Source organism: Lampetra fluviatilis, chromosome 11 (genome assembly GCF_964198595.1).
Source record: "Lampetra fluviatilis chromosome 11, kcLamFluv1.1, whole genome shotgun sequence".
Lineage (NCBI taxonomy): Eukaryota > Metazoa > Chordata > Hyperoartia > Petromyzontiformes > Petromyzontidae > Lampetra > Lampetra fluviatilis.
Window position 1 is genome coordinate 3,148,407 of NC_136285.1, and position 288,358 is coordinate 3,436,764.

A 288,358-nucleotide genomic window follows, 5' to 3' on the forward strand; every position below is an offset into this window, starting at 1 on the left:
TCGTGCACGTAACAAACGTAACGATTTATGACTACCAGCAACCTCTGGGCCAGTTTCAACATTCAGTGCCTCGTCAGCAGTCAGGCTCGCTTGAGCCAACGCTCGTGAACTGCGAGATGATGCTCCCGTCACACGGGTGGGCTTTCTCTGTGCGTTCCCGGTTTCCTCCCACGTGCATAAACGCTCATCTCAATTGGCTGAAAAAGGCATCTTAATATAGAGAGGACTGCAAAGCTTGGGTAATTGTGGGTGCCGACTCACAGCCGAGCTGCTGCCTTCAAGCGTGACTTGCGGTTCCTCAGCAATTGCGAGATGCCATTTGCATGAACAATGCTGCTGACCGAAAGAAAATTGGTCAAACATCCCCAGTAGCCCCCTTCCAAAAGCACACACTTTGAAGATCCATTTGGCTTCAGGAATATAACATTTACAATAATTTAACGTTTTTAAAAATAAATCTTTACATGAAAGCATACGTCGACACTGCTTGCCAACGAGCACATCCGCAAGGATCAACAGTTCAAGTGGCACAGCTGCCCCACTCACGTCCACCGCATTCCTCCGCATTGAGACAAAAAGGGCAACTTCACAAACAACTCGAGTCTCGACAGGCATCCAACGTCAGGCTGCAAGTACAGCCACAGCGGGAGAGAGACAGAGAGGGAGAGAGGCCGCCGCTCCCGCATCGGTCTTCACAGCCGCGGTCGCACGTGCGAGACATGGGCATCGTCTGCGGTGCACACGAGGGACGGCACTTGCTGCGATACCCATTCATCATTCGCGCACTCGACATAGGACATTGCCTGCCAGCATCAGTCTCTTGGATCTGTGAGCCGTCTTGTACGTGGATTGAGTGTTAACACTCCCACATTCGTGGCATTACCCCGGGTACACGTGTAAAGAGCGGTGTCATGGAGCTGGCCAAGCATCCTGACGTAGGACCCCAGAGCTTGGGAAATTGAAATGCCATCGTGCTTGCACGTCGATTCCCGCACCTCTGAGCGCGGTACACATTACACGACATTTTAACTTGCCACGTGCGTGCATGGTGGTTCATATAAACGAAAAACAAGATTATTATTCCGATTATTATTCTACAGCCAGGTGGCGCTGTGCCTGGGTACGCCACAAACAATTGGAAAGTTGAGACTTTTAACCCCCGGGGTTAGCGGTGGGCTCGGGGCGGGCACGGCGGCACGCGCCTGTGATGCGGCTCCTTAGAGGTGACGGCTGGTGGCGCACGTCGAGACTTGTGGACCTCCCTCGGCTTCGTCGCCCGGCGGTGAACTCGCCAGAGGATGGCACCGCAGCGTGAACCCATCCGCGATGTCGCCCAGTGTGTATGAGCTTTTTACGGGTGCACTGTGTTTTGTTCACGCATACAAAACAGCTGTACAATTGTTACTGGCCAAATATTAAAATATATATATCACAAAGGCGAGACTCTTCTTAGCCTCAAAAATAAATCGGTGTTTCCTGGATAAATCCAGAGTACCAAAAGGTAGTGAACGGTCATTGTTATTTGACGATACTGAGGAACTGCGATTTCTCTCGGGCTGCCAATAGAGCTGAGTAACATTCAACAGCAATTCGAGCAGTGAGACACTTTGAGCTCGATCCAAGATCCCCAATACGACTTCCTACGTCTCCCTTGCAAAAAGTCCTTCTGCGTATCGGAACGCAATCTGTTCTGCTGCTAAATAAAGCACAGCAATTGGGTAATACGTCAACATGGGAAAAACAGGTGGCTAGTGCCGGATTAAGCTAGTGTGGGGCTTGTAGCATATGTTATAAAGGGGCCGTACATTTAAAAACACGTAAATATTAAAACTTGCATAGTAAAGTAATTGCAATTTTTTCATTTGCTATACAGCCAGATAATGCGACAAACCGCTAACCTTAAACACCCAGTCGTTCATAAAAGTTTAAGGCGGTATAGTACTATAGTAATAGAGCAAGTGCAGAATCACTGGACCGGAATTGATAGCTTGAAAGCATTTATCGCGAGGCCCTTGAAAGTACGGGGCCCGTAGCATATGTAGCTACTTGTGCTACTGGGATAATCAAGGCACTGCTGGTGGCAATGCCACATGTTGGTACGCAATGGCACGGTCCCTAGTGGCAAAAATCCATATGTTCGGCTAACTTGAGCAGTTCTTCTTAAAGACATTGACACCATCTGGACGGGACATTTTAAAGAGCAGATGGCACGCATGTGTCATCACTTCCGTGACATGCCGGGCTTTAACACGACAGCACTGTAGGGGCACACACACACACGTCAGCAGGCATTTTATAAGTGAGATATCTTGACGAAAGCTGGCTTGTAGTAATCTTCAATCTGATTACCAGACGCATTTATAAAAGCCAGTGTCATCATGTGTAAAACAAGCATTTGGTGGCGGTAATTCCCCTAAGCAATATTGAGACAGAGGTGGAAATTCCACATTCCTATGGTGGGCTCTGTGTCTCCAACACACGTGATTTTGGGTTTTGGGGTAGAATGATAGCACAATGGTTAACGTGTTGTGCTATGAACCCGATGGACCTGAGTTCGATTTCCGGCCAACATTTGCAAGTAACATCACAAGTGCTCTCCGTACCCCCTTCACTAACCTACACTGACTGGTGTGGTGAAGTATGGTTAACCCCCCCCCCTCTCCCTCACCATGACCGGCACATCATGAGGAGGCCTTCGTCAATTTTTCGACGGCTGGACTTTTAAAAATGCATTTACTTTGATTTCAAAGACTATAAATAATCATAGATTGAGTCAAAGGCGGTTATTAGCACTTCATTGCTCTTCCCTATAACATTTCACCATTGCCAGCAGTGACACTTTATAAGCTGTTCATGTTATCAAAGCTGAATAACGATTTACGGGCTGTGGGTTGAACAGTTGAAGCCACAAAAGGTATCACCAAGTCGTGCTCACTCTTGCCGAGCCTCTCAGTTGGACATTCACCTCATAGCAAGCCAGTTATGGAATGTGGACATTTATTTTTTAAATGTTTGCCAACTGATAGCGGTCGAGTGCTATAATAGTTGGTGTTTCAGGGGTTGGGACGATATCTGAAGCCCAGTATGCTATAGGAAGGTAGGCTTAATGAAAGGCAAAATGTTCCATGTCGTAAAATTTGACATTTTTAAGAGTTGGGCTGCGGGGCCACAACTGCGAGTCGCTCGTTCCGGCACGGAGACAATTTGACTTTGCACGCGAGGTGGAGGGCGCAGTCGCTCGCGCATTTCTCTGCCATGCCAATAACCTGGGTTCAATTGACGGCCAGGGATTACATAAGTGGAGAGTAGAATTTGAACTTTGTGAATGTGGGTGCCTCCTACCCGTGCCAACCTTCCCCTCCAACAAAGGAACATTAGTACTGGGAATATGAAGGCAGCCAGCACATGGTGCTGCCCGTGCCGTATTGAGTCAATATTAATCATGGGACATCTTTGTATGATTACATTTCCATTCGTGTGCAATCTGCGTGGAGGTTGGTCCATCTTGGACCTAAAATAATTCTCTCTTGCAGTCCACACACACACACCCGCTCTCGCAAAAAACGACCAACTCATGAGCCCAATAGTCAGGCAGAGATGATGTTTTTTTCAAGAAAATGTAATGAACCTCTCAGCGGCATATAGCCCTATAACCATAAACGCGCTAATAATATAATAAAACAGTTAAGCATCAACAAAGCCCGGCGTATCTCATTGAAGTAGTCCAGAAAGGACATCGGAGTTTCAGTTCAGAGGTCCCTTGAACGTATGTGTGTGTGTGTACGTTGAACTACTTTCGCACCATGCGTAGCCAACTGTGCTGATCAGAGGTGCGGGGAAGCACAACAAATTAAACATAAGAAGTAGTTCTAAATAAATGAGTTTTCAATCTAGGTGATTTAAAAGTGCATAGCTCCAGTGGCTTCTTAATATCGGAAGGAAGAGCATTCCAGACGGCCAAATTCCGTGGTCACCAATAATAATGAGCCTGACACGGTGAACAGCCACTGACTCACCCCTGAAAACAGGGAGCCCCCCCCCCCCACCCCAATGGGTTCCGAATCTCTTCGAGATCTGAAACGAAAAGAGCTGCTGGGGAGGGGGGGGGGTCCCATGAACCCTCCCGGCGGCCCGTAGGCCCAGTGGCGTCACCTCCAAAAGTCGAGCGGCAGCTCCGAGGCTCGCCGCGGTCTCTCAACAGCGGGGCGCGCCCTTGTCAAACTGGAAAGAGTGTATATGGTTCACTTTCTAACATTCCCAAATGCAGGGGGGGTGGGGGAGGGTGCGTTGAGGTCAATTAATAACTTGTGAAGTGCTCGCTGGTTATCACTTTACTTGAATGAATAAAAACTATTTTGGAACCGAATGTACCGCCGCGTCTGTGGAACATCCCTGGCAATCAACCATCCACATGGAGAAGGCATGGAGGCGTACAATGCCAGTTCAAAGTAACAGCTCAAATGAGGCCCAGTGTCTTTAGTAGATTTAAACATGGTCCATAAGCTTGAGAGAGCAGCGTTCTTCACTGCAAGGCCCGCGGGTCACTGGCGCCCCCTTAGTGGTCTTTAGTGCGGCTCCTGACAATACACGAAATGTGACAACACCACCCCATCATCATCATCGTGCCTGCTGCCACAAACCCAGCAATAGTTTAAAATGTGTGGCGGCCCTTCTCACAACTAACTATGTCTTATCGGCGAAAGTGACTCCCCCACCACCTCCTCTGTAAATTCGTAAAGAACACTGCCATGAAGTATGCTTCGTTACGTAACATTATATTTTTCACTTATGTGACTCAAGTAGCTTGGGACGGCTCACCAACTCGGTTTACATTCCCAGCCGAGGTGGTTGCCCAAGGAGCCCTTGAGGCGAACGCAAGGGCGGGCCACGAGGTGCCCAGGCCCCTGTAAACTCGGGCTCAGAGGAAAACGCTCCCCCGGTTCCGTTTCACCCGAGAATGTCACACGAAAGAGGCGGGCAGAGTTGGTCTATGGGGAAGGTGTTTCTCAAACCTCTTGCTCAAGCCAGAGCTTCACTTTCGTCGACAGTGCCGGATTAAGCTAGTGCGGGGCCTGTAGCATATGTTACAAAGGGGCTCTAAATTAAAAAACACGTAAATATTAAAACACATTTATTTTTAACTTGCATAGCTTCAAATCAAGATTGCACAGTAAAGTAATTGAATTTTTTCATTTGCTATACAGCCAGATAATGCGACAAATCTCTAACCTTAAACACCCAGTCGTTCGTAAAAGTTGAAGGCGATATAGTACTATAGTAATAGAGCCAGTGCAGAATCAACTGAACCGGAATTGATAGCTTGAAAGCATTTAGCGCGGGCCCTTGACAGTGCGGGCGCGTAGCATGTGTAGCTACTTGTGCTACTACGATATTCCGGCACTGCTCGTGGAGTTCCCTTGCACCAGCGGAGGCGTGAGCCAGTGACCAGTGGTTCTCAGACGTGCTCATGGCAACTGTGTACCCCCGCCTTGTTGAATTTTGTGTCAACTCAGTGACACCCCCACCTTGACTGGCCCAACATGGTTCTGAGAGAGAAATAAATGTACGAAGAATGAACATCAATATTTGTAACCAATTGTCAATTTTGTGTGGTATATCCTAACTAGATAAGTCGCTGCAAGCGAATTAAAATAAATTGAACGGACGCTCCACGCATGATGTAATTTATTCACGCTCACTGGTTACCCTTGGAAACCACTTTGTTTTACGATCAATGAGATTAGAAAGGTCTTTTATATCGTTCGAGGATACCAAATGGATTTCAATGTTATGGTCGTCATTTTATGTTTGGCAGATTCATACGACATGATTATCCACCAACGACTGTCATGTATGACATGATTTCACACGTTTATAAATCACCTCGCATCGCCCCCTGGGATATTGCCACGTAACCCCCAGGGGTCCCCTGGTTGAGAACTCACTGCTCCTGAGGCGCCCTAACAAACAGCAATGCGATTTAGACATCGACATCCCCTGGAGGTCATTTTGATTTAAATGTTGTTCTAAATGTTTTCATTCCAAGCCACGGTACCCTTGCAAATGGCGCCCTTTTGAGACCGTCACAAACTGCATGTATACAATAAACAAAGACAAAGACCCCCCGTGTAGCCTGTAACAGACTGTTGGGGCAAATGCTGTTAGCGAGCAGCACCTATGAAGCTCGGCACGACACACGAAGGGGTGGGTGGCCAGCAACCACGCCCGACCGCCTTTGTCTCCCTAGTGGCGGTGTTTACCGCGCACTGCACCAGGTACTTATTTGAGGCTGAGTCGACCTAGGTGGAAGCCCAGGAGCGGTTCAGATAACCGTCACCACTGGTGTTGGCCGTGAGCGGGAATCGAACTCGGGTCGCCGGGTTCGTAGCGCAGCGAACTAACTGCTACGCTACCGCTCTTCACTACAAGTTTCAAATTAAAGCGTCGTCTTTGAAGGATATCCGTGTCATTTGTAAGCGGGCATTAGTTTTGCCAGTAGGGGACCAATGACTGCGTGCTATGTGTATAAGGGGCTGTCCATAAATGACGTCACGCAATTATGGACGATTTTTTACCCCCCCCCCCTCGTCACACGGCGTCACAAAAAGTCAGACCCCCCTCAAATATGACGTTACAAAGCTCTGCCCCCCCCCCGAACCATATTTCCATTTTGAAAATAAAGCATGCTTCAAATGGCTTTCAACTATTGTCATTGCAGTGCGTATTTAACGTGGCCCTGCACTCTGATGTTGTAGGAGAAAACATTTATTAAAACGTCTATTTAATTAAGTAGATCGTGTTGTCTATATTTATTTGAAGTTGCGCTTTTTGATGTGACGTCACAGTTCTCAAACCCCCCGCCCCCTCGTCACGCATCGTCACAAATGTCTGACCCCCTCCCCCATGTGCGTGACGTCATTTATTGACGCCTTTTTCGAAATTGTGGAAAACGTTTGGTGCCTGCCGGCGCAACCCAACGGAGGGTCTCCTTTTGCAAACGACGCCAACGGATCTTTAACGTCAGCTGTGAAGCGGGCAGCGCGTGGTAGTGTCATCATCACCACTACGGGGGTTGTTACACCCCGCAGTGATAACCAGGGACGGCCGCTGGGAATGAACCTCGAACTCTTTGCAACGAGCGGTTGAACACGCGACCGCACAAGCCCATGCAAACGAATGCCACGATTCCTTTGTTGATTAGTGTTCATTATCACGTCGTGTGTGTGTGTGTGTATTTAAAGTGTGGTGATGCAGCTCTCATCGGAGGTGTACTGCTCACGTAACCGCCTGTTCATGGAATTTGGCGGCACGCTTTTGCCCACACTGCACCAGCGGTGTTATTGTGGTCGTTGCATAACAGCGATTCAATGGAAAACACCACGAGATGAAGGGGCGAGAGGTGTCGGAACACGGGCCGTGATGTCCTCGTGGTGGGAGAGGGTACATGGCCTCGTGATAACAGCATTTAGCATTCTCAAGTACGACTGAAAAGTAAATAGTGAAATAAAAAATCGCATTCGATTTGAAGGTCCGGTTTATTGAGTCAATTAGTGGAGTTTGTGGAGACAGTGCGTAGTCGCCCCCACCGTTCCTCAATGTAATATAGATAATAGGGCAATGCTATGAGATAAAGTCCGTGATTTACTGAACATCTGTGAAACAGAGCTTCAGAGCTCATCGGATTTCTCCAGGTATAAATGAAGATTCTGATTCTGTTCACGGCGCACAGAGCCCTGCACACCACCGGCTCTCGATGGCTTTCCCCGTGCGACGCGGGGACTCGGGAGAACTGAAAACGACGCAGAGTGACGACATCCACGCAACGCTGCCGGAACGCGACCAGAGAGAGAGGGGGAGTGACACGGGGGGTTACCCCCCCCCCCACCCCCTGGTTACATCTATGGGACCTTGTTTTTTTGCTGGTATCAAAAGTATGAAAGAAAAATAAGAATAAGTTTCACCCTTTCTGGCAATATAACCGGAGGTGTTAAGATGTTCAAACAATAAATAGCTACCTTTTGCAAGACGCGAAGTTCGCATTAACCACACGTGCTTGTGACAAAACATGCAAACAAACACGCTCTGACAAATGATGCATTGTATGTGAAACGGGTTGGTCTGCACCAGAGGCAGCCTTCTCTATGGCATTGTGTCACCAGTGCTAGGCCAGAGAACGTCGAAGCTGTCTTTGGTGTAGGCCAATCAAAAACAATGGATTTTGTATTATTATCAGACCCTACTGTTTGGTTCTTTCGGTAAAGTCACGTAGGTACATAATAAATTAAATCACGACGTTTCGGGCGCAACACAAGCACCCGTCATCAGGTGGAAACAACCACAGCAATAAACAATTGCTGAAGTGGGAAAAAAAGTACGGTGCGGTTAATCCGTTCGGTGTTTGAACATCTTAACGCCTCCTGTTTTATGGCAAGAAAGGGTTCGACCCATTATTATTGTTTCATTTCCCCTCAGTTACGTTACAACCCAGGGCCATATGGGAGGGTGGCTGTAGAGGGAGTCCTTCGTCCAGCAGTGGTAGATGATGATGATGGTGACATCTTGACTTAAAGCTTGCGTGACTGCAGGAATTCATATTCTTGGGTCTTTCGGTAAAGTCACGGAGATGGGTTTTTGTTATTTTCTTTGAACCTATCTACGTGGCTTTACCGAAAGACCCTAGAATATGATGGTGACGATAACGATGATGACGATAACGACGATGATGGCAATGATGACGACGACGATATCGATGATGACGACGATAACGACGACGACGATAACGACGATGACGATAACGATGATGGCAACGAGGATGACAATAACGACGACGACGATGACGACGATAACAATGATGGCCACAACGATGACGATAACGACGATGACGATAACGACGATAATGGCCATGACGACGATAATGACGACGACGATGCTGCTGTGCTCTGTGTATGGGGACATTCGCGTCATTTACGCAGCGTCTGTCGTCGTTAAAATCGGTATCCAACCCTTGCAAATGCCTGGGGACCACCCTTGCCCACACTGACTTTGACCCACCCCGAGCCCGTCAACCGCGCGTGTGTTTTGCTTCTCTGAGTAACCTTTGTAATGAAGCCCCGTGGGTGACATCTGACCCTGTGTTCCTGCAAGCGCTCTGCACAGTCAACGAGTTGTTGTTGTTCATTCTATATGAAAGTCACAAACAAAGGCAAAAAGGCAAAGATCCCCAGTATAGCGTGAACATACTCTTGGGGCAAGTGCTGTTAGCGAGCGCCGACGAAGGCCGGCACGGCACACGAGGGAGTGGGCGGCCAACACCATGCCCGGCTGCCTTTGTCTCCCCAGTGGCGATGTTTTCACATCGCACCGGGATCTCATTTGAGGCTGAGTTGACCTAGGGGAGTCCCAGGACCGGTTTAGATAATCGTCACTGGTGTTGGCCGAATCGAACTCGGGTCGCCGGGTTCGTAGCGCAGCGTAGCGCTAACTGCTACACCACCGCTCCCCAAAGAACACACACAAACGACAACCCCCATATAACCTGGAGCAACCCATCGGGTCCACCACTGTTTGCAAGCACTCATTAAAGCCAGCAATAGCGTACGATGCATATATATTGAACTTATTTTGCAACGTGTGTAGCTAACCGTGCTAATCGGAGGTGTGGGGGATCTTGTGATGAAGAACATCAGATGCAGTTGTCCAGACGAATCTATATGTCAAGGTGCCGTCATGTAATTGCTCGCTCACGCCACTACGGGCTGAAGGGCACCCACTCAGCGAAGCTCTAGAGCCCCTATAGAAGGTATTTTGGTCTACTCTTCCACGGTAGTCAGATGTCTTGCAAGAGGTAGAACTACCCTCAGTTTTCCTCACCGCATTGTCAGGCGTGGACTCCAGCTATGTAATCCACGCTGCTCTCTTAGCTCTAAAGGCCCAAAAACTGTTTAACCCAAATGTTGGAACGCTCAAAAATATCACGGAACGTGCCCAATCTCATCGGAGCTTGGAAGGTTATGAGCCTGGATAGTGCCGGGGATGGGTGACCACACCACGCACAAAGGGCAGGTGTGGTGGTGCGCGTTGTGTGCAGTGCAGGGCAGCGCAGCAGAATCCAATGTTTTTCTGCACTCCGTCCACCTTCACCACTTGCACTGACCAGCGCGGTGAAGTATGGTCCAATATCATTCGTGGCCCACAAAGGTTGGCAAGGCCTTCCTCCGGCAGCGGATTAAGGAAAATGGGCTGTACCTGCTAATGATGACGATTGACGCGTCTTTTTTTTCCAATTGTGCCTCCACTCCACTGCCAACGCATTCCTTTAGGTTGTCTGTGTCAACCGGCAGGTTATTCTCAGCATATGCACCGTTGTGTTGAAGATGTTCATACATATATTTGTTGGCCACTTCTTCTAAAGATGCATGAACATCTGAAAGTTCGCCACCATTTTCTTTGGGTCTTTCGGTAGTCACGTCGATAGGTTCAAAGAAAAAAACTAAAAATAAAAAAAACTCGTAGTGTTATTTTCTTTGAAATTATCTACGTGACTTTACCACCGAAAGACCCAAACAATATGAATTCCTGCAGTCACGAAAGCTTTAAGTCAAGATTCACCACCATTGTTCCAAGCAAGGCTGAATGCTAATATGTGTATGTTTGACTTGTTTCGCACCGTACGTAGCCAACCACACTCAACGGATGTGAGACAATGAATGTTGAATTTGGTCCAGAGTTTACTTGCATTAAACCAACGCTGCTGAAAAAAATATATCTCTCCCAGAAGGCCATACTGCTGATTTACAATTTGGGCACCGTGGTTAACTACCTCACCTGGTATGCAGGAGGTCGTGGGTTCGACCCCGACCCTGGCGCCTGCTGTATATTTGGAATTTGCATGTTCTCCCCATGGTCGCGTGGATTTTTTCCTCGTGATCTCCGTTATTTCTCTCCACATTTAGAAACATGCGTTTGGAGTATTTGGCTGCTATACATTTCCACGTGATAAGCCACTTCATAGAGCTATCATTTGTGGCCAGGTCGCTTCTGAAAAAGAGTTATATCGCTCAGCGGGCCTTACATGGCAAAATAAAAATATTTTTAAAAACGGATTGAATACAATATGTAAATATATATTTTCTTGTATTTTAATGTGGCGAGATGGATGTGGAAAAGAGGCTTATTCTCTGATTAATTTTAGTGAATGGATGTATTAATCATTAGCAGCAAGTCCATTAGGCCCAAAGTCCAGTTGACCCCACACTCCTATCCGGATAAAAAAACAAAAAAACTGTTTTGCAAATGTGGTGTATATTACCCAGAAAAAAACTGCCTCTTCTCAAGGCCAAGGCCTCGAGGTCAAATGTTGTAATAACAAGATACGGAAGTGAAATGAAGTTACACCAGTCAAACATGAGGGTTGTATTGAGGCTTCATCTTCATATAATAATTTTACTCTACATTTCTGAGTGGTCAGTATTGTATACACTTTAGAACTCCTCTTATCTGCAACCTTACCCACAATTCCTATTATTTGCAAATTAATCACGGCTTTTTTTCCTCCAATAATTGTAGAACGGCTTCCTCTTCACAATTTTCTTTTGCGGATAAGAGTGGTCACGTGACCAATTCATCCTATCGCCCAGCGTGTGATCTGTGATTTTTTTTTCAATGGTTACGGCAAAACGTACTCTGATTCGTCACGCGAGAATTGAAGAGTGTTTAAATATCAAATCTCAATTAAGGAGTGGTGGCCGTACCTGTGTGCATGGCACGTGATTGGTACGACGCACACTCTGCGGTTCGATACACAGCGTGTTTCAGCAGCTACTTTAAGAGCTCTTCCTCTTATCCGAAATTTGTTTTTGAGGATGTGGAATTGCACAGCAATATCAAGTATGTACATATGTAGAACTTCTTTCTTTCGCACCGTACTTAGCCAACCGTGCTAATCGGAGGGAGCGGGGAAAGGACAACAAACTAAATACAAAACAACAGTTCTAAGTATTTAACTGCCATTTAGCCAAACATTACATCCTAACTCCAGATGCCGACAAATTGTTCATGGATAAGCAGATTAAAATCACCGATAGCATCACTGGTTATTGGCTGAGCGGACTAAACCGTACCACGCTGGCCTCATAGTACATCTAAAATTGGCTTGGGAGCCAAACAGGGCCAGGGACCGGCCAGGGGCGGGGCTAATGATGCATCCAGTGCACGTGACGCGAGTGAGGGCGCGTGGCTCGACGTCACGCATTCTTTATTCTTAAAACCCGTTCGGCATACTTGTTTACATTCATGTCAGCGCATTTGCCTTGTATTGTCAATAAAAAACAGGCGCGAAAGAAGTTTAACATACACACATATATGTCACCAACGGAATATGGAGCAGTCATTCTACTTCCTAGCGACACCATCAGAGGGCAGCCTGTCAAGTTTGTTGTCTAAAGAAACAAAAAAAAGATGAACACGTTGATCAATAACACTGCAGGCCTTAAAGAGAAGACGTGTATAATAGGCGACGTTTTAGGTTATGGTCCTTCTTGACAGCACATAGGGAGCCTTCTCTGTTATTGACCAACATGTTCAGTTTTTTTTTAATTGACGCTTTTGCGCCGCTGCCACTCCAGCAGTATCACCTAACGAATTGCTCTGCTATCTACAGATGTCACCAGAGAGCAGGTTGTTCTTAGACGAGGGTCTAAAGACCCCATCAAAGACTGTTTTGTAATACTTCCACAAAGCTGTGTGACAGTGCTCAATTCACAATCAGCAAGCTGCGAGTTCAGACCCTGGCCAACAGTTATCATCATAATGATAACGGCGATCTCTTTTTTATAAAGCGCCTTTCACATCGAACTATCAATACAACTACTCTCACAAGTACAAATATAATTCAACCCATCATCCACCTGTGATATCCGATGGGAAACAAAAGTGGAATGACTGGCCCTGATTATGGGAATGTGGAGTTTGTACGACTGGCTCAGGGCGACCTGAGCGTGAAGACATTCTGCCTGGACCATTTGAACATTCCGCTCGCTGAACAGCCAAGTCACGTTGACCACGTTGCTTGCTCGATCTTCAAGTATAATTTCTCTGTCTGCAGCAGATGCGTGATTGTTGCAGCCTGTTCGTCAGCCTCAACTAAATTTGGTTTGTATCGTGCATTGATTTCCTACGGCTGAATACAATTGTATTGCGTTGGGGGATATCTGCTGGCTCTGAAAATGAACGCCCATGCAAACGAATGGGGATGAGCTTACCCGATGCGTACTATCATTGGCTCAGTATCTACTGCCATTGCCATATCTCAATATCGGTGTTCATCACTCATCCTTCAGCATTGTCAGTCGGTTTTATTTCTCTCTCTGCAATAGTCGACGCGTGTCGTTGCCGTTTGTCAATCGCTGGTTGCTTGATATATTTTGTTTGGGGGGGGGGTGGGCCGTTTGGGCCATAGTTTGTGCTCAGAAACAGTGTTGAACACACAAAACAAAAACTGCCCGGGAGTGAGTCGGCCATTCTATTGGCCAGAGACCAGTCGAGATAATATACAGAGAGACCAGTCGACTCTGTATATTATCTCAACACATCGTTAAGGTGCGGTTACATTCTCCAGCCATAGTAATTGGCAACAATGTCTTCAATTACCTTGTCCCCCCCCCCACCTCAAGCATCACCCCCCCTAGCTATAGCACGCACCAAGCTCATTCAATTCGACACACAATGAACGCCAAACAAAAATGAGCTAAATTCATTTTTCATTTCTGCCCAGCGCAAGCGATAATGGGCACTAATGGAACACGCAATGAACACAGGCTAAAGCGAGGGGTTACGTAAGTGTGCCTTCAATGGTTACTTAACAACCCCCAGCACTCGATATTGCAACGCATTCGCGTTAATTAACTCGCAAGATGTGCCGCTGGTGTGGCAGTCATCGAGTTGCAGTGCTGCACTCGAGCTGATGGGAATTATTATCTCACAATAATGAATGCCAAACAACTTATCTAAGGCTGATCCACAACAAGCTCATTTTAGGCTGCGCAGCATTTATGCCAAGAACCGTAATTAACACCAGCGCACAACCGTCCTTTCTTGTCAACCAATTTATTTTTAAAGTCAACGTATCACAGTGCCTCCAATTGTACTGCAATGTGCGTTGGACTGTGCGTGCGGCACTTGAAACAACTGTGAAAGGTCGCTTGTTTGTTGTTGCTGTTGTTGTTCATATCTGTTTTTTTCTTAAACCTATCAAAGTGCCTCCCATTAAAGTCCGACACCTCTTGAGGCACGAAAAGCCAGGAAGAACGCCATGGAAAGAAGAATATCTCGCAAAGCTGGAAGAGGCAAGAACTACACGTGAATATGTTGTCTTGATGGGGGGCGTATTATCATGATTATTGCACAACTGACAAAAACAGGGACTTTTATGAATGTTCGGGATAACATGGAGAATTCCCAGAACGAGAAGACGATCCTGGGAAAAGCAGAGCAGGTCACAACCCTAGTCTCTATGCTCATCTCCATGGGTGGTCTTGCACGAGTGGTGGAAATTCCATATTCCTTTGGCAAGGACCAGCATCTCTATAGGACAACCACTAGTAGTCACGTGACGATAATAATGTCAACTTTGCAACAGATGTTTACAAATGTGCATGAAAATGCTTGCATAATATTATCAGTACAATGTATTTCGTCAGTTTCATGGAAATCTAATTTCGTGGAATTGATTAACTCATTAGTTGGCAGTCAGAATTTTTTTAAACTAATTATGCAAAAACCCATCGCGGCTGCTTCAGTTTGATGTGTTTAACCTGACCGACTGACGTACGATACACGCCATCTACACACACAGCTGTCACAATCACGATTTTATTCATAAAACAAAAAGTCCAAGAGAGCTTTACGCACACTAGCACAATTTTAACTGTGTGGCTCGCTCTGCGGTTCCTCGTCTGCAGACGAGCGCGAAGGCAGTCGCAGCCTGGTGGCGAGCCAGCGCCAACAATTACCCAAGCTCTGCAGTCCTCTATTATGGATATTAAGGCGCTATTGACCAATCCTCCGTCTTCTTTCGTACGACTGCTGATGTCGATGGCAGAGCAACAATCTTCAATTTCACATTGAGGTGGTCAAGCCGGACTACCGCGTCAGGAGCAAGCGGAGTGGATCGTCGCTGCGATATCTCCTTCGTATTTGTGGATCGGGCATTGCGTCGTTATACGTTGTTCGGTCTGTTCTGGATGACCACAGTCGCACAGTGCTGGAGAGTTTTTGATTGTCCATTTGTGCATCGGGTATCCGCCCCTGCCATGATTTGTGCAGATGCGGTTTAGCGTGGACCATGAGCTAAACCGCAAATTGGCCGATTGATGAGTGCTTATACATTTAAACATTGTAAATTATGTGTGTACGTAATATACAATTATGATTGGCATGGTTGGCTACATACGGTGCGAAAGTTCAACATACGTACGCGTGTACTGAGATGAAACAATGTGCAGCGTCTCCCCGCTCACATGTACGCATGTGTGTTTGTTGAACTTCTTTCGCACCGCACGTAGCCGACCGTGCTAGTCGGAGGCGCAAATGAGCATTGGGCGGTATTCACTTCCACTGGGCAGCCCTTTGCGCGCGGTGGGAAATTCCCCATTCCCTTGGCAGCAGCCCGCTCCCGTCGGGACATACTCCTGGCGACTTGCCTCGGTACTCAGTTTATCAATTGCCGAGCAATGATGGGCCGAGTTACATGGCACGACACGTTTGGCGTTCGTGTGCAACAACAACAACAAAAACTAATTATACGTTATGCTAAAACGTGGCCATCGTGCGAAGTGACAGCGAAATTGAGCATGAGAAAAGCCACGCGTCAACGTCGAAGCTGCATTTCAACTTTCAAACGCCTCATTTTGCCATTGCCTCCCAAACATAGCTGCTCTTTAAGCGAAGATATTGTAAACAACCGTCTAGCGAATCCAAGTTAGGGTCCAGCCACGTGCACATTCCACGCCCGCGCCTAGAGACTGACCCCTCCCTCCCTCTCTCTCCTCGCCTCTGTGTTCCGGGATGACCTCAATCAAGCGCTCGCTCGCTCACAACTCACGACGCAAGAGAGAAAGAAAGGGCATCAAAAACGTTGCGGTGCCTTCGTGCCAAGTTCCCAGGGTTCTTCTTCCCGTTGTTGAAAACGCTACATATATCACTCTTTGTATTTTTTTGTTATCTCAGGGAAGCATGGTTACATGCACGATGAGATGGGTGCATGCAGGATGAGATGGGTACATGCAGGATGAGATGGGTACATGCAGGATGAGATGGGTACATGCAGCATGAGATGTGAACATGCACGATGAGATGGGTACATGCAGGATGAGATGGGTACATGCAGGATGAGATGGGTACATGCAGGATGAGATGGGTACATGTACGATGAGATGGGTACATGCAGGATGAGATGGGTACATGTACGATGAGATGGGTACATGCAGGATGAGATGGGTACATGTACGATGAGATGGGTACATGCAGCATGAGATGGGTACATGTACGATGAGATGGGTACATGTACGATGAGATGGGTACATGCAGGATGAGATGGGTACATGCAGGATGAGATGGGTACATGCAGGATGAGATGGGTACATGCAGCATGAGATGTGAACATGCAGCATGAGATGGGTACATGCAGCATGAGATGGGTACATGCAGCATGAGATGGGTACATGCAGGATGAGATAGGTGCATGCAGGATGAGATGGGTACATGCAGGATGAGATGGGTACATACAGGATGAGATGGGTACATGCAGCATGATATGGGTACATGCAGCATGAGATGGGTACATGCAGGATGAGATAGGTGCATGCAGGATGAGATGGGTACATGCAGCATGAGATGGGTACATACAGGATGAGATGGGTACATACAGGATGAGATGGGTGCATGCAGGATGAGATGGGTACATGCAGGATGAGATGGGTACATGCAGCAAGAGAGGGGTACATCCAGGATGAGATGGGTGCATGCAGGATGAGATGGATACATGCAGGATGAGATGGGTACATACAGGATGAGATGGGTACATGCAGCATGATATGGGTACATGCAGCATGAGATGGGTACATGCAGGATGAGATAGGTGCATGCAGGATGAGATGGGTACATGCAGCATGAGATGGGTACATACAGGATGAGATGGGTACATACAGGATGAGATGGGTGCATGCAGGATGAGATGGGTGCATGCAGGATGAGATGGGTACATACAGGATGAGATGGATACATGCAGGATGAGATGGGTACATGCAGGATGAGATGGGTGCATGCAGGATGAGATGGGTGCATGCAGGATGAGATGGGTGCATGCAGGATGAGATGGGTACATGCAGGATAAGATGGGTGCATGCAGGATGAGATGGGTACATGCAGGATGAGATGGGTGCATGCAGCATGAGATGGGTACATGCAGGATGAGATGGGTACATGCAGCATGAGATGGGTACATGCAGGATGAGATGGGTACATGCAGCATGAGATGGGTACATGCAGCATGAGATGGGTACATGCAGGATGAGATGGGTACATGCAGCATGAGAGGGGTACATCCAGGATGAGATGGGTGCATGCAGGATGAGATGGATACATGCAGGATGAGATGGGTACATGCAGGATGAGATGGATACATGCAGGATGAGATGGGTACATGCAGGATGAGATGGGTATATATGTAGTATAGTAAACTACGGCAGGAGACCACTTGACGGGTAGCACACTTTATTAACACTTGGTTTGCCACAATAACACGTGTGGTCACTACAGCTCACGCTACACGTTCCACCCGACACGTGTGGTTACTACAGCTCAGGCTACACGTTCCACCCGACACGTGTGGTTACTACAGCTCACGCTACACGTTCCACCCGGCTACACACACACGGGCATTCCAGCCCCGTAGCATCCGGGGGAACCTCTAGACCCACCCCAGCTTGGGTATGGATCACGACCACTGGGTCCCGCGGCCCAGTCCTCACACAGACGTCCGGCCCCCGGGTCCCACGGTCCCGCCTCTGAGCCACACAGGGCCCCGGTCCTTACAAGGACAGCAGGACTAGGTGTCTCAGGGCCCTATCTCTTCCTCCTCCGTCTTCCGTCTTCACTGGTCACCAACAACTCCCCGAGCGCCCGCGCGCACCGCCTTATATAGCCCTCCGTTCCAAGGAGACGGAGCCTATGCGGACCGCGATGTGAGCACCCACCCTAGTCGACCAATCACCACGCGCTGCCACACGATCCCTTCTTCCAGCTTGTGTCAGCGCACATAACCAATCACCACGCGCTGCCACACGATCCATCACTGTCAGCGCGCGTCACCAACACACAGCCAATCACCATCACATAACCCATGACCCCGCGCTGACCTACGATCCCTCACCGTCAGCGCGCGTCACCAACCCACAGCCAATCACCACGCGCTACCCCACGATCCCTACTGCCAGCGCGTATCACCACTACATATACAAGGTGAGAAAAAAACGAATACTGATTTCACAAAATAGTCACAGATGTTGTTGCGGTTAGAGTCCTTGCTGACAAGGCCGTGAGTTGAAACCCCGTCAAGGGTTGAATCAGTCTTCCATCATGTTTTCCTCCCCGCGCCCGAGGGTTGATAAAACAGTAACAACGTTGTGAGATGTTGACAATAATTACTGGAGTCATCGTATATGGGGTAGACCAGCACCTGCCATAGGAATGTGGAATTTCCCAAACTCGGTCAGGGCTGACAAAAGAACAACACAGAAGATGCTGCCTCGTTGCTCGTCAATTACGCGGTGAGATAATATGCCTCGACTTCATAAAACAGCAACAGAAAACAGCAATGCTTTACGTCAAAATTCCTGCCAATTACAAAATCAACACTCTTTAAACATGTTGTTCAAACAACACTTCCTCACATCGAATATATAAAGCACAGCTTATACAGATAAATAACAACCGATGAGCGTAAAATACGTTTTAAAAACATCACTCCCAAGCAAGCACCAGGTAGGACTCACACAAGCCATTCATGTCAACTCAATCTTTCTGTGAATGGGAGCCGATGTGTGTGTGATGCCCAATGTGGGGAGCGGTGGTGTAGCGGTTGCGCTACGAACCCGGCGACCCGAGTTCGATTCTCGCTCACTGCCATCACCAGTGACGATTATCTGAACCGGTCCTGGGCCTCCCTTAGGTCGACTCAGCCTTAAATGAGTACCTGGTGCGGTGTGTAAACATCGCAGCCGGGGAGATAAAGGCGGCCGGGCGTGGTGCTGGCCACCCACCTCTCGTGTGTTGTGCAGGCCTTCATAGGTGTTCGCGAACAGCACTTGCCCCTACAGTCTGTTAAGGCTATACGGGGGATCTTTGTCTTTGATGTCCAATGTTGGCTCTCTGTAACCTGGAACAAATATCTGCCAACCCTACACTAACAGTTCTAAAATGCGTTACTTCAGTGTCACACACACACACAAGCTCGTATATAGCCTGCCCCTGGTCAGCATAGACGGCATCCTGCCTCACGTATTCATTGAATGTGCAGCACGGTTAAAAATAAACACCTTCATTTGGCTCGCCTGTTTTTTTTTAATGCATCACGTGCAAACCACCAACAATACCATTCATAATTGATCATTTTTTTTGGGGGGGGGGGAAATTGGGGGGGGGGGTCACACCGCGCGAGTAAAATGTGTGTTGTCCACCCTCCTCCACCCGACACTGACTTGCCAGCGACACACGACTCACCCACCCGAGTCGGTTGCAAGCAGAATGTACGACATGCACACAACTTATTTACGCGATTTGAGCCGCAAATTTTAATAATGAATCCACCGGCGGATTTATTGACGTATATCTCTGTCAGAGCTACTTGTTACGTTACACTTTGTACTCTTTCTCACTTCGGACATCAATACCTACACACATACACATCTATGCCATGACGTATGTGCCATGCCGGGGAGGGCTCTTGAGTTAACAATAACAGAGGAGGAGTGAGAGGAGGGGTGGTGACATTTTAAAGGTCCATAGGGCTCAGCATCAACACCACCACCACCCACCACGTAACATCGCAGCAGAGTGGAAGAGCCCAGAGCCCCCCACTGCCCACTGATGCTGCGCGTCTCGTGGCCAATGGGCGGCCGCGCATGCGACGAGCCCCCTGCGTGCAGGTCCGCCCCGTGCCCTCTGTAGGATGGTCACCAACCCCCCTCCCCCACGCCCCCTACCATCACGTGAGAGCCATTGCATTTGATGACTACTGACTACGACTTACACGTTGCAGAGAGAGAGAAGTGGGAGGGTCGGTGGTCTTAGCGCGTTGGCTTTGGCTTGGAGTCACTTAGCAAGAGCCAGAGGCGACCTGGTCGGGTGCGTACACGCGGCACGCCACGGTGTGGGCCCACTCGCTTCAACATCAGCGCCCTTCGTACACGACTCGACTGCTGCTGCTGCCTGCTGCTGGTGCAGCAGCAACTGTTGCGGAGCATCTTCAGGGAGGTGATTTTCAGAGCCCTTTTCGCCGACCCAGCAAGCCAACTCGATACACCAAGCGCCAGCTCGCTAACAGGTGAGAGAGGGAGGGAGGGACATTGTGTCCCCTTGGCTTGCGCGTTTCTCTTCCCTTCATTGAATTGGCATTTTCGTCGTTGCATTTGGATCCGCGCGGCCACTTCGCTGTTGCAGTGTTACCCCCACTTGCCCCGAGCCTCTCTGTGTGAGCGGTGAACGCTACAGCTGCAAGTCGTTGGTGTCGCCAACGACTTGCATTCCCTGAGATAGTTGAAAGAAACTCCCCGGCCATCGCACGTGGAGCTACGACGCAGCATGAGAGGCGGGTGAACGTGCGCGTATTTCGTATGGAGGAGGCTCGTGAAGGACGCTGCTGCTACTGGGCAGTTGGAGGCAGTCGCCCTCCCAACAGCAACTGAGGGCAGAGGAGCGACGCTCACAACAACGAGCGGAGAGCCGGGCGGATAAAATACGGCAAGTTAGCACAGCCGGTGGCACAGCTGATGGTGCTTCTGTCAGTCAGCTAACACACTGCACCTGCGGGGTCTGTCCCGTGACCTCCTGCCAGCAGCGAGCCTTCGACATTTCACGTGGCTTCAACGTGCACCTGGCCTGGCACAGGCGCCGTGGTGACTTCACCGTCACTTAGTGGCGAGTGGCGGGCGCTGGTATTGTATGTCTGTTGAACTTCTTTCGCACCGTACGTAGCCAACGTGCTAATCGGAAGTGCACTCAGGAGCCCTCGCGCTCCAAGTGGATGCGATGGACACTTTACTGCAAGGGAAGGGGGGGGGGTGCAGTTCGCGTGCGGGCGAGATAAGATAGAATCTGCTCCTGCTGCAGGAGCTGCAGCTGCTGCAGTAGCTGCTGCAGTAGCTACTGCTGCTGCTGCGTGACTGCTGCATGCACGCGTGCCTCACTGCAGAGAGCGTATCACGTCGTGGGGGGGAGGTTGCAGCTCAGTGCTTGTCCCAGCGACTGATTTGAGTGATCCGAGTGGAAGCTGCCACCTCCGTGCGCCTCTCTCCTCTCGCCTGGCCTGGCTCGCTCCCTGTACGCCCCCCCCCCACCCCCAGCAGACCCCCCTGTGGTACGCGCAACATTTAAAGTTTCGCTTCTGCTTCGGCCGCTTCGGCCGCTTCGCCCCGCTACAAGTTGTTGGTGTTTCGGTCAGATTGCGCGCTGGATAACGAACACGCACGCACACACACACGCTGACACGCACACACACGCTCACACACACACACGCTCACACACACACACGCTCACACACACACACGCTCGCACACACACACACGCTGACACGCTCACACACACGCTCACACACACACGCTCACACACACGCACACACGCACACACACGCACGCTCACACACACGCTCACACACGCACACGCACGCTCACACACGCTCACGCACACACACGCGCACACACACACACGCGCACACACACACGCACACACACACACACGCGAGTTAGCCACGGGGGCATTCATTTAGTACGTACGCATGAAGGGGGGGGGTTAACCCAAATGCGTTCGCTTGCGTATGGGGGGTCTACTGACAATGTACGCATAGGAAACGGGGGTGTGGGGGGGTAAAGCCTCGATAATAATTTGTCTACATTGGCCTTCAAATGAGTTAGATAGTCCGGCGGTGGACTTTCTGTTTGCTTAAACACGTTAATATTATTAATCCTTGATCGTTTCTGCGTGGATTAAATATCGGCCGTTCTATAGGATTGAGGTGGGGGGGTGCGTCAGGCGAACGTACGCAGGTGTGGTAGGGGGGTGTAAAAAGTCTGCGTGCGTACAGGGAGGGGTGGAGGGGTCAAGTTTTAACAGATTTTTGCGTACCTACTCAGTGGATGGCCCTATACATACCTCTTGTCACTCGAAGCCTCGGTTCGGCTTTCAGGGTGCCAGAAACGTGCTGTCGGGGGGTTGTAATGAATGACTCCCATCGTGGTTATACTAGCGGAGTGTTCGCTGGATTCTCGTGGACGTGCTGCAGCTTGTCAGAGACAGTTCGCGTTACAGTAATGAGCTTCAAGGTTGTCGCGTGGGAAAGAAATGCCTTTGCAAATGGACCTATCTGGAAACCCTTAGGTCAACAGATTCATTATGACCCGCCATCCCGTTTTTAAACTTGCGTTTAAAAATAAGAAAATGTATTTCTGTATGGAATCGCGTGTGCGTGTGTGCATCCAATTTAGTGCAAATTGTTGGACTGTTAATTCAACGGGGTTTTGCTGCTGCAGTAGAGTGTTTATTGTCCCTGTCAAGAAGGTCGTGAGTCTGAATGCTGGTCAGGCCTCGAACTTTGCCCATAAACCCTCCGGAGTCTATTAAATGAGTCGTACCACTCGTGGCTCTCACCAATAGCAATCGGGATACGCATGGAGATGGCGCAGTATCCCAAGATGTTCGTTTGGACTTCCCGCCAGACTGGGTGAGAGTTGCTTACACGGAGCGGGAACGCCTGCTGATAGTACAGCGTGCGTGACGTTTGCGGTTCAAGTCCAGCCACTGCTCCATATAACTAGTGGCTCACGCAATAAAGCAAATGCATTCTGCGCTGCGCAAAGTCAACGTCAAATGCGGCGTGACATCTTTAAGTAGAGGGGGAAATTGTGAGCCGTGCCACAGACGCGACTACCGCTTTGCGGGAAGTCAATAGTTGGGGCAAAACTGAACCCTGCCCGTGGGAATGTAATACATATCTGCAGCTATCGTTGGTTCAAGGGCCACCATTGGCCATATCGTAATTTGGGATTTTAAATAATAATATTTCGCTGCAGGGCCAAGCATTCTCTGCCATTGAAATTTGAATAAGTTCATTGGCTCTCTCAGCTTAAAAGTGGTTGTTTGAAATGACTTAAAAAATTCGGTCTAATGGAAATAATACGTGCTTTCGTGCACTTCCAATTAAAACGAATACAAAAATCAGTTTGGAGCATTGTTCCCAACTGCTGTTAGGTTTCTCAGTAGATGTGGCCGTAAGAATCCTAACTCAGTTTGTCTTAGCTGGCTCATGGCAACCATTGATAGGAAGACGTGTTGTCAAACTACGTCCCTTGTGTTGCCTGTGACTTTAACGATGTGCAGCAGTGCATCGATGCTCACCGTCTCTCATGGGAAAACAAAAACTCGTGGTGGAACTTTCTCGTTGCTACGGCAGAAACCAGTCTCTCCGTATGGACAAGCAACTGCGTTTGAACTTAGGATGTTCTTAAGAATATGGTGCAATGCAAGCTAATTGCATTATTAACCTGCAGATGTTTTGTTGTTGTGAAATATATCTTTGTATGGCCAGTGAACTGATATTATATTTGCGCTTGCCATTACCTTTTCTCTAATGCACAATCGTGCGTTATTATTAGTAGCTGCTTGATGCTCGCGTTATATTGGCATGCCTTGGCTATTATGGCATCTTTTAAAAATAGATAAACACACGTGTACATACCGTGACACGCGTGACTGTTAAAGATGGTCTCGATGACATTGCAAACATCCAGTTGCAGTTTTATATTTGACTACACCTGGGTGACCTCCCTAGTTCCCACCACCAATGTCAAGGTGGATGAAGTATAAATGCAGAGGTGTAGCTTACCGGTGCTCTTATGCACGACTTTAGTCCGTTACAATTTCTATTTATTCATTAGCTGTTGCCTGATGATGCTAGTTCGATTTGCAGATGTTGTGGGTTTACTCTCCAACACACAAGCGGTGTGCTGAACTTGTAACTAATTGGCACGTTTTGCCTAAACCGTATTAATTGGCTTTGTTGGGTGGCGGCGGGTTTAACCACACATTTATATTTACGCGCTCTAACCCAAAAAACCCCGATATTATGGATAATATTGGTAACGAAAGCCCTACTACGTGTTAAACTAATTCGTTGAATCACACAAAACTGAGCCATATACATAAACAAGTGGGGATTCATTAAAACCCTGAGAACCATAAAGTCAATTGGGGTTCCTTCATTGGAAGAGACTGGACATCACAATGAGAATGTGGAATTTACACCACTCTCAAAACTGCCAATGGAGATCAACGCTGCCCCATATTAATTTGAGTGTAGGGAACGTATGACGTTGTGAGTTTGTTCAATTATACATACTTATAATTGGCTATTACACGGACACACTGTGGTGCAATCTTGTGAATGACTCACATGAGTCAGTAACATCCACATTTTGAGCGAATGCTACACTTTGGAATTTCCCTGCAGAAGTGAATTTCCAGCAACAGAAATGAAACCACAACACCGTACATATTTTGCAAATCGCAGAAACTATCTGCACACACTCACTCAAACTCTCAATATGAATCAATTACAGACCATTGTCGGATCCACTGCTGGACGAAGGCCTCTCTCCCCAATTGATTTGCTGTCGGCCACAAATTTACCAATACAGTACAGTACTGCAATGGAACAGGCGACACTGAGTACCCAGAACTGGCCTCTCAACTCAAATGCAAGTTTTGCTGGAATGCGTGCGTGTGTGCGTGCGCGTGTGTGTATGTGTGCGTGTGTGCGTGAGCCCTTGCCGATTGTTCGCATCAAAGGGCACAAAACAGCGCAACACGCTTAAGGGAAGGGGGCCAAATGGCTTTTTTTTCAGTTCACGGATCTGCGAGGGAGGCCGCGCGCGCACGAGGTCGGTATTTAGAAAGCACTCGAGGGGGCACTTGGGCCGTATTGACACAAGCGCTTTAAACACGGAACAGAGTCGCGCACGGACTCCGAGGGCTGGAACCAGCACAACCGGATCGCTTTGTTTGCGAGTCGCAGTGTGTTGCAGAGGAGGGGATCTAACTTACTAAACGTTTTTTGTTTTAATTTAACCACCAGGCAAGGCCCACTGAGCTATACAGCTCTTTTTCAGAAGCGACACGGACACAAGTTCAGGATCAAACGGAGTGACTTATCGCGTGGAAATGTAGAGCAGCCAAATAATAGGAGTCATGCCATACCATCCATTACCTGCAGGTAACCCCCTAGGGATAATAGAGTGAATTGACCACGTGACTCCTATTATCTGTGGAAAATATTCTCCGGCATCATGATGTTGATTCTAAATGCAGAGGAAAACACTGGAGGACCCGGAGAAAAATCAACGCGAACACGGGGAGAACATGCAAACTCCAAATATACACAGGTCGCTTCTGCAAAAGAGCTACTGTAGAGAGCTCAGTGAGTCTTCTCTGGTGGTAACATGAAATCGTAGTTTACTTTAGCTCACCCCCTGGGGTTACGAGATGCTCTTTCTGGGCGTGCGAGACGTGGCCAGATGTTTTTCGAAGGTAAATAATCGAAACACAAATTTAGCATGGGCACGTAAGTACAACTACTTTGTTTCATCAAACCGATGTATTTATTAACATTGTTTTTTTCACGATTGAGAAACATGAGTTGAGATGAGATGCGGTGCAAGTGCACGTGTAAAGCGTTCAGAGTGAGAAGCCTCGGCGTGAAGGGCACTTTATTATTTCTGCATTTATCTAATTGCAGTACACTTTTGGTTAGTATAGAATCTGCATTCCACTTACGGTACATTTTAAGATGTTTTTTTTAAGAAGAAAGAGCTATAAATACATTCACGAGCAATGTTTAACATCCATGCAATTCGCACACTTTAAGCTGCCTAACCCAGTTATATTTATGATTCAGACTCATAGAACCCGAACTAAGGAGCTGAATATATCAACAATTGTTGCGTCAACGTCGGAGAAAGCTCTCGGGCCAACCTTCGCCCGACTGTTATTAGTCTTTTGTTTCTGTACACTCAGCAAAGCGTTCTTCCAGATGTCCATGCATCGGATACCGCAGGAGGTGCATTGTGACGTTCACAATGGTAGCTTTGTGTGTCTGCGCGCGGAAGGAGGGGGGGGTAAGTCTTCTGCAGAAATTGGAAACACAGCTACATGCAAGGTTACATAAGAACTGGTGAAAGGCCAAAGTTATGAAAACGCTGAGGCTTGTTTGGCTTACACATTCTTCCGGGTAGACGTGTGTGTAACCTGTAATGTGCAGCAGGTGCTGTCGTGTAAAGCTTAACAAGCAGGTCCAGCGAGGTGGTGGTGCTGTTGGTATATGTGAGTTCAAATGCAATCCATCATCCCCCTGTGGATCAATAAATTAGACAACACTTTTCAGGAAGTCAGCAGTGGTGTTGCTCCTATGGAGGGTGGGCGGTGGGGGGGTATCCACAGCAGAGCTGGAATAATGAAACTAGATACCTGTACGTGTGTATGTTGAACTTCTTTCGCACCGTACACAGCCAACGGTGCTAATTAGAGGTGCAGGGGAAGGACAACAGACTACTTGTGGTGTAGGTGTATTATATCATCACAGGATTCGTGAGAGATTTCAACAACTTGGGGGGGGGAGGCCTTCATCCAGCAGTGGATTGACCGTGACTGATGATGATGATGCCGGCACCCAACATAATAATGTGGATTTGCCACCACATCGCTAAACGGACAGAAGCGCACTGCTGCAATGATCATTTGAGCGGAGAGAACAATGTTATATACATATTTATGAGAAGGCTGATGATGGGTCGCATACCAGTTGTTACCAGAAGGCACCTTTCCACGGGTAACTAACCTTTATCCCCAGCCCGGCGCTGTGACGTCTACCCTAGAAAAGAATTGGAAGTGGAAAAAATTTCCTGTTATGGTACATACATTGAACTCTTCTTATATAGAACTCACGATGGCGAGATAATAACTCCCTCGTCCAGTATGCAGGAGGTCGTGGGTTCGATTCCGACCCTGATGCCTGCTGCATATTTGTAGTTTTCGTGTTCTCCTTGTGGTTGCGTGAATTTTTCTCCGAGTCCTCCAGTTTTTCCCTCCACATTGAGAAACATGCATTAAGAGTATTTGGCTGCTATGCATTTCCACGTAATAAGCCACTTCGTTGGGATACGATTTGCGGCCAGGTCACTCCTGAAAAGGAGTTATATCGCCTAGTGGACTTTACCTGGTAAAATAAAAATTATCGTAATTTGTTTAGAAAAGTCGTGTTGATATTAGGGATCTCCCAGTAAGCATGCAGCGTTGGGCCAACATTGCATGTAGTCGGAACCGTTAGCCAATGTTAGCCCATCGTTGGCCAACGTTCCATGTTGGCTGGGTTACCAGATATTGATGAAATAATTGCTTGTGCCCTCCCCAGCAGAGCCGCTATCTGAGCCCCGTGGCCTATAGACAGCCCACGGACGCCCCTGTTTCCTCGCACGCCTGGCGCGCGCGCTCCCATAATTATCAACAATTATATACTTCTGAGGACGAACGCATATGTTGGGACGCATTTGCAGAATCCACGCGTAAGCAGGACTTTTCCTTCCTGTTCTGGAGTAGTTTTTGCGTGCAGGAGAACTAGCTATCGCGCCTTGACGAGATCCCAGATTGCCTATTCGAGGCCTTGTATCAGAGGCCTGCCCTGACACACCTAATTCAGTGAGGGACTTCCAAGTCGACGTGTCCCAATGCTACGCGGTGCTCATTTCTCTCGGCAGGCCTCATGCCAGTGGTGGAAGTTCAACATTTATATCGCGGCGCAATTGGAAATCCCACAATTTGGGTGCTCATTGTATTGACCTCAGAGGAATTATTGTTTTTTTGTCAATGCCTGGCTGGCATCTGAACCACCCAGCGTGTTATCGTGTGTCAATCGTGCCTGCTTGCATTACGGAAAAAATAACTCCCACAACTTTGTGGGGATGGACCCACGATGCAAAGAAGCCCAAACAACGGCAAGTAATGGCCCTAGAGCAACATGATTTGGGGTTTACAAACAATAATGAGCTGAAAGTTAAATGATTCCAGTTATTTGTGAATTTTAAATGATTGAAGGGAATGTTGTAGGAGAACGTATAAACACATAGCAATGTGTTAATACGTGGACCAACGCTTTCACAGCATTGTGTTAACATGCGCTTCGTGCTTGTGCAAGTGTGACGGCAAGCGGTCAACTGTCCTATGGGGATCAGTGTGGTAAGCGAATATGATACTGCTCTCCAGTTCTGATGGCTACACCAGCGAAAGTTGTTTTCTGAACCTGACCTGGACCCCTCATATGTGGTCTGCGCACAATATGAACACCTGATGCGGTGTGACCAACATCAGCACCATCAGCACCGGGTGCTTCCGCCCATCCTCACTCCTCGTGCGCCACGCTGACGTAAACACCGAGGATTTGCATCATCGTCCCCTGTGTCTGTGCCACGCAGGTGTATATCCGTACGGCGCAGCTTGTTCCCCGAGCCACTGCCGAGGAAAGGCGACAGGAGGGGATACACGCCAGCTCCGCACGTTGTGGCAGCACCACCAGAGCAAGCATGGCAGTGTTGCCTCCGCGGGAGTACCTGCCGCCACCTTCACTCTTCGGGCCCCACTCCTCAACACTGGCGGCAAGCGTGGCAGAGATGGAGGAGATGGAGGAGATGGAGGAGGAGGAGGAAGAGGAGGAGAGGGAGCGCACGCCTACCTCGTGCCTCCGGGGCAGTCGCCCGCTGCTGTCCGAGGGTGAGGAGGAGGAGGACGAGGAGGACGAAGAGGGAGACTGGCGCTCGGAATGCTCCAGCCCGCGCTACCTGTGCGCGACCGGTGGCAGCGAGGGCTCCTCCGCCTGTGCTTCCTGCTGCTCCAGTCCCGACGCTCGGCAATCCTCCCCGGGCCACTCATCCTCGTCGCCGTCATCGTCCTCATCGTCGCTGTCGTCGCCGTCGTTGCACTCGAGTCGACCCATGGGCCGCGACAACGACGCCATCGTCGAATACCTCCTGGCACAGTCGGACCCTCGGCTGTACGACGGGGCTCTTTTCGATGGAGGCTCTTCGGAGGACTGCCTTTCGACCTTCCACTACCACCACTCGGCGTGGCCCGGCTGCTCGCCGAAACCGGAGCTGCCAGACCTCAGCTTCGGCGACGGTGGCGTGGGCTGCTGCACGTTCAGGCCGACCCTGGATGAGATCGAGGAGTTCCTGGAGGAGCACATGATGTCCATGCAGGCGGCTCCGTGCCTGCTACCTGGCTCGAGCAGACTGGAGGAGCAGGACATGAAGTACGAGAGGCCGTGCAGGCTGCTGGGCGAACCCTCTTGCTCCTCCTACGACGGTCAGCAGCTGAACGCAGCGGCAGGGGAACACAAGGGTGTGGCGTGCATGAACGGAGGATCGCAGGCTCAGCCGCAGCCGGGGGGACCGCAGTCTACAATGGCAGAGGGTGGCATGCCGGTCGTGTTGCAGCTACAGCACATGCAGGTGAAGGGGAACTCTGACTGCGCTGTGGAGCAAGATGACCATCAGCAGAGCAACGGTGGCAGCAGCAGCAGCGGCAGCTCCAGCAGCAGCACTATGGACGTTAAAGTGGCCCAGCTCTTTGTGACCATCCAGGGGCAAACATTCGCGCTGGTGCCGCAGAACTTCCCCAACGCAACCGGCTCAGGGAACTCCCGGCAGTACGTGAAGATCGCGCCCGTGCCCATGTCCTCCAAGTCGTGGGGCTCCTCCGCTGGAGGGGCATCCTTCCAAATCTCCGGGGAGGTGGGCACGCCGGGCTCGTGCAGGATCGCGGCCTCCTCCTCGTCCTCCTCCTCCTCCGCCACCTCTTTGGCCTCCTCCATGGAGCCCCTTAAGCTGCACAGGTGCCAGCACCCGGGCTGCAACAAGACGTACACGAAGAGCAGTCACCTGAAGGCGCACATGAGGAGGCACACGGGGGAGAAGCCCTTTGCGTGCACGTGGTCAGGATGCACTTGGAGGTAATTTAAATCAATAGAGTAGAAGTATCTGTATGGATGATAAGATGCATGTCTGTGTCCAAGTGTCATCAGAATCAGAATATGTATTTATTGACGAGTCGTGCTTTCATTGGAACTCGAATGACCATCAGAAAGGTTGTTAAATATGACGTGACATTGGAAGGGCATTCGTGATTATGTGAGAATGCTGCATGGAGTTAACCAACTTTTGAAGATTACAACAAAGCCCTTTGCAAACCCCTCCAGGCGTTGCAACTGGAAGCCCATCGGCAGATTGTTTGCCTTTGGTCCCGACACGGGATCCATCGCAGCGCCGCTTGCCACCCAGGGATTGACTTCCCACGAGGACGCATTGTCCAGAGAGAGCACGAGGCACACGACTCACAGCGTGCCACACGGAGTCGTATCCCCGCGTATGTGTGGGGTTTCCCCAGACATTCCCGTTTCCTCCTGCATTGGCAAATAATTGGCTGAATCAGGTTTCCCCTCGCGAGAGAGATATGGCACTGCCCCAGTGGCTGGCCTCTCGCGTTGTGACACATCAGGGGGTGGGCAAGCTCACCTTGACCCTTCAAATACGAGTGCAATTTGTACTTCCTTGCCTTGCATCTATTTGTTTCATTTACTTCTTGGCGACCCGCTTAACGTTTCTATGTCTTGTACCCTTGATTATATTTGTGATGTTGATGTCACTGGCTGACGCACCGCCCACCCCGCCCGCCCCTACTGGATATCTGCGAAAGAGAGCTTCATGGCTTAATCAGATTCCTTCTCCTGGATAAATATATATATTCTGATTCTGATGCCAACATATTCCAATGGGCCAGCACCACGTGACACTCGGTTGTATTTAAACATTAATATGCGTTTATTTCCGTGATTTACAGAGCTTTGAGCACCTTGTAGAGAGGGGCTTTGTAAATTATTATTTTATATTGGCATAACGTTGCCCTTCATCATTGGGAGCGGCCCTCAGGCCCCTGATCCCAGCCACACGCAGCTCTCAGGATCGGGCCACTCACCTTCAACGTACGTACGTGTGTACGTTGAACTTCTTTCGCATCGTGTGCATACCCAACCGTGCTAATCGGCGGTGCGTGGGGAGAGGGGACAATAAACTAAACACACACAAAGAAGTTCTAAAAAAATTAGTTTGTCAGTCGAGATGATTAAAAAGTGCACAGTTCCCAGGGGCTACCTAAATATCGGAAGAGGAAGAGCGTTCCAGACGGCCGCAGAGGCGCATCCGAAAGTGCCGCGCAAGGCAACAAACTGGTTCACAAGTTATTGAGAGGCCTTCCCGCTATGACATCTTATCAAATGTAAAAGCTGCTCAGTGTGGGTGAAATGGGCAGGTTTACTGACATATATAAAAAAACAGTACTATCAAATCTCCCAAACATAAATTTTTTCCCATTGCAGTATTAAGCTGCGTTACCAGTGTTGATGGCCACGCAGTGAAGCAGTATGTTATATTAAGAATTAATTGACCTGGGCGGATGCTCAAGGAAATGTGCAAGAACCACTTACAAGGAAGAGCGTGATATATATTAAAAGATCGCTATCTGAATGGGCTGTCACCCCAAAATATAAAAGGTTATCGTTTAGGTAAGGTCCGGTAGTGGCATGGCTTGTTGTGTTTGGTTTAGGTGCAGTGGAAAATTCTTACGGCAGACGGGAAGCTGGCAATGAGGACATTCATTCAACGTTGAATGCTTGACGTTGAATGTGAATATTGGAAATATATATTGTCCCGGAAATGTTTCAGCAGTTTGCTTCATAAATCATTAATGGCTCAACTTGGGCAATAAAGCTTCTTAAATAAACTCTGTTTTACCACCTGCTTGTGGAAACGTCTGGCTGGAACCTGGCCTTGTCAGTGCATCTAATGGGTGCACCATCCATTCCATGTGCGACTTTCAAGCTTGCTCTGTCAGTGTTCTTCATTGCAAGGCCCGTGGGCCACTGGCAGCCCCTGGCAGCCCCTGGTGGCCTTTAGTGCGGCCCCCGACAATACACAACGTGTGGCAACACCACCCACCCATCATCATCGTGCAACTGTCAAACCCCCAATGGTTTAAAATGTGTGGCAGCTCTCACGCTGATGATGTCTTATCGGCGAAAGTGGCGCCCCACCCCCACCCTTTGAAAATGAGTAAAGAACACTGCTCTATGTGGTGCCGATGCACTTGCTTCACTTTTGAGAGCCTCGTCTATTTTTATACCGCATGCACCAGGTGTTTTTCGATTACATTTCACCCTATCCTCCTCCAGGCCCTGTTCAACGTCGTAATCTATCGAGCAGGAAAACGTCCACCGGGTTAGACCCAGCAGCCCCGTCGCCCCACCGCACAGCCCCTCTCGCTCTAAAGCCCCACACCAAGGCCGTAGCCAATGCAAAGCAGTGAATTCGAGACGGTGGTCGTTAATAAATAACGGTCACGAAGCGGCCCTGAAAGAGCCGCGGGTTGCCGACCCCTCGCCTAGATCCTGCCTTTGAATCTGGGACAACGAAGTCGGATTAAACTGCAGCGAGCCTGAGTCCGCGAGCTCGGTGAACAGTGGCATCACCACCAGCACCACCAGCATCACCAGCACCACCACCAGCAGCACCACGAGCACCACCAGCACCACCAGCACCACCACCACCAGCACCACCAGCATCACCACCACCACCAGCATCACCACCACCACCACCAGCACCACCACCACCAGCACCACCAGCATCACCACCACTACCACCACTACCACCACCAGCATCACCACCAGCACCACCACCAGCACCACCACCAGCATCACCACCACCAGCATCACCACCAGCACCACCACCAGCACCACCAGCATCACCACCAGCACCACCACCAGCACCACCACCAGCATTACCACCACCACCAGCATCACCACCAGCATCACCACCACCAGCATCACCACCAGCACCACCACCACCATCACCACCACCCAGACCCCACCTTGAGCCACTCAGGCCCGCCGATTTGTCACCTCAATGCTCTTTGTGCACTCGTGTTTTAATGGGCTCACTTCAGTGTGGAGCGGGCCGTGAGATTTTCACGGTCTAAACGTTGCATAAAATAAATAAAACAACAATGTATGGTGAAACGTGCAAATGTTTGCACGTTTTGCCACAAGTTCGTGTGGTTCATGCAAACTTGATGCCTTGCAAAAGGGAGCTATTTGGTGATTGAACATCATAACTCCTGTTTTATTGCCAGAAAGGGTAAAACCTGTTGTTATTTTTTTTATTTTGGATACTGACAATAGGTGGCATAGATATAACAATATATGGTGGAAACGAAACACACATGACATACCGATGGTGTATAATACGTTTTATTTAACTCGGGTAACAAATATTTCGAAAAGCCAAAACACCGTTTTGCCTCAGTGGGTTGGACACAGCCCAACGTGGCAATGTGATGAAGCAGAACGTGGACCGGTAGCACACCCACCATGTGTGTTATTATATAAACATGAAGCAACGTTTTCCAAACATAAGCACACACGCCAACAAACGCCTGCTTAGGGCAGTAAAGCATGGCGAAATTTGTGGCCTTGCGCTTAGTCGGTACTCAAAAATCTGTCAAAACTTGACCCCCCCTCCCTGTACACACGCGGACCTTTTACACCCCCCCCCCCCGAATCCTATAGAACGGCCCATATTTAATCCACGCAGAAACGATCAAGGATTAATCATATTAACGTGTTTAAGCAAATAGTCCTCCGCCGGCTGCATTACAGAATTAAGTTTGCGTACCTTTAAAAGTTTGTCTCGTGTCGGCTATACAAAGTGTGTCGACTGAACATCGACTGTGACAGTCGATCGATGTAGAGACGAGTGTTAGTGCTGAAGTCCGGGCAGCAGCAGCAGCACGAACAGAGCACCGTGGCAGCTAAAACCTTGAGCCAGTGGCCGTCCGCAGTGAGGGCAGATTGCAGGATGTGTGGTGATCCATGGTGGCGCAGGTCGCCACACTATGTCAGACTCACTGCTGAGCTGCGTGATGGCTGCAGTCAGGGGCACGGTGGCACACGAGTGGCACCTCTCCCACAGTCCCACTTCTCCCGGCAGGACTTGTTGTCTGACAGCTGAATAAACTCAACTGTGGCTCATTTGAAGGCCAATGTAGACAAATTATTATCGAGCCTTCATCCACCCCCCCGTTTCCTATGCGTACGTTCATTGTCAGTAGACCTCCCATACGCAAGTGTACGCATTTGGGTTAACCGCCCTCCCCCCTCCAGCGCTACTTACTAAATGGATGGCCCCTTAGCACTTCGATAACGTATGTATGCGTGTGCGTTGAACTTTTTATGCACCGTACGTAGCCAACCTCGCTCACCTGAGGTGCTAACAGTGCACCCCATGAATTATTTAAGAGCAATTTAGGCTATTTATAGTATCACTACTTTAAATAAGATTATGGTAATGATTACGATTGTTGTGTATATACACTTTAGTTATAACCAGGTTAAGGTCCAACTGCGGAAAGCCTGCTTTGTCAATTAGACCTTGGTTAGCGCAAAACCATTCAGAGCGTGAACCCACTCAACACGTAGGTACATTCCACGGGGTTCGCCACTCTAAAGCTCTGATTCCAGTGGTGTATATAGCCCGGTGTGAATACTTAATGCGGAGTGTTCCCACGTAAGACAAACCAGTCAGTAGGTAACCATTTCGTGTTTGCTTTGTCTTAGGGCCATTACGCACTGTTGAGGAGCAATTGACTTATACAGAATTACCATGTCATGGGTTTCCTGCCAAGGCTTATTGAATTACGTTTAAAATCCGCCACTTATTTCACCAACATTGTTCTAAATAATTTGTTTAAACTATCATAGGCCATGCAGAGAATATGTGCTGCATTGGAATCTGCTTTATTCCCTGCTTCTGCTCCATGTCAAACCTCGCAGAGGAGTATCTCTACTTTCTAACCATTCCTTGGTATTTTGACTCGGACATTATCTATATACACACAGAACTTATTAAAACTAATAAAAACCAAACAAATTGTATGATGCTGGCCAATACATTGGAGTCAGCACCACCGTTTGCTACCAACATCCACCGCCACATCCCACAGGGACGTGGATATTTTTAACACCGATAAGGACATTAATAGCTCGTGCTATAAGGTCACGCTGTCACGTGCAATAAAAAAAACAGAAACCCACGTGTCACCTGTTCCATACGGATGACATTCTGTGTCTGCCTGTCACGGCATGTTCTGTCAATTCATTAAGACACGAGGCAGCTGAGTGGTACGGGAGGCTATTCGATTGTAAATAGTCACGGCGTCGACCCAGCACTGTTGAGTATTCTGGGTAAATGAGGCTCCGAAGTGCATTGGGGTGTGATGGTCGCTGCCTGGCCACACGAAGAGTGATCCAATACATTTAGATTCTCGTTTGATTTATCCTATCTCAACTCTGAAAAAAATAAAATGCAGATTTACTGCAGTGTGGCGATTGTCGTGAGGAAAGAGAGAGGGCTACTGCTGTAGTAACTATTCACTGTGTTTCATTTGACCAGAAGCAACCCGGCCACAAATGACAGCTCAACCAAGTAGTGGCTTGTCGTGTGGAAACGTATAGCAGCCAAATACCATGAAAAGCACTTTTATAACCATGGAGGGAAAAAACCGGAGGACCCAGAGAAAAATCCACGCGACCACGGGGACAGAAACATGCAAACTCCAAATGTGCATGCGTCAGGGTCGGGATCGAACTCACACCCTCCTGTTTACGAGATGAGGGAGCTAACCCCATACATAGCTGTGTGGTGTTATCTTCAAGGGACATCTCGTGACGTTGGGTGAGGCTCTTCTTACTTAGCATTTCCTTAAGCTCTTGACAAGATTGATGGAGCACCTGCATTGGATGGTAATTTGTGATATAAACTTCAGGAGAACATATACCGTCATCATGGATATGGCAAGCAATCCTATCGACGGAAGCACAGGTTATTAAGCCAAGTTTCTCGAGACATACTAGTTTATGGCCGATTACACTTTTAAAAGCTCAACGTAAAAGAAAACGGTGGGAATCGACTGGAAAATGTTTAGGATTATTTTAGCTTCCGCGGAATGGATTTGCAAGCCAAGTGCAAATTGTCACCGGAGACTGAAGTGAATAATTCCAAAGCTGAAACCACACTCAATTAGCCGCACACATTATCCATTTAAACATTAATTCAGTGTGCATTGAATGGTGCGGAGGATATTAACAGACAACCCAATGAAGGTAAACGTGACATATAACCTGCCACTGTGGTTAAGAATTCTCAACTTGCAACCATTCGCCATACGTCTTCATTCGTTTGTCCGATGTCGATGCAGAGCAGCAACTCCGACGTCACGTGCACAGTTACGAGCACGCCGACCCCTGCAGTGGAAATGTGAATGTTCATTGGCAGGGAGGCTCTGCCTTCTTACTCGAACAGCAAGTTCATACAAAATATAACCAGACACACAATATGAGCTGTGTATTTTAACCGAGTGAGCCGTAACGCTAGGGGCTGCTCACTGAAAGCGACGTTGGAGATAACTCATCGTCCTATCAGTAATGAACTCCAGCCCAGCCTGTCTGTGTTTACAGTTCTGTGCTAACACATTCACCCTGCTTGCCTCATGCGTGCACGCATTTTTGAGACAGTGGAGTAATCTAAACCCCAGACAATGTTGGGTTTGTCGTCCGTGTGGCGGAGCAGCGCTTATTTTCCAGTGCAGACAATGCGCGGGAGCAAAACAAAACTGAGTGAATGCCTCAACGCAAGAGTGAACATTTTGTGGGGGAATTTTTTTTCGTCTTTAGTGAAACTTCTGGGATTCCTTCCCCGGCGATGTAAACGCGCGAGACCCGAACATATACCAAGGTGGCGACGGAGGAGACCCGCTGCCTGACACGTGACCTGCGGTAGCACTGCGCCGTGTTAATAGTTACATTCCGTTACAGGGCAGTGCCACTGATCGTGCTTGTGAGGTGGTTTTCTGCAGGTGGCAAATATAAACCTCATTTTAAACTCCAGTGCCAGTGACATCAACTCATAAACAAAGTCAGCGTCTCCACTGGCCCATTGAGCGCGGGTTGGCACTAAATCTCGATCTGTTGGCTGTAAGCCAGTGGTGGAAATTCCACATTCTCACATTAAGCACCAGTTTATCCATACAAATCAATTGGCTGGTTTATCTCAAATGTGGTGGTATTCATGCTATCTAACCAGGTGAGATGATGAACTTGACTCCCCTTCCACTAACTATGGATACCTTCTGAATGCCACTGCTGTGCTACTGCTGTGCAGGTTTCCGCGGCTTTGGGCCTTGCCGCCCTCCGCTGTGTTTTTGGATTGTACCGCGACGTGAGGTGGAACCCAAAAACCCATCGGAGAGACATTGTGAACGTATCGCATGAAGGATGGCCTGCACTAGCCTGATTAAGACTGGAATTGCGTTTTGGCTGTTATGCTACATGAATTGTTCTCCCGTGTGTGTGTGTGTGGTGTGCATATGTATGTTGAGGGGAGCGGTGGCGTAGCGGTTAATGCGCTGCGCTACGAACCCGGCGACCCGAGTTCGATTCCCGCTCACGGCCAACACCAGTACCGGCCTTCATAGGTGCTCGCTTACAGCACTTACTCCTACAATCTGTTGAGGCTATGCGGGGGATCTTTGTCTTTATATGCACGTTGAACTTCTTTCGCACCCTACGTCGTCGACCGTGCTGATCGGAGGTGTGTCGTTTGTCGCGCTGCAGGTTCTCGCGCTCGGACGAGCTGTCCCGGCACCGGCGCTCCCACTCAGGGCTCAAGCCGTACGCGTGCCCCGTGTGCGACAAGAAGTTCGCCCGCAGCGACCACCTCTCCAAGCACATCAAGGTGCACCGCATGGCGCGGTCGGGACGCGCGGCAGCGCGCTCCAACAGCGCATGACGGCACGCCGCCACCGCCGTTAGTGCGGAGGCAGAAGGGAATCGCCGCCAAGACGCCTTCACCTCGTTCGCCAGTGCCTTCCCTTGCTCCTCCACTTCCTCCTTCCTCTTGCCATGAAGCCAAACGTTTCCGAGCGCATCCGCAAGCACCTTCTACAAGTCGGCCACTGACGGTCCACCGTTCACGTGCTGGCCGGCGCCTTCTCAACGCTCGCCGACATACCGACGCGTCCACCATTACCTTCTTAATGTCGGTTGGCGCCACCGAGACTGACTAAGCACGCACCGCCACGTATCCGCCGTCCACCAGAAACTCCCCGTTATCCAACCAAAAGTTTTACTTGCCCATAAAGTTGGTCGATACGGCCACCGATTAGATCTATCAGGTCCACCATTGGAACATCAGGAATACATTCACCAGGACCTTCCCCCAAAGGCACTCGCATCTTCTCAATACCAATCAGCAACCTCTGCATATCAACCAAACACCCTCTGCACATCCACCCACCAGCACCTTTTCCACGTCCATCAAAACCCCTTCAGTAAGCACCAGCATCAAGTTACACACTCACCAGCACACGTCAACAAGCACTCTCTCCACATCAACATTGAGTTATCACCCCAGATCTTCACTCGGGGTAGAACTATGACATCAGGTATTTACCCATTTATATTGTCCGGCGTTGATCGTGAAACATAGATCCTATGCGCTGATCTATCCCAGTGCCATCAGTTTGAGATTTGGCTTGTGTCGGACCGAGCCGTCCAATCTTCTGCCAGAACCAGAAGCCACTCGCTTCTCTGTTCATCTTTGCCGCACTTATGATCATTTCAAAAATGTTGTCAACAAGTCGCTTACAGCAGTGGCAAAACTTTTTTTTATAACGAATAATAATGATGTTATGTAATTTAACAGTTACGTAATTTAACATTACGTAACTGTGTAATGTAATTATGTTACAAACAAAAAAACACTACCGATTATGAAAAAAGAATAATGAGATGATGATGATCACATTATAAATTGTATTGATTATTTTTGTAATATTATAATAATAATATATATGAAGCATTTCCTGCAGGGTCAGGCTGCACACATGGCAAGGTCGGTGTGAAAATCAGACGGGTTGTAAGGGTTGGGACTCGAGGGATGAAAGCCATGCACGAAGGTTTTTGCAAGCGGGAGTTATGTGAGGCCAACCGGGCTTTGGTTTTCCTGCATCCACTTGGGGAATTGTGACAGCACCACCAGAAAGGCCTTTATTTTTACAGATCCTTCAAATGGTACTCAGACAACGCAGCACTTTCTGGATCACCAGCCACATGCGGAGACTATCTCAGTAGTATTAGCAACGTGCAACCTGTTGAGTTGTAATCCTTTTGTATTTTGTAACATTTTGCGTTGGCATTTTTTACCTTCCACCAACTGCGCTTTCGGAAATCCGGGGCGAAAAACTGAAACTTTGGCCATCGTAGTGGAACTCATGGCTATCCGCCAAGCCACAAATCAGGGCATTGTGCTTCGACCCCAGAGGTAACGTTTCAGCGCTATCTTCCGTGTTCTTCAAGGGCCTATCTTATTGCATACAACCACTAGACTGCTTTCTCTTCATCCGTGCGAATAATTGAGCAGCTCGCTCTGTTGGTTTTACTCCGTTGCCTGGTAGCTAAAATAAGCCGTTAAACGGCTGGGTTCGAATGCGTTAAGTGCACATGTACGCCATAATGAAGGGTTTGTGTTCAATAGTCGTTGGGAATCTGGCTGAGACCATCACAATCAAAAGGCTTGAGAACATGGTCTGACTTCAAGTTAACCTGGATCTCGATGCGAAACAGACGTAGCAATAACGATGCACCCAGCCATGTCTGCTGAGTGATGTTCTACTATAGTCATCTGTGAAGTTTTACAGTTGTTTAAAGTGTGCTACTGTACATGGGGAACAATGCTTTTTATCTGGTTTCGTTTTGTGGTTGTTATTTTTTTTTATATAAACAAATATGTCAAAAAAATTGTTTGCACATTGTCAAACGGGCGATTCATTGTACAAGTCTGAATGCGTGTTATAACGGGCGACGCCAGGGTATTGGCTAAAACGTGTTTATAAAGTACCGCGGTCAATTTGTAATTGTTTGATCTGTGCTTAGTTTGCCTTTTTTAATCCGCAATAATAATACCGGATTGCTTTGGTGAGACAAAGCCGGCCGTTGTATGATGTTATTGTAAATAATAATTTAACACGAGATGTGATTTTGTCTGCTGCTATAGGTGTCCTTCCATATGAAATATTAAACGGTATTTTCATAACATTCACCCTGCGTTCTCTGTTGTCGCATTTGCGGTGCCGTGAGGCTCCGTGGGAACGCGCTATCGGAAATTCGCTCGCGAGAAACAGCGATCCGTACAAGGAGTGATCACAAAACGTCCACGGTGGGATGGAGAGAGCACCACCTGAGCCTTGACAAAACGTGATGATCACCTGCTAAAGTAATTACACTTTGTCCGTCAACGTCATGAGACTTTAAGCCCTTTCGCGAAATAACTGTCGTGCTCACCAAAACATTCACGGTTCGCATCACGCCATTGTCACCAGGATTCTGCGTTCGTCTCGATTGGCCTGCCGTCGTCTCTTCATGCGACGTGTCCTGCCTTGAACCCACTGTCGTTAAGCAGTCAAAACACTGACTGCTTAACGACAGTACGAGTGCATCGTTAAAGCAAGAAATACCTGCACACCTATCCAGAGCCATCGTTGTGAAGGGGGGGGGGTGCGGGTCCCAGGGCAACTCACACACCGTGTGAACTCCCCCCAACACCTTCAAACCAAAGCGGAGGTAGTACATCCATCTGACACCGTGATGTTGAAGTGCGGGAGGCCCCCCAAACCGCGGGGCCTGGGGCGATCACCCCCTTTCATCGTAGCCTAGGGATGGCTCTGCACATATACGTTGGTAGCTATAAGCTGCAAAATGGAAATGTCCCATGGCCTAAAAAAATACAAAATCTAAACTTTGGGAGCCCACTTAGAATCCGGTAACAGGAGAAACAACCCAAGGTCGTCTGCTTGGCTGCCTTGATACTTTCTGCTTTACAAGGGCAGGCAGCACCACTCCATTCCAGCTACAGTGAGGTGCGTCCACATGCTTAGCACAGAGAGTCCTCCTCGTGCTGATGTGCGGCATTCGCAGAGACGTCAGCCTCACTCCACATGCAGCCGGGCAGCGAAATCCACCTCGTGCTTTCATCACCTCCGATACGTGCCAGATTGTGACTCAAGTTGAACGTTAACTCCACTAGAATTTCAATTAACTCCATTAACTGTGACCGACTGTGAATTCTGGAAAGCGATCCTGGGCAAGTTATTCGTCCGCAGGCTTCCTGCTGAGCATTTTACTACAGCCAGTCGATGGTTAAATTCACGCTGAGCCGTGTTATTCAGCGAACAATAACCAATGTGTCACATCTGCTGCTAAAGGGTTCTGGACACATCATTTGAAAGAATTCCCCTCCAACACAATCGCACATTTTATTACTTTCCATATTTAACAGCAGTCACTTAGATGTACCTTTTAAAAAAGACACGAGGCTCAATCCGTGTGGAGACATAGATCAAAGAGAACAGTGGAAAATTGGTAATTTTTATGAGTCTCACAGCCTCAATAGCTTAATACAGTAAAATTGGCAAGAGCTGTCCTACTTAACTGGTTTGGCGTGTGGCAAGGTGTTCACCCCAATGGCTAGGCTGTGATATTGAGATCTGTGCTTCATTCACAGAACTCCTCTTATCCACGTCCCTATTACCGACGGTTGCTATTATTACATCGGCATCTGTAGGATCCGCAATGAAAAAATCACTCCTATTAGCTGCGGTTATCTGTGAATTTACCCATAACGTGTAATGAAACTGCTCGTGATGCCGGAGGTTATTCTTCACGGATAATAGGAGTCGCGTGCTCAATTCACTCTATTATCCGCAGGGTTACCTGAGGATAATGGATGGTATGTTATGACGCCTATTATTTGACTGCTATACATTTCCACATGATAAGCCACTTCGTTAAGCTATCATTTGTGGCCAGGTCTTTTCTGAAAAAAGCTATGGAGCTCAGTGGGCCTTACCTGTTAAAATAAAACTAGTAGTAGAAGTAAATTTGCCATTTTATGCAGGTAAGAGGAGTCGCATGGCCAATGCACCCTATTACCCACAGGGTTATCCACGAGTTTTTACCGCGTGGATGAGAGAGGTAAAATCGCCGATAACCCCGCGAATTATAGGATCTGTGATATTGGTCAACCCACGTCACCGTCGATAAGAGGAGTTATTGGCGGGATGTGTGCACTAACCACTGCACCACCGCTCCCTATGAAATGCATACGAAGACCCTTAGACGAAGCGAATGGATGACATCGGCCAGCCTACACGAGACACCAACAGCAGCAGCCAAGGCTGTGTGTAGCCGGTCCGCCCTGCCTTCTCTCCTCCCGTCATGAATCCTTGCGTGGGGGACAGGTCGGCTGCAATATCCAGCAACGACGATTAAAAAAAAGTTCGTAGAAGATGAGTGGAGACTCTCCGTTGTGTTCTGTCCCCCGGAGAAGTGAGCGACTCCACCACAACAGCTGTGCACCCGTTTGGGTGCACAGCTGTTGTGGCAATTGGGTATCTACGATAGCGATCGGAGAAACCCTCCGCACCACAGCACCGCAGCTGTATTCCTCAGCCACCAAGTCCGCGGGAGGAAGTGAGCTGCCCAGACTCAGCTCCTGAAGAAGCTCCCGCCACGTGGAGTGACACGTCGGACACTGCCCCCGAGCGACTCGCAGCCGTACCCCCCGAGGGCACATTTACAGAGCTGCGGTAGTGATGAAATGCCCAAAGGAAGAGCTGCCACGAACGACTCTTGACACGGGGGTAATTGTTGATTTAGTGGGCTCTGTATCCACGGTGGTGCGAGATATTAACTCGCCCGGTGTACAGGAGGTCGTGGGTGTGATCCCGACCCTGACACCTGTTTATTTGGAGTTTGCGTGTTTCTCGCCCCGTGGTCGCGTGGATTTTTCTCCGGGTGCTCCGGTTTTTCCCCTCCACATTTAGAATCAACATCAGTTTAGAGTATTTGGCTGCTATACATTTCCACACGATAATCTACATCGTAGAGTTGTCATTTGTGGCCAGATCGCTTCTGGAATAGAGCTATATAGCTGAGTGGGCCTTAGCTGGTAAAATAAACAAAAACGGTTTAGTTTAAAAAATAATATTATAATTTGATTGTATGGTTCGAGTGCTTGAGTCGCTCACAGAAGTTGGAAAACATTATTTTGATCAACTCAGCCTATTATCCGTCCAGGGTCGACAACGCCGATACCACTTGGCGGAAAGTCACCAGGAGTCATCCTGAGAGACTGCTGGACACACACCGTGGAATTGGTGTCTCATCGGAACAGGCCCACAATGTTGCTTGTCTTGAATCAATGCTGCTGAAATTATGAACTCTCAAAAAGGCCCCGTGCATGGGTTGTGTAAGAAATACTTTATTTGATATCTAGCTGCCGAAGCACGGCATCATGGCTGGAACACAGAAGTCCGACCAGTGGAGGTGGGCTGCAGAGGTTTTGTGGCAACATCTACAACCAGACTGCTTAGAGACCTGGGAATTAAGGGCCAGAGCCAGCGTTCGGCAATCAGAGCTGTATCGGAGGCGGCAGAAGGCAGCAGTCAGTGGCTCTGGATGAAGAGGAAAGACCCCTGCTGGGCCCCAAAGTGAGAGGGCCAGGAGGTATGCAGTCAACAATGCTTGACTCAGGGAGGAGGACGCCCCTGCCATGCATAGTCCCTTGGGATGTTGGCTATCAACAAAAAGGCAGCTCCTATGACTAATTGGGAATGGGACGCAAGCGTAGGATTGATCACCCTGTCGCTGGTCGCCTTTGGGGAGGGTGTATAGTATGAAAGGCCGAAACATCCTAGGAACCAAAGGTTCACTACTGACGATGCGCTCCCCAAATTTCACCAGGCTCACTGTTCATGAACTCTTGGAAGTGCTTGCACAAAGGATAGTAACATCTCATCCTGTGTTCTTTGGAATCAGATATAGGTATGCAAAGTAAAAACATGATTGTCCTCTTATTCATATTCTCATTTATATTCTACACAAGCTAACGCTATTAATTATTTTGAAACTGCAAAACAACAAAAAAACAGGGGGCCCCGCATTCACTGTTCGTGAGTTTGGTGGTGGGGGGGGGGTTAATCATTGACCTCGTCGTCTCCATACTAAGCAAATAACCCGGTGGATTGTTGATGATTAACCGTCATTTGCTGGAGGTCAGCGACTTTACAGGGTGGGGGAGGGGGGGGCAGAACGGCCTGGACCCTCAGCAGCTGATCCACTGCCATGGGACACACAATAATAATCCCGCCGGTGCCCACGCATTGCGCGTGACCTTCCTGAATTAAACGCTCATCTCTCGTGATCGGAACGGGCGGACCAGCCTCTATCTCACTCGTGGGCATCACATTGCACCCCACACCCACCGTGTGTTTTTGTTTACCACGGATGTGATCGTGAACAAAATTAAGATAATAAAACCCACCATGATGTAACTTTGACCACCGATTGCACTATCGACTTCACGATGCGAGAGCGAAAGCCACAAACGCTCACACTTTGGGGTCATTTCAGCAGAAATTGACATCGTGTGCGGGAACAAAAACATCAGTTGGTGTAAGCAAATATTTGTTCTCCCGGAATATTTGTATCCCCGGTAACACATATCCGGCGATTATCTGTATCTTTTAGGGTGAAAACACATCACTTACACTGGTTAGGAAAAATTATTCGGACAAAGAGATGGTATGAAAATGCTAAGCTATAGTGAACGCATATTAAGTTTGGAAAGTGGTCTCAAAGTTAAGGTTTTCATCGAAAATTATTATATACAGTATAAACATGCTTTATATTACTTTGTGACGGATTAAAAATGTTCACAAGGTGAGACAATACTTCCAAAAATGTGTTGCTTGATGGATTAAAAATCAATACCCGGGGAAAAAACAACAATTTGAGAGTGGACATAATCTATGGAACGACAAAAAAGATGGCACAGAACGACTTCTGTGGTCACTTAAATTGGCCCCTCTTACTAAACACAAGACGGCACTCCACGTTCTGTAAAATGGTCAAGTGTCAAAATGATCGAATGAAGGTATGGGCTCTCACCGCTGGGCTATGTGAGAATCAAATACATCGATGGTGACTAGATTGAGAGGATGAACTTGCTGCACTGGAGAAGCTGTGGTGTAAAGACGACGTGGCGGCCCGTGATTGTTTTATCCCAGAAATATCATCGCTGCTGGCTCGGCGCACTCCAAATCTGTCAGTTAGAGCTGGCAGGACGATGAGTCGGGCGCGCTGATCAATCGACTACAATTATAAGCCACTACTTTTTTGTGGTCGTACTTTAGGCCTCTTTATAGCCCTTGACATCCTGCCTCCCCGAAGGTGGGAAACCCCGCAAGGAGCCACTGGCAGGGATGATGATGATGTTTGTATGTTGAACTTCTTTCGCACCATATGTGCTAATCGGAGGCGTGGGGGAAGGACAACACGACGATGATGATGATGGTGCCACGCGTGGGAACAAAGGTGAGACATTTTTTCTGTTCACTATTATCGTGTTATTTGATTAGTCGAGTGATCTTTCTTCTACGGTAGAGGAATCGATGACTTACATGAATGACTTTGCCAGCTCTCTCGACTGTGGGCCCCCTGAGCCATCCAGCCAGCTCAAGGATGAATGAGTTTTTATTGCAGGAAACTGTTCCGCAGATATTTATAGTGCCTTGAGTGGCCGGCTGTCGCAGTGGAAACACTTTGTTTAAAAAAAAACTATTTTATTTACCAGGTAACGCCCATTGAGCTATTTGCTTTTTCAGAAGTGACCTTCCCACAAATAATTCTATATAATCGCTCGACGAAGTGGCATGTGGACAGCCAAATACTCTAGACGCGTGATGTTGATTCTAGATGTGGAGGGGAAAACCGGACGACCTGAGGGAAAATGCACGCGACCACGGGGATAACACGCAAACTCCAAACATACAGGGATCAGGTGTCGGGACCGAAACCACGACCTCCTGCATGCCAAGCGAGGGAGATAACATATCGCCACCTTGGTACACTCCTGCCTCGTAGCAATAAAGTACCTGCGTTCGATTCCCGATTGGGCAGCCTTTCTGTGTGGAGTTTTAATATCCTCCCCCTGTTCTGCAATGGGGTTCCTCCAGGATCTCCGGTCCTCTTCTCCGAGCTAAAAAAAAATGACAATGTCACTGATATTGGCCGAAACATCTCAATGCTGAAACATTACCTGCGAATAACTCAAATTGGGATCACACACAGTAGGATCGTGCCCCCCCCCCCGCCCCACTGCTAAGATAGATACATGGAACAACAATAATATAACTAGGCTTGTACCTGCTATTGTATGCGTGAACCATACATATGTAGGGGTGTTACGGAGGGGCTGTATACATGGGATCACATGGGAAACAAACACAGTGGGCGGGGCTTCGTGAGTGCACGGGGAGGTGCTCTCAACGACGTCCGCACCGGGCAGCCTGGGGGGCTGACCCAGAGTTGTGATCCCCCGGGGCCCCACCCCTCAGCGGGGGGTTTTGGTATAAAAGGGGATGAGCCGGAGAGCTCGGGGAACAATGTTAAAGCAAACCAGTGAAGACCGAAGATCGTCTAGCTAGAGCCCTGGACTCCCCTGGGTCGCCGCCTTTATCAGGGCCGCGCAGGACCGAGCCAGCGGCGTGGTCCCGAGAACCCGAGCTAGTGCTCTGGGACTCCGGGTACCGTAGCCCGACTTACCAGTGTCGGGCCAGATAGCCTCCCCTAGCCCGTTAGTGGAGGACTAGGAGGTAGGTCAGAGATAGCTAGCAAGTGTGTTCCCAGCTAGCCGGGTGAGGGGGCCGATACCCCCTCCCGTGTTGTATGTCCGCGGTTGTGACAACTGTTGCGGAATAAATACCTGTGCCTCAACCCCAGCGTCCAAGAGTCCTCAACGATATTACATCTGGTGACAGAAGTGGACGATCACGAACATGGACACGCGCCGGACAGCTCGAGCCGGGGTACCGGAGGCGGAGGACACCGCTGCAGTTGTGGAGCCCGAGACGGCTGAAGAAGGCATCGAGCAGCCGCGGCCAGATGCATCCTTACCGCAGCATCGGGATGGAGGGGAGCCGTCAACAGAAGGGCTGAGGCTGGCTCACGCGAGACTGGCGGAGCTGCTGTACGCTGCTGCCGCCACGCTCAAACAGATCACACGGCTGGGGGCTGGTGGACCGCCACGGGGCGACGACAGCCGACGACCGGTGCGCCTTCCCGCCATTTCAACGGAGCCCAACTTTGAATCTCCCGCCATCGCCGCAGCAGCTGCTGAGGGCGTGGCCGGCCTGAACCTCAGGTCCGACGTCGGCCGTACAGTGGCTGCCGCGTCATCACCAGGGGACAGAGCATCACCACTGGTGCGACCGGCGATGCCATCCGTCGTTCGCGCCGAAGCCCAGCCGAGTGACGGGAACAGCGGAGTGCGAGCTTCCACGGCGGCCGCTGCGCTGCACCAACGGCTACCTCCACTCAAGGAGTTTGTGGGTGAGGAGGGCGACTGGGGCGGCTTCCAGCAGTGCTTCCTCGCACACCAGGAAATGGCGCAGTGGACAGATGCCGAGGCTCTCTGCGCGCTGCCGGCGCTCCTCGACAGCGACGCCCTCGCCGCTCTTACATCGGCGCCGAAGGACAAACGCTCCACGCTACAGATGGCGCTGCAGTTGCTGGCTGCGGTCTACGGACCATCGTCGGAATGCAGGCAGCTCTTTTATGATTGCCAGCGGGGTGCAAAGGAGTCGCCCCTGGCGTACCGTACGAGTCTCCTGGCGCTGGCGAAGACGGCCTTCCCACGAATGGACGACGAAGGCGTGGACGCGATGGTAACGGAAAAGATCCTCCTGCTGGCGGACGACCTGGACATCGCCGTCGTTGCACAGGATGACACAGAAATGGGTTCCCTCCAGGCTGCGCGGCTCCTCCACGCCAACCTACTGTCGCAGCGACGGAAGGCCAGCAGGGCAGCGGCCGGGCGTACTGTGGCTGCAGCCACCCTCCCGGCGGAGGAAGTTTGCGCCATCGACCATCAACTGCAGCAGAGAGCGGGAGTACGGGCGGGCCGGGACGGATCGAGCCACCTCGACCATCCATCATCGTCGCCTGCGCTCCCGCGCTGTTATAACTGCGGCATCCGGGGCCATGTCGCCTCGGGGTGCCGCTCTCCTCGGCAGCGGGGGACGACGCCTCGACAGGACGCCGGCTCTCCTCCCAAGCTCCATCAACATAACCCGGCGAGTCGCGGCACCCCTCATGTTTGGCCCACGCACACACCCGTCACACACTCGCACACCGCAACGAACGGGGGGCCGACATTGCGCACCGTCGCGGCAACATGCACCACTATGGGGACTCATATCGAACCCAGGCAGTGGTCCGTGTTGGCCCATCACGTTGTGGCTGCATCGTCGGGGTCGTCAGCCGTGGTGGGGCACATTGACGGGGTTGAGGTGCGCATCCTGGTCGATACAGGAGCATCGGCGACCATCATTTCGGAACTAATTTACAATATTCTCCCTGTCCAGAGCCGTCCTTTACTGCCAGTTAACGTCCCATTCTATGCTGCTAACGGGGGCTCACTTGGCATCATTGGACAGATTCGAGCACAAATTTGTATCGGTGATATCAAATTGTCCGGCCCGATTTTTGTTTCCTCCTCGCTGGCGGTTCCGTGCCTGCTGGGGACGGACTTCTTGGGCAAAATGCCGATTCGTATTTTAATAGACCAGGGCTGCATTGAGCTCCCGTCGGGCCGACGCATGGCGTTTCTGCCGTCCCCCACTGCGGGTCGGACGGCGTTCGCGACGGTACCGGCGTTCGTCGTTAAAACGGTTCGCGTACCACCGGGGGCACAAATGTTGGTGCCTCTCAAACTTCGTCGGCCCTTCGCTAAAGGCATTGGGGACCAGGGAATTCTGCTGGGGCCATCTAGGGCCGGGGTTAGCGGACCTCATTTAATTCCGGCCCAGACCATCGTCAAAGGGGACGGGGATCCTTTCATCGCGGTCCTCAATGTGGGGTCGCAGACGGTGGTGGTTCCTCAAGGGACCGTGCTTGCTCACGCAACGCCGGTGCCCTGTGAGGAACCTGTCGCGAATCACGTAGGCACTGTCCCTCTGCCGCAACCACATTCGGACACCGATGAAGGGTGGCTTGAGGCGCTTTGTGCGGGATCGACGGACCTGTCGGATTTAGAGCGTCAAAAGCTTAGGACACTGCTGCGTGAATTTTCCGACGTTTTCAGTCAGAACAAATTCGATTTGGGCTGTACCCATCTGCTGCGTCACCATATTGATACAGGTGACAGCGTGCCAATACGCCAAAATCCTTTTCGGTTAAGTCCCGCCGAAAAGGACCATGTCAAATCGGCTGTTGATGACATGTTAGCCGCCGACATCATTTCTCCCTCTACCAGCCCGTGGGGAGCGCCGATCGTCCTGGTTAAGAAACAGGATGGCTCGTTGCGGTTTTGCGTCGATTTTCGCCGCCTCAACAAAATTTCTGTTGCCGACGCATACCCGCTCCCACGGATTGACGAATCGCTGGACGCCTTGGCGGGAGCGCGATTCTTCTCCACATTGGATTTGCTTTCGGGATTCTGGCAACTTCCTCTGGACGATGATTCAAAGCCTAAAACTGCATTCCGTACACCGCACGGCCTCTTCCAATTCAACCGGTTGCCGATGGGACTCCACTCGGCGCCGGCGACTTTCCAGCAATTGATGGAATTGGTTTTGGCTGGATTGCAATGGGACTCGTGCTTAATTTATTTGGATGACGTTATCGTCTTTAGCAGAACATTTGACGAACATCTCCAGAGGTTGCGGGCGGTTTTCCTCAAAATGCGGGCTGCTAATTTGAAATTTAAACCCCAAAAATGTCATCTGTTACGCGAATCTGTGCGTTATTTGGGACACATCGTTGGACGCTCAGGTATTGCTACCGATCCCGCCAAAACGCAGTGCGTCAGCTCCTGGCCGACTCCCACCTCTGTGGGAGAGGTCAGGAGTTTCATTGGATTCGCGTCGTATTACCGACGCTTTGTCGCGGATTTCGCGACAATTGCGAAGCCCCTACACGCTTTGACGTCAAAGGGGGTCCGCTTTCATTGGGGACAGGAGGAGGAGGCTGCTTTCCGCTCCCTTCGGGACGCTCTGGTTAAAGCTCCTCCCTTGGTTTACCCCGATTTTTCTAAACCCTTTGTGCTCGACACCGATGCGAGCAACACGGGTATTGGGGGCGTGCTTTCCCAGGTGGTTGACGGCGTAGAACGGGTAGTCGCGTACGGTAGTCGGGTGTTGTCTCCAGCGGAGCAAAGATATTGTGTCACCCGTCGGGAACTGTTGGCAATTGTCTATTTCATCCAACAGTACCGCCCATATCTGTACGGTCAGCGTTTCACCGTCCGTACAGATCATGCGGCACTACAGTACGCCCTGCGAGTTCAACAACCATCGGGACAATTGTCTCGATGGTTGGAGGTTCTCCAGGACTTTGATTTTGAAACCACGTACCGTAAGGGCGTTCGCCACACCAATGCGGACGCTCTGTCGCGCATGCCAACCACCCCCGAATGCGCATGCCTCCTGGGGTCGGGTCGTTGCAGGCATCCGGGTGAAATATCTGTTCCGGTCTTGGCGGCCGCCGACGACGCAGCGTCGATGACGAATTCGATCGCACAACAGGGCACAGATTCCCTGTTGGGGTTGCCTGTCACTGAATGGGGGCGCCTACAGATGGAGGATACCTCCCTCCTCGCGTTGCGTCGTCGCGTCAGGGATGCTGGGCGGGGGAGGGGTGATGCCGACGCATGGGAAATGGTCACGGGTCTGCTGATGCATTGGGACGGGAAATCCCATCGACACCGGCTGGTGGTCCCTTCTGGGTTACGGGGTAAGGTGGTGTGGGCCGCTCATGAGCGCCTCCTCCACCTGGGGACCCAAAAGACCCTCGCCTTGCTCCAGCTTGATTTTTTTTGGCCGGGCATGACAAGGGATGTCGCAGATCTGTTGGGGTCATGCCCTCGGTGTGCGCAACGGAAACCACCAGCACGGGAGTCTAACCCGCCTTTGCAGTCTATCAAAGTCTCCAGAGTCAACGAACTTGTCGCGCTGGATATTCTGGGCCCATTCCCCGCCACCCCCAGGGGCAATAGATATTTGTTGACCGGGGTGGAGTACTTTACGCGCTGGCCTATGGCCTGGCCCCTGGCCAACCAGTCGGCAGCAGCCATCGTGGAGGCCTTTGTCCAGGGATACGTCCTGGACAAAGGTGCTCCGGAGCGGCTGCTGACCGACCAGGGCAAAAATTTTTCCGGCAAACTGCTCCAACAAGTCTGTGAGCTCCTGGGCACGAAAACAATTCGTACCTCTCCCTATCACCCGCAAACTGACGGGATGGTCGAGCGTCTGCACCGAACCATCACGTCCATGTTGTCACGGCAGGTTTCGGACTCACAGACCGATTGGGACCTGCAAATTCAAGGGGTCCTGGCAGCATACAGATTGGCCCCCCATGCGGCAACGGGATTTTCCCCCTTCTTCCTCATGTATGGCCGCGAACCTGACCCACCTGTTCGGGCCCAGCTGCAGATCCCCGCGCCGCAGGGTAAAACTAAATTGGCCGACCATGTTAAATTTAACCTTGCTAAATTAACAGAGGCACGGGATGCTGCCATGCAAAATTCCGACCTCCGTCAGAAAGCTAATGAGCAGCTCAGACTGGGTCGCACGCACGTGCTACAGTGGAAGCCGGGGGACAAGGCATGGCTGCACTGTCCACAGGTACCACTCGCGACCTCCTCTAAACTGGTGCGGCCGTGGCGGGGCCCTGTCGAGGTGGTTGAGGTTTTGCGGCCTCAGTGCGTACGCATCAAATGGGGGAAGCGCCGGTGGTTTGTGCACCCCTCCAGATTGAAACCCTTCGTTGCGGTACGAAGTCCCACTCCACACACGCGTGGCCAAACATGTGGGGGGTCGACCGACTCAAAGGGTCCGTCTCCGCTGCTCTCGCCTGACGTGTTGCCGGCTGTCCCGCCCCCAGGTGCACCAGGAATGACGGGCTCACGCCCGACAACCCCTACGGGGGATGCCGAGGGTCTCGCGACATCGAGAAGAGACTCACTCGGAAATGGACAGTTGCCACCCGACGGCCCGCCATCCGGGGTTGCCCCGTGTGACAGGCCTGCTGCAAGGACGCGCGCAAGAATGCGCAGACTCTTGTGATGCCAAAAAAGAAAAAAAAAAAAAATTTCACATGTTATGTTCACTGTGTGTTGTGTGGGTAGTGTGTTCCTTGCTCATTGGATTGTACGTATGTTGTGTTCGCTGTGTGTGTGCTGTGGTTCCCTGCAAATTGTATATAAGTGGGTTTACGGAATTCGTATTTATTCGGGGGGGGTGCGTCGGGTTATTTTCCCTTCTTGCTTTTCTGGTTCTTGTTGTTCTTATCGTTCTCGTTATTGTTGAAATAATTGTGAGGCACACGCGGGGTCGAGGGGTAAATAAACTTTTATTGTCGTTTGTTGCAGCCGGGACGGCTGCGAGCTGTACAGGGGGGGGTGATGTAGGGGTGTTACGGAGGGGCTGTATATGTAGTACCGTCGAACACAGGTCGACACCCGGGGTTGAGGCACACTGATGTTTATTATAACTTCACACTCGGCACAGGGCAACGTATACTGGAGGGGGTAGCGGCCCCCTCACCCGGATAACTGGGGACACACCGCTGGCTATCCCTAACCTACCCCCGAGTCCTCCACTAACGGGCTAGGGGAGGCTATCTGGCCCGACACTGGCGAGTCGGGCTACGGTGCCTGGAGTCCCAGAGTGCTGACTCTGGTTCACAGGACCACGCCACTGGCTCTGACCTGCGCGGCCCTTACAAGGGCGGCGTTCCAGGGGAGACCAGGGCTCTCACTAGGCAGGTCTTCAGTCTTCAAGAGTCACCACCACATTCTGCCCCGAGCCCTTCGGCTCATCCCCTTATATCTCGAACCCCTCCCCCCCCGCTGGGGTACCATCTGCGGACGTCGGTGCGAGCACCCTCCCTTGTGCTCACTAAGCCCCGCCCACTGTGCTAGTTTCTCATAGGATCCCATACATATCACCCCTACACATCTCTCCTCCGTAAGACCCCTACATCACCCCCCCCTGTACAGCTCGCAGCCGTCCCGGCTGCAACATTGACAATAAAAGTTAACCCCTCTCCATCCCCCAGCGTGTGCCTCATTTTTTTTTTTTAACAATAACGCAACGAGAAGAACAACAGGAAGGAAAAATAACCCGACGAACCCGACGAACCCCGCCCGAATAAATACGAAATCCGTAATACGAGCGTATATACACGTGTTTCTTAACCTGGAATCCCCCCCAGCACACCCAGAACACCCAGAACACACACACACAGCACGCCCAACAATCGTACAATGCAACGTGCCGGGAACACAGCACGGACGCCCCACACCGTGAGCACAACATGCGAATGAACATCGGAAAAGAGAAACCAAAAGAAATACCCCCATCAAAAATATATATATATTTTTTTCTAATTTCCTCACAAGAGTTTTCGCATTTTTGCGCGCGTCCTCGCCGCAGGCCCGTCACACGGGACAGGCCCGACCGGCAGGTCGTCGGCCGGCAGGTGTTCATCACCGAGTGAGTCTGTTGCTGACGTCGCAAGACCCTCAGCATTTCCTGTGGGGGTCGTCGGGCGTGAGCCCGTCACTCCCGGTGCACCTGTGGGTGGTACAGCCGGCAGCACGTTAGGCGAGAGAACCGGAGAAGACCTCCCTGAGTCGGACGCCCCCCCACATGTTTGGCCACGCGCGTGTGTAGTGGGACCTCGCACCGCAACGAAGGGTTTTAGCCTGGAGGGGTGTACAAACCACCAGCGCCTCCCCCATTGAATGCGCACGCACTGAGGTCTCAGGACCTCAACCACCTCGACGGGACCCCGCCATGGTCGCAGCAGTTTAGAGGAGGACGCGAGCGGTACCTGGGGACAGTGCAACCATGCCCTGTCCCCCGGCTTCCACTGTAGCACATGCGCGCGAGCCATTCTGAGGCGCTCATTAGCCCTCTGCCGCCTGTCAGAATTTTGCATGGCAGCATCCCGCGCTTCCGTTAATCTTTCCAGGTTGAATTTAACATGTTCGGCCAATTGAGTTTTTCCCTGAGGCGCTGGGATCTGCAGCTGGGCCTGAACAGGTGGCTCCGGTTCGCGGCCATACATAAGGAAAAAGGGGGAAAATCCCGTGGCAGCATGGGGGGCCAACCGGTATGCTGACAGGACCCCCTGGATTTTCAAATCCCAATCTGTCTGTGAGTCAGAGACGTGCTGCGACAACATCGACGTGATGGTACGATGCAACCGCTCGACCATCCCGTCGGTTTGTGGGTGATATGGGGAGGTGCGAATCTTTTTAGTGCCAAGGATCTCACAGACCTGTTTGAGCAATTTGCTTGAAAAATTTTTACCCTGGTCGGTCAGCAGCCGCTCGGGAGCACCTTTGTCAAGGACATAGCCCTGGACAAAGGCCTCCACGATGGCTGCCGCCGACTGGTTGGCCAGGGGCCAGGCCATAGGCCAGCGCGTGAAATATTCAACACCGGTTAGCAAATACCTATTTCCCCTGGAGGTGGCGGGGAACGGTCCTAGAATGTCTAGCGCGACGAGTTCGTTTACCCGGGAAACCCTGATAGATTGCAGGGGCGGGTTCGACTCCTTCGCTGGTGGTTTGCGCTGCGCACACTTAGGGCACGATCCTAATAGATCCCCGACATCCCTCGTCATGCCCGGCCAAAAGAAATCAAGTTGGAGCAAGGCCAGGGTCTTTTGGGTACCCAGGTGGAGGAGGCGCTCGTGAGCGGCCCACACCACCCTACCCCGTAACCCCGAAGGGACCACTAGCCGGTGTCTACGGGATTTCCCGTCCCAATGCATTAACAACCCACCGAGCATTTCCCATGCGTCGGCATCACCCCTCCCCCGCCCCCGGTCCCTGACGCGGCGGCGCAACGCAAGGAGGGAAGTATCTTCCATTTGCAACCGACCCCATTCCGTAGCAGGCAACCCCAACAGGGAATCAGAACCCTGTTGTGCGATGGAATTTGTCATTGGTGCTACGTCGTCAGTAGCCGCCAAGACTGGGACAGGCAATTCAGCAGGATGCCTGCACCGACCCGACCCCAGGAGGCATGCGCATTCGGGGGTGGTCGGCATGCGTGACAGGGCGTCCGCGTTGGTGTGGCGAACGCCCTTACGGTACGTGGTCTGAAAATCAAAATCCTGGAGAACCTCCAGCCATCGAGACAATTGACCCGATGGTTGTTGGACTCGCAGGGCATACTGTAGCGCCGCATGGTCTGTACGGACGGTGAAACACTGTCCGTACAGATATGGCCGGTACTGCTGGATGAAGTAGACAATTGCCAGCAGTTCCCGACGCGTCACACAATATCGTTGCTCCGCTGGAGACAACACTCGGCTTCCGTACGCGACCACCCGTTCCACGCCATCAACCACCTGGGATAGCACGCCCCCAATACCTGTGTTGCTCGCGTCGGTATCGAGCACAAAGGGCTTCGAAAAATCGGGATAAACCAGGGGAGGGGCATTAACCAGAGCGTCCCGAAGTGAGCGGAACGCAGCCTCCTCCTCCTGTCCCCAATGGAAGCGGACCCCCTTTGACGTCAAAGCATGCAGGGGCTTAGCAATGGTGGCAAAGTCCGCGACAAAGCGTCGGTAGTATGACGCAAAACCAACAAAGCTCCTGACCTCTCCCACCGAGGTGGGAGTCGGCCAGGAGCTGACACACTGCGTTTTGGCGGGATCGGTAGCAATACCCGAGCGCCCTACGATGTGCCCCAAATAACGTACCGATTCGCGCAACAAATGACACTTTTGTGGTTTAAATTTCAAATTAGCAGCCCGCATTTTGAGGAAAACGGCCCGTAACCTCTGGAGATGCTCATCAAATGTTCTGCTAAAGACGATAACGTCGTCCAAATAGATTAAACACGAATCCCACTGCAATCCAGCCAAAACCAATTCCATCAATCGCTGGAAAGTCGCCGGCGCCGAGTGTAATCCCATCGGCAACCGGTTAAATTGGAAGAGACCATGTGGCGTACGGAATGCGGTTTTGGCTTAGATTCATCGTCCAGAGGAAGCTGCCAGAATCCCGAAAGCAAATCCAATGTGGAGAAGAATCGCGCCCCCGCCAAGGCGTCGAGCGATTCATCAATACGGGGAAGCGGGTATGCGTCAGCAAGGGAAATTTTGTTGAGGCGGCGAAAGTCGACGCAAAACCCCAACGATCCATCCTGTTTCTTTACCAGAACGATCGGTGCTCCCCACGGGCTGGTAGAGGGAGAAATGATATCGGCGGCTAACATGTCATCAACAGCCGATTTGACATGGTCCTTCTCGGCGGGACTCAGCCGGAAGGGATTTTGGCGTATGGGCGCGCTGTCACCAGTATCAATATGGTGACGCAGCAAATGGGTGCAGCCCAGATCGAATTTGTTTTGACTAAACACATCGGCAAATTCGCGCAATAGAGTCCTAAGTTTTTGACGCTCTACATCCGACAGGTCCGTCGATCCCGCACAAAGCGCCTCAAGCCACCCTTCATCGGTGTCCGAATGTGGAGTCGGCAGAGTGGCAGCGTGTACGTGATTTGCAACAGACTCCTCACAGGGCACCGGCGTTGCGTGAGCAAGCACGGTCCCTTGGGGAATGACCACGGCCTGCGACCCCACATTGAGGACCGCGATGAAGGGGTCCCCGTCCCCCCTTACAATGGTCTGAGCGGGCACCAAATGCGGCCCGCTAACCCCAGCCCTAGATGGCCCCAGCAGGACACCCTGGTCCCCAACACCCTTAGCGAAGGGCCTACGAAGCTTAAGGGGCACCAACATTTGTGCCCCCGGCGGCACTCGAACCGTTTGAACTACCAACGCGGGTACCGCCGCGAACGCCGAGCGATCCGTAGTAGGGGAAGGCAAAAACGCCATCCGTCGTCCCGACGGGAGTTCAATGCAACCCTGATTAATCATAATCCGAATCGGCATTTTGCCCAAGAAATCCGTCCCCAGCAGGCACGGAACCGCCAGCGAGGAGGAAACAAAAATAGGGCCGGACAATTTAATATCTCTGATCGAAATTTGCGCGCGAATCTGACCCATGATACCCAGTGAGCCCCCGTTAGCAGCGTAGAATGGGACATCAACCGGTAGCAAGGGACGACTTTGGACAGGGAGAATGTTGTATATTAGTTCCGAAATGATGGTCGCCGACGCACCTGTATCGACGAGGATACGCACTTCGACCCCGTCAATATACCCTACTACGGCCGACGACCCCGACGGCGCAGCCAGAACGCGATGGGTCAACACGGACCACTGTGCGGGTTCGAATTGGGTCCCCATAGTGGTTCGTGTTGGCCCCGCGGTATGCAATGTTGGCCCCCCGTTCGTTGCGGTGTGTACATGTGTAACGGGTGTGTGCTTCGGCCAAACATGTGGGGTGCCGCGACTTGCCGGGTCATGTCGGTGGAGCTTGGGCGGAGGAGGAGGAGGAGGCCCGTCGTCCCGGCGAGGCGTCGTCCCCCGCTGTCGAGGGGAGCGGCACCCCAAGGCGACGTGGCCCCGGACGCCGCAATTATAGCAGCGCGGGAGCGTAGGCGGTGAAGACAGGCGGTCGGAGCGGACCGACCCATCCCGGTCCGCCGGTGCTCCCATCCGCTGCTGCTGTCGGAAGTCGGCGGCGTAGACCTCCTCCGTCGGTGGGGTGACGGCAGCCACCGTACGCCCGGCCGCTGCCCTGCTGGCCTTCCTTCACTGCGACAGGAGGTTAGCGTGGAGGAGCCGCGCCGCTTGGAGGGAATCCATCTCTGCGTCCTCCTGCGCAACGATAGCGACATCCAGGTCGTCCGCCAGCAGAAGGATCTTCTCGGAGACCATGGCATCCACGCCTTGGTCATCCATGCGAGGGAAGGCCGTCTTGGCCAGCGCCAGAAGGCTCGTATGGTAGGCGAGGGGCGACTCCTTCGCACCCCGCTGGCGATCGTAGAATCGCTGCCGACACTCCGCCGAAGGCCCGTAGACCCCAGCCAGCAATTGCAGCGCCGTCTGAAGAGTAGAGCGCTTGTCCCTCGATGCGGACGTAAGAGCGGCGAGGGCGTCGCCGTCAAGGAGCGCTGGTAGCGCGCAAAGGGCTTCGTCATCTGACCACCCCGCCATTTCTTGATGCGCGAGGAAGCGCCGCTGAAATCCCCCCCAGTCGCCCTCCTCAGCCACGAACTCCTTCAGCGGGGGCAGCCTTTGGTGTAGCGCAGCGGCCGCCGTGGAGGCCCGCACTTTGCTGTCCCTGCAACTCGGCTGAGCGTCAGCACGAACGGCAGATGTAATCGCCTGTCGCGCAGATAGTGACGCTCCGTCCGAAGGTGGTGACGTGGCAGCCCCGGTAGAGCCGACGTGGGACCCCAGGTTGAGGTTGGCCACGCCCTCGGCAGCTGCTGCGGCGATGGCGGGATTTTCAAAAGTGGCGTCGGTAGAAATGGCGGGAAGGCGCAACGGCCGTTGGCCGTCCTCGCCCCGCGGTGGTCCCGCAGCCCCCAGCCGAGTAATGGTCTCGAGTGTGGCGGCAGCGGCGTATAGCAGCTCTGCCAACCTCGCGTGCGCCAGCCGAAGTCCGTCGGGCAGCGACTCCCCTTCCTCCCGGTGCCCCGGTAAGGATGCATTCTGTACCGGCTGCTCGTTGCCCCCATCAGCCGTCTCTGGTACCGCCATTTCCGCGGTGTCCTCCGCCTCTTGCACCCCGGACCGAGCCGTTCGGCGCGTGTCCATGTTCGTTGTTTACTTCTGACGCCAAATGTAGTACCGTCGAACACAGGTCGACACCCGGGGTTGAGGCACACTGATGTTTATTATAACTTCACACTCGGCACAGGGCAACGTATACTGGAGGGGGTAGCGGCCCCCTCACCCGGATAACTGGGGACACACCGCTGGCTATCCCTAACCTACCCCCGAGTCCTCCACTAACGGGCTAGGGGAGGCTATCTGGCCCGACACTGGCGAGTCGGGCTACGGTGCCTGGAGTCCCAGAGTGCTGACTCTGGTTCACAGGACCACGCCACTGGCTCTGACCTGCGCGGCCCTTACAAGGGCGGCGTTCCAGGGGAGACCAGGGCTCTCACTAGGCAGGTCTTCAGTCTTCAAGAGTCACCACCACATTCTGCCCCGAGCCCTCCGGCTCATCCCCTTATATCTCGAACCCCTCCCCCCCCGCTGGGGTACCATCTGCGGACGTCGGTGCGAGCACCCTCCCGTGTGCTCACTAAGCCCCGCCCACTGTGCTAGTTTCTCATAGGATCCCATACATATCACCCCTACACATCTCTCCTCCGTAAGACCCCTACATATACATGGGATCACACGGGAAACAAACACAGTGGGCGGGGCTTCGTGAGTGCACGGGGAGGTGCTCTCAACGACGTCCGCACCGGGCAGCCTGGGGGGCTGACCCGGAGTTGTGATCCCCCGGGGCCCCACCCCTCAGCGGGGGGTTTTGGTATAAAAGGGGATGAGCCGGAGAGCTCGGGGAACAATGTTAAAGCTAAACCAGTGAAGACCGAAGATCGTCTAGCTAGAGCCCTGGACTCCCCTGGGTCGCCGCCCTTATCAGGGCCGCGCAGGACCGAGCAGGCGGCGTGGTCCCGAGAACCCGAGCTAATGCTCTGGGACTCCGGGCACCGTAGCCCGACTTACCAGTGTCGGGCCAGATAGCCTCCCCTAGCCCGTTAGTGGAGGACTAGGAGGTAGGTCAGAGATAGCTAGCAGGTGTGTTCCCAGCTAGCCGGGTGAGGGGGCCGATACCCCCTCCCGTCCGTGTTGTATGTCCGCGGTTGTGACAACTGTTGCGGAATAAATACGTGTGCCTCAACCCCGGCGTCCAAGAGTCCTCAACGATATTACACATATGTAATGACAGTAGAGCCAACCTATGGTGTGAGTGGACTAATGGCCATGGGAAGTAATGGCAGGGGAGTCAGCCTGCAGTACTAATGGACTAGTGGCCATGGGACGCAATGACAGGGGAGTCAGTCAGCAGTGTGAGTGGACTAGTGGCCACGGGAGGTAATGACAGGGGAGTCAGCCTGCAGTGTGAATGGACTAGTGGCCACGGGAGGCAATGACAGGGATAGTCAGTTTAACACGTAGGCTTTCGCGACCAGTATTATTCATAATACAGGTAACAAAACGCCAACTAGTTACTTTTTCAGCCCACCGGTGTGTTTGACGTGACACATGTTTTACTGATTGGCCATGTCGGGTGGTGGAAAGTTGCAACACATTTATAATAACGCAATCTAACCCAAAAACCTTTATTATGAATGACAGGGGAGGCAGCTTGCAGAACAAGTGGACTGGTAGCTGCGGGAATGATCGAGAATAGAAGCCTGGCCAGGTGACGGAAGAGGACAGTGGAGTCTGCTGGTAGAGCGAGCGGTCTAGAACCAGCGAGAAGGTTCGGGAATGGGGGCGTGGCCTCGGACCGTATACAGTGAGGGAAAAAAGTTTTTGATCCCCTGCTGATTTTGTACGTTTGCCCACTGAAAAAAAAAAAGATCAGTCTATAATTTTATTGGTAGGTTTATTTGAACAGTGAGAGACAGAATAACAACAACAAAAAATCCAGAAAAACGCATGTCAAAAATGTTATAAATTGATTTGCATTTTAATGAGGGAAATAAGGATTTGACCCCTCTGCAAAACATGACTTAGTACTTGGTGGCAAAATCCTTCTTAGGCAATCACAGAGGTCAGACGTTTCTTGTAGTTGGCCACCAGGTTTGCACACTTCTCAGGAGGGATTTTGTCCCACTCCTCTTTGCAGATCTTCTCCAAGTCATTAAGGTTTAGAGGCTGATGTTTGGCAACTCGAACCTTCAGCTCCCTCCACAGATTTTCTATGGGATTAAGGTCTGGAGACTGGCTATGCCACTCCAGGACCTTAATGTGCTTCTTCTTGAGCCACTCCGTTGTTGCCTTGGCCGTGTGTTTTGGGTCATTGTCATGCTGGAATACCCATCCACGACCCATTTTCAATGCCCTGGCTGAGGGAAGGAGGTTCTCACCCAAGATTTGACGGTACATGGCCCCGTCCATCGTCCCTTTGATGCGGTGAAGTTGTCCTGTCCCTTTAGCAGAAAAACACCCCCAAAGCATAATGTTTCCACCTCCATGTTTGACGGTGGGGATGGTGTTCTTGGGGTCATAAGCAGCATTTCTCCTCCTCCAAACACGGCGAGTTGAGTTGATGCCAAAGAGCTCCATTTTGGTCTCATCTGACCACAACACTTTCACCCAGTTGTCCTCTGAATCATTCAGATCTTCATTGGCAAACTTCAGACGGGCATGTATATGTGCTTTCTTGAGCAGGGGGACCTTGCGAGCACTGCAGGATTTCAGTCCTTCACGGCGTAGTGTGTTACCAACTGTTTTCTTGGTGACTATGGTCCCAGCTCCCTTGAGATCATTGACAATATCCTCCCGTGTAGTTCTGGGCTGATTCCTCACCGTTCTCATGATCATTGCAACTCCACGAGGTGAGATCTTGCATGGAGCCCCAGGCTGAGGGAGATTGACAGTTCTTTTGTGTTCCTTCCATTTGCGAATAATCACATCAACTGTTGTCACCTTCTCACCAAGCTGCTTGGCGATGGTCTTGTAGCCCATTCCAGCCTTGTGTAGGTCTACAATCTTGTCCCTGACATCCTTGGAGAGCTCTTTGGTCTTGGCCATGGTGGAGAGTTTGGAATCTGATTGATTGCTTGTGACCAGGTGTCTTTTATACAGGTAACAAGCTGAGATTAGGAGCACTCCCTTTAAGAGTGTGCTCCTAATCTCAGCCTTTAAGAGTGTGCTCCTAATCTCAGCTCGTTACCTGTATAAAAGACACCTGGGAGCCAGAAATCTTTCCGATTGAGAGGGGGTCAAATACTTATTTCCCTCATTAAAATGCAAATCAATTTATAACATTTTTGACATGCGTTTTTCTGGATTTTTGTTGTTGTTATTCTGTCTCTCACTGTTCAAATAAACCTACCATTAAAATTATAGATTGATCATTTCTTTTTCAGTGGGCAAACGTACAAAATCAGCAGGGGATCAAATACTTTTTTTCCCTCACTGTATAAGGGAGATGCGAGGGAGACTCGGGGTTGTTGTAATACAATCTCCGCCTGCTCGAGTGTGAGTACGTGGCTCCTTAAAAAAATAAACCATCTCAAGACAAGTGCGTCCAAGTCGTCATTACACATACGCTGTTCCGTAATGTTATTGATAACTATGGGACTTATTACACACATTCGTAAATGTGAGGAATTACAAGTGCCCCAATGGCACACTTTGAAAGAGCATCCACAGAATGTTTTTTTTCCAGAGCGGGTTGTAAGCTACGGTCACCGAAGAGCTTGGTCAGATGAACCTCTCATTGGGAGATGCACAGTGTGCAGCCAAGGACAGGGGAAGATGGAGATAGCCCATTGTAACCTTATGTCCCATTGGGGATGAAGAGGAGTAAGTAAGTTGTAAGCTACCAAGTCTTAAAACGCGTATTCAATGCAAAGCAGAATTGCAGTCATTCGCGATGCATTAATCCACAAATCCTCGTCATACGCAGATAATGGCGGTTCGCGACTGCTCCCATTATGCGCGCCGAATTGAAAAAAACATGCAAACCGCAACTCGTAGGAGTGGGGGCAGGGCTCACGTGGCGCTGCAGGGAAAACGCCGCGTGATGCCGTCATGGTGTAAATGGTTCCTCCACTGGACTGACTATTCGTGATTATTCACACGTCTCCCATGATGCCCGTACCAACGTGGAAGAGTAGGTCAACACAAATATCCAGCAGTAGCCGTGAGCGGCAAATGCAGGACTGCATCTTTACCTTTTGTCGGAAACCTCGAAAATCATTGGCAGAACTTCTTGACTTTTTTAAACCGTGGCCACGAACCACCATTGACCCTCCCCCACCAACAATAAGTAGACAGTTCCCGTGTGGTTTGCATACCGGCCGCCATCGTTTTCTAATCAGGTCAAGGTGACTCTGTGTTGGATGGAGTATTACGTGACACCTCCACCACGTAGATCTAAACTTATCGTGACAATGTAACATTCCTATAGGAAGGACTGGTCCCTTTTCACAAAACATCCACTGTGGATGGATAGTACAGATTCGTGATTAGTTTTAGAACGTTTGCTAAAATCCCTCCCAGAAGTTGCATTTAAGTATGAAAATAAGATGAGATGTTACCCTTTCTAAAGCAGGTGTTAAGATGTTCAAACACCAAAGAGATAAAACAATAAAATCAAACAACCATGTCTGCATGAACCGCACGTACTTGTGGCGAACATGCAAACAAACATGCTCTGATAATTATAAATGCATTGTCTTTGAAACTGATTGGCCTAGACCGGAGACAGCCTTCTTCGTGTTCTTGTCTCACCACCAGCGTTAGACCAGAGAACGCCAAAAGGCGAACAGTCCAAATCCAATGCACGTATCAGAACATTTATAGCTCGGGGTGAGCAGCTATATCATGGGGCCTTTTTTCCATGATAAAACCATCACTCGGTGGAATGTTCAACAGGCATTGCACAATGTCTGAACAACAAGCGTGCAGTCCTCTATTTACAAAAAAAACGATACTTTGAAGATTGAAGACAGGATTGATGTATTTATTAATTCTCAAAATACGCCAATATGCCGTGTGTCTATGCACTGGTTATTATGGGGTTATCAAATACACGTATTGTCGCTCCGTCTCGTTTTGACTGGGTGGCTTTGTTGTTTACGCGAATTGGAAGGATTTGTGCAACCGGTTATTCTGCAGCAGCGGTGGTGGTGGGTCGTGCTCTCCAACAGCAGCACGCGTGGTCATCGTGACACGGAGTGGAAAAGGGGAGCAGTGCTTTCACACAATCTCTCTCACATAGGGACAAGTGGCTGTTCGCGAGCATCAGCCTATTCTCCTGCCTTAAAGAATGATGGCGTGACCGGCACCAACCCAAGCTTCCTTTGATCTCACCCTGTGCCGATGCAGTAATCCCACTCTTCTAGATGCGGTACTTCAATAAGGCTGAGTTTACCTCAGGAAAGCCCATGGTTGATTCGGAAAACATCACGGTGGCTAGGAGATGTTAACGACCTCGCCTGGTATACAGGAGGTCGTGGGCTCGATCCCGACCCTGACGCCTGCTGATGTATATTTGGAGTTTGCGTGTCTCTCTCATAATCATCACGGTGGCTAGGAGATGTTAACTACCTCGCCTGGTATACAGGAGGTCGTGGGCTCGATCCCGACCCTGACGCCTGCTGCTGTATATTTGGAGTTTGCGTGTCTCTCTCATAATCATCACGGTGGCTAGGAGATGTTAACTACCTCGCCTGGTATACAGGAGGTCGTGGGCTCGATACCGACCCTGACGCCTGCTGCTGTATATTTGGAGTTTGCGTGTCTCTCTCATAATCATCACGGTGGCTAGGAGATGTTAACTACCTCGCCTGGTGCACAGGAGGTCGTGGGCTCGATCCCGACCCTGACGCCTGCTGCTGTATATTTGGAGTTTGCGTGTCTCTCTCCACCGTGGTCGCGTGGGTTTTTCTCCGGGTCCTCCGGTTTTTCCCTCAACATTTAGAATCAACACGCGTTGCTACTGTCTACGCGTGGCTGGGATTCAAAGTCATCAGGAGCACAGCACAGCGCACTATATATGTGCACAGATGTACAAGACACGCAGCTATGCATGCAGATACAACGTACATAGCGATGTGCTACAGGCCCCACTATGTACATGTTATAAAGGGGTCCTAAATATAAAAAAACACATACATATTAAAACACACAATTTTTACTAGCATAGTAAAGTAATTGGATTTTTTCATTTGCTATACAGCCAGATAATACGACAAATCGCTAACCTTAAACACCCAGTCGTTCATACAAGTTGAAGGCAGTATAGTACTATAGTAATATAGCAAGTGCAGTGGCCCTTGAAAGTGCGGGGCCCGTAGCTACATTTGTAGCTATTTGTGCTACTGGGATAATCCGGCACCAAGGACATACCATTTGAACTTGTGAACACGCTTATTTTGGCATGGCAGGCTGTGTCCACATTCCAATGCAGAGGGCCATCAAAAACGCTCCAAAATCATAAAAAAACTCGCACAAGTGGCTTTATTGTGAAACCACAGTCATCGTGTTTGGTGGGCTGTGACATCACCGGTGCCGGCTGGGAGGGAGGGGGGTGCTGGGAGGGAGGGGGGAGGGAGGGGGGGAGGGAGCGGGGGAGGGAGCGGGGTGCTGGGAGGGAGGGGGTGCTGGGAGGGAGGGGGGAGGGAGGGGGGTGCTGGGAGGGAGGGGGGTGCTGGGAGGGAGGGGGGGAGGGGGGTGCTGGGAGGGAGGGGGTGCTGGGAGGGAGGGGGGAGGGAGGGGGGTGCTGGGAGGGAGGGGGGTGCTGAGAGGGAGGGGGGGAGGGAGGGGGGTGCTGGGAGGGAGGGGAAGGGGAGGGGGTGCTGGGAGGGAGGGGGGTGCTGGGAGGGAGGGGGGAGGGAGGGGGTGCTGGGAGGGAGGGGGGAGGGAGGGGGGTGCTGGGAGGAAGGGGGGAGGGAGGGGGGGGAGGGAGGGGGGTGCTGGGAGGGAGGGGGGTGCTGGGAGGAAGGGGGGAGGGAGGGGGGGAGGGAGGGGGGTGCTGAGAGGGAGGGGGGTGCTGGGAGGAAGGGGGGAGGGAGGGGGGGAGGGAGGGGGGTGCTGAGAGGGAGGGGGGAGGGAGGGGGGGAGGGAGGGGGGAGGGAGGGGGGGAGGGAGCGGGGGAGGGAGGGGGTGCTGGGAGGGAGGGGGGAGGGAGGGGGGTGCTGAGAGGGAGGGGAGTGCTGAGATGGAGGGGGGTGCTGGGAGGGAGGGGGGAGGGAGGGGGTGAGGGAGCGGGAGAGGGAGGGGGGTGCTGGGAGGGAGGGGGGTGCTGGGAGGAAGGGGGTGCTGGGAGGAAGGGGGGGAGGGAGCGGGGGAGGGAGGGGGTGCTGGGAGGGAGGGGGGAGGGAGGGGAGTGCTGAGAGGGAGGGGGGTGCTGGGAGGGAGGGGGGGAGGGAGCGGGGGAGGGAGGGGGTGCTGGGAGGGAGGGGGGAGGGAGGGGGGTGCTGGGAGGAAGGGGGGGGGGAGGGAGGGGGGTGCTGGGAGGGAGGGGGGTGCTGGGAGGGAGGGGGGGAGGGAGGGGGGGAGGGAGGGGGGTGCTGGGAGGGAGGGGGGAGGGAGGGGGGTGCTGAGAGGGAGGGGGGTGCTGGGAGGGAGGGGGGAGGGAGGGGGGGAGGGAGCGGGGGAGGGAGGGGGTGCTGGGAGGGAGGGGGGAGGGAGGGGGGTGCTGGGAGGGAGGGGGGTGCTGGGAGGGAGGGGGGAGGGAGCGGGGGAGGGAGGGGGGTGCTGAGAGGGAGGGGGGAGGGAGGAGGGGAGGGAGGGGGGTGCTGGGAGGGAGGGGGGGAGGGAGGGGGGAGGGAGGGGGGTGCTGAGAGGGAGGGGGGGAGGGAGGGGGGGAGGGAGGGGGGTGCTGGGAGGGAGGGGGGGGGGGGAGGGGGGTGCTGGGAGGGAGGGGGGGAGGGAGGGGGGGAGGGAGGGGGGTGCTGAGAGGGAGGGGGGTACTGGGAGGGAGGGGGGAGGGAGGGGGGGAGGGAGGAGGGTGCTGAGAGGGAGGGGGGTGCTGGGAGGGAGGGGGGAGGGAGGGGGGGAGGGAGCGGGGGAGGGAGGGGGGTGCTGGGAGGGAGGGGGGGGAGGGAGGGGGGTGCTGGGAGGGAGGGGGGTGCTGGGAGGGAGGGGGGGAGGGAGGGGGGAGAGAGGGGGGGAGGGAGGGGGGTGCTGAGAGGGAGGGGGGAGGGAGGGGGGTGCTGGGAGGGGGGGAGGGAGGGGGGTGCTGGGAGGGGGGGAGGGAGGGGGGGAGGGAGGGGAGTGCTGGGAGGGAGGGGGGAGGGAGGGAAGTGCTGAGAGGGAGGGGGGTGCTGGGAGGGAGGGGGAGAGGGAGGGGGGGAGGGAGGGGGGTGCTGGGAGGGAGGGGGGGAGGGAGGGGGGTGCTGGGAGGGAGGGGGGTGCTGGGAGGGAGGGGGGGAGGGAGGGGGGTGCTGGGAGGGAGGGGGGAGGGAGGGGGTGCTGGGAGGAAGGGGGTGCTGGGAGGGAGGGGGGTGCTGGGAGGGAGGGGGGGAGGGAGGGGGGGAGGGAGGGGGTGCTGGGAGGGAGGGGGGAGGGAGGGGGGTGCTGGGAGGAAGGGGGTGCTGGGAGAGAGGGGGGTGCTGGGAGGGAGGGGGGGAGGGAGGTGGGAGGGAGGGGGGGAGAGAGGGGGGTGCTGGGAGGGAGGGGGAGGGAGGGGAGTTGATGGGAGGGAGGGGGGTGCTGGGAGGGAGGGGGGAGGGAGGGGGGTGATGGGAGGGAGGGGGTGCTGAGAGGGGGGGGGTGCTGGGAGGGAGGGGGGAGGGAGGGGGGGAGGGGGGTGCTGAGAGGGAGGGGGGTGCTGGGAGGGAGGGGGGGAGGGAGGGGGGTGCTGGGAGGGAGGGGGGAGGGAGGGGGGTGCTGGGAGGGGGGGAGGGAGGGGGGTGCTGGGAGGGGGGGAGGGAGGGGGGGAGGGAGGGGAGTGCTGGGAGGGAGGGGGGAGGGAGGGGGGTGCTGAGAGGGAGGGGGGTGCTGGGAGGGAGGGGGAGAGGGAGGGGGGGAGGGAGGGGGGTGCTGGGAGGGAGGGGGGGAGGGAGGGGGGTGCTGGGAGGGAGGGGGGGAGGGAGGGGGGTGCTGGGAGGGAGGGGGGAGGGAGGGGGTGCTGGGAGGAAGGGGGTGCTGGGAGGGAGGGGGGTGCTGGGAGGGAGGGGGGGAGGGAGGGGGGGAGGGAGGGGGTGCTGGGAGGGAGGGGGGAGGGAGGGGGGTGCTGGGAGGAAGGGGGTGCTGGGAGAGAGGGGGGTGCTGGGAGGGAGGGGGGGAGGGAGGTGGGAGGGAGGGGGGGAGAGAGGGGGGTGCTGGGAGGGAGGGGGAGGGAGGGGAGTTGATGGGAGGGAGGGGGGTGCTGGGAGGGAGGGGGGAGGGAGGGGGGTGATGGGAGGGAGGGGGTGCTGAGAGGGGGGGGGTGCTGGGAGGGAGGGGGGAGGGAGGGGGGGAGGGGGGTGCTGAGAGGGAGGGGGGTGCTGGGAGGGAGGGGGGGAGGGAGGGGGGTGCTGGGAGGGAGGGGAGTTGATGGGAGGGAGGGGGGTGCTGGGAGGGAGGGGGGTGCTGGGAGGGAGGGGGGAGGGAGGGGGGTGATGGGAGGGAGGGGGGTGCTGGGAGGGAGGGGGGGAGGGAGGGGGGTGCTGGGAGGGAGGGGGGGAGGGAGGGGGGTGATGGGAGGGAGGGGGTGCTGGGAGGGAGGGGGGGAGGGAGGGGGGGAGGGGGTGCTGGGAGGAAGGGGGTGCTGGGAGGGAGGGGGGGAGGGAGGGAGGGGGGTGATGGGAGGGAGGGGGGTGCTGGGAGGGAGGGGGGTCCCAACTTCGCGTGGTTCAAGAATCCCCCGCGGGACGCCCCCCCTCCCCACCGCTGAGCCAGGGGTTCAGGCGGTGGCCGGTAGCAGTGCCGGATTATCGTAGTAGCACAAGTAGCTACATATGTAGTCGTAACTACGGGCCCCGCACTTTCAAGGGCCCCGCGCTAAATGCTTTCAATCTATCAATTCCGCTTCAGTGATTCTGCACTTGCTCTATCACTATAGTACTATACCGCCTTCAACTTTTATGAACGACTGGGTGTTTAAGTTTAGCGATTTGTCGTATTATCTGGCTGCATAGCAAATGAAAAAATCCAATTACTTTACTATGCAAGTGGAAAAAAAATCTACGAGGATAATCCGGCACTGGGTGTCGGGGTTGCGATCGAAACCCACGACCTCCTGTAGAACAGGCGAGGTAGTTAACATCGCACCGCCGTGCTCAAATGAGTATGGAGGCGACACTCGTCCCTAATGTGGCAATCCCTCGTTTTGTATACTGAGTGTCAAAGACACAGGGGAGAGCACACGCATTGGAGAACGTTGGCATGTCAAAGACTGTTCAGAAAAGGTATAAGTGGGCTTGGGCAGGAAGCGTAGCGAGAAGCGATGTTGGCCCAATGATCGACACTCGTTACGCAGTGGCCACCAAGAGCTCATGCATCGGGTGTTGGGGGGGGGGGTGATTAATCACGTCGCAAGGTGGTGAGAGGTGGCTGTGGCTTAGGTGGATTGAGCATGGCTGATCACGATTGTTCTGTACTACACACATCTCAAAACATTTTAATGCGTTTAAAAACAGGTGTTTCTACGGTATGCATTGTTTCTCGCTCTTGATTGTAAACGTTTGAATGGTTCCAAAGCCAAAGCCATGAAATATTAAAGAGTGTAGCAGGTTTGCTATTGTGAAGCAATATTCCTTTACAGGAAGCGTTTTTGTTAAATTACCAATTGTTTCCCCAAACTATTGTTTACATAATTCACTCGTTGCATGTGAAAATAAAAAAGACCCAGGAAATCCTCAATTCTATCTACACAAAGCTCCTGGCGTGCGATGTTGCCATCATATCTGCAGACATGCCACTCTGTATGTACTTTGAACTTCTTTCGCGCCGTACGTAGCCAAATGTGCTTATCGGCGGTGTGGAACATGGCCACCATTTGACTGCAGACACGCTGGCCTCAACCGTAGTCGAACACGCGTGACGACACGTTGAAACCAAGTCGCTGAACGTGTGACATTTCTCATCCAAAATGACTCGATCAAAATGCGGAGATGCAATTCGAAAATGGAAAAGCTCTTTTATTTGAGGCCAAAGTCCACGTCCCAAGAAGAAACGTCGACCTTTAAACATCGTTACAAACACCCTCGTGGAAGAAGGTTTGAATCCCACAATCACGATTATTAAGTCTTTCCCTGCTCCATCAGTCAAGTGGCTAACGAGTCATTTTCGCCTCGGCGCTCGCTCCGTGCATGCACTTCTCTACCAACTCCGCCAGGTCAGAACGACCCACCGGGTGGACACTGGACAGCCGTCATTGTGCGAGGCACAGCGACTCGCGAAGTGCGGTTAGAATGGCGATACCGCCGGACGCCGGGACTTGCCTCCGACGTTTGGATGACTTAGAGCAGTTGCCAAAGCGTCTTAAAATGCGGTCACAACATGTCGTGTCTATTAACGTCGATTTTTGTTCTTGAAATTGAAGTCACCACCAGATTGCACTCGCGTATGTTATTCTGATTGCATTTAGCCATATACACACATTCGGAGCCTTCGGGAAAAATATATTGCAACCCACAGCCAGTAAACACAGATTCTGTACACGCGGTCTTGCAAAACGATTAGAGAATAATGCACCGCTGTGTTGGTGAAATTCTAACGTTCCCATCCCGACTGTAATGTGTATCATTAATAGAAAGGATATGCAGGTAAAAATCAACTTTTGTGACAATTCAATCATTCCACGGTTTTGATTAGCCATTATAGCAAACAAGCATAGTACATCGATGTCTTATGTAAAGCTTTTTCTTTTAGTTAACTCAAAGCTGCATAAAAACATTTGTAAATCCTGGTTGCATTTGTCTTTGTTCGGGTACGTGTTGCTGTGTGTGGGTGTAGGTGTGTGGGTGTACGTGTGTGGGGAGCGGTAGTGTAGCGGTTAGCACGCTGCACTATGAACCCAGCCACCCGGGTTCGATTTCCGCTCACGGCCAACACCGGAGACGATTATCTGAACCGGTCCTGGGCCTTCCCTAGGTCGACTCAGCTTCAAATGAGAACCTGGTGCGGTGTGTAAACATCGCCATTGGGGAGACAAAGGCGGTCGGGCGTGGTGCTGGCCACCCACCCCCTCGTGTACCGTTTCGGCCTTCATAGGTGCTCGCTAACAGCACTTGCCCCGACAGTCTGGTAAGGCTATACGGGTGATCTTTGTCTTTGCGTTAAACTAAAACTAAATAAATGTTACCAGGTAAGGCAGATGCGACCTGGCCACAAATGATAGCCCAACGAAGTGGCTTATCGCGTGCAAATTCATAGCAGCCAAATACTCTCAACGCAAGTTTCTAAATGTCTAGGGGGAAAACTGTGCACCTGCCCCAAAAGGCTGTTGAAGGCTATAAGGGGAATCTTTGTCTTTGTGTTAATGGGAGTTGCTGTCTCGTGGCCAGCACACCGCACTACAATCCGGGTGATTTGCGTTCAAATCCTGGCCATGCACACACCAGCAACACGCCTCTGAACTTGCCCCCTAGCCCAGCTCTGCCCTAAATATTTACCGAGAATAGTGTGGTAAGCACTAGCACTGGGAAGACAAAGGTGGGAAGACAAAGGTGCTGGTGATACTGGCCACACCATCCCCCCTCCTGTGCTGCCTTAATAGGTGCTCACGAACGGGGCTTTTTCTGACCATACACAAGTCTATGAGGCAGATCTTTACGTACGAATGTGGGTCTAAATGCATGTGCACATGTATGTGTGAGTGTATATGTGTGTGAGTACATGTGTGAATGTGTGTATGTATGTGAAGGAAGATGTGTGCATGTTGTGTATGTACGTATGTTGCATGTATGTTGAATGTATGTTGAACTTCTTTTGCACTGTACGTAGCCAACCGTGCTTATCGGAGTGAATGTGTGTATGTAGTGGAGCGCCGTAGTAGAGCGGTTAGCGCGCTGCGCTATTAACCCAGAGGCCCGAATTCACTTCCCGCTCACAGCCAACACCAGTGATGATTATCTGTACCAGCCACGATTCTCCCCTAGGTCGACTCATCTTCAAATGAGTACCTGGTGCAGTGTGTGAACACATCCACCTGGGAGCCAATGGGTGGCCAGGCGCGGTGCTGGCAACCCCCCACCTACCTCCTCGTGTGCCACAGTGCCGGTCTTCATAAGTGCTACTCCCTTGAAGCACTTGCCCCAACAGTCTGTGAAGGCTACGAAGGGGATCTTTGTGTGTGAGTGCGTGTGTGCGTGTGTGCGTGTGCGAGGTCTCAGTTGGGCACCAAGAGATTGAGGTCCTTGGCCACCAGCGTGCCGGTGACCGGGTGCATGGTCGCCCGCGCCGCCTGGAACGCCGCGATGGCTCTCCCATGGGCGGCTTCGTACGCAAACAGGTCCCTGGCAACACGGAGCCACAGCAGCACACACACACATAGAGTTATATACAAGCGCACAGACAAAGATCTCCCCCGTATAGCATCAATAGGCTGGAGGGGTAAGTGCTGTTAGCAAGCACCTATGGAGGCCTACGGCACCACGTCCGGCCACCTCTAGCTCCCCAGTGGCGATGTTTATACACCGTACCAGGAGCTCATTTAAGGCCGAGTCGACCTAAGGGAAACCCAGGATCAGTTCAGATAATTGTCGCTGGTGTTGGCCATGAGCAGCAACCAAACTCGGGTAGCTGAGTTCGTTGCGCAGCGCGCCAACCGCTACAATACCACTTCCCCGTATACACAGAGCCACACCACACACACACAAAGCCATACCAGCGCACACATACAGAGCAATACCAGCACATACATATATATCGTACAGAGTAATACTAGCAACAACAACAACCGCCATTCGCCACTAAGTGGCGGTGACGTCAACACGACGCTTGTGCCAGGCCATGTGCACCTTGAGGCCACATGGAGTGTCGAACACCCGCTGGCAGGAGGTCACGGGGCAGACCCAGGTGCCACGAGTCGACTGACTGAGATGATTGAGATGACTGGCTGATGCACCACCTGTGCCCCCTACTGTGCCAACTTGCTGTGCTTAATCCACCCGGCGCTCCGCTCGTTGTTGTGAGCGTCGCTCCTCCCTACTCCGTTGTTGTTGGAAGGGGACTGCCTCCGACTGCCCAGTAGCGTCCTTCACAAGCCTCCTCGACAGAGGCCGATCTTGACACCGCTGGTACCAGTCATTGGCAAGTCGACTCAGCTCCACATCCTCCTGTCCCACATCACTCCATCTCTTCTCTAGCCTGTGCCGCGCCCATTTAGCCCCCTCGATATGGCCAAACAAAAGCTGTTAAGGCATGCGGTGGCTGGGCATGGGGCTACATGACCCAGCCAATGCAGCCTTGCCTGCCGGAGGAGCTCACTGATGGGACTTTGTCCAGATCTTTTCAAGGATATGTGAGCTCCTCACAAAATCCAGCCTGGTTAAACCCAGGATGGATCGTTGGCAGGCCAGCCAAAATGTTTCTAACCGGCGAAGATGCTCCATTTGGGGGGTCCACATTTCGCAAGCGTAGAAAAGGGAGGGAATGACTGTGGCCAAGAAGACCTGAAGCTTCGACTGATTCGGAGTGAGACCTCTGCTGTTAAACCAGAGCCGGTCATGAGCACACTGCCCAGGTATGGGAAACTCTCCACTCTCTCCACAACTGCCCTACTAGCACGTACAAACATACACACATATGCTGGTCATACCACCACACATATACACAGAGCCACATCAGTGTATATGCACACATACCCACACCAGCACATACATACACGCAGAGCCACACCAGCACATACATAAACAAAACTTTTTATTTTACCAGGTAAGCCCCCACTGAGCTATATATATAGCTTTTTTCAGAAGCGACCTGGCCACAAATAACAGCTCAACGAAATGGCTTATCATGTGGACATTTATAGCAGCCAAATACTCTGAACGCATGTTGATTCTAAATCTGGAGGGAAAAACTGGAGGACCCGGAGAAAAATCCATGTGACCACGGTGGAGAACACGAAAACTCCAAATATACAGCAGGCGCCAGGGTCGGGATCAAACCGACGACCTCCTGCACACCAGGCGAGGGAGTTAACATCTTACCATCGCGGCCCCCCCTCTTACTGCCAACGCCACGCAAAACGGCTGGGCACCGCGCTCATCCTTCTGGGATACAGCGGGTCCCAAGGTAAAGGTGCAGCCAGAGGGAGGTCTGGAGACCCCTCTTGGGGGTATTTGATCTGCTCTTCCACGCTGGCCAGACGCCTTGGAAGAGGGGGCAGCGCCCACGTGTTACCCCACCGCCACACGCTAAATGTGGTGCACGCATGCATACTCCTGGGTGGACAGAGAGGCGCGGAGGTTAACCTTGCAATATTGCTTCAACTGCTGCACAGCAGCCCTACGGAGTCACCTGGAAATTGCAACGATAGGGTTACTGCCTCCGCTGAACAAGTTTTGGGTCTAAAAATAGCCACTAGCATGTGCCAGCACCCAAGACGTAATCTCAAATGCCGTTTACAACATTCTGTCATTTTTACGTAAGCGGGCAGCGGGATGTAAATATGTGCCTACGGGCGCTGTCGGTGGAGGCGTTAGTGACTCTCGGACACGTTGGCCTTGGTTTGCATCTCATACCTTGTCCGTGGGCCCCTTGACAAGTCTTGACCGGCGTTCAAAAATGGCAATGAGGCACGGGCGGACAAAGTGCAGAGTGCAAAGCTGGCGCGAGCCGAGGCTATGGACACGGTCCAGCGGGAAGCGCGTGCGCAGAGGTTCGTGGTTCGAACGCGGCGGTTATTACCTACGATTAGCACGGTTGGCTACGTACGGTGCGCAAAAGAAGTTCAACAGACACATGTACAGACATTACCGTGGGTGGATTAACCGCAAAATACGCGCCGTCAGCTTCACAGTGGACGTCGAAGATCCCTGGCCGTTAATTCGAAATGAGAGGGGCCCTTTGTGCACCAGCGTCGTGGCTCCAAAGTTGCCAAATTCGAAACGTTACCCCGCAAATTACTCAATTGGGATCACGCACAGAGCAATCGTCGCCTGCTACTGCCAGACCGATGGGCCCTCTGTAGGCCAGGTGCTGAAGGACTTTGTGTCAACACAAGAGACAGCTGCCGCCGGGGGTGCCCTTTCAAATGCGTTGAGATGCCGATGATGCAACTCGCTCATCGCGCGCGGAGCGCTCCGAGACGCCCCGGCGTAAAGGAGGGCAGTCGCTATGATAAATAAATCGCTATCATTCAAGGCGGGCTGCATGGCAAGACAACCGAAGTTTTAGCTTTCAATCCAAATACTGGTCACCTCGACATCGTACGAGCCCCGTGCCCTGTTTCACAGATTTAACGAGATTTTAAGCCACACACACAAAGCAAAATGCTCAATTAAAAGTTCAGTTGCACTGTGCTGCCCACGTGACGTTCATGCCACTATCATATAATCCCATCGCCGCTCTCTCCGCATGCATGACGAGGGGGAAGATGAGAAGGCGGGCGCACTGTGTGCAGGAAAGTGAATGGATGTGGTGGAAATAAATAAGCGGGATCAGAAACTTTGTTCGGCAATCTGTTTAAAACAACAGCTACATTTAATGAGTAAGTGCATGGGGGCCTTCCCAGCCATTGCTAATGAAACAAGACAACACTGAACTGGTTTTAACTTCACTCAGAAGCATCAGAAAAGTGGGCCATTCTATTATCCGCCGGCGCCGGATAATCGATGATCTACTGCATGTTGAGCTTCTTTCGCACCATACGTAGCCAGCCGTGCTAACCGGTGGTGCCCCTCACATTGTGTGTGGCTCTTCCTGCCCACAACACCTGGGTACCCCACTGCCATCGGGAATTCAAGGCCATGTCCTATTTTTGTCACTTTGTGAAACTAAAGCTGGTGAAAAGAAATGCTTCTGAAAAATAATCAATCCAGAATAATCATAGGTCCATGAGTTAAAATGTTGTTTGCTATCAGCGATTAAATTACTTACCTGCTCGTTAATTGCTATGGGTTTGTAAAAGTGGGCCTTAGGTCGTGCGTGAGCAGTCTGGCTCTGGGTTGCCATAGTTCTACTGCTCAACACAGCCAACTGGGTTCACAATGGTCGACTGTGTAAAGCAGACGTACTCTGGTTTCCGGCCACGTGCAAAACATATTCATAGAATTGGACACAAATCAATCCCCAAGCCCCCCCCCCCCCCACGTGGCAAGACCATGCTGAAAAAGTCTTGCAACTCAGTGAGGATTTCGCCATGGGTAAATAAGGGGGGTATCTCGCTACCGCACATCTTCGCGGTTGAGCTGCGTCAGCTCTCCGATGCGTCTTCAGGTCGTACAGCACGCGCTGTCCGGCACGACGTCCGGTGCTGGGAGCCTCCCTCAGCCTCATGCGCTTCTCGAAGAAGCTCGCAGCACGTAGATTTAAACGTCATCGGACGTTGTACAGGACAACCGGAAAACACACCGGAGAGAAATCCCAAGATAATTATTATAATGAGGCATAAGAAGCGATTGCAGGGTGGGACCAGTGTGCTGTGACTCCACTGTGGCTCTTGTATGCATGTATGTTGAACTTCTTTCTGATCGTACATAGCCAATGGTGCTAATCGGAGGTGCGGAGGAAGGAGAAAAAACTAAACACAAAGAAAGAAATACGTTTTCAATCTAGAGGATTTACAAGTGGATAACTCCAGTGGCTTCCAAATATCGGAAGGAAGAGCATTCCAGACGGCCGCAGAAGCGCATCTGAAAGCACGCGATGCGGTGGCCATCCTTGTTCTATGGCTTGCCAAAAACCGCTGCTGTGAGGATGAGCGGAGTTCGCGTGGTGATGGTTTATGCTCCTTGACTCGCTTTAGGAAGTTTGCGAGTTCAAATCCTGGATGGGAGAGGGTCGCCTCGGCCCACTATTCCTCCAGAACCAATTAAATAAGTACCACATTGTGGGAAACCAATGATTTAGCAAGCCGTCATCAAAATCAGCGGCATCTCTCCGGAGTCAATGCAGTGATTACCACCTGGGTCAGCTGCATCACTTGGCAGAGAGAAGACTTATAGTGTTTGTCCCATGCAGAGAAACTGCTCCCTGTCATAAGCGTGTGGCATTTCTACCGCTGGCTCTGGGCCACCGATCGAGATAACCAGAGCCCCGTGATTCTTTGAGCAGGTAGATGAGTTTAGTTTGACTTTGGCTATGCATATTTAAATCATTTACATTTGCAGAACGTCCCTTGGTCATGGAAACATAGGTGAGAAGATACCCATTAACAGAAGCCATCTTCTAGAAAGGAGGGAGGCAGGCTGGGAGACACGGATGGAGGGTGGCAGGGAGGGTGAGAGGCGGGGTGGCAGGGAGGGGGTTAAGGGAGCGAAGCAGGGAGGGAGTGTGTCATGTGGGTGTTGGGGCAAGTGGGGTGGAGGTGAGGGTGGTACCTGAACAGAGGGCGAGTGAACTTCATGCGGCCCTGCTCGGTCGCCATCCGCAGTGCCAGCGGGATGGCCTCCTCCCAGCGCGCGCGAAGGCCTAGGCGGAGCCACCTGCGCCACCCCCACACCTCCGATTAGCACGGATGGATATGGACGCGGCGAAAAGTAGTTCAACACACATACGTACATACAGCACGCCGCCCACTCTCACCATCTCAGTGGCCGCGATTAACACAGCTCAAGAGCGGTGCATCCTAATACCCACTGTAATCACCCAGGAATGTCTGTCCTTAACGCTCGTGACGTCACTCCACATCGACCAGCCCCCCTCATTAATATCCATGAGCAGGTGACGTCCTCCAAATGGACACCCCCCCCATTCATAATAATTAGCGGCTGACGTCACTCCACATGGGGGGCCGAGGCGCCTCCTCTCCCCTCCTCGGCGTCAAATTACAACCCTCACTACAAAGGCAGAACCCTCACGTCACGCGATCTCCGTAACGCTGTTGAGACATCGAAGTAAAAAGGACGTCATGATGAACAAGGGATTATAACCTTTACATGAAATAGGTCTGTGTCACCGCGCCCTTACAAATTGCACACGCATTGATGCTATGAATATATCACGTCGCGGTCTGCTGTCCGCTTGCAAGTTTCAGATTTACTGCAATACACCTGTCCTTAGACGGGCAATAGTCGAGTAGTACTTAATGGTGGTGATAACGATGACGCTGATAATGATGATAACAAGAAGAGATGTCATGTGTATACATACTCTGGCAGCCAAGCTTCGAATGCTATACCATAGTGGTCTACATTGAGTAGATATCTACGAATCCATCCTGTGGGCAGCCGCATTCAATGTTGTGCAAGTCAGGTGTGCTGCGGTGGATGCATGCTATTCAAGCCAGGTGGACTGCAAGTGCATTTGTTCAAACTATAATATGGAAACAAAACAGATGTGGATTTGATGGTAGAATTGGGTGTCCCGTAGAAATCCGAAGCGCTTCATAACCAAATCACGTCGGTCACACGAGCCGTCGCGGTGTGGCGCAAAGCTGTTTTGATGAGCCCCCGCTCCGCGCCCCCAACCCCCTGTTGTTGCGTTTAAGCGGTCGTGATTTTTCAGAGGTGGCCACGTGGTGGCCCCGGAGACTAAGGTCGCTGTGTCAGAGCATCAAACCGGCACCGCTTAGATCAGGGGTCAGGGGAACCGAAATAACAAGAGGCATTTTTTCGTTAGAATTCGGTAGAGAAAAACAACTCGGTGTTTCAAGCGCCGCAGCGCACGTGATGATTATAAAACTTTGGGTCCTTAATGAACGACGTCACGAAGAGATCCGGAGCCGCAGGTTGCTTAGATCCTGAATCTGAGACAACGAAGTTGTCTCAGATTCAAAGGCACCACCACCACCCACACCCCCTTGAGCCACTCAGGCCCGCCTATTTGTTGCCTCGATGTTCTTGTGCACTCGCGTTTTAACTGGTCGACTTAAGTGTGCAGCGGGCCGTGAGATTTTCATTATCAGCAAAACACATTTGTTGGGAGGAAAAAACTGCTTTTTTTCTTTTTGCAATGGCAATAAAAATAGCGCATTGACTGTAATGCCACTTCTAACCCAAAGGCTGAAATTCAGCCAACTGTGCAGTTTGGAGCGGCGAGGCCATTGAGGCTACATCATGTTTACGGCCTCTGCAACAACGACAGCTTTGGGGCACCGCCACACATAAAACACACACGGGATTGTGTGCTACACAGTTTTTAATTAAAACTCAATTTGCCAAGCTTGCTTGATGCTTACTTGATGTGCCATGAAGAAGGGCTATTGCCTGAAACGTCACCAATTACCTTTTCTGGCAAAAAATACGTATGTTTAAAACACCAAACAGACATCTATAACAAGGCATCATTACATACTATTAAATACTTGTGGTAAAAAGTGCAAACGAATATTGTTTAGATAATGTGAGCATTGTGCTGTTTGCCTTTTGGCGTTCTCTGATCCATAGCACCAGTGAGACAAGGCTGCAAAGGAGGCTATTCTGGTGCTATGGTGTAGGGTAATCAATTTCAAAGCATATTATCAAAGCATGTTTGTTTATAAATTTTACCACAAGCACATGTGTAGTTAATGCAGACTTAAATGCATTGTAATAGGTGACTGTTTGGTGTTTTAACATCATAACGCCTCCTGTAGTCTTGCCAGAAAGGATTCATCCTTTTCTTTATATCATTTCAATACCGTCAAAAAAGGTCCCAAAGTTACAATGGAGATAAAGTAGGCCAAAATTAAAAGCATTAAGAAAGGCTGCTCAAAAAACAAGTCTTTAAACTGAGACTTTTGCGACACACGCTTGCGTGTTTGCGCATCTGTGTGCTGCATTAATGGGCACACAGTTGTTTTTCCCTCCCGTGGTCGGCCGCGTATAAGATTACGCGGAGGAAGATGTTGCGAATTAATGCGGCCATTCAGAAAAACTCGATCGGCGCAGGACCACCGCGCTTCACATTCCATTTTCACTGCGCAGCGCCAGCGCCCAAAACATAAGTTATTAAAACCGCCAATGACACTGGAAGCTGACGTTGGGACACCGAGGATGGGCAATGAAGACGGAAGTGAAATTTACAAACACGCGTAACGAAAAAAAACCTCACAACGCTCTCCCATGGCCATCGTTAGAGACATTGAAAGGCGCTTATTCACGGTGTCGGCAAAAGAGACTTTGTAAGGTCAAACATTCAGACTCTTCAGCTTCTGGCACCTAAAACCGAACGGACTCGCTCCCACGGCACGGAGGAACGTGACTCCTGATCCTCGTGAATCTTGCGTCCAGCGTTGGTTTAGACACCGCGTTTTACACCGCGGGGTGAAAACCCTCCGTGGCTACGGGGCGATACACACCTGAATCTGATCTCCGAGTTCTTGACGGAGTTCAGCTTGTACACCTCCTCCATTCGCTGCAAGCTCTTAACGGGCAGCGCGGGCTGGGGAAGAGGACGGAGGTGGAGATTGCGGGTCAAGGGGAGGGATGCTCAACATGAAATCAAGAGTTGCCGTTTGCCCGAGCGCGTCACAATGCCCTCCCAAATCCATCAAAACAGGTCAATGTAACGCACGCTCAAAAGAAAGTTGCACCCTGCAGGTCTCGCCACAGTTAACCTTGCTGTAGTGGGGGGGGGGGGTGCAGGGTTCAGGGTGTGCTGGAAATAGGCAGGATATAACCGGTGGCATTGGCAACCACCCATTGACGTTGTGTCGCCATTCGAGCGGCGTTTTGTCACCGTGTTTATTGCAGCGTTATAAAAGTCAGTGAAAGTTCACCGTGCACAGGTTTAGCTTTAGGGGGAAGCAAAGGACAATGTTTGCCTAATGGAAATACCCCGACGTCACACGACATTCACACACACACCGAAGGCGCTCCCACATTCGAATAGCATGCAACGTGCACTCTGGAAGGATATTGTGAAACTGCAAAATGCAAGGATGTAACGATGAGGATAAAGAAGAAGATGAAAGAGAAGATGATAAGAAAGAAGTGACAGGTGCACCCATTGTTTTAGCAGCCAAGAATAAAATGCCATACCATAGAGGTGCCTCTCTCGTAAATATTAATGTAGGCGTTGTGCGTGTGGCCAGTACTGAACGTAGCAAGGTGAAGTTCAAAGGCATTTTTCGCAAATCCCGATCAAAAACAAATACGAGCGCTCGACAGTCGAACTGGTGCCGCAACTGAAATCCCGAGTCTTACCAAACAAAGCTTTGACCAAGCACTTCCTGCAACGGTCGGTGAAAATAAACCAAACAACGTGGACTGCCCCCTGCCACGCAACCACGACCAGACGCCAGGCCGCCGGCACGTGCAGTGTTGCCGAGCCAGCGAACGCCTGGCAAACATACGATATCCGCGCGCACAATTGTGCTTAATAAACGGCGCACGTTTTAATCTTCTCACATTTCTGCGGGGCTCTCTCTCTTTTTTTCTCAGACAGAAATCCCGCACCCCACAGACGCATCTGCACGCGCGTGGCGTCGCACGTGTGCATTAACAATCCCTGTTCCCCGGCGACTGACGCTTTTGGCAGAGTGCCCTTTCCGCCCACGTCCTTCTCTGAACTCTCTCCGGTTTCAAAGTTCTGCCTTGTGAACTGGGTCAATGGCTGCTCTGTTGTTTTTTTTGTTTACCCTGCGTCTAGAGTTGAAGAAGAAAAAAGCCACTTTTTAGTTGCTTTTTCTTTTACTCCAAGGGCACTTTCCACAGGGTCACTAATAAACAAGAGGTCACTTTTTTTGCGCAGCACGGTCGGTATATTGACACAAGCAGGCTCGTGTTGTGCCAGGCCGCCACAACTGCAGCAAAAACATGTTTTCAAAGCTCGCCGGCTTGCCGTAAACAATCGGCGCGTGCAAACTCTGAGCAGATACACATTTCCATAAACGAGTTTCCATAAACAAACGGGGCCTGGCTTCACAGTTTCTCGTGTCCCAGTTTCTAGGCACCGTCGTTGGCCGCAAATCGCGCTGCAAGTGGCCGGCTTGCCGAGCTGATCGTCGGCTTGCTCAACACTGACAAGGATCCCCCGTGTAGGCTCAACAGGCTGTTGGGGCAAGCGCTGTTGACGAGCAAATACAAAGATCCCCCGTATAGCCTTAACAGGCTGTTGGGGCAAATGCTGTTAGCGAGCAGCACCTATGAAGGCCGTCAACGGCACACGAAGGGGTGGGTGGCCAGCACCACGCCCGGCCGCCTTTGTCTCCCCAGTGCTGATGATTACACATTGCACCAGGTACGCATTTAAGACTGTGTTAACTGAGGGGAGGCCCAGGAACCGGTTCAAACATTCACTTTTATTGGTCACGAGCGGGAATGGATCTCGAGGAGAGAGTGAGCAGCACAATGCAGCGCGAACTACTGCGCTACAGCTCAAGTGCCGGGAGCTTCTTCTGGAACTGAATTGAGCCTGTCACGATTCTCACTCGATTATACGGGAACCGCAGTGGCCAGATGTTACGTCCCTCACCTGGCATGCAGGAGGTCATGGGTTCAATCCCGACCCCGACCCTGACGCATGTATATTTGGAGTTTACATCTTCTCACCGTGGTCACGGGGAGTTTCCCCCGGGTCCTCCAGTTTTTCCCTCCCCACGTAGAATCAACGTGCATTTAGAGTATTGACTGCTATAAATTAACACGTGAGAAGCCACTCTGTTGAACTGTCATTTGTGGCCAGGTTGCTTCTGAAAAAGAGCTGTATAGCTCAGTGGGCCTTACCTGGTCAAATAAAAAAAAGTTAATTGCTACTGAAGCAACAATTCCAACTCCGAAACCTGCCTGCCAATTCCTCTGGGTGCTCGACAAAGTGGCGAGTCTGCGATAAAAAAATGAAGGAATAAAAACCCAGTGGCGCTCGCTGACGAGAGTAAGGTTTGCCGTGTGGCACCGTCGACTTCGGTGAGGAGAACTGGTCCCAGCGGCAGCCCCATTGACCGCTGGGGACGTTAGAGCAGGGGGCGCCCTTCACCCAGTGTGCAAACGGGTAAGATAACGAAGCCAGGCTGTTGCAGCCGCACCGTGGAGAAGGCTGGTGCGCACGGCGCGGCCTCCACTCAACAAACAGCGCTCGGCGTTCTCACGGCAGGCTCCCCGCCTTGTAGGGTGTGCTGCGCTGGACAGATAACCGCAATGCGACGGAGTGCACTGCGGAAACTAATTTGTACAAGGGGAAATAAAAGTCAGCGTCACCGTTGTGAACTATTTATTCGGCGATGCTGCGTTGGCGGTGGCGCACAGTGAACGAAATAGAAAAAATTTGAACGTGTGCTGTGAAGATGGTGCATTGCCTGAAATGTTGGAGAGTATGTAGTGGTCCCTCGGTTAATGATATTAATTAGTTATACAAAAACTATCGTTAATTGAAATAATCGTTAATCGAATACAAGAAACGCGTTGAATGCTGCATTTGTTCCAAGACAATCCAAAGTTGACCTTTTTCACGCTAAAAACATAGTTTAAAATATTTTAACACGTAATTTTAATAAATGAACATTATACGAACATATTAAAGCATTCATATTAATAAAAACATGGATAAATAATGAATAAAGCATAAATGTGCATAATAACAGCATAAAATGAAAAATTCTTACCTTAGGCAACGCACATCAAACATGAAATAGCTAGTCAGTTGATCTCAAAACGCAAAAAAAAAAGGCATCGCTGATTGGCCGAGGTCTGCCGAGTCCACTTAGGAGCGCTCCAATTGGCCGAAAATGGTGGCCTCGTAATCTCGTTTACATATCGTTAATCGAAAATGTATCGTTAATAGAAACAATCAAACCCTATGGAAAGCGGATCGTAAATCAAAATGTCTTCAATCGACGGCATCGTAAACTGAGGGACCACTCTATTAGTTTTTCTTTTAAGGCAGTGTTGTTGATGAGTGTGAGAGTTTTTTGAAGGACCTGAAACAGTGGTGAAAATTCCACATTGCTGTGTTATTATGTCAAGTCTCCCAATAGCAGTCATTTAATTTTCCACAAAGCGGCTATGTATGTTGAACCTCTTTAACACCATACGGAGCCAACCATGCTAATCGAAGGCACTGAGGAAGGAAAACTTAACATATTCCCCGACGGAATTTTCACTTGTAACCGCGCAACTGTGAGCTGATTGCTCTACTCTATTTGTAACTTGCGGAAATCTGTGAAAAAGAGCTTCATGGCGCATCGCATTCCTCCAGGATAAATAAATATTCTGAAATTGTCATAACCAACGATGAATTCCCGAGTGTAATGACAATGATTGTGTTTTGCGGTGCGCCGTGATTCAAGTGTTACCTGCAGTAAAAGAAGTGCCAGGAATTCTACTTTCTGATTGGAGGAGAAGTCCTTCAAGTCGTCAGCATTGAAAGAGGCCAGATCCACGTCTTTTGTCTAAAAAGCCACATGAACGCACACACGAAAAAGTCAGTGTCCCCGCATTCAATTGAATAAAGGGCCAACATATATCCTTGCGTGTTTTTCGGTTGGACGTACACAGAGTTATACGGATAGTTGCACGTACACGTAACGCATATTCAAAGGCTCTCTATTTTGCCAAAGTAACAGCGAAACCGGAAAGACGTTGTCCGAAACATGGGTTGGAGAAACGAGGGCATGAATGAAATTGGAGAACGCTTTTAGCATCTCGGATTGGCTGATGAAGCAGTCACTGCAAGACCAACGGGAGAGTGAACTAGCAGTCATGTTAGCTGGACTTAATAAAAAAAGGTTGCAAGTTGGACTCGAGACCAACTTGGGTAAAACACGCACGGCAAGTTTGCTCACAAAGGCACCAGAATTCATGATCATCACACGTGTTAAACAATGCTTTTGGTAAACACAATTATACAACTGATGATATGTGCAAACTGAGCCTTGGATAAACACCATTACCAACCACCAACCAGGCATGCCTAATACAAAAACGGATCATTTGTACATTTTTGAATGATTGCTGAATTTCAAGTAAACCTTTGCATAAGTTTATGAAAAGGCGAGAAAGGGAATGTGTCGTTACCTGGCTCCACCGTGCCGCCAGCGCAGAGCAAGCATCTGCAAGGGTGGTGTCGTATCTGAATAATAAAAAAGCAACCTCATTATCATCATTTATCATCTGCGATTCGCAACACAGATCCGGGACAGATGTATTTGTATGTTTTTGACAAATTATGTGGTGATTACATAAAAAAAAGAGTTTTAAACTACTCTAAGTTCCCTGCTCAAGCAAATGTTGGCAGTGTTCGTCTGCATGGCCGAGCTAAGCTAGGAGTGGAAATTCCACTTTCCTAGGACAATTTCAATGAGCCCGCAGGGCTGTTGGGTTTATCACAATGTTGAACTTTCAGCCTTCCAATGCCGAGTCTAGCGATGTAACCTGTGCCATCAAATAACAACAAAGTGTCTGATGGGACACCTCAGATTTACAGCAAAAACCTGGAAGACTAATTGAAGATAGCCCTGCTGTAAGGGTAGTTTAGCTGATATATGAAATAGATTTAGACATTAAAGAAATACAGATATATTATTCATGATAAAGGTTTTTGGGTTAGATCGTGTCAGTTTAGGTGTGTCGTAACCCTCCACCACCCCGACACAGCCAGTAAGGGATTTGTCACGTACACAACGCGCCTATTGGTTACTACTTCAGCCCACCGGTGTGTTGGGAGAGTAAATCCACAACATACAGAGAAATCCACAGACAGGAAGAAAGTTTCCCTAATACAAGATAGCCATGATTCTGGAAGGAATCTATGAACAATGTGAGATGCTTGGCCATCGTGGGAGATTTGTTTGAGAAGGATGGGTGTGGCTCAGGAGGGATAATGCTCTCTCAGGTCACCAAGTTAGAGTTGCAAGTTTCCTCCTCTCAATGCATTATCCCTAATAGAAGAACCGTGTTATATCGAAAACACGTCATAGCGTTAAGCCAAGGATTATATCGCTTCAAGAAGCTCGTCAGCTTTCACCGACTATCATCGCACCAGTTCCCTGTTGCTGGCCACGTTGCACTGTTTGTAGGCCCTCTATCGTGGCACTCAACATACGCTCACAGAAGGTTCAACATTATATTTCTGGTTGGCATTTGACTCAGCACATCAACCCTCATCACCATCCTATGCAGAGATTGGCCTCTGCCATAAAAATGGGTAATTTCCACAATTGCATCTGAGCTGCCAATGTGGGCGTGTGCTGCCTAACACACTTTTGAGATAAACTATTCTCTTTTTTAAACCTCTTGATTAGCAACTGAGATCCACAGAGATCAGCACCCACAAAAAACACAAATGAGCTCTTACAGACAGCAGATTCATTAATCCTGAGCAACAAACACCACATATTGCAGCAGCAGAATTTGACCTCAGGACTTCCCGTGGCTCATCCAAAGACGAACTGGGTTCAGTTCTGTTTGCCTGCCAAGAGCTGATGAAATCAGGAGATGGCATGGCCCCACAGCTCTCCACGGGAGATGGTGCAATAGACCGGTCCCATTACACCGGCGGGCAGCCGAGCCCTAACCAAGCATCTGACCAGAGGCCCTACGAATTGTTTTGCGTTGGTCAGGAAAATACTCGCCCGCACTACCGAAGCAAGATCTGCCAACTTTGAAGTGGAATGGGAAAAATAAAATACATAATGTATGTACTTGCCCTTCGCACCCGATTGGCTCAGAAGTGAAGACATCACATTTATCCCCCTCTATTTAAGACCGAAACAGGAGGATTTCTCCACAACTCTGGCTGTCGCCTGCCGATGCTGGTTGTAATTCCCGTAGAAACGCCACGGTACTCAAATTGTAAACGTTGTGGGCTAACTCTCCAACACACTAGGTGTGATGTACTTGTAACCGATTGGCATGTTTTGTTTACGTGACAAACCTTACTAATTGGCTGTGCTGGGTGGTGGCGGGTTTAACAACACATTTCTATTTAAGCTATCTAACCCAAAAAACCTCTGTTATGGATAATATTGGTCGCGACAGTCCTACTACGTGTAAAACGGAAAAATACAATTCGAAAGCCTTTGATTGAATATGAAGGTGAGGGCCAAATGGAATGTCGTGGGTGATGTATGCCACCAAGCGGAAAGTAAAAAAACGCATTTCTGCACAGTCATCTCGGGTAAACATGTGAATTTAATCTGCACCGATAAGAAGAAAAAAAAACAAAGGTCAACGCATTTTTCCCTCTTATCAGTCGCTAAATATTTAATTATTTACTTATTCGTTTGGGCTGGGCTCAAATGTATCGATTTTTTTCCGGCCATCCTTTATTAAAGCAGAAGAGAGGACACCCAGGATGATGATGATGATTTCTATTGCATGACAGAGCTGGATTAACCCACGGCTCAGCAGAACCACAGAGCGCTCTCGTGTGTTGGCTCTGCCGCATATTGTTCAGTATTGTGCCGCCCATATAGTTCCTGAAGCTCCAGGTAGGCACAGCGAAACGTCGGACATCGTGCCGAACAACACACGGCCCGACCGCTGAAAACCTACTCACTGTCGTCTACATTACTGGCATTCGGACAGGCACACTCGTCATTTGAATGTCGGACATCGTGCCGGACAGGCACACTGGCTATTAGAAACGTCGGACACCGTGCCAAAACGACACACGGCACGAGTGCTGAAAACCTACTCACTGTCGTCTACGTGATTGGCACTCGGACAGGCAGACTGGCCATTATGTCGGACCATCATGCCGAACAACATAGGTCATGACCGCTGGAAACCGACTCATTATTATCTACGTTACTGGCATTCGGACAGGCACGCTCGTCATTTGAAACGTCGGACCATCGTGCCGAACAACACAGGGCACGACCGCTGGAAACCCGTGATCATGTTGCCAAGATAAAATCCCGATCGGGAGCCAACTCCGCACCCACCATCTCTCTTGCTGATGCTAAAACACGAGGAGTAGTTTAACACGTAGTAGGCTTTCGTGACCAATATCATCCATAATATATATTTTTTGGGTTAGATCGCGGAAATATAATTGTGTCGTTAAAGCCGCCATCATCCAACACAGCCAATAAGTAAAGTTTGTCACGTAAACAGAACGTGCCAATTCGTTACTAGTACAGCACACCGGTGTGTTGGAGAGCAAATCCACAACATTTCCAATCCGAGTACGACGTTTCGCCAGTAATTACAACCGGCTCTGTCGTGGTGACGGCTTTGACGATGAGGAGTAGATTGGAGCAAAATCAAACGGCGTCGCGAGCTTTGGATTTGTGGCCGTGCTTGACCTCCATGGCCGGAAGTGAGGCCACAAAGGAGACAAGCAACATCCCGTGAACACAGCACGGTCGGCTCTGTGACTAAGAACAGGCTCATTGGGAAGGCATGTTGGTCATCGAATGGTGTCGTTTCATTTAAACGATTGATAAAATAAAAAGCCCTTAATCCCCTTTTTAGTTTGCGTTCCCAAAATATTCACTGGTTCAGGATGCCGTAACGTCAAGTACAGCATCGTCTGGGATGATAAGAAGCTTGGGGAATGAGACGCAACTGAAACGTGTGCACGGTGTCAATAAAGTGACACAGATCTGGTCACACACACGCACACTTATACCAGATCAAAAAGCTCCCCTCCCCAACTCCTGCTTTAAATTGCAGTGGGAAAAGATGTGCCTTGCAATCCGGTGAATATGGCAATTGCTTTCACACATTTAAACTCTGGATTTGTGGTATTTAAATGGAACGCCATTACCTGCTCTTAGGAATTACGTCACGTGCTCTTTGGTGTCTACTTGAAGAGATTGGGAACTTTAAAACCACGATCGGTTTGCCAGAAGACAGGGGTGGAGCCTAGACAAACAGGGGCGTGGTCTAAATAGGAGGGGGCGGGGTTTGAAGAAGATGGCACGGGGCCTCAAGAGAAAGGGGGCAGAGCCTTATTTATTTATTGATTTGACCAGGTGAGGCCCACTGAGCCATGTGGCTCTTTTTCAGAAGTGCCCTGGCCACCACAAATGATAGCTCAACGGGAGTGGCTCATTGGGTGGAAATGTACAGCAGCCAAACACTCTAAACGCGTAGTGACGTTGATTCTAAATGTGGAGGAAAAAAACGGAGGGCCCGGAGAAAAATCCACGTGGCCACGGGGAGAACACGCGGACTCCGAATATACAGCAGGCGTCAGGGTCGGGATCGAACCCACGACCTCCTGCATACCAGGCGAGGTAGTTAACATCTCACCACAGTGGCACCGCATCACGCAACAATAAGGCGGATGATAGGATAACGGTTAATACAATCATGTAACTGGCAGAGGCTTTTGATGGTAATTTGGAGGTAGTTAACAGGCGAAGGTAGTTAACATCTTACCACCGCCGCGCCCAAATAAAACCTTGAACACAATTCCAACTTTAAACTTAACATTAGCCCTCAAGAGCTCATGGCTAAACCTTTCAACATTGGACATTGGCCAAACCCGAGCGAGTGGCGAGCGTCAAAAGCTCAAAACCTCACAGCAAGTTTAAACTCGGGCGGCATTTTTCCTCTTCTTCTCATTGCGACTGTGTTGCTATAGCTACGGAAAGGCCGGCGATCTCCTCGAGGCAAATGTCTTTGCTCGTCCGCAACAATTATGGCAGCACCGAGAGGAAAAAAAACTAAAAGCGTTGGGCGTGTTTTAGCAAAGACATTTCAACACCATACGTCCAACTTGCACTTTGAATTATGTTGACGTCGGTGACTATGTACATCTTTCACTGTCATGGGAATGATGATTTTTTTTTTCTAGCACTGGTTTCGGTCGTAGAAATGGAAGGAAATTCGTTCAAATCCGTAGCCAGAGTTATCAGTAATCATCATCATCGTCGTCATCATGATCCATTGGGGGTCCCTAAAACGAGTGAGTACCACCTGGTGAGGTTGCATCACTTGGTGGAAAGTCAACAGTGATCTGTCATTTGAATAGACTGGTCTCTGCCATATGAATGCGGAAAATACACCACTGGCTGAGGAGCACAACTGGAAATGTCAGCATGCTTTCCCACCTGATGACGGACGCTTGTGTTGCGCCCGAAACGTCGCGATTTATTTTATTTCATACCTACGTGACTTTACCGAAAGAACCAAAGAGTATGAAGACACTGTATATAAATGTATATTCATCATCGCCAGCTATCGTGTATCCGTTGCTGGAATGAAGGTTCCTCCATGTCATATCTCTCTCTCACGGTCCTGCGATGACACAATCCATCTCACTTCCTGCTCCATCTCCACAATGGCCATCTCCTGGACACATTCCTTCCGTTGGCTGTCATTCAACCACGCGTGTTGTCAAAATGGCCATTATCCATTCAAGCGATGTGTATTGCCAACATCCACGTACTTTTCTTAACAGTCATTAAGAAGTGATTTTTTTTTTCTGAATCCAGCTGCTCCTCTTCAAATGACTCAGTCTATTCATAATTAGGTCCTACTCATTACCCACAAAGTGCTTGCCAGAAATGAACCACAATACCTCGCTGATCTCGTCAAGGACCATAAATCATTGCGCGAACTCCGGTCATCCTGGAAGCGGCTTTTTACTAACCATTGAACAAAGACGGTCACCGCACGGCGCGCTTTCAGATGCGCTTCCGCGGCCGTCTGGAACACTCTTCCTTCCGATATTAGGAAACAACTGGAACTATGCACTTTTAAATCATCATCTAGATTAAAAACGAATTTCTTTAGAACTGCTTTTTGTGCCTAGTTTGTTGTCCTTCCCTCACACCTCCGATTAGCACGGTGGGCTACGTACGGTGTGAAAGAAGTTCAACACATACGTACATACAATTAAAGGCAACATATTAGCAGAAATTAGGATGCCGTGGTGGCAAGATGTTAACTATTTGGCCTTGTATACAGGAGGTCGTGGGTTCCATCCCGACCCTGATGCCTGTATATTTGGAGTTTGTACGTTCTGCCCATGGTCGCATGGATTTTTTTCCAGGTCCTCCGGTTTTTTTCTCCACAATTAGAATCAACATCACGAGTTTAGAGTATTTGGCTGCTATAAATTTCCACATGATAAGCCACTTCGTTGGGCTATCATTTGTGGCCAGGTCGGATCTGAATAAGAGCAATGTTACCAACCAAATGGCACATTGTTGTTGTTGTAGTTTAATGTTCTCAAGTGGGAGGGGGGAGGGGGGCGGCAGTGTAAGCTCTCAAGGGTTTGGCTATGGAGACCGGCGACGCGTGGCGATGACACGCAGGAATGCCGCGCCGGCTTCACTCTCGGCGGCCTCCATGGCGGGGGGCATCTCGGACGTGGGCGACGAACCCACACGCACGTCTGCCTCGAGAGAGAGCCCGGAGGCAGCTGTGGCCGCTGCGAGCAGCAGGTGCCCAAGAAAGTCGTCTGAGCTCAGCGCGAATTCGCTCGCCAAAGTGGAGAGTTTTTTAATCCGCGCGCGGGCGTGCGCTGGACGAGCACGCTGCCACGCGGGGATGACGTTAAGTCACCGAGGTTGCCATGCAACTGCAGGCAGAAGGGCCTCTCCGCTTGAGGAAGCCCTAGAGAGCCCCCATAGAGGGCACTTGGCCTACTCTTCCACGCTGCTCAGGCATCTTGAAAGGTGCGAGGAGAGTAGCCACACTTTACCCCACTGCACACGACCTGCCGACAAACTGTGGGTTGACCCATTTAGACTGTTGGATGGACAGAGGAGGGTGGATTTAGGAAACATTGCCCTTTGTTTTCACGGCTGCACTGGGAGATCAAACTGGCAAGCTCTGAGTTGGCTAGGTGTATGTACTTATTTCGCACCATACGAAGCCAACCGTGCTCATCGGAGGTGCGGGGGAAGAACATTACACAATAGCTTCATCCCTGATGTTCTAGGAGCAATGCCAGATGTTTGACAGCAGGTATATCCAACATGCCAAATGTTCAAGTAACATCGTAAGTAATACAAAACACCATAGTGGTTGATGCCGAGTTGCATGGGACTGAAGATGCTGATCTCATCAAGGAACATAAAGCATCACGTGAACTCCGGTCTTCATCACAGTGGATTTTGGCTACTTTGCACGCTTTCAGATGCAATTCTGCGGCCGTCTGGAATGTTCTTCCATCCGATATTAGGAAGCCACTAGAGCTATGCACTTTAAAATCTAGATAAAAAATTAATTTGTTAAGAACTGCTTTTTGTGTTTCGTTCGTTATCCTTCCCCGGGATCTCAGCAGCAGTGACTTAGTGTTCCAAAATAGGCAACTCATTATCAAGGCCACCTTAGCACAGCCATAAGCGCTTTGAAAAACGTACTGGAGTTTCACAGGCGGCATTCCTGGAGAATAAATCCATGCCTTCCAATCCACAGCTTGGAGAACATCGGCCTGGGGACAGGGAGGAGACAAACACCAATGTTAATGACGCACGAAAAAGCAATGAATCTAAATCTGTTACACGTAAGAGGGCTTTGGCCCTAAAGAGCTCCTCGTTTAAACATCTGAATTTCAGACGACCACAATACACATCAGGGTGGCACTCTGGTTAGAGCTCTTCACTCACGATCGGAAGGTTGCGACTTCAAATCCGGGTTGATAAATTGTGTGCTGGTGTGGAGGAAGTCAGCAATGACTGCCCTCTGACGAAATAGTCATTGTCATGAAAACGTGGGCATTTTGACCACGAGATCCGGTTTCTTCATGCATTTAAACAACTCAAAGCAACAAATAACTTCCCACTCACAAGAGGACCCTCCAGAAAGTTATTTGAGACTGAATGACATTTTCAAGCATGAAGTTATTATTTTTTATTTAATAATAACCCTTCCACTATTCAGTGCATTGTCAAACACAATCCAGGGCCATGATTCGATTTAAGAAGTAATCATGTTAATGCTGGTGTTCAAAGGATCTGTATTGGCTGCAGGGTTACTAGGAATCTTTACGGCTTCCATGAACCATTCACACGCAGAGTGATGTTGATAGCATTTAATTACCAGATGCAAATATCACTCATAAGAGCTTTTTTTTGGTTAGAAAGCTTAAAAATAAATGTGTCATTAAACTCGCCACCACCCGACACAGCCAATTAGTAAGGTTCGTAACATAAACAGAACATGCCAATTAGTTACTAGTACAGCATGCCGGTGTGTTGGAGTCAACCCACAACGTTGACAATTCGAGCACCGTGATGTTTTGCTGGTAATTACAACCAGCATCATCAGGGGACAGCCAGTTCGTTTCATAAAATGTAAGCGTGAGTGATGCATTTTTATCAATGGAAATGTCACACGCATAGTGATTATCATCGCACCAAAGTTGAAGGAGGGCAAAGCAGCCGAGCCTCGCAGACTGTTGAAAGACCCCGACCAGTCGACTGCCTACCTTGTCTTTGAAGTACTCGAAGAGGAACGCCTTCCACTGCTCCGTTGTGGCAGTGCTGTAAGCAAACTTTTCAATGTAAGCCTTCACAAAGCCAATGAAGACATCTGGAGAAGAAAATAAGACACAACACAGAAGATCCACAATTCATATTTAGGGGCAAATGTCCTTTGCTATTCAAATATATCTATTCAAATTAGATGTATGTTGATATTTTTTGTTTTATATATATACAAATATTCTCCGCAATGACGCCCTTGATGGTCTTGTGAATGGGCAGAGCTTGCGGGGGGGGGGGCACGGGGGGCAATGCCTAAAAAAACAAACCGGAAAATGATCAAGGAAGTCACAAAGAACAACCCCAGAGAAACACCCAAGGATCTGCAGGCCACTCTCGCCTTGGCCAATGTGAGTCTTCATGACTCAACTATCAGAAAAATACTAAACAAGAATGGTGTTGATATAAGGATAGCGAGGAGAAAACCACTCCTCTCTAAAAAGAACATTGGTTGCCCATCTGAAGTTCGCCAAAGAGCACATCTATGATCCACAAAATGTTCTCTGGACAGACAAGTCAAAGGTAGCACTTTTTGGCATCAAATATAAACGTTATGTTTGGCGAAAACCAAACGCTGCTTTAGAACAGAAGAACATCATCCCAACCGTCAAGCATGGTGGTGGTGGGAATGTGATGGTTTGGGGCTGCTTTGCTGCCTCAGGACCTGGACAACTTGCCATCATTGACACAACTATGAATTCTGCATCATGTAGCGAGTCCACCAGCCAAAGTCCGGGGGGCCACGCTGTACTTTATTTTCCACAAGCTCACACCACAAATGTCCACTTCACTCCGATTCCCATCGAGAAGTGCCCCGATCATGCCACCTCTCTCGGTGACATCACCCCCCTCTCTTCTCTCTCCTTTCTCTCGTGATATCCCCCTCCCACCGGAACCTTGGATCACGTAAATATTCTTACCCTCGGATCACGTAAGTATTCGTGCTACAAATGTATCAAAAGATTCTAGAAAATAATCTCAGGCCATACATCCGTGAGCTGAAGCTGAACCGAAAGTGGGTCTTGCAGCAGGACAATGATCGTAAACATACAAGCAGATCTACAAAAGAATGGCTGCAGAAGAAGAAATTCCGCAGTTTACAATGGCCTAGTCAAAGTCCGAACATAAACCCTATGGAAATTTTGTGGCAGCACCTGAAGCGAGCTGTCCATGCAAGGCAACCCTCAAATGTCACAGAGTCGAAGGAGTTCTGTCAGGAGGCTGTCAGGAGGTAAGGGCCAAAATCCCTCAAATCCGATGTGAGAGACTGACGAATGGTTACAGGAAACGCTTAGTTGCAGTCATTGCTGCTCAAGGGCGTGTCACCATTTACTGAATCTAAAGGATCACAAACTTTTTCACACGTGGTTATTGAATGTACAATCATTTAAAGATAAATACATGTTGAAAGAGTATAATGTTTTCGTTTAAATTGTTTAATCGGATTATCTTGATCTATTTTTGGGCTTAAATGAAGATCTTATAGCATTTTAGGTTTGAAATATGTAAAATATGTGAAAATCCTAAGGGGTTCACAAACTTTTTATCAGCCCTGTACATACAACCAGGTGACAGCCCATCGAAATTAAGTTTTATCAGCTCAGACGAAAGTGCAAGCATCTCCATACTCAAAAAAAAAGTGGCAATGCTTATCTCAGTTGGTGGCCCTTAGTCTCAGTGGTGGAAATTCCACATTCCTATGTCGTGGCCAGTATATCCACGAGACATCCACTACTGGCTTCCCACAAAATAGCACTCATTTTACTGACCCTTCAAGGATGATTGGCTGAGTCAGACTTAGCCAGAATTTGAACTTAACCTTCCAATTGGGAGTTGAGTGTTCTTAGCAGAGTGCCATTCGGCTGGATAAGTGTAATGAAAACCAAAACTACATAGGAGCACAATAATTGTTACTGTAAACTTTCAATAGCTGATTATTTTTACAGTAACATTTTAAACAAATATCCCTAATTGCTGCGATCAACTCCGATTGTTCGAAAAAATATTTACGTAGCCGGGACTGAGATCGTAAAACTGAATTACTTTCACCATTAAAGTTAACACTGTGAAGTTATAATTACAGATTGCATTACCGAGAAACCATTACACACCTCCGAATCATGATAATAAGATTTGCTTAAGCTGCAAAATCCTCAATGAATCTCAGAAACGTCCTACATTGGCTAGTTTGGTGAATTCCTTTTAAATGAATAGTGTTAATTTGGGGAGAGAGCCAAAGTAGATGGAGAAAAGCCGAATATTTAAGGGCAAAGCCCTCTGAACATTTTCACAGATTGGGGTCATCAACCTACTTGGCGTACTGCCAACTCCTGAGTACCTCGTAGACAGGCAGTTTGAGAGTTTCAAGGCACGGAAAATGATGAACGCGTTCCGCAAACCCTGCGTCTGACGCAGCGCAGTGCAGTACACGTCGCATATACCCGACCGTCATGTATCCGCCCCAACCAATAATAACCACCCTCACCCAGTTCCTGGAAAAAGAAAGGCACCTGCCACGTCCCCAATGGCGACACGGAGAGAGGGACCAGCCTGAGGCAGGCCCAGCACTGCCACAGCTGCAACTCAAATATCCATTGACACAGACATTCATGAAGGACTCATTTTAGAATATAGAAGTACTTATTTGGAAGACACTGCTCATTCCCCTGTGTTTTTTTGTCATATATCCTCAATGTTTTTTTTTTCGGAGTTGACTTATTCTCTCAATGCAAAACACGCAGTAAAGAACAGTCCCGTATTATTATTTGTATCACCTAATTATAAGCATTTCCGCACGTTTAAGGGAATTTGCGCACTCACGTTGTCCAAGTCACCAGTCTGTGCTGGGTGTAAATGCCCTTCTCGACAGATGTTCACAAATCCGACCATTTCACAACATCCGCCTCGACCTCAGTCCCCGGGAAGTCGGGTACGCAACATTGTGCTTTGGCAACTGTGAACTCGCATTACCATCCTAAAAACTAAACTATTAAACTATTTCTTATTTTACCAGGTAAAGCCCACTGAGCTGTACAGCTCTTTTATCAGCAGCAACTTGGCCACAAATGATAGCTCAACGAAGTGGCTTGTCACGTGGACATTCATAGCAACCAAATACTCTAAACTCATGTTGCTTCTAAACGTGGAGGAAAAAACCAGAGGACTTGGAGAAAAATCCACGCGACCACGGGAAGAACAAGCAAACTCCAAATAAACAGGCGTTGCTGTTGTTGTGATCGGGATCCCACTATCGGAACTGCTTGCATCCATGGGGCTGATGGCCACGGCAACCCGCCGCACGCCTGTGGTCTTGTTATTCGTACGGCGATTGGCGTATCAGTCACGCGACAAACAAAACGGGACACAAACACTCATACGGCCCAGAATAGAGCACCCTTTCAAAGTGCATTCGTGCTAAACACTCCCCAGACACGGGCACTTGGGCACAAATGAGACATGGCATAATGGCATTGCTTAGCAGTGGGATGTTGTCACACTCAACAGACGACTGCAATTCCTCCTCTACAGCACAGGGACACAGAGAGGTGGGGGTGGGGGGGTCACTTCAAGCATTCACTGCAGTCTGTGGTACAGAAGGACTTATAGAGCCGAGTGGATTGGCCCTTGGCTAATACGGAGCAATTTCACAGCAACAATCACCATTGCGGTGGGCAGGCTCGTGAACGACGCTGCTGAACAGCCGTCCTCCCCCCTCCCCCCATCCTTGACAACGCAACCCAGAGGAGCGATGCTCACAACAACGAGCGGAGTGACAGGCGGCTAAAACAGAGCTAGGGGCGTAACGATTTGCTGCTTCTCGACAGTCGATAAACGGTCTCGATTTAGCGTTGCGAGAGTTCAAGAACAAATTATACCTGTTTAACAATGCAGAGAATGCAGCTGCCTCCTGTAGCATATTGCAAACAATGCACACGAAACGAAAAAACAATGATCATTACGCAAGCAATGTAATACGCGTGCTGCGAGCTTAAAAAAAAAATCAATATTATTCAAGCCAATGTTGCACACACATAGCCTGCAGAGTCGAGCACGCAGGTGGTGTATCTGCTTGTGACCTTGAAACATTAATAACACCTGGGTCTATCATTTGGCAAGCAAGCCTCTACCCCTTACCGTAGCCTCAAAGTGCACCCAGCCTGGTACAAGCACCGAAGTGGCGGTGTTGTACCATGTTTATATACCTGCATGGCCGACGAACTATGTCCCAGAGTTCTGCTGATTGCGGGAGAGCAATGCTATCCCATCCCACAGAGTGAATTGGAATATTTGGAATCTTTTCCCAAATTTCATCTCAATTGTGCTTTTGGTGCCATATGATGATGAGAGGAAGAATCCATTGTCATCCGGTTCTCCGAGAAGTGAAACCCTTTGCGTGACAGACAGACGCACAGAAGTGGATATCACAGAGCTACCACCGAGATCCCTTAAAGTGACCTCGAATCCGCAAAGTACGGGGGGTGGGGGAAGCAGTCTCCCACCCACTCCGCCTATTGGAGGAAGGTTCGTCACGTGGCAGCACAACGAACGTTCACATTCTCTGAGTGGGAATTTTCGCCAAATAAAGTTAGCGACCGAACTTAACGCGATCGTCTCTTTGTGCACTCATTGGTGTCCGGACTGAGGCCACCAGCCCCCTACACTTGAGTACCGAGTTTAAACCACCGCTTTCCAACCAAGGTATCACCGGTAACCCGGATTTGAAAGCAGAATCCCAGCGGTGCCAGCTCAGCACTCGGACCGCTGAGCCACCTGACCTCCTCTACTGCATTGGGTGTTAAACGCTGGGGGAACAAAGGTGAGTCGGTTGAGCGGATGGTGAGTCTGGTGAGCGGGTGGTGAGCCTGGTGAGTGGGTGGCAAGTCTGGTGAGAGGGTGGCGAGTGTGATAAGCGTGTAGCGAGTCTGATGAGCTGGTGGTGAGCATGGTCAGTATGCGGTGAACATGGTGAACGATTGGCAGCGAGTCCGGTGAAAGGGCGGTAAGTCTGGTAAGCTGTTGGCGAGTCTGGTGAGCAATCGGTGAGCATGGTGAGTGTGGTGAGCGATTGGTGGCGAGTGTGGTACCGGGCCCGCCGAGTGCCTGCTCCAGGTGGTAGAGCAGAGCGAAGCCCTTCTCGTAGGGCACGGTGGAGAAGGAGTCGTCCGGGTCGACGCCGTCCAGCACCGGCACGAGCTTGGTGAAGCCGTGCTCCGGCCCAAACGTGTCCACCTACACCCGGCACAGGCACATGGCTGTGTTGGAATCGTGTGGCGTTGTGGAGCGAGTTCAGCTGCACGCTGGGCTGAGTAGGGTTGGCTGACCTTGTGCAAGCAAAGCCTCCAAATTATTCCGGGGTTTTTTCAAAGCAGTTGCTGAGAACAAGGCCCGAAGGCCCGAAACGTCAAACGGCCAGCAGTGTGAGGGGAGACGCAGAAAGAGAAGTGATGTGGCCTGCAGTGTGGTGGGTGAGTGGGTGCGAAGGTGAATGAGTGACTGAGTTGGTCAGTGAGTGAGTTAGTGGGTGAGTGAGTGTGTTGCTGTGACCTGCAGTGTGGTGGGTGAGTGGGTGAGAAGGTGGATGAGTGACTGAGTGGGTGAGTGAGTGTGTTGCTTTGACCTGCAGTGTGGTGGTTGAACACCGTGTGGATTAGAAAGTCAATCCTCAACATGGCTGGTAGATTCCATGAGTCAAGTTAGCAGGAACAGTAACCATGTAATAAATAAGTAAAAAGGAGGCCAGGTACGTGAGCGAGTGACTGGAATGATAAGTGAGTGCTGAATCGTCCGCCACTCTGACTGCTGCTCTACTCTGCATGCTAGCTGGTTGTGACAGTGAGGTAGGAACTGGGTGCTCCATCGCAGATATCACAGTAGCATGATTCAAACTTTTGGCAGCTGTGGATGCTGACGATGGGGACAACAAATCCTTGAGAGCGTGAGCGCTCCTCAAGCTATGCTGACGGCAGTGGCTGGAACAGGGGGCGTCCTGCATCTTCAATGCCTGTGCCGAGTAGACAGTAAGAATGCATCTTTAGGTATCAATAAAACCTTTAAACCTGTGGCACATGACGGCAAGAGGCCGGGACGGAAGTCTCCAAGAGAGACAAAAAGGGCACGGCTCAAGATGAGCATCAAGAGGTAAGAAGGAGGAGCGCTGGGCAGGAAAGGGAAGAAGGGGATAAGGAATAACAGGGCCAATATTTCGGGGACGAGAGGGTGGTGAGGATGAGAGGGGGAGAGACAAGGAAGGAGCGAGCAAGAGTGGGCGGTGGGGAGAGGAGAGGGGTTCAGAGTGGGGGTGGCCACACAGAAGTCACGTGACTTGCAGGAGGTTCGAGCTGATTTAGATGTGTAGATGTGAATAATGCAGGGAGTAGTGAGAAAACTAACACGAGATTGTTTTCGTGGAGTTTTTTTCACTTCATAAACCACTTTGGAAGAGAATAGATAAGAACATGAGTGTCCATAGATGGGTCTTTGTTATGCCTGTACTACTGGGTGGGAGATGCGAGCTCGCATTAAACAAAGCAACGATAAAATAACCATCTGGCCCTTTGAATTCAGGTGCAAGGATACAACGCACGGGCGAGTACGTCACCAGGCAGTACACGGAGCCATAACCCTGACCCTCACGCCAGGCGACGGGGGGAAACGCATACACAACCTCTCTTGCACAAGCGAGCTGCTGCATGCATGCCGCTTGTTGAGTTACACAAAGGTCCCCCGTATAGCCTTCAGCAGGCTGTTGGAGCAAGTTCTGTTTGCAAGCAGCTATTAAGGCCGGCAACGGCACACGAAGGGGTGGGAGGCCTACAACCGCCCCCGGCCATCTTTGCGTCCGCAAAGCTGACGATGACTGCACCAGTGGCTCATTTAAGATCGAGTCAACCTAAGGGACACCTAGGACGGTTTAGGGTATTTGTGACCCATGTTGGGTCACTGGGTTTGTAGTGCAGTGTGCAAACCACTACACTACCACTCCAAACTGTGCAGTTACACAAAGATCCCCGCCTACAGCCTAAATAGACTTTTGGGGAAAGTGCTGTTAGTGAGCACCTATGAAGGCCAGAATGGCACACAAAGGGGTGGGTGGCCAGGACCATGCCCGGCTGCCTTTGTCTCCCGAGTGGCGATGGTACTAGGTACTCATTTGAGGCTGAGTCGACCTAGGGGAGGCGCAGGACCGGTCCAGATAATCGTCACCGGTATTGGTGGCCGTGACGGGGAATCGATCTCGGGTCGCCGGGTTCGTAGCGCAGCGCGCTAACAGCTACGCGATCACTCCCCCTCAGTTATACACACGCACACATCGCAAAGCGCATATGGAATTGCATAAGCATTCAAGCAATAGAAGGATATACAAATCAGCATGTGTGTATCTTTATGTACGTTGCATGAACTCATGTAATCGAGTGATCCGCAGATTAACTATTTTATCATTCCATGGTGGATATTTCCACGCTGGGAACACATGTTGGGTGAGAGTGTAAGTGATGACGATGGGGGTTTGGAAGTGAAAAACTGCATGTAATGGGTTCATGGCGTGGCCAGAGATGTTATTTTAAAACTCACGAACAAATCCAAATCATGAAAATGACCTTTCGTGCTACCCTCGCTGTATCGATAACAAGCATGTGTGTGCGTGACACTGCTGCCCCGTCGTGGCCACACACTCAGCTGGCTTGCGCCGTGGTTAGAGGCACAGGCTGATCTCGAACCTTCCCGAGGGAGGAGGGGGGGGAGAGGTTGGGGGAGGCGTCCAAAATTGTATTCGTAAAAAATAAAAAGTTGGGTGGATCTTCTCTGGTAAATATCAATAAAACGCCAATATTCAGGGTCTCAAGGAAGGGGTGGGGGGCAATTTCCACCAATTTCTCTCCCCCTGGATGCACCACTGGGTTAGAATGCATCTCTCGTTCGGCCAAGCACAGCCGGATTACATTGATAATGTTAATCGGAGCCTCCAATTGTAACCCGAAGCGAATGGATTTCAATTAGTGTCTTGCCTGGTTCATCAAGAGAAATAACTGGCTCAGACCACGCCTGTAGCAGTGGGGGTGGGGAACAGAGGAGGGGGGGCTTCCTACCGACTCCTGGAGGGATTTCCAGCCCCCGATGGCGAAGAACTGCCTGGTCTTCTCTCCAAACATCTTGCCGGCGATCATGCGCTCCAAGTAGACCGTGTGTCCTTCGTTGAGCCTGCACAGCGAGAGAGGCAACTGCAATGGAGTGGTGCGTGTCTTAAGTGATGAATGGATATCATGTTTCATGTGACAACCAAATGGAAGCGTATGGTGTTTCATTTACTTGCCTTTTTCTTTATAGATTAATTTAATTGTACCCGGTAAAACAAGGGGCAAATTCTATTCCTTGGGTCTTTTGGTAAAACCACGTAGATAGAACAAATAATAAAAATAATAACAATATCACGACGTTTCGATCACAACACAAGCAATCGTCATCAGGTGAAAAAATATTGCAGAAGAGCTGCCGGGGCAGGAAAAAATATATGGTGGGAGCGCTGCTAAGGCAGGGAGTTATAAAGGTTTGAGATGGGTGTAGCCCAAGGGTCAGTGGGATGAAATTTGCATGTAAATGTAAGATCGGAGAAATCTTGACAAACGAAGCTGTGGGGGTGGCCATTGTATTGTGAGAGATTAGCATGTCAATGTAAGAAATTTGCTTGTAAATGTAAGCTCGGAAAGAGCCATCGCCACATGTTGGTGGAAAAGGATGGCAGGCCGCCATTTACTAACACAGCTAATGGAGGCTGTGTTAGTGAATGTAACTCAGAGAGTCGAAAATAGCTGCTCACATAGGTAGGTAGGGAGGAAACATCACAGCCAGTTATGACCTAAACTGGTTAATAACGTCCTTCCAATTATTGCTCAGTTTGCACCCATTTTATCGGTTGAAATTGTGTCTGTGTTTATATATCTGGATGGCTTCGTGAACGAATCTTTGCTGATAGCCAGTGGGCTTGCAGAGTACCCTCGTCTTTGCAAAATCAATGTCGTGTTTGCCCACAGCGTTTAAACAATGATCAGCCATAGCTGAGGTATTAGTCCTACTGTGTTTCAGATCTGCTTTACGTTCATTCTACCTTTGCGTACGCGCACAATGTGGTGACTTTCATTTCCACTGCTGGCTTTTTAGCCAGCAGTGGGATGATTAGTTCCACTCTTCACACAACAGAGGGCCTCACAACGGGCCTGTGAAGGGTGATGTAAAGGAAGGGGTCCCCACGTGGTGTTCTGCCCCAGGCCTCTGGGCAGTCCGGCTGTGAACCCAAAGAATACATTCCACGATTCCATGGACCAGACCAGTGTCTCTCCTGTCCTTAGGGCCACTGCTGAATTCCCACCATCAAGTCAAGTCCAACAGTGTCTCCCTGCTCAAAAAAACTAATTAAAAAAAATAACTCTAGTTATTTAACCAAGTAAGGCCCAACTGAGCTATAAAGCTCTTTTTTCAGGAGCAATGTGGCTACAAACAATAGCTCAACGAAGTGGCTTATCCTGTGCAAATCTAAAGCAGCCAAATACTCTAAACAGACGTTTATTCTAAATGTGGAGAGATAAAACCGGAGGACCCGGAAAAAAATCACACTCCAAATATACAGCAGGCGTCAGGGTCGGGATCGAACCCATAACCTCCTGTATACCAGGCAAGGTAGTTAAAATCTCCTAGCCATCGTGATGATGATGATGATGAGAAAGAGGCGCAAACTACAAATATAGAGCAGGTGCCAGGGTCGGAATCAAACCCACGACCTCCTGTATACCAGGCAAGGTAGTTAACATCTTGTCACATTGGCGTCCCTTGCCACCATGGGTGCCCCATGACCAATGGCGCACCATTCATCTTCACACAAGCACCGCTGCTCACTTTCCACAGAGCAGTATTTATTTTACTCATTCTGGAACAATAATGAGCAGACAACCTCCAACCGGGATTCAAATCCACGCTTTTCCAACTGCAGTGACACCTGGCAAACTCGTTGAAAAGGCGTATCCATTTACTCCAAATGAATTGCTACAATACGAATGCCTGGCAGACGCAACGGCAAGTCGAATTATCAACCCTGCGAACAAGAGCCGAGTGGGCGAGAATGTCGACCGCCGGAATATAAAACCGGCCCAATCAATAACTACTGATGCGAGATTTTTTTCGCCGACATCGTCAAAATTCCAAACAGCCGCGTGCGAGAAACACTGGCGAAATGTGCCGACTGTGCATTCGGTCAACAGCCCCCGGCCACATGTCCTGCAAAGCGGCGTTTTTGAAAACCACGACAGCATCATTCTCAGCTGCCACCGCCAATGGCCATGCGTCAGAGCCGTAAGAGAAGATGCACCGGGATGATGAACTAAAAATGTCCGGCTCAGGGCCGAGATAAACGACGGGTTCAGAATTACAATTTCGTTGGGTCACCGATAATTACGTAAAATAATACGCACTATATATATACGTTTTATATGTTCGAGGCCAGCCCTGAGGATTAATTCAACATTCATACCAATGTATTCACTCAGCCAAGCAACTCAGTTTTGTGGATGTGCATTAAAGACTGTTGAATCAGAATCTTTATATTTATACTGGAGGAATCCGATGAGCTATAAAGCTCGTTTTCACAGATGTCCAGTCAGATGTCAGGTGAAGGTGATGAAAAGAAAATGGCACCACTGCCCCATGTCAACATCAAGAGCTGATCGACCGCCCGTCCACGGTGGCTATGCACACAGCCTGCAATCCAGAACAGTCGGTGCGAGGGTTGGTGGACCACACATATGTTGTGAAGAGCCCTGCCCATGCCATACCCTCGCTCGCCAAAACACGGCACAGCCAAGTGTGGACCAACACATAATCTAATCCGTTCTTCACGGTGTAATGACCGAGACATCAGATCACCCACCTGAAGCCCACGTACGGGCAAACACAGTCAGGAAAGTAGGCCAAAGCCTCCCATTGGTGCAGAGAGGCCTCAACAGCGATTGGTCGGGAGGCAAGGTTTAAAGGGATTGGAGGAGGTTCAAACTGAAAAGGGGGGAAGCAAAGGTTGAGCGTTGAGGCGACAGTTGACAGCCATTGAGGGAGAAGGACGGGGATTGGCCGAAAGGAGGACAGTGAGAGAAGTTTCTAGAGAAGGGGCTCGAAGGTGATAAAAGGGGATAAAAGGGGAGAGCACAAAGGGAGGGGACGTTCGCGGGGGAGAGTACCGAACTTCAAGAGACAAGCAAGAAGCTGGGCCTAGTGTTGGTGCTGTGTCAAATAAAAGTCTCCGAGTGCGTCGGCGTTATTGCCCCCTCGGATGTGTCGAAGGTTTGTCCGGGTGCGGTGGTTTCCTCCAATAGGCAAAAACACTCATTACTTGGTCGAAAACATTTTAATAACCAGAGGGCTGCAGAGCTTGCACAATTGTTTGTTGTCAGCTCGACCGCCTGGCTGCCTTCCAGCTTTGTCTGCGGTTTCTCGGCAATTGTGCGATGCAATTTGGATGCACGACGATGCTATGAAAAAATAAACAGACGTTATTGATATTCTTGATAAGGTCACTCGCCCCACCACACCACATCCAGCATCACAATCACGCCAGCAGTGGCAGACTCTACGCCACCGTTCCGACTCTGGCCTGGCACTGGCTCAAGCAAGCCGGCTCAAAGCCACTCTTGACTTGAGCCGGCTCTAAACTAAATTAAACTTTTTTATTTTACCAGGTAAGGCCCACTGAGATATGTTGCTCTTTTTCATAAGCGACCTGGACACGAATGATAGCTGAAAGGAGTGGCTTATCGTGTGAAAATTTATAGCAGCGAAGTACTCTAAATACATGTTGATTCTAAATATGAAGGGAAAAAGTGGAAGACCCGGAGAAAATCCATGCGAATTCCAAATATACAGGTGTCAGGGTCGGGGATCGAACCCACGATCACCTGTATCCCAGGCGAGGTAGTTAACATCTCCTCGTAACCGTGCATCCGTCTGAGTGTGGTCCCAGCCGTGCTCAGGATTTCCATGAGGCTGAGCCTGAGGCTGAGCTGAGCCTGAGCTGAGCCACGGCTGAGCCGCTCGCGCGTCTTTGAAAACGCCCGAGCGGATCAAGCCGGAGCTGAGCCACGTCAGAGGCCGGGCCAGAGTTGGGCCGCGACCGCCTAAAGTCGACTCGCACAGTCTAAATCACCAGCATTGCGTCCTCTCCTTGGCCATTGACCAAAATGGGGGGGATGAACCGATATTATTCCTTCGCTGCAAAACTCCGGGTCAGATGTCAACTGTGCAAACTGCCGTGGTGTACGGCAGAAGGAGAGATGTGACGGTGTGGGGCTGTGGTGGCATCATCTCCGCGGTCGTCATCGTTTGCGATGGACAGCCGAAGAGGGAGCATCGTCTGTACCGGCCAAGACAACCTCTTTATGTTAACATTGCCTGCCCCCCCCCAAACCATCCTGGAGATCAGCCACTGAACCGGGGAAGGGGTATACGAGAAGGACGATGCTGTTTATTGGTGGAAGGGGGGGTGATATCTATACAGGACCACCTATAGAACTGCCATTGTACAGCAATGCCAGTTAGATTGCGGGATAGGAATATGAAAGGTAAAGGTGCAGCCCTGCAATTGCTCGCTCACACCACTACTGGCAGAAGGGGCCTGCGCTTGAGAGAGCATCTTGATAACTCTGCCACCCAAGCCGGACATCTTGGAAATAAGTAGAGGAGGGGACCCACAATTTAGGCCACCCCAAGCGGTCTGCGGATCGACTCAACTGCGCTTGCACGCATTCACACCGCTGGGTGGGACGGAGGCGGCGGAGGGGATTTCGGGAAACTTGCGCCCTTTGTTTCTGCAGCCACGCCAGCAGATCGAATCGAATGGGTGACTCCTGGGTTACAGGTCCAGTGTGCTGACCGTTACCCCACTGTGGCAGCTTCAGATGCGCTTCTGCGGCCGTTGGAAACACTCTTCCTTTTGATATTAGGAAGCCGCTGGAGCTACGCATTTTTTAATCTAGATTGAAAACTAATTTCGTTCAGAACTGATTTTTGTTTGTTGTCGTTCCCCCGCACCTCTGATTAGTGCGGTTGGCTATGCACGGTGCGAAAGAAGTTCAACATACATACAGTGCACATCCAGTGGTTATTGTGCTTATTCTTTCACACTGGCCAGACTTTTTGAAAGAGGTAGGAGTACCCACACTTCACCCCACCACACGCGACCTGCCGAGCGACCAGGGTTGGCCAGTCATGTTGCTGAGAGGATGGAGGCGGGAAGGAATTTATGAAAAGTACCCCTTTGTTTATTTCAAATGAGTTGGTGGCATCAAGATATTATTGTTAAGGAAACCCATGCAAACCTCCCCCCCGCACCTCCGATTAGCACGGTTGGCTAAGTATGGTGCAAAAAAAGTTCAGCATACAATACAATTGTCAATAAACATGAAGAAATACAAAAAAATTAAAATAAAAAAATCCCACACACCTGCCACGAAAGAGCACAGGGTGGCCATAAAAAGGGACAACGGCACGAATAGATTAGCGTTTGGTGACAGACGCATCAGCACGGGTGGTGCCGAACCACGCACCAGCGCCGGACGCCCTGGCAGGCTGGGACGTAAACACGGCGGGCGCATGTGTGGCATAGTGTGGCATAGTGCGGCGTGGTGCGGCGCTCACGCGGCGGGCACGCGGCGGGCACGCGCCGCTCATTTAGGTGCCGCCCGATGACCCCGTGGCACAAACGGGCGCCAGAGGGGGGGGAGGGGGTTACATAACCGAGGGGGCCGACAAAGGGTGTTTATCGAGCGCAGGGCAAACACAACGCGTGCGCCGGCACCGCTTCAAAAAGCCCCACTGTTTGCCCCCGTCTCTATTTGCCCTGATGGGGAGGGAGGCCGGCTGGACGCGACCAAACGATCTCCCCCCTATCTCACGTTCTCCTCTCTCGGCCACACGTGGCCGGATTCCTCCGTGACTGCTGCGGCGCTACGTGCGCTCGTCAACGGATTAGCCATCCGCCGATCGTTCTGCCACCTCTGCTGCCAGCCTGCCTGCCTGCCTGCCCACGTACACATCTTCCGTTAGATGCCAATAACGCCGCTGATTGAGGGCAGCATCGGTGGAGCGCTGTCGCTCTGCGAAAATTTTGCACAAATGTGGCAGCTTGGGTTTTGTGCCACGGTGGTGTGGTCCAATTTTTTTAGGATAACCAACGCACACAGCCTGCTGTGATGTGGGCCCAAATCCCTTCGTGATATCAGTGATGAACGATATCTATAAAAGGATGTCATTGCACACCTAAACAAATGTTGAGTTAAACCAATTTTCTAATTTACCAGCAGCAACGTGGTTCTGTACATCTGCTATCGATCATATTGTCTGAGTGTGATAATTAGTCCGTTTTCCCCAGCAAAGCCTCGTGTAGTCCAGAAGTCGACTTTGTTGATCGTGCCCGACTTCAACAGCAGCTCAGTTTGGCCACTGCACACTTCATTTCTGGGTAATCTGTTTGCCACGCTGCTCATGAAGCCCACCCAATCACGGCGACGCAGCGGTGAGTGCGGACGCGCTACGGCCCCCGCTGGCAATTACGAGCAGCAGACGCGAAATGTTGCTCGCCGGGAGCAGTCGCGGTATCTTTGTTGCTCGAAACGAGCTTCGCGCAGGGCGCTTATCTCTTGTGGAGACCCGAAGTCAGAAGTGGCCCGACTGGGCACGTCTCCCGAGCCGCGTGCAGCTCTTTAATCCACCGCGCCCGGCTCTCTCGAAGGAGGAGCACAACGTAGAGCCTGCCTGTTACCAAAGTAGCAAATAATAATGAATGTCTCCCGTGCTGTGCTGAAAACTGTCAATATGAATACACACACTTATATACACACTTGGCTCGTTGCAGAACTCACGGGTACTGTTTTGGCGGTTGGTCTGTTACAGGTCGGCCACCCCTGCCCCAAGTGAATGGTGGAAATTTCACTTAACTACGACCACGACTATTAGGGTAGGCCACGGCTAATCCGTTTCTTGTCACCAGGCAACCAGACAGAACCATGAGCCACAACAACACTCAACAGAGGCTCTGCTTACTCCGAAATCTTTGCGCAACGCTCAACAAACTCGGCTTCAATTTAACATGAAGTGATTCCTTAATTTAATCGTAATGAGCGGCGTGTGCACGTTCAGAGCTTCTCAGATGTGGCCTACAGTTTCTGCACGCTGCTAACCACCCCCCCCCCCCCCCCCCCCAGGGAAAGAAGCATGTGCCTCGAATCTTCTCATAACACAGAGCTCAAGGTTCACAGCTTCGGCGTGAAGTGGTATCAAAATACCGGAGCAAAAACGAACAGCACATTGGAGCTTCAAAATATTCCACAAGTGAAATAGTAAACCGATCGCTGAGTGCTGTACAATGAGAGCAAGTCAATCCCCAACTGCCCAATGGCCAGGACCACGAGCTTCAAGTAGACCTCGGAGCATCGAGTAAATGAACATGCAGCGGCGCTCGGGTCATTGGCTCGAAATCACAAGGGGGAGAGCTCAATTCAGGAGGTCGGCTCAGTTCATCATCCCACTGGGGTCCACTAAAATGAGTACCACTTTGTGGACGATCACCCCATGAAGATTTGTTTGATGAAATAAAAAATAGTTTAGTTAAATTTATAATTTTTGTTAAATGTATTTCTTTACCTTTCCTATACTTTGCACTCCTATTGTATTTTGTATTGTTTGTTGTTGTAAAGTTCTGACCTACCCCTCGTGGAAATCTGTGAAAAACAGCTTTGTAGCTCATCGGATTCTTCCAGTATCAATAAATATTCTGATTCTGAGATACTGGTCCCCCCAGGATAAGAATGAGCGATTTCCCCCACTGGCACGGGTCCACCGATGGATGATCGCTACAAAGTATGACCTGTGTTTTGATTTAGTGTGCTGATCTTAAAGGTGCATTGAAAAATTATAATACTCCGATTGATGCTCCTGCTGTTGTGGAGTGACTCATGCAGCCAGCTATGGCTGCAGGGTTTTGGTAGTACATGTTGTTTATGCCATTGTGAAAATTCCGTCACAGTTCCTATGATTGCTTTTTCATTGCTTTCATGGCTTTATTTTGGTGATTTAGAAAGTGTATTGGTTTAGCCATGTTTGTTTTTTGTAGTACAGAGTTAGACTGATGGCCTTAATCTAAGTTGTCTTGTGGTTGTTGTTGTTGTTTGACTTGCATCCCACTGGGATTTTTGCACACAGCGTTGGTGTACGGTGTTTTTTCTGCAATATTTTGCTGTCTTTTCTTGGATTTTCTGTTTGCACTTAGTCACATATTCACTTTAAGATGTTTTTTGTTCATGTTTTTTTTATTGTTGCGGTTGCACCCGATTCAAGAGCCGAATGGCTCACAGGGCTATACCTAATAAATGAACTTGAACTTGAACCCAATACGTGTTTGAAAATAACAAAAAACATTCCTGCCCTTCGATGCATCCAGAAAAGTCTGGCAGAGGCTGAAGACTCTTTCTGAGGAGGGTCCTGCATTGGGGTATTTGGTCCAGTTTCACAATCGAGTGCTTGGCCATGTGCAAGGAAACCACAGCACCGGACGAAAGTCCGCACAGAGTTTAGTGAAATAATGCTCACATTTCTGTTCACCGTGCAAGCCTACAGCACCTGCCATTCCCAGGTAGTCTCCCATTTAAGTGATAATCATGGTCAATATTACACGTAGGCTTTCACGGCCAACATTACAATTGATAATTCGTTTATTTTACATCGAATCGCGTGGGTATTAAAGCTCAGTGAGAACCGAGCTTGCGCTAACAGCTGATGATGCTGGATGCGATCTCCTGTGATAAGATTGTCAACGTTCCTCCACTTTGATGAAAAACCAAATCAATTGGCACATTTGCCCATGACGTGACAAATTGAGTTGATTGGCTTTGACGGGTGATGGAGGGTTATCATTAAAACATATATTTATACTGACGCAATCGAACCTAAACTAAACTAGTTATGAATCAATCATGGTCAACCATGATTAAAGCCTGAGGTATGACGAGATCGGATGCACTCAGAAAGATTTGGCCTCAGGCAGACTGTACAGCGATGCAGCCGAATGAATCGTATGAACACCCCGCGCCACGGTCGTGAGATGTTAACTACCTCGCTTGGTATACAGAAGGTTGTGGGTTCGATCCCAACCCTGACACCTGTATATTTGGAGTTTGCATGTTCTCCCTGTGGTCACGTGGATTTTTCCTTCCACATTTAGTCAAATGTGTTTAGAGTATTTTACTACTCTAAATGTCCCCGTGATCAGCCACTTAATTGAGCTATCATTTGTGGCCAGGTCGCTTTCTGAAAAACAGCTGTGTAGCTCAGTGGGCTTTACCTGGTAAAAATTAAAACAGTTTTAGTTCTATACTCTTTGGTTCTTTTAGTAAAGTCACGTAGGTAGAAAAAATAATCGATCACGACGTTTCGATCGCAACACAAGCAACTGTCATCAGATGTGAAACAAGGGACACGGTGCCCGCGATGGCACCGTGTCCCTTAGATGCCCCATGCGTCAGGATTAACCCCAGTTCAATGGAAATTCTATTTCAATCCACATCCCGATCGTGAATACGCCGTCCTTCTGTTCCCAAGGCTTTAAGTTTCGAGCCACAAAGTGGCTCTCCATGTTCCTGCGGCTCAGAGGGTCACGAGACGTGCCAGTGAACTCGCTGGTAAACAATGGCTCGGGTGACACCGACGATACGGGCTCTCGCGTGACGTGACGGTGCATTTTCCACCGTTTGCAACTAAAACATCAGAATCTTTATTATTTAGACTGCAGGAGAAGGAATCCGATGAGTTATGAAGCTTTGTTTACTCACATTTGTCCAGTATGCGGTGGGTGAGAAAGTTACAATAACAAAATAAAAACCAATAATGCAAAGTATAGGAACGGTTAGAAAGTCACGAAAAATAAATAAATTAAAATAACTGAAGCATCGAAGTTCGAATTGCAAAAGTATATCAACTCCTGTCGATTATTTTACAATAGATGCAAGCTTGGGCAAGGCAGCAAAACAACAACAGTCCCAGACTACAGAAAGACAACACACAGTCCCTACATAATGTTCACCACGGTGTCGAAATGTTAACTTCCTCGCCTGGTATACAGGACGTCGTGGGTTTGATCACGACCCTGATTGCCTGTGTATTTGGACTTTGCATGTCTCTCTCTCCCTGTGGCCTGGTGAATTTTTCTCCGGGTCCTCCGGTTTTTCCCACCACATTTAGAAACATGCATTTAGAGTATTTGGCTGCTATAAATTTCCATGCAATAAGCCACTTCGTTGAGCTATCATTCGTGACCCAGTCGCTTCTGCTCAGTGGGCTTTACGAGCCCGGGTGAAGGCTTCCTGTCACGCCGCTACACATCTGTAATTGCCCAATGACTTTCAAATTTGTTTTCCAGAGTCGCGTACATTATTCCCCGCAGCTTCTGCGTAACACTCGAAAAGGTTTACTGTGTTACACATCATGACCCCTGTGCATCGACAGCCACACCCAACGGGTAAACACGTTGGTACAAAATACCAATTTCACGTTTCAGTCCTCCACTCCAAAGATCGCAAACATCACGCAGAGAAATCCTAGCCTTGGTTTGCCTTTAGTCACACTGCCAGATTTAGGCGATCAAGTGATCCTGCAAGTCATGCGATGATACATTTATTTATAAAATGAAATGTCTTCATTTCCATTAATATATTAAAGTTAACACATTCACTTTTTGAACACGTGGCAGTTACATCATCTTGCAATGCACACTCATGAATTAACTGATGGGGAAGGGGAAAAAAATTAAACCTCGTAATGTTAATGACAGTGAAAACCAATCCTCCACAATTACACGTGTAGAGGAGTGAAATACGCGGTGCGTACAGTTAACCGAGGGCAACTGAGGGCAAACAGGTGCGCGTGTGAGCGGGTCTGAGGGAGCGTAGGGCTGTGGAGATGTTGCTGTGTGCGGAGACGCTGTGTGCAGAGACGCTGTGTGCGGAGACGCTGTGTGTTGAGTCGCTGTGTGCGGAGACGCTGTGTGAGGATGCTGTGTGCGAAGACGTTGTGTGCGGAGACGCTGTGTGCAAAGACGCTGTGTGCGAGGACGCTGTGTGCGGAGACGCTGTGTGCGGAGTCGCTGTGTGCGAGGACGCTGTGTGCGAGGACGCTGTGTGCGGAGACGCTGTGTGCGAAGACGCTGTGTGCGGAAACGCTGTGTGCGGAGTCGCTGAGAGCAGAGCTGCTGAGTGCAGGATAAGTGAGGTGAAAGGTAGATAGGAGAGGGAAGAAGATAAACATAAGTGACCATATAGATAGTTATAGGAGTGCTACAACTAGTGCAAAAACAGGTGAATGAAGTGTAAGCAGGTGACTTGTTACGACGTGTCCGTGTGAGTAATTTTTTAAGACACAACACACATGACCGTATGGGGTTGTGGATAAGAGAATTTGCAGATAATAATGAGTAACCCTTAGAAATCCAGGTAAGTGGACTTCTAATATATACAGGTGTGAAGCAAATATCAACGCTACAATAAATCAACTGCTAATGGCTCTGCACATGACCAATAACTGAACCTGGAACAATGGGATAATGGTGTGGGTTGTAAAACTACATTTTTGGCTTCCAACCACCTACTGTGGCATTTGTAATCTGAATCTGTCCCCAGACTCCACCCCTAGATTAGCTCAGCCTGAACGTCGTACCTGGTGTGGTGCGTCAACTGTAGAACTGGCTGTCCTTGGCACTGGGTCTCACCATCGTGTCTCAAATGCTGTCAGAGCATTAATAGGTCCTCCTTAACAGAAATTACCCCCCAACCCCTCCTTCTGTCTACAAGGCTGAAGGGGGGATCACTCCCCAAATTAAAAACACACAGACACTCAAACTCGGACAGACACAAAAGCCCCCCAATTAGCTTTACACACAGCATTGCCTCGCTATTCGCAAAATGATACACGTTCGGGTGATGCGTTCACACACCGTGCCTGATGCTCGTGCCGCGTGGGGTCGACCTGGGAAGTTTTGTATGGTCAGGAAACAAACCCAGGTCGTGGTGATTGTAATGCAGCACAATAAGCATAATGCGACTACTCACTCCGATTACCAATACTGCACAAAGATCACCCATGTAGCCTTTAACAGACTGTGAGCACCTACGAAGGCCGGCATGGCACACGAGGGGATGGGTGGTAAAACCACACCGGATAACCTAGGGGAGGTCCAGAACCGGTTCAATTTTATGCCACAGGTCATTGGTCGTGAGCGGGAAATCGTACTCGGGTCTCCGGGTTAATAGCACAGTGCGCTGACCATTACATGACCGCTCCCCTACTACGGCACACGGGAAGACACGTGCGCAAAAACACACACGTACCAGAAATGCTCCCAAGTTTTGTTGGTCACCAGATTGCCAGTCCAGCTGTGAGAGATCTCATGGGCAACCACCTGACCAAAACAAACAAAGACAAAGATCGCCCATATAGCCTTGACAGACTGTTCGGGCAAGTGCTGTTAGCAAGCATCTTTTTTTTTTACCAGGTAAGGCCCACTGAGCTAAATAGAGCAGCTCTTTTTCAGAAGTGACATGGCCACAATTGATAACACAATGAAGTGGCTTATCATGTGGAAATGTATAGCAACCAAATACTCTTATAACGCATGTTTCTAAATGTGGAGGGAAAAACCGGAGGACGCGGAGAAAAATACATTCGACTACATCGAGAGAGAACATGCAATCTCCAAATATATAGGCGTCAGGGTCGGGATCGAACCGACGACCTCCTGTACACCAGGTGAGGTAGTTAGCAGCTCGCCATCGTGGCTGTGAAGGTCGGCACGGCACATGAGGAGGTGCCCAAGTCCTGATACGCTGTATAGGGCCACCACTACAAACAAGGGCCCTTTCATTATTATTGCGAATAGACAAGGAACAAGTGTATGTAAGATGCAGGATGTTGTCATAAAGGAGTGACTGAACGAGGTAGGGACTTACTCCAGCCAACGACTTATCTCCAGCCTAAAAGAAATAACGAAAAGAACACAATATTTATTGGAAGCGTTAATTTGAAACAAATGTGAATTATCGGCTGATAATGACATATGGAATAATGTCACTAAGAACACATCATCACTTCTTATCTTACGAAATATTGCATCGTTATATGCACAGTGCAGAAGCTATTTTAAATTAGATATATGAAACATTAGCCTTGCATGTATTAATCAGCATCATTATCATCATCAATCCTCAGCACCATCGTAATAACAAGAAATGTATGCATGTATGTTGAACGTCTTTCGCACCGTATATAGCCAACCGTGCTAATTGGAGGTCCAGGGGAAGGACAACAAACTAAATACAAAAATCAGTTCTAAAATAAATTAGTTTTAAATCTAGACTCATGATGTCACGTGTTCCGCCAGCGACACACTCGTTTTAGTATGGTGGCCACCCGTGGATAACACTTAAAAGTCCCGTATAATGATTGTGTTTGATTTATTAAATTACATTTTGTTCCTTTATTCTCGTTCGTAAAAGAAGATCGAGTAATACCCCAGTTTTCGTCTCCCCCTTAATGTCGTTTCGCAAAAGCATCGTTAATTTATTACCACCATTACCACCCGATTTGTGTCGCCTCAGCCCACGCTTACGTCGCTGACAGCATCATCCGTCCTTTCTCGTTATCCATCGCTTCTCAGCCTTTGCCTCCACATACCTTGTACACAAACTATTTTACGCCTCCTGTAAAGAAATGTACTGTAGAGTACAAAACATGATTTACGTACGGTGTTTTTGTGATCGCTTTGATTTACGTCGTTTCGATATTCGTCGTGGCACCTTTCAGGAAAGCATCCCCGACGTAAACCGGGCTATTACTGTAGTCCTGTTAATGTTTTTTTAGTTTCCAACTGGTAGTATGTGCAACACATACTGATACCTACTGTTTTCATCACGACCTATGTAACCACGCTTGTAACGAAGATCTGTGCTTATAACATGTGTACACCTGCTGTTAGTGTTCAGTTTGTTGTCCTTGCTCCACCCCTACCATGAGCCAAGTTGACTACGTACGGTATGAAAGAAGTTCAACGTACGAACATACAGACCGTCGCAGGACGCCCAGCCGAACAGCTCATCGGGCCCTTTCTGCTGAAATCAGCAAAATCTACTCTAAATGTACAAATGAAATGAGCAAAGCAGTAAGAGCTTGGGAAATGTTGACCCAGTGCGACTTTGGAATTCCCTCCCAACAGCAGGAAAGAGTAAGGCAAGGTCAGTGACACGCAGGGCGATGACCTGGCTCATGGGTAGCATTCCCACTGCTCATTGCAGACGTTCACAGCTTGAACCCCGGCAGGCCACCCTGGTCGTTGCTGAAGATGCGTAAAATCCACCGTGGACGTTCAAAAATGATTCCGTGACGTCGTTGGAAGAGAGTAGGCCATCGTGTGCCGGGCGTTACGGTCTGAATTTTTTGCAAATTTGGAAAAAATTCCACCGCAAACTGGGATCGCGCAGAGCAACGCTGCCTGCGACTGCAAATCTACCGCAGACTGTGCACGTCAAACACAGCGCCTTCCCTCGTAATGATATCCTTGCCGCAATACGAATGACACCAATACCAAATGTACTCTCTTGCTATTATTATTCCTACGATCGTGAGCGCGCAAGCCGCGTGCTCCGGGGGCTCACCAGCACGGTGGGCGTGACGAAGGTAAGGCACGGGTTCTCCATGCCGCCGTACGGGAAGGAGGGCGGCAGCACGAGCAGGTCGTAGCGGCCCCACACGTACGGCCCCACCAGCTCCTCCGCCGTAGTCAGCATCGTCTCCGTCTGACGGCGCAGACGGGGGCGGCACTCCGTGAGAGCCGGCGGTGGCCCGTCACCAGCGGGCCGTCGGCCGCACGTGCGGCCCCGTGGCAGCGGTCGTCGCATTTTTTGCCGAGGTTCACGATTGCGGGACGGCGCGGCGTGTATCCGACTCGCAGGGTTTAGCCAGAGGCGTTTAGCGGATATACGCGAGCGACACACTTCTGCTCGTGAAACGCGCTGCCGCACGCACAGCATTCATTCGCCGACTCGCTTCTCGCCGGAGGGGGAATGACGCTGAGGTGCGATGAGGAGCCACGGACAAGCGGGAAGGCAGCAGCAGCAGCAACAGCTGGTGATCCGGCACTAATAACTGCCCGAGCTCTGTGGCCCTCTTTGTGTTAAGGTGTTAACGGCCGACTAATGAATTATTCAATGCGGGAGGAAACCGAAACTGCCATTTAAAACCGACGAATGTGAGGGAGAAACACTCCATCTAATAACGAGGTGAGTTTCTTGACAAGGCAGGGGAGGGGGTCTGGCTGCTCAGCGCCCACGGGAAGCGACTTTCATGACATCTGTGTGTGGTCCACCAACCCTCGCCTCCACAGCGCTGGATTGCAGGCGAGCGCCACCACCGCCCGGCTAAAGGTCGGATATGCGAACTGCTTTGAACATGAGACGATGCGCGACTGTGCTTTAGAAAAAAGACAAGCGATTGTACGTTACAACAAGAACATGTTACTGCGTGTGTGATAAGGTCGCATTTGTGGACAGGCACAAATACTACGCTTGGTGTAGGCAATGTACTCTGCTTCGATGAGCCCTGCATCAACGTGTTGCCAAGTGACATCGCACTGTGGAAGTCAGAGGAGGTTCATCACTGCCGATGTAGCCGATGTAGCCGATGTAGCGAAAACGTCACGAGAGCAAGGAGGAACACTGACATGACTTTGGCGTTAAATTATGGGACCATATACGTTTTCATTTTCTGCAACTAGTAATCTACATTTTATATGCAGGCTCTCGCGACCAATATCATCATTCATAATTAGTTTATTTTGTGTTGCATCGCGTATATATGATGTCATTTATTTTGTAATCTGTAAAGCTCCACTACCCGACAGAGACAATTAAATCAAGTTGTCACGTGATGGGCAAATGTGGCAATTGATTCTTTTTTTTCAGAAAATCAAAGGAATGTTGAAAAACGCAAGCAAAACTTTGACAAATGTATCCAATGTTTGGTTGGGAGATTTCATCCAGCATCATCACGCGTGAACAGCAGCTCAGTAGATCTCATCGCGTCAACAGCTTCCTGACCCAGGTCCTTCAGTAGGTGCCGTGACGTCATCAGCAGAATCATGCACGTGATTCAGTTTAATAACTCGAGTTGATTGGTTGTGATTGGCAGGTGAGATAAGTGTAATTAGGTGAATCTCTTTAGTGGTTCATGAAAATGGGCTTTCCTTAATTCCATTAAGGAATTACACTCAGGAAATGCCATTGAGGAAAGCCCAGGATTACAGTAAATATTAAAAATTACACCCAAAACAATCTAATTATAAATCCTTGCAATCTACAGCTACTTTGAAATCAAAAAGTAAAAAACCAGCAATGTCACTGAAACTACCCCAGCTCAGTATCGCTTCCTTCCTGCTGCTAGATCTCACAGCTCGTGTGGCGTACACAAGACCTCAAGGTCTGCTTCATACAAGCGTCCCGCCATCTTCCCCTGGGTCACAAACTCTTGGCTGCCACTCCGACGAGGGTCGTGGTGACCTGCCCTGCTCCACACTGCTCTCGCGTCCACACATGATCCATTTACACCCTCCTCTCCAAAATTATATTTCGGCATTTGTAAGTTGCCTCGAAGAAATCGAGATGAACCATCAAGCATCCTCGACATTCAATTGGATTAAAAAGTTGAGAAGATTATTGCGAGATTAAAAAAAAGTATAACTCTGACCGATAGAGGAATGCACACACCATCTATGCTTCTAGAATCCACGTCTTTTTTACTCACAGTGACTTAACTATTCCTTCAACGTAGTTTCTACAATCTATTAAAGAACGTGCCTGGTAACAGAGTCAGATACCTTCATTCTCACAATCACTTCCGAAATGCACACAGCTACCTACTACCTCCCTATATCCATTTAATATTTCTGTTACTTAATTTATATTTGTCCTACGAACTGTCCGAGGCTGACTTGCGTGACAGGAAATGCGTTATTTAACATTGATGTCTGTTTGTGTAATGTATTTTCCATTTGTCATGTGACCAAATGCTTAGTCCCTGTTTCTTTTTCGCTTCATTGCTGTGCTTTTTGTTAGCTCATCATGTCGGTGACCCAGGTCACCCTTGCAAGCGAGACTCTAGCCCTGATCTCTCGGGGGCTCGCCTGGTTCAACAAAGCAACTCTAAACTCTTTAATTTCCTATCAACAGTTGCGAATAGATTGCATGAATGCTATCAACAGTTGCAGACACGGAGGTGCACGGCACGGCGCCCATGGTTAAGGTTTTGCTCAGAGACATGGCACTGTGAGCATTGGTGACCGGGGGCCAATGCTGATGAAATGGCATGTACCTCAGAAAATTCCGAAGCAGCCTGCTCCACAAACTCCTTCTCAGACCACACCTTGCTCCTTGGGCCTATTTCCCTGTGAACACAAAAAGACAAAGATCCCCCGTCAGGCCTTAACAGACTGTAGAGGCAAGTGCTGTGAGCGAACACCTATGAAGGCTGGCACTGCACACAAAGGGGGTGGGTGGGTGGGTGGCCAGCACCACGCCCGACCAGCTTTGTCTCCCCAGTGGCGATATTTTGAGGCATCGCACCAGGTACTCATTTGAGGCTGAGTCGAACTCGGGGAGGCCCAAGACCAGTTCATATAATTAAATAACACTTACTCCCCGGGAACAAAAAAATAAAAACAAATTGTTACACAGTGTAATCGTCACTGGTGTTGGCCATGAGCAGGAATCGAACTCTGGTCGCCAGGCTCGTAGCGCAGCGCGCTAACTGCTACACTATCGCTCCCCACACATGCACGCACGTACCCACACAAACAAAGCAAAACAACCACTATTTTACATCCACTATAGGACGTAGGCCTGAGTGCTGTAGAGAGCCCACGAAGGGTGGCAGGTAGTTACGTATGCTTACACACTGCACCAGCTACTCCATTGAGGCCGAGTCGATCCAGAATAGGTTTCTGATACCATCCCACTGATGTTGTGTGCATGACCAAGAATTTAACCCAGGGAATCGCCATTAGTAATCTATTTGGCCACGGTGGACATTGCACACTCCCGGTGGCAGGAACGAGCCTTCACATTGGACAACCACTGGTGTGACTTGATGGCTGATCTTTCCAAACGCCCATGGGTTGCCGACGACGATTAGCGTCCCCATACCTCTGATAACCGTGGTTGGCTATGTACGGTCCCGAAAGAAGTTCGACTGGGATTTTAATTCAAGTCACATAACTGGGAGGCCCCTCCGTTCTGATGACCTACATCCCAGCGCATTGGGTCTATGAGGGTTAAAAACGTCCCGAGGTTAAGCACAGTATAGGTTTTTACCCTTTCAACTGGTACAACTGGTACAAAACTGACACCTTTATACAAGGCATCATGTTTGCAATAACCACAACACAAGCAGTCAAAATGCAAACAGAAAGAAACAACTCTGATAATGATAATGATATGAGCTGTCCTTGAAGTTGATTGGTCCACACCCGAGACAGCTTTTCTTAGAGCCTAGTCTCCATTGGTGTTGGACCAGATGACGCTTGTGTTGTGGATATTGCAAACATGATGCCTTGTATAAAGGTGTCAGTTTTGTACCAGTTGAAAGGGTAAAAACCTATTACTATATTTTGCCATTGGTAAAGGAGGTCTCATAATGTTAAGCACAGTGCCTGCTATAAAACGCGGGAATGTTTGGACGGCAACATCGATAACAAAACCAAATGCTAGCTGTGTTGCGTTGTGCAGCGTCGTGCAGCCTCAGCCTTTTGCGATCTAATGGGGAGGGCCCTTTGGCCAGCCAAGGGATTCTTCAGCGTGTTTGCACGAGGGAAGAAATGCCTGGAGAAAACCTGAGGCGTTGCAGGGGGATACGCATCCAGGCATTTGAAAACACGTAAAATAATACTTTGATTGTAAAATAGCTGGAATAATATTGTCGTACGCAGTTAGGCCTTGGGGACTGTCCTCCGCAACTGTCATTTATTTTCATAAAACTCTTAATTGGCTGGACTGAACCCCGCCACTTAATACCAGTGCTGTACAAGTTGCCAGAGCTGGTCATCGGGAAGGTGTTGCCTGTGCCGATTTCCAGCGCTCATTGCCCTCCATGTGCATAGGTATTTAATGGCCTTCGCGTTTGATCGGCTAAATTTACCGTCACCAAGATTTCAACTTAAAACATTGCCCTGCTGCTGCTCCGTCACCCAAAACACCTCCATTATCTTTCTAGATAAAAGTAAAACGTTCAATTTTCAGCGGAAAGATCTTTTTTTATTTAATCCAGGTGAGCAGCCACGCGAACGACTCGCAGTGCAGTGCAGGCCATAGATCAAAACAACAATTTTTTTCATAAGGGTGCTGATCTTTGCCAAACTCCTTGATGCTTGTGTAAAGAGTCAAATGACCACATCAACATCACGTGGCAATGCCTACGAAACATCACCTTGGCAATTTGCCCCAGTGCTGTTGATGGAGACTTTGTAATGTTTTCGACAATAATGGGATCAACGGGGCATATGTCAACATGTGAATCAGGCCCAATGGTATATAATTAGAATAATCATCGTCATCATCATTTCACAATGACTTCTACTTGGAATGCACCACACAGTATGTTCTCGTTCTTCATGAAAGAGAATGACTCAGAGCCAGAAGCGCGAGGAACTGCTGACGAATGTGAAGGCAGCAGCCAGCTGGTGATCTGCAGCCAAAATCTCCCCCCCCCACCAAACTCTGCGGTCCTCTATATATTAAGGTGTTAATCGAACAAAGAGTGTTTACATGTGTGAGGAAACGAAGCACCTGGAAAGAACAGGTGGAACTCACATTTGCTGTGCCACCTTCTCCTGGCAAACCAGCGTATGGTGGTCTCCTCGACGCCCACAAGGCAGATTCGGTGCGGTCCACAAACGTTTGTGCGATCCACCAACCCTCGAGTCCGCCACACGGCATTAATATACCTTAGTGGCCCTGTGCAAACACTGCCAATTCCACATTCCCATGACGGAGTCTATCCACGTAATTAAACTCACCTAAACTTTTTATTTTACCAGGTAAGGTCCACTCAACTGTATGGCTCTTTTTCCGAAGTCACCTGGCCACAATTGATAGCTCAACGAAGTGGCTTGTCGCGCGTAAATTTATAGCAGCCAAATACTTTAACCGCATAGCTATGAATGTGGAGGGACCTGGAGAAAAATCCATGCAACCATGGGGAGAACATGCAAACTCCAAATATACAACAGGCGTCAGGGTCGGGATCGAACCTACGACGTCCTGCACACCATGCGAGGTAGTTAACATTTCGCCACCGTAGTGCCCCATTATTTAATGTCCATGACCTACAACAAAATGGTATTCATTGATAGATCCCACTTGAGTGATGGGCTGAATCAATGTGCAGCAGTGATGATCAATCTATATGGCTGGACGAAAGCCTCCCAAAATCCATCACCGTCTCTCTTTCACGAATCTACGATGTTAACAATCCACCTTCAGCACCTGCAAAACACGAGCTAATTTCATAGCTCCATCTCCTGTGGCATACCTGTGCTCAGACGCTCCCGTCATTATTCTTGTACCATCGGTGCCCGCCGCCCGTAGCGACGCGCGTCCTGCACGGACAGCCCCCGCTTACGTATCTTAGATGGGGTGTGACTGTGCCTGTAGCGTGCCTCACGTTCTTGCTCTGGCGTGGTTGTGTCCTCGCGGTGTGGCACGTGTGCGTGCGTGTCCGTCTCACGGCAGTGTGAACATACACGATGGCAAGGTGCTTTCGGTGCGTGCACGTTATCCACCAGTGCCAATTTGTGTGCGCGAGGGTTCGTGCATTTGACTCTGAGTGCGTGCAAGTGTGCGTGTGTGTTCGGGCGGAAGTGTAGCAGTTAGCGTGCTGCTCTACGAACCCGGCGACCCGAGTTCGATTCCTGCTCACGGCCAACACTGGTGACGATTATCTGAACCGGTGGGCCTTCCCGAGGTCGCCTCAGCCTCAAAAGAGTACCTGGTGCAGTGTGTAAACATCACCCCCTCGTGTGCCATGCGTACGTAAATAATATATTGTACTCCAAAGTGCATATATTTATGCAAGGCGCAAAGTACTTGGTGTACACGGTAGGTAGAAGTGAAGGCTGAGAAGCGATGGATAACGAAAAAGGACGGACGATGCTGTCAGCGACGTAAGCATGAGCTGAGGCGACACAAATCGGGTAGCAACGGTGTTAATAAATTAACGATGTATTTGCGAAACGACATTAAGGGGGAGACGTAAATTGGGGTATTGCTCGATATTTTTTTACGAACGAGAATAAAGGAACAAAATGTAATTTAATAAAGTAAACACAATCATTATACCGGGACTTTTAAGTGTGATCCACGAGTGGCCACCATACTAAAACGAGTGTGTCGCTGGCGGAACACGTGACATCATGAGTCTAGATTTAAAACTAATTTATTTTAGAACTGATTTTTGTATTTAGTTTGTTGTCCTTCCTCCGCACCTCCCGATTAGCACGGTTGGCTACATACGGTGCAAAATAAGTTCAACTTAATAATAGCAACCTCTATTTTATAAAGACACCTTATGTATTGAAGTATCTCAAAGCGCTGCGCATAAACATAATACTACACTCACTTTTATAGATACAATCCAAGTGAAATAGAAAGATGATAATAACAATATCAACGAAATTCCAACAAAATGAAGAAGTATGATCAAATAATTTAGTCCGCAAAATGGTTTGTGGACAATAAGCACAAAGCTGAGTGCCAGATCACCCCCGTTGCAACACATTACAAGGCAAATAAAAAACATTACCGTGTTTTCAGCCATGCAGAGCGAATGTACAAAATCATCACGTTGTTACAGATCCATCAACTAATAAGCCGAGCGCCGCGCCGCGTTAAACTGGTCAACAGTTCATCCGACGGAGGCGACGATGCTCCAACAAACTGCCACGGACATAAATTGATGGTAACGAGCTTACATCACATCGTTCGTGACTGCAGGCCAAGCGCAGAGGACAAAGGAGGGGTTCTATTGCACACGTGCATCTGTTTAACAGCCGCGCCGGGGTCGGGTCAAGTGTAATTATGGTTGGGTTTTAAGTTGGATTTGAGCTCGGAACGGTGCCGGACAACCAACCATAAACACCTTCCTCCAATGCTGATTTAAGAAAAAATTGGAAAATTGGACGTTCAAATAGTGGTCAAGAGGGTCGACCCGGGCCCCACGATCCCTTCCGGGGGTTGCTAAAGTAGATACCGCTTCGTCACAAATATACGGTCGAAGCCTCGTGGACAGACTGGCCCCTTGCAATGGAAATGTGCGATTGCTTTCGCTGGGTCAGGACCACGAACTGAGATGAGCGCTCCCCTCAATGTGTGCTCCAAAGGGAACCACTCGGACACGTGCTCTATCAAGCAGGGCGGCAATGAATGAGCAGACCCGGTAGGTCAGATGCTAACTGGACCCATCGTCCCTTTGGGTATAACAACTGAGTATTATTGTTGACCATTGAAAATAGACAATATTATAGGACTGTGGAATTTCCACCACTGGCTCTATGATGGCAAGGGGGATGAGCAACTGTTTCATGCTCATTGCAGCAAGGAGATTTGTTGACTTGACTTTGGCTGTAAACTGTGGGACTCACTCACCGCACGGGTCCGAAACTTGCAATCCACAGTAACTATAAGCTCCGGCAGGCCTAACCACCAATGCCAATTAAATGACACCACAACTCAGGATGGCATCATTCCTGCTTTCATATCCTGCTGATGTTGCAAATTCAACATTTGACCTCCATGGTCCACTCGTGCAGTATCACCACATGTGGTTTTAGGCCCAGGACCGGTTCAGATAATTATCGTCACTGGTGTTGGCCGTGAGCGGGAATCAAACTCGGGTCACCGGGTTTGTAGCGCGGCGCACTAATCATTGCACGACCGCTCCACGTACATAAACGTACACAACAACAACAACCGCCATTCGCCACTAAGTGGCGGTGACGTCACTACAACCCTTGTGCCAGGCCATGTGCACCTTGAGGCCACGTGAAGTGTCGAACGCCCGCTGGCAGGAGGTCACGGGGCAGACCCAGGTGCCACGGGGCAGACCCAGGTGCCACGGGTCGACTGACTGAGATGACCGAGATGACTGGCTGATGCACCACCTGTGCCCCCTACTGTGCCAACTTGCTGTGCTTTAGCCACCCGGCGCTCCGCTCGTTGTTATGAGCGTCGCTCCTCCGCCCTCCGTTGTTGTTGGAGGGCGACTGCCTCCAACTGCCCAGTAGCGTCCTTCACGAGCCTCCTCCACAGAAGCCAATCTTGACACCGCTGGTACCAGTCATCGGCAAGGTCCACTCAGCTCCACGTCCTCCTGTACCACATCACTCCATCTCTTCTCTAGCCCGTGCCGTGCCCGTTTAGCCCCCTCGATCCGGCCGAACAAAATATGTTTAGACATGCGGTGGCTGGGCATGCAGGCTAAATGACCCAGCCAACGCAGCCTTGCCTGCCGGAGGAGCTCACCGATGGGACTTTGTCCAGATCTTTCAATAATTTTTGAGCTCCTCACACAATCCAGCCTGGTTAAACCCAGGATGGATCGTAGGCAGGTCAGCCTAAATGTTTCTAACCGGTGAAGATGCTCCATTAGGGGGGTCCACATTTAGCAAGCGTAGAAAAGGGACGGAATGACCGAGAAGACCTGAATCTTCGTGCAGAGCGACAGACCAGGTAGCGTCCACACAGTGTTACGCAACCGATGAAAAGATAATGCCGCTCTACTGATTCGGAGTGAGACCTCTGCTGTTAAACCGGAGCCGGTCATGAGCACACTGCCCAGGTATGGGAAACTCTCCACAAATCTCCACAAGTGCCCTATCACCAATTGGGAGTTGTGGGGGTGGAGTGTCCAATGGTACAAAATACCCAGGCAGGTGCTTCGCTTTGGTGGGGCTGATGGTAAATCCCCACCTCTTAGTGGAAAGCTCCAGGTTCAGCAGCAGCGCCTCCAACTCCTCCTCTGAGTGAGAAGCAATTACCAGATCATCGGCATGCATAACATGGTTGAGCAATAGGGAGCCATCCCTTGACCGCACCCAGGCATCGATCAGCCTCCCATTGTATCTGTGCCAGATGGAAATTCCTCCGGTACCGCTATTGAAGGCTTCACGAACTACGTGGTCGAAATATATGTTAAATAATGTGGGAGCCAGAGGACATCCCTGTCGCACCCCAAGGTGAACAGGAAATGGCTCCGACTTCAGGCCACGTAGTTTTACCTGGGCCAGCTTACCATCATGAAGGTCCTTAATGATCGTGAGCAGAGGGTCAGGAACTCCGAAAGCACGAAGAACAACCCAGAGCCCAGGCCTACTGATGGTATCATAGGCCTTGACCAGGTCAATAAATCAGAGATGCAGGTCTTGACGGACAGAAAATATGGCATCTGTACAGGACCGCCCTTTCCTGAAACCGCCTTGGGGCTCCGCAAGTCTCTCCTCAGTGTGCCTAGCAAGGTGATGTTGAATAATCCTTGCCAGGACCTTTACCGGCACACTGAGGAGTGAGATGCCCCTGTAGTTGTTACAGTATGTGCGGTCCCCCTTCTTAAAGAGGGGGACCACCAGGGCATGTGCATCTTGAGGCCACACACACATACGTACACACATACAACGCGCGTCCCCATCCGTCACATCCTCCTCTTCCTTATTGTGTGGAATTTTGCACAAAGGATGATGGGAATGGCACAAGACAGGGGTCAATCACTTGTTCCAGCGTGGGTATAGAGAAACCGATTTTGGTTGCGGTAATTGTGGCCAACAAAATGCTTGTGGGGACAATATTATCACAATCCACGTAAAAAACACACACAATTCAAAGGACAAGGAGAAAAATAGTAAAACCATCCCACTGTGGCAATGGGCATAGCGAGCCAGTCGTAAGTACAGCTGACCGTCTGTGGCACTGTAAAAAGCTTCCAATCGCCTCTGCAAGTTCAGCCTGCGTGCATCCTCACGTTCGGGAGGCCTGAGAGTGCGAACAACACAATGGCCACGGGTTTGAAGCAGCTGCTGCCCATAAGGCAGGTCAAGCGAGATGCTTTGGCATCCGGGCACGTTCTCTGCGGCAGTGCTTGAAAGGCAGCCTGCGAGGGCGTCGGCTCGATAATTATCGGTTGTGAAAAAAGCTGCATGTCGCTACACGCTGCAACTGACGTGCCGGACAAACTGATTAAGTAAAAAAGAACACATTAATCTTCGTTCTTCCATTGACTGCCCTTTGTCAATGCACTGCTGGTCGGATGTCTTTCCACACCGTGCCGGTCACGGGGGTTGTTTGGTCATACTTCACTTCGCTGGTTCATGCGAGTTTGTAAAATGTGGGGAGGCCAGGACCGGTTTAGATATCACTCAGCGCCAATTCTGGCCGTGAATGGGAATCAAACTCAGGCGACCAGGTTCATAGCGCAGTCCGAAGAAAAAAAAAATTCAGTCTAGTCTTTAAATCACCGATTGTCACAGCTGAGCAGACTTGGCAGAGACGGTGGTTGCTGGGATTATTGCTCCAGAAATCAAAAGCACCGTTCAATTTAGGCACCTCCGTTGAATGTCTATAAAAGAATGTCACGACACGGGTGTTGATGTTGGTCAGTTGAATATTCAGCCTCAAGCCACTGCGGTCCGCGTACGTCACTCTCACAGTGCGATTTAAAATCTGAGCCAGAGGCTGACAGGGTATCGTCGGTCTGGAGGCAATATAATGGATAGCACCTCGTGTGGAATCGCCAATGGTCGTTCTGTGGAGGGAGTGGCCCTCAACACGAGGACGTGATGAGGTAAAGGTGAAGCCCTGCAATTCCTTGCTCACGCCGCTGCTGGCGGAATGACCTCCACTCGAGAAAGCTCTAGAGAGCACATCGTGGTGAGGGTGTCTTTCACATTCGACAGAGTTTACTCCACCACACACGACCTGCCGATCGACTGGGGTTGTCCATCAATGTTGCTGAGAGGACGGAGGTGGAAAGGGATTCATGAAATGTACCCTTTCTTTCAACTGCCGCATAAACCATCACCACGCGAACTCCGCTCATCCTAGCAGCGGCTTTTGGCTCGGCATCGAACAAAGATGGTCACCGCATCACGCGCTTTCAGATGCGCTTCTGCGGCCGTCTGGAGCGCTCTTCCTTCCAATATTAGGAAGCCACCGGAGCTGTCCACTTTTAAATGATCTCGATTGAAAACTCGTTTCTTTAGAACTGCTTTTTGTATTTCCCCCACTAATGCTCGTTTGGCAATGTACGATGCAAAAGAAGTTGAACATACACACACAACACACCTAGAGAGTGTTGACCTTACTCTTTCACGCTGGCCAGACTTCTTGGAAGGGGCAGCAGCACCCACACTTTACCTCACCACACGCAACCTGCCGATCGACCGGTGATTCATGGAGAACGAACCATCGACGCACGAGTTTCGCAAGCCCAGTGCACTCCCCATGACACCGCCGCAGCATTCCCAGAGCACATATATATAATCATGGACTTCTACCCTCAATATTAAAAGGTATGTAAAGTGAACGTATTCTTAGGTTTTTTCGGTAAAGTCACGTAGGTAAAACATCAAAATTAATGAAAATAATGTTTTACCTACGTGACTTTACCTACGTGACTTTACCGGAAAAAACCTAAGAATATGATTCCTTGCAGTCACGAAAGCTTCAAATCTAGAATTAAAGTGAACGTAATGTTTGTTTATATGTTTTATTATGTGATTGTGTAATGCACTGTATTTTATTCGTGTTTAGTGAAGAAACAGACAACGAAGTTAAGCGATGATACGCCTGACCGCAGCCGTGGTTCCCCTAACACCCTATTTCCCAAAGGCCCCTCTGTGTACCGCACCAACCGTGGATTTGCCTACGCGGCATTTCCCAGGAACCTAAACCCCGCGGTTGGTGAGGGATTGCTGCAATATTATTGGACTCTGCTTTGTGGAATGGATGATGCTGATCAGCTGCGCACTGGTTGGTGAGTACCTGCTCTCCAAGGCTCCGACCACCAGGGCGATGAGATAACTGGGTATCTGCACCTGCGAGCACAACACAGAGTGCGTGTTAACACGGTAGAAGCAGCACACCAAGCACGACCGCGTTCTGATGGCAAAGGTGAAATCGTGGCAGAAACCACACTCTGTAGTGACCTGACCTTTTGACTCGCGAACGTGGTCACGACTTAAATTATATTATGAACACACCTAATTCATGTAAATTAATCGTCCCCAATTGTGGTATATCTCTAAGTAAACTATCTATCTGGGCGACACTGTGCAGGCAGATGGTGGCAAATTTCAACTCTTGGTTTGGTGTTGTCTCAGCCCATCATTTCATCATCATCATCATGACATCTGTACTGTACTATAGTGTGGGCAGTCAATGGCGATCGTCCAGAGACTCGTCCCTCTACTGTACCAATGTGGAATTTCCACCAGTGGCTTGAGCGTGGCGACACCGATTTGTTCCGATTACCGACAGGGAGACATGGCCACCCTCCCATCGCAGGGTGACGTTCCGTGCCTGTGCGTCTCAAGGGTCTAGGCGAGAACAAACAACGGCTACTGCTGTAACCCGAGTCTCGTTTATAAAGTTAAAAACACTCCTTCTCAGAGTGACTGACATTTTACAGTGATGTCGTTTTTTGTATAATTGAAAACAATCTTATTCTTGGATCTTTCGGTAAAGTCACGTAGAAGGGAAATAATAAAATAATAAAAATAAAACATACAATTCTCACGACATTTCGGTCACAACACAAGCAACCGTCCTCTCTCAAGCAGCAGGACGGCTGCTTGTGTTGTGGCCGAAAGTTCGTGAGAATTTTATTGTTTTATTTTTATTATTTAATAATTCCCTTCTACGTGACTTTACCGAAAGATCCAAGAATATGAATTCCTGCAATCACGAAAGCTTTACATGGAAATGAAAACAATCTATTCATATCCGAGATGCAATAAATATTTTTCGTTCGTATTGCTCGTGTAGACGACACAGCTACAACGACAATTTCATATTCAGGTGGCCGAGCCAAAGAATTGCGTCAGGAGCAGCGGCGTGTAATGCCGTGACGTCTCCTATACACTACTATATACGACTACTATATACCACTACTATATACTACTATATTACTATACGAGTGTATATAAAACGTTTATAAATGTACATACATGTTTAATAAAGTACAGAACTGTACAGTAAATTATTCGCTAATCACCTGGACGTGATAAATACGAAAGATGCGAGCTCGGTGGACTCGTTTCTTGCGCGGGCGATGCGGTTACACAGCCATAAAATCCACGTTCGCGTGAGGGCGGTGATTTCACTCCTCGCTTCCCGCCCCGTGCTGGGGTAGCGAAAGCCCGAGTCCCACAAAGTGTGAGCCTGAATCGGGGTCGGTCGGGTACTCTGAATCCTAACCGTATAATGCTTAGCCAGTGACAGGATACAGCCCATTGACATTGTGGTCCTCGTCGACAGCAGTGGTGCATTACAAACAATTGCAAGGGGAACAACAACTGGTCGTGGAGCTTCATCGCAGGCATGTCATACTATGTTCGAACAAAAAAGTTTTGCTGGCTGGATTCGTGGCTGCCTGGCCCAATGCCTGGCTGATGCCTGGCCAGATTGTTTTGAATGCCCCCCTGCACCCACACTCCACCCCAGCCGTGTATCCTCCGCAAACATGATAGAGGAGATAGAGGGAGGTGAGGAAAGTATTTCAACGAAACTAAAACTAGAAACAAAAACGAAAAAGTCAACGAAATGTATATATTTTTTATTTTACGACATAAGGCCCACTTCAGCTATATAGCTCTTTTTCAGAAGCAACCTGGCCACAAATAATAGCTCAACGAAGTGGCTTATCATGTGGATATTTATAGCAGCCAAATACTCTGAATGCACGTTCATTTTAAATGAGGGAAATAAATCTACGCGACCACGGGGAGAGAGAACATGCAAACTCCAAATATACAACAGGTGCTGGAGTCGGGATCGAACACACGACGTCCTGCATACCAGGCGAGGTAGTTACCATCTCGGCACCGCAGAAGTGAGATAGGGGAAGGAAGAAGAGGTGGAGAAGAACGCAGAGGAGAGAGGGTGTGGGGAGAGGGTGAAAGGGCATGAGAGGAAAGAGAGCAAAACAGAAATGAGGGAACGTGACAGGCAACGGCAGGGAGGATTAGGGAGAGGCAAGAGAGCCTGAGATGGCAAAGGGGAGAGGTGGCAATAAGGAGAGTGAATGTGAGAGGTGAGAAAAGGGAGAGAAATGTGGAGAGAGATAGCGGGGGAGGGAAGTAGAGTGAGATATACTGGAAGGAGGTGAGCGGGACAGGAACAAAGTGATAAATCGAGATGCAATGTGATATACAGTCGAGAGAAGGCAAGACAAATGTGGAGAGAGGCAGGGTTCTGTATAAGAATAGTTTTGCTGGCTGGGAGCGAGGGATAGATGGATGGTAACCGTCCAAAGGACGTGTGGGTTGCTAGTCCTAGTTAAAATATTTAATTGCAAAACGCACGGTAATTAAAAGAGGAGAGATAAAGTGCTACCTATTGAAGAAACGACACTCAAAACAACTCAGAGTTGTGGTCAACTCGGGTCATTATAGGAAGGCCGGAGGCAACACCTGTCAGCATTTGAGAAATGAAACAGTCCGTTTGTTGCCCAGGACAAAAAGTGCGAAGACGTTTAGCAGGGCTGTGTTTTTTTTATTTAAAACTGGATAATAGCCATGAGCCAGTCCCTGCAGGAAAGCTGTTTTTCAAACTCAACACATTGTTGAAATACAATGCAAGTTAGCACGTGTTCAGTTGAAAAAAAAATGGGTACCATTAACTGAAATGCTAAATTCCAACGTTGCGGTGATTGAGCAGCATACTTCAAAGCATTGATTCGAGTTTATCAAAGGATTCATTTTAGGATACTTCTCCGAGTAAACAATTCGTAATACAGCATTATCACTTGTAAATGATACGATACCAAGATTGTTTTACTTGGGGGAAAAAAATATAACCAAACAAACCACCACGGTTTCTTGCAAGTTACATACGTGCTTAGGGCATAGTCCATCCCACTCGTTGGTGATGTATGATGACTCTGGGGCAAATAAATTGAGTACCACTTAGTGCACTTGCAAATCGAGATTTGTAATTCTCGCTACTGGGGTAGGGGCTCCACCAGTGGACTTAAGCGTGTGAACTTCCAGCCCTTAAAAAAGGCCAAACGCATTGCCAATTTATTGGCAATTTACGACTGTAATGAGATTGTAACAAAAGAAGAGCTTAGGAATATGTTCGTTGGTAAATAGCTTTTACCAAGATTCTGATCTCAGGATTGTTTTGAATGTGGGGAGGAAACGAGGTTTCTGGAGATCACGTCTACATCTCTATTATTCGTTCATTTGTTTCTCAGTCCGCTTGGCTTGGTTAGGGTCGCCAATGTTCCCAGGCCAGGCGAGCGACATAGTCCCAACACCGTGTCCTGGGCCGGCCCCGTGGTCTTCGCCCAGGGACGTGCTGCTGCTGCCCGGTCGAGTTCGAGGGGGAGTCTAATGGGGGGCATCCTCACCAGCTGCCCGAACCACCTCAACTGGCTCCTCTCGATCTGGAGGAGCACCGGCTTTGACTCTGTGGCTCCCCCGGATTACCAACCTCCTCACACAATCACGGAGAGTGAGCCTGGAAACCCTGCGAAGAAACCTCATTTCGGCCGCTTGTACCCACGATCTCATCTTTTCGGTGATTACCCAAAGCTCATGACCATGGGTGAGGGTGGAAATGTAGATTGCCCTGTAAACCGAGAGCTTTGTTCGAGAACTCAGCTCCCGTTTGTTTATCCCGGAAAGCTTCACCGAGTCTCAATACTCTGGAAGATTCTGCCAAGTAAAGTAAACTAAAAATCTTATTTTATTTTACCAGCTAAGGCCAACTGAGCTATGGAGCTATTTTTTCAGAAGCGACCTGGCCACAAATGATCGCTCAACAAAATGGCTTATCAGGTGGAAATTTATAGCAGCCAAATACTAATCTGAAAACTATAAACTATTTTTATTTGACTAGGTAAGGCCCACTGAGCTGCATAGCTCTTTTTCAGAAGCCAACTGGCCAGAAATTATAACTCAACGAAGTGGCTCATTATGTGGAAATGTATTGCAGCTACATACTCTAAATGCACGCTGTTTATAAATGTGGAGGGGAAAACCGGAGGACCTAGAGAAAAATCCACGTGACCACTGGGAGAACATGCAAGCTCAAAATATACAGACGTCAGGGTTGAAATCGAACCCATGAACTCCTGTATACCAGGCGAGGCAGTTAACATTTCGCCACCATGGCACCCCATGTTTGTTTCACTTGCATATCACAATTTTTTTGTAGTAGGGGGCAATGTTGCAATGTGTCATCCAAATTGAGTAATTTGCAGTGTCATTTTTCAGAAAAGGGATATTTGGCCAATACCAGGATTATGGGTGTGCACTATAATGCCCGTATGTGTGTATTTCAAACTTCTTTCGCACCATACGTAACCAACCGTACAAATCAGAGGTGCAGGGGAAGGACAAAAAAATAAACACAAAAAGCAGTTCTAAAGAAATTAGTTTTAAATCTGGATTTAGATGCGCTTAATTCCAGTGACTTCCTAATATCCGTAGGAAGAGCATTCCAGATGGGCGCAGAAGCACATCTGAAAGCGCGTGATGCAGTGGCCGTCTTTGTTCGATGGCTAGCCAAAAGTCGCTGCGAGGATGACCGGAGTTCGTGTGATGGTTTATGGCTCGGCCATGACACATGGATACACCTCAAGCCATCGCATCAAACCGTCAATGACGAAGTTCGTCTCCATTGGCGGACGTAGGCCATGCATGAAAATTCTGTAATTCCAAGGCATGAACCTTTTTAACAAGTGTTATTCCTTTAATCAACCTCTGAAGGATGATGGGATGATTAACCCCCGTGCCCACCAGAATGTCAGCTTCACCACCAGACCTGGGGGTCAATCACTATTGTAAAATGTGCAGTTTGTAATGAAACGTTAACACAACGTAATTGTAATTAAAGCGAACATTGCTGCTCTCAGCAAAATTACGAATGGCCCCAGGACTGAGTCAAGTATCCTCTGCCACAGTATCGCCCGTCCGGTTTACAACTCCCTGCGTTCATTTTATTACAAGCACTTTAACTTTTGCAAAACTCTCAACGAAGGATATTTCGCGACGTTAATTTAGCCGCTCTCCTTTTTTGGGCGGCTTCATCCCCACGGATGTCATCCCTCGTTTCACGCCGTCCAGAGATCCACTTGGTTTTGTTTTACGGCGACATCCCGAACGTGTGCTCGTTCACGGGACACACGTGCCTCCGTCTCTCCGCCTGCACGTCTTTCCACGCTGCTACGCGACCTGGGTAAACACGCTAAATATATCGTTCATCCATCATGTAAGCCTCAACAGGTTGGTAATGCATATCAGTAGCAGGCGTGCGTTTCCAACGCACGTACGTACATACGCCGCATCATATGTTGCCGATTGCATGTTCGCTTTAGCTTTCTCGTGGCGAGATTCTGGGATGCTATTGCAGGGGATGTTCACCTACTTACTGAAATCAAAGGCAGTTAAGTAAACAGTGGCGCAATGATCTGAGTAGCCTATTGGTCAATGGACTTCATTATACATTTTCTTTACTTCAAAATTAATATTTTTTTAAGGGTCTTCAACTGGCGACCCCGCACGGGACAAACGTGGGCCGAGAACGCTTAGTTATGGCCTGCTGAGAAATGAAGAGATACAGATGAGAGATAAACACGAGATAGAGGTGACAGAGTTGTAGAAAAGCGATAAAGATTAGCAAGATGAACAACAAGGAGATAAGAGAATCGGAAACACCAGATACAAGTTCGTGGTCATTTGTACTAATGTCATGGCATCACGAAGCCATGTAATGCCATTGCATCTGCGCATCACATGACATGACGTCATGTGACCCCACCAGCAAATGTTGACTTGTATTATGTGGCCATTAGAAAAATGTAGCTAAAGAACCCTGCTCTAAGGAAACTCTGCCTCCTGCCATAGGAATGTGCAAAGTGCCACTAATGACTCCGTGATGGGCCACCAACACTGAAGAACATGGCCCAATGCTTGTTGGATTATGACGACGCTAAGACTTTTGAAACCGGTATATTTACGTTGATATTCATCACGACTCTCACAGTGGCGCTGTTCCACTTGTGCTCAGAGTGCCGCAGCTGATCCAATGGTTGTCCTGGGAACTTTACAGGGGGGTACTGAGGACTTCAGCTGCTGTTGGAGCGATCTGGGGAGGCTCGTGGAGTTTGACATGCACACCACACCTTACGAGTTAAATTCCCTATATATATTTTTTTATTTACAGACCAGGTATGTACTTTGTGCTGATATAGCACTGACATTGTACAAGCTCTCATCCTTCCATGGTGTATAAAATAAGTGCCACTTTGTGGTTATATAGAAGGATGCCCCCCCCCCCCCCAACATTGTGGAATTGTGGAATTTCATCCACTGGATCAGCCCGAGTGGAGACGCATGCTGCCCCATTGCTGAATGTATGTATGTTGAACTTATTCCGCCTCGCATCCGTACGTAGCCAACATGATAATCGGTGGTGCGGGGGAAGGACAACAAACTAAACACAAAAAGCTGTTATAAAGAAATGGGTTTTCAATCTAGATCATTTAAGAGTGGACAACTCCAGTGGCTTCCTAATATCGGAAGGAAGAGCGTTCCAGACGGCCGCCGAAGCGCATCTGAAAGTGAGCGATGCGGTGACCGCCGTGTTTGTTCGAAAATTCATCAATGTACGGGTGCATCATTAAACATGCCTTTTGTCATTAACATGCCTTTTGTCTAGACTTGCATTGGCATGTTTGGCTCATTGCCATAACCGCCCCAACGCTGGACATAGATACACATGTCGGTCGGGGGCACAGCACAGCACAGGTGGCTTAGCGGTCAAGCGAGCAGCTCACAGTCGGAGGGTGTAAGAGTTTGAATCCTGGTTGAGGGTTGACTCAGTGCATCAGCCCTCTGGGATCGATCAAATGAGTACTGCTTGCTTGAGAAGTCAACCAACAGTGGTTGTTCTGTGGAGAGACTCGCCCCCACCCTAGAAAGGTGGAATTTCCACCACTGGCCAAGGGCTGTAAATTAGAGATGACCACTGCTGCTGCCTCAGTGGCCACTTGAGCAGGAAATAACTCTTGACTTTTTGACCATTAAGCTACCGAATGTTTCCACGCCCAAGGCCAGTCGAGGGTGAGCTGCCACTGCGTGTGTACGCGTACGGGGACGTGCGCACTCGGAAAAAAAAAAAAATACAGACACCTGTGCGCGGATGGCCTCAAGGTAAATAGCAGGACACTGAAAGCAAAATGTGGCCGCTCTGCATGAAGGCGACATGTCAAGCGGCTATGCCTGCGAGCCGAGCAGAGCGACCACTTTTCGTATTTATCACGGGACCTCTCTTGCCACTATCAAAATATAAGAATAGGTTTTACCCTTTCCGGCATTAAACAAGTTGTGCAAAGATGTTAAAACACACCAAACTGAAACCTTTTGCAAGGAATCCTATCTGCGTTAACATGCAAAAAAACACATGCTCTGGTAGTGCGTTGTTTGCCTTTTGGCATCCTCTGGTCTACCACTGTTTGAGACGAGGCTGTAAAGAAAACTGTCTCTGGTGTGGACCAATCAGTTTCAAAGGCAATGCATCATATACTACCAGAGCATGTTTTTGTTTGCATTTTCACCACAAGTATATGTGGTTAATGCAGACAGTATTCCTTGCAAAAGGTTTCAGTTTGGTGTTTGAACATCTTAACACAACTGTTTTATTGCCAGAAAGGGTAAAACCTATTCTTATACCTTTTCATATTGCCGCCCGACCTCCCCATGTCCGGATGTTTGCGTCGCGGTGACCTTCACCTGGAGTGGCCACTTCAGGAGATTATTCAACGGTGCTGGCGTCATTCGGAAATTGGTGGTCGACCTTTTTATTTTGAACCACAACAAATGATGTAATCGGCCTACGACAAAAATCGCCTGGAATATCTCGTCATTTATAAAAGCTTAGCGGGCTTTTGAAGCCTGGATAATATTTGAGTGGGCAGCCACCAAGTAGAACACAACAGGGTGGTGTGGGCTGCATGGCTGTGTTGTGAGCAACAGGGGGCAAAACAATCCACAGTTGTCATGCATTATTATACTCCCTCACCTACGATCCCCACCTTCACAAACCCGCCCTGACCAGCGTGGTAAAAGTATGGACAAGTAATCACTGTGAGCTGCACGGCATGGGTAATAAGAGACATGTGTAACAATAATGCATCACGATGTTGACCAGTTCCACATTAATGAGTGTCTGGCTTGCGGGAGGACCAGAGAAAAACGCAAGAATACAAGAGAATAACCTAAAGCGCCGCGCGGATAGAATCAACAATCCATATCTCTACCGCAAAACTTCTGACAACCTCGCAGCTACTCCTGCAGCCACTTCATGAGGCCTCGATCAGCCACAATAATGCGGTGGGTATTTCATGGCCTCGAAAAAAAAAAGTAGCTCACCTCATATATCACTCATCTGATGTATTTATCAACATCAGTCCTTAGAATTGGGCTGGGCTGAATAAGATGTGTAAAACATTTGTCTGTAGCCATTGATTAATGGGTCGAGACCCTTTGGCTCCCTGCATTTGAAAATCAGGTGGTTGTCGGCATACAAACCAAAGTTCTTTGCCGCGCTGGCTTAGTGTCCCGAGAGCATTCGTTGTCCCTCCGAGGCACCCAGCCACTTCTTAAAGTGTCACGATATTCAATCGGCGTATTATTCAGCTCACGTGATGTGACGGTGATTCTCACTTAGCTTAAGCGAAACTCTTTATCTGAGCCAGCTAACAGCAGATCATTCAAACTGTTGCAATGGCAGGCGCCATTCAAAAAAGCAACTCGGCAGCACTGTTTCAGGTCGAGATGTGTGCAACGTGGTGGTGAGATGTTAACTACCTTGCCTGGTATACAGGCGGCCGCGAGTTCTATCCCGACCCTGATGCCTGTATATCTGGAGTTTGCGTATCTCTCTTCCCGTGGCCACATGGATTATTCTCCGGGTCCTCTGGTTTTACCCTCCACATTTAGAAACATGTGGTTAGAGTATTTGGCTGCTATAAATTTCCACCCGATAAGCCACTTCGTTGAGCTATCATTTGTGATAGCCAGGTCGCTTCAGAAAAAGAGATACATAGCTCGGTGGGTCTTACCTGGTAAAAAAAATAGTTGAATAGTTTTAGTTTTTAGTTCGAGAGGGGGCCAGATGGTCCGTGTTCATGGGAAATAGCGGACAAGTTAAATTGCCTATTGCCTATCTCCTACTCGTGAGCAAACGCCGGGGGTAAACAGTCAGCCAGGCTTGTGTGACGCTTGCATTCCAACAGGCCGCCTAGACAGTGCAGGCCCCCCACCGACTGGGGCGGTCTCCTCGTCGGTAGCAGCGATTTAACGCATTCGTCATTTGTGACGTCCAAGTTCCATGCCTTGGTTGGCATGGGACTCGTGGTCAACAATAGAAATCATTTTAATAAATCACAACATTTGGGAGTGTTTCGAACCCCTTGCGATTAATACATGTGTAGTGACAGTGCGGAGCGATAGCGGGACAGTGTAGCTCCCCGCGATCATGGTTACTAATGGACGAGTTAATGACGAGTTAACGAGCATTCATGAGGCGGGAGCCAATGGCGGGGAAGTGCTGCTAATGGACGAGTTAAGCATTCATAAGCCGGGATCAAATGGCGGGGAAATCTGAGAAAGACGTGAGCGGCAGGGCCAGATGCGGTGAGGAGGATTCAGGCTCAGGGTGTGGCCGGAGCGGGCGAGCATCAATAGCAGCGTGAGCGGAGGCTTGGGGCTGCTTGGTTTGGGGGAACTGCTGTGGTCGTCACCTGGGGTCGGGGCTTGGGAGCGAGATTGTCTACCGATTAAGGTTGTGGCTCATCACCCGAGTGTACGGAGCCACGTGTGTTATGTGTCGAGTTGTTATTGGACTGTATTTTTAATAAACAGAGGACAAGACGGAGTCTCTGAGAGCTACAAGACACATGCGAGTTGCATACGTGAAATAGCGTACATAAGCATAGTTTAATGTCTGATGCTATCTATCGACACACGCATGACGTAACAACAACACGTTATATTCACGTACAATGTGGAGGCCATTCGACCAATTCGGTTCGTGTTTGTTACAAATCTGCTATGTGTTGTTTAAGTTCAAGAAAGCGGCAACTTTGTACCAAACGTAATTCGAAGATTGTTCTCAAGGTCCCAAACTTGGCTGGAATTTGGGGCCGACAGCAAACTCAGATACAAATATAGTCTAAGCTGCTAAAAGTTCGTACAACTAAGCCACTGAAAAACCAAGCCAATGAGAAAACTATTTTTTTTCCACGTGTGAGCACAATGTAGCTGACTTATCACTCATGTCTTTATCCATTAGGCCCACTGGGTTGGCAATCGTGGCAGAGAAATGTTACACCCACCGACTCTGCTTTGAATGCATGATCCACACCATAGTGCTTGGAGTCTGTTCTTCTCCATTCACAAGTCTGGATTCTTGGTTCCCTGGCCGCACTACTCTACCATGCCTCATTTATTTTTTTACCAGGTTTGTGTGCTTCTTCCACGCACTGGTACCAGAACGTCAAACGTTCGGGTCGCTGGCCTGCAACGTTCCCTACGAGTTCAACGAGTCAGACTTGCGTATCAGCGCACGGCAGGTTCAGTTAATGCAGTGGGTTCGTAATGTATGTATGTTGAACTTCTTTAGCACCGTACGTAGCCAACCATCCCAATCAGAGGTGCGGGAGAAGGAGAACAAACTAAACAATGTATGCATGTTGAAGTTCTTCAGCACTGTAAATAGCCAAACGTGCCAATTGGAGGTGCGGGAAAAGGGCAAGAAACAAAACGATGAATATGTGTGTATGTTGAGTTTCTTTCGCACCGTACGTAGCCAACCGTGCTAATCGAAGGTGCGGGAAGACAACGAATTAAACACAAAAAGCAGCTTTAAAAGAAACGAGTTTGTCAATCTAGATGATTTCGAAGTGCATCACTCCGGCGGCTTCCTAATATCAGAAGGAAGAGCGTTCCAGACGGCCGCAGAAGCGCATCTGAAAAGCGCGCGATGCGGTGACCACCGTCTTGTTTCGCTGGTTTGACAAAAGCCGCTGCTGCGAGGGTGACCGGAGTCCGCGTGAAGCTTTATGCTCCTTGACGAGATCAGCGAGGTAACGTGGTTCATTGTGGCAAGCACTTTGTGTGTAATGAGTGGGACCTTACAGGTGAAGTTGACTTACGGGTTGCTTAAACTTGTGGATGGTGAACTCTCCATTGGTGGGGTCAGGCTCACTGCCATCGGACAGGGCACTCATCAAAGCCACCAGTGACTTGGGCACAGACACCTGGAACACGGGGACAGAACAAGAATCACTCCTCTTGCATTGTAAATGCGACGTCAACAGTGGGCCACAAGCATGTTGTCCATTAAATCGGTTTACATACGAGTAGCCCCAAAAGTTAGTCGACAAGAGGCGGACACAGTTAGCTATTTGCAATTAACTTCTATTCACATCAAAATAGCATGATCTTGAAATTATTATCACAAACATGCACCTAACAAAGCGACAAGGAAGGAATTGACATAAAATGAATTAATAAGTTGTACTCAATCTTGGGAAAATCATTTTGGGCCACCCCGTGTATCTGAGTCACTGGCATTGTGGCACGAGCACCCAACGCACCATTGGCAGCTGTTGTGATCAAATCTTGTTTGTGGGTTGACTCAGCCCATTCCAATGCAGCCACGGACCCTGCCACACAATTGTGGAATTACCACAGCCAGCTCCAGGTCACCAATGGAGCTGCATGCAACCCAATGCTCAATTGAGGATGGATGGCGGCGCTTTCATTTTTTGGATTGGCATACGTACGTGTATTAAATTCTGGCCTGTGTGGAATGACCTTCAATGTATTTTCCATCTGCCTCTTCTCTTTCCATTCGCGCAACAGAAAGGTCAGAAATGTGGTCGTTGTATCCCTCGGACAGGCCCCTTCATTGCCCCTATTTTTGTGTTGTTGTTTTTTGTTTTAGCAGGTAAGGCCCACTGAGCTATGCAGCTCTTCCCCAAAGCGACCTGGCCACAGATGATAGCTCAACAAAGTGGCTTATCACGTGGAAATTTACAACTGCCAAATACTGTAAATGCATGTTGATTATAAATGTGGGGAGAAAACTCTGAAAACTCGGAGAAAAACATCCACGCGACCACGGGGAGAACATGCAAGCTCTAAATATACAGCAGGCGCCAGGGTCAGGATCGAACCTACGACCTCCTGTATACCAGGTGAGGCAGTTAACATCTCTCAAACAGGCTCCATCTCATTATTTGGGTCTTTCGGTGAAGTCACGTAGATAGGTTCAAATAAAATAACAAAAAATAACCAAAAATTACAAAAAACGACAACGTTGTTGTTCATCCTGAATAATCTACGTTCTCTGTCTACAGACTCCCCAACACGTGGACCTGGAACCGAGCTGGGGTCCGGTCCGTTGTAGCTAGTTACGGTGTAACTAGTGCAGTTAGCCTGGTGGTCACCACCATACGTTGTTATTTTGTTAAGGGGCAGTTACCCCCTGTGTTGGTGTTAATAAATGTGTTGCCTCCAAAGTGTGCGTCTGCGAGTCAGTTTGAGCCCACTGCATAACTACTGCCGCAGACACAGCTTAGTTTGTAGACGCCGGGGTATTGCATGTTAGGGATCACATCAGGGGCGGTTTCTTCATTAGGGCGATTGGGCGACGAACCACCAATGTCATTAAACCATAAAGTCACCCTAGCCGTCACTGTGCCTCTGGATATAGTCCAATCAGCGTCATGCTACGTTCTGTGGAGTACCGCCTCTTTTTGGGCGATTTCCCTCCAGCTGAGAATCGCCCCGAGTGGTCCCATAGACTTACATTCAAAGATGTTTTTTTTCGAACGGGGGCACTGCAATGCATTCTCTATGGCTTCCGGGAGGGTTCGCCCTAACATGCTTACGTCATCATACGTAAGCACGTTTCATCCAACAATATAATTTGTCGCCACCTAGTGGAATCTTTAATAAAAGAAACTTGAGTGGTTTGTTTTAATAGTGAGTATAGAAACAAACAAGATGTATTGTAAGAGTCACTTTATTTTTCATTAATATTAAAGAAGTGAAGTTGCCTTTACATGCTTAAGCTGTTAATTTATCCATTGCATGGGTGGACCTTATCCTTATCAATCATCCAGACATTTGCCCCCCCTGAGAGATTTTGCAGGAGCCACCACTGGATCACATCCTTCACAGATGGGATCAGATCACGAATTTCACGTACTGTGTTAAATCAAACCTGGATCTTGTGTTTGCTCATGATTTTGTAGATATTTTTGGTGACCCCTGCTTTGTATGGCAAGGTGATGGTTTTGATTGGGTCCTCAGATGGTTCTTTGCCAACGGTTGGGGTGATAGCTTTACGGATTGTGTAGTCTGAATAACCATTCATCTTGAGAGCTTGGTGTACGCGTTTCAGTTCACTGGCTAGATGATGATGGTCGGAAATACATCGAGCTCTATGGTGCAGCATCTCAGGGTAATGAGCTCACTCCTATTTGACAGGAAGCAGAGCCCACTAGGCATCTCCAAATGCACTTAAATCGCTCGGTACAGCTGGCGTTTTCATTTACACGGTCGCGGATGGTGCATACCATTATGGGTCAAACATTTCGCTGGGTTTTGAGATCCTAACAAAAAGATATCCGATTGCCCCTGCATAACTCAATGGCTCTGCGATGGGGAAGAGTTGAATTAATTGACGCGCCGGTATCAGCGCTCCGAAACCCAAAGTTTAGTTTGGCAGTCGTCTCTTGTGTGAGCATGAGCACGTGTGTGGCTATTTAAGGTCGTGACTCCGCTTACAGAATGATTTACTTAAACGCCGTAATTTGGGTATAAATAGAGCACGGGTTCCATTAGACCCAGCCAAGGCTTTGGGGCAGCAGTAGGGCCAGTAACGCCGTCCGCGCACGCAACGGCCAACTGCTGTCAGGTAGCTTAGGCATGCTAGTAGCACAGTTTATACGGTTTACAGCGGCGTAAAAGCCCACTTAAGGCTTACACAAACAAGCATATAAACAAACTGTGAGGGCTGCGTGTAGGCGGTTGGAAAAGGAACACTCTGATGAATGCACAGAGGCAGGTGTCGTCACACAAACAAAGTGACGGAAAACTGATTAAATGTTCATCCATGTCAATAAACAGATAGTTGCGGAATCTTAAACGTGCATTGCTTAACAAGCTTAGGCTTTACCCTTAACATGCCTGGTCATTGCAATGGCACCAAAACAAACTTATTAGAGCAAAAAAAAATAGCCTTGCAAACATTTGAATCCAATTCCTTACAACTACAGAATTAGACGGTGACATTTGAGGTGGCTGGGGGGACTCGGGGGGGCGGCTAATGTCTGGGTCAGAGAATTTAAATCGGCACCACTAATATCTTGGGTTTGAAGATAGGCAGCCACACAAGGTTAACGTTTCTAGCCTCAGCTCAATCATCAAAGGCTACACAATAAACTCACAGAGTTTAATAGCTAAGAGCAGATAAAAAAATCCTTTTATGAAAGTGTAATTAATTATGAGGATGCTCTGGTGGTGTAGTGGTGAGCACACTGGACATGCAATCCGCAGGTTGTCGGTTCGATCTCTTGGCACGGCAGTTGAAAACAAATGGCACAAGTTTCTCAAATCCCTCGGCATCTGTCCACCCAGCAGTGTCAATGGGCATCATGACAGTTAATCGACTGGCGGGTCACGTGTGGTGGGATAAAGTGTGGGTACTCCCACCTATTTGAAGATATCTGGCGAGCGTGGAAGAGTAGGCCAATAATACCCTATAGAGGGGTTCTCTAGAGCTCCCTTCATTGGAGGCCCTTCCACTAGTATAGGTGAGAGCACGCAGACGCGGGGCTGCACTTTTATTTTTACCAAAAAAAATGCTTAATAATTCATCGTGTCTTAAGTGTTATGTGAGAACAAATTGACATGTGGCTGTGATTTTTTTTCCTTTAAAAAAGAAGAGCCGGATAAACAGAGCGAGAAGGCACCACCTCGAACACCGCACGTTTATTTATTTTCTCGAAAACGTTTAAACTGCCGGGCGGCAGTAAACACCGCCTGCGCAGCCTGCATCAGGGTCAATGCCCAGGCAGATACCACAGAGGTCACGGTGGCCGGTCACACAAGTGCAGATCATGCCCGACAAAGATTCACGCTTTGATCCACGTGCCTCGTTTCCCTTGACTCCCACGTCAAAAGGTGGGGGCTGGCAAAGGTCTTGTCACGGGCTCCATCTGATTGGCCACCCACAGTCACCTGACTGGAGGGTGTGTCTGATCACATGATAATTGCGACTCGCTGTGATTGGTCACCGACGCTTTTTAATTGCCACTCAATGGGCACCGGGTCAGGAAGCCAACAGCCCCCCCTGATGAAGACTGCAGCTCAGCGGGTCAAAGGTGGAGATGAAACATTTCAATGTTTCAGGCTGAACCTTCCACTTCTGTTTGTGCTCAACAGCCGATTTCTTGACATGCGAGAATACATAACGTAATCCTCAGAATCATGTTCTGAAACTATATTACTCAAATAAAAGTATTTATTTGAGCAAACTCATCCAAGGCATTTCAGGAAGCGCACCTTCCAGCTAAGAGTACGCCAGCGATGTGACTACAGAACGGTGTGTGTCATCTTCCCGGGAGTTCCAGCAAAATGTTTATTAACCTCATGCCATGACTCCAAGAGCACATTAGTATGCCTAAATAAAAAGCCCATTTTTGAGATATGCCAATTGTGTTAGAACACAAGTCCAACTCTCCATGCCAAAATATTGTTTCCATTCTCTAAGTTTGTGGGACTTGTAGACAATGTTTATCAGCAGCATTTGTTTAAGCAGGTAAACTTAGAACCGGTTTTGACTTTCTGAGCCTCATCAGAAGTCAGTCCCTTAAACAAATGCTGCTGCTCCGTGCCAGGTGTTATCTGCGATAACAATTCAATCAGCCAGACACCATAAACCTGCTGAACACAACTCTTGTTTATAACGGGTGTCAGAGGCGTCACTCTGAATTCGGTTCATTGTTTTATCATTTAACAGTCCAGCAAGAATAATAAATGGCGACCTGGCTGACTGATTATGGTTGCGCCAGCACAGCCATTAATTACTTGCCACAGCAAAAAAAAATGGTAATTCAACTGCAATAAAAAATACTAAAATATAAAGTGTTGAGATTCGAAATTCTCATCGTGATCCGAAAAAAAAATCTACGCGAAAAATATTTGCGACCGAAAAAAATGAGGTAATCCATCGTGCGTAATTTAACCCGTAGACTGCGCAGTGTAAGTGTAAGAGTTCACAACTGGTCTCAGAGAGGGCCTTAGTGGTGGAGGTGCTGCTTGCGAGTGCACTGCGGTGCATTTCACTCGGGCACCGCTGCGTCATTACCTTGGCATCGTAGGTGAACTTCAGCGACGGGGTGTCCTGGCAAGGGACCATGCTCCGGCAGTGAATTGCCTGCAGAGACAGAGTGGCGGTTTGCGTGAGTATTGCAGCTGTCGACACTCGATACACATTCACGTGGCATTTTCCTCCGGGTCCTCCGGTTTTTCCCTCCACCTTGAGAAACGTGCGTTTAGAGTATTTGGCTGCGAAACATTTCCACGTGATGATAAACCACTTCGTTAGGCTATCATTTATGGTCAGGACGCTTCTGAAAAAGAGCTACTCTGTATGTAGCTCAGTGGGTCTTATCTGGTAAAATAAAAAATAAACTTTAGTTTTAAAAGTTTTGTTTACATTATAGCTTCTTAAGATCTTGTTTTATTTTTGGGAAGAGTCCCGTCCATGTCAGTGGCTCTTCAAGTCAAGCATCTTTCCAGGCAGGGATCTGCCATCGCATTTTGTATTTAAATACAAACATTAAAGGCTCAACGGGGATAGGGCTGGTCTAGTCCTTAGTGTGCAGTCCCATTAATCCTACTGGTCATCTGTGAAAAAGAGCTTTATAGCTCATCTGATTTCTCCAGGGATAAATAAAGATTCTGAATCCGGCAACTTGAGTTCAACTCTCAGCCGCAGCTAAAATCAGTGGTGAGTAATATTTGAATGGGTCCTGGTGTCCCCTTTTAGGTGTAGCCACGAAAGTAATTAACCACTTGACGAAAGCACCGCTGTGTAGCTGACAAAGAGCCAAGGTGGCCTAATGAGATGTCACGGCAAACATTGACCTTGAACAAATACATTTATAATTTGATACAACGAGAATCAATACAATGCTGGAAGAAGGCACCCCCCTTGGCCATGTGAGTCATAGGGGTTTGCTTTAACCATTCCTTAGCGTGCTGGTCAGCGTGGTAAAGGGTGGGGGGTAGGGGGTGGGGTGGTGGTTCCGGGAACGGTCCAGAAAACACTCGACCACTGATGTTAGCCGTGTCCAAAAAAAAAATCGAGTTAAGTGTTCGTAGCATAGTGCGCAAATCATTGCGTAAACTGCTCCACGCCGTGTATATAATACGCCCGAGTGATTGAATGAACCGACTGAATGGGAGTATCTTTTCAGTGAGAGATCGTTGTACTCACGAAAGATTTCTTAACAACTACGCTTCACTTGATGTACCCCCTGAAATGGCCTTTCACAGCCGCAAACGTGTTAATGCGACCGCTTCGGCCACGTTAAACTTTAACGCAGTGTTACATAAGTTGACAGAACATTAAATGAGCGGTAACTCGGAAGATACAATCATTGACGATTCTACCGGCCAAAGCTGGAAGGCCACAGGTGAGTTCACTCGCCAATGGGCCAAGTTGCAAGGAGTCAACAGTTTGGAATGACTACGGCAAGCTAAACCATCTACAGCTAGACGTTAAAGCTCCTGAGTAACATTAATGATATTTGCGCGTATTAATGTCATAGTCCCATAGCCCATCATGATCAGCCGTGGTCAATCCACTACAGGGTTATAAGCCTTGATCCTGTGATATAATAATTCCCACCTGCAGGTATATTGAACTTCTATTGCACCGTACACAGCCAACCGTGCTCATCCACGGAAGGACAACAAAGTAAACACCAAAAAAGTTGAAAAGAAATGAGCCTTCAATCTAGATGATGTAAAAGTGCATAGGTCCAGTGGCTTCCTAATATCGGAAGGAAGGGCGTTCCAGATGGCCGCAGAAGCGCATCTGAAAGCGCGCGATGCGGTGACCGCCTTTGTTAAATGGCCAGCCAAAAGCCGCTGCGAGGATGACCGGAGTCCGAGTGATGGTTTGTGCTCCTTGGCGAGATCGGGAAGTTGGGACAGACGAAGTCTCCTCCATGTCGTTCCGTGGTCGATCCGGCCCCCAAACACCCCCCCCCACCATCCCCCTTGTTTATCCTGGCCTGTACAGGTGGGGACTTGCCTTATGATTGTTTTAATTAATCATCATCATTACGATCCACGGGCAGATAGACCCAAGAAGTGTCCATTGCACATTCCGTTATTTGTTTCCACTTTCCTCGTCTGTCTTGTGCCAACATGCTCAAGAGGTGCCACATCTCTTACGTTGTCAAGCCATTCTCTGTTAGGTCTTCCTCTCTTTGTTCTAATTGCATTGTTTTTAAAGGTTTTATTGGAGAATAATCGTTTGTGTGCAGGGGGTCTTGGTTTTTGAAAGTTGCCTTTAAATAAATGAATGTGATTGATTGAAGAAAGATGATGATGATTTTGGCAACTCCAGCACGCAACTCTCACGATCCCATTGTAAGCATCAACCATGATTCGTGGTTGCGATTCCGTTCAAGGACAATTTCTCACACCTCACTATTCCCATCTCGTTCATATTGTTTCTTGCTCGTACTGCCTTCTCGTTGTTTCTTCTCGTCTTTTGCAACTTGTTCGTTACGCAAGCCAACACGCAGCATCCACACACAATGTGTACAGTTTTCCCGCTTTATTTACGAACCTGCTATCCACGATGTTAACTATCCACGAATCACATTTGGAACTCTACACGATTGCATCGAGAGAAAGAAAGGTGAGATAAAGCGATGAGAGATAAAGTGATGACATTAAGCGATGAGTTAAAGTGATGAGAGTGACGAGATAAAGAAATTAGATAATCTAGATTCTAAGATTTTGTGGACCAATTTCATTTTCCGCGAAATTTGCCAATCACGAGCATCACCGTAATGCATCCCTCGCGAAGAATGAGGGATCCTCTCATACACTTTGCATAAAATGTTGCTTGTCAATGTTACCATGCACGGTGTGCCGCGTGTATCGCGAGCATTAAGATCGATGTGAACCATTGAATCGAGGTACCGGTGAGACGGACCTCGCTAGGAACCCCCCACGGGGACTCTACCCACACAACCCTGTTCCGCTATCTCCTTCCCGTAACTCCACCACCACCACCACGTCCCCCACGCTCCAATACCGTTGGCTCTCCAGAGCTCGTTACCGCTAAAGTGACAAAACGCTGGGCGCGAGCTTCTTGAGGATCGACGTTTCATACGTCGGAGTGGTACCCGGCCCTTGACATCTTCTTCCACGTCAATACACCACCGCCTTCTTCTTCACTGCGGCCGTGAGAGAGATCCCGTGACGGTCCCGGAGGACAGCAGGCCATGCGTGCGTGCTAGCGTCGCGGCCCAAATGCGCCAGCTACAAAATGATTGCTCGCAAGTTCGTTGCTTGGGTAAAACCGGGCAGCAGCATCGCACCCTAATGGCAAACTATAGTCGTCGTCTATGAAACACAGAACTTTTGTGATCAGCTTGTGCTCTAAGAACCGCACAATTGCCAAATGTACTTACATCTTGTTATTAATATTGTGGCTAATGAAATGAAAGGAAGCATAAGGAGTGTGGAGAGCAGTGTGGGGAAGGTGACGACACAACTGATCAGAAACCATCTTGCATGGTTCACAGCCAAGATGCCTCAGCGAGGCACTGGGAAGTGGTAATTTCACTCGTCCACTCGACCAGTGCTGGAAATTCCCCATTTCTATGGTGGGAGCCAGTATATCTAGGAGACAACCAATACAGACTTCCCACAACGTGGTATTCATTTGGTCGATTCTGGAGAGAAATTATAGACCCAAGTTAATCTGCAACCAAATGTGTAAAAACTGTAACGTGGGGGATATCAGATGACGTTAATGTGTTGGTGGTTTTTGATTAAAGCTTTGCTGATGATGCAAGCAAAAGTATCTCGTTTGCCCATGCACTGCATCATTTTACCAATTCGCTGCGCTTGGAGTGGAAACAAATGGCGCGCGGTGTCAAACGAAACTTTGGCGCAGCCGCCAGCCGAAAGCCAAACAGGGGAATGAATGAAAGAAACGGGGCAATCAATTAACAATCACGGCCTCGCCCGTCCTCGCACGGCGGGGCCAGACGGCAGCCGAGAGACAATGCCAGCATTGTTGCAGCCGCGACATTGGCACGAACGTTATTAATGTTGTAACTCCACACAAGGGCTGAGGGGCTGCCTGTTGGACCACACTTCCAAATATCTGTCTTTACCGCCCTGATATCTCAATCGACCTGTTATGCACAGGAGTCAAAAGCTCACTGGCGGTTACAGACTACCAATTTAAATCGACGCACATACGGGTGTTCATGGTTTGCAAATTGAAGGGTCATCTTTCGACAAAAATACCTGCGAACGAGTAAAGGCGTGAAGCGTATACCTATTCAGCACAGCGGTGCAAATGCAACTGGCTGGGGACTGTGGGACAGGCGGATGTTGTGAAAAGGTTTGATATGTGAACACCGATAATAAAAAAAAAATAACAGTTAAACTATGGGCAAATATAGCACTGAGTGGAGATGGTTAATTGCTCTGGGCAGATATGTGACTGCCGGATATCTGACTGGCGGATATGTGACATCGTGCTGCACTGACAAAAGCAACGAGCGGTGCGCTCATCTTCTCTGATGGCACTAATTCCATTGGTGGACATTCAACATTCCTCTGGCTGGGACCGGTCTGTCCAAAGCATGAGAGCACTGTTGACATCCCACGGTGCGGTGTCTAATTAACCCGCCAGGGACGATGGGCGGAGTTGGCCCAGGACCGGGGTGCGAGCTCAGAACCTTTCAACGAGCGAGCCACTCTGCCGCTGGGCCACGCGGCCAGATCATAATCCATTATAAAAGCTCGGCGTTCCATTTGTCCGTAATTTGTCCGTCAACTCAATTATAAGAGCCTTTCATAAGGCCTGAATCAAAAAGTTATAGAAAGTGGATGCCCCCAGATGTGGGGGTAAAAAGTTGATCTGACAGGTTGACAACAATTGTCGACCCCCCCCCCCAAAAATACATGTTTTTTGTAGCCTTATATGCCTACACACCCTACATACAATAGAGTCAGTAGTATCATCTGCACACATTGGGAGGGGGAAGAGGACATCGATGGGGGCGAAGCGCTGAGAAGCCCTTCATAGGAGCTTAGAATAAGGCGGGCCATAGTTTCGCCTTATTCCAGCTCCTGTAAAAATGTTGAAAGTTAAACTGTTGCTTGAGCTCAACCTTTTTTGTCAAGGCAATACAATCTGAAAATGTGATCTCTCCAACTAAAGAGTCCGTTCAAATATTTGAACGTCCTCTATTCATTTTCACCGTTTGCAACGTAAACATACTGCGCAGCGTCGATGACAATGATGGCGAATTGCTCTACGGCTGAAGCAAGCCGGCTCGTGCAGTGGGTGAGGAACCCGGAGAAACTTGGTGAGGAAGTGAAACGGCGTCTTGCCTTTGTGGTTAGGAATTACCGCTTTAATCGAACGCAGTTGGTTGCATTCTTTCGCTCCGACAACAGCTTACACGGTCACATGGGCAACGGATCAGCTGGCTCCCCGTCAAAAAAAACAATCCCATTAGCATTGCACACAGGCCATTCAGAGGGCACACATTGCGAGCCCTGACTGCGGGTCGCCACTATGGGAGGCTCCCGGGTTAGTGCGTAACTTAACGCCGGGGGTCGGTCAAAAAAGTTACCGACTTTTTTTTCTTTTCCGCGGCATGAATAATGCGGCTGGCGTCAGCACATTTCGCGAACTTGGCTGCGATCTCGGCAGCGCCGGGGGCCGCTATTCATAGACGCTCGGTCGCTCGCCCGCCCGCTCACGTGTCTCTACGGCATCAGCACATTCATGGCCGGCGCTGCATTGGCGGAGCAAAAAAACCTTCACGTAGGAAGCAACGCAACTATAGCTTTATTTTATAACGGTTCCGGCGTTACTTTTAGTTTAGGAGCGTAAGTCTAATTTTGCTGGAGCGTGGCTCCTACCCATACGAATGTGGAATTTTTCACCGGGTCTGAATAGCGGCCTGTTGCACACAATATGAGCAAGTAGGTTTCTGAGTAACTTTTGCAGAGCCAGAGGGCCGCATTTTCTCCAGGCACCCGTGTCATTTTACATGATATAAGACTTGAAAATTAAATCGGCGAGATACTGAAAACCAATAAACTTGCCGAACAACTCTTGAAGACATGTTTACAGAGGGCATCAGATGTGTAACTCTTAATTTTAATGGTTGTTTTGATCAATTAACAGTCCAGCGAGAAAATACAAAAAATGCGAATGAAGACCTGCCTGACCGTACTTGCGTAACCACAGCCATGAATTACTTGCCACATAATGAGGTTGCAATTCATTTAACACTTTGAGCTGTGACATGAGCATACCACGACCTGTTAATAATTTGTGGGGTTTTTTTCTCCTCCAGATAATGATTGTTTTAACGAGTATGTCGCTTGATCGCAGTGAAATAAAAGCGTTTCCACGTTCAAACCAACGTTGTCAGCGCCGCCCTTATTTGTGGAAACTCCACATCCCTCTCTGGTCATTAGCCAACCTCTTGACAGGGCAACCAGTATCAACTCCCCACAAAGTGACGGTGATTTTAATGAACCCTGATTCAAAGAAGGTCAGAGGCAACTCCCGACGCGAATGTGAACTGCAGCACTTATGAAATTAAGTGGAATGTGCCTGGCTGGATCATATCTCTTGAAGCAAAATGTAATCGATTAGCCCTAGGACTAGGTCGCTTCTGAAAAATAAGTTAAAACCTCAGTGGGCTTTGCCTGCTGGGATGGGGATGGTTTAAATTTATTTGTAGATTTTGGGGGGATTTGTTTTACCTATCTTGTACTAAGCACTCCTGTCGTGTTTTGTTTTGCATTGTTTGTTGTTGAAAATAGGGTTTCCCCTTTTTTTCTGGCAACAAAACAGGCGTTAAGATGTTAAAACACACAGATGATATTGTTTGTTGTTGTAACCGTGTGCCCAGACTGGACATTTGTGGAAAAAAGCTTCATAGCTCATCAGATTCTTCCAGTACAAATAAATATTCTGATTCTGATGAATGCTTCCGATGGCAAGTTTCAATCAGTAATATTGAACAATATAATCGCTAAACAAATTTTATAGGGAAGCACTGACCCAGAAGGCCCAGAGGCTGACAGATTCCATGTTCAGATCTTTCAAGATGAAACCAAACCCCCAGCCCACTCACTGTTTACCGTCACTCTTGTGGATGTCGCAAAAGGATCTCTCAAATTTGCCAATTCCCCACCGAAAAGTGTTTTCTACTTCGTAAAGGACTCCGTTTCTGATCACTCATTATTCAAGGTTTAAGGTAATATGATTTTATGCTGGGCATTTAAAAGCATGACAATGAGACTACCTGAATAAATATTAAGATGTTAATTTTCCTCATGACCAAATTACCTAGAGCGTGGTTGCCCGGCCTCATCAGAACTCAGAAGCTATGCAGGTTTGGGGCCTGAACAGGGCATGGTTGAGTGACTTCCAGCAACAAAAAGCATCGGTAGTCAGCACCGTCGGCACTGGAAGGCATTGAAGCTCAGTCCATTGATGATACCGCACCTCCGATGAGCACAGCTAGCTACGTACGGTGCAAAAGAAGTTCAACATACGTACATCTACACTCCCCTCACAATCGCCAAACCGGACACTCACCACAGTGGTGTAAATACCGTACACATGACCCTCAGTGTCTGCATGGCACGGCAGGAGGCCCTAGTCTGTCAGTGACAAACGCGCTGTAGACGCACGCGTGCACGGCTCTATTCAAATGGACGTACGTTAGGCTAACATGCTCAGGGTTATGTCACGTGATCTATATGGATTAGCTGCCGCTGATGTCTTCATATGACGCTTCAAACTCATAAATTTTGCCCTTTCATAAACCCAAAAAAAAATTCTAATTTTAATTATCACGAACCTGTGCCAATGAGATAATAGTAATATCATAACAGACTGCAGACAGGGTAACAATGCGGGACGAGTGGCATCTTCCATCGTTAACGTGAATGTACACAGAGTGACCCATTTATAGACACCCCACTCATTGCCAATGACCCTCTCCAATGTCTCCTCAATAGGCGACTTGATATCGTGAATATTGCAAAACCTGTGGCCCATATTCGACTAAAAATCTAAACTACTACTGTATTTGTTTTTACCAGGTAAGGCCCACTTAGCTATACAGCTCTTCTGCATAAGCGACCTGGCCACAAATAATAGCCCAACGAAGTGGCTTATCACGTGGAAATTGAAAGCAGCCAAATATCGATTTAAAGCTTTCGTGACTGCAGGGATTCATCTTCTTGGGTCTTTCGGTAAAGTCACGTAGAAGGGAAGTAATAAAATAATAAAAATAAAACATAATAAAATAATATAATATAATAAAATAATATTATTATTATTTTATTGTGTTTTATTCACGTAGAAGGGAAGTAATAAAATAATACAAATAAAACATAATAAAATAATATAATAAAATAATATTATTATTATTTTATTTTATTATGTTTTATTTTTATTATTTTATTACTTCCCTTCTACGTGACTTTACCGAAAGAACCAAGAAGATGAGCAGCCAAATACTCTGAATGCACGTTTCTAAACGTGGAGTGAAAAACCAGGGGACCCAGAGAAAAATCCACGCGACCACGGGCAGAGAGACATGCAAACTCCCAAATATACAGCAGGCATCAGGGTCAGGATCGGTGAGGGAGGTAACATCTCGCCACCTCGGCGCCAGAGAACCGGAGAAGAAAGCTGTAAGAACCGAGGGCAATGCGTCGTTGTGCACGATGGGGCTGCCATTCTGAACAGCCCATACATGGCCCACCCTGTGGTAGCACATTACACAAACCCCTGGCACAGGTGGCTACGCGGGGACAACTGTCATCCAAAATAGCGAATCGCTTACCGGTGGGGCATCGGAGCGACCGAGGTGCGATGTGACGTAAGAAGCAATAAATGTAATCCGCCTCAAAAGGTGGTAAAAAGTGTCGCCCCCTGCTGGTGAAGCGCACGCGCACAGGCACCTTGAGGCATGAGAGCCGGGTTACTAAAAGTCAACCTGTGAAATTGGACGGCCCAGACACTGCAATGCAGCAGGCCGTGTGAGTAGGAGGTCAAGTGACGCACTGCCTTCTTGATCCACTACAACAACAACAAAAAGCACTTTCAAAGAGTAGACAGGCCAGTTCACGTTAAACAACTGGTGTTTGAGGCATGGGTAATGATCTTGGGCCAGAAAGTAATGATGTGGCCTTTCCATACTCGAGTTTAATTTGTTTAAAGAGGTGGGAACTTAAGATATCAGGATAGTCTAATTTGTAAGAATGACCTGGGGCATCCGTCTGCCAATTTTGGGGGTGACGATTGCCATGTGTAATGATAATTTAGCAAAAAAATTTTTTTTGCCAAATATGGCCGGCACACATTTTATTTGGCAAATATGGCCGGCACATAAATGGCCTAGTCTTGCGAATGGCAACAGAGAATCTTTAACATCCACTGTGAAGCAGACAATGCGTGATAGTACCACGGTTATTCTTATGACACCAGCACCTTCGATTAGCATGGATTGGCTACGGACGGTGCGTAAGAAATTCAACATACATACAGCAGCAATAACCACGGAAGCTGCAATTCGACCTGCGAACATATGCAACAAACCATCACACCAAGTCCGGCCACCCTCACAGCGGCTTTTGACTTGCCATCGAACAAAGACGGCCACCGCATCACACGCTCCTGGATGCACTTCTACGGCCGTTTGAAACACTATTCCTTCCAATATTAGGAAGCCACTGGAGCTATGCACTTTTAAAATGTAAATTGGAAACGAATTTCTTTAGAACTGCTGTTGGTGTTAAGTTTGTTGCCTCCCCGCCTCTCCGCACCTCCGATTATCACGGTTGGCTACGTACGGCGCGCAAGAAGTTCAACATACGTACATGCAAGTGGCGAACGCGCTGCCGCTCGGCTGCATCACTATCCTTGTATGCGGATGGACGATGCTATAAATCAATTGGCAAGTAACACTACGAGAGTAAGCATCTTGGAAGTTGAGGATAGAACCAGTGCAGGAAAAGATGCCAGACATGCGAGTGCAGATCTTGTAGAACAAGATAAATAGATACGAACTCTGCAACAGCTAAAGGATCTGGCCCAAGGCAGGAAGTGATGGAAAGTTGTTTTTCGTGTAGTGACATCGCGGATGTCACTGTGTAATGCCGGCCCAAGAGAGGCACGGTATGCGATATATTGCCATCGCGGGCACCACATATGTTTCATTTCAGTTTCATTTATTTGCTATAGCCTTGTGAGCCATTCGGCTCTTGAATGTGGGTGCAGTACCTGCCCTGGAGGGGCTCTGTGAGCGCTGTCTGACAGTGCTCAATGGTACCACGCTTTGCGTGCAGTGCCGACCCCTACAGGATAGGGTGTGAGAGTGCCGGCCATGGGAATGGAGTTACTAAGGGCCATGGCACTCTGGTTGACCCCGAAGGACACGTGAACGGTAAAGTCTACACAGGGCCCTAGGGTGGGGGCTAGGGGTGGTCACGTGTCAGGCCCGAGATCCTGCTCGAGGATTCTAGAAGGTGGTCGTGGCTAGGGGCGGATCCAGCCCCGCCGCAGAGGATATAAGCCGGGTCCCCGAGAGGGACCAGCTGCTGTTGTTCATCCTGAAGAATCTACGTTCTATGTCCTACAGAGTCTCCAACACGTGGATCCAAGCTGTGGTCCGGTCCGTCGTAGATAGTTACGGCTAGTGCAGCTAGCCTGGTGACCCACCACCATAGGTTGTTATAGAGTCAAGGTGCAGTTACTCCGTGTGTTGGTATTAATAAATGTGTTGCCTCCAAAGAGTACATCTGCTACTCAGTTGAACTCACTACATTCGTATAAACGGCATTGGTTGTGATGACCTTCTGACTCTGACTTGTACAGTCTCCACGCATACCATTCAGCCTGCTCACAAAACAAACACGCAAGCTCTTAACATTGATCTAGCACATGCCCGCCCAGTGAGGCACGCTCCTGCCACAAGTTTATCAATGGCGCGCACTTGAAAACCGGCGACTTTGGAAGCGAGGTTGGTGGCTCATGCAGAGATGGTGCCGCCCGAAAATACTCACCTGCAGAGCCATGCCGTGGCTGTTTTGGGGCAGTACGGAAAGTAGGTCGCCGATCGGCCTCTGTGGTGGTTGAGTGTTCTCTCCCTTCACGTGTGACTTTTCGCTGGGCACTCATTCTGGTTTCCACCCACATGAACGATCACTGATGAGGCAGAATTATCTGAACCCCTACTTAATGATAATGATGACGAGGTAAATCGAGGTTTCCCTGGGTACAGCAACGATCAATTTCGCATAATTATAAATAATTGTTATTGTGGGATGGGAGAGGATACGGCGGTCAGCAAACTGAACTTTGAACCCAATGACCCAAGATCGATTGCCGGTTATGCTAACATCACCGCCAATTGATATCTGAACCGATCCTGGCTATACCCCGCATACCGGCGCGCAATCATCGTGGTGAAGTATGGTCAAACAAGCCCCTCATGATGATCGTTATGGTCAAGTGGAGGTTGTTTCATTCTGTCTCCACAACATTGTCCATCAGCCCGTTCTGTTTCAATCTGCAGATTAGCATAGGATTGCCATATAATCAGCATAGTATTTGGATGTAATTTGAATATTTTTTTAATAATGCCTGGACAAACATTTCCTTTTAATGCATTGTTCGGGTGAAGAATCGATATTCGTTGTGCTCATGTCCCAGACCACATAACGTCTTCATCCTCTGCAGGAAACCTCGTGAAAACGTCGGCACTCGCTGGACGGCATCGCCGGCGGCCGTGGACGTGGCAATAAACACGAACCTCACCGAGGACGCGACAGTGAAAGAAGCACTGGCGCTTCTCTCTCTGTGCCACAACCATGACGGACCACGCTACACCGCACTGGAACGGCCTCCCACAAATGGACCATCATCACAGACTCGCCGAGCCGTGACTGTCGTGAAGTCCGAAGTATCAAACGCATCACCAACGCATAGCACCATCCACACAGCTGCATACTGGCAGTGTCGCTGCGATCCGTGAAGCGTGTAATGCCTCCTTGGATTGGTTGAACTATTTACGATTAAACTAAACTGTTTTTTTATACTCTTTGGTTCTTTCGATAAAGTCACGTAGGTACCTACGTGACTTTACCGAAAAAAGCAAAGAGTATGGATTCCTGCAGTCACGAAAGCTTCAAATCAAGATTGGTTAATTTTTTATTTTACCACTGAGCGTTAGAGCTGTTTTTCAGAAGCGACCTAGCTAGCACAAATGATAGCTCAGGAAAGTGGCTCGTCACGTGGAAATGTATAACAGCCAAACACTCTAAACGTACGTCGATTCTCAATAAAAATCCACGCCAACCACTGGGAGAACACGCAAACTTCAAATATACAGGCGTCAGGGGCCAGGATGAACTTAGCGTTAGGCCACAATGCGTTCTAACACCGTCGCTTTTCCCTCCTGCTATACGAAGAAAAACCAAACAGAAGAGGCACCATATAACTCAGTGCACTGCAGGACCTCGTTGAATTACAGATGCTTACCCAGACTTGAACCCAGGTTTTTTTTTTACGAGCAGTGCGAGCTTAGCCGCACTGCCCCCTGCATTAACAAGTGACCGGGCCACCTCTCGTAAACATGTTGTTTTGAATTTGTGTGCCCGCAGTTGTTTACACTGGCAACCGGGAGGAGGGGAGGGGCTCGCTTACGGTCGTTTAATCGAACAAGTGCAACGACAACCGCCACCCGCTGATGCTGCTCCTGGAGGGTAACATGGAAACAAGCCGACTTTCATATTGTACGCCCGTCCAATTCAACGCCGCCACGTGGTTATCGAGCGCAAGCATCCTTATCCCGAAATAGTTTTACGTCCTGTCCACATTCCTATGACGAAGGCCAGTCTCTACTAAAGAGCCACCCCACGACGCGACCTGCCGAGTATAACGTCACGTGCCAATGTTCACATTGGGAAAGTGTGTATCTTTTATAAATAAAACTTATTAAGCGTTAAAATACATTTATTTGTGCAGGAAATCTTCATTTGAATTTGAAGACTGATCATCAGGATGGTCATGCATTGCAACGTTTGACCAATTTCTTAACAAGAGGCCCAAGATCTCTTCCCTGATAGTGTTTGGCATATTTCCCAACGTAACGTCGCACGCCTGTTGCTAAATTTGGTTGTGAGAACCTCTCTTCAAACTCGCAGGCGCGTGAGCTGAAAGAATAATAACTGGCGCATTAAAACACTCGTACAGGTCACGGTGTAAACAGATTCTCTGTGTTGGCTGGTGGAAGGATCATCACACATATTTGGTACAATCATTGCGTGGCTGAACCCTAAATTCAATTGTGCGTCATGGGTAACGAAAAGTTCACACATGGGAAGCAACAGGAGTAACTGGCGAAAACACATCAATGTACCGCCCTTAGTCTATCAATTGCTAGAAGGCCGCCCAACGCGGTGACGGTTGTGGGGGTTATTTGGCCATACTTCACCACGTTGGTTAGTGCAGGTTGCCGATGGAGCTGGGGGGGGGCAAGACCAGCTCAGATATCTCTGTGCCAGTGATGTTCACCATAACCAGGAATCAAACTGAGATCGCCGAGTTCATAGTGCACTGCGCTGCAAACCTGGCTACCAAACATTACACACTCCCTTCGGGCAGGTCAGCAACCCACTTGCTCTGCTGCGCTCAACTGATCACCTCTCGTAGCCCTGCAGCTTGGGAGTTTCCCTATACCAGGGGTCGGCAACCAAAATAAAAGAAGAGCCATTTCTTTCCAATTCGGTACAAAATTCAGTATTTCAAGAGCCGCAATGCATCTGAGTACATACTGTACATACGTACATATCGTCAAGAAGCAGCCCGTAAAGAGCCGCATGCGGCTCCGGAGCCGTAGGTTGCCGACCCCTGCCCTATACGAAGCAACAGCAACACAAAATGGCCAATTCTTGGAAGCGATGAGAAGAAATAATTAATTCCATTTAGAAAATGCAAGGCTCTGGAAATACATAAAAATAACCCGTTGGCCAAGGGGAGAAAAAAAAAACTCAAGTTTTGGAGCGAATCGAGGTAACCCAAAAGCAAGAGAAAATAAAAGTGCGGGGCGTTGAGGTGGGGATCAAACGGCGCCGCCGCCGCCGAATGGCGACGACCGCTGGGGCAGGGCGCTCGCTGCACGGCCGGGGAGCAGCGCAGCAGAGCGCACGGCGCAGTGTGGCGTGGAGCAGGAGGAGCCGCGTCCAGGGAACGCACAGGGGGCGCAGCCCACCGGTCGAACGATGATGTCCCAGGCTCTTCGGACACCCGCTGCCGCCCCACAGGCCGCACGCTTGACCCCAAATACCTTTGGGGTTACCACTTACGGGTGAAAATTCAACGTTTTTACACCTTGCAAACGTGCGCATTGTCACACACAACAACTCTGGCTGTCGCCTGATGAGGCTTGGTTGTAATTACCGGCGAAAAATCACGGTACTCGAATTGTAAATGTTGTGGGTTTACTGTCCAACACACCGCTGTGCTGAACTAGTAACGATTTGTCCCGTTCCGTTTACGTGACAAACCTTACCAATTGGCTGTGTCAGGTGGTAGCGGGTTTAATGACGCGCAAAAAACCTCGCTTTTGGATGCACGCAGATCACAATGTGTGGTGTTATCGACAAGTCCTAAGTGTCTCCCTACTCAAAATAGCCGATCATCTTCCCTTTCGGTATTCCAGGTTTCAGTGATTGAAGATCCACATTCCCTCATTCCTGTGGCGGAGACCCGTTTCACTTTCCGACGCGCAGAAGGCGACTTCCCACGATTCACCCTGGTGGAGCGATGGGTTTCTGAGTTCACCCCCCGACGGGAATTTGAGCTCGGGACCTGCCGACTGTCGAGTGGAACGCTCTTCCCCCTTTGTACAGCCGCCCTTGCGAACAGGGCTCCTAATCCCGTCACACCGTCGGCACCACGGACTCCCAGCCGCCGCAGGCTGCGCTTGAAAGGCAAAACTTTGTTTAATCGATGGTTTATCATCTGCTGCTACAGCAGCAGCAATACAATGTATTCTGTCAGCAATTAAAACAAAACATGCAAAATGCTTTTCGGCTTATGCAATTCCTGTAAGTAAAAGTGTCATTAGCGGATGCCTGCATTGGTGCGCGTGAGCACGGCACTCTGAAGGTTATTTGAGACCGCTGCTGATGAATGGCAGCGACCCTTTGAGGGCTCTCTGCTCACACCCCGCAGGATGCCCGACTCTGGATATCTCCACTATCAAAGCCCATTAATAACCGGGCTCACATAAATCATCGTGGCGGCACGGTGACATGCTGAAACTGGAGTCGCCGCAGAACCAAAAAACGCCGCTTGACTGCTCACACTGCTGCCCCTCGCCCGCCTTGAGCCGTGTATTGGATTCTGAGATTGGTTCTGGATCATTCCCCTGTTAAGTCTCACGTACAGAGAGCGAGCACGTGCCAAAGAACGTGCTCCTGCCCGTACTCATTACGCCATGATTCACGTCACACTCCTCAGGTGGAAATGTAGGGTTATTATTTTTAGCGTGCTCGTTTGATACGGCTCGTATTTAAACACGATGGAAAAATCTCACCTCAGTCGTTTTGACCGGTAAAATCAACTGGGTATGTCCCGTGACCTCTTTGCGAGCCTGCCACACTTTACATGCATGTGTGTACTGTATGTTGAACTTCTTTCGCACCGTACGTAGCCAACCGTGCTAATATCGCAGAGTGTCAAACTGTACCTCACCTGGCATGTGTGCTGTGGTCATGTGACCTTCACTTAGCAGCCGATGGAGGTTGTTTTTGTTGTTGCTTTGCGATGTGGAGGCATAGTGCATCGCGCACTGCACTAGAACGCACAAACTCCATCTCGATTCCTAACCACGCACATTGGTAGCAAGCTGTATCTGAACCAGCCAGGTAAATGAGTACCTACTACTCGGTTACAAGGAAATCATCACTGCGTAGACAAAAAAAGCGGCCCACCGCACTGCAGACGGCACCGCCGCTTGCGAGCATTTGCGCTCACTCACAGCAACGTCCTTGACGTTCGCCAGGCTTTCCTCTGTCCTCAAATGTAAAACTACCACATTTCTGGAGGCTCAACGAGGACGCAAAGTAAGCTGCCAGCCCCTCCCTCCATACACCAACCACGCCGATCATGACATAGCCACACCCACTGTCGCATAGCCACACCCACTCCACCGCTAGCCCGGCCCAGACATGGTGAGTGGCCTCCTTCTTGCTCTTTGTGACGTGGGCCCAGACCCCAGGGCTCATTGGGCCCCACGCAATCACAAGTCGGACATGAGGGCAGATAGTGTAATGCTGGGACAAAATCCAGAGTTTCAGAAATGTCTTTGAGACAATGGGATGGAGTCAGAGCGACGCTCGGCAGGTGCGCACATGCGTGTACGTAGACAGCGGCGATCAGCAGCTGTGCACACGCGTGTACGTGGACAGCGGCGATCAGCAGCTGTGAACATGCGTGTACATAGGCAGCGATGCTCGGCACTGGCGTCTGTGTGGCGGCCGCGTGGCGCGGAGCGGAGGCTGGCAGCACGTGCCGACCTAGCGCGCCGCTCCGTACACGCGGTCGGTGACGCCGGCGAGTGCCAAATTTACCCGGCACCTGCCGCTGCCCGCCAACCAAGAGTCCCCACCGTGTCCTTGCCTGGCAGAGCCACGTGCTCTTACGCGGGGTGGGGGGGGGGCGGTGGGGTGAGCGGCAAGCGGGCACAGGGCCGGATTAAGATTTTGTAGGCCCCTGGGCTACAGGTACTGTGAGGACCCCAGTAATATTTTCAAAAGGAAAACAAAGTTAAAGAAAAATAACATTTATTTTTATGGCTAACAACAAATCAAATTCAGCATTCACAAGTGAAATAACTTTTCACTGGACTGCAGCCCCTAAAGCCCCGTGCTTTCATCCAGCCCTGAGCGGGCAGGCTCACTTTTTGGATGGGCTTGGACCAAGTGGCGGAAATTTTACCCCTGGGCGGCCGACCACACAGGAGACGTGTTTTCAACTCGCCGTGATGCGTCGTCCGAGGGTGCACTCTTTGACTCCCGAGTGATGGTGTCAACTACAGAGTGGATCCGTCGTCACTTGGGAGTTTGGTGGCGCTCACCGATCCGAAGCCGGCGGTGGAGGTTTCACGTGATTCTTCATAGGACGAACGGCCACTGTTGACTTTTCAAAAAGCAGTCCTGGTTATGTTGATCCAACCTGGGTGTGAACTTACATTGTTATTACGACTACTACATGTGTTTACTCGTTGAGTCTCATGACTTTTCTCCAGCCAAGTATTCTCAATAGTGGATCGACGGCCGCTTTGTATCACCCAATGGAGTGATTTGTGGGTCATGATGTCATGGGTTCTGCAATGTCTACTGTGAAGCAGACGCGGCAAAATTGTCGGTTAACAACACCCACGGTATTAACCAGGGCGGCCGCTGGGATTGGAACCGTGATCCTCTTCGGAGAGTGGTGAACGCGCTGCCGCTAGGCCGCGTCACCGCCCCACGTCTTTACGACTGTCAGGCACTCTGCCACAGTGCCAACCCGGCTGTTGATAAAGAATCATTAGAATCTTTATTTAGAGTGCAGGAGGAATCCGATGTGCTACAAAGCTCTTTCGTTCACAGATGTCCAGTAAGGGCTTCGAGTGCGGCAGTGGCCAGCACGTTAACCACTATCCGCAGATTGATACAAATAAAAGTCAAATTCACGTTGCAGCCTTCCGGCCTACAAGCGGGCATGGAGTGGGCAGTGCGAGTGCCATTATATAACTCTTCCAATCTATTGCTGTTGCTGTTATTTGCACGGTGGGAGATCAGCCACAAAAGCCTTTTATTCAGCCCCAGCTAAGACAGAACTGTCATCACAAACACCCTGTAACGTGTTACAACATATTTCAGGATAAAGTTACAACCAAAGGCCAAATAAATCCATAACTTGCTTAAGGATTAAATTAGCTTAATACCATTTACTTAAATCTTGAAGCTGTCAGCGAGTCAATAGGGTAACTTGGAATGTCGGGCCAACTCTTTTTTTAGTTTTCCCCCAAATGAGAGATACGAAATATAATTGATCAAGCTCCATGTATATTTATCCATCTGTATTATTACCCATTTCATCCAAACATTTATTTACAAGTGTAAAGTTTCTGTGAGACAGAAAAGCAACGTAACAATATGCTCAGTTGCACCTCCGATTAGCACGGTTGGCTACGTATGGTGCGAAAGAAGTTCAACATACATACATACATATTACCTGCTCGGAAATTTGGATCAGAGTATAAATATGACATAAAGTACGTAAAGAAGCAAGGACAGAGGCAAGTTGGGATTACAGTGAGAGACACGAAAGCACAAACACAAGGATCAGTGAACAACAGCAAGTTCGGAGGCATCACATTGACACTCTGTCGGGCGCGGCCGAAGAGGTAAAATAACAAATAAAACGGACACTGACGCCTATCTGAATGCAGTCACACCATCACCTCACACAGAAATCCTCTGCCATCAAGAAACTCATACATCGTGCTAAGAAAGTGTCATACGGTGAAGGTCTAAGGAGTGAGAGGAAACATGTTAAAGAAACGCAGAAATTAAACGGTTACAATAATGCACAAATCAACAGGGAACTGAATGCCAAAACCAAATCAAATAGCACAAGCGTAAAAACTGACCAAGCAATTAAAATTATTAAATTATCGTAGATTGTGAGAGTAAGTGATGAACTAGCCAGATTTTTGAAAAAACAAAACATCCGAGTGAGATTTGGCACGGTACATGAAATACAAAAACTAATATCTGGTACTAAAGATGTATTACCGAAGCTATCAACAGAAGGTGTGTACCGGATTAATTGCACTTGTGGCATCCTATGTTGGGCAAACAGGACAAATGATCAGCAAAAAACTAAAAGAACACCAAAGAAATATTAAAAACTCCCAGATACAACTGTCGGCAGTGGCAGAAGACGCTGGCCAACCAGGACACTCAATTGATTTTTATAATGTTGAAGTTCTGTGCAAAACTAGTTACTTCTGGCCAAGACTAATTGGAGAATCTATTGAAATTGAGAGAAATTTAAATAATGTAAGCATTCTGATAGCTACGGGATTATATTCTTAGGTTTTTCGTGACTTTACCGAAAAAACCTAAGAATATGAATCCTTGCAGTCACGAAAGCTTCAAATCTAGAGCTACGGGATTAGTGCTGCTTGGAAGCGAATTATCAAGTAATACACTGTTTTAACTGCATGCCTAAACAGGTCACCATACGTCGATGGTGATTAACTGTGAGCATACAATAACAAGTATTGCGATTTATTGCACCCAAAAACGGCAGGATGTACTTTCATGGTGTGTATGCATAACGTGCATGCATAATGTATGTTGAACTTCGCACTTGAGTGGCTGACAAGTGACGACATCACATTTATCCCTCTATTTAGGACCGAAGCAGGAGGATTTCTAAACAAATCTGTCTCTCTGCCTGATAATACTCGTGAAATATCGTACTCGAACTGTCCATGTTGTGGGCAACACACCGGTGTGCTGAACTAGTAGCTAATTGCCACGTTTTGTTCACGTCGCAAACCATACTAATTGGCTGTGTCGGGGTTTACGCGATCTAACCCAAACACCTCTGTCATGGATCACATTGACTGTTAGGGAAACTAAGTGGGCTTGGCGAGGACGATGCTGGGAGGGATGCTGGCCTATGGATGAGAATGGCGATGGAATGGCAGCCCAAGGAGAAGGCACCCAAGGGGGTGACCACCGTGGAAATGGAGTGATGAGATGTGCTCGTGCGCAGGAGCGAGATGGATCGTGGCATCGCAGGACCGTGAGAGGGACGGTGGCGCTGTGGGGATGGCCTTCATCCAGCAGGGGATAGGTGCAGATAATGACCAAACAGAAGCCCCAGTGAATTCGAATTGTGACAAGAGTAAACACATTAAAATGTCACTATGTTTACATTCCAATTTTAAGTGATAATAAAGAAGAGATGAGCCTGCTGGTCACAGTGAGCCACAGTGGATATTCAGCCACACCACAGACTTCCCATCAACCCCATGCCTGCCTCACAGCCAACAACCCCCGCAGACCATTACAACGCGAGAGGGAGAGATTGGTGGCTGGGTGGGTAGGCATTCTACAGTCACCCAACCCTCTATGCGAGTGTTCTTCATTGCAAGGCCGGTAGGTCAATGGCGGACCCTGGTGGCCTTTAGTGCGGCCCCTGACATGCGGCCCGGGACAATACACAAACGTGAAAACACTCCATCATCATCATCATCATCGTCGTGCTGTCAAACCCGAATGGTTTCAAATGTATGAATGGTTTCGGCAAAAGTCACCCTCCTCTGAAAATTAGTGAAGAACACTGCTCTATCCAATCAACTTGTCACAATTCGATTAAGAAATGTTTTGTCTTGTCTATCCCTTCTCATTAATATAATTTGTGATATATTCTGTCTCATTCGTACAGTTGTGTTCACTTCACTAGCCGACTAGCAATATTATTAAAATACTAAATATGTTAGTTATTACAATAATAACGTACAAATACAATAAATGTCTTCACAACTGGTGTATTTATGCACCGTGCGTCACGCTCCGAGTTGATGACGTCACACTGGACCTCGTATTCCTATAAATAAAAAAACGTAAAGCCGCAGCCCTGCCAGGACTGCTCGTGCCTCTGCCAGGACTGCTCGTGCCTCTGCTGGCCGGCGAACGGGGGTGGGGACCTCGACTCAAGCGAGTGCACAAGGCCCCCCCCACCCGCCACGAGGGTATTCTGGCCTCGCTATCCCACGCTGGCCTGACATCGTGGGGGGGAAGGTAGGAGTACCCACACTTTACCCCACCACACATGACCCGACTGGTATAGTCCAAGTAGTAGTCTTGGAATTTCAATGCAAACACCGAAGGCTGCAATGGGCGTGCCAAAGCCAAAGGCAAAACTTAGCATTGACCATAAAGCAGTGGTTCCTAACCTTTACTGCAGCCTTGCACTTTGGTACTCAATCGTAAAAAAAAAATGTTAATAAATGCATAGGTTTGATGAAACAAAGTAATTGTACTTACCCGCCCGTCCTTAATTTGTATTTTCGATGATTAACCGTCTAAAAAAATCTGGCCATATCTCGCACCCCGGGTTAAAAACCACTGCCCTAATGAGTTGAGGAGGAAATGTACCCAGGCGCCGTGGGTGGCTGCCTTGTTCACGAGTTGCTCTGCAAGCAGCAGGAAACCTGAGTGCCCAGGAAAAAAAACATGTCACGGTGACAACACTCAAAAGTCTGGGACTAATAAGAACCCGTTTGCTGTGCTGCCATCTCCCGGCACATCGTGCGGCTCGGAGGTGGTTTGGGAGTTTCATGGCACGTATTGACTTCCTCGCCTGATATACAGGAAGTCTTCATCGGTTCGATCCGGACCCTGATGCCTGCATATTTGGAATTTGCATGTCTATATCTCCACGTGGTCGTGTGGATTTTTCTCCAGGTCCTCCGGTTTTTCCCTCCACGTTTAGAAGTATGCATTTATAGAATTTCCACGATATATAAGCCACTTTGTTGAGCTATAATTTGTGGCCAGGTCACTTCTGAGCTACGTATCTCAGTGGACCATACCTGGTAAAAAAAAAAAATGTTGCTTAGTTTAGTTTGAAATCTGTGGGATCCACAAGCCGAGCTTCCGAAGCACAGGATTACAGGTGTGCACCACGGCAATGGGACCCACCAGCATCATCGTCAAGTCAAAGCGTCAAAGCAGCAATGCAACTGTGCTCGTCTCTCCGACAGTGGCCAACCCTGCCTAACCCCAAGGGCGACTACGTCCAGCTGAAGTTCACAGTTCGTCAACAGCGGTGGCCCGAGGTGCAAGTTTACGCAGCCGAGTAGATTAGTGACAGCATGCCTCACCACTGGGCAAGGCTGCTGGGAGTCAAAGGTTCAACTCCTGCATTGCTGCAGTAAACGCCTGTGATAATTCACCCAAGAGGACCGACCGTCGGGACACAAACGTAATGCTTACAAGGCAGCCAGGCGAGCATTGCGTGCAGAAATATGCCTGCTAATGTTAACTTGTTTGCTTCCTTAAGGCTTAAAATGCTGCCACTGAATTCATATTTGGGGGTGGGCAACGCTGCCCAGCGGTAGGACATTCACCGCTTGTTGCACGGGTTCGAGGTTCGAATCCAGAGGCCATCCTGGTTAATACTCTGGCGTACTACCCGTAAAATCTACACCGTCTACTTCACAGTGGACGTTAAAGAGCCCCCGATGTCATACAAAATGGGGAGGCTGCTAACTTCCATGTCACGGTCCAAATTTTCCAAAGAAAAAAAATGGTCTGCGATTTACTTAATTTGCGATTACAAACACCAATATATTCCCCAACGGTGAAACTACTTTTTTGGCGAGCCATCGAACAAAAATAGTCACCGCATCGTGCACTTTCGCGGCCATCTGGAATGCTGTTACTTCCGATATTAGGAAGGCACTGGAGCTCTACACTTTTAAATGATTTACATTGAAAACGAATTTCTTTAGAACTGCTTTTTTGTGTAGTTTGTTGTCCTACCCCGTACCTCTGATTAACACGGTTGGCGACGTACAGTGTGAAAGAAGTTCAACATACTGACAAACAACATACGACTGTGAAATACGGCGTCTTTGTGATTTCACGATGGCTCTGCACAATAAGAATGGCGCGATACCAAACGTATAAACAAGAATTATTCATTCATTTTCAAAAAGGTATTATACGCCCGTATATGGCAATGTCATTCTTATTCATGACCAGCAGGACCTCATGCACGCTCTGTCCCGAGGGATGCGCAGGGCTGTGCTCATGAATATCAATGAGCTCACGATCCCTCTCAGTGTCCCCATGACCCTCGCCAACCCTCCCACCGCTTTTACAACACGAGTCAACGGACGAGCGGGCGACATTCACGATCCATTTGTGCACAGTGCGACTCGATATTTTTTAGCAATCCCACGTGTAGATAATCGACATTTTAATTCGCTTGCCTTTTTTTTTTATACTGAAAATGCATCAGTTTGGACAATGCACAGTTAAGAATGAGAAGCGTCCAGTTTGTGTTGAGATCCTGGTGAACGCTGACTTGGCAGAGCTGATCGAGGTACAATCCTGTCCTCCTATCACGAGGGAGGTGCATTCCCGAAGGACACCGCGTTATGGAAAAATCACGTGACATTAAAAAAACAGGGTAAATCACAGTCCGCGATAGCACGTGAGATGCGTACGCAGGCTGAACAAAGACTGAGGCGCGTGGGTAGCATTCAGAAGCATCCAGCAGCATCCCAATGCCCTGTGTGATGCTACGCCGAGGCCGCCGTACGACCGCTTATTCCTACCTCGCGTAACGTCGTTCTGTTCACCCGATCGCGTTATATCTAATTCGCATCCACGTTATAAAAAAATGTGCTCCCTATTGCGTCATGAAAGCAACTTCACGCGTGATAGGAGAACGGACTGTACAAGTAAATATACAGGGTGATCCATTTACAGACGACCCACTGATTCATAATCGTTGAGAAACACGAGGTGTTTGGGGCATTCTTGCAGGACTCTGTTTCACTGGCACAGCCTGCAGTAGTTTCACACAAGTACTCCCTCGTTATTCACGAGGGATACGTTCATCACTTTATCTCTCATCACTTTCTTTCTCTCTCTCTCTCCCTCGACGCAGCCATGTAGAGATCCAGGTGCTATTCGTGGACAGTCAAAAATCGCGGACAGTAAGTTCGTGAATAACGAGCGAATGCTGTACTCTTTTGTCATTTGCAAGAAATTTCCCAATTAGGCAAATGTGGACCGTGTTCGAATGATGTCACGGGATCCTCAGCGTCCACTTCGAGGCCGAGGAGGGGGCGCATCGCACGGCTTACACGCTCGCGGTACTAACCAGGGTGGCCGCTGGGCCCCGAAACCCGCGACCCGCGAGGCTGTGCGGCAAGCGGCAACCGCACCTGGGCCGAGTCACGGCACCCCCGGTGGCTCGTGACCATCTTCTTACTTTCTTCACAAACGGGTGAGCGAGCAAAGTGAAAGCTAAGCCTCCCCCCCCACGCCTTACAGCAAATAGAGAAGGGAAAGCAGAGGAGGGTTAAACGATTAAAAGGGAAAGAGGTGTAAGCGGGAAAGGGGGAAGGTACACATCCAGCAACGGATAAACCAAGAACGGGGGCCGCCACTTGCTCCCAAAATGGAGATGTTCCGTTTAAACGGGGCGAGATTCTACGAAGCAACGAGTCAAAGGGATTTCCTGCGCAAGTGAGCACCGAGGCAGCGCTCATTTCCAACGAGCCTCTCCTGAGTGCAAACACGTTGGACTTCCCCACAACGTGGCACCTAAATTTATCGATCGCAGAGGGATGATGGCAGCTCGAGTCAACCCACGGATAAGAGTTGAACTCGCAACTCTTCCGAATGCGAGCGGCTCGCTTTACCGCTGAGTCCCCTCGCCCCCCCCTCCCCCGCCGATGAAACTCTACGAGAGAACCGGATGCGCTTACAAAGTTAGAGCTGGCCAGAGAGCGAAGGACAAAGACTCCAGCAAAGGTGTCGGTAAACACTCTCGAACGCACGACTCCTCTCGTACTCCAATCGGTCAGTTGGCCGAGCGTAATCTGGCATTACAAGTTGAATTAATTCATTCAGCGCGTCTGCAATTGCCGAGCCGTGCAGCGGCATCCTCTGCGGCCACGTTCAGCTCTCGTAGCCCTCCGCTGAGCTTGGTCAGCGGAGAGTCGTCAACAGACACACGGTGGCGCTCTTTGTGTAGAACCGCAGCTGCAGTGTGGTCGTGAAGACTCCAACAGTGGAGGTTGCCTTCCATTGGCAGATTAACATTTCACCTTCGCCAACTACTTGGGTTACATTTCGGCTGACTTTTTATGATTCTAAAAAGTCGCTTATTACACGAAAAAAGTCTGATAAACACATATAGACGCTTTATACACCGGTAACATCCGAGTGCAACTTTGCTCGATCTCCGTCACAAAGTCACAAATCATCTGAACGAGCGTCCCATCCCCAGTTAAATAGAAGGGTGATGAAGATGAACGGCTCTTCGCCCCACGCGAATCAAATCGCCACGTGAGACGGCACAAGGCGAGCCCCGCCACGGGATCGCCGGCGAGACCTTCTCGGCGATTATCGATACGTGCGGCAAGTGGCCGCGGCCACCTAAGAATAGCGGCTCTAATGTGGGAAAGGGCCATGGAGAGGGCACGGAATGGAATTCCAGGCACGCCTGCGCACAAGCACTCACGCGGCGCGCACTGGCAGGAGCTCAAACCGCGCTCGTCGCGTTCGTTCCCCGGCGTGTTTTCGGGTCGTACCGCGCACTGTTTGGTACGACGTCCCAATTTTTAGAAGCACGTGCTGGCACATGCATCACCTCGCCGTTGTGGCCGAGATGTTAACTTCCTCGCCCAGTATGCAGGAGATCGTGGGTTCGATCGCGATCCTGACGCCTGCGTTCTTCCAAGTTAACTTTTGATGGAATACGGAGAAAATGGCCCCAACCACAGGAATGTGGAGTTTTCACAGCTGGCTGAGAGCTGCCAATGGAGATGAGATGACCGCTCTCTCAAGGTTCTCTGAGCAAGGAGACTCGTCAACTGTTTGGAAAAGTATCCAGCGGTTCCAGAACGTGAAGCAAACCCGAAATCAGTCAAATGCAATTTTTTATGTAATTTTCCTTTAATCGACGAAGAGCGGGATGGAAAGTAAAAAATGCTGCCAGTTTGGTGATGATCACACTGTCAAGAGGCGCAGAAGAGGAGCAGTGATCTTCCGTCATTCGTACAGTGATGTAGCGGTTGATGTGAGCATCAGCGAATGCATTTGAGATATTCCAAATTGTTTTTAAAACTTTCACTAATATTCAAACATTTGGGAAATGGCATCATGTCATGAGTCGAGGCATCCACTGAGAATTATCTCACGTCGGTGCATCGCCACATGTTGGATAACGGCCCGTGAAAGGTGATTTCCCAGAACCACTTCTGAGGTCTATTCCAGTAACCTCAATTTCCGCAATTAGGAGCTGCCATAGAGATTTCCATCGCATGACGGTCGAATATAAACTTTTGCAGATAAACCACATCAACCGGCGTAGCTTCCCACATGACAACTTGATTTTATTAGCTATGTCGGGTGGTGGAGGGTTACACCTACACAATCTGACCAAAAATAAAACTTACTACGAATCAGAAAACTTTGTTTTTGCATTCGGACAGATGCTGAATATTTGACTAAATAGTAGAAGCTAATTTATTGTGATGGTTTTTGGGTTCACTACTATTGTGTTTTCTTTATCGTTTGTTGTTGTAACGTTCTTACCCGCCCCGACTGGACATCTGTGAAAAAAGAGCTTTATAGCTCATCGGATTCCTCCCCCAGTATAAATAAATATTCGGATTCTGATATCAACAGCCATACGAAAGAAGAGATCGCGAGTGGCTGCTCAGAATCAAACGCCCGGAATCCCAGCAGAATCGGCTCGGGTGCGCCCTGACCCCTGGTAGCCACCCGCCAAACTCTACTCGTAAAGATGTTCAGGAAGTACAAATTAAGCGTCGAAGTCAATTTGCAAAGGAATGCCAGGCCACTGCAGTGGTGAGAGCAAGTGAGGGGTCCATCAGGAGGGGTTGTTGCGCGTGTGAAGTTGAAATGATTCCACTGCGCTCCCCCTGGCTCCTGCCGTACCAGGGGTTATATAAGGAAACGAGACGTTTGGCAGCAACTGCAGTCTAGTCCAAGTTTCGGCGCACTTTGCATTTTATGAGTCCGAGTATATTTAGGAAGGTTGCAAACAGCTGATCACACGGTCCAAACAGCTGTGACTGCCCTGGATGGAAGACTCTTTACGATCTGGGATATTGCATTTCACACCGTGAGCCGCGACGGCAATGACGTCTGGGATTTTTTTTCTTTCCGTGCGACAGATCACGAAGAGATGCTCTCTCCAAAACAGCGGCGTAGCTCCCGCGCAGTGACGCGTCAAATCAAGCCACGAGTGCGCCGGCTCATTTGCGCCATTCTCACGTACGAGCGAGCAACGGTTTAGAGGCGAGTGTAGCCTGCCTCTAGGTGGGCAATGTTGCTCCGTGACTTTCACCAGATTAAGCAGTTTGTGGTGCCAATTTGGAGCGTGTCGTTGGCACGCATGGACTCCTATCATTCAAATAACGTCACGGTGTTTTTTTACGGATGGTGCCTATGTCACAGTTAATACAGCCGCAGTCATTGACCAGGAAAGCCGCTGGGCTCTTCTGTGTCACAAGCGGCAAGTACGTTACTGCTCAGTCTTGTCAATAATAATGAAAAAGAATAACTCCAACACACTGTCGGATGAAAGCTGCGGCAGGTAATGAAAAGGCAGCCAAAGGACAGACCACGTTGAAGAGGTTGGCACCATTTTCTGCTGTACTGCCTTCTCCTGGCAAGCCAGGGTACGCGAGACTCCTCAACGCCGACTCGGAGTTTTGCAACATTTGTGTGATCCGCCAACCCCTCGCATGCACAGAGCTGGATTACAGGCACGTGCTACCACTCATACACGCAACGGGGCAAATTATAAATAAATACATCGTGGGTTCAAATCCCAGTCTCGAGTTTACGAAGCTCCTGATCTCTCTGGGACGCCACGGTGGCTAGGAGATGTTAACTAACTCGCCTGGTATTCAGGAGGTCATGGGTTCGATCCCGACCCTGACGCCTGCATATTTGAAGTTAGCATGTCCTCCCCATGGTCGCTTGTGTGCGTGCGTGCGAGTCTGTGTGTCTGTGTGCACCACACCTGGCACTGGCTGAACAGGTAGGGGTGCTGCTTCCCCGCGGTCTGCTCGGGCGTGAGCCACTGCAGGGCTGAGGCACTCGGCGCCGTCTCGTACTCCACGTCCACGGTCACCTCCTGCCCCCTGGCGGCCACAGGGAGACACGCGTTCACGATCACTGTGGGCACCAACACGCGACCTGATGACCATCACCACTATGATCGCCGTCAACCACGAGACATGGGTGAAAGCGGGGTCGTGGCGGTGCCACGTGACCGGTCGTGAATTCCCACTGGGAACCACTTGAATTCTTCCTCTTCTTCCGTACGGCTGATGTAGATGGCAGAGCAACAAACTTCAAATTCACATTGAGGTGGTCAAGCCAGACTACCGCGTGAGGAGCCAGCGGAGTGAATCGTCGCTGTGGTGTCTCCTTCGTATTTGTGGATCGGGCATTGCGTCATTATACGTTATATGGTCTGTTCTGGATGACCACAGTTGCACACTACTGGAGAGTTTTTAATTGTCCATTCGTGCATCAGGTATCCGCATCTGTCATGGTTTGTGCAGTGGATGCGGTTTTAGAGTGGACCATGAGCTTCGTGGAGGATCAAACACAGGGATCTTCTGCGTTGACTCTTTCACAACGAAGTGTATGCGAGTTTATTTTGAACGTCGCCAAGCTTCGTGGGGGTTGAACTCGCACAGTGGGTACCAACACTATACCTATGACCACCATCATCACCACCACCACCATCACCACGAGACAAGGATGAAGGCGGCCTCCCCAAGCCGCCGCCACCTCTCACGAACCTGCGATCCCATTGCTCCATCTCCTCAGTGGACGTGTTCTAATTCATTGGCTGCCACTCCGTTTATTATTTTTGACCATCGTCCACCGCCCCTTCCAGCGACGTGTCCTGCCCTAGCCCACCTACGCTGAGTGCGGCGTAGTGATGGATACAACCATAAGGGACCCCCCCCCCCCCCCCCGTTGGTACCCGGTGATTTTTCGAAGCCCCTGCTTCTTCACCTACCCAACCGACGCCATGTAGAGACCCACAGACTCACACGAAGACCCACAGACTCACACAGAGAGCCACAGACCCACAGAGAGCCACAGATGCACAGAGAGACCCACAGACTCGCACAGAGATCCACAAACTCACACAGAGACCCACACAGGCTAACACAAAGACGCCATGGCTGGTGGATCCAAAGCTGCTGGGGGGGGCGTGGTTTTGGAGTGTTGGTCATGGCAGGGGGGGATTAATCATTCTTCACCACCCTGGCCAGGTCGAGTTAGTGAAGGGAACACATTTTGAAAATAATAACTACAATTAACAGACATGTTACTCCACTGGTGGATGAAGGCGCTGCCACACCGTGTGAGCTGTGACGGCCATACTTCACCACGCGGGTCGGTGAAGGTTGGGGTTGAAGGGGTGGCAGGATTGGCAAGACTGGCTCAGATATCACTTCCCATTGACGTCAGCCGTGGCCAGGAATCACATTTTTGGTCGCCGGGTTTATTGTGGGGGGTGTATTTGACCATACATCACCACCCCTGGTCAATGCGGGTCGGCGAACGTGCCACTGATGTTGGCCGTGGCCAGGAATCGAACTCAGGATGCGGGGTTCGTACCCTAGTGTGCTAACCACTGTGCCACCGCTCCCCCACCTTAATTCTAAGTACGTTTCCATTTTTAAGCATATTGGGCGAGTAATGATCCTGTAATTCAAACAGATTATAATCATTCTTACAGCTGGGTGCATCGATGCACATGCGTCGCTACAACTTTTTTCTGGTCAAAGGGTTGGAACGAATGAGACAGACGTAGGTTATACAAACGAAAACAAACCAAGGAGCCAGTACAACGTGCAACGTAGACGCGACAGACAGCACACACAAGGGAGGCGCCACTGGCGAGGAGGCATGGGCGAGAGTAAAGTGCACGCAGTTTCAGCGAGACAAGAGGGCACACGCACGTGACAGCACAAAAGAGAATGGAATCTGGAATCAAATCAGGATGCCAAGTTGTGGTAATTCATCAACACTTGGGATAGGTTACTTTTTCTATTCCCATGCATTATGCTGTCACACCTCATTATGATTTGCTCCGGTTACATGCACCAATTAAATTGTTCGCTTATACAGGGGATGCCTCACCGAGTCTCAAGACTAGTGTTCGTGAGAGTTCTGCAGAGGCATTGTTTGGCCAATTGCCACTTGTTGTTGTTGTTCTTTGCATTAATTATTTAGCCAGGAGATGAAAATGAACCCATTTAGAGGCATCAAACGGCAACTAATCTTCTGCATCGGCGGGTTTTGTTACGGCGTGTTTTTGCGTGTGGGAGGAAACTGGAGTAGCCTGGGAAGGAAACATCATGCTCAATTCTTGAGAACTGCGTTTTGTGTTTAGTTTGTTGGACTTCCCCCGCACCTCCGATTAGCACAGTTGGATAGGTACGGTGCGAAAGAAGTTCAACATACATACAAGCATAGGCATTTGGGTAAGACGACTCAGTAGTCCACTCATTAAGACAGTGTTCTTCACTAATTTTCAAAGGCGGGCCACTTTCGCCAATAAGACATCAGTGTGAGGGCCGCCACACATTTGAAACCATTGGGGAGTTTGACAGCACGACGATGATGGAGGAGTGTTTTCACACGTTGTGTATTGTCAGGGGCTGCACGTCAGGGGCAGCACTAAAGTCCACCAGGGGCCGCCATTGACCCGCAGGTACCACAGTGGCAAGATGCTAAGTCCCTCGCCTGGTAAACAGGAGGTCGTGGGTTCGATCCCAACCCTGACATCTGTATATTTGGAGTTTGCATGTTCTCCCCGTGGTCGAGTGGATTTTTATCCGGGTCCTCCAGTTTTCCCCTCACATTTAGAAACATGCGCTTAGAGTACTTGGCTCCCATAATTTTCCACGTGATAAGCCACTTCGTTGAGCTACCGTTGGTGGCCAGGTCGCTTGTGACAAAGAGCTGCATAGCTCAGTGGGCCTTACCCGGTGAAATAAAAATAGTTTAGAATTTAGTTTCAATGAACACTGCATTGATGGCACCAAACCATGAGCTTGCACTGCCCTCTCCTGGCCGGCTGAAGGACTCCCGCACCACTCAAACTCCTTGGGATCCATCGAGACGCGACGCTTGCGGTGTGGCAGTGAGAACGCAGCTTTGTCCCGCCACCCATTAGACAGCCACTCCGTAGAGTCCTCAGAAGCTATCCATTCTGGAGGGAGCATGATTACGGCTGCCCCAATCTGGTTAACAATGAGGGCGCAGAATGTCCAACGAGATGAAAGTGTCGTTCTATGCAGCTGTGAGGACCTCTGCAGCATATCGTCATGCTGGAAGTCGTGTTGCTGTGCACATTTGTTCGCAGCCCTGAAGCAGTCGTGGTAATTCTACGTTTTCTTAAAATGGGGGCAAGCCGTTCCATAGGATGACCTCTGTTAACTGGGAGATCTGCAATACAATAATCAAACCAGTATGAACCACAAAGTGGTTACCAAATGACTGAAGACACCCATTACCGTACTTAAAAAGGGGATTAGAATGAGTACTGCAGTCTGCACCCCTTTGGCTTCCAAAGGTAAAAACATGTATAATGTTAATAAATACACAGGTTTGATGAAACAGAGCAGTTGTACTTACGTGCCCGTGCTAAATTAGTGTTTTCGATTATTTACCTTCTAAAAGAATCTGACCATGTCTCGCACCCCCATAAAGGGCATCTTCACACTCCCTGGCGGTGCAGCATGCACCACAGGTTAAGAACCACTGCTCTGGCGGGATGCGTTTTCATGAGCGTCCCAGTGAATGGGTTTACTGCCAACATTATGCTCAAGAGCAATGCTTGACAGTCGGGGTGTCAACTTTACAACAACTATTACGACTCTGGGGAGGCAGTGATGGTGGAGGTGTTGTGGTTGACCCCAATGGCCATGATGAGCTCATCTCACCTTCACTCTTGGGCCATCGTGCCCTCCACTGTGGCCATCCTGAGAATGGCACTTTCAGTGCACATTTCCAAAACGTTTCAGATTTGCAACCTTTGGATGTGTAATGCCCTCGTTGTACATAAAACACACTTCAGTTGCTCACAAGCACAGGCCAGAACGCCTGTTCTGCAAAACCTGGCCAGCAAGTGCAATTGGGCAGCTCACTTATTTTTCAGGTAAACAGCGCAATAATTATCCGAAAATTTGTTTTGTATTTCTTTAGAACTGCTTTCTTTGTTTAGCTTGTTGTCTGTCCCGCGCACCTCCGATTAGCACGGTTGGCTACGTACGGTGCGAAATAAGTTCAGCATCCATTATCTTACGTAGATCTATATCGCACCTTATTTCGGAAGTTCAAAACGCAAAAAGTTATTTCTGGACCGCAAAAACAGACACGATTGTGACCATCGGTTCTCATTCTACCCTCGTACGCAGCACGTCCGGCGTCACCGTCGCACGCTTACTTCTCGACGGGCGTAGGGAGCGTGATCTCGAGCGCCGAGCCCAGCGTCTTGTGCGCCGCTCCCACGGCAAAGGTCGTGGGGCCATTGCTGGACGTCACCTTGAGGATTTTCAGGTCACGCGTGTCCAGCACCTGCAGTGGCGAGGGGACGAACGCAAAAGTGAAACCGTGACGTGAGTCACTGGGAGACAGACCTGTCAACCCCTTATCAGTGCCTATCTTGTTACAGACCAATTCAGACTTAATTGGTCACCCCGTGCCCTTATAAATCTCAGCGTTCATCCTACAAAGTCCCATCACAAAGGGAGAAACACAAACAAATAGACACCTTTTTTTGCCCGTATTGAAACGGCTGTACGATCTGAACACTCATTTTGCCTGTACAAGAATACGCGGTAAACCGTATGGGTTGACAGGGATGGGGAGCGCAGCGACGTAATGTTACGGTTCGATCAGAGGATGGGTTGTTTTGTTCTGTGTGGCCCCCAAACGTTCCTAAATGTTTCACACGTAAACAAATGTATCGTAACCATCTTGAGGTCTGAATTTTAAACTCATCTTCCTGTTCAAATGAGCAAACGGCGGTGACCATCGTCTCCAGTGGTGGAAATTGCACATTCCCACGGCAGATGCCCGTCCATAGAAATGTCACGTTGGAATGCCACGTAAAGGCACTGATTTCAATAGCCCAGGAAAGGCTTGGAGGCCAAGCAAACACCTTATCAGAATTTTAACTCATAAATGTTCTGATCGAAAAGTTCAGCGTACTGCGACTGTGCCACAGTCCAAAAGAATTGGCTGAAATGGAAATGCCCCACAGTAGCTCCAATCTGACAATGTTGTGAATCGACCTTCATCCTCCAAAAGCTACTTTTACAGCTGGGCGACAGGGACCTGCCCTGACAACCAAAGAGCACATTTGTGTGCACAGTGCATGATGAGATAGCATCTCTGGCTGTCGCCTGATGATGCAGGTAATATCACCGGCAAATCGTCGTACTCAAATGGTAAATGTTATGGGTTTACTCTCCAACGCACCGGTGTGCTGAACTAGTAATGAATTGGCCTGTTATGTTGATGCGACAAACATTAATAATTGGCTGTATCTGGTGGTGGCGGGTTCAACAACACATTTATATTTACGCAATCTAACCCGAAAAACATCTATTATTGATGATATTGGTTGCGAAAGCCTACACATTACGCTGAAAGTGCTTCACAATCGCGATAGCGTTCACAAACACGTGCACAATGAGGGGCCTTGGACCCCGAGGTCGGGTGGCCAAATGCCAAAAAGCATCACACCCTGGCTTACTCCGCAGCGCCAACACGAGACACTTTGCAACAATCTACAACGTATAGTACAGAAGAAGAAAAAATAAGTGAAAGCCTGTAGATCACCAGAACATTGGTGCGCTGAACAAGCATCATTTCAGTACGACGTAACTGCATGGTTCGTGAAAGCATAATGATGATGACAACTTCAAGAGAGTATTTACGTACTTTAATCGGGTAACATAAGAGGTGGCGCACAGTGCTTAGTATAGCAGTCATTATATTAAGCACAGGCAAATTGCGTGACACAAGCTACATTTTACCGCACACTCCACTTTCACGCAAAGTTCCAACCTCGTCCTGAAAATCTAAACACTATCAACCGTTGTAAATTCCAGCAACGTGTTACTGCGGTGAACCAATTACAAATGTGAACACGAATAAATGCTGACCATTCCCAATTTTTGCACAAGGATCAATAGATGTCGTGTAGTACATTATAAAACCCTTTACGCATGGCGCCACCACCACATGAAGGGGAGTGCAGGCAAGGACATGACGAATGGAACAATACAAATGAATGAAAAAGGGTCGGAAGGTCGGGTCGGGAGGCCGGGACGGAAGTCTTCACGATGGACAAAGAGAGCATGGCGCACGATGAGCAGCAGGAGGAAAGGAGGAGGAGCGTCGGGCAGGAAGGGGAGGAGGGGGAGAAGGAATGGCCGGGCCAAGATGTTGGGGATGAGAGGAGAAGGAAGGAGCTAGCAGGAGTGAGCTGCACGGATCAGCGTCTGCTTTCACAGGGGGCAGCAAGGAAAGAGGTTCAGAGTGGGTGTGGCCACACAGATGTCACGTGACTTGCGGGAGGCTCAAGCTGGTTTGGGTATAGAGATGTGGGTTGCTGTAATTAGTAAAATCGTTATCGCACGACAGAATTGTTTCCCGGAGAGCTCCTGCATGCTGCATACAACACAGCAATGTCACGATTCACATCCCAGGCAATTCAGTTATTTTTGTACGATCGAAAACCATGATCGATTCAAGAACCGTTTCTTTATTTTCTCAGTTTAACCATCTCACTGATATTGCTTCCTCAAGCTGTACCCCTTGCATCGTTTTGTGTACTCCACGAGCCTAAATGTAAAATGAAATTATTTGCATATGTGATTAAATCATGCATTCTTTAATCAATTGTGTACATGGAAAACATAATCCATTTATTTCCGGCGTAACAATCTATTTTAATGAATGACAGGATTGATTATTACATGCTGAAATAACAAGTGCTTTGCCACACATCAATCTTGAAAAATGTTTATTCACATTAGACTCCGGAACTGGGCTCGGCCAAGTTAAGTAAAAAAGTATTAATCATTTATTAGCTTGGTCTATTGTGTGTGGTTGTTTGCTAATTATGATGAGACCATCACATGTGTTAAAGGTGAGAACCTGAATCTTGATTTGAAGCTTTCATGACTGCAGGAATCCATACTCTTGGTTCTTTCGGTAAAGTCACGTAGGTATAAAATAAAATAAATCACGACGTTTCGGGCGCAACACAAGCTTTCCCACCTGATGACGGACGCTTGTGTTGCGCCCGAAACGTCGTGATTTATTTCATTTTATACCTACGTGACTTTACCGAAAGAACCAAGAGTATAGTGAGAGCCTGCTTTAAATGTGACCATGCGGTTTCCAACACAGCATCTCCGTCGTTCATGTTGGCTCAGTGATCCCAAACACAGGAATTAGCCCCCTGAAGTACCTGTGTCCCATATCACTGTTCTACATTCATCTAGACGAGGCCTCTTACACAAGCCTGTTTACGCATGAACTTCACCAACACGTTACTAACATTCTCCTACCAAGCCCATCACTGACACTTATACATCATTAACTCAACGCTCCAACTGAGGACTTGACACTGAAACACTTCACTGTATCCGTAAATATAAAGTACTCTAATACTGGACAAACTATGTACACATAATCGGTTATTTCTTTACAAGCACAAGGGCATGGCAGTGTTTTTTTTAAGTTGAAGGGCAATGGCCATTGGGACCCGTGTTGAGTAGCTTAGAGGGCCAATGAAGGCCATTCATTGACGGAACACAGCAAATTACCCTTTCCCTCTATCCAAAAGAGTTGAGAGAGAGCCAAAGCGATGTTCCCAAATGAATTACACACATCTCCAGCGAGTCACTTGATGGTCATCCCCACTGGAATTCCTTTGCCCAAATTTAGTCAAATTCATCCAAATGTGAGCCAAATTTCGAGTCCGTCCTATTCGTCTTGCCAAAAAAACAGCTTTGCACCTTCTTACATTCAGTCCCATGGAAAAAAACTCATTTTTGCTGACCAACCGTGATTAACACTGTCTGCTGATGATTAGGGGTATTTCATAGACTTTGGCTTGGATGGCAGGTTTATCGGAGTCGTTTATCTTTGCAAAGCAGTCACAATAGATTGCAGAGGATGTAAGTTCGAGGTTTATCGTTGAGGCGGATTCTCGCTTTGCTGACACTTTATTATTCCTGCGTTGTGGACTTTCTCCGGACGTGTAAACCAGCAGCACTCTGCAAAAGTGCAACTTTTCCACACCGCCTCAAGGTCCATTACGTTTCAACGCAAAAGTCAATTGACTAAGGACAGTAATTACCTGTAATGTACTATATCGGTTGTAAGGCCTGCTCAGAGACATAAGCTAAAATGGAAAGTTAACATTTTACTCAATTTACTATAACATTGTAGATATGTGACCAACAGCCACCACTGGCAGGCATTTGTTTATTTATTTATCGTGACTTGCTTGCCTTTTTCCCTATCTTGCATTCCTAAAGCGTGTTTTTGTATCGTTTGTTGTTGTTGTAACTTCCTGACCCGCCTATACTGGACATCTGTGAAAAAGAGCTTCATAGCTCATCGGATTCCTCCTGCAGTCCAAACAAAGATTCTGATTTCTCATTATGTCTGCAGGTTCAAATATTGGTTGGGGGCCTCAACCTTTACCGTCACTTTTTTCGGGGGATCAATAGAGTGCACATCAATTTGGGGGATGTGAACATTCGGTCTGCTTGGCATGTGTAAAAACTACTGGACGTCTTAGCTTATGGGATTGCTCCAGTCCAAATAAAGATTCTGATTTTGATTCTGAGGTCTCTTTCTGGGGAGACTGGTCCACATTAAAAAAAAAAAGAATTTTGACCACTGGCCACAGGGCCAGCAGTGGAGTTGAGCATCTCGTACAGATGATGTGTGCATTGTTTCTGACTGCACATCCCACTTATCAGGGGTAGAACACAAAGCAGGGCCCATTCCATGAGCTCCCCATGCTAAAAAGTCTTATATAGCCCATGGGCCAAAACCAGATATTTCACTTGTCGGTTACACCCAAGGTGGCATATCTTTAGCGGTTACGATTTATCTGTGTGACCAATAACAGTGAATTGTGTGATAGCCACTTGTCAAATAATTCACTCTGATTAGAAATACATATATATAGTTGATCATTGATAATTATCTGGTGAGCAATTATCTGGCTTCCAACATTATCCGGCTGTAAACAGTCCGGCGATCGGCACCGGCGATCGGCACCGTGTGCGTGACAAAAACAAAGTAGCGAGGCTTGATTCCAGTGTCAAATATTATATAAGGCACATTATACACAAAATACAATAACTTAAACAATGAAAATACTACTCTTTGGGGGGTTTTTTCGGTAAAGTCACGTAGGTAAAAAATCTAATCAAATAAATGAAAACAACTAAATTAAACCACGACGTTTCGGGCGCAACACAAGCGTCCTCCTTCAAGTGGGCATATCAATTTGGGGGATGTTAACATACTGCACATATGTACATCACAATAAATATTAACTTTTTAAAGTAGGATATGTATTTTTGTCTATTTGTATGTTTATATCAATTTCATAGCCTAAACAAATTTAAAAACACAAAACACATAAAACACCTACGAACATAATGTCATACAATAATGTGCAAAAATAAGCAATTTTAAAGAATGATGATTATTAGTGTTTATCTGGAGTTTTGTGAAATCCGGTGTCCCCTCCCCGCCGAATAATCGATGATCTACTGTATACAGAATGGGTTCTACTAAAGTCTTGGCGGTGACAGTTTCCGCACTGGTCCATATCACACCGAGGCACCTGCCACGAAGACGTCACCGTGAAACGGCTTCCGTTGTTGCTTCACTCGGTGTCCATGACCAACAACCGCAACATTGCACCCCTTAACATCCTACATGAAGTGGCTCTTTATACGCGCTTAGAGCGCACAGCCGCCTGCATACACCACGCGACTCCGTGAGCTCTCGGGCGTGTTTTGTTTGCACTGCGCGATGTCCGGCACGATGACGACGCTTCTCTTCCTCCTCCAGTGCGCGCTGGGAGCTTCTCTGGGAACCGAAGGGTGTTTTGGTTTCTTCGGCACGTTGTCCAGCTACTGAACTGAACATCCTGTTCCGGAAGAAGCTCCCTGCACGTGGAGCGAAACGTTGGACATCGTGCCGAACACGCCGTACGACGCGGAAACACGCTACGGAGTCACGCAGTCGAGTCCTGCGCCGGCCCAGAAACAGGCGGGTGACCTGCAGAGCAGGGCGGTTCTGGTCGGAATAAACTCGTTGTTAGGGCTTGCGGGTCAAGTGCAGGTCGGGTCACGTTCTTTGCGGGTCAGCCGCGCAGGACATCCTCGTTTTGAATCTGCAACCCGGTTCAATACAGCCCCCATACTGGCAACCCGCTTTCATTCGACCCACAACCCTACCCGACCTACATAACGTGAATGATTTACGTCTATGTTTGCATGATATGTTATTCTTTTCATGGAAATTAAAGTAAAAATCTACATCTCAAGTAGTATGCAACATAGGGCCACCACCCAGTTTCTAGGTGGTCGTGTAAGCAAAATTCATAAAATAAAAATCGTGTCTCTACACGACTCCTCCACAAATTAGTGTTCACCAAACTTTATTCCTACCGATCATGAGAAGCACACCTCTGTCGAGTTCAAATAACGGAATTCCGAATTTAAAGTGACGGTGGCCGAGGGGAGTGGTGAACGGTGGTGTTTGTGTATAGAGCTTGCCCACTGGGTGAGGGTGGGACACGATGGGGACGCATCCCCAGTGATGAGCACGAGCCGACATGCACCCGCAAGGCAAGCCGTGAACAGCCGAGTTTTGACCCACTTTGCGCTGACCCTCTCTGCATGTTCAGTATGTTGAACTTCTTTCGCACCGTACGTAGCCAAACCATGCTAAATGGAGGTGTGGGTCACTCACAAACGGGTACCCGCACTGAGGCAGGAATTCTAACCCCAAACAATAAATGATAGTCATTCCTGTGATGGGGTCAGTCTCTCTATATAATGATGATAAATAATTTGCAAAGCGTGGTACTCATTCCATCGATCCCATTCGGATGGTAAGCTCGGTAAACCCTCAAATGGAACTCGCAACCCATTGATTTTAAGTCCAATGCTCAAACCAACGCATCACCTGACTAAATTATTCATTCACAATTGTGAGCGTAATGGGTGTCCCTGTCTTACAATTATATCTGACCAATTCCTTGATATATGCAGTACGTTACACATGTGAGAAAGCTAAATAACCTGGAGCAAAGCCATGTGTAAAAAGGGAATAAACACTTAGAAAATCGACACAATCCAGACACAAACTGGCTTGCTTTACTTACAGATTCAGAATCGTTATTTAAACTGGAGGAATCCGATGCGCTATTAAGCCCTTTTCTCCCGACCACCTCACAGCCCAGCAGGGTAGGGAGGATCAAGGCACACGGTGGGATCTGCACGACCTTTGAACCCGGCGTCTCCCAAGTGCTGGATTGCAGGTGTGGTGCCACCATCGACCCAGCACCATGGACCCGGCGCCTGCTCGACAATGTTGGTGTCCCTCTCGGTTTACAGGCTCAGCTGTGGGTTGGTCTAACGGCTGCCTCAGTGGCCACCAGAATCCACCAGTTCTATTTTATTGTTCCAGTTGCCGAACGAATACAGTATAAGGTCGCACTCATTACACACAAAGTGCTTGCCACAAATGAACCACAATACTTTGCTGATCTTGTCAAAGAGTATAAATCATCAAGCAAAACTCCGGTCATCCTCGCAGCAGCGGCTTTTTGCGAGCCACCGAACAAAAACGGTCACTGCATTAATTTCAGATGCACTTCTGCAGCCGTCTGGAATGCTCTTCCTTTCAAAATTAGGAAGCCACGATAGCTATGTATTTTTAAAGCTAGATTGAAAACTCATTTATTTACAACTGCCAGGTTTGTTTAATTTGTTGTCCTTTCCTGCACCTCCAATTGGCATGGTTGGCTACGTACGATACAAAAAAAATTCAACATACATGTTGTACTTCCAGACTGTTGAATTCGGTTTCAGACTGGTGGCTACACATTTATTTATTTGTTCACTCAGACAACCACAGGCTCTGCACACACACACGTACACACGTTTCTTCTGGTGCTGCTGCCAGTCCTGCCAGGGCCACTTGCCACTGCTGGTTCCGTTGCTGCTGCTCGTACTGGCGCTCCTTCGGCTCCTTGTACTGATCGTGCCGGCGCTGATTCTGCTCTTCCTGCCATGCCCTGTGGCGGTCAACGGAGCTGTCCCCCCCCTCCCCACCTTTGGCTTGGCCAGGACCGGTCTCAAACCCCGAATCTCAGCCTGCGACGGCTCTGGAGCAGAATGAATTCCCGCGCCCAGACCTACAAGCTTCAATGTGCCGTCTAGCACGAATTAAAAAAAGGGGGAGGCAGGACTTAGCACAATCCGTTGTACTCCATACATACATACATGGCAATATGTTCAGGAGACAATGTCGAGGTCTGCTCGCCACGGCGAGAGGGCTTCAGGAGTTGGTGTGGTTTTGCTATTCCTCCTCCGTTGAAAAAGCACAGACTACAGTGCTATATACTTACTAATTGGTTATGTCGGGGTGGTGGCGGGTTTAACGGCGCATTTATATTTACACGATCTAACCCAATAAAACCACCTTAAATGATGGATAATATTGGTCGCGAAAGCCCTACTGCTAAGTGCGACGGTCGGAACCGCGGCCCACGTTGTGGGTTGCACGGCCTCAATCGCACTCCATGCGGCCTCGTCACCCACCAGCGAGGAAGCGGAACTCAGGGCGAGCAGGCGCAGAGAGGCGACCCCGCGCAGGACGTGCGACGAGAAGTCGACGTGCAGACTCAGCGAGAGGTGGCGCTGGGCGAGGCCGGGCTCCTGGGACAGAGAGCTGGGGTCCATGGCTCTTTTGGTCCTGCACAGCACACGAGGGGGTGGGGTGGGGGGTGCAGATGGTACAGCTGTCAACCCAATATGGTTCACCCCATATTCTTGTAAAGGGAAATAGAGTTTTTTCAGGTCCATGCGACGTACAGCCGTTTCCATACGGGCAAAACAAATTGTCTATTTGGTTGCGTTTCTCCCTTGTGATGGGACTTTGTAGGATGAACGTTGAGATGTATAAGGGGCACGGGGTGACCAATAAGGTCTGGAATTGGTCTGTAATAAGGTAGGGGACCGATAAGGGTTTTTGACAGCAATGAGTTGGTGATGATGGTGAGAATGGGGTGGCCCACAGCAAGAGGCAGTCTCACACGGTGGCCAGGGCACACGTTCAAACAGTCGGCGGTTCGGGTTCATCCACGCCATGGAATCGCATCAATCAGACAGTCCCTCCAGAAAAACGCGATTATGCGACCGCAAGATTCCACGCAAAATCAGCCAAAGTCCGCATATTTATGCGGGGGGCGCGTTTTTTCAAATACGCCGCACTTTCGCCGCATAAATTGCAGATTTCCGCGCGCAAAATATGCGGGCTTGCATGATTTCATAATCCCCGCATTTTCGTTGCAAAAAGTCACATATATCTTAGCAGAAAGTTGAAAAATGTTGCGTTTACTTCACACAAGCGCAGCCATTTCCCCTGTTGCCATGGGAACGTTATGAAGTGACGTCACTCATTACGCGACATCATTGAAAAGCTGCAAACCCCGCGATGCCAATGAAACCATGATGAAGAGTTTATGCAACTTTACAGTTGTAAGATTGCACTTTTTTGTTAGTAGTATGTAAATTTACATTACTGTAAGACTGTACTGTTACTGTATTGCTTACGTTACTGTGCACTGAAAACACTTATTTTAACAGAAGATGTCTGTTTTGTATAGCTACCTCTGTAAAACAAGAAGCACACATTTTATTTTTTAATATTTTATTTATTCATTTTTACAGAAGTTGTAGCATATTCATTTTGTAAAGCTACAGAACTTGTTCGACTCAATGTTTTGTAAGTTTGAGCCATCTGTTTGTTAAGGTCTGAAATAAAACAAGATGAGAACTTAAATATTCCCAGCACTTTCTGTGATGTAGTATGCTTGCTTATCATAGGAAGTAATAAGAAATGACTCTTTACATTAAAGTAGTAGCCTAGTGAATAGGGTGTTGGGGGAATCACTTTTTTTCTCTTTTTCATCAAACCGCAGTTTTTGCAAGTTCCCGCAATTTTTGCAAGTTCCCGCAATTTTTGCAAGTTCCCGCAATTTAATCGCATAAAATTGCATAAATATCCCGCATATTCCATCGCATTTTTTAAGAAAACGTGCCGCATAATCAACGATTTTTGCCCGCAACAATCACCAAAAAACTCCGCGTTTTTCTGGAGGGACTGATCAGAGGGGGGTGCACCAGGTGAGCCGATCACGCAACGGCTCGCACAGTCTGTCACTTGCGCAGTCGTCCAGATGGCGGTCGCAGATGCACAGTGGTTGGTGGCTCACGAGGGGAAGGGGGGCACACACCACGGACTATTTAGTCAGGCGAGGACTGGCTGTCTGTGACAGGGGTCAGTCGCTCGCAGGTTCAGTCTGAGGGTCAAAGGTTCCCAGCAGTCTCCTACAATCTGGAGACGCGGCAGTACACGTGGACGCTCTAATCACCTACACAGGCTGTAGTCCATGCTGTGTCCCCACGCAGCTGTAGTCACTGCTGTGTGTGTAGTAGCTGCTCTAGCTGCTGTAGCTGCAGTAGCTGTAGTAGCTGTACAGGTACTCATTGTTGCTGTCCCTGCTGTAGTCAACGCTGAGTCTCTGTGATTCCTGCTATGCCTGCAGCTGCTCCAGTCTCCAATGCCGTGGCTGTAGTGACGAGCTGCTGCTGCTGTACTCACTCAGGTGCTGTCCCTGTAGTCCCTGCTGTAGTCCCTAAAGTAGTGCCTGCTGTAGTCAGTGCTGTAGTCCCTGCTGCAGTAGTCCCTGTAGTAGCTGTAGTAGCTACTGCTGTCCCTGCTGTACTCACGTTCTGTAGTTAGTTCCTGTAGTCGTAGCTGCTGGGTAGTAGCTGCTGCTGCGACTGCTGCTGCTGTAGTTGCTGCTGTAGCTGCTGCTTTAGTAGTTGTAGCTGCTGTAGTAGTTGTAGCTGCTGCTACTGCTGCTGTATCTGCTGTTGCTGCTGCGACTGCTGAGCCACTTCCTTGTCGCTCCGACTCTCCAAGCCAAGACGACTGCGGGCGGAGCCTCCCCCGACCAATCGCACGCGGCTCCTAGCCGCGCCGTGATGGCCAATCACGGCGCCGTTCATTCATTCTCACTGAGGGAACCACGTGACGGGTCATTCATTCCCACTGCGGGAACCACGTGACGGGTCATTCATTCCCACTGGGGGAACCACGTGACGGGTCATTCATTCCCACTGGGGGAACCACGTGACGGGTCATTCATTCCCACTGGCTGAACCGCGTGACGGTTCCTTCCATTCATTCCCACTGTGGGAACCACGTGACGGGCCATTCATTTTCACTGGGGGGACCACGTGACCGTTCATTAATTCCCACTGAGAACCGATCGGATGAGCGGACGGCGGCATCTCCTTCACGAATCTGTCCCTCCACGCAAACAATTTGACACATTCCATCAGTCGCACGACCTTCCTTGGGGGGTTGGGGGAGGTGCATCCTTTCAGTTCAGTTTTTCTTTTTCAGTGTTAGTTCAGTTTATTTATAGGTATAGCCCTGTGAGCCATTCGGCTCTTGAATCGGGTGCAATCGCAACAAAATAAACATGAACAAGAAACATCTTAAAGTGACTACGCGCAACAGAAAAATCCAGGAAAAAACAGCAAAGTCTTCCAGAAAAAGCACCGTATATCAATGATGTGTGCAAAAATCCCAGTGGGATGCAAGTCAAACAATAACCATAAGACAATTTAGATTAAAGTTATCAGTCTAACTCTGTACTACAACAAACAAATATGGCTAAACCAAAAGTTTTCGAAATCACCAAAATAAGCTATAAAAACAATGTAACAGTGATCATAGGAACTGTGAATCAAATTTAACAATAAACGATAAACATAACATGTACTACCAAACTTTGCAGCCATATCTGGCAGCATGAGTCACTCCATAACAGCAGGAGTATCAGTAGGAGTATCAACGTTTTAAATGCACCTTTAAAGATCAGCACACTATAATAAAAACTCAAGATCATACTTTGCAGCGGTCATCCGGAGCAATACATTTGATTTCAGGCCACTCTGAATAGCAGTGGCAGCTAAGGGTGTACAACTCCTCTGGAACAGTTTTGAGTGAAGATCTCACAGGTAGTGATCCAAGTTGCAGTTTATTGGCGATAGCATTCCAGACCCTGGGGGTATCAATAGCAAAGGACTTCCTCCAGTATTTGTACGGCATTAAGGAATGTGAAGCGGTTAAATAAGCGAAGACCTTAGGTCACATTTGTTCTTAGAAACAGTGAGGAGATCCAGCCGGTAGTCTGCGGATTTTTTTGTAAGTACATCGTGAATAAATAAGATCTGATGCACAAGCCGTCGATCATTAAGAGATGTTAAGTTTGACCTAATGTAGAGATCGCCGTGGTGGGTCCTATATGGGCAGTTCAATGCAAATCTTAAGGCCGAGTGATAAATGGAGTCAAGCTTCGTCAGTACAATACTGGGGGCTGATTTATATACGATGTCGCAGTAATCAAGTAGAGGCAGTATGGTAGCTTTTATAAATTCCAAACGGAACATAAGGGCTTGTGTCGATACAAAAAAACAATTTTTATTTTTGTCTTTTTACCAATATAATCAATGTGATCTTGAAAATTCATTTTTTAATCAAGGATGACCCCAATATACTTATAGATCTTTACTTGCTCTATTTGACAATTATTTAAGGAATGTAATTTGGGGAAAAATAACTTCCTGCTTTAGTCCTGGTGAGAAGCATAGCACCTTGGTTTTGGAGGTATTCAGGACTAGTTTAAGAGCAACTAGCTGATGTTGTAGTTTGTTGAAATCACCCTGGAGCTTAGCAATCACGTCATCCAGAGAGCGGCCAGCAAACATCAGTATCGTGTCATCTGCAAACAGATTTACCCTGGAATGATCTAGGTCAGTTTCAGCAGCACTGGTTCAGTACAGGCAGTCAGGCGTGCTTGAAGTATTGCTGGTGAACTGCCAGCTGTCATAGGCAATGACTCCTCTATGAGATATGATGGGTCCTTGTTCAACTAAACAAAAATATTGAATGAATATGTTATACATACAGGGTGCTTCAAAAAAAATTAACACTTACATGGGACTATCGTTTTTAATGGGAAAAGAACGGATAATGCACTTTAACATGAGAAGTCTCTACTTGTTTGCCATCATTGGCAACGCCTGCAACCTTCTCCAGGTGGTCTCCAGAGACCGGAGGCACATTTCTCGCGGTGTTGTTGCAAATTCTCGGAAGTGTTCACATTTTTCTGAAGCACCCTGTAAACGTGATTTCTCACGATACTACACAAGGATTACATTTCTACGAAAACACGATTATCGCGACACAGAATCATTTCCCAGTACCTTTTAAGAGGTGCGCATCAGGGGTGAAGTGACTTTTGGAAAATAAACGGCAACATATCACTGTGGGCTACAAAATTAACGTCAGGACGCGCATACGAGCTGACGAACAATTTTAACTTTATTTGGAGTTGGTGTCAGTAGTGTGGAGTTGGTGTCAGTAGTGTGGAGTTGATGTCAGTAGTTTGGTGTTGATGTAAGTAGTGTGGAGTTGGTGATAGTTGGCGTGCCACCCTGGAAGAGAGATTTATCACTTGCCACACTTTGATAGTGGAATCTGCTGACGCCAGCGCCAATTTAAAAAAAGTAAATGAAAAAAAATACTTCAAGAAATACTTTCGCTTCTGTGTTTTTTTCATGCATTTCTGCAGCGATGAATCTGGAATGCCTCAGACAACGCAACGATGGCTCTCAGATACCGCTGTGGACCTTGAAAATGCCGCCGTGCAGGACATGAGAACCTTAATGTTGAGAATGTTTGTTATCCACACAAACCTCATAACAAGAAGGCTTGCATGGTATTCTACCAGGCGATCCTGTTTGTACACGCACACGGATGAACTGCACTCAGTTTCAACCCATTTGTTGAAGCAAAATTACGTTCCTAAGTGTACCCTGAGTTCAACATTTCATCCCATCAAAGTGGCTGCCAGTCGACGCATCCTATCACTCTACCAGGGTTAGTAAAATAATGGCTCATCTTTGGGGTGTCAACAGCGGTTGTCCTGCGGCAAGACCGGCCGGCCCACGCTTTAGGAATGTGGAATTTCCACCACCATCTCAGGGCAGCCAACGGTGATGAACACTGCTCGTAACAAAACACTTGCGGTTCACGGGAAGTGTGAGGGATACTTTTATTTTGACGTTGAGGGACGTGCCAAGGCGTTTTATTGTCTGCTTACCTGAAGACGGGCGCTGTTGTGCTCGAATCGTCGTGATTTATTTTATTTTATTTCTACCTACGTGACTTTACCGAAAGAACCAAAGAGTATGTCTGCTTACTTGTTTTGCTACGTATATTCTGCTACGACGCAGCTCCTGATTTTCAAGTGTCATGTATGTTCCAGTGGTTTTACACAAAGGCAACATGCGGGAAACGTTGCTCTAGTCCAGTGATTCTCAACCGAGGGTCCCCTGGGGGAACACGTGGCAATGTCTCGGGGGGCACGTGAGGTGTTTTACAAACGTGTGCAATTATATCATACGCGAGAGTCATTGGTGAATAATCATGTTATATGAATCTGTCAATGTAAAACAACTACTACAACATTTAAATCCATATGGTGACCTACAACGATGTAAAATACATTTATAAACTCACTGATTGTAAAACAATGTTGTTTCCAAGAGTAACCAGCGAGCGTGAACAAATTAGGTCATGCATGCACAGCGTCCGTTGATTTTTTTATTCACTTGCAGTTACTAGCGAGTTAGGATACCTCACGGCATAGACAATTGGTTAAATGTTGATGTTCATTATTCATACATTTATTTCTCGGAACCATGTTTGGTCAGGCAAGGGGACTCGGTTGAAACAAACTTCAACAAGGTGGGATATACAGTCGCCAAACAAGGTTGAGAATCATTGCTCAAGTCGACAAGCCGGTGGGTAGCATCCATCCTCAGGAAAAAGTTAATCTCTCAAAACCACAGCCTACATTTATGAGCTCAATGTGTCCATGAGTCACAGCAGTTATGCAATTGTCAAATGAAAAAAAATGAGGCCAGTTTGTTTATATCTAGGTCAAATGTCACATACAGGTCACCATCAATAATAGCATAGGATCCCTGGATATTTCCATTCAGTAGGATCTCTTAACTCGACCCTGTTGGCTTTTATGGCTCCAGTAGCTGAGCTCCAAGCTCAGCAGCAGCTCCTGACAATGACACAACTCAACATTCACCTGACACACCCACCACTGAGCACTTAACAGACACATCCATCCATGAACCATTAAAAGACGCCACTTACCTTGACACCAGACGCACCAAACACTTGCCAATCATCTAACGCTCAACACCTCGCTGACAACACGTAGCTGACAGGCGCAAAGGCAGGCACAGACGAGGAGACAGGCACAGTGGTGGCACCACCAGCAACACGAGCCATAATCGCAACATCAAATTTGATAATTGTAGACTCATTAATTGTAGACTCATTAACCCCGCAGATGCAACAATTCTCACCGTGCAAAAGGCTATCTAACACTTTCACTTTACTCTGCAAACCCATTGCTTTTCTTACTCTCTTTGACTTTTCCTCCCCTCCTGACCTTCACCACTCGCTGCACGCTTCGGGTCCACGATTCAGGGCAAAATGGATGCGAATGACCAACGAGCAAAATATGCGGTTGCGATGCGACACGGTCTCCATGCGAAGCGAGAACTACGACGGACAGCTGATCAAGCTACGCGGCGCCACGGGTGACCATGGGTGGCGCTGTGCCACGGAGGAGAACCGCGGCCCTGCGAAATGCCAAACTGCGTGTTGCGGACGCCGCGCTTAGCCGTGGATACTCAAAATTTCAAGGCCGCGATTGGTAAATTGGTATACAAATGTACCGACAGTACAGGAGCCTAGCGGTCACAGGGGGTAATGCCAGGGGAATTAGCAAAGGAAGAGACTGGGGGGCCACAGAGGTAATGACAGGTTAATTGACAGTGGACACAGGGAGTAATGACAGGGGAATTAGCATGAGAAGAGACTAGGGGCCACAGGGGGTAATGATGGGTTAAGGGACAGAGGGAAACGATCTGGGGTCTACGAAAAGGATCGAGAATAGGGGCTGTGGCCAAGTGATAGAAGGGAGCAGGTGCGGATCAGGGACCGAGAGCCATCGAGAAGGTTCTAGAAAAAGTTCTAGAGAAGGGGCATAGCCACGGGTCAAGGGATGGCCACACTGAGGATAAAAGGGGTTGAGAGGAGAGGCTCGGGGCTGTTGTGGGAGTCGGGGTCTTCGCCTGTCGAGTGTACGTGTCTTCAATAAAGATCATCACAAGAACAGTCTCCTGGAGTCGTTGCACAAATATAAAACCGTGTGTACACGGATTCCATGGTTCGCACGCCCAGGGGTTGGCGAGGGATTTGTTGTATTAGTAATAAAGATCCCTCATGCGACTCAGGGCGTTCACAATGGCCGTGTCAGAGCTCTGACATAAGCCAACTCAGCAGAGAACCAGGGTTTTAATCCGTGTACCAGGCACTCCTGTGAAAACCAGGTCCCCACAGCAAACATTTGTAGGAGTGATGTTAGGGTGTTGTCCCTCACCGTTCAACAGCCTGTAGTTCCACTTACCGTCAATAGAGTGCAGAGGCGTTACCTCGCTAGGGCACATGCCATGGTTCAGAGAGGCCAACGGTGGATTCCAGTTAAACGGATCCTGGGAGACATTCCCCGGGCCCCCAGGTGGGGGGGAACCAGGGGAATGATTTCACCTAAGAATGTTCCAGAAGGAAGGCGTGGCCAGGGCGGAGCCACCGACAAACCGGTATATAAGCCAGAGCTCAGAGAGCTCTGGCTCAGTTATCTACACGCCGTAAACTAAAGACCGGGCTGGAGAATAGGACCCTGGACCCCAAGCTCTACAGTCCTTCTAAGGGCTGGAGCTCAGAGAGGTCAGTGGTCAGGGAAGAATAGGTCCCTGGCAGAGAGGATCCTGGACCCCAAGCTCTACAGTCCTTCTAAGGGCTGGAGCTCAGTGAGGCCAGTGGTCAGGACCCACGGACCAGGAGGTCAGGGTCAGTTAGCCTCCCCTAGGTCCCAGCCGGAGGACGATAGGGAACGGGTTACCAGTGTAGGTCCCGTATAGTTCGGAGGCCATAGCTCCCTAGGAAGCGGGTGAAGGGACCGATATACCCTTCATGCTAAGGACTCTGTAGTAAAAGACAATAAACAACGTGTGCCTCATAAAGAAGTTTATTCGTCAATATTTGCAACACTACACATTGATGGGCTCAATTATAACTAATGACTACACAAAACGACCATCATATTTGGCTTACTTCGTTTAGCTAAGCTCTAAAGGGAGAGTTCCTATCAAGTTTCAAGTTGATTTTGTTTAATCAGGCGAGACCTCAAGAGACCAGGTTAGTCTCATTTGCAACAGTGATGATTGCTATCTAGGTATTATCCGAAAGAGTAATTTTTGGGTAATTACAATTTTTGGCTAATTTGAATTCCTAAAAGCAGCACACAATGGCGTTATAGTATGTTCTCCTATAACACGGTAGTCGCGTTCCTGAAGGACACTGCGTTGTGGAAAAATTGCGTTATAATGAATAATAAATAATACAGGGTAAAGTACAGTCCGCAAAAACACGTGAGATGCGTGCGCAGGCTGAACAAAGACTGAGGCGTGTGGGTAGCATCTAGAAGCATCCAGCGCTGAGGCATAGTTCTGTTTACTCAATCGCGTAATATATACAATTCGCATCTGCGTTATAAAAACGTGTGTTCCCTAAAACATTCATCGCGTTATATCCAATTTGCGTCATGAAAACACGCGTCATAGGAGAACAGACTGTAATCTTGCGAATAACGGTCACAGCATCTTTACCGTCTACTGTTAAGCAGACGGCGCCGTAATTTAAAGGTTCATGCACCAGGGCGGGCACTGGATTGGAACCGCAAATCTCTGCAGTTAGCGGCAGGCGCACGGCGACTGCTGGGCCATGGCAATGCCCTGAAGTGAATGGGGCATGTCACCGATTCACATGCTTCTGTCAAAACCATTATGGGGCCGTTCCTTGACATGAGACATGGGTCGTTGCTGTCTTAAGCATGACATTTTGCTGCTATAAATGTCCACATGATGATGCGCAACTTCGTTCAGCTATCGTTTGTGGCCAGGTCGCTTCTAAAAAAGAAGCTAAGAGGTCAGATGCACTTTACCTGGTAAGTAAAAAGTATTTTATTTGTATCCTTTTTCAGTTATTTTATTACCTTTCCTATACTTTGTGTTTTGCTCCATGCGGGAGTGGGGGTGTGAGTACACAAGGATTTCCTGTTTTGAGGGTGAGTTTGGTTACGTGAACAGGAAGTTACGATTTGACAGCCTTTCAGCCACGAGGTTCCGCCATTACACAGAGTTCAAGATGGCGGCACACATCGCGTCCCAGTGAAGCCAGCTGTAATTGTCCATTGTGGGACTTTAAGAAGCATTGTCTGTAAGGTCGTGTATGTTCTTATAATACTAGGAATGCTATTATAATGTTAAAATGACCGTTATAATGCTGTAAATGCCTTTTTAATGCTGTTAAATTGTTATGATAAATACGAGGCCTAGTTAACAACGAAGCCTGCAACTTGCCTTATTGTGAATGTTACTTGTAATCGAATAAGTCGAGTCAAACTTGTACTCAAGTAACTTTATTGCGATCTGGAGAGCAAGGATGACGAAATGTCTCATTCATAGTGCAGTGGTATATGCAGTGATGTAAATTTGGGCTGCAGTGTGATGATTGCACGATGTGCCTTTGTTTAACACAGTAGCTTGTTCTCTTGTATAGCTGTTCAGTGCTGTTGTGGGTGCCTGGTCCATCCAGGATCTATTGTTGAGAAACATGTTATCTAGGACAATGTTGTGATGCAGTAGTGTTCATGCATTGTGTTGATGTATATAAGTATTAACAGATGGTGTATCTGTGCTGTGTTTTTCCATCAGTTTTACCTCGTTCAATTCAATAAATTACGTTGGGAGTCGGATGTTCACCCTGGCTCTGAGGGTTTATTGGATGCGAGGTTAACTACTCGGATAACGGTGCAACGCAGCGCACAGCGAGGCCGAGACACTTTGCACTCCTATCGTGTTTAGTATTGTTTGTTGTAACGTTCTGACCCGCTCCAACTTGGCATCTTTGACAAATAGCTTTATAGCTCATTGGATTCCGCCAATATAAATAAATATTCTAATTATAATTCTGACATTTAACTGCATTATCGCAACTTGGAAAATTCAGCTGAGCTGCAAAGTAGCTCGATGTTAAAGAATGCAAAGACCGAGCAACCCTAACACACAAATATAAATCATTTTGTATGCGGTGGTTGGCATCGCTAGCACGAGGGGGGTCACCCCTAACGTGTGGGTGTTGGCAGCTATGCTGCGTGCCCGGTACCAGCGGTGTCAAGACCGGCCTCCGTGGAGGAGGCTCGTCAAGGACGCTGCCGGGGAGATGGAGACAGTCGAACATCCAGCAACAACGGAGGGCAGAGGAACAACGCTCACAAGAACGAGCGGAGTGCCGGCCCACTAAAACGCAGAGAGTTGTCAGTGGGGAGCACAGTTGGTGCATCTGCCAATCATCTCAGTCGGTCAACCCATGGCACCTGGGTCTGTTCTGGGACCTCCTGCCAGCAGCGAGCCTTCAAAGTGCACCTTTGCCTGGCAGAAGCCACGTGGTGTTGTTTATGCACGCCTGTAATGCAACCCTCCGGAAGCATCAAGGGAGTGAGAGAAAGAGAGGAAGTGAGAAAGAGAAGGAGTGATAGAATCATTGAGAGACAGTGAGAGGGAGAGAGAGGTGGGGAGAATAAGGCGAGGGAGAGAGAATGTGAGAGTCAGGGGGAGGGCGAGGAGGGCATGAAGGGGACGTTGCCCCGCGCTGCCGCTATGGGGCATGGGAGGATGACGGCATGACAGGCCGCGCAGGTAACACGAGATTAACTCATTCACATCTTCCTCATCCGGCCATGGTCAATCATCCACTGCTGGATGAAGGGTCCCTCCCCAAGCCGCCCCATTATCTCGAGACCTAACAATCCACCGCAGCCCCGCTCTCCATGAGCTGATGTTGTCGCCCCATCTCCTCGGTGTGCGTCTTCTTGGGTGCCTTTTATTCATTTGGCTCCCGCTCCATCGTTAGTCTCGAGCACGGCTATGCACCTCCAGCCGTCGTGGCAGGTCCTGCCCAAGACCAACGTGTACTCTCAATAGTTTGAATAATGCAGAGGTGGCCAACTGGTGTCTCTTGAGCCATGTGCGGCTCTTTAATCTCCCACATGGGGCATAACGTAGAAGATACTATAACAGTAGCAAAAAATAATAAATGTCTCCCGTGCTGTGCCGAAAACTCTGAATATATACACACTTATACATATAAATACACTTGCTTATTTGCAGAACTCAAGGGGATTATTGATGGCTCCTGGTCTGTGACAAGTTGGCCACCCCTGGCAAGTCTCTAAATTGCACGTGTTCTCCAATCCCTGTAATCCTCTTCTTCACAATATGCAGTACATCTCAAGCGTGCATCTCTCCACGATTCCTTGCACACCTTTTCAGTCTTCCTTGTCAGGGATCATGTTACTGATCCCTGTCTCAGAAGGCAGAGCGCAATCATGCCAGGCTCCTCGAGGAACAAAGACGGTCAGCGCATCGTGCTTCTGCGGCCGTCTGGAACGCTCTTGCGATATTAGGAAGCCACCTGAGGTATGAACTTTTAAATCGTCCAGATTGAAAACTAATTTCTTTAAAACTGCTTTTTGTGTTTAGTTTGTTATCCTTCCCCCGCACCTCTGATTAGCATGGGTTGGCTACGTATGGTGCGAAAGAAGTTCAACATACAGTAAATAAACTGCCTGTGATGTTGTGGATGGGAATACAACACATTGTTTGCTCGGATTCGCCTACAAAGGAGTGGGCAGTGTGCTGTTTGTGGCGTGAGCATGACATCGTGTGGCCGGCCATTCTCACGGTGGAGGACCTTTGAAAATTAAGTGTTGCCCTCAGAACCACTTGTGCTTCTGTTTCTGTCGTGACCCTATGGCCTCTTACAGAACAAAGTTAAATAAGAACCCTGTATCACGTTAGTTCCCACATCCTTTGATTTTTTGTCAGCCTGTGATCTCCTTTACAATAACTTGCTGGGTAAATATGCAGGGTCAGGCCCAGTCACATTGAGCTACGATGTGGAAGTGGAGGAGCGAAGTTGAAGATACTAACTAGAAGTGGAAGTAGCTATGTGGAAGAATCATAGACTTAATAATAGCAAATAGTCTCAATGAAGCCGGGCAGAGCTCTTGAATTGCAAAGCCTTGAGAAGGTCCGACAGATGGATTCAATTTGAGTTCAGTGTAGGTTAAGTCTTAAAGATTTGGCCATCATTTTCTGGGTCTGGGTTCTACTATCGATGCGTTCCCAACAAGGCAACAAACGCAAGAGTTTGGGATCTCAGGGTCACCCCTTGACCGAGATGTAATTATGTCACTCATGCCAGAATGTTTGAGGAGACTAATAACAAAACAAAAAAAACTAGTGTCGCATGGATAGACCTCCACAGCCGCTGTCAGGATCCGTTTCAGGAAAGAAAAACAGAGAGGATATTTGAAAGGTCAGTCGAATAATCTAGGGAGAGATGATATCGTGCATAAAAAGACTGAGAACATACCTGTCACCCCATACGATTTACACGTATTCTTGTACAGAGAAATTGAGTCTTCAGGGCCATACGGTAGACAGCCATTTCAATTCGGGCAAAAACGTGTTTTTGTCCATGTTTTAATTTCTCTCCCTTGTGATGGGACTTTGTAGGATGAACGTTGAGATTTATAAGGGTCACGGGGTGACCAATAAGGTCTAAATTGGTCTGTAATAAGGTAGGGGACCGACAAGGGGTTGACAGGTTTGTTGAATACACTTTGATTGTTCCACGTTTGTGGATTTACTTTTAATTAAATGGGTGACACCAAGGCTGCGTATGAATTGAGTATATTTGATCAGAGTAGTTATAATCACAAGTGTGGTTGATATATATATTTTAACAAACACGAGGTGGCGCCCATGAGTAATCTGCTGAGAAGTGACCCAAACGATACGTTTACATTTTCCCCATTCTCTAATATAACGTAACATTCCAACAATGTAAAATACAAAGTATACAAAGTAAACCTGTAATTGAATGTAGATTATTTTTTTATTCATGAAGTAAAGTTTCATGGACAGCAATTACAGTCGAAACGAAGACCAAACAGAACGATGCCCTTAGGAGGGCCATATTCATATCTTGATGTGAAGCACACTAAACTCATCGCCCTGGCGCGTTTTAACCAAAAAGCAGATGAAGAGCCACATTCACCGAGGTCTTAACATGGCCCACTGATGTGCAGCAGTTGAATTATGCATTCTAGACAACAACAGCAGCAGTAAACTTGTACTGCAATTCTCAAACCTGTTCACACTTTATGCAGGTGATCACTATGAACTGTAACTCAAAAATAACTGCAATGGCCGCATTGCACAAATAAAATGTCAACGCGTACAGTGTGTCCACAAATTGCCGGGCTCATTCATTTTGTTAAAACCCCACTGATGGGATAAATTTGGCTGCCGTATGAAAGACCACATTTAGATAAATTGCAGTTCGTAATGTTATTTATATTTAGAGTTTTATATTGTATGCATCTAAAAAGTAATTTTCTAAAAGAAAAAAAAAACCAGCCCATAAAGAATTGAAAATCACAACCAACTGCTACAGGAGTTACCTCACAGTCGATTACTGAACTGGGGCTGTTTGGTACGTGATATGCTTCTGACCAGCATGGAGATGCAGCTAACAAATCAGCATTAATTGGCTCGCTGTTCCCCCTTCGAATATTGGGGGTGCCATTTTAAAATGATTGGGATCCCCTGAAAAATCCTATTTTGTGGCACGCGGTATTTTAGCTCACGTTATTTCGAGCACACACTAAAAATAACAAACCCCAATGCAAACCAGAAGACATCAGTATTATTGCAGAAGTGTATCATTGGCATAAATAAAATAACAGCAGGGTGGATCCTCGCATGCAAAACCCTTTATTTAATCAGGTGAGATCCCGTTTGAAAGTTTTTATTTCAGTTAACTTGAAAATAGACTAAACATGTAGTTTGGCAAACGAAGCAGAGCACACAGTAACCAGATATTACTTTACGTGCGTGTGCCCATGCTCATGAAGGCTGGCATGTAATTTGCAAATCACTTCGATGTGCAATGCTTAGCCGTTAAATGTCAGAGGTCTTGACGGTCGAACCGAGAACTTTGTTGGCAGCTTCGACGGCGACGTTTTTGTCGATCCCTGAAACGACACGATCGGTCATCAGCAGCGCCTGCGTGTCTCTCTTCAAGGGGGGTTGGTGCCCAAATTACACGTTGGCCCATGGTGGCAACGTCTCTAAAGTTCTGGGTTCACACTGGAGAACTGTAAAAAGCTGTTGTTGAGGTATGGAGAAAAAGAGATTAAGATTGAAACGAGAGGATTTCTCCACAACCCTGGCTGTCGCCTGATGAGGCTGGTTGTAATTACGGGCGAAACGTCGTACTCGAATTGCAGATGTTGTGGGTTTACTCTCAAACACACCGGTGTGCTGAACTAGTAACGAATGGGCATGTTTTGTTTATGTGACAAACCTTACTAATTGGCTGTGTCAGGTGGTGGTGGTTTTAGCAACGTATTAATATTCACCCAAAACCCTCTATTATGGATAATATTGGTCGTGAAATGAGTTTGTCGTATTATTCAACTCAGCTAATGTGACATTTCACAATCACTGGGCACAGTTGCCACAATTTTCACATTTGTCCTCAGCTTTCATAATTTTGGCCCAACAGAAGTCCTTGGACTTCTTCAGTGTACAACACGTTTTTTTGGATGTCTACGCATTGGCAGTGTGGAGTTTGTGGAGAATGCTAGGAATTTCATGATTTCTAATCACCGTGGAAACGTAGCGTAAATGTAATGGGCCTTGGCAACGTGCAGCATAGTCTCATGTGAGCATCAGGAGTTCGTGTGCATTTACACCCGTGTAAGGAACACTGATAAGGAGAACCCCATAAAGTAAATAAATAAGCAATCAATACTCACTTAGTAAAACGGATTATTTTGTTGCTATAAATTTCCACTTGATAAAGCCACTTCGTTGAGCTATAATTTGTGGCCAGGTCGTTTCTGAAAAAGAGCTGTGTAGCTCAGTGGGTCGTACCTGGTGAACTAATTTTATAAAAAATAGCCTACTGGAACTCCTTGACACATGTATTAATGAGCTTGCGATGCGTCACCTTGCTGGCTGAGCCACAGCGAGGCTTTCCTGGCGAGCAGATCCCACTCGAGTTTCTGCTCGGCAGCTTGAGACTGCAGCCAAACGAGCGCCAGCACCGTGGCCCACACCTCGCTCGCCATGCCCTGCCGGGGAACAGAGATTTTGCTGTAGGATGCAAACACCCCCCTCTGCCCAATCTTCCCCGACCCTCACAGGCTTCCTCGTCCCGCCAAAATAATTTCCCACCAGCCGCCACTGACAACAACACCTCATCCACAACACCGCCAAGCAGCTCTGCCACTGTGACGGAGGACAACAACCCCTCCTACACAGATTGCATCAACCTTTTTCTCACTAGCGCACTGGGATCTACCGACCGCAACCTAAAAGACTACCTCAGCACTAAGCGCTATTAAAACGAGGCTGAATGTCTGCTTGTCCTACTGGGCAACGCCTTGCCCCACTGGGCAACGGCTTTCCCTACTGTAAGTACACATGAAACAAAAATGCACGATAGCGGGTTCGGAGCGGGATTCCTGCAAGAGGACTAAGTGGGCAGCAGAGGGGGGGTGTCTAATCTTTGCAGGCAGTTTCAAACGTAACATTCTGCACGCACTTCCCCGGTGTCGGTGGTCTGGCACTACGTATCCTCGCGAATACTGGAGTCCGGCAGGTCGCGAATAGGGAATTATTATGCATTGAATAACTCGCCAAAATACAAAGCTCGTGAATTCAGAATCTCACTGCAAATCTCACCTTTGGCGCCTCGCTCTGAAGGTCTCCCAATGGCATTTGGACCACGGCCGCCAGCTGCTCCAAGCTCTTCCACGATCCTTCTGCCTGCTGCAAATAGACCAGTTGATCTAGTATGGTAGAACACACAGAGAGAGAAAAAAGAGAACAAAAAACGTCATTAGCTGACCCAGCAGACCGTGCCCATGGTAGTCTCGGTGGCCCTCTAGGAGGGGAGAGTTTTACTGTGAAGGCTGGCGAGGCCGGTGAAGTCGCGCTTCCACGTGCGGCGGACTTTAGGGTGTTGGAGTGAGGCAGCTGGTCAAAGGATTCCTCCAGGATAAATAACGATTCTGATTCTGAAGGAAGAAGAAACCTCAAGCTGAGATTTGACGTCATCCATTACAGTAGCGTCACGTATTTACTCGACATACTTCGTTTGCACAGGCTTATTTGGATGGTTGATCGGGAAATGAACGCGTAGTGTAAACAGTGTAAACTCTCGTACAGTGGAGTGTAGAAGCCAGCAGACAGTCTAAATAGGGCTAAATAGGGCGTTTTATGATCCTTGATAATTATTTCACGTACCCGATGAAGCGAATCATTAAACACAAGGTTATATATCACCATGGGACCTCCTTTGCCAGGACCAAAATATGATAATAGGGTTTTCCCTTTTTTCTGGCAACAAAACAGGTGTTAACATCTTAAAACACCAAACATGTCTTACACCGTTTGAGACGAGGCTCAAAAGAAAGCTGTCTCTGGTGTGGACCAATCAGTTTCAAGGACAATGTATGTTTTTTGTTTGCATACTGACCACAATAATTGTGGTTAATGCAGACATGATTTCTTTGTAAAAGGTTTCAGTTTGGTGGTTTAACATCTTAACACCTGTTTTGTTGCCAGAAAACAGGGGGAAACCCTATTATCACAAGGTTATATAATTGGTTTAAGCAATTTTCAACAAATATAGGTTCTACATTTACATTAAAACTACTTGCAAGTTGATTTGTTCGTGCTTTTCAAATATATTTGAATGCATGGCTTAGTCACTATCAGTGAATTCTCTAACAAAGTTTTTTTGTTTTTATCAAATGACACACATCATGTGTGCAGGAACTAGAAGGTCAGCCCCGTATCTGCCTTACTCACCCATCCGAGTGCAGGCAGGCCGTGTGATACTGCACCAACTGGGAGAGGTCGGTGACATTTCCTGGGATCCTCTTCTGTATATTTCTACAGGAAAGAATTAACAAGTTATACAATCAACATCTCACCGTGTATTATTATGAATTGCCATTACTGCCTTCCACTAAAGAAACTCACATGCTGGTCTTACGATCTGGCATCAATTAAAATCGTGGCATAAACCTGATCCATTTTGTCAGTGTGTAATAGTTGTTCAAATGTCTCTCCAAATGACCATACGTGTTCAATTCAATGAGAAAAGCATTTTTCTTCAGCCAATTTAAAATATAATTTGGTTTTTATGTGTTTTGCCTTTCCCATCGTCTTGACGCCATGCGGCCGACAAGCACCCGTGGCCTCTCCTGACCATGTCCTCTGGAGTCAGCATATCACAAAATACCCCTTTGTTTCACTGGCACATCCGAATCATAGCATATTCGATTCCAAACCAATCTGATCTGATCCACGATTATGCCAATCTGATCACTCAATCCAGGTCAATCAGTCGTTCGACTGATCAGGATAAAATATGACTCGATCATGGCTGATGACGATGGTAGCTGTTGAGTCCAGAAATGTTTTTATTTTTAACGTGAAAACAAGTTTGGATGCCACTTACTTTCAAGGGACAGACTGGAGATTCTTGGCATGCAGGATTTACTTTGTTTCAAGAAGAGCTCTGAACCAGGTGCTGCCGGGATACAAATGGCAGAAATTCACAAGCCAACATTAAACACAGAGCATCAATGATTTGCTCAATAGCTCTGCTGTGCACCAATTTCAGTGAAGCATTACAAGCCTAGCTCTCAGATGTGTTTTTGGGGTGAAGCGAATTTTAATGACGATGGAAGTGGTGGTGGTGATGGTGAAGAATTCAGGAGGACGACTCCTCGGAAGAATGCGGGTGTTTGAGAACAACGCCGCACAGCTGTTATCATTTTAGCACTCTGGGAGCACGAGCAGCAACACTTTCCCTGACTGAATTCGCGTTCTCAATTAATGGACATCACAGTCGACTCGTTTATACCAACATGTATAAAAGTAGGTATAAAATAAAAATGCACAATAGCGAGTTCAGAGCGGGATTACTGCGAGACTGAGGACAAAGCGGGCAGCCGAGGAGGCGTGCCTAATCTTCGCAGGCAGTTTCGATTGTAAAATTCTGCGCGTACTTCCCTGGTGTCGGTGGTCTGTAGGCACTATGTACACTCGCGAATATGGGAGTCCGGCGGGTCGTGAATAGGGAATCAGTATACATTTAGTAACTCGCGAATTATGCGAAACTCGCAAATCCAGAAATCACGCATAGCGAGGGTTTACTATGCCAATGCTAACACCAAAACTAAAGGAGTGAATGAAATAAAAAGGAGATGCAAAACCGAGAAAAATCTAAACATATAACGTGTCCATTGTATGTGTGCATGTGCCTTTTTTAACAAACCTTATATAAATCCACATTTTTCAAGCTGTGTGTACAAAGTTTGGTATCGAATGAAAACCCATCGTCTGTAGGTGTGTAACCAAAACACGTATTTTTCCCACGACATTTCTTTGCCGAATTATGGCTGCAAAACTAAAAATGCAATTCCATAAACTACAAAATTGAAAACCCCAGAAAGCGCACCTACTTATGTGCACTACAAAGTGAAATGTTGAACGATGGCCGCGAGGACCAACCGGCATAGGAGGGCATCAGTAGGCCTGGCCAATCAACTAAGTAAAATGTAAGGATTCAGTTATTGAATTAGCACACAATAATCGAAGCAGGTGAGTTGTGAAACGTCAGACATCATGTGAAACATGCGGTTGAACCCAAAAAAACATCAGAGCTAGGCTTGGCATGGTTCACAGAAAATCACTTCGATCGGATCAGTTCATGTGAGCTGGATGGTGGTCTCACAGGCCGGTAAGGTCTTGCTGGAGGTTTTTGAAGTTGAAGCCAGTGAGGACGACCTTGAGTAATAGTCTGTGTTTGGGCTGGTAACTCTGGCCTTGAACACTGCAACACACAGTGCAGAGTAAAATATTTTCTTTTCTGCAGTCTCAAAGAAACATACATGAATTAATTAGGACTCACTGTCTAGCATCAAAAATGTAATTTGTTCATAACAGATGAGAATCAAATGAGATGAACATGGATGTGATGGTGTGATACACAGCAACCTTTTATTAAAACCCTGCAGTCGCTAATATACATGTTTTTTATTTGAAAATGAGGAAAACCATGGAGGTCATTGAAAATAAATGGATCAATCTTTTAAAATATCGAATTGTGAATGCAATATTTTTTTACTGATGCAATACACATGTCAATGTACATGCAAATTCATGTGCATTGTAGACACAAATGTAGATGCAAATGATAAATCAAAGCCTAAAGGACTGCATGGAATAGAACAATTGAGATGCAAAACCAAGAAAATATTAAAAAATTAAACGTGTCGAATCTATGTGGGTATGTGCCACTTTGAACAAACCTTATACATAATCCACATTTTTCAAGCTATGTGTATTAATTTGGTATCAATTGAAAGCCCATTGTTTGGAGGTTTTTTTTTTGAAGAAAAACACATTTTTCTCAATGACCTTTTCGTGCCGAGTTATGGCCGCAAAACTAAAAATTAAATTACATGAACTACGAAATGCAAAATCCCGGAACACGAACATGCTTATGTGCACTACAAAATCTAATGTTAAACGCTGACTGCGAGGATCAAGTGGCAATCACCAGCAATGCAGAACGTCGTAGGAGGGCATCTGTAGGCCTGGCCAATCAATTAACACGAATGAGTGATTGAATGAGGTAAGAATGTGAGTGAATGAATGAGAGTATTTGAGTGATATAATTACACTGTATACTCGAAGGAGGCGAGCTGTGGAACGTTGGACATCATGCGGAACATCACAGAGCTAGGCGTGTCATGCTTCGCTGAAATTGGTACACAGCTGAGTTATTGAACATATGACATAAATTATTTGCTCAATAGCTCAGCTGAGTCTTACGTTCCATGGCTCATCTCCTTCGATTGTACGGTGTACTGCCTATATCAACCAAAGTCATGAAGATGCACGTGCACACATGTCACGTGTATGAATGTTTGTGTTGCGCGTGTGTTGAAATGGTGTTAGGGTACATTAATTTAGTGGCAAACAGTTCTAACAATTGAGGTTGAGAGCCAGTGCAGGATAGCAGGGGGCACAGAACATTCAGAGATGTAAACAAATTAGATTAAAATAGCAGCTCAACAGCTCAACTCTGGAAATATATCAATAGTGTGCAGCATTACTGCAGTTATGTTAACAGAATGGGGCTTAAAACAATTGGAAAAATTGCTCAAATAATTGACGTTGCATGGGTTAGGAAGTAGTTTCTACTGGATGGGAAAATGTAATTTCCATCCCATCAAGCAAAAAGGGAGCTAGAAGGGAGTGTGGTAACTCGAGAGGGATGAGTTGACTGAGCATCCAGAAAGTTTCACTGAAAATCACAAAAGCCCAGACAGAAGGGCCGCTCAGAGAAAACTGGAGGCAGGAGAAGCAGAGATCAACGTTTTACTCTCAAACCTATAATATAGAAGACATGGGAATATCATACTTTGAGTGAGCGGATAATTCTGTTAAATCAAAGACAACCATACTAATTGGGTTTTTCCCCTTTTTTCTGGCAAGAAAACTGACACCTTTTGCAAGGAATCATGCTTACATTAACCACAATACTTTGCAGTCAAATGCAAACAAAAAACAATACTCTGATAATTTATGCATTGTCTTTGAAACTGAATGGTCCACACCAGAGACAGCTTTCTTTAGAGCCTAGTCTCATGGTGTTAGACCAGATGACGCCAAAAGGCGCACAGTTCAAAGACAACGCACTACCGGAGTAATGAGAGCTCGGGGTGAGCAGCTACATCATGGGACCTCCTTTGCCAATACCAAAATATACTAATAGGTTTTTTCCCCCTTTTTTCTGGCAACAAAACTGACACCTTTTGCAAGGAATCATGCTTACATTAACCACAATACTTGCAGTCAAATGCAAACAAAAAACAATACTCTGATAATTTATGCATTGTCTTTGAAACTGATTGGTCCACACCAGAGACAGCTTTCTTTAGAGCCTAGTCTCATATGGTGTTCGACCAGATGACGCCAAAAGGCGCAAAGTTCAAAGACAACGCACTACCAGAGTAATGAGAGCTCGGGGTGAGTAGCTACATCATGGGACCTCCTTTGCCAGTACCAAAATATACTAATAGGGTTTTTTCCCCTTTTTTTGGAAACAAAACTGACACCTTTTGCAAGGAATCATGCTTACATTAACCACAATACTTGCAGTCAAATGCAAACAAAAAACAATACTCTGATAATTTATGCATTGTCTTTGAAACTGATTGGTCCACACCAGAGACAGCTTTCTTTAGAGCCTAGCATTTGACTGCAAGTATTGTGGTTAATGTAAGCATGATTCCTTGCAAAAGGTGTCAGTTTTGTTGCCAGAAAAAAGGGGAAAAAACCCTATTAGTATATTTTGGTACTGGCAAAGGAGGTCACATGACAAAGACAACCACTTTGATAAGATCAGTTCACGTGAGCTGGATGATGGCCTTACAGGCCCGTGACATCTCGCTGGAGGTTTCTGAAGTTGAAGCCCGTGAGGAGGACGCTGAGTTATAGCCTGCGTCTGGGCTGGTAACTCTGGCCTTGAACACTGCAACACACAGTGCAGAGTAAAATATTTTCTTTTCTGCAGTCTCAAAGAAACATACAAGAATTCATTAAGGACTCATTGTCTATCATCAAAAATGTAATTTGTTCATAACAGATGAGAATCAAACGAGATGAACATGGATGTGATGGTGTGATACACGGCAACCTTTTATAAAATCCTGCAGTCACAAACATACATATTTTTAATGTGCAAATGAGGGAAACCATGGAGGTCATTGAAAATAAATGGATCAATCTATTAAAATATCGAATTGTGTTTGCAATATTTGTTTGACTGATGCAATACACATGTCAATGTACATGCAAATTCATGTGCAATGTAGACACAAATGTAGATGCAAATGATACACCAAAGCCTAAAGGACTGCATGGAACAGAATAATTGAGATGCAAAACCAAGAAAATGTAAAAATATAAAACGTGTCGAATCTATGTGAGTATGTGCCACCTTGAACAAACCTTATACATAACCCCCATTTTTCAAGCTATGTGTATTAATTTGGTATCAATTCAAAGCCCATTGTTTGGAGGTTTTCAAGAAAAACAAGTTTTTCTCTATGACCTTTTCGTGCCGAGTTATGGCCGCAAAACTAAAAATTCAATTACATGAACTACGAAATTCAAAATCCCGGAACACGAACATGCTTATGTGCACTACAAAATCTAATGTTAAACGCTGACTGCGAGGATCAAGTGGCAATCACCAGCAATGCAGAACGTCGTAGGAGGGCATCGGTCGGCCTGGCCAATCAATTAAAACGAATGAGTGAGTGATTGAATGAGGTAAGAATGTGAGTGAATGAATTGAGAGTATTTGAGTGATTTAATTAAGTAAAAATGTAAGGATTCGGTGAATTAGCACACTGTATACTCGAAGGAGGCGAGCTGTGGAACGTTGGACATCACAGAGCTCGGCGTGTCATGCTTCGCTGAAATCGGTACACAGCTGAGTTATTGAACATATAACATCAATTATTTGCTCAATAGCTCAGCTGTGTCTTACGTTCCGTGGCTAATCTCCTTTGATTGCACGGTGTGCTGTCTATATCAACCAAAGTCATGAAGATGCACGTGCACACATGTCACGTGTATGAATGTTTGTGTTGCGCGTGTGTTGAAATGGTGTTGGGGTACATTAATTTAGTGGCAGACAGTTCTCACAATTGAGGTTGAGAGCCAGTGCAGGATAGCAGGGGGTAGAGAACATTCAGAGATGTAAACAAATTTGATTAAAATAGCAGCTCAACAGCTCAACTCTGGAAATATATCAATAGTGTGCAGCATTACTGCAGTTATGTTAACAGAATGTGGCTTAAAACAATTGGAAAAATCGCTCAAATAATTGAGGTTGCATGGGTTAGGAAGTAGTTTCTACTGGATGGTAAAATGTAATTTCCATCCCATCAGGCAAGAAGGGAGCTGGAAGGGAGTGTGGTAACTCGAGAGGGATGAGTTTACTGAGCATCCAGAAAATTTCGCTGAAAATCACAAGCCCAGACAGAAGGGCCGTTCAGAGAAAACTGGAGGCAGGAGAAGCGGAGATCAACGTTTTACTCTCAAACCTATGATATCGAAGACATGGGAATATCATACTTTGAGTGAGCGGATAATTCTGTTAAATCAAAGACAACCACTTTGATAAGATCAGTTCACGTGAGCTAGATGATGGCCTTACAGGCCCATGTTGACTTCTCGCTGGAGGTTTCTGAAGTTGAAGATGAAGCCCGTGAGGAGGACGTTGAGTCATAGCCTGCGTCTGGGCTGGTAACTCTGGCTTTATACCCTGCAACACAAAGTGCATAGTCAGATGGTTTCTTTGCTGCTGTCTCAAATAAACTAAAATGAATTTATTATGACTCACTTTCACCAAATTTGTTTATAATAAATGAGAATCAAATTAGATGAACGTGGATCTCATGGTGTGATAAACAGCAATCTGTTATTAAAACCCTAAAGGCACGAATTTATTTTTAAATACATATGAGAGTGAGGGAAACCACGGAGTTCACAGGAAAATGTAATGATTAATGGATTCATTTGTTGAAATCTATTTGTACACTCAAAACATATTGCATAAAATTGTCCGTGCAATAATCAAATATTTTGGACTGATGCTAATTACAAGCCAATGTTAATGCACGTGTACATGCATATATAGTATACACGTGTCTATGCAATTGCTACACAAAAGCTAAATAAGTGAATGAAACAGAACAAAGAAGATGGGAAACCACGAAAGATCTAAACATGTAAAATATGTCCATTGTATGTTGGCATGTACCACTTTAAACAAACCTTAAACAAATCAAAAATTTCAAGCTACTTGTACTAATTTGGAATCAACTGAAAGGCCATCGCCTGTGCGTGTGTAAGCGAAACAAGTTTTTCTCCATGGCCTTTCTTTGCCGAGTTATGGCCGCGAAACAAAACACGCAATTACATGAACTACGAAATTCAACACTCCGGTACGCTGACATGCTTATGTGCACTACAAAATCTAATCTGAAATGTTGGCCGCGAGGACCAACGTCAGCCTAGCAACGGGCATCCCTAGCCACGGCTGGGCCTGTGGAAAGTAAAAGCAGAACATCAGTAAGCATGGTAAATTATATTCTTGGTTCTTTCGGTAAAATCACGTAGAAGGGAAGTAATAAAATAATACAAATATAAAACAATAAAAATTATCACGACGTTTCGACTGCAACACAAGCAATCGTCATCAGGTGTGAAATCCACAGCAAGAAATTTAATTTTGCTTAATTAAATTAAATTAATTTCTTGCTGTGGATTTCACACCTGATGATGATTGCTTGTGTTGCAGTCGAAACGTCGTGAGAATTTTTTATTGTTTATATTTTTATTATTTCCCTTCTACGTGACTTTACCGAAAGAACCAAGAATATAATATCAGTAAGCATGGTGAATTATATTCTTGGTTCTTTCGGTAAAGTCACGTAGAAGGGAAACACCTGATGATGATTGCTTGTGTTGCAGCCGAAACGTCGTGATAATTTTATTGTTTTATATTTGTATTATTTATTGTTTCTCTTCTACGTGACTTTACCGAAAAAACCAAGAATATGAATCCCTACGCAGTCACGAAAGCTTTAAATAAATAAAAACATGGTGACTTAATTTAAAATGATTGAGATGATTGAATGAGGTAAGAATGAAAAGATTGAGTGATGGAATGAGCCCACTGTGTAATCGAAGGAGGTGAGCTGCGGAACGTCGGACATCATACTGAACAACACGTGGTTCAACCCAAAAACACATCAGAGAGCTAGGCTTGTCACGCTTCCGCTTAGCACGGTTGGATATGTACGGTGTGAAAGAAGTTCAACAGTGTGCTGCTTATATAAAGCAAGGCGAGGAAGATGCACATGCACACATTTCACGTGTATGAATGTTTGTGTTGCTCGTGTGTTGAAATGGTGTTAGGGTACATTAATTTAGCGGCAAACAGAGCTCACAATTGAGGCTGAGAGCCAGTGAAGGATAGCAAGGGGTCACAGAAAATTCAGAGATGTAAAAAAAATTGATAAAAAATGTAGCTCAACAGCTTACGTCTGGAAACATCAATAGAGTGCAGCATTACTGTAGTTATGTAGCTTAAAAAAAATGGGGAGAAACCGCTCAGATAACGGAGGTTGCATGGGATAGGAAGTAGTTTCTACAGGATTCGAAAATCGAATTTCCATCCCATCACATAAGAAGGGGGATAGAAGGGAGTGTGGCAAATCGAGAGGGATGCATTTACTGAGCATCCAGGGAATTTATTTTCAAGAGTTTCGCTGAAAATCACAAAGACGCAAACAGAAGGGCCGTTCAGAGAAAACTGGTCTGGATTTAGAGGAGGCAGGAGTAGCCGAGATCGACGTTTTACTATCAAACCTATAATATAGAAGACGTGTAAATATCATCATACTTTGATTTGTTTTATATACTATGTGAGCGAAACATTATGTTAAATCAAAGACAATCACTTTGATAAGATCAGTTCACGGGAGCTGGATGATGGTCTTACAGGCCCATGACGTCTCGCTGGAGGTTTCTGAAGTTGAAGATGAAGCCCGTGAGGAGGACGCTGAGTCATAGCCTGCGTCTAGGCTGGTAACTTTGGCCTTGTAGGCTGCAACACAAAATGCATAGTGAGATGCAGTGGCGGCTCCTGCAAAATCTCTCAGGGGGGGCAAATGTCTGGATGATTTATAAGGATAAGGTCCACCCATGCAAAGGATAAATTAACAGCTTAAGCATGTAAAGGCAACTTCACTTCTTTAATATTAATGAAAAATAAAGTGACTCTTACAATACATCTTGTTTGTTTCTATACTCACTATTAATACAATCCACTCAAGTTTCTTTTATTAAAGATTCCACTAGGTGGCGATAAATAATATTGTTGGATGCAACGTGCTTACGTATGATGACGTAAGCACGTTAGTGCGAGCCCTCCCGGAAGCCATAGAGAATGCATTGCAGCGCCCACCGTTCGAAAAAAAACATCTTTGAATGTAAGTCTATGGGACCACTCTGGGCGATTCTCAGCCGGAGTGAAATCACCCAAAAAGAGGCGGTACTCCACAGAACGGGACATGACGCTGATTGGACTATATCCAGAGGCACAGTGATGGCTAGCGTGACTCTGTGGTTGAATGACATTGGTGGTGCGTCGCCCAATCGCCCTAATGAAGAAACCGCCCCTGGTGAGATGGTTTCTTTGATGCAGTATCAAAGAAACATGAATTTTATTAGGACTCACTATCACCATTTTTGTCCATAATAAATGAGAATCAAATGAGATGAACGTGGATCCCATGGTGTGATAAACAGTAATATTTTATTCAAACTCTGCAGTCACGTATTTATATGAAAGAATACATGTGAAAATGAGGGAAACCACGTAGTATGTCATAGGAATTGTAAGGGCTAATGGATTACTTTGTTGAAATCTATTTGTACGCTCAAGACACATTGCATCAAATTGTGCATGCAACAAGAGTTGAGAGAAAGGGAACTGAGCTGATGGAAAAAGGTTGCCCTTTAGTGGAATATATATTGAAGTAACTTTGCACGAATTTGCAACCTCAAATTGTTACAATGCATTCAATTACAGCAGAATTTTTTTGATTAATTGTTACAAGTGTAGTCAATAATTTACACGAACAGACTGACATAGATAGGACAAATGTGGGCATCACAATATATATTGCCATGATGGATAAAAAGATAGAAGCACACTTTGTCAGCTATGGCTGACAATCAACCTGAAGGCTCAGATTTACATTCAAACCCAACACTTACATAGACTCTTGTCCTTGTCCTTATCCAAAAAGTCCATCCAAGGCCCATGTCTATGATGAGAGAAGTCAACCGGCATGAATTCCCTGGTAGCGTGGTAGACCATGGCGCCTTGACAATAAAAAATACAAGGGGGGGGGGGGGGAATTAAACATCTGTGCTACGTAAGGTTAAGGCTTTGCACGTATATGACCCTTGTCAAAATGTATCAGCAACTCGGACGCATTGCGTCACGACTCATCTCAACCGTTTCTGTGCTCAGCTGCAGTTGAGCCAACGGAACCCTTAACAGCAACTGTTGTCTGTGCAGCACAGGGCATGCAGCACTGGGCTCCAATTGGGCCATTAATTCACCAGTAGGGTATGAAGTATCAACGTGTTTTCCTAAGTAATAAGCTAATTATTTATTAAATTTGCCAAAATTTGGGTCACGATGCCTACACACTCGGCCTACTTGTTTTGTTCCAAATAATGTCACCGTATCTTTAACCACTCTGAAGCAGACGGTGTGTAATTATTATGGTGAATACACCTGCACCATTAACCATCGCGGAAACTCTCACGTCATGCTAAACACGTGGTACAACCTGAAAACACATTAGAAGGGCTGTAAAGTTCAACTGCGAAAACGTATGCAAGAGTATCGTGAAACATCTGTATTATTTTGACAGCATGTCACCCAGTTACATGTCTTGGTTTAGTGGTTGGTCGTTATTAAAGACTTAATGAAAGCTGCTTCTCTCTCAGTATTTGTGGATGCCATTGGTCTACTTGAAGCTTCGCTGTCTGTAAAGTTATCGGTTGCCGGTTGAGTTGGTTTTTGTGTTTAGTTGTCTTTCCCCCCGCACCTCCGATTAGCACGATCGGCTACGTACGGTGCAAAAGAAGTTCAACATACATAGTATACATACACACCAGAGTGTTGGATGATAATTTTACAATCCACGCCACACTCCGCACCTGGTACACACCTCAAGTTTACCCCAACTTACTCATAGGATGGGGCAGTGGCACGGGACGGGCCTGCATGGGGTCAGCGATGGGTGGCCGGGGTGAATTGTCCACAGCCACAAAGGCGGTGTAGCGCGACACGATTCCAGCCTGAATGCTCAGCGCCACGGAGCTCTGCCTCGCGTCGTCGCTGGGACCGGCAGCTGCCCTTGGGTCATCCCCCAGGTCCCCAACAAGGTGGCGGATGAGTGCCTTGGCCAGCAACCGGTGCAGCACGAGCCTGTGGATGAGCACGGGCACCACCACAACCACCATCGTCATTGTCGTCATTAGCATCGCTGGCAGTAAATAATCATTCAGCGTTGTGCTGCAGAAGCTGAAGCAGCCAGCGATGCTGTGTGTGATCGCAAAAACAGCATCATCACCATCATCGTAATCAAAAGCCTCCGCATCGACAGTTTGATAAATACAACATCCCTGCCAGCAGCATCACTGAAGATATCACTGCCTGCAGCGGAAATATCAGCAAGGTGACACAACAAGATGACATTAAATGTAATGTCATCTCCTTGGCCTGGAGGATAATTGTTTTAGTGCTGATTTTATTGCCAAGTTTTGGCCAACCCTTTGATCAATTTGGCCAGTTTCTATAGGTGTAGGTCCCTATTATCAACACAATGTTGTACTCAACTTTCATACATATTGGATCATCAATATGATGACAGACGGACAGGGATAATCCATAAACAACTTTCTTTGGCGGAACATTAAAATGGAAAATGGCAATGACCGAGTTTGTCAAAAGAGATAAGTCACTGAGCCAAAAGTGAGCATCGTCTGTGTGTGTGCGTGTGTACGTGTGTGTCGTACCGATCCTTGCGGTCATCAGGCTCGCAGGTGAACACTATGCGGTTCTCAGTCGGCTTCCCACACAGCGAGTACTTGAGGAGAGCTTCTCCATGCCACGGAGCCGCTGGAGGCTGCACCACCCCCCCCCCCCCCAAAACGCATCGACAGGTGATGTGATCACATGACTGAAGAACAAAACATTTGCACTCACCAACACTACCTGATAAGAAAAAAATGTATAACTGGCAACACACCAAGAGTCCAGAGAGAGAGATTGCGTGAATAATAATGCCATGATATTTCACCAAAGCGATGAGCCACTGGTTTGGACACGATGTCGGCACGGCGAGCTGACAAATGATGTTGGGAAAACCTATCACCGAAGCATTGACCGGTTTCTCCAATGTAATGGAGGGTCGGCGTTTTCACGCGATGCAATAAACCAGATTGGTGGAGATGCTCGTCAACCTATGGTGTGTCACACGCGATGATCTGGGTTAATTTTATCTGCTTTTTAAAAAGTGAAAATGCACGTGTTGCATCTTCTCCGACTGCATGAGGTGCCTGGTAGCTATTGTTTTTGCTGGTATTTCACATTAAGCTGTGCACTATCAGGTTGCCACGGTGACGAGATGTTAACTACCTCGCCTGGTATGTAGGAGCTCGTGGATTCGATCCCGACCCTGACGCCTACTGTATATTTGGAGTTTGCATGTTCTCCCTATGATCGTATGGATTTTCTCCGGGTCCTCCGGTGTTTCGGTCCACTTTTAGAAACGTGCCTTTAGAGTATTTGGCTGCTATACATTTCCACTTGATGATAAGCCACTTTGTTGAGCTATCATTTGTGATAGCCAGGTCGCTTCTGAAAAATAGCTGTATAGCACAGTGGGCCTTACCTGCTAAAACTAAAATAGTTTCAGAAGTTTCTAGGGTCCCGAGAGGTAGCTCCTTAAAATGTCGGCAGTACCCGTGTCGCCCCTTCACGACATGAACAAACTTGAGGATGATCAATGTGACAGCCAGGATTGAAGAGTGCGATGTGAGCACAACCTGCACCCAATTGGTTAACTGGTTCCATGGTTGCTTCACGGTACACCAAGGAGGCAGGTTGGTAGGCGCTGTCTCTTACATCGTCAGGGTATTTGCACGTATTAAATAAACAGCTTCATTTAATTGGCTTTACCCTTGAAATCTCCACTGTTGCTGCACAAGCGACGGTGGCAAAGAAACTGTGAAAGTGGTAATGTCGTCTTGGTGTGGACAGGATGCAATAAAGTGCCAAGCAGGTAGGAGTGTGAGCTTTGGTTTGTATGGCACAGATGTGGCTGGTGTGTCATCTTGGATCGGACAGTCTGATGTTCAGAAGGGAGAGGCTGTCTTCTGTTATTAACGAAGTTCATTTTAAATTCTGGATGAAAATTGGGAACTGAATGAAGGCGTTAAGTTCCACTTTGAAGTGAGAAGTAATGCCAATACAGTCACCGATGTATGTTCCAAAGAAGTCAGGTCTGGTGCCTGTGAAGATTTGACGTGTCAAATGTCCTACACATAGGTTGGCAAGGCTAGGGCATATGCGTGTGCCCGTGGCCACACCATTGAGTGCTTCAAATATCTTAGGTTTACCGATTGATTTAAAACTTACATTTCAACCCCCTATTGATCACATCTCAGAATTTTTTTTTTAATGTGGGTTTTATACAGAAACAAACATTGCTTTCCCATTCGATAGCACCAGCAAATTGTTAATTATCATTCTGCCACTTTTTGACAACTCTGACGCTGCTTACAGATCAGCTACTAACGGAACATGAAACAGATTAAACCCGCTTTATCATTATGCTTTTCGATTTCCACTGGATGTACCTCGAATTACCATGGTTGGCTACGTAGCATGCCAAAGAAGTTCAACATATATACCTACATACAGGACCCAACATTGTGACCTGTACGAAAAATCTAATCTCACACCACTTGATGCAAGAAGAAATCTCACATTGGGCCCGGTTCAAACATAAAATACTTCTTTGCAAATCTGCGCGACACTTAGAAAATGTATTAATCCCATTGTTAAACCCAATTAACCTAAGACATCCATGTAATTCCCTTTTAACTATCCCTAGAGCAAGAATTGAAATAGGCGACAAAGCCTTTCCCGTTGCAGCACCAACGTTTTGGAACAACCTCGTTTCCGCCCTTAACATTGTAAGTCGTCCTTCAAGAAATATCCTGATGCAGAAGATTAGTGCTGGATACGATCACAATTTGCCAACGTGATGTGTAACTTTGATCCTTGCCCGTGTATCGACAGTTACGTTTTAATGTGCAACTTTATTGAGAGACGACTGTGTGTTGTCTTGCTGTGGTCTGGGACTGTTTTGGTTGTTGTTGTTCTTCTTGTTGTTTTTATTGTTTTGCTACCTTGCTCAAGCTTACATTTAGTGTTGAAAATCGGCAGGGATTTGATGTACTTATGCAATTTGTAATTATAAACTTTACATATATTTATTTATTACTTATCCACTTGCTTGCCTTTGCTCTACTATGAACTCCTCTATCACTTTTTTTATATTGTCTGTTGGTGGAACTTGCTGACCCACGCCTACTGAACATCTGTGAACAAGAGCTTCATAGCTCATCGGATTCCTCCTCCAGGATAAATACAGATTCTGGTAGGGAGTAGCCAGCCAAAAGCAGACAGACACACAATTCTGGCCGTCACCTGATCAGGCAGTAATTAACTGGTGAAACGTTACGATACTTGAATTGTAAAAACACAACTGGTGTGCTGAACTAGTAACTAATCGGAAAGTTTTGTTTACGTGACAGACCTTACTAATTGGTTGCATCAGGTGGTGGCGGGTTAAACAACACATTTATATTTACGCTATCTCACCCAAAAAAAACATCTATTATGCATAATATTGGTCGCGAAAGGCCTACTACATGTTAAAACGCAAATTCGCACACACTCAACGTGTGTTGTGAGGTTCACGTGAGTCTCACCGTCCCTGTGAACTGCGCGTAGACAATCATCTTCTGTCCCATAAAAATGCTTTCGGGAAGCGTGGGCACCACAGTGGCAGCGACGCCAGGCGGGAGAGACCATTCCAGTTGGGGGTTGCCCAGCAATGGCTGCATTGCGCACTTGAGCATCCTCAACACCTGCAGAACCGAGAAAGAAAATATTTATAGCCCTGATATATTTCCGTTAATTACACGTTCAATTCAATTGCTGCTAAGTGTAGGTTACAGCATCGGTTACAGAGTATGACTGTACTAGGTAATGTCCTACAACACACACCCTGGTGGGACCAGGCACAAGACACCATATATCATCCACAAGTATCTTGTGTTACATGCGTTACTCTGTGGAATGTCTGCAGACTGTGCTCCTCAGCTGTAAAAATGTTTTCTGCTTCAAAGGCTTGAACCCGAGACCTCAAGGGTGCAGTTCAGGACGCTGATGCAGGCATGAGCTTCTGGGATGGTTTTTGTTGTTGTTGTTGTCCCATCTACAATATGGGATGATTGCTGTGCCTCACCTTTGCCTGAAGCCGGTTGGAGCTTGTGACAAACTCTGACAGGCCCTTTCCAACGCGTGCTACCTCCTTAATGAGCTGCGTGGATACATCTCGTCCAATCCCAAACGCAAAGCACCTGTGCACAAGCGACATCAACGCAAGTTTAAAGCAGTCAGTGCTCATATTATTATTTTTGTCCGGTAATCTATTTGCGTAAAAATAAAAATGGGTGTTCAAGAGTGTAACATTTTTGGGGCTTAAACGTATCGCAGGTTTAAAACACGGGGAGTCAACGGGAAATGCGGTTATCGTTTAAACGAGTGTTCGCTTAACGAGCAATTTTCACAAAACATATATCGCTCGTTACAGCTAGACAACACGCCTGTATTTGATCACTGCGCTGGTAAAAATGGCGCAGGGAAGATGGCGCCAACGTACATTTTTTGCGCTGCCTTCTATTGCCCATTGGTGCCAGCAAGATGTGCGCACTACTTGAACATATTGGCACAAAACAGAGGAAAGTGAAAACAAATGACGAAATGTGCAGTGGACACCTACGGGGCTATCTGCCCATGAATCGTGATGATGATGACGATGCCCTCTATTGCCCACGACGCCTACTGCACCAGTTGTTGTGCTTGGAGGTTCGCCGATGTATGTATGTTGAACTTCTTTCGCGCCATACGTAGCAAACCGTAATAATCGGAGGTGCGGGGGAATGACAACAAACTTAAAAAAACAAGCAGTTCCAAGCGATATCCAGGATCCACCCAGTTTAGCTTCCAAAGTCTGGCAGTTTTGGGTGCATTGCAGTGGCGGCTCGTCAATAGAGGGCGCAGGGGCGCCGCCCCCATCAAGATTCAAGAATATACATATACAAATTCTAGATTTGAAGCTTTCGTGACTGCAAGGAATCATCTTCTTAGGTTTTTTCGGTAAAGTCACGTAGAAAGTAAAATAAAATAAAAACAAAAATCACGACGTTTCGGAGGCAACACAAGTCTCCGTCATCAGGTGGGACCGTCACAGCCAGATTAGCTGTATCAAGTGAGGCAATGATTCAAGATGTAAAACCTTAAAAGCGAGTTGAGGGGGGAGGGAGAGGGAGGGGGGAGCTCATCAGACTATGGTAGCCAATGAAAGGAACGTATCGGGAGGGAGGGGGGGCGGGGGGGGGGCGAGGCCAAAAGGGTGGGGGACGGACGTGGAAGCGCTTGTGCGCAAGCGGCCAATTACTGCACACGCCAACACAATGGAGAGAGAGGGGGAGGGGGGGTCTGATACACATGATAGACAAAAGAACGAAAATGCCCATGTTTATACCGATGCTGGCTGAACAATGAAGAGAGTACTGTTAAATAACTGGGGATGTTAACACTCGGTAAAGTACAGTAAAATAGTGCCTGTCAGATAAGATGGTCCAAAAAATGTTTGCCTCACCAACACCTATTTTACCTGGAATGGCACCTTCTACAAACAGAATGAGGGTACCCCTATGGGCTCCCCTTTGTCACCAGTTATAGCCAACATATTCATGGAAAAGTTTGAATCAGACGCCATCCAGACATCCACCCTGCGTCCTTCCCTGTGGAAGAGATATGTGGATGACACTTTCGTCATCTGGCCACATGGCCTCCCAGCATTGAACCACTTCTTGGACCACATCAATTCTAGACACCCATCCATCAGATTCACCATGGAAGTGGAGAAAGACGGTAAACTACCATTCTTGGATATTCTGTTTGAGAGGAGTCCTGACGGTTCCTTGGGACATTCTGTCTACAGAAAAGCCACCCACACAGACTCCTACTTGAAACCGGATTCCCACCACCACCCATCTCAAAAGAACTCTCTCATCAAAACGCTATACCACAGAGCACATGGCATTTCTGACAAACACCACCTGACCGGTGAATTAAGACATGTACATCGGGCCCTCAGGATGAACGGATACTCTGACCGTACTATCCGCCAAGCTGTCTCTCCCACCACACAGAAACAGCCACATGAAACTCCGACCAAAACCATCACGTTACCATACATAGCTGGCATGACCAAAAAGATCTCCAAAATTCTAAACAAACATAAGATCCAAGTCCGATTCAGTACAGTGCATAAAATTCGTGATCTGATTCCATCCGTGAAGGATGTCGTTCCTGACTTACAGTATCCTGGAGTCTACAAATTGAGTTGCATTTGTGGTGATTGCTACATTGGAGAAACGAAACGTCATGTTTCTGATCGTGTCCGCGAGCACAAGTCAGATCTGAAACACGGCAGAACTGATTCTTCTGCCGTGGCCGATCATTGCTACAACTCGGTGGGCTCTCATGAAATTGTCTTTTCCGAGACCAAGGTTCTCTGCAAACCTCCCGGCTACCATCAAAGGTTTGTACACGAAGCCATACAAATATACAAACACAGACATAATTTCAACCGTGATGATGGGTACAAACTTAGTAATCATTGGAAAGATGTTATCAACCACGCAAAAAAGACTTAATCACAAATTTTTTGGACCATCTTATCTGACAGGCACTATTTTACTGTACTTTACCGAGTGTTAACATCCCCAGTTATTTTAACAGTACTCTCTTCATTGTTCAGCCAGCATCGGTATAAACATGGGCATTTTCGTTCTTTTGTCTATCATGTGTATCAGACCCCCCCTCCCCCTCTCTCTCCATTGTGTTGGCGTGTGCAGTAATTGGCCGCTTGCGCACAAGCGCTTCCACGTCCGTCCCCCACCCTTTTGGCCTCGCCCCCCCCCCCCGCCCCCCCTCCCTCCCGATACGTTCCATTCATTGGCTACCATAGTCTGATGAGCTCCCCCTAAGTTTGTACCCATCATCATTTTCGTTCTTTTGTCTATCATGTGTATTAGACCTCCCCTCCTCCTCTCTGCCCATTGTGTTGGCGGGTGCAGTGGCTGGTCGCTTGCGCACAATCGCTCCATTGTGTTGGCGTGTGCAGTAATTGGCCGCTTGCGCACAAGCGCTTCCACGTCCATCGCCCACCCTTTTGGCCTCGCCCCCCCTCCCTCCCGATACGTTCCTTTCATTGGCTACCATAGTCTGATGAGCTCCCCCCTCCCTCTCCCTCCCCCCTCAACTCGCTTTTAAGGGATTACATCTTGAATCATTGCCTCACTTGATACAGCTAATCTGGCTGTGACGGTCCCACCTGATGACGGAGACTTGTGTTGCCTCCGAAACGTCGTGATTTTTGTTTTTATTTTACTTTCTACGTGACTTTACCGAAAAAACCTAAGAAGTACATATACAAAAATTATATAAAAATACATAAATAAAATATTTTTTTCATACGATGTGCCGGCTGGTAGTAAGAAAAGCATCAGCATTTAATAAAAACTGGCTTTAATCGGTCAACTATTTTCTATGTTTTTCAATGTGTTTCATGCGGGGCGCCGGACAAATGGATGTCTATGTGAGACTTTTAATTTTCGGACAGCATGTGACCTGAAGCTGGTCTCTAATTGGTTTCTTAAAGATTCTCCTCGGGGCGCAAGTCGTTGCGTCCCTGGCCAATCAGAATTGGATACATGTTATTTTATCCAATCTGATTGGTTCTCGTCACCTGTCATTCAAATTTACGCTCTGGGCCACTACTGCGAGTGCGCAGGCGACACCACTTCGACACTTGCTAGGCTGATCAAATTTTTTGTGTAAACAATGGCAGCAGTTCATCCAAATTCTGTAATTTATTTACAAAAAAACCCTTTCACAAGGCTTTCGCTGGAAGAAATAAAAAAGATAAAGGATCTCGGACCGGACCAACCCGATTTACAAATCCAGCAGCAGGCCAGTGACAGAGGACGAAGCTACACACGAAGCTTCACCCGCGCTTGTTATGAGAAACGGAGGTGGCTGGCTGGATGTGATGTTAGCAATTCTCTTTTTTGTTTTCCCTGTCTTTTATTTCAAAGTGTCGGCACTGAAGTTTTGTGGACAACGACGGGGGTAAGAGACCTCAAACATCTCTCTGACAAATGCAAACGTCATGAAAGTAGCCGCAGCCATATTGATAATAGCATGAAACTAACGTTTTTATGTTCAAGTAGGAAACATGCTTTTTGGTACTTTGGTCTGAAATGTATATAAAAGAGAAACATTTATGTTCAAGTAGGAAACGTGCTTTTTGGTACTTTGGTCTGAAATGTATATAAAAGAGAAACATATATGTTCAAGTAGGAAACATGCTTTTTGGTACTTCTTTTGGTCTGAAATGTAAATAAAGATCATCAAAATTTATATTCAAGTAGTCAAAATGGTTTTTGGTACTGCTTTATATTTATTTGCCCCCCTCAATAAAATAAAAAAAATGCGCCCCCCCAAAAATAAATATCACCAGCCGCCACTGGTGCATTGTGAGTGATTTCGACGGAGGCTGTCAACGGTCTCCAAATACGTTTCCAACCATTACATAATGGTTGATGCGTGGTAGATTACCTGTGGTCCATGGAGTGATTTTTCACCTTTTCTATAACACCGTCTGTGTTCCTAACCATCCCATCAGTCAGCAAGAAGAGCTGCAATTACACGAGGCAAGAAAAGTCATCATAACTAACGTCACCGCATCACGTGACTGTGATGGAATAACTGTGATGCATTTCAACGCTGGCTAGTAAGCTTCATTCGTAAATTAAAGGGGACAAGTTTGTTTGTCAGTTAAGGATCTCAGACAAGATTCTGCGAAAACCAGCACAGGTGGCGACCCAAGCTCTCACGTGTACCTTGCGGGGGTGCTCCGGCTTGCAGGGCTGTCTGTAGATGTCCGCCAGAGGCTCCAGGATATTTGTCCCACCCATGTCGGCGTCCGTGCCCTTCACGTGTGCCAGAGCGGCCTCCATTGTCTGCTGGTTGTACGGCGTGCTCTCGCTGAGAACATTTTGCATGGAAATTAATTTTGGATTTGGAATCTGCTGCGTTCGGTTTCGTATAATAAAAGGTGGTAAGGTGGATGGGTGGGTGGTGAGCGCACAACACTATAAATCGGTGACCCCAATTCGATTCTCGGTCAAGGCGAACACTATTGGCAAGTGATACCAGAACCGGTTTAGACCTCTCTCCCTCCACCAATCCAAATTTACGGACATTGTGAAGTTTGGTCACGTAAAACCACCCTGCCCAAGGGTATTAGGCCTACTCTTCCATGCCATTCAAGCATCTTTGGAAAAGGTGGGAGTACCCATACTTTACCCCACCGCACACAACCTGCCAATTGACTAATGGTGGTATCCCCATTTATGCTGCTGGGTGGACCAAAAGTGGGGGGGCGCGGTGAAGAAACTTGCCCATTGACTCAACTGCCATGCCAGGAGATCAGATCGGGCAGGCGACGTGTGGGTTGGTAACCCAATGTGCTTGGAATCATCCCTTTACCGAGGAAAGCCTTGCTCTCGATAATATTAACCCTTTCACATTCTGATGGCGTACGTGTACATCATCGGTCTTCTGAATCAGAAGTAAAGGCCGTGCGGGAGGGCGTGTGGCACAGTTTGGCGCCAGCTATCATAGAGTGGGGTCGTGTCGTTACAGTTCGCTGCGGTGAGTGCAATGTCTTTTAAAACAGCAGTGCTACGCTTCTCTAAATGAAATTAACGCCGATCCGCTTGCGCGTTCCGAGATTCGGCGGTGAACGGGACACCCACCTTGCAACTTGCAGGCGTCTAGGAACGGGAAAAGGTGAATAACAAAGGAGACTTCCCACACGTCCAGAAGTGTCAGCCATGTACCCTCTAGAGGGGACCCCTTGAGCTTCCGCTAGCAGAGGCCCTTCCTCCAGCGGTGGCACGAGCGAGCAATTCCAGGGATGCACCTCTACCCTTTAGGAAATCAACCCAGACTGACACGGGCTATCAGCCCCTGTGCCGTTTTCCCACGTGGTTGGAACTTTACGTGATGCTGCAGGACTGACGTGCTGCTGAAATTACCATATACATGACATTTTATTTTTACTCCAAACAAGTTTTGCTAATTTTATTTCCTTCGCGCAACAAACTTACCCAAAAAGGGATATGTATTGGGTGCCAAATCTGTAGATGTTGAATAAACAGCCCATGGGAAGACTCTTTATGAGCAGAATCAACGTTTCCTACAGACACAATACGGAAATACAAACTCGGCGACAAACACTCACATTCAAATAATTTGTGCATTTGTTATTCGCCTCACTAGCAGGTGCTATGCTTCGCAGGCGGATACTCCGGTTTTGCCCTCCACGTTTAGAATCAACACGCGTTGAGAGTATTTGGCTGCTATAAATGTCCAGGTGATAGGCCACTTCGTTTAGCTATCATTTGTTGCCAGGTCGCTTCTGAAAAATGGCTATATAGCTCAGTGGGCCTTACCTGGTAAAAGAAAAGTTTAAATCGTTTTAAATAATCTGCAGTAGATTCACAGTAGGGGGCGATGTTGCCATGTGATTTTACGCAATGCAATTTGAGAGTAATTTTCAAAACTTTGGACTGACTGCGGCACATATGGGCTAATCTTCATTATTATGAGCATTAAGTGTGTTAACAGCCATATCACTGCTCACTGAAGCTAAATGTTTAACAAATTGTGAATTACATATATATATTTTACTTGTGTGCCACCTGGCGTCATATGGTGCAGTGGTTGATAGTGGTTGATAGAGACTAACCGGTATCTGCTTCTCAGTGTTCGTGGATGCCATTTATTCTAATGAAGGCTTCTCCTCAGACCTCATTTGCTGCTGTATATGGCTGCACTACACCTGGAGCTCCACAACCCTAGACCAGAGCCCGTAAGCCAGTATTTTCAGCTGGCTTATTATACTCATGACACGACACGTCTCCCACGATGAGGACATGGGACTGGAACTGACGGCAGTAGTGAGGAATTGTGCTGCTCCATTGTCATGGCATGTGACAGGAGAAAGTGAGCACGTATATTTCGGTAGTAATGTGCATAATAATGAGGATTGTTTGGAGGCCTAAGAACTCGCCGCATTAATAGGGTGGGTTTTGCGCAGCACTGGCATGGTTCATTTGTACAGTGGAAATGAGATCCAATTGACTTACTTAACGTGATATATTCATGTGGACCTGACAATATTCCGGAGGAGTGTGGTACCTTGGCATTTGCGATAGGCTGACCCCACATACTGCCTGAGCAGTCGATGATAAAAATGAACTCCCCATGCTCGGAGGTTGGCACTGCAGTCTGCTCCATATCACCCGGGAAGAAGTTCAGCATAGCCACGGTGTCCGCCAAGAATGAGACCTCTGGGAAACAAATACCAACGTCATCATAAGCAGCAATATCGGAATTAGCGTCAACATTATGACTATCACCAGCACCATCACCACAATCTCGCCCAAACCACCATAAAAAACACTTTTGCTGCCATCATAACCAACCATCACGAACATGACCAATACCACCACAAACAATTCTTATGACCATCGCCGCGAAAACTACCAACGACCCCATTGCCTCCACCACCACGTCAGCAATCTTCATAGTCACTACTACCACCTAACTAAACCACCATTAGTATCACCAACAGAACTAATGACACTATCAACACCGCAAAACTAACAACGCAACACGTCAACTCTGACAGGAAGTTACGGAACATACCAGGTGTTATGGGTTAACCGAGTTGACTGGCAGTGACTGGCAGATACTCCTCCGTCTCGCATTGCTATTGGAGATTGGCTGCGTCTAACTGCCCAGTAACATCATTCATGAGCCCCCTCTACGGCGGCTGATTCTGGTGCCAGTCATGACTGTACGGTACTGGCACCAGCGGTCCTCCTGTATTATACCAGCCCACCTCTTGCGTGCTTCAAAAAACACACGTAAAATTATACTTCGTAAATCGGAATGGCTTTTCCCATGAACTTCACACTGAACTAAAAATTAGAGATGTGTTTCGGACGGTCATTCCAACTCTACTCCTAACCTAAAAATATACACCTATTTCACTTTTACAATACAAAAATTATATGAATACCTCTTCAGGGAACTTACAAAAGGATCTACATGTTGGCATGACTGAATCTAAACTAAAACTAGGAACTAAATTATGTTTTATTTTACCAGGTAATGCCCACTGAGCTATAGAGCTCATTTTCAAAAGCAACCTCTCTATCAAAAATAGCGCAACGAAGTGGCTTATCATCATGTGGACATATTATAGCAGCTAAATACTCTAAATGCGTGTTGATTCTAAATGTGGAGGGGAAAACCAGAGGACTTGGAGAAAAATCCACGCATCCACGGGGAGAACATGCAAACTCCAAGGCGAGGTAGTTAACATCTCGTCAAAGTGGCGTGTGATGTACGAAGTTTAAGGAAAACATCTAGAGATGCCTGGATGGATGTTGTCCTCTTTGGTGTGGTATAGCGCCTTGTAACACTGCAGGGCACTCTCCATCGTCCGAGAACAATGAATGCCACGTTCCATATTTGTGTCGTCTTCTTTAAGGATGTCTATAGCTTATTCGACAAAACTGGACACATTTGACTGCTATAGACGATTTTTTTTTTTATCTCATTATGGAGTAGATGGGTGTAAATAGTTTAAGTGATAATTGTGTTGAAAATTTATTTTGTCATTCAACCGGCACCGCACTGTACAGATACAGTGGCACTGTTACGAAAGCATGGCGTAGCCTCCAGCACAACCATTATAGAGGTTGCACTCATTACATTAAAAGGTCGCACTCATTACACACAAAATGCTTGCCACAAATGAACGACAAAACCTTGCTGATCTCCTCAAAGAGCATAAACCATCACGCAAACTCTGGTCATCCTTGCAGTGGCTTTTAGCTAACCATCGAACAAAGACAGTCACCGCTTCTGCGGCCGTCTGGAAAGCTCTTCCTTCCGTTGTTATGAAGCCACTGGAGCTATGCACTTTTAGTCATCTAGATTGAAAACTAATTTCTTTAAAACTGCTTTGTGTTTAAGTTTGTTGTCCTTCCCCTGCACCTCCGATTAGCACGGCTGGCTAAGTACGGTACGAAAGTAGTTCAACATTCTTCATACGAACATACATACAAGCACAACACCATGCGTAGTAGCTTTTAAAATGTGCCTACTATTAAGCCCAAGAGGGACGAGGGCCTCCTGCTGCGAACAGACACCAGTGGGGGTTGCACCGCCTTGCTCCATCGCATCGCTCGTAGAAGCCAAATGCATTTCCCCCGACCACCACGCGCTCACCTGACACTGGTAGGCCAGGCTCCACGAGTGCAAAAGGTTGATGTTTCTGCTCATAGCTAATCAGGACCTCAATGTCGTGATCAAACCTGAAGTCTCCTTCCAGAGACACCTGTTGGGGAGTTCAGAACACATGGTCACTCTTTTCAGGGTTTGCTAGATGACACACTTTTCTCAACATATCAGAGTGAATAAACACATTATAGGCAGTACACAATATGAGAGACAATGGTGTGTAGCCATCATAAGGCATGGTTATAAACCACAGTCGAATAACATTAACATGATATAAGTAAGCTTGCTGCTATATAGCGGTATTACATTACATCGTACAATTTAAAATCCATGATAATCGTATCATCTATATTTCTAAATATCATATTGTAATTATCATTGCTCAAGTAAATTTGTATGTATATTTAATTTCCCAACAAAAAAATATGAATTACAAAAAATTACGTCTGTTATGTATAATTTTCATATTTTGCAAAATTATATTCTTATAATGTAACAGAGAGCATGTGTATATTGTTATATGATTAGAAGAGTAATGACAGGCTTATGTTGAATGAGCTGCTGTTTAGGAAACTTTAACTTATTCGTAAATATTATTCAAAGCTCGTGAACAAAAAATAAACATGATATTGCAAAGTTATGGAAACTGATATGACGATAATCTTCCTATCATAACATTTCATGTCGCACAGTATCGTGAAAAATTATACCCTAATGATTAGTAAGTACATTGAGCAAACACATCTGAGATCCTGCATTTGGGACAGAGTAGTGGGTTAGGCATGAATTTATCACGACCTTGTAACTGTGAACGTGGTTTTTTCGAGTGCTCGGATTGATCGTCTCAGCTCACTTATTAATAGTTGCGCTATGCCTCCAACCCCCATCTGAGAATAGTAATTAGCCTTTAAGAAAACGAATGTCTGAGAATATAAAATATTCTCTTTTTTCCCCCTCTATATTTCCCCCCTTTTTAAACTTTGTCATTTTGTATTTCTCTGGTATGTGTACTGTACGCTGCTTTGAGATGCTGTGGCATATCGGCAATCCCTCGCAGTCGAGGATGATTGTCTTTCCATCAATGTCCTATCTGTGGATGCAAAGACGACAGGATTGACAGAATCTCGAGTCACAGCTCGGACGAGTGTTTTCGAGTGGGTTGGGTGCCCCTAGGTTGTTGATTTAGTCTCCAACGCACTGTTCCTGCCACTCCCTCTTTTCCTGCGCCTGTCATCATCGTATAATTTTCAAGTGCAGAGATCCTTGCAACAGCTTCTTCCACCACTTCTTCATGTTGGCCTTGAGGACATCTTTGAAGTGCCTTCTCTGCCCTCCTCTTGAGTCTTATGCCTTGACTAAGCTGGGAGAATCTGGACTTGGACATGTGGACAACGTGGCTGGCCAAGGAAAGTTTGTTTATGGTTTTTTGCTTGTGAGACGATGCTCATGTTGGTGTATCTGTCTTCCGACTAGATTCGAATAATCTTCCACAGGCAGCATTGATTAATAAACAAAACTAACACTTATTTTAGCAGGTAAGGCCCACTGAGCTATATAGCTCTTTTCAGAAGCGACCTGGAAACAAATGATAGCTCAACGAATATAATGCAGTGATGTGGCCTAGCTACCATAGGCCACGTCACCGTAATAGATTCACCGCAGCAGAATACCTGCTGAAGCGTATGGAGCAATGACATTATGGCGATAATTTTGCATGGAGTGACTTCATGCATGGTACCGTCTTCCTTGCAGATATTTGGCTGGTGCAGTGGGCGTGACGACATTACCTCTATTAACCACAGCCATGCCCCTAGATTTGCGATGTATGTACAGAATGCTGAACTTCGTTTGCACTGTGTGTAGTCAAACGTGCTTATCGGAGGTGTGTGGGAAGGACAACAAACTAAACACAAAAAGCAATTCAAAAGAAACTCGTTTTCAATATAGATTTTAAAGTGCAATGGCTTCCTAATATTGGAAGGAAGAGCATTCCAGACGGCCAAGAAGCGCAATCTAAAATTGTGGGCGATGCAGCGACCGTCTTTGTGCGATCTCAGCCGGACTCAACATTTACTTTAATATCTTTACATTTTACCCTATGGTATTGCAACGACTACTACAGTCGCAGCCTGCTGTTTCATGACGAACATTTTCCATTTATTTTCCCAGCGTGCCAGCTGAATGACGACGCAAGTTTCCTAAATCCTCGAGCAGCCCTCTGTCTGCACAAACACTATAAATAGGTACACCTTAAAATAATAAAAATAAAACATAATAAAAATAAAACATAATAAAAAAAAATTCTCACGACGTTTCGGCCACAACACAAGCAGCCGTTCTCAGGTGAAGAAACAGAGCTGTTGGAAAGACAGCGTCCCAATGAACACCGCCAAGCTTGGCAGCGTATATTTAAGCTGGGTCAGAAGATGAATCCCTGCAGTCACGAAAGCTTTAAATCGAAATTTAACCAGCACTGTACGTTTTAGGTGAGCGCAGCTGATTGGCATGGCTCCAGAGGTAGTTCAGAGGTGCCATCTTAGCCGGGCGCGGTGGTGGCTATGCACGCCTGTGATCCAGCACTGTGGAGGCGAGGGTTGGTGGACCACAGGCAGATGTTGTGAAACTCTCTTCCCATCGTCGTTGAGATGCCCATGCCCTGGCTTGCAAGGAGAATGCAGCGTGGCAAATGTGGACCCCACCTGTTCCCTCACAGTTGGTCAATCGATAGGTTGTGTGTCCAGCGCGGAAGAGTAGACCCAAAGGGGCTCTCTCGAGCTCCCTCTGGCAGAGCCCTTTCCATCAGCAGTTGCATGAACACTTCATTTCACGGCTGCAATACAGTAATACCTTTTACCAGAGAGCAGCAACTGTAAGCAGCGAGACCCACCTGGGCTGAGGTTTTGCCAGGCTCGGTGAACGTCACGGGCCCCAAGAGGTCACTGGGAGAGGAGACGTCGAGGATTCCTCCAGGGTTCTCTGCCGTGAGCGTGAAGGAGAGCGTGTATGGCACGTTCTGCGAGGGCGCCAGGTACTCCCACGGGATCCTCGAGCCTAGCAACGACAAAGCGGTGGCGTGATAGCTCTCCCATGCATTTCCGAAGTTGTGCTGCGTGTTTAGCGTGATGGTTGATGCTTCACTCTTTGTGGCAAGACCTTCTTCGCCAAGGTGGCATTCAGACGCTGTCGCCTCGACAGACCTGGTTTTCACCTGAGGACGGCTGCTTGCGTTGTGGCCGAAACGTCGTGAGAATTGTTTTATTATGTTTTATTTTATTACTTCCCTTCTACGTGACTTTACCGAAAGAACCAAGAAGAAGGTGGCGATATGTTAACTACCTCGCCTGGAATGCAGGAGGTCGTGGGTTCGATCCTGACCCTGACGCCTGCTGTATATTTGGGGTTTGCATGTTATCTCCCCGTGTTCACGTGTATTTTTCTCCGGCTCCTCCGGTTTTTCCTTCCACATTTAGAAACACACAGAGTATTTGGCTGCTATCAATTGCCACGTGATAAGCCACTTTTTAAATCCTTTATATTAAGTTCGCTTGCTTGCTTGCGTGCTTGCGTGCTTGCTTGCTTGATTACGACCGTGCAAATCTTTCGGTCGTTTTTTAACCCACTTCCCGTGATCCAATCGAGCTGACATTTTGCACACAGACTCGTTGTGCGTGACAATTAATGTTCGTGAAAAAAAAATTCCCAAAATTTTACACTGTTTATGGAAAAACTAATTAAATATTTAATTACCAATTGCTTAAGGGTGGCAGACAATCATCTGACCCATAGGTGGCAGCCATCTCAAGCCAGAGGACGAGAGGACTCTAGCCGCCACGCATATAAAGGATTTATAGTGAAAAACTTTGTTTTTACGGGTTTACTTGTTTAAGCTATCAGTTGTGGTGACCACGTTGCTTCTGAAAAAGAGCTATATAGTTCAGTGGGCCTTACCTGGTAAAATAAAGAGTTTAAATAGTTTTAAATAGTCTACAGTACATTCACAGTCGAGGGCTATGTTGCCATGCATCAAAACTTTGAACATGGGGTAATCTTAATTGCATGACGTCACGAGATATTTAACTGAATTCGTTTTTAGTTTGTAGGGTCATCACGCCCGCAGTAATACTCCAGATGGCGGCTTGATTGGCTCAGGAAGCACCACATGTTCCCAATGACGGGTGCCCGCGAATGTGGCTGAATGCTGCCATGGTAGCAATCACCGCTACGACGCCGAACCACAACGTGGCTCCAAGACCTCGCACACCCCCCACTCCGTGAGCGCAGAGGGAAGCCGGTACCGTGTGGCGAGTAGCGGGGATTGAGCACCGTGGGCAGACAGAAGCGAACGGCGCCATCCGGCCCCACGTCCAACTCCGACACAAACTCGAGCGTCAGCTCTGCCTCTTCGCCGGCGCCGAGGTTGCCCAGCACGCAGTGGAAGACGTCGCCGCACTCCTGCGACAGCTGGGCCGCCATGTGCCCCGTGGCGATGGCGTCGTCGTACTCCTCGTCGGCCTGAAAATAAGGAAACCACAACTGGAATGACCTGCAGGCCGTGCGTGCCGTGGAGTTTGGGCTTGATTAGTACGGAGCTGTGTACATCGTGTGCTCTCGTTTTACGTGGGACACTGGAGCTCATAAATACATCATTGGAAGTTCGTCGATGATAATGGATAAGTGTGGTGGTATAACTCATAAGACAAAGATCGTCCGTGTAGCCTACAACACGCTGAAGAGGCAAGCGCTGTTGGTGAGCACCTATGAAGGCGGGCATGGCCAGCACCACGCCCGGCCGCCTTTGTTTCCCCAGTGGCGATGTTTACACATCACACCAGGTGCTCACTCATTTGAGGCTCATTCGAACTCGGGGATGTCCAGAACCGGTTCAGATATTCGCCACTGTTATTGGTCGTGAGTGGAAATCGAACTCGGGTAGCCAGGTACTGCAATGCTCTCCCCACTTCATACATGTGGAGTTAAACTGAGTCGCAGATGCACTTCTTGGAGGCAACACATTTATTAATACCAACACACGGGGTACTACCCCTTATCACATTAACAACCTATGGTGGTGACCAGCAGGCTAACTACACTAATTACACGGTAACTAGCTACAACGGACCGGACCAGAGCTTGGGTCCAGGTCCACGTGTTGGTGACTCTGTAGGACGTAGAATGTAGAACGTAGATTCTTCAGTCGTGGCTGGCTCCGCCATTGGCCACGACCACCTTCCAGAATCCTCAAGCAGGATCTCGACCCTGACACGTGACCACCCCAGGCCCCCACTTGGGGGCCCTGTGTAGACTTTACCAGTCACGTGGACTTCGGGGTCAACCAGAGTGCCACGGCCTATAGTAACCCCATTCCGTGGCCGGCACTATCACACCCTATCATGTAGAGGTCGGCACTGCACGCCAAGCGTGGTGCCACTCAGCGCTCACTGAGCCCCTCTAGGGCCGGTACTATACCCACATATTTGTGGTGCCCACGATGTCAATACACCGCACGCCGTGCCTCTCTAGGGCCGGCATTACACAGTGACATCCGTGATGTCACTCCACATGTGTAGTGACATCGGGGATGTCACTGTATGGTGCCGGCCCGGGAGGGTCGTGGCGTGCGATGTTCCAACGATCGGACAGCACTGGGCGGGTTGCTGTGTGATGCCGGCTTTACTATAGCACGGCGTGCAATGCACCGTCATCGCGTACACCCCTTAGGCGGGTGTAGTACCAGCTCAAGCGGGGCTTGGTGAGCACTGGGATAGTACAGGCACTGCACATAGCATGTAGTGCGGGCTCCCACAAGGGGGAGCGTGTCAGCCCAGGGTTGCCCTGGGCCATGGCACTCTAGTTGACCCCGTAGACACGTGATCTGGAGTGTCCACAAAGAGGGCCCCAGGTTATGGGGGCTAGAGGGTGATCACGTGTCCGGGGAGAGCTCTCGAGAGGGATCTAGAGGGAGCTACAAGGCTCGAGAAGGCGGGCGGGGCTGAGGGTGGAGCAGGCCCCGACCCGGGAGGATATAAGGTGGGTCCTTGAGAGGGACCGGGGTCGCTTCATTCTACAAGCTGGAAGTTCCACGCCCTACAAGGCATCAACACGTGGCTGTAACTCCTCCGTATAGTGTAGTTAACTGGGTGGTCACCACCCTAGGCTGTATCTGGTAAAGGGACAGTTACCCCTTTGTATATATATACGTGTTATAATAAATGTGTTGCCTCTAAAGAATAACGTCTGCGAGTCAGTTGAACTCACTACACATGCAAAGACAAAGATCCCCACATAGCCTTAACAGGCTGTTGGGGTGGCCAGCACCACTCCTCCTTGGCGATGTTAACACACCGCACTAGGTACTCATTTGATGCTGAGTCGACCTAAGGGAGGCCCAGGACCGATTCAGATTATCGTCCCTGGTTTTGGCCATGAGCAGGTATCGAACTCGGCTGGCCAGGTTCGCAGAGCAGCGTAGCTCCAACTGCTGCACCACCGCTCCCCAATGCACTTGGGCGCACGCACATGCGCACAGACGCACACACGCGCATGCACAGACACGCACGCACATACACAGACACACATGCACATACACAGACACGCACGCACACAGACACGTTCGCACGCACACACACAGACACGCACACACACGCGCACCTCCGATTTTTCTTTTACTGCCGCGACGATCACTCGGTCCCCGACGCGGGCACGGAACGCGTGCACCGCCGAGTCGTCGTTGAGCGGGAAAAAGTAGGAGGGCTCGACGGGGAAGGCCTCCTTGTTGTGGTAGATCATGGAGGCCACCACGTCGGCCACGAAGCCCTGCACCAACACCTTCACTGCAACGCTTCACAGCGGCACCACTGGAAGCGACCACAGGAGCGGGAAATCATTGATCAGCGGCGGAACTATCGTTTATCGGCAGCAAAATATCCAACGTGACCGCCAACGCCATAACGAATTCGCATCACCACCAGCACCACCACCATTATAAGTAACACATCACCGTGAATAGCAGCAGCATCCTCCTCACTATTGTGACCATAACTTTCGACATTTAGAGACAAGAGAGTACTGCTTGTTGTTGAAGGCATCAGCTACTACTGGAGTAGTGGTCGTTAACCTGGGGTGCACGCACCCGCTGAGGGTGTGAGACATGGCCATCTTCTTTTTAGAAGGTAAATCATCGAAACAACGCACGGGCACAATAGTACAACTACGTTGTTTCATCAAACCCTATGTATATATTAACATTATTACATTTTTCCTTATGATTGAGAAGCCAAAGGGATGCGAGGCTGCAGTAAAGGTTTAAGAACCACTGCATTCGACCTAGCCGGGTAAGATGGCGTCGTCATTATTTTCCACTGCAACAACCGGGCCGGGGCCGTGTCAAGCCAGCCCGGGACAGCGCCAGGCAACTGAACGAGTCCGGGGATGATAATTGTTTTTTTACCCTTCTATCTGGCAACAAAACTGACACCTTTATTTACAAGGAGTCATGTTTGCATAGACCGCAATACCTGCAGTCATAATGCAAACAAAAAACATTTTAAAAAAGGTGTCAGTTTTGTTGCTAGATAGAAGGGTAAAAAAAACAATTATCATATTTTTTACTGGCAAATGAGGTTCCAATGGTGTGGGTGCTTGCCCCGAGCTCTCATGCTCTGATGGTGCGTTGTCTTTGAGTTGTGCGCCTTTTGGCGTCGTCTGGTCCAACCCATGTGAGACTAGGCTCTAGGGAAAGCTGTCTCGGGTGTGGACCAATCAACTTCAAGGACAGTGCATGCATTATCAGAGTTATGTTTTTTTGTTTGCATTATGACTGCAGGTAATGTGGTCTATGCAAACATGACTCCTTGTAAAAAAGGTGTCAGTTTTGTTGCCAGATAGAAGGGTAAAAAAACAATTATCATATTTTTTACTGGCAAATGAGGTTCCAATGGTGAGTCCGGGGATGTTCCAGTGAGAAAACGGTGTACGGGCCTACGTGGCAGAACAGCTCGTAAGTCGCCAAAGCGTTTGAGCACTGCGGTGGTGAGGTAGGTGACGAGCCACTCGTCACCGCTCACCTCTCTCCTCGTGCTCATGATGATAGACGAGGCCCCGATGCATCGTTCCGGTCGAGATCTCCGTTCAGTGCGACACCGTTGCCTGCTCAATACAGAAGTGAGTCAGCTGCGATTGTTCACACACCTTTTGAATGCGACGGGCACAACGAATCGCACGCTCACTCCTCTGCAGTAAGCCTTGGCAAGGTAAAGTAATTTACCATCTTTACCGGGTAAAAGGTAAAGGGTAAAGGTGTCGACATGCCAAGGGGTAAGGTAAAGGGTAGGGTAAAGGTAGCTCGGTAGAATTACCCGGTAGGGTAAAGGTAGTGCGAAGTATTACCCGGTAAATACGGTACCTTGTTTACCACTAAAAGTTCCGTGTCGCAGTCCGTGGCCTCCATTTAATAAGTAATTTTTTTTTTACTTTTTCAAAAACAGGCTTTTATGAAATGTACCGTACGAGTAATGGCAGGACTCCACGACTCTAGGAAGTGGCCCCGAAGCTTGCCATAACGTAAGGGGCCGTGGTTATTTACAGCCAACATCAGTTTAGCGTGGACAATTAGACCCAAGCCGAAACATAACATATAAAAAATAATGTTTAAAAACATATATTTTTTATGATAGAATATAGTGTTGTCATCAGTACGACATAAATATACCAAGTTTGCAGTCGATACCACATTGGTAAGTGGGTTAAAATTTATTTACAAGATTTGAGGATACAACGACAACAACAACAATGACAACAACAACATACAGAGTCAGTTCAAAGAAAGCGTGTAAAATTTGAATCATCGAGGGTATTCTATATGTAGAAAGCGCTCTACCTAGCATTTACCGTTATGAACCTTTTTCATGTGTAGTTCCCCAGTGATTTCCCTGTAATCAGGTAATTTGTATGGGGTAAGGGTAAAAGGTAGGGTAAAGGTCGGCTCGTTGCTTTTAACCTTTTACCTTACCTGCTAAAGGCTAAAAGGTAGAGTAGAGTGATTGTATTGAGGTAAGGTAAAAGGTAGGGTAAAGGTAGGCTCGTTGTTTTTACCTTACCTTGCCGAGGACTACTCTGCAGCCATTTCACAATGGGGGGTTTTAAAATATGGAAACGTACTCATTGTGCACACATAAGTGTATTTAAAAGCGAAATCAAATGGTATAACCTCAGTGCCGGTTTATCCTAGTAGCAAAAGTAGCTACATATGCTACGGGCCCCGCCCTTTCAAGGGCTCCCGCGCTAAATGCTTTCAAGCTATCAATTCCGATTCAATTATTCTGCACTTGCTCTATTACTATAGTACTGTACCGCCTTCAACTTTCATTAACGACTGGGTGTTTAAGGTTAGCGATTTGTCGTATTATCTGGATGTGTAGCAAATGAAAAATTACAATTTACTATGCAAGTTAAACATTTGTGTTTTAATATTTACGTGTTTTTTTTTATTTAGGGTCCCTTCATAACATATGCTACAGGCCCCGCACTAGCTTAATCCAGCACTGTATAACCTACATGTGTCTTTGAGAAAATCACCCACAATGTGCCCGCTTCCATCAGACCTCGCAAGTGGAAACAGAGTTGAACGGGTGACCCACATGCGGACAACAGCTATCGTAGACATCTGGGCAACAGAGGGCAGTGCAGCAAAACCCACTTTCTGGTACTCTTTCCGCCTTCACCAAACCGCACCGACCAGCGTGGTAAAATATGGTCAAGGAACACTGTCTGTACAGTTTGTGGAGAGTCTCTCATCCAGCAGCAGGTTGATGAACAGGCTTGTGAGGGTGGGTGGGGCTATTGCTTCTAAAAGGCAAATATAATGGGAACTCATACTCTTTGGTTCTTTCGGTAAAGTCACGTAGGTAGAAAAATAAAATTAAAAAATATTATATTACGACGCGAGAGTGCTGTTACAACAAGAGGTTATATATGTTAACCTCTTGTTGGAACAGCTCTCTCTTTGTGTTCATCCTGGTTCAGCAGTTCCACTGCTGGATTATTTTTTCCACCTGAAGACGACCACTTGTGTTGCGATCGAAACGTCGTGAAATATTTTTTTTAATTTTTCTACCTACGTGACTTTACCGAAATAACCAAAGAGTATGGAATCCTGCAGTCTTAAAATAAGAGGAACTCCCAAATGCCTCAACCCAAAGTTCCCTCTAAAAAGAGGAACACAGCAAAACAACATCCAGCAGCCACGGTGCACACGGGGACAGAGTCCAGTCACAGCTTCTTCTTTTTTTGGGATGCTGTATTTATTCTCCACCTCAACTCCGACGTTCTCACCGTCCGAATGGAACCAAACGACAGAAACCAGTCATCCAAAGTTTCAATAGCTTTTTTCTCGAGCAACCAAGCCTGCCAACGTAAACCGATTTTAAAACGATGGTTCAAGTATATAGATAACCAGTAACATGGGATTCACAAGGGCTTCCAGGCGTCGCGATACAAAATGGAAAAACGAATAGGCAAAAGCACCGTTAACTTCAGTCGAAATTATTTTGTTAGGTTATCACAAGATCAGCATAATACGAACAGCTTACGATAAAATTCCACCACGTAGACTTTCGCGACCAATATAATTATTCATAATATATTTTTCATGAAATCACAACGTGACCTGAACAAACGTGTCAATTTTATTATTGCTTCAGCACACCGATATGTGGGAAGCGAGATGCACACACATTGAACAATTGCGTTCGATGTTTCGCTGATAGTTGCAACCAGCATCATCAGGTAGGTGCCAGAATTGTGAAAATGTCCTCCATTCTTGGGCCATAGATGATATGATGTCATCAATGTGCACCCACAAAGGAGCAGAACGTGCCAGGAAGTAATACCTCGAAGTTAATATATTTGTATAAATTATGTTAACAGATCATAGTTGGGTAAAATTACAATAAACTATTTCATATATGTTAAATGTCCCTTCATATAAGCACAATTTCCAACTTACGCAACACATCCAACACAAAGATAAATTACCCAACTTCAGGATCAAAAGACGTGCGTCAGATGATGTGTACTGGCGGCAAATGTAACATTGGCCAGACAGGTCACAAAATTAGTACACGATTCAAAGTACATGAAATAAACATCAAATACTCTTTGGTTCTTTCGGTAGTCACGTAGGTATAAAATAAATTAAATCGCGACGTTTCAGGCACAACACAAGCGTCCGTCATTAGGTGGGACAACCACAGCAAGAAACAATTGCTGTGGTTGTCCCACCTGATGACGGATGTTTGTGTTGCGCCCGAAACGTCGTGATTTAATTTATTTCATTTTATAGCTACGTGACTTTACCGAAAGAACCAAAGAGTATGGATCCGTGCAGTCACGAAAACTTCAAATCTAAACATCAAAAACTGTACTCACATACTCATTTATCTGTGTGTGCAAAACATGGATGTCAGAAAGGGCGCACAATTGAATTATTTAAGGTTAAAGTCTTGCGTGCAACGAATTATTGTTGCTAAAGAGTAAGTAGGAAATCAATTGAAATTGAGAGAAATTGAAATACACTTCAACCAAGCAGATGGCTACAGAATGAGCACTGCCAGGATATAAATTATGAATAAACAATTCATGAATTGTATTGACTACATTAAATAACACTTCACAAAATTCATAACATAATACATCTCTCCAATCAACCATTATGACTAAAATCATTGTCGTACTAACATCCATCATGCTAATTCAATTTATTCTAATCTTAATAATCAATTAATGCTTGGAGTGGGTCAGTTCCTGGACTCTGTTTTAATAGCACCCCACGGGTGAAAACTGAGGAACCAACTGAGCGAATACAATTGATCTTATTACATAACACTTAACTCAATTTATGATAGTAAACAGCTCTAGACATTTCCACTTAAATCGATGATGTATTATAGCCTAACACCAACAATATCTACTATCAACCTGTCACTAATTCCTAATCGCACCAATCCCCACAATATAAATTAACTAATCCTATCAACCAATTAACGCAGCATTAACCGCCAGCTTTATAACGCCATACACCATGTTATAAGAGGATAGCCCATTTTCACTAACCACGACTCTAACCCGCCAATCACGAGCATTTATCAACCAGAAATTAACTCTTAATGTTAAGCAGTCTCCCCCGTTGATGTAACTGCACCGATTTAAGGACCCGGACTAGGAGATGCTTCCACACAAGAGCTGAGCTTTGGTTAAACGCCTGACGATGCCAAGCGCAGTCTACGGCAAAAAAAAAAATGCTGTCGTAAAAATTCTGCTTGCTTCTTCGACTTTCCGGAGGTTTGCTGATAAACCAAAACCGATTGGCGTGTGTACCCACACGGCAATTAGATTCGATTGCCTCCGTCATGTGGAGGGTTACAGTTAAAGATTTGACATTGCATATGCCTGTACTGTGATCTACTCCAGAGTACTCCATGAAACTAGCATTGGTCGTGAAAGACTACGTACGAAATGAAGAGCGTTGCATTTTTGCTACGTAATGTTACGGCATCTCACATTGATGTTTTTCAGAATAGCTTTGTTTTACAAACTTTTATTTTAATAGTCATATAATTGTAAATACGTTCATACATGAAAGCGAGTAGAGGGATAGATATAGGCGCATTGGATTATAATTCAACGTTATTAGCCACCGAAAGATTGCGTATACACCATATTTAAGCACTGCACATACATTCTCGTATACATGCAAAGATCCCCCATATATCCTTGATGGTTACACTCCATACCAAGTACTCATTTAAGGCTGAATTGAGCTAAGTGAAGCCATGGACCAGGTTCAGATATTCGTCACTGGTAGTGGTCGTGAGCAGGAATCGAACTCAGGTCACTGGGTTCGTAGCACAGGGCGCGAACCACTACACCGTTTACGACACCACCATCATCACCATGGCCACCTCCATGACCACCTCCACCTCCAGCACCACCATCACAACCACCACCATCACAACCACCACCATCACCATCACCACAACCATCACGACCGCTAAGCATTGGGGTGGGCTGCTAGAGCCACCATGGGGTCATCATCCCATGGGTCCAGAGTGGCCAGCGCGGCCTCCAGGCCAGGCCTCAGGCGCCAACCCCACGCGGAGAAGAAGGGGCCCAGGTTGCGGCCCACACAGCGTGAGAACCGCTCAGCCCACTCGCTCATCTTGGCCTCCATTGTGGAGGGCGTCGAGGCCGCCCGCTGGTAGTCTCCGAACAGCCGCACGAAGGGGTCCCAGCCAAAGGCCTCCTGAAGCTGCAAGTAGGTCTCCAGGCAGGTGAACACGGTCCACGCGGCGAGTGGGCTGCCCGCGTCCACGTGATCGCGGAGGCGCCGCTCCCGCTCGGCAGGGCGCAGTTCGGGGTGGGCGCGCGCCCGCGCCACCCCGAGCACCTCCTCATGGACGTAGACGGCGAAGAGGTTGTTGGTGGCCTCCGTGGTGTGGGGTGGGAAGTTCCAAGCGGGCCGCTGGCGGTTGTGGCCGAGCTCATGGAGGGGTCCCCACATGCCCTCTGCATGCATCTCTTCCTCGTTCAGAAGCTTGGGGATGGATGCGCGGTGCACCATGATGGGGTATCCCGAATGCATCCAGCCATGGCTGATCTGCTCGTCCACCACGATTCGCTCCGGCCGCGCAGACGGGTGCGGTTCGGCGGCCAGGTAGGCGATGGCTCCCATCATGCGGTCCCACAGCCGCATCAGCCTCTCGGGGTCGGCCAGCTCACGCGCAGCCTCCGACGGCACCGTGAGGATGAGGCTATCGCAGGCCAGCTCGGACCAGGGAGCGGGGTAGTGGCGTTCGAACTCCTGCCAGTGCTGCAGGCTGGTTTCACCCAGCTTGAAGTAGGGGGCTCTCGCCGCTCCCCTAACCCTCACGCGGATCTTCCCCAGGCTCACCTCCTCCGGCACCAGCAAATACAAGAGCCCTCCCCAACTCGATGCCACCTCCATAGCTCCCTGGTCCATCTTTCGGCGCACCACCGGCACTCTGCGGGTAACTTCCGGGTGGCGTTTCATTGTTTTTGAATCGTACAGCTGATCAGTGTGGCATCCCAACTGGATCTGGATGCCTCTGCCGAGTGCGAGCGATGGGAAGTCGAGCAGCACGCGCTGAGCAGGTGGAGCGTAGAGGCCGGTGCTGACCCATGTCAGCCCCTCCTTGCTAGAGACATCAATGGTGACTTCTTGCCAACCTCTATACGTCGGCTCCAAAGGTCTTCCTGGAAAGATGTCTCCGAGACTGAAGAACTCCTCTCCTCCTCTTCCATGTCCTCCACGTCGTCCACCTCCGCCACCTCCACCATTGCACAAGGCCGTCAACAATGACACCAGCAGACCGTCCACCACATTGTGGGCCTGCACGGGCCTCTCTGGACCAACCGCAGCCAGGTCGGGCCACAGCGGCCCTCGGAGGAGGTCCCACACAATGGCCCGCAGCGGACGAAACGCCGGGTCGCGACTTCCGAGCAAGGGGACCAGGTCTCTTCGCAGGAGGGAGACCAGGTTCGTGAGACGTGGCCCGGACAGCTGGGACTTCTTCGTGAGGTGACATGCAAAATCACGCAGGCCCAGGCGCAAAGAGATGGGAGCAGTAGAGCGAGGGCAGTCGAGAGCGGGGACCGTCTGGAGAGGCCGCCCGGAGAGGAGGAGGCGGCCTTCACCACATCCTACGGCCGTGATGGTGAGGCCCATGCTGTTGATGATGCGGTTTCCAGGGTAGAGGTCCACAGCAGACATCCCCGGACGGCTAGAGCTCCACCACCACGCCTGGCCCGCTACGAGAAGCCCTCCACCACCCTGTGCCACGAACTCTCGGATCGCCTCCACCTCCTCGCCATCCCTCCCCAAATCCCCCTTTTCTTCCTCCAAGCCAGCGAAAGGTCCGTAAGCCGGGCAGCAGAACACAGAGAGGTTGGGTGGCCGGGCACCACTGGGGAACGAGTCAAATTCGACAACGCGAGGCACTCCCAGGTCTGTAAGCGTCTCCTTGAGTCCAGCCAGGTGGGACCCGGCTCGTATCCCCACGGTCCCCACCATGGCCAGCCCCGAGGAGGGGGGAGGGGCGCCCCCCCCTGCCAGCCACGCGAGTGCGGAGGCGAGGGCGGGGCGGGCGCTAGGTCGGGTGGCCGCGATGGTCTCGTGGCCGAACACCACAACGCGGCCCGCCCCGTGACGCGAGGCTCCGACCACAGCGCGGCCCTCGCCGTCCACCAGCAGGGGGAAGGCCATGGAGCCATGGGCCACCACCTGCGAGGGGTGCTCAGTGCCCAGGGCTATGTCTGCACAGTCAATAGCGGCTGCTATCTGCTCGTAATCAGCGCCATAGCAGGGCTTGTAGCTGTACAAGATCGCCGCCTCCGGCACCTCATCGCTCACCACCACCGGCCCCTTCTCCGCCGTGTCCCGGCTCACCAGGATTCCGGCCGCTCCCATGACCCTGTTACCAGGGAATCCATCCAGGGGGTCCGTGGGGTTTCCGTTCACGGTCGTCCAGTACCAGGCCTGGCCCCCCACCAGCAGCCCCCCACCGCGCCTCACGAATCTCTCCAGGGCCCCCCAGTCCCGCGCGGCGTAGGCGTCCGTGCAGAGGACGGCGATGCCCCCATGCGTCTCCTTCCGTTTCTCCTCCACCTCCACCTCATTATTCTCCTCTTCCTCGCTCAGCTCCGATGGCTCATCGATGACGCCGAGCCCCTGCCTAAGCAGCAGCTGGCTCAGTGCTGATCCACGCAGGCTCTGGCTCAGGGCGATTGAGCCAGCATGCGAGGAGGCGGGGGAAGAGGAGAGCCAGGCGATGGAGTTGAGAACGAAGTGGTGGAATTTGGGCGAGGAGAGGTAACTCTCGTGGGAGAGGACAACCATGCGGCCTGAATCCAGGGTGGAGGCGGCGATGAGCACCTGGTCGGAGGAGTTGACGGCCACGGGGAAGGCGTGTGGCAGGGTGAGGAGGAGGCGGGATGGCTGAGCTTCGGCATCGAAGTCCAACTCCGATATCCCAACAGTGAGCTCGCGGTACGCGTCCCAGATGTCCATCTTGGTGGGTGGGTGAGTGGTTGGTAGAGAGGGTGAGTGGGTGGGTGAGTGGGTTTGTGAGTGTGGATGACTAGGTGAATGGATGGGTAGGTGAGCAGACGGGTGATTGGGTGAAGCGAGTGACTGGGAGAGGAGTGAGTGATTGCTATAGCGGGTTTGTGGCTGGATGAGTGGATTTGTGAGGATGAGTATGTGATTCGATGAGAATAAGTGGGTGGGTAAGGTAAGTGAGTGGTAGAGCGGGTTAGTGGGTGGCCGGGTAGGTGAGTGAGTGGGTGAGAATGAGTGAGCAAGAGAGTTAGTGGGTGGGTGAGTGGATGGGTGAGAATGAGTGAGTGGATAGGCGAGTAGGTAGGTGAGTGAGTCGCTAAGTGAGTGGCAGTGAGGCAAGGCTACATTCAGAGTCAAACACTGAGCTGGTGAGCGCGCGTGAGCAGGGCGAGAGTGCGAGAGGATGTGTGTGTATCAGGATGTGCGTGTTTATATAGGATGCGTGTGAGAGAGAGTGTGTGTGTGGTGGGGAGCGATAGTGTAGCGGTTAGCGCGCTGCGCTACAACCCGGCGACCCGAGTTCGATTTCCGTTCACAGCCAACACCGGTGAAGATTAACTGAACCGGTTCTGGGCCTCTCCTAGGTCGACTTGGCCTAAAATGAGTCAATATCGCCACTGGGGAGACAAAGGCGGCCGGGCGTGGTTGCTGGCCACCCACCCACCCCCTCTTGTGCCGTTCCGGCCTTCATAGATGCTGTGCTCGCTAACAGCACTTGCCCCGACAGTCTGTTAAGGCTATACGGGTGATCTTTGTCTTTTATGTGTCTGCGTGAGTGTTTATTTTAGTGTGTGTAAGCGTTGTTGCACACGCGGTGGTATTATTGCACAAGTGTCAGTGTTTCAGTGAATTTGTTAATTTTAGTTCCTACTTTAGACACCTCGCTTGACCCTGCAGCAAGCTCTCTCCTCCCCCGTATTGTGAAACAGGGAGTAATTAATTAATGCATGCATAAACGAATACATTCATCATTCCTCTTGGTGACTACAGCCTTGAGTCTCAAGACTCATCTTCAACAAAAATCCTGCAGCGATGTCCCACCGCTGCCGTGTGTGGTCCCAATATCTACCTGGGGGAGCTTTACCTTTGTTTCTGTGTACGTGGCGGATTGTGGTGTCACGTGAGCAGCCCCCACCACCCATTCCCCCCCTCCATCACCTCCCCCTACCCCCCCCCTCCACCAGGTGTGGTTCGGGGTACCACGTGACTGAAGCTCTTTAATATTCATTAGTTACCTGCTGAGGAATTTACCGCGAGTCAACCACTCAGCTCTCTAAGCTTTTCAAAAACATCGTCGCGAGAATTCAGAGACCCGTAAGACTCATCACACGGAGGAACACTAACCCGCACATTCTCCTTGTGGTGAGTCTATTGGTCTCTTTGCGAGGCCACGGGTCTCCACGTGGTGAGTCTATGGGTCCCTGTATAATGAGCATATGGCTCTGGCGTGCATATGGGAGCTCTATCATGAGTTTATACGGGTCTCTGTTTAATGAGTATATGGCTGTCGTGAGCATATGGATATATGTGATTGAGTCTATGGGTCTCTGTGTGGTGAGTCTATGGGTCTCTGGATTCCTCACAATCCAGCCCGGTTAAACCCAGGGTGGATTGTCGGCAGACCACCCTGAACGTTTCGAACTGGCGCAGATGTTCCATTAGAGGGGTCCACATTTCGAAAAACAGTTACGGTAAATTATAAAAATATTGTACATTTCATGTAATACTGTAATAAATATTGTGCAGTAAAGAAGCAAAGCACTAGCATGTGCGTGTGGTGTATGGTGCATTTATGGTGTTTCGTTGCAGTCAGGGGATTTCCACACCATGTGCCAATATAACCAAACACGATATTTAAGGAAGGGGCTTTTTTTACTGAAGCTGCTCTCACCAAGTTCACCTGTAATTCCCCTGATCTCGTCATATTTGAGAAGCTAAGCTGGCTGAGCAGTTGGGAGACTTCAGCCCTTTCTCGCAGTGGCACCACCACCTTGCTACACGTTTTTACATCACCTTAAACCAACTAATGTCACCATATTCTCGAAATTTGTTTTAATTGAAATGCACCATATTGGCAATCACAAACAGGACAACTCCTGGAAGAGTTAAATCAGACCTGGTGACCAAGATAAGGGCACCACACTATTGGAGTCCCCTAAACTCTAGACAAATAAAACGTTGGAAGACGTCACTGCAGATGTGGACTTCATTCATGCTGGCCAAAAAGTTTGGCAGCCCCTCAGGAAACAAAGCGTCTTAAAATGCACAGCGCATACCGCCAACGATCACAGAAGTTGCTGTTGCTTCCCCATATGTTCTGTTCAAAAGACCAATGGATGATCTCAACAAAAAGCGATAAACAGGTCATCATCACCTTGAGCCAACAATCACGAGCAACAGATCGAACGAGATAAGTGGCAGCACTCCTCAAGGGCCACACATTCCAACAAGGCAACGGAATATGATGGCCTGTGTCCTGAGTTCCTAAAGAACCCGGGGCTATAATGGACAACAATGCCTTGCAACATCATACACGGGCAGCCTGAATCCCGAAAGGGTTGAAGCAAAGCCAAAGTCATCGTCACCCTGAATCACAGAAAGCTGCAAGTCTCGCCCTGAAGCTTTTTTTAATGTAAATGTGACACATTTGTGTTTTTTAAGGGTGTGTTTGTTACTCAATAGCCACTATCAGCGTAACTATCCACATGCCAATGTTGAATGTAATTCTCACCAGGCTCCATGGGTGAAAACAAGTGCAGTCTTCAACGCTTATCCACTCTGTCTCTCTGGCCTCTCTATGGGTTGTGACCAAGGACCATTGCCCTAAATATCGCCAATTGTCCTTCACTTTTAAGGCCACACAGTGATATTGACATGGAACTAAACAAAACAACTTTTATTTTTATTTTACCAAGTAAGACCCACTGAGCTATACTCTAAAAGCTCTTTTTCAAAAAAGACCTGGCCACAAATTATAGCTTATTGAAGTAGCTTTTCAGGTGGACATTTAGCAGCCAAATAAGTACTTCAAACGCTTGTTTATAAATGTGGAGGGAAAACCGGGCCCGGTGAGACACGCAAAGTGCACATATACAACAGGCGTCGTGGTCGGGTTTAAACCCACGACCTCCTGCATACCAGGTGAGGTAGTTAACAGCTCCTAGCCACCGTGGCCTGCTGGAGGAGACCCCTAAACAGCCACTCATCTACCGACCAGACGACCAAGTCGCGCGCGTTCTTCTGTCGCTTCTTGCAGGTTTCCTAAGAGGCCCTACGACCCCCATGGCGGAGGGCTGCTCAATGTCTTTCCTGGTGTCCCGTCTAACCGAGAGCAAAAGTTGGGCAACGTTCCCAAATCTGCTTGTTGGCAGCAAACGGATAACATCAACTTTTGTAACTGCGTAAAATGGCCCATCGCGACTTCCACGGCCACTTGAGCAAGTCACGGTGACCACGAAACACAACGATTGTAATCGCCCATCATTGCGGCTGGGCTGCGTCCCCACCTGCTGCTACTGCTGCAGCGACTCCACTACACCTACTTGCTCTGCTGCTATACTGCTTTAGGCATCGCTTGCTACCGATGTATATACAGAAAAAAAGATTCCTACTATAGCCTACAACAGACTGTTGGGGGCAAGTGCTGTTAGCGAGCAGCACTCGTCTACACACACACACTCGTCTACACACACACACTCCTCTACACACACACGTCAACACACACACACACACACACTCCTCTACACACACACTCGTCTACACACACACACACACACCTCTACACACACACACTCCTCTACACACACACTCGTCTACACACACACACACTCATCTATACACACACACTCCTCTACACACACTCCTCTACACACACACGTCTACACACACACACACGTCTACACACACATACTCGTCTAAACACACACACTCGTCTACACACAACAACCGCCATTCGCCACTAAGTGGCGGTGACGTCACCACGACGCTTGTGCCAGGCCAAGTGCACCTTGAGGCCACGTGAAGTGTCGAACGCCCGCTGGCAGGAGGTCACGGGGCAGACCCAGCAGGTGCCACGGGTCGACTGACCAAGATGACCGAGATGACTGGCTGATGCACCACCTGTGCCCCCTACTGTACCAACTTGCTGTGCTTTAGCCACCCGGCGCTCCGCTCGTTGTTGTGAGCGTCGCTCCTCCGCCCTCCGTTGTTGTTGGAGGGCGACTGCCTCCAACTGCTCAGTAGCGTCCTTCACGAGCCTCCTCCACTGAGGCCGATCTTGACACCGCTGGTACCAGTCATCGGCAAGTCCACTCAGCTCCACGTCCTCCTGTACCACATCACTCCATCTCTTCTCTAGCCCGTGCTGCGCCCGTTTAGCCCCCTCGATCCGGCCGAACAAAAGCTGTTTAGGCATGCGGTGGCTGGGCATGCGGGCTACATGACCCAGCCAACGCAGCCTTGCCTGCCGGAGGAGCCAACCGATGGGACTATGACCAGATCTTTCAAGGATTTGTGAGGTCCTCACACAATCCAGCCTGGTTAAACCCAGGATGGATCGTAGGCAGGCCAGCCTAAATGTTTCCAACCGGCGAAGATGCTCCATTAGGGGGGGTCCACGTTTCGCAAGCGTAGAGAGGGGATGGAATGACTGTGGCCGAGAAGACCTGAAGCTTCGTGCGGAGCGATAGACCAGGTAGCTTCCACACAGCGTTACGCAACCGATGAAAAGATATTGCCGCTCGACTGATTCGAAGTGAGACCTCTGCTGTTAAACTGGAGCCGGTCATAAGCACACTGCCCAGGTATGGGAAACTCTCCACTCTCTCCACTACTGCCCCATCACCGATTGGGAGTTGTGTGGGTGGAGTGTCCGATGGTACAAAATACCCAGGCAGGTGCTTAGTTTTGGTGGGGCTGATGGTAAGGCCCCATCTCTTAGTGGCACGCTCCAGTCTCAGCAGCAGCATCTCCAACTCCTCTTCTGAATGAGCAGCTATTACCAAATCATCAGCATACATAACGTGGTTGACCAATAGGGAGCCATCCCTTGATCGCACCCGGGCGTCGATCAGCCTCCCATTATATCTGTACCAAATGGAAATTCCCCCGGTACAGCTATTGAAGGCTTCACGAACTACGTGGTCAAAATAGATGTTAAATAATCTGGGAGCCAGCAGACATCCCTGTCGCACCCCAAGGTGTACAGGGAAAGGCTCTGACTCCCGGCCACGTAGTTTTACCCGGGCCCGCTCACCATCATGAAGGTCCTTAATGATCGTGAGCAGAGGGTCAGGGACTCCGAAAGCACGAAGAACAGCCCAGAGCTCAGGCCTACTGATGGTATCATAGGCCTTGACCAGGTCAATAAAGCAGAGATGTAGGTCTTGTTGGAATTCCCTATACCTCTGCTGTAGCAGACGGACAGAAAATATGGCATCTGTGCAGGACCGCCCTTTCCTGAAACCGCATTGGGGCTCCGCAAGCCTCTCCTCAGCGTGCCTAGCAAAGTGATGTTGAATAATCCTTGCCAGGACCTTTCCCGGCACACTGAGGAGTGAGATGCCCCTGTAGTTGTTACAGTCTGTGCGGTCCCCCTTCTTAAAGAGGGGGACCACCAGGGCATCCTTCCAATCCTGCGGAACCTGTCCAGTGGTCCAGACTGTTGTTATGATGTCATATAGGGCAGTCTGTGCACAAACGGCACCCTCCCTCAGCATTTCGCTTGGGAGATCATCTCTGCCCGGTGCCTTTCCTGGTCTCAGACTCCGGATCGCCTTCAGTACTTCCTCAACAGATGGCACCTCAGCCAGCCACTCACAGGGGGTGACCTCTTCCAATATTTGAGGCACTGCAGCCTCAGCAGGGTTATCCCCACTTTGTGCCATGATGTTTTCCTGGCTGAGAGATTCCCCCTCCCCCAGGACCTCACAGAAATGCTCAGCAAATCTGCAAACCTGTTCCTGGGGGTCGGAGATTGGATTACCGTTTTTTCCCCTAATGATGGTGATAGGTGTGGCGCTGCAGCTTACTTTTTTGATGGAGTTAAATAGTGATTTGTGATCGCGGACCACTGAGGCAGACTCTGTCTCCTCAGCAACCCGTGACCACCACCCATCCTTGCAGCGCCTTACGGCTCTCCGAACCTCCGAGCGAAGGCTGCGGTAAACCTCCTCATTCTCTGACGTGGGATGCTGTAGCCGATGAGAGTGGGCCTGTCGCTTTTTCTCAACTAACCTGAACACCTCCTTTGTCAGCCAGGGTTTCTGGGGAGGTCTGGACCGCGTACCCAAAGCAGCCATTCCAGCTGCATGAGTCACAGTCCTAAACCTCGCCCATTTACCCTCGACATCAGGAGGAGTGGGGGACGATGCCAACCCCAGCTGCAAGCGATGATGAAATTCTCGCTTGCAACTTTCATCAGCTAACTTTTGGTTGGAATGGGGTCCTGGGTGTACACCCACCACCGGAGTGGAAGAATGGCAGGCGCATCTTACAGATGACTAGTCGATGGTCAGAGGGCAGATCAGCTCCACGGTAGGTCCTGGTGTCAAGGACATGGGCTCGCATCCGCTGGTCTGTCACTATGTAGTCCAGCAGATGTTCTTGCTTGGACCCGGCATGCATCCATGATGTTGTGTGGATGCGCCGATGCCGGAAGAGCGTGTTGGTAATTACAAGCCCATGGGCTGCACAAAAATCTAGCAGCCTCCTACCGTTGTTATTGAGCTGATCTGGCCCATGCCTTCCAACCACTCCAGACCAGGTGCCAGCATCATGACCAACTCAGGCATTGAAGTCACCCAACAAGATGACTCTGTCCCAAGTGGCCACTTTAGCCAGCACCTGTGACAGGAGGTCATAGAAAGCGTCTGACTCATCGGCTTTGACTGCATCCCTCCACGGATGTTCATCTTCGGTGGGGGCATAAGTAACCACGACCACCACTCCTCGCCTCCGGTTGATGGGAAGGCGAGCCCAAAGTATCCTGGGGCTGACAGCTTCCCACACCTCACCGCCACGCTCCCACGCCCCCTTAATTCTTTTGTTCAGAATAAGAGCCACACCCTGTTGTTTGGCAGTCTCCTTTCCCGAGTAGAGGACTGTCCACTCCTCATAGTGGCAGGAGCCAGAACCGGTCCACCGGACCTCCTGAATGCCACAGAGATCCAGGCGGTACCGGTCCAGCTGCCGACAAAGAAGTGGCAGCCTCTCCTCCGCAGTGAGCGTTCGAACATTCCACGTGGCCATCCGCAATGGTTTTTCGTTGTTTCTGGAGGAGCCCCGAGGGTGAAGATTCAATCTCCTGGCTCCGCTGGTTAGGTGTGCGCACCCATCCAGCTCGGTCACCGACGTTTAATTTAAATCCAAACAATGCGCAACTTTCTTAATATTGTTTTTTTCCGAGACCAAGGTACTCTGAAAACCTGAAAGATTTGTCCATGAAGCCATCCAGATATATAAACACGGAGACAATTTCAACCGAGAAGATGGGTATAAGCTGAGCAATCATTGGAAGGACGTTATTAATAAAGCAAAGTCGTAACTTGCTGTAGTGCTTCCATTCTTCCCTGCCGTTCGGCTGTTATCTCCGACTATTTGAGTTGCATTGCCCTGTTAGGTGCCTCTGCATTAATGGGGTCTCACTAACATGGCCACCTCTGCTCCCTTAGCCTCGATGTATCGATGGTTCTGGCTGTGTGATGGGCTGTGTGTCTCACTGGCGCGACCACTGTTGCGGTGGTTCCCTTGCGTGGACGCGCTTGCCTCTCACAGCACAGTTGGCAGCGCCGCAGCTTGTGTTACACATAGACATGACATTAACTTGCTAATCCCCCTAATCTCTCTGCCTAATCTCTCCAATCAACATAGTGCTAATATCCCATTAACACTGCTGTTGTGTGCATATGCGGGGACGATACTCTTATGCGGTGACGGAAGCTCATTTCATGCTAATCTCTCTCCCGAATCTCTCTCTCCCTAATATCCCCCATTAACACAACTGACGTGCTTGCGTCCGGGGATGGAATTCCTTTCCAGCTCAGACCCTGCTTGCTTGCCCATCGCCATATATATAGCCTCTTGTTGTAACAGCTCTCTCACTGGCTCAGCAGTTCCACTGCTGGATTATTTTTTCTGCCTGAGGACGACCGCTTGTGTTGCGATAGAAATGTCGTGATATCTTATTTTTTTTAATTATTATTTTACCTATGCGACTTTACTGAAGAACCAAAGAGTAATGTGCAACTTTACTCGGCGCATATTTTAGCAACAAACAAAACCCAGCGCGGGATTATAAAACGTCAAACTCAAATTCAATATATGTTTTTAAAAAATGTGATACAAAATCACGCGCAAGAAGAAAGAGACGTTTAATAATGCACTTTGCGAACACGAAACAAGTTCAAAGTGGAAACGTACCTGGTTTCACTTCCACGGACGTGGCTAGCAAGGGAAGCCAAGCAGCTGGCAGCGAGCGTGCTTGTGTGTGAGTGTGTGTGTGCCAGGGCTGGTGCATGCCGGGCTGTGTTTATTGTGTTGCGTTACGGTCAGGGGGGATTTCCAGACCATGCGCTGTATCGAGAGATACATTTCAGTGAGTGATTGAGGGAGGGGTTTTCCTGAAGCTGCTATAACCAAAGTCACGTTGAAGGCCCTCCGGTTCTCCGATTGACACGGCTGGCCACCACGTACGGCACGAAAGAAGTCCAACAAATTTCCTGTCGCATTTGGAAAGCTGAGCAGGCTGAGGAGTTGGGAGAGACGGCAGTCGTTCCCTTCTTGCTCTACGAGCTTTCACATCACCTCAAATCACACACGCACACAACTAACGTCACCGTCGAGACCCAAATAATCACTCTTAATTTCAAATTGCGGGCGCGTCTCGCTTTAAAGAGTGAGATGCGTTCCGCGGGGCTTGCTCGCTAAGCGAACACTCGTTAAGCGATCGTCGCTTTCCCCCCCATTGACTCCCCACGCTAGCAGCTGAGATACGAAGTAACTGGCGTATAATTTTACAATGAAAGGAACAAAACATTACATTTAAAGGACAAACACGAAAACGCACAAGTGCAAGATCCCTTCGCATAGCCCTGGCATCACCACGTCTCTCTCCACTCAATCACACACTCACCCCTCCTGCCACCCCACGCATTACAGTTAAGCCACGAGGGGTGTTTATGGGATATCTGTGGGTCTCAAATGTGCGTGGGTCTCTCAGTTCATACGTCTGGGGGTTAAGGGGTAGGGTTATGATGGTGTGGTGTGATGTCCTCTGGCTCCTTTATTTAACATGTTTTTTTTATCGACCACATAGTTCGAGAAGCTTTCTATGGCTATACCAGAGGAAATTCCATCTGGTGCAGATTCAGAGTGAGGCTGATCGATGCCCCGTTGCTGTTGAGAGATAGCTCTCAATTGGGTCGGCCCTTTTATGTATGCTGATGAGCTGGTAATTGCTGCTCACTTTGAGGAGTTGGGGAGTGCTCTGCTGCTTAACCTGGAGCATGCCACTAAGATGTGAGGCTTTACCATCAGGCCAGGCAACATCAAGCACCTGCCTGGGTAATTCTGTGTCATCAAACACTCCATCCCCATTGCTCCCCATGAGTAATTGGGGAAGTTGTGGAGAGATTGGAGATGTTTCTGTTCCTGTGCAGTGTGCTTTTGACCAGCTTTGGTTTTGGCGACAGAGGTCTCACTCCGAATCAGTCGAACAGCAGCATTATTATTATTTCCTGAGCTGCGTAACTCTGGAAGCTACATGGCCTGCTGCTTCAGGTCTTCCCGGCGACAGTTATGCCCTCCCTCTATGCTTGCAAAATGTAAACACCTCAAATGGGACGTCTGCACTGGTTTGAAACATTCAGACTGGCCTGCCTACGATCCATCTTGGGTTTAACCAGACTGGATTGTGTAAGGAGCTCACAGATCCTTGAAACATCTGGACACAATCCCATCAGCGAGTTCCTCTTGCAGGCAAGGCTGTGTTGGGTAGGCCATGTAGCCCGCGTGCACAGCTACTGCATGCCCAAGCGGTTTCTGGTTTGCCAGATAGGGGAGGCTAAATAGGCATGGAACGGGCTAGAGAAGAGATGGATTGATGTGGTTACAGGAGGATGTGGAGCTGAGTGAACTTGCCTATGACCGGTACCAGCGGTGTCAAGATCGGCCTCTGTCGAAGAGGCTCGTGAAGGACGCTGCTACTGGGGAGTTTGAGGCAGTCGCCCTCCAAGCACAGAGGAGCGACGCTCACAACAACGAGCGAAGCACCGTGCGGCTAAAGCACAGCAAGCTGGGGCTGTGTCTTTGCACAGCTGGTACATCTGCCAGTCATCTCAGTCAACACATGTTACCTGCTGGATCTATCCATGACGTACCAGCGAGCCTTCGACACTGCTCGTATCCTCAAAGTGCACCTGGCTTGTCCCACACTTGCATTTAGAGTTGAAAAATCGGCAGGTAGTCAACACAGTAGTCAACACATCTAGTAGTAGTCAACACATCTCGTGGTAGTCAACACATCTCGTGGTAGTCAACATATCACGTGGTAGTCAACACATCTAGTGTAGACGTGTGTGTGTGTGTAGACGAGAGTGTGTGTGTGTAGACGAGTGTATATGTGTGGTCGCGGGTTGCTGAGGAGATGGAATCTGCCTCAATGGTCCGCGATCACAAATCCCTATTTAATTCCATCAAAAAAGTAACCTGCAGCACCACACGTATTACCATCATTAGGGGAAAACACGGTGATCCAATCTCCGACCCCCTGGAACAGGTTTGCAGATTTGATGAGCATTTCTGTGAAGTCCTGGGGGAGGGGAAATCCCCCCACATGGAAAACATCGTGGGACAAAGTGGGGATAACCCTGCTGAGGCTGCGGTGCCTCAAATATTGGAAGAGGAACTCACCCCCTGTGAGTGGCTGTCTGAGGTGCCATCTGTTGAGGAAGAACTGAAGGCGATCCAGAGTCTGAGACCAGGAAAGGCACCAGGCAGAGATGATCTCCCCAGCGAAATGCTGAGGGAGGGTGGCGTTTGTGCACAGACTGACCTACATGGCATCATAACAACAGTCTGGACCACTGGACGGGTTCCGCAGGATTGGAAAGATGACCTGGTATTCCCCCTCTTTAAGAAGGGGGACTGCACAGACTGTAACAACTACAGGACATCTCACTCATCAGTGTGCCTGGAAAGGTCCTGGCAAGGATTATTCAACACTGCCTTGCCAGGCACGCTGAGGAGAGGTTTGCCGAGCCCCAATGTGGTTTCAGGAAAGGGCGGTCCTGCACAGATGCCATACCATAATTTATGTCTGTTTGCTACAGCAGAGGTGTAGGGAATTCCAACAAGACCTACATCTCTGCTTTATTGACCTGGTCAAGGCCTATGATACCATAGGCCTGGGCTCTGGGTTGTTCTTCGTGCTTACGGAGTCCCTGACCCGCTGCTTACGATCATTAAGGACCTTCATGATGGTGAGCTGGCCCAGGTAAAACTACGTGGCCGGGAGTCAGAGCCATTCCCTGCTAACCTTGGGGTGCGGCAGGGATGTCCTCTGGTTCCAACATTATTTAACATCTATTTCGACCACGTAGTTCGTGAAGCCTTCAGTAGCTGTACCGGAGGAATTTCCATCTGGTACAGATGAAGTATTGGAAATGACGGCAGGAAACTCCTTGACGGGTAACACACTTCTTTTATTATCTCGATACAACGTGTAGTCTCTATTCTTCCGCGTACGGTCACCAGACACCGGTACAACTCGTAACCTCTTCTCCTCTTATAACACACCGTACTGAACTCGTGTAGACTCCAAGCCTCTAGCTACACACGCCTCACTCGTCTCGTGTAGACTCGCCTCGTGTAGACCCTATGCCTCTGGCTACACACACATCACTCGTCTCGTGTAGACTCTTCTCGTGTAGACCCTATGCCTCTGGCTACACACACATCACTCGTCTCGTGTAGACTCTTCTCGTGTAGACTCTATGCCTCTGGCTACCCACACATCACTCGTCTCGGGTAGACTCTTCTTGTGTAGACTCGTCTCGTGTAGACCCTACGCCTCTGGCTACACCCATATCACTCGTCTCGTGTAGACTCTAGGCCCCGGCTACACACTCGGCATGCTGACACTGCATGCTCACACTACCCCCGCCTCTGGGTTACACAGAGTCCCGGTCCTCGCAGGACAGCGGGACTAGGTACCGCAGGGCCCTGGCTCTTCTTCCCGTCTTCAGTCTTCACTGGTTACACTCTCCCCGTGCGCCTGTGCGCATCCCCTTATATAGACGTTCCTCCCGGGAGACGGAGCGGATGCGGACCTCGATGCGAGCATCGCTTGTTAGTGAACCAATCACAACGCGTTATCTGTACGATCCTTTTTCCCCAACGCGTGTTTCCACTCACCAACTAATCACGCCGTGCTGCCACTCGATCACTCCCACACCAGCACGTCACCGGCACCCAGCCAATCAACACCACACAACCCACGATCCCGCGCTGACCCCTGATCCCTCACCGTCAGCGCGCGTCACCACCCACACATCCAATCACAACGCGCTGTCACCTGATCGCTACCCCAGCGCGTATCACCACTACATTACCCCCCCCCCACATAGCTTGCAGCCGTCCCGGCTGCTAACCAACAACCTCCCACATCGTTAACACAACAAAACCCCCCCCCCAGTGTGCCCCGTAACACAACAACAACACAACAGCAACCTATGTACAATTTGACAATAACCGCAAGAAAAGTTAACAATACCACACACAACACCTTATATATAAAAAAAAACTATATACAGCCCGACGAACAACATAATAAAAGCGATTTCTAGAAAACGAACGCGCTCCGCGTCTCTGCAACTAACGAAGTGACGAGGCGCTCCCACTGCCTCGACTCCTCACATGGCAGGTCAAACAAAGTAGCGCGACCTGGCGCGAGTCCGTCTGGCTGTTCCGTCATACGGGACGGGACACTGACGACCGTCAGGCGGCTCCGGCTGCTCTAGACGGCGTGGAACAGGCCTGAAAGGCCCGGCCCCGCCGCGAAGATCCGGCCGCCGGTGGTCGGCAGCTGTCAGTTCCGAGACACCTGGGAGCAGATCAGGCGGAGACATGTGAGGATCAGGCAGAGACATTTCCCCCTTTGGGTCGTCGGTCACGTCACATGCTCGGCCCTCACGACACAATGGGAGGCCATATGGAGGCGAGAACGGTTTCAGTCGGGAGGAGTGGACGTACCACCGTCGTTTTCCCCATTTTATCTGAATGCACTGGGGCCGTGCAACGCGCACGATCTCCACGGGCCCCCGCCATGGCCTCAACAATTTAGGCGACGTAGCCAAGGGCGCCTGAGGGCAATGCAGCCAGGCCCTGTCACCCGGTTTCCATTCGTGCACGGACACCTTCCGTGCCCGCAGTCGTTCGTTAGCCATTTGGCGAGCCCGCGAATTAAGCCGTGCGGCCTCCCTTGCCTCTGTTAGCTTGTGAATATTGAATTTAATATGTTCCGCCAATTTAGAATTGGTTCGTGGAGCGGACAGGCCAAGCTGCGTTTCCATGGGCGGGTCGGCTTCCCGACCGTACATCAAATAGAATGGGGAAAACCCTGTCGCTGCATGGGGGGCCATTCTGTACGCAGCAAGGACCCCCGGGACCTGCAGGTCCCAATCTACATGTGCCTCACACACCTGCTGGCACAGCATAGATGTCAAAGTCTTGTGAAGTCTTTCCACCATCCCGTCTGTCTGCGGGTGGTACGGGGAGGTACGCACCTTTTTAGTACCCAATAAATCGCACACCTCTTGCAACAATTTACTCGAAAATTTTTTACCTTGGTCGGTCAGCAAGCGTTCGGGAGCCCCCTTGTCCAGGACATAGCCCTGGACAAAGGCGTCCGTCACAGCCGCTGCCGACTGGTTGGCGAGAGGCCACGCCATAGGCCACCGGGTGAAATATTCGACCCCCACCAACAGGTATTTATTCCCTCTAGGCGTGACTGGAAAAGGCCCCAAAATATCGAGTGCAACGAGCTCGTTAGTGCGCGAGACCTGAATCGATTGCAGCAGTGGATTAGCTAGCACGGGCGGTGGTTTCCGTCTGGCGCACTCAACGCACCCCTTCAGAATATTTACCACGTCACTCCCCATTCCCGGCCAATAATAGTCACGCTGAAGCAGGGCAAGAGTTTTGTTTACTCCCAAATGCAAGAGGCGTTCGTGTGCGGCCAAAACAACTTTCCCCCTTACAGCAGAAGGCACCACCAGCGCGTGCCGCCGGGACAACCTGTCCCATCTCATCAACATACCCTGTTTAAGTACATAAGAGCCAGTTCGCTCCTGGTCCTCTTTAGGACCACCCACCCTGCGGCGCAATGCTAGCAGGGAGCTGTCCGCCATTTGGAGGCGGCCCCACTCGCCCAGCGACAATGAGAGCAGCGAGTCCCGATCCTGACAAGTAGCGGGGACCTCCCCGATTGGCGCGCCCGCAGTCGCAGCCAATGTCCCCTTATCTTCCACAACCGGCGGTTTACAGCGCGCCGATCCCGATAAACACGCACATTTCTGACACGGCAACAATCGCGACAGGGCATCGGCATTTGTGTGTCGCAACCCCTTACGGTATGTGGTCGTGAACTGATAGTCTTGGAGGACTTCCAACCACCGTGACAATTGGCCCGAGGGTTGGGCGACCCTCAATGAATATTGTAGCGCCGCGTGGTCCGTCCGGACCGTAAAGTGACGCCCATAGAGATACGGTCTGAACTGTTGTACAAAAAAAACAATGGCGAGCAGTTCACGACGGGTGACGCAGTAGCGCTGCTCAGCCGGAGACAACACCCTGCTACCATAAGCGACCACCCTTTCGACTCCCCCAACGACCTGGGACAGTACCGCCCCAATGCCCGTGTTGCTACCAACCGTGTCTAGCAAGAAGGGACTCGCAAAATCCGGATAACGCAAGGGTGGGGCGCCCACCAAGGCGTCCCGGAGGGCGCAGAACGCGGCCTCCTCTTCCGGTCCCCATTTGAACTTCACACCCTTCGCCGTCAGAGCGTGCAAGGGTTTTGCAATAGTGGCGAAGTGCTCAACGAATCGGCGATAATACGAAGCAAACCCAATGAAACTGCGCACGTCTGCAACCGACGTGGGTGTCGGCCATGAACTGACACAGTCCGTCTTTGCGGGATCGGTAGAGATCCCCGAAGAGTCGACAATGTGACCCAAGTATCTAACGGACTTACGAAAAAGGTGGCATTTGGCCGGTTTAAATTTCAATTTAGCCGATCGCATTCGCAAGAACACCCCTCTCAATCGCTGGAGGTGTTCCTCAAATGTTTTACTGAAAACAATGACATCGTCAAGGTAAATCAAGCACGTCTCCCATTGCAAGCCTGACAAAACCAACTCCATAAGGCGCTGAAACGTCGCTGGAGAGGAGTGAAGTCCCATGGGCAACCGGTTAAACTGGAACAGGCCCCCTGGAGTCCGAAATGCTGTCTTAGGTTTAGACTCTTCGTCGAGCGGCAACTGCCAGAATCCCGATAACAAATCAAGAGTCGAAAAATATCGCGCACCAGACAATGCATCGAGGGACTCGTCCATCCTGGGGAGCGGATATGCGTCTGCCACAGAGATCTTATTCAGGCGACGGAAATCTACGCAAAATCGCAAGGAGCCGTCTTGCTTCTTAACCAGCACAATAGGTGCTCCCCACGGACTGGAGGAAGGCGAAATAATGTCGGCTTCAAGCATATCGTTAACGGCCGACTGAACATGTTCCTTTTCGGCAGGACTCAGCCGGAAGGGATTTAACCTGACCGGAGCCGCATCGCCCGTGTCAATGTGGTGGCGTAACAAATCCGTACACCCAATGTCATATTTATGCTTGCTGAACACATCAGAAAATTCCATTAGTAACTCGCGCAGTGCACCCAACTGCACCCCTGACAAATCGTCCGAGCCCGCGCACAGCGAATGGACCCATTCAAGGTCCTCCCTCGGTTCAATATTCTGCGTGGGGCTCGGATCTACATGCGCAACCAGCCGTTCCTCCGCAGGAACCCGCGCCGCGTGAGCCAGCACGGTACCCTGCTGAATGACGGCTGGCCGCGATCCAGCGTTTAAAACCATCACAAACGGATCCTTGTCCGCCCGAACCAAAGTGTGAGCCACTGACAAATCGACCCCTCCTACAGCCCTGTTAGAAGGACCCAAAAGCATGCCTTGTTCCGAAGTCCCCTCTACCCATGGTTTCCTTAACCGGAGGGGAATTAACATCTGTGAACTCGGGGGCACGTGCACGGTCTGCGTCGCCAATGCTTGTATCGTGGCGCACGCCGTCCGAATCTCAGTAGGGCTCGTCAAAAATGAAATGCGGCGACCCGAAGGTAGTTCAATGCAACGCTGATCGATTAGAATTTTAATGGGCATCTTAGCCAAAAAATCAGTGCCCAATAGACAAGGAACCGCCAAAGAAGACGAAACAAAAACGGGTCCCGACAATTTGATATCTCCAATGCAAATGGACGCCCTAATCTGACCGATAATGCCCAACGATCCCCCATTTGCGGCGAAAAACGGCACATCCACTGGGAGCAGTGGACGGCACTGGACGGGGAGAATGTTATAAATGAGGTCAGATATAATCGTCGCCGACGCCCCCGTGTCCACCAATACCCTGACCTCTACCCCATCAATAGAACCCGCAACGACGGATGAACCCGCTGAAGCAGCCACAATTCTATGTCCCAACTCCGACCACTCAATGTCTCTCCGGTCCCGGCCGAAACCCCCTCGCCGTACCGAATCCCCGAACCCTAACCGGCCCTCTTCCGTCGCTCCGCAACGGCCCATGCGTGTCGAGTGTGTGGGCCGAGCATGTGAGGTGCCGCGACTTGCCGGGGTTTGTAGGGATGCCTTGGGGCCTTGGTCGTCGTCCAGCCGAGATCCCATGGCGCGCTGACGGGGCGCGCGGCAACCGGATGCCACGTGGCCCCGGAGGCCGCAGTTGTAGCACGTGATGAGGGTCGTCGGTGATCTCGGTTGCTCCAGCTTGCGGGTCGATCGCAGAGGCGACCGACCCCCCGACCTCCAGTCCCCCGGTCGTTCCGCGGTGAACGCCTCCTCTCGCGGACTGATGACTTGTAGTTCGGTGATCACCGGACCCGGAGTTGAGGCCACAGCAGCGTTGCAGACGACCCCCTGTTTGCGTTGAAGGGCCTCGTGCGCTTGTATACTCGTAGTGACCCGTAAGGAAGAAATGTCGATCTCGTCGGCCGTGTTGATGGTGACCCCCAGGTCCTGCGCCAACTTAAGCAGCTGCTCCAAAACCATCGCATCCTGGCCCTCCTCGTCCATCCGAGGGAATGCAGCATCGGCGAGAGCCAGTAACGCCGTGCGATAGGCGAGCGCGGTCTCCGTGTCCGCCTTCCGCCTCGCATAAAAATGATGGCGGCACGCCGAGGGAGGTCCGTAGACCCTGGCCATGAGACCCAGCGCTGCCTTAAGCGTGGATCGGTCCGACCTCCGAGCTGACATGAAGGCCGCGAGCGCGTTGTCGTCCAACATGGCAGGCAATGCCCGCAGCGCCATAGCATCGGACCAGGCCGACATCTCCTGATGCGCCAAAAATCTGCGCTGAAACTGGCCCCAGTCCCCGCCTTCCGCCTTGAAGGCTGACAATGCGGGGAGGCGCTGTTGAAAAATGAAGTCGTCCTCCGCGTCGTGGTTCCTTCCCGCCGCGCCGTCGGTGTGTAAGATGGCGGCTCCAATGGCGGACGCCTGATGGTGCGCTTGGAGACCCGCACCCACGTGGCGGTCGCCGTTCCCGCCAAAAGTCGCCGCCGATGAAATGGCGGGAATCGCCAAGTCATTTTGGCGGGAATCTGCAGGGCGACCCTGTAGAATGTCCGCTGCCGTCTCCGCTCCTGCCGACGAGCTGATCTCCGCCAGGATGGATGCGGCGGCGAGCAGCAGCTCCGCCAGACGAGAGTGCGCCTCCCGGAGCACGGCCTCGGTCCCCCGCCGCTCCTCCGGCGCCGCCGGCGGATCCTGCAGCGTGGGCCATTCTTCGTCCTCACCCCCCGACGGCAGCTGGCCCGGGTCGTCAAGGTTGTCCTCGCGGTCACTCCCGTGGGTCCGAACGGTCTTCCTCGTATCCATGCTTGGAAGACAGTTTCACTTCTGACGCCAGTTGAAGTATTGGAAATGACGGCAGGAAACTCCTTGACGGGTAACACACTTCTTTTATTAAATCTTCGCTTATCTCGATACAACGTGTAGTCTCTATTCTTCCGCGTACGGTCACCAGACACCGGTACAACTCGTAACCTCTTCTCCTCTTATAACACACCGTACTGAACTCGTGTAGACTCCAAGCCTCTAGCTACACACGCCTCACTCGTCTCGTGTAGACTCGCCTCGTGTAGACCCTATGCCTCTGGCTAAACACACATCACTCGTCTCGTGTAGACTCTTCTCGTGTAGACCCTATGCCTCTGGCTACACACACATCACTCGTCTCGTGTAGACTCTTCTCGTGTAGACTCTATGCCTCTGGCTACCCACACATCACTCGTCTCGGGTAGACTCTTCTTGTGTAGACTCGTCTCATGTAGACCCTACGCCTCTGGCTACACCCATATCACTCGTCTCGTGTAGACTCTAGGCCCCGGCTACACACTCGGCATGCTGACACTGCATGCTCACACTACCCCCGCCTCTGGGTTACACAGAGTCCCGGTCCTCGCAGGACAGCGGGACTAGGTACCGCAGGGCCCTGGCTCTTCTTCCCGTCTTCAGTCTTCGCTGGTTACACTCTCCCCGTGCGCCTGTGCGCATCCCCTTATATAGACGTTCCTCCCGGGAGACGGAGCGGATGCGGACCTCGATGCGAGCATCGCTTGTTAGTGAACCAATCACAACGCGTTATCTGTACGATCCTTTTTCCCCAACGCGTGTTTCCACTCACCAACCAATCACGCTGTGCTGCCACTCGATCACTCCCACACCAGCACGTCACCGGCACCCAGCCAATCAACACCACACAACCCACGATCCCGCGCTGACCCCTGATCCCTCACCGTCAGCGCGCGTCACCACCCACACATCCAATCACAACGCGCTGGCACCTGATCGCTACCCCAGCGCGTATCACCACTACACAGATACAATGGGAAGCTGATCGATGCCCAGGTGCGGTCAAGGGATGGCTCCCTATTGGTCAACCACGTTATGTATGCCGATGACCTGGTAATTGCGGGTCACTCAGAGGAGGAGTTGGAGGCACTGCTGCTGAATCTGGAGTGTGCCACTAAGGGGTGGGGCCTTACCATCAGCATCACCAAAACGAAGCACCTGCCTCGGTATTTTGTACCGTCGGGCACTCCACCCCCACAACTCCCAATCGGTGATGGGGCAGTTGTGGAGAGAGTGCAAAGTTTCCCATACCTGGGTAGTGTGCTCATGACCGGCTCCGGTTTAACATCAGATGTCTCACTCCAAATCATTTGAGCGGCATTATATTTTCATCATGTTGCGTAACACTGTGTGGAAGCTACCTGGTCTATCACTTCGCACGAAGCTTCAGGTCTTGTCGGCCACGGTCATTCCCTCCCTCTCTTCGCTTGTGAAACGTGAACACCCCTAATGGAAGATCTTTTCCGGTTAGAAACATTTAGGCTGGCCTGCCTACGATCCATCCTGGGTTTAACCAGGCCGGTTATACGGGACACCAGGAAAGACATTGAGCAGCCCTCCGTCCCTTCCTATGACGCTGGGTGGCACAAACCCGCGTCCAGGGCCCCGCCGAGCGAGGCGAATCGTGCCAGGCAATGCTGTGGCAGCCTTCACGCCATGGGGGTCGTTGGGCTTCTTAGGAAACCTGCAAGAAGCTACAGAAGAACACGCACAACTTGGTCATCTGGTCGGTAGATGAGTGGCTGTTTAAGGGTCTCCTCCGTGCAGGCCACGGTGGCTAGGAGTTGTTAACTACCTCACCTGGAATGCAGGTGGTCGTGGGTTTAAACCCGACCACGACGCCTGTTGTATATGTGTACTTTGCGTGTCTCACTCCCCGTGGTCGCGTGGGTTTTATCTCCGGGCCCGGTTTCCCTCCACATTTATAAGCAAGCATTTGGAGTACATATTTGGCTGCTAAATGTCCACGTGAAAAGCTAATTCAATAAGCTATAATTTGTGGCCAGGTCTCTTCTGAAAAAAAGCTTTAGAGTATAGCTCAGTGGGTCTTACTTGGTAAAATAAAAAAAAAGTTGTTTTGTTTAGTTCCATGTCAATAGCACTGTGTGGCCTTAAAAGTGAAGGACAATTGGCGACATTTAGGGCAATGGTCCTTGGTCATAACCCATAGAGAGAGGCCAGAGAGACAGAGTGGATAAGCGTTGAAGACTGCACTTGTTTTCACCCATGGAGCCTGGTGAGAATTACATTCAACATTGGGATGTGGATAGTTACACTGATAGTGGCTATGTATTAAATGTGTCATTTAATACATTAATTTGAATTAAACGTTACATTTACATTGACTTTGGCTTTGCTTCAACCCTTTAGGGATTCAGCCTGCCCGTGTATGATGTTGCAAGGCATTGTTATCCATTATAGCCCAGGGTTCTTGAGGTACTCAGGACACAGGCCATCATATTCCATTGCTTTGTTGGAATGTGTGGCCCTTGAGGGCTGCTGCCACTTATCTCGTTCGATCTGTTGCTCGTGATAGTTGTCTCAAGGTGATGATGTCCCAGTCCCTGACGTCCACACTTATATAAACTCCTTAGCCCCGGCATTTCTCCCACTTTAGTCAACAAAATTCGTGATTTAACTTACTTTTATTTTATTTTTCCTATTTTTATTTTTTACCTACGGGACTTTACCCAAAGAATCAAAGAGTATGGATCCTTGCAGTCACGAAAACTTCAAATATAAAATGATGATGACCTGTGTATCGCTTTTTGTTGAGATCATCCATTGGTGTTTTGAACAGGACAACATATGGGGAAGCCACAGCATCTTCTGTGATCGTTGGCGATATGCGCTCTGTGCATTTTAAGACACTTTGTTTCCGGAGGGGCTGCCAAATTCTTTGGCCAGAATAAATGAAGTCCACATCTGCAGTGACGTTTTCCCAACGTTTTATTCGTCTAGAGTTAAGGGGACTCCAATAGTGCGGTGCCCTTATCTTGGTCATCAGGTCTGATTTAACTCTTTCAGAAGTTGTCCTGCTTGTGGTTGCCAATATGGTGCATTTGAATTAACTTTTTTTCGACTATATGGTGACATTAGTTGGTTTAAGGTGATGTAAAAACGTGTAGCAAGGTGGAGGTGCCACTGCGAGAAGGGGCTGAAGTCTCCCAACTGCTCAGCCAGCTTAGCTTATCAAATATGACGAGATCAGGGGAATTACAGGTGAACTTAGAGCAGCTTCAGTAAAAACGCCCTTACTTAAATATCGAGTTTTGTCATATTGGCACATGGTGTGGAAATCCCCTGACTGCAACGAAACACAATAAATGCACCATGTACACCCCACGCATAGGGCTAGTGCTGTGTTTATTTACTACACAATATTTATTACAGTATTACATGAAAATGTACAATCCTTTTCTAATAAACGAGTTGACATTTTTCCCCTTGGAACCGTAACACATTTTATAACACTGACTGTACGTTCGATTCCCGCTCACGGCCAACACCAGTGACGATTATATAAACCGATCATGGACCTCCAGAGTAAAAGTAAAGATTATAATGCTGACAAGCGCTGTGGCGACTTCACCGCCACTTAGTGGCGAACGCCAGCTGTTGTTGTTGGGGCTATCGTGTGGGCAGCAGGGGGCAGAGAAGCAAAAAGCAGTGATCAACACATCTCGTAGTCAACACATCACGTGGGAGTCAACACATCACGTGGTAGTCAACACAAACTCCATCTCGGGTTCCCATCCTGTGGTCCGGAGACCCCTGGTGGCTCGCGAGGCTACTGCAGAGGGATCCGCGGAAAATAATAAATATATCCTACACCAAGGAAATTAACTCCAGGGTGTTTCAAAACATTGACCCAATTTGAGATCGACATATCTCTGCAACCACGAACCGCCCATGAATGAAACTCTTCATTCATAGAAGGGCAGGGCATAGCGTTTTTAATGATCACCGCTAGACGCCTCACCCAGCGCACAAACAGCCCCTAGCCTCAGTCATTCACAAGATGATAACCCCGCAACACAAAGCGTTCTGCAGTTCAGCAAGACTGAATCCGTAATTGCGTTTCAACGGCGTTTTGGCATTGATCCGCCAATGTCAAAGAGCATGGTGGCACAAAAGACCGTGTTTTTGTGCCACCATTAGCGACTAATCTGGATCACCTCAAAAACAGAATCACGGCAGCGGTGACTTCAGTGGAAGAAGACACTTTGAGAGGCGTTTGGGACGAATTCAACAATCGTCTCGATGGTGTCCGCACAGCAGGTGGAGGGCACATAGAGCATTTATAAAATGGTTAGTAAAACTTGATAACTCATTAAAGCGTTTGTAACGTTTTGTGTAATTGTAACATGTTGCCATCGTGAAATATACTGCCTTGAAATTGGGTCCATCTTTTTCAAACACCCTGTATGTCGAACAACTCGGTGCCCTAGGCATGAGCTACGAGCTACGGGGCTCTATTTCACAGATGTCCAGTAGCGGGCGGATCAGAAAGTTGCACAAAAACACGGCATGAGTGCAAAAAAAATAGAAAGGTGAGTCAAGAAAAATAAACTCCTAACTCTTTTCTTTAGAACTGCTTTTTGTGTTTAGTTTGTTGTCCCCCCTCCTCCGCACCTCCCATCCGCACAGTTGACTATGTACGGTGCGAAAAGAAGTTGAACATACATACACTACATTATACACTACACTACATTATACACTACACTACATTATACACTACACTACACACATCCGATCAGCGCGGTTGGCTATGTACGGTGCAAAATAATTAAAATATACCTACATTATACACTACACACCTCCGATTAGCATGGGTGGCTATGTACGGTACGAAAGAAGTTGCATTTGGTGGTCGGCAAATTGTTTGGAGGTTGAAAATAGGTCCGCACACTCTAAAAGGTTGGGGATCGCTCATCTCGCAGTATTTCTTACCGGTGAAATCGATGAAACATTTGTTTTATTGTAATCATTATTACAACCATTTTATTCAAGAAATTAAAAAAATAAGAAACCCAAGTGGACGTATTTTTGCTGCCATTGTGACTCTGCCCTCCCCTGCAACCTCTCTAGAGGACCGCAGAGCTGGGGGCAAGCTGCCGGGATTTGTCGGCTGCTTCTGCTGCCTTCCCAAGTCGTTCTCTCTCTCTGTACGAGAGCGAGCGAGTACTCTGCGAGTTACTGCGTTACAATTATGACGAATGGATTACATTCATTGACCGACAAAGCCTTGGCCCTTCCACAGCCTGCATTGTGCAGTAATGCAAAATGTCCAGTTGGTGGCGCAACACTCATTGCGATTCGCTTGTGGTCAGGTTTTTTTTTACGCCGTGTCAAAGGTCATACATAGATAATGAACATTACATCCAATGAGCTCCTGTTTTCTTCTGGTCAAATTAAGCAATTATGAGTCTCTGCCGTGTCTAACTTACTGATAGCAAATCCCTAACATCCGTCAAAAATATTGCGTTAAATTAAATAAAAATTCAAATGTGACGTTTCAGGTAATGGCCCTTTGTCGTGGCACCTCGACAGGCCAGGGAGATGGAGTGAATAATATTTGCAAGCTGCATTCTATACCGTGGAGCCCTCATATAATGCAATTTCAAGAATGTTTCCAGATGAACAGTTTTGCATTGACATATTGGACAGTTGTTGAATAGCTAGATATTGCTACTCACTGATTGATGAAAAAAATGCGTGTTTGTATTTTCATACTGTATACATATATTTGTGGCATCTTTGTCACGGAGTACTGTTTCACAGCCAAGTCTTAAACATAAAACGTCATAATATATTATAATTATTTTGGTACATCGATTAGTTTCACAATGAGGGTGCCAAGTGGGCAGTGGTGGCTATACACGAGGCCTCTAGTCCAGCACTGTGGAGGCAGCGAGGGTTGGGTGGGTGGATCACACACACATTGTGTAACTCCCTTCCCTTGGGTGTCGAGGAGGAGTCATACCTTGGGCTCACGGGAAGAATGCGGTAAAGCAATGTTGCTCCAGATGTTCCGTCTGTATGGGATAGAGTGTCTCCCCTCGCCACAACGTGCAGGTTTTCTCCGGGTGCTCCGATTTCCTCCCACGTGTAAACACTCCTCAATTGACTGATAACACCTTCATACATAGGAGGACCGCAGAGCTCAGGCAATAGTTGGTGCCGGCTCATCGCGTGGGCTGTGGCTCCTACCCGTGCCTCTGGAGGTCGTTCTCTCTCTCTAGACGGGAGAATATTGTGCTGTGTTGTGACAAGTTGACATCTTTGCCGCAGAAAAAAAAACCCACAGCACGCGGCAACAAAGTGCCGAGATGGCCTCGGGAGAAACACGGGCAGACGCGCGTGTGGAAAATTCAGGTGTTTATTGCAAGTTTCACAAATACAGCTTTCATTGATCAACCTGTGCAGAGGGTGGAAGGGCACGACAACTCCTGTACCTGTCTTACAGCGTACGTCACGACAGCACACCGATCAGCAACACCGATGAGACGAGGCAACCACTGCCACCGCGCGTTGGCCAGTCCGTTGTTTCCAGCGAGGTAAAAGTGGTGGGGGGGGGTCTTGGCCCAAGTCCAACAACATTATTCATGTGTTGGCAGAAACAACAACAAATCAGTTTCCCACAAATATTTGGCAGAAAAAATCGTTGTCATCAGACTTTTTCCCCCGAAAATATATGCAGAAAGTTGATTCGCTCAACGCATGAATCGGGTCTCAAATCGAAAGCATCTCAGTGATTGTGCCAAGATCCACAGTTAGGATCCACCAGTGACGAATAAGCCTTACAAACCTAATATTAAGGTCGGCTGTAATGCATCAGTCTATGCCCGTTGGTCACAAATTGTGCAGTAAGCATAACACAAATCTAATTTGTGAGAAATAGTTGGAAAACAATCAACTGATTGGATCATCGTCAATTAAAAAAAGTGGCAAGAAATGTGTCCGATTCCCAATTGGATGAGCGCAATGCAATCCCAATGCCACTGGGTTTGCTTGGAAGCGTGGCCTCCGTTCTTATGCAACAAAGTCAGTTCATGCCATCAGCCATTGCCAACAATTCCACACTGTCAGAAGTATAATGAGTGGTATGGTTTAGATAGCAAATAGTGATTTAATTCAAACTATTATTTTCCTACATGGTTGCTCTGAAGTGTAATTCACTTGGCCCCTCTTGTTCTGTGGCTTTAATGCACCTGCTCGAACTATTTTGTCACTTTATCTTGAACATTAAAATGTTTTAACAGAGTGGTAAAAGGTTCTGGGAGAGAGCTTTCCCACCTGATGACGGACGCTTGTGTTGCGCCCAAAACGTTGTGACTTATTTTAATTTTATTTTCTACCTACGTGACTTTACCGAAATAACCAAAGAGTATGGATTCCTGCAGTCACGAAAGCTTCAAATCTAGATTAAAAGTTATCAGGTTTGGGTTATGTCAATTCTGCTTTACTGTCTCTATACTTTTATTCAGATTTAGCAGTTTGTCAGATCTCACACTAAATGACTTACAACACCTGTAAAAATCATAATATTTTATCTGCCGCTCTCAATGATGCTACTATATTATCTGAACATTCACATTTTATAGCATCACGTCTTCTATATTCGGCCTTGTTTTGATCACCATGAATGAATTACCTTCTAAATTTGAGCAGGAATTGAATGATGTGTTGGCCCTGCCTTAACAGGACCTGACAAAAGACCAGGTTACTTGGCAATATTGCCTTGGCTTTATTCCCCACATCTATTCAATTGAATATTAAGGCTGATTCATGTGCTGGTGGAAAATTTGCCTACTGATTATTAGTGACAAAAATAACCCAAATCAGTAAAAGATGGCGGCTATGTTGTTAAACCCCAAGCAAATATTGATGTCAACGCTCTCTTGGACCAAAATTGTGTTTGGTCCCTTCGTCTTGGAGCCTTGTTTTTTTTCTTATCACAACCATCATCGTCGTCCTCTTTTTGTAAAAGAGGCCAGGTCCCCTACCAACATTACTCGATTGACTAAGCATTGCACTGGGCCTGATTTAAAAAAAAACTGTGGTCTCAAGGAACTGTGGTGGCCTTAGCCTGTGGCCTTACTCGTCCGGAAACAAGTGATCTTGACGACGCTGGTGGTCCAACAAGCGGCCAGCTTTTCACAGAACACACACCACTTGTGCACAGAAACCAGCTGTTGTCACTCAGTACGTCACTACCGAAGATCAAAATGCGTACAGAAAGGAAGCCACATTGAGGCGAGGCCCCGAATCAACCAAATACGGCTCCAACCACACAGCTGCACGTACAGCAGTTTGCCCCTTGCAAACGAACCAACGTCACGTGTCCCAGTTGAAAAGTCTACAAACAGATCGCGAAATCGCTGGGCGGATGCAGGCCCCCCTAAGTCCTTGGGAAATCCACCAGAGTGGATGTGGCACACCTGCCCACGGGCACCAGCTTGATGGCAAAGCTGTGCAAGTGGCTCAAACAGTTGCGTGCAAGGTCTGAGAGTAGACACTGGTCACTCGCAAAAGGTAGGGTTCGGTCAACCGCAGCTGTCAAGAAACGGAATGCACCGGGTCAACATTTTATACCAGTAAAAAACAACCCTCTTTTGCCAGGATGTATCTTTGTTTGTCGGGGAAAAAAAACCCGATGACACAGCTCAAAGACGTTCCTGCAAGTGCCCCACAAGGACCTTCGTCCATTTCACCACTGAACGTCTTAAAGTTGCGTGGCCCAGCAGGGCACCATACAGGCTGATCTGTTTACAAACACCCCGCTGATTTCTAATGACCTTCTTAATTACTTCTCAGAAGGTGACCTAAATACACAACTGATGTCAAATCAATGTTGGACAACGTGTATCGGCAGTGAGAGATTAAATATTTGATTAGTGTATTACGATTGTCGACATACGTTGAGAGGGTTGGAAGCAAAATGTTTTATCAACATTAACATCTCCCCATTACTAGATGTTTCGGTGGTATACCGGTCAGCGTATTGGACTTTCAACCTAGAGATCGACGGTTTGATCTCCTGGCGCGGCAGTTAAAACCATGGGTGCACCAGTTAGTCAAATGGCAGGTCACGAGTGGTGGGGAAAAGTGTGGGCATTTCCACCTCTTAGACATCCGATTATTAAAAATTAAACCAAAAAAGCTTGGAGGGGGCTCTCCAGTGGAGGTTCTTCTACCAGCAGTGATGTGAGCAAGTAATTTGCAGGGCTGACACCGTGAACTCGCATTTGTGGGGTATCTATAAATGTCTGGCGCTGTATGCATCTTTCACAATGTGATGGGCGCCAGGAGCAACAACACAGGCTCTCTCAACGCTATCTGGGCAGGCGTGCATGGTTAAAGGAAGATTACATCCAACAAACAATTGAGAGCAGTTGGATAATGTCATCAAAGCCATATGAATCCACAGCATATGCGGAAGAGGATTTTTTTTTATCCCAAACACACTGTTAAAACAAGCCTGTCACATCACCTCTCAAGCTCCAGCTCCCAGCTAGACTGTGCTGCATGATGGTTTTCAAATCCCACCGCTCTGTGCGTTGAGCTCTCACAAGACTTAAGATGGGGAGCGGCTCCCACCGTGCACCGTGCACCGTGCACCACGGGGGAGTCGCGCCACGGGGCTCCTACCTCGTGAATGGAGGCGGGGGAATTCCAACGTGGCCGTGACTCGGGTTGCCACCTCCGAGGTACAGAAACCCCCAGGACGTATCATGGGAAGAAGAGAAACATCTCATTACCGGAAAACGGGGGGGAACTACAAAGTGAATCCTTTGTCTTGAGTGGTGAGTTTTTGTTTTTATACACAATTGATAAGAACCAGGACTTTTTGCGTCCCGGGAACACTTACAAGATTTCCCAGGACAGCAGCCCCCTCGATTAGAGTGGACGATCGTGGGGAAAACCAGGACAGGTGGCAACCCCAGCCGTGACATCACTGGAGTGTGCTATGACAGTGCTGCCAAATATTCCGTGGCTCTCTGCCTTTCGAATTGCCCTACGAAGCTTCGTTCTCGAGGGTCACCCCTGGGCACACAGCACAGGCAACTACAATACCGACAATACAACATCTGTTGTTTTTATGGATTGAGTCCTCCTTTAAATGGGAATGGGTGGAGCCGTTAGCGGAGGGTTGGCCTGGCACGAACAATTCCATCATTCACAATTAACACTGTTTTACACGTCACAATCACAGTTCGTTAAAATTTCAAACCAATGTCCCATTTGCAAATTACACGATTTTCTTTCGTAGACTTACAACGGCAGCATCCCGTCCCTCGCTACAGTTATATATATGGTTCAGCGCAATACGGCAGCGTGGAATAAACAAAACAACTAAATTTTTCATGGTAACACGCTTTACACTCGGCCATGCGACACGTCGGAAGCAGCTGGGGGACACAGCGTCCATCGGCGAAGGAGCGTGCAACCACCATTCCAAGTGTGGAGAAATCGAGCAAAGCGATGCGCAGCAAGGGCTCGGAAAGTAGAGGGCGGCCAGGTCGTCGCCGCTGGGCACGAACGCGACGGCTCTGAACCTCGAGCGTCTCGGTTAAGCTACAATCATTTGGCACTATTTTCTACGCGCAAAGCTGGTGAACGTGACGATGAGAAGGATTAATAGGAGTAAGTCGGCATCAAGGCGCCCGTCTGTGTTGCGGGTGGACAAATCGATGCTTACTCCCAGGTGGATGCCTCGGGGGGAGGACCGTTTTCTCCATGGCGAAATTCCACCCCACTTAACTGGGCTGGCTAATGCCGCCGCCGCGTTTCCACTGCTTTCAGAAGTGAGCCAGCCCCACTCCATTGTAAACTGGGCACCACCTGGGCTCGGTCAAATTCCTACTCCAGCAACCTTGCCGGGCCCACCACCTGGCCCTGGTCGTCAGGCCGGCCTGATCGCTGTAAAACAGGGGAGCCACACGCTCCGAGCCCGGCAACCAGCGGACACTGTCGTACAACCCACGGGCAGAGTCAACGCAAAGACGCGACGTTAGCGGTGTCCTTCGCCACGGTTTCGTTTCAGGGCCATGGTTTCTTTTCTTTTTTACAGAACACTGCAATAAATTACAAATAGACGAGAAATTGGAAGTAACCTAGAACGTGACCCAAGCTTGCGGCAATTTTTTTACTGAACTTGTCTTCAATAACAACGGACAGCGGCGGACACAGGTGGGAGAGAAATCGAGCCCGGCAGAGGACCCGTGGCTCATCAAGTCTCGCGGTGGTCCAGGAATGCCCCTTGGGTGGGCGAGCTCACTTGCCAGTGATCGTGGAAACGTGGCCATTCGCGTTACGGTCTCAGCTCAGGCTAACCTCAAACTTACCAAGATTCAATGCGCACACGGCCGCCTGCATTAGGGCCAACCAAGATTCACTTACTTTCCTCATTTACGTGAAATTAAATATGCTGTGTGGTTAAACATTGACAGATTCCTCGCTGTCGGCATTCGTCCGCGTGTTGTTGTTCCCCACCCTGTGAGGCATGGCAAGTGACCCAGGTAAGGCGCAACTTTCCACGCAGGAATTTAGGTCAACTCGGAGGTTGCTGATCAGCAAGTACAGATAAAAAACATCTTGAGCTGGCTCGGTGGGTTTTTAGGGATATGCTGCACGGCTCTCCGATGCGTTTTCGGGTGGTGCCGCCCGCTGTTCGGCACGATGTCCGACGTTTCGCTCTACACCTTGGGAGCTTCTTTAGGAACTGAAGGTGGAAGCCACTTCAGAGCTATCTCTCAAAGAAACCTTTGGAAAATGAATACTGCTCACCCACTGAAGCTGCCTAAATGGTTATACATACAATATTTAGCACAAACGTGCATGAGAAAGTGTGCCTAATACTACGTTCTCTGAAAATGCAACACACTTCACTGAAGCCCCTTCCCAGTGGTTGGACCAGTGAGAGATGAGAGGGGTATTTTACTCGGAGGCAGTTGAATCGAGACTCTGGGCTGAAGCCTACTAATCTGGTTCTATTCGAAATGTCCTCACATTCCTTGAAACTAATAATTGTTTATTTTACCAGTTAAGCGATGTGGCCACAAATGATAGCTCAACGAAGTGGCTTATCGTGTGGAAATGTATAGCAGCCAAATGCTCTGAACGGATTATTTCTAAACGTAGAGGGAAAATCCGGGGGACCGGGAGAATAATCCACATGGCCACGGGAACAACATGCAAACTCCAAATATACAGCAGCAGGCGTCAGGGTCAGGATCGAACCCACGACCTCCTGCATACCAGGCGAGGGCACCCTATCATGCACTGACCCTCACCATCATTAACGCGGCCGTGTTAATAATGGTGACCATAACGATAGCAAAATGGGTTATCTCCCTGGAAGTATGAATGCCGCTTCTTAAAGCACACATTTTGATACGCTAATGGCCGTCATCCTCACGAGTGCTTGGGCTGTGAATCGGCTCACCCGAGGCTCCCACTTACATCTCCATCTGTTCCATTGACACAATGTCCACTCTCATACATTTAAATTCTGAAGTCCAAGGACTCGTATACGAGAAATTGTCCACCTTTGGAGGAGCACAGTCTCAATATAGAACTGCTCTATTATTAACCCTGGACCTCCGTTACCATGAAACAGTGTCGTATTTATCCAGTTGCCAATTCAGCACTTGCACGACAAATTCATGAATGCGTCATTTTTCTGCAAAGGAAAAAATTCCCGAGCCTTGTGTTGACCGCCCTAAATCTCGCCCGACGTATCCTGTCAGCATTCTTCAGGCCGCTCAATGATGTATCCAGCCTGCAGTCTGATGGCCCTGATGGGTTGTGTGACCCTAACCAGACGGTGCTCACTGGTCCCGAGCTCAATGCGGTGAATACCGAGGGAGTCTTGAAGCCGTAACCTGCGCTCTTTCTTGCAAGAGACTTGTCTAACATGGGCTATCACCTGGTAATGAATAATGTAACAGCTACTCTATTTGTGTTTATGTTTCCATCTATCTCTACCAACTGCAATGTAACAATTACAAAATTGTTGACTCGAATCACATTGAAAATGTGAATGGGTGCATTCAGGGGTGTGAAATTCAGTGTCTAAACAGCCTTGGCAGGTAGCATCTCAGATGCGTTTCCTGGCTGTAGCGCATATTGTTCGGCACGTACGCCTTACATTTCCCTCGACATGCCGGGAACTTGGATCTTTAGACACTGAACATCATTCGCGTCACGCGAACTCTGGTCATTCTCACAGCAGCGGCCTTTGGCTCGCCATCGAACAAAGACGCTCACCGTATTGCACGCTTTCAAGTGCGCTTTTGCGGCCATCTGAAACGCTCTGCCTTTCAATTCAGGTTGCCACTGGGAGATATGCACTTTTAAATCTAGATTAAAAACTCATTTCTTGAGGACCGATTGTTGCGTTTAGTTTGTTGTCCTTCCACGCACCTGCGATGAGCACGGTTGGCTACGTACGGTGCAAAACAATTTCCACAAACGTACGGTACACACACTGGAGAGCTATGCACAGCACAACCGAGGAAAAGCTACTCTTGGTTCGGGGTGTTGGACCGTATCCTGAAACCATCACTGCAGGCAGCAATAGTTTCTGTGCCAGGTCGGCCGAGAGACCCTGTTGTAGGATACGGTCCTCGCCGATCTCACATTGCCCGCGCATCCACGACGACTCAAAGTCGGTCCCTGCCGACGGGTGACAAAAGGCTTCTTGGGCACGGACTCGGCCACGCACAATCGAATGGTCGCGGCACAGCGGTGTCATTCAAGATGCAGCCCGAAAGAAGCAGGTGAGAGCTAATTTATTACAATATCAAAACAATATCCATCCATGCAATGAGGCGGCTGATAGCTCTGCTCGAGATAGTAATTTGTATTCACGTGCCAATTAAATGTTCGTGACTCCTGAGTGGGGGGACTGTGTGCCGCCACTATGGTTTTAAAATTCCCATCCATATCACAATGGTTGCCACCTCTGAGGTTAGAAAACACGAGGAGACAGCATGGGGAAATCTCTCACAATACCGGGAAGAAGTGAGAACTACAGGTCAACGCATTGCCTCGAGTGGCGCATTTCTACGCAGCTGACAAAAAAACGGAACTCTTTTAATGTCCTCGAAAGATTTATAGATTTCCCTCCTGGAGAGCTACCTCAACAAGAGGCCGATCCTGGGAAAACCAGGAACAGGTGGCAACAGCTACCACACACTGAGGCTTCACAAAGTCAAACGTTGAGCAACTCCCACAATGCACCCGCCACATGCCTCGGTGAGGTCGGGGGCCACGGGGTTATCGGCACGTGCTTCAAAGTGACAAAGGCGCCATCACAGCTGTGACGTCATTATCGAGCACTTCGAAAATGTGCCCGAAAATCACGTGGGGGGGGGGGGTTATGCGACTTCAAATTATCTCGTTAGTTTAGCTTCACATTTGGGAGACAACCCGGTACACAGCTTACGCACTCACAAGGCCGATTGGGTTTGCTGATCTCTTCAGAGCATCTGCACGTCTATACTGGCTCTTGTATCGTCCAGACATCGACTGTCACACCCAAAAGCAAGCAACAACTATTCAAGTCAATGGCAGATTGGAGGTACAGATCATTTCCAACCCGCCCGGAACTTCCAACGATCTAAGCTCGGTACATTGGGCTCACGCGGCGGCCACAAAACACAACGCGTGCTATGTTTCTGTTGTGATTCTGTGGCCCACACCTGTGTGGGGATTGGGAGGAGGTTAGCCGGTTTGTTGGCGATGTTGCACGCACACACAGGACGGTTGCTTGGGCCCAGGATGATTGCTTGGGCGGTGTGGCCGACTCCCCAGGGAGTGAGGTAATTGGGAAACAGCTGGACTTAATTATGGAATAATTAATTAAGGGAGAGTTATCTACCTGTATAAGGGGGCGGAGCCAGTGATCAGAAATTATCTTAGGGGATGGGTGAGCTGGTGCTTTGGGCACGGCTGGGTAGCTCTCAGCTATATTTGATAACTTTCACATTATTTTAAATAAAGAACACCCGATGGATAACGAACCTGCTGTGGCCACAAATAACTCGAAGCGTGCCAGACCTCAGACCCCTCCCAATTGCCTGGGAAAATCCCTGGGTTTACCGTGAACACGTGGACCGACAGTCCCAAAAAGAGACCCACGTGTACATCAGGGCCACTGACCTCGTCACTACCAAATCTCAGTGGCAGAGTGCGCTGCGTCGCACGTGACCAGATTTTGGAATGTGGCGCCGCATTCAAGCGTAGAGCAGCAGGTCGCCGGGTGTAGTCGTGTAACTCTTAATGTAAACATTCATATTTTTTATCAATTAAATCATTGTAACAGGACACGCTCGTCGTGCTATTCGCGGATGGAGGAGGCGAAGTCGGAAATCTTGATGGATGCGCGCGATTCGCTACAAGAGGCGGTGGTGGTACGGCTGGAGTACATGAATGACTTGGACCAACAGCTGAACCAGAGGAGAACAAAGCTAGGTTAGGGGCTGCAGCACACCTTTGATTAGCACAATGCCCTACACCAGCCTTCAGAAGCAGCATCTGGAGAAGGAGGTGCAAGAGCTCAAACAGACGTTGCACACGCCCAACGACAATGTCGAAAGCCAGCAGCATCCGACGTGCAAAAAAGGGAGTGCTTGCTGACAGGCTGACTTTCCTGTTCTAGCTACTCGAGTTCCGCAAACCCGCTGTGCCACGATCTTCCTATGGAAACGCCGACCCCGACCCGACCGTGACCGTCATTTGTTGCAAATGTTTCGCGCGTGGCTGCGCTGTGGATCTGGTCGGTTCTTCTTCCAGCCCTACATCCGCACGATCACGGAAGATGCCGGTTGGCACTCAGGCTCGGGCGAAAACATGTGTGGGAGGGATCATGCGTGGCGGTCGCGAGACTCCAGGATTCAGTTTTCTACTCGCCTCAACAGTCTCGGCACCAAACTCGACCAGAGTATGGTGCCGTTTGATCACCACGTGGACAATATAGTCAGGTCCTGCAAATTTCATATCAGGACTCTACGACAGATTCGACCACTACTATGCTACGCACCAACACGGTGGAGTGTAGTATAGTATCGTATCATATCGACAAGGCTCGATTATTGCAACTCACTGCTCTACGGGATGTCTGCCAAAAACATTGCCAAGCTGCAGCGTGTACAAAACTCTTTGGCATGTGTCGTGACGGGGTACTGCAAGATCCAAACATGTCCATCCAGTGCTCGCTGAGCTGCATTGGCTTCCGGTTGCCCAACAAATTCATTATGAGATCGAACTCCTTCAACAAAGTGCTTGCCACAAATGGACCTTGTTGATCTCGTCAAGGAGCATAAACCATCACGCGAACTCTGGTCATCCTTACAGGGGCTTTTGGCTGGTCATCGGACAAAGAGAGTCACCGCATTGCGTGCTTTCAGATGCGCTTCTGAGGCTATCTGGAATGCTCTTCCTTCCCATGTTAGGAAGCCACTGGAGCTATACGCTTTTAAATCTAGATTGAAAACTAATTTCTTAAGAATGGCTTTTTGTGTTTAGTTTGTTGTCCTTCCCCCGCACCTCTGATTAGCATGGTTGGCTACGTACAGTGCGAAAGAAGTTCAACATACATACATACACCCCCTTTACTTCCCCACCCCATCCTTCTCCCTACCCACTGAGGCCTAGTGACCAACCCACAGAGGGGTGCGCCTTTGCTGGGGCAGGAGTCTAGGCGAGGCCGGTGTAGTAGCGGCTGTAATGTGTGCAAATTCTATATTAGAAAAACGTTGTTGCACATCGGATTATCCACGGAATAGTGGGCAAAGTTAGGCAAGATTTTTTTTGTTCCTCATGCAGTACTTTGCCGCAATATTATCGAGCTACCACAGCAGTGGGATCTTGCGGAAGGAAGCTATGGAGAAAGGCGGTGGCATATATGGCGCAGACCGTAACGGCCTCTTGACCATGGCCTAGCGATTGACACGTGGATGATTTCAAGTCATGGTGACCTCCTTCGCTGGTCACAAATTTGTGGAGGTCGACCTGCATGAAAAGACCGCTTCCCCTAAGTGCAGCGCCAAGCAAATAAGATGGCATCACTGGGCCTACTTAAACATTTTTTATGGGAACTTAGAGACGTTGGTATGGCCTGAGAAGGGTCAGGGTCAGGGTCAGGCAAGATTAAAATGACAGTTTTGAATAAAAAGGCATTCTAGAGAGCAACTGGCCAGTGGCGTTGATTGGCGGGATGCAATAATGTACCGAGCCCAGATCGCAGTTGGTCGGGGTGGTTTGGAGTGTTATAAAAAGGACAAAACATAACTGAAACAGCAATAACCTAAGAAAGTTAATAAGTTAGTTTGACAACAAAATATTACACTGGATAATCAAACTTATTATTTTTACAGTTATGAACAATAAAGTTAGTGTCTTCTTCTTCTAATATACATTACACCAATTTTCAAGAGAACATTTTTTTTACTGTAAAGTCAACAAAATAAACCTAACAAAATTATTTTCAAACAAGACCAAGTAAAGTACGGTAATAAGGACACGAAAAAATACGTATTAGCATGCGGCAAGCTGTAGTGCTGTCCCCCCCCCCTCCCCGCGTCTTGTCATTTGCATCTGCACTGTTAATGCAAATCTTATAATTCCCATCGACTACCAGTGGTTCACAAAAAAATGTACGGACTTTTTTTTTTGGGAGTGGGGGGTGGTGGCGACGGGGGGGGGGGGGGTAACGAAGTTTTGCATCATTGTTACATTTTTCTCCAAAAAAATGGACATCATCTGCTTTCAGATCAAATCGTCCGCATAAAATCACGTACAAATTGATGTTACGCTACCGTTAATAAAAACATCACAAAAATACTTTCACTCCCCCGTAAGAAACCTTGCGTTTCCCTCCCCTCCCCTCCCCATGCCCTAATGCCTACCCCATGCCCTAATGCCTACCCCCTACAATAAGTCATTTGGACAAAGCCATCTGACCACTCTCACGTAGAAATGTTTGGACTATGAAGCAAATGAGCGGTTATGTTAACGTCCCGTGAACATTGTAAATGTGATCTATAACAACGAAGCCGACTTCATATATGACCGGCCTGCATATTTTACGATCGTTAAGAATCAAACACTGTACATTCTGTACACAGAAACGAACAGAGAGCAACACTGGTTTAAAAAACTAAAAATAATCCCCAACAGTCAATGTGCGCGCACACACACACAAAGAACCAACCACAACCTTCCCTCAAGTTCTCAAGACTATACAGAATTTAAAAAATATAATTATGAGAAGACACGCAAACACGACAAACACAATACTCAAAAATACCGCCGCTGCCATTCGTTAAACGAGTTGTTAGGAAGCACAAACAGTGTTTTTCTTTTCTCTTCTCTCGACTGCCCCAAGTTCATCAGCGGAACCTGAACCTGGCACCCGCGGTCATCCTGACGCTCGCTCGCTAATCGAGCATTCGATGAAGCCGAGAGACAATAAATTAGCGCGCACACTCACTGCCATTGACAATCAGGACGGGGGGCGACGGGGGGCAGAGGGGGGCGAGGGGATGTGGGTTAGGTGACACGTTGCGATTAGGGGGTCATGGCTCAGGGCTCAGGTTTGGGGTTGTGGAGGCGGATTAACCAAAGACAGCGGACTCGGAGTCTCAGGATTACGCCTCGGTGCATGGGATTTGTGTGTAAGCCAAGGGTAAATGTGGATCACGGCAGAGTGTGTGCATTTTGGTTAAGAGTTTTGTGGATTGGCCGTTCGTCACTATGTGAAGGTTGCGGTCACGAGGACGGGGGTTGGGGGCGGTGGGGGGGGTGGGGGGTTTGGGGGGTGTGGGGGTGGCGTGGGGATTGTGGGGGGCGTGGGGGGGGGGGCGTGGGGGGTGTGGGGAGTGGTGTGAGGGTGTGGGGGTGGCGTGTGGGGTGTGGGGTGTGGGTGGCGTGGGGGGTGTGGGGGGTGTGAGGGGTGTGGGGGGTGTGAGGGGTGTGGGGGCGTGGGGGGTGTGGGGAGTGGTGTGGGGGGTGTGGGGAGTGGTGTGGGGGTGGCGTGGGTGGTGTGGGGGGTGGGGGGTGTGGTGAGAGGTGTGAGAGTGTTGGGTGGCGTGGGGGGTGTAGGGGTTTGGAGGGTGGGGCTACGTTCGGCAGCGCGACGCACTCACCAGGAATGACACGCGACGGGAGGAAAAAACAACAACGACAACGACAACAACAACAACACGATTGCACGCGTTACTCGTGACGAACGTTCACAGTGAGCTACGCGTCACCCCGGGGGGGGGGGGGCGGGGGGGTTAACTCGGCCACGCTAACGCAGGAGGAGGAGCAAGTAAAATAACAAAGCATTACCACCACAAACTGTGCAGTGGTCTGGACGACGAGCGCTCAGCCACGGGTCCCCGCAGAGGGTGATTACTGTTCGAAGAACGGGAGGAAAAAGCCTTCAAGGGGGAAGATGATCTGCAGATGCCTTCTGGGCCCATGCGGTCGTCGTTTCTCAGATCCATTCTCTCTGCCTTCAGAACAGCATGCTCTGTCTTCTGTTCTTGCCGTGCGCTGCGAGAGAATGACAAGCATCGTGCATTTAGTGCCACGGACCTCCGAATACACGCCAGCGCACATCGCCGCGCCCCGGAGAAGAGGTCACGAGGCGAACGATTCGGCGGTTCTTTTCTTCGGGCCACGTTCGTTTGTGATGCGTCAATCGACGTTGTGTTTGTTGACGCAAGGAAGAGGGGTTTACGATCGCCGACTGACATGGGTCAAACCTTTGGATTATGAAACCTGTTGTTACGCGAGGTGACGTTGTCAATAATGGGAGGGCAATTTGTGAATTAATGGATGGAACTGAATTGTATAACAAATTTAAATCAAAGATGGTCTTGTGAAAAGTACACCACTGTACATGCAGTATTAACATCTATAATTACTTTACCAAGCATTTTTTCTCACTTAACAATTATGCATTTCTTACGACCAGCAGCAGACGACCATCACGGTTCTGAAAGGCGGTTATGATTTCAACTCGCAACACGCCGCGCAGTATTAGCTCACTCTTAAGAGGTGCGAGAGGGATACCACAGACAAGCGGGAAGGCCGACATGCAACGAGCAGGTGCTATGAAATGCACAGCCTCTGCGGTCCTCTATATATGAAGGTGTCATCGGCCAATTAACGCGTGCTTACGTGTGGGAAGAAACAGGAGCACCCAGAGAAAACTCACGCGTGCAAGGGGGGGGGGCAACACTCGATCCCCATACAGAGGGAACAGGTGGGGTCCACATTTGCCACGCTGCATTCTCCTTGCAAGCCAGGGTATGGGCATCTCAACGACGATGGGAAGAGAGTTTCACAACATCTGCGTGTGGTCCACCAACCCTCGCCTCCACAGTGCTGGATCACAGGCGTGCATAGCCAACACCGCGCCCGGCTAAGATGGCGCCTCTGAACTACCTCTGGAGCCATGCCAGTCAGCTGCGCTCACCTAAAACGTACAGTGCTGGTTAAATTTCGATTTAAAGCTTTCGTGACTGCAGGGATTCATCTTCTTGGTTCTTTCGGTAAAGTCACGTAGAAGTGAAGTAATAAAATAATAAAAATAAACATAATAAACAATTCTCACGACGTTTTGGCCAAAACGCAAGCAGCCGTCCTCAGGTGAAAACCAGGTCTGTCGAGGCGACAGCGTCTGAATGAAACAGCACACGTGCTTGGAGCATATATATATAAGCTGTGTGCTGTTTCATTCAGACGCTGTCGCCTCGACAGACCTGGTTTTCACCTGAGGACGGCTGCTTGCGTTGTGGCCGAAACGTCGTGAGAATTGTTTTATTATGTTTATTTTTATTATTTTATTACTTCCCTTCTACGTGACTTTACCGAAAGAACCAAGAAGATGAATCCCTGCAGTCACGAAAGCTTTAAATCGAAAAATAAATGAGGCTTTCCAAATCCGTGTGCATGTTGGTCTGTTTACTTGCCATTGCAAAATTCAAGGCCACGATTCAAATCGTTTGAATGCCTATCAGCCCTGGAGTGTCTGCTAATGGCTCAGACCCGCTTTTATATTCTCGGTCAATTTAGTAGTTGTGCTCACCCCGTGTCCCGGTATTATCCCCCCCCGTTTCAGGTCACACACCAGGGTTGATATCCATTTGCACAGCAATTCAACATTTGTTTCCAAGTGCAAGTGTATCCGTGTACATTTGCAATTTACCTGCATCTCTCTCTAACCCTGATTATAACTCCAATAAGCCTGGCACCGAGCATATGAACCATTGCTTTTATATCCTCCCAAATCATCATCAGCCATAATCTTCTGTTGGATGAAGGCCTCCCCAATTTGTCACCATCTTTCACTGTCCTGCGGTGTAATAACTCCCAAACAATAAAAAATGTAATCGGCACAATACAAAAAATTCATATATTTTTGGCACGTTACGATGCACTCCAATTTACCAAACAGGTCAGATCATATTCAATTAGATTCAATTAGATTCATATCCCGCTTCAATGTGTAATTGACGGCTTAAGAAAGCGTTCAGTCAAAAGGCGCAACGTCTAACGACGGCGCTGGAGTCGTCGCTTGGCGACTTTACCTCCGTGGCGCATTTTGACGGCCATTGCATCTGTGGGGTGGAAGGGGACCACTGGATGGGACGAGTGTTCGAGCGATGCCGCTGCCACACGGCATGCTGGACCAACCGAGTCTCATTCTCTGCACTGTGATTCGAAGGCAGCTGAACAGCCCTGGTGTCCAAACCCTCATTCTTGATAGTGCACTGTGGAACAACATTTTTTTTTGTTCCTCGGTAGTAACTGTTATTTCCTAATTGCTTATGCCTCGAAAGTACAGAAAATGGCTATTATTCCCCACAAACTTTGCTTTTGTGACCAGGACAGTGATATTTAGTAATTTACCTATTTTCAATGAGAAAACGTGGTGTGCATGTGCCTTTCTTTAACATAAAGTCCTGGTCACAAAAGCAAAGTGTGTGGGGAATAATAGCGATTTTATATTATTTTTAGGCATAAACAATTAAAACATTACACTTACTACCTAGGGACTAAAATGATGTTACATGGTGTTATTATTATTCGTAGTCGTCGATTGCGTTTGTGGAAAGTGCCACTCTAAGCTCCCCATTAAATTTACATTGTACATACACAACCTTCCTCGTGTACATCGTCCCCTGCCATAGGAACTACGTCGTCCACCAGGGGCTTAGGGGCTCGCTGCAGTCGGCAACGACGCGTTGACTTTGTAAGCGTTTTCGCCGGCGCAGCAAAAGGAACATTTCAGCAAAATTCCCTTCTCCCAATTGTGACTCGACGAAACGCAGAGAACGGTGCGTTAGCAGATGCTGTTACCGGCAGAGGGCATGTCTTGAAGCGAAGAGCAGATCCTAACTGTTGGTGCACTGATAGAGTGAGCGGCTAGTGACCATGCCAAGGTGCTTGTCAATTGGGGTGGAGGTGGAGGTGGAGGAGGAGGTGTCAGCCAGAAATGCTACCAGACAAAAGCAAACGAGAGAAACAAAAACAACGGGAAGAAGTCACACATGAGAGCTGAAGGGAAATGAAAGAGATAAGACAGTTGAACAAAGCAGACTTTTGCAGAAGCTTTGAAAATGAATAAAAATTAATAAAGTTCACTCATGGGGAGGCAGATATATTGTTGTGTGGAGAGAGGTTACTGAGTGATGGTGGTGGTGGGGACCTTCACAGCCATCGGTGTCTGTCTTACCAGATTCTTGGTAGGAGGACATCCTGTGGCCAGGGTCCTTCTGAAGCTCCACCTCCTTCAGAGCAAACACTGAAATGACTGAGCACGAGTGGAAATACGGGGGAGGGAACACACGCACACGCACGCACGCAGAACCGGGGGTTGATGCTCCAACACCGTACACGTAGCCAACCGTGCTAATCGGAGGTGACAACTTTTTTTTGCTGTTACTGAATATCGTGCAATACGAAAACGACCACGATGATAATCTTGTTGATGACGGTGGCGTTGATGGTCGATTGCGATGACGATGACGACGACGACGACCCACCTTACCTCGCTTCCCTCGTCTCGTTTGATGTCCCCTCCCGCCCGCTCCGCTCTCAATCTCTCCCACCGCTCCTCACCGTTCACACACAATCACCATCTCCGCTCCTTTTCCCTACTTTGCGCCTTGCATTGGAACGAACTCCCCCTCCACACGAAGCAAGTTGCACCGTCCCCCTGTCGAGTTTCCGCTCCTCCCTCAAGACTCCCACCTCCTCTTACTGGCCCATCCTTCCCTCCATCCCTAGGCACCCACCGTAATTCCTGTACCCACTAAACCTCCCTCCCCATACCCCGTCCCTATTAACCGCATCACTTTTAGTTACCCTAATTGTACCACTCATAACCCTTGTAAAGCACCTTGGATAAAAGCGCAAATGTAAGGTAAGACGATGCTCATGGCACCACACTCACTGTCTGGGAGGGAGTGCACCTCTTCCCCGAAACTCTTGAAGTAGGGACGCTTCAGAGCATCCTCCGCCGAGATCCTCGTTTTGGCTTCGTACTGGGAACAGCACGGGGAGGAGGGGGGGGGGAGATGCGCAAGTCTCACTCAGGGCGGCGATTAGCACGGGTTGGCAATGTACGGTGCGAAGGAAGTTCAACGCGCACACATACAAGCGTGCAAATATAATGGCCGCGTTTCATTTGATTTAGAAAATCTGCAGATCGCAAGTTCGGCAAAAAAAAGGCAAACCTCGGTGGCAAATGTAAAAAAAATCGTGGGAATAATAAGAATAACACACGTGGGGTGTGCTTTGGAAGGCAAGAATGATCGGTTCATGACGTACGTCTTATTGATAGTTAATGGCAGTTTTTGAACGTACATCTCAATTTAGGGAATACATCAATGGGAATACACGTGCACACAACTAAATGCACCCTCACCAACCCAGCGCAGATGAAAGAGTCCGTTTTGCCTGAGGTACGTCCTACACTGCGTTATTCTATGAGCAACTGCCCTTCATTGAGAACATAATAATTAAAAGAACTACAACCCATGTTGGGGGAGTCACATGGTGTGGGGATTGCATCATTGCGTTGTAGCATGACGTCATGGCATGAGGTCATTGCTCTTTGGGCATGAGTTTTGAACTTGGCTTGGGAGCATGGCTGCTGATCTCAGACACGAGTCTGGTGCTGTCGTTAATCATTCAATCCAGAACAACACATTAATCAATAACACTGCCTCCATGGCATGGAGAAACTTCATTGCCACAAACGTCGCCTTTGAGATATATATTTTTGTTAAGACCACAGTGTTATTGACGAATGTATCGAGGATGTTTTTTGTTGTGAACTGTGATTTCCTTCTCGACACGAGTGGACAAATGATTTTTTCCAAATCTGAATTCCAGCCCTAATTTATGATATACACTGTGTCCAAGTAAACACCACGTCATGATGATACTTGTAAATATACACATGCTTCAAGTGTCACAAATGTACATCCTAAGTCGTGGAACTGCTTTTATACCCAAATTCCTACAATGTCTAACCTGCAAACAGACTTCATTTGGCAAAAAAAACTACTCGATGGATGCTCAACATGGAATAATTAATCGAATTATCAACTTCGTGTTAAAGGCGTTTCGAGTATTTGGCTACTACACATTTCCACATGATAAGCCACTTCATTGGGCTCTCGTTTGTGGGCAGGTCGCTTCTGAGATAGAGCTATACAGCTCAGTGGGCCTTAACCTGGGTAAAGTAAAATAAAAATTTAGTTCAGCTTTAGTAACTTGTGGGTGAAACAAATAGTTGTTTTTATACCTGTAAATGCGTATTCGGGTTAAAGGTCAAACCCCGATGGAACACGTCCAACGGGACCAACACCGTAGGACGCCGCCGGGTGGCCCGTAAACGCTTTGCCCAACCTCCAGAATACACGAGGTGGCCCCACCGAGCACACTCAACGTGAACCACGTGGTGGGCCAAACCCATGTGCCCTCCGCACACACAAGGTGATCCCGTATGCTGGCCAATGAACGTGTACAATACAAGTGGCCAGGGATGCTTCCGCGGCACAATGGTCAGCAGGCTGGGCTTCGGCAATCCAGAGGTCGCCGGTTCAATCTCCCGGCGCGGCGGTTGAGACAATAGTTTTGCACCTGATAGGCTCAGGGTGATGATATGATGATATCACCTTTACTCAATGGCATACCAAAAATAGGAAGACGTCTTCACAATTCTGGCTAATCGCCTGATGATGCTGGTTGTAATCAGCAGCGGAACGTCGTACTCCAATTGTGAATGTTGTGGGTTTACTCTCCAACTCACCGGTGTGCTGTACTAGCAACGAATTGGCATGTTTTGTTTATGTGACAATCCTTACTAGTCGGGTGGTGGCGGGTTTAACAACACGTTTATATTTCCGCGACCTAACCTTTATTGTGGATAACATTGGTCACGAAAGCCTACGCGTCAAACAGAGCAGTTAGTCGACTGACAAGTCGCATGGTCGGGTAAAGTGTGGGTACTCACATCTCCCACGACATCCAAGCCATTGCGTAAGAGTCGGTCAAATACCCTCTCGCCGGGACTCTCCAGAGCTCCCTCCAGTGGAGGCCCTTCCATTAACGGTGGCGTCAGCGAGCACTCGTAGGGCTGTGCCATCATTACCTCCTCCTATACAGTAGAACCCCCACTCTTAACGACGGTAATT

The 288,358-nt window shown here is 48.6% G+C and overlaps 3 protein-coding genes and 2 pseudogenes across 4 annotated transcripts in view; 1 reads left to right on the plus strand and 4 right to left on the minus strand.

Moving 5' to 3' along the window:
• Window positions 1–20,279: 20,279 nt before the first annotated feature.
• LOC144934732 (Krueppel-like factor 15) lies at window positions 20,280–39,140 on the plus strand. Its single transcript, XM_078860809.1, has 3 exons — window positions 20,280–20,599; window positions 28,788–30,319; window positions 38,087–39,140. The coding sequence occupies exons 2-3, from the start codon at window positions 28,896–28,898 to the stop codon at window positions 38,259–38,261; spliced, it is 1,599 nt and encodes a 532-aa protein (XP_078716935.1). The 5' UTR covers window positions 20,280–20,599; window positions 28,788–28,895; the 3' UTR covers window positions 38,262–39,140.
• Window positions 39,141–70,260: 31,120 nt separating this feature from the next.
• On the minus strand, window positions 70,261–188,450 carry LTA4H (leukotriene A4 hydrolase). The gene is made up of 20 exons (XM_078860811.1): window positions 188,237–188,450; window positions 186,044–186,197; window positions 177,610–177,740; window positions 173,152–173,272; window positions 145,336–145,404; window positions 140,108–140,212; window positions 128,707–128,759; window positions 118,997–119,069; window positions 116,287–116,427; window positions 114,586–114,609; window positions 113,968–114,038; window positions 101,647–101,758; window positions 98,644–98,788; window positions 93,505–93,608; window positions 92,438–92,508; window positions 85,188–85,242; window positions 84,467–84,562; window positions 80,534–80,616; window positions 77,634–77,738; window positions 70,261–72,605 (listed from the first exon to the last, which is right to left on the minus strand). The coding sequence occupies exons 2-20, from the start codon at window positions 186,182–186,184 to the stop codon at window positions 72,479–72,481; spliced, it is 1,827 nt and encodes a 608-aa protein (XP_078716937.1). The 5' UTR covers window positions 186,185–186,197; window positions 188,237–188,450; the 3' UTR covers window positions 70,261–72,478.
• A 12,311-nt stretch (window positions 188,451–200,761) lies between these two features.
• On the minus strand, window positions 200,762–236,414 carry LOC144934685 (von Willebrand factor A domain-containing protein 5A-like; annotated as a pseudogene).
• A 4,671-nt stretch (window positions 236,415–241,085) lies between these two features.
• LOC144934684 (TRPM8 channel-associated factor 2 pseudogene) lies at window positions 241,086–244,544 on the minus strand (annotated as a pseudogene).
• A 37,149-nt stretch (window positions 244,545–281,693) lies between these two features.
• CDK17 (cyclin dependent kinase 17) overlaps window positions 281,694–288,358 on the minus strand; it is a 136,222-nt gene continuing 129,557 nt past the window's right edge. The window contains exons 16-19 of one of the 2 annotated variants that reach the window (XM_078860812.1): window positions 286,108–286,198; window positions 285,388–285,465; window positions 285,012–285,150; window positions 281,694–282,197 (exon numbers count right to left, since the gene is read on the minus strand). In XM_078860812.1, coding sequence (XP_078716938.1) covers window positions 285,047–285,150; window positions 285,388–285,465; window positions 286,108–286,198 — 273 coding nt within the window. In that variant the 3' untranslated portion in view covers window positions 281,694–282,197; window positions 285,012–285,046. The remainder of the gene's footprint in view (window positions 282,198–285,011; window positions 285,151–285,387; window positions 285,466–286,107; window positions 286,199–288,358) is intronic. The other variant, XM_078860813.1, reaches the window with a different exon arrangement.

What these genes read in the sequence shown, in the direction of transcription:
- LOC144934732 (XM_078860809.1), top strand. Translation starts at nt 28,896, where the DNA reads ATGGCAGTGTTGCCTCCGCGGGAGTACCTGCCGCCACCTTCACTCTTC. An exon ending in TGGTCAGGATGCACTTGGAG is followed by an intron (nt 30,320 to 38,086) that starts GTAATTTAAATC and finishes GTCGCGCTGCAG; the next exon opens with GTTCTCGCGCTCGGACGAGC.
- LTA4H (XM_078860811.1), bottom strand. Translation starts at nt 186,184, where the DNA reads ATGGACCCCAGCTCTCTGTCCCAGGAGCCCGGCCTCGCCCAGCGCCAC. An exon ending in CTGCTTCGGAATTTTCTGAG is followed by an intron (nt 116,428 to 118,996) that starts GTACATGCCATT and finishes CTGCGCCGTCAG; the next exon opens with ACGGAGACGATGCTGACTAC. An exon ending in AAAACTTGGGAGCATTTCTG is followed by an intron (nt 101,759 to 113,967) that starts GTACGTGTGTGT and finishes CTCGCTGTGCAG; the next exon opens with GCTCAACGAAGGACACACGG.